The sequence below is a fragment of the Argiope bruennichi genome, chromosome 3 (genome assembly GCF_947563725.1).
Source record: "Argiope bruennichi chromosome 3, qqArgBrue1.1, whole genome shotgun sequence".
Lineage (NCBI taxonomy): Eukaryota > Metazoa > Arthropoda > Arachnida > Araneae > Araneidae > Argiope > Argiope bruennichi.
The window spans coordinates 36,208,715-36,452,507 of NC_079153.1; the positions used below are offsets into that span (position 1 = coordinate 36,208,715).

General features: G+C 28.9%; 1 protein-coding gene across 1 annotated transcript; it reads left to right on the forward strand.

The window, feature by feature from the left end:
- The first annotated feature begins 108,650 nt into the window (after positions 1-108,650).
- On the forward strand, positions 108,651-243,452 carry LOC129963804 (T-box transcription factor TBX20-like). Its single transcript, XM_056078371.1, has 7 exons — positions 108,651-109,797; positions 157,483-157,873; positions 209,589-209,862; positions 220,192-220,359; positions 228,948-229,024; positions 239,957-240,057; positions 240,876-243,452. Exons 1-7 carry the CDS (start codon positions 109,572-109,574, stop codon positions 241,379-241,381), a joined length of 1,743 nt encoding a protein of 580 aa, XP_055934346.1. The 5' UTR covers positions 108,651-109,571; the 3' UTR covers positions 241,382-243,452.
- Positions 243,453-243,793: the final 341 nt, after the last annotated feature.

Genomic DNA, 243,793 nt, shown 5'->3' on the forward strand with positions numbered 1-243,793 from the left:
TGGCTCACTGCACGTGGTTGTGAAAAAGACACGTTTGGAGTATAAAAATGGGGGGAAGACAGAAGGGGGAGAAAGGTAAAATTTTGGTGATTGTATTGATGGGAAAGTGATCCAAACGATGAAGTTTCGAATTTTGGCCCTAATGTCATCATTTACTGGATTTACCATCTTTCCATTTTAGATAGTGGATCAGCTGTTTGGGGGGGAGGGGGGGATCAGATACTGGGAGGAATAAAATTGATTTTAAAAAACTCCATGCGTTATCTCGAGTGACATTAGCTTTTTTTTTCTTCTTTCTAAATGACAGAAATGTAGTGAGGGATTCGAAAAGGGATAAATTGTTTTGAGTGTAAGTGTCATTTTACATTCTTTTTCAATTCCTTGTAAACAGGAAATTGATGTCCACCAATGATATAATGGGTGAAAGCATAGTATGACAGAGCAGAACAACAAAAACAAAGAAATGAAAGGATGAAAGTTTTGCAAAATGTTCTCTGGATGTGTTTATAAACAGCATTAAAAAACCAGTGGAAGTGATTCCCAAGAACCATTCTAGCTTTCTCTCTAATAAATGTACTTGGTGTTATTAAAAGCAAACCAGTGGCGAACAATAATTGTGAAAGGCCTATTAGCGTGCTATTTTGAAGATTAATCTCTGGAATACGGTTAATACACAAGCATCAGAAAGCCGAAATTCATTTGGATGTCTTATTTTGAAAGAATTCAATTGAATCCACAATATTATATGCGAAATTTCATTCACTTAATCGTTATATTTTTGGGCTATCTCGTTTACGTGCTTTTGAAAGTACAAACTGACAGATGATCAATCTTTTGACAGATATGGTACAAAATTTAATAAAACTGTTCATTTTAGATACTACTAAAATTGTCAACCTAACTTAATTTAGATAAGTTGTTACTTTTTGAAAATTCTCATTTATATGCATGCAAAAGAATGGACTTACAGATCGTCACCTCTTAAGGGCTTCAATTTTAATACGAATCTACGCTTTAGGTATTAAATTTGTATAACAAATTTCATCCGTTTCGTAGTTTTCGCGTCAACTTATACTTAGATATCCAGACAGATAAACTTTCTCTAAAGAGATATAGTTTCAAAATTTGATAGAAATTTACAAATTTGCCCAAAAGATTATATACCAAATTTCATCCGTCAAGCTGAAAGCGTTTTTGAATTATCATGTTCACAGACAGACATTATTGTAAAAATATATTTTCGGACTCATGGAGATTTGAAACGTGGGAATTCATCAAAATTTCGAGCTCGTATTTTTTTCGTGATTATAATATTTCTTCTCTGTATACAATCGTACATTAGAAAAGAATTAATAAACCGATACGCTTCTCAGTAACGAAATGCATTTGTGATCGAGCTAGTATGTCCAAATTTCTCAAATTTTGCCCAGAACGAAAACCAAATGTGGAACTTTACGAAATGAATTAGGTTTCAACATTATGTAAATAATTATGTAACTCACCATTTTTTCTAGACTTTTTTTTTAATCGAGCCTTTTTTCATTATAAATTTCCATAAAATGGATTATCACGTATTAAAGAAGTTTAATTCTGAAAATTATACATAAGAAGAAGTTCTGAAAATTATACATAAATTACATTTAACTTTTAAATTTATTCACTATACGAATACAAAGCTGTTAAATTTCAAATACATTTAAAAATGATAGGAAATTTTAAAAATAGATCATCATCAAAGGTAATTTGAAATTTTACTTTACTTTTTCACTCTCCTGATCTTTTAAATTTCAGCTTTTTGAAACATCTTCATCTTTCCATCTTATTTTGTTATTAGAAATAGTAATTACATTTTTTTTAAAATAATGATTCATATATTTTATTAGAAAATATTTCTGTAAGCTTCATTTAACATTTTTCAGTTAAAATCACAATTTCTTATTCCTAACATAGACGCCTTATACTGTTTTATCATTTCGGGGCAGATGCGTTTGTTCAAAGATAATAATATATAAAATTTTATTCAGATAGTTTTTATTAATAATTTCTAAAATTCAGTAGTCTCATATTTCTTGTATTTATTCATCACTGACAAATAAACTGTTTCCATCTTAACTGTTGCAATTAATATATAATATTTAATAAAAACAACTTTGTAATTTTCATAATATGAGAACTAATCTTTTTTCTACAATACTGCATATGAAATCCAATACTATTCTGATAAATGAAAATAAATATCATAGAATTATTTATTCCCAAAATACACACGAATAGATAATAAAATTTTAAAAAGAAGGAATTTATGAAAAATATTATTTTATTCATTAACTTTGAAAAAAATAGTACATAGTTTTAATAAGATAAATTACAGATAGTAAAAGACTATATAGTTATGTATGTAAAAGCGGGTAATATCTTAAACATTACATCTCATTGCATTTTTAATCCAAAGAATCAACTAAATGCCCTTTCTTCAAGCAAACAAAATAAAATATCAATAAAATAAATTAAGAAGCAATTACATTACAAATTTCATCACACGCTTATAAAATCGAGTTGATAATTATTTCACTTAGTCCACTTTCTAAAATGTGTTCATTTAATTTCTCCCCTTTATTATCGCTTGTTTGCGCAGTCGAAAACGTGCATCTATTGTGAGTCATTAATTAATTACTTGAAATTTTCTTCGTTTTAATCAGATACATGCAAAGGAGAAAACTTCCTCAATTAGTCAATTTAGAATCAGGATCCTTCCGCATCCTTTGCCAAATCCTCTTTCCACCACCACCCCCTCTCTTTCGAACATAATTCAAACATTTCTCCCAATATCAAAAGCAATAAAATCATAATGGGAAAACGTACCTCACCTTCCAAAAGTACGATACTAATAACAATTTCTCCTCCCCAATGTCCCACCACCCCTTTTCTTCTTTGGTCCTTTTTACCCATATCGGTCCAAAAGGAAGACTCTTTCTTCTTCAAGGAGCAATCAAACTTTTTTTTGTAGCCGAAGAGTAATTCTATAGAAGGGTCGTCCCTCAATTGAGGAGGAGGATCCTCAGGAATCTACTACCGACTGTCAGCCTCCCCCCCCCCCAGTCATCATCTCATCATGGTTTATTGAGAGATGGCAATACAGCGGGGACTTCCTAGTCTTGAGGATGGACTTGTGATCACGTTCCACTCAGTTGGGTGATTCTTACGTGTCGGTCTGAGCATTCTCTGAGCATTAATCACTGAATGAGAAAGAGAAAGAATACGATTGTGTTGGGGTCTTCCACCCCTCCCAGCGCCTTATTTCTTCTGTTTTTAGAGGAAAGCTATTCTCTGCGGAATAAGAAGAAGAAAAAAAATGTATATATAAAAAGAAAGAAAAGAAGAACACATAACTAATTTTATTTTGAGGTTGAAACTTTTAAGACTCCTTCCGGGACCAAAGTAAGCTGGAAAAAGAAAAATTTTTTTTAATGCTAACTTTTTTTCTTTCGGATATAAGGTTTTCTTTTTCCAATCTCTCTCTCTCTTTTCTGCTTTGGGGTTGGGAAGATACTAATGGAAAGCACCTGAATTGTTGGTGGCATAAGGTCAAGATATTATTTCTTTAAAAAGAGGGTATTTTCTTTTTTCTTTTTATGGCAAGTAACAGTGGAATGAGTTTTAACTACAGATACGGGATAATTTCAAAGTTGTGCATAATTATAGACAATAGATGTAAAGTATTTCAAAAGCAGTCAAACATAGGAAATATTAATATACTGATCTATGTCTCTTAAATGATGTAGGAAATTTAATTATTTTACAAAACATATTTCATAGTAAATATTGCTTAAATAAGGGCATTTATTTTCAAACTCTTAGTTTCACTCAGGATACCAGGTATAATATATCAATCACTTAGTATAATAATCATATATTATATTAAATGATAACGTATTTCATAATAAATATTGCCTAAATAATGATGTTTATTTCCAGTTTCTCAGTTTCAATACGGTTGGCAAGTATTTTGACACTTTGTATAAGATACCCTCCCCCAAAAAAAATATTATTTGAATTTCAGTAAGTTTATTAATTTTATAATTAATATAATAACTATACATTTTCCCCCAGAATATAAAAAATAATCAGATTTAATTAAGAACTCATTATAAATTCTGGGTGTTAAATACAGAATGTTTGCCCTTTGGCTGTCTCACCATTTTCAACGATATTTGTCTCTTATAGTATTTTTCCATTCAAGCTTTTAATAGCTTTATATCTTGGCGAGTTTGAAGTTTTTATTGCGCCATTTTTTTTTTTTTTTTTGTTATTTTGTCTCATTTAGCTATGCAACGATACGTGTTACCTTTTATTATCTAAAAATCAGATTTTCAGATTAAACAGAAAGAAAAAAAAAGGAGAAATGGAGAAAGAAAAAAAAAACACTTCGCCCAAAACCGATGATTCTGTTATCTACAAGAAGCATGAAAAAATCGGGGGAAAAAATCCATTATTTATTTTGTAAAATAAAAATAAAATTATAATAAGTTGTGCCAATTTAAGAATAAATTTTAAAAAGCGTTATAAATTTTTAAAATTAATTATTTAATTTAGAATCTAAACAATCAACAAAGCATCATTTCAACCGATCTCTTACAATAAATCTCTTAGCACGATGAAAGATTAAAATTACTGATGATGATGATGAAAACAATTTGTACAGCCCTATATAAAATTAATTTTAAATTTCTTTGAGTAACAAAAATAATAAATTTTCATTCAAGTAATCATTTTTAACGACAATGTTAACAGTCAGTGTTAAAAAGTCAATGTTAAAAAAATGTAAAGATACTTTATGTTATACAAATGTTTTCTGCTAATTTTATTTTCTTTAAAACTAGTTTCCTTGCACTGAGTTATTCTTGGATGCCTATTTTTAATTTTTTTTTTCTTTCAAATAAACCCTACTAAATCTGTTTAAAATGCAGTGGTCACTGACAGGCATGACCCATTGACAAACATACCCACCACACAATTGCTGCTCGTTTAATCCTCCGAGACGCCTGGCTTGACTTTTCAACCCCGAAGAAGTCAGTCGAATACATAACTGAGTTTCCAAACAACCTACCACTTTCCATTCAATTCGCATTTGTCACACGGTTGGAAGCTTGGCAATAGTTAACTGTGTGGGGTTCATATTCGCCTCGTAGGTACTCCTGGTGAAATCAATCGCGGATATATACTCTCATTGCTTCTTTTCATTCTTGACATGGCAGACGATATTTTTTTCAGGGGATGGCCGACGACAAAAGAGCCTTCAACTGTTTCCATTCTATGCAAGAGAGAAGAATTGGTATTTGGCGACAGAGGCTGGAAGTCAATGCACTGTCTTTGTTGAGATGTAGAATAGAAAGTCAAATTCGACGTGTTTTGACTTTAGTTTACGAAGTAATATGAAAAGGCGAGTAACAACAAAGGTGGAATTAAAGTGTAGTGGTAGGGATTTTTAACTGGAAAAGATAGTATTTTGATTTATGATATGCATAGCTATATAATGCCGCGCATAAAATATAGTAATGTATGTTGAAATTTTTTGGTCTGTAAATTAAATGTAGTTTATATTTTGAGATATTTTATTATTTTTTCTTTTAAAAAAAACGAATAGGGCCGAAAAATCTGTATATGTAAAGGCGAATGTTTTCTGCATGCATTTTACAGAAATTTAGTTTTTTATCTAATCTACAAGAAATTTAGCACACGTGATTTTCAAAAGAAGCGGAAGGTCACTATGAACTTTTTAATGTCGAAAACTTAATTGTAAATTAATAAAAATTCAGCAAGTTATTGATGTTTTTCAGCCATATATTGCAAAAATATAATCTGAAATAAATGATTTTTGCTCAAGTTTAAAATTCAATAAATGACATTTTTAATAATATTTTTCTGCAATATTTTCTATAATTATGATAATTTTTAAAAATTTAATTTGATTCCCAATATGCAACAGTATTTTTATTGTTATGAGCAAATTCAAGCAATTGTTGTTCAATCAAGCCATTCAATCGTGCACTTTTGTCAGGGTAAAAATTAAGACAGAACAAAAAGTCCTTTCTTTGGACATTTCCGCTTTTTCATTTGCAAGTGCAATGATTTGCTGCAAAAATTATTCTATTAAATTGAATTTAAATTGTGAAATTTCGGTCTTATTAAATAAAAAGGGAAATTTTAAATGAAGGGATTACATATTAATAGCTAGGAAAATAAATATTCCGGTGGAAAGCACTCTCGTCAAATGCAGTTAACATAAAATAAATGTTAGCTTTTCTAAAAGTTATTTTCCATCTATAGAGAGGGGGCATTAAAATTTTGGAACTGAAACTAATTTAAAAGACAGAAAAAAATCATTTAAATTTATAGAATAAACGTCACCTGATGAATTTTTCATGGTGGGAAGTTTTTATGTTTTTCGCAAATATGTAGTGATATACCATAATTTATACGATAATGTTTTTAATTGAATAAGAGCAAATATAATCAGAAATGGGAAAAGAAATTATGAATATTAGAAGTTTGATAAATTAATAGAAATATGCTTTTTTTAAAACCTTATAATATGTAAAAATAATCATAAGCCTTTAACTACAGTCTATATTTGTTTTCTGTACACACTGTAAAAACTAAACTTGTGACAGATTTTTATTTATTTATTAAAATTTTATGAAGAAAAAAATGGCGTTTTGTGAAGTTTCAAAATTTTCCAATTTGCCTATTGATTTTTTTGGGGGGGGGGCGTATTACAATAGAGTTTCAGTTTTTAAATAAATCATAGCCTTAAATAGATGAAAAATTCTTATGAGATAGTCAAAAAAGATTTAATAATAGCTGAAAATTAGAATATTCTATAAATTATATCATTAATTAGAGAACTTTATAAAATAAAAAAAAATGAGAAGAAAAATTACATTAAATATTTGCTGAACATTTCAAAGCGAATAAACGTGTCTGAAAAATCGATGTATCACAAAGGATTTATTTCTAGCTTTGATATAATTCTATTATTAAATTCAAGAAGATCCAGAATTTATTTAAATGTTTTTAATTGTAAATTAATCATGTCATTTCCTTTAAATTTGCGAGGATTGTGATGTGATCAACTAGACGTAACAAGTTTTATTCAGTTCAAATGTATAAAATATATTAGCATAGATCATTAATAAGGCATTCAAAACTTTTTATCTCGGAATAAGCGATGTGGTTCGCAGCCCATTATGAAAAAGTTCTGCTCACAGATTTGATCTGGATCAAACTACTTCACATTCTGATATTTCCATTACCAGCTTGTTCTCTTGTACTTATTACTTTTCAACAGTATTAAAAATTTGAGTAAGGGGTAACAATTCTCAAGTTCTGAAGAAGTGCACTGATGAATCACTAAAAATGTTCTAGAAAAATACTTGTAATCCGCTTGAATGATTGCAGAAATACAAAGTTACTCAGGATTATTTCAAAAAAAACAAATACCAAATAAGCAGGTTCTATTTCTAATCATTCATTAACAATAAAATAAGATTTGTAACTTTTTGAATGCAATTGTATATGTTATTGCAAAAAAATTGTGAAGAAAAAAATTTATGCTGCTTGGAAAATTTAATTTTTATCTAGTCAGTAGTTTATTAAATAAAAAAATTATTTTGATCAGGGCAACAACAAAAAAGTATAACGCACGAAAATTTAAATAAGATATTAATTTTAACAATCAATACAACATATAGTTCTTTAGAACTTCATCAGAAATTTTTAATACATTTTTTTGGCTTTATACAAATTTTCTTTTAATTCTGAAGACAATTATAGCAGGAAAGGTTTCGGAAAAATTCGTTCCGAAATGTTCCTGCATAGATAGAGTTGTGATACAGTTTCATACTTCATAGTTATTTGAAATACTGATGCAGACATTTTGTAGTTATTGACTTAAAAACTGAATACCAAATCTTCAATATACATGTTCTTTAATTTATCAAATAGTATATGTTAATGCGCTCTCTTTTAAAAGAACTTATCATCTACAGTCTAATGCGGAACCTAACTTGTATTATAAAGTTTAAAAACAAAACTTATATAGTAATAAAGCAAATAAAAAAAATATCTTCTTTAAATATATGTTTAATATATATGCGAATATTTACTTAAGCTGTAACCCTAGATTAATTCAAAATGTTAGCACATATAAACGCCTATTTTTTTATTATTACTCTGGTTATATATATATAAAAAAAGTGTTTAAATTTGAGTCACCATTGAATTAAGATAAAACACATCAAGAGTCTACTTCCTTGAATTTAAATTTACCTCCGTGTGTGAAACAAGCAATACGCCATACCTAAATGTCTTATCAAAATGTAGATGAGTATTAGATTTAAAAGATAATTAAAATAATTGAAGTTGACTTAATATAATTTCCTCAATGACGATACTTACCTGTTTGAGAACTGCAGTAATTGTCAAACATACAAGCTGATTTTCATCTGTTCTTATTTCAATATTTGCATGAAATTTGCTAAAACAAAACAAAAGAGACAGAATTTTTTTATTCATCGAAGTTAAGTGTTTTACAAGCAACATCAGCTTTTAAATAAACAACATAAATAATATCAATCATATGAGGATATTCGTTAAATCCTAAAATCAAATTCCTGTTCAAATTCTTTGTCGAATTTTTTCACTCTTAAAAATTGTTTATCGATTAGAGATTTTTTTTTCAAAAAAATCAGTTTTTATAGAATATTTATAAAAATCATTTAAAAGCAAATTGCAAATTATTAACAACATTTAATTTTGACAAAATTTAATGTTCTAAAAGCCATTATACAACTAAAAAGTTTTTTTTTTTTTTTTTTTTTTTTTTTTTTTTTTTTTTTTAATTTACGAACAAGTACACTAGGAAAAAAGATAAGAAAAGCTGCATCCAAAATACTGAAAAGTTTACAATTGTCGATTTAAGGATTTCAGTATCTGCCAAATCTGAAAATTTTGTATTTTAACTATTCTGTGTCTGTATCTGCATTCTGTATCTGTATCTGTGTCTGTATTCTGTGTATCTGTATCAGTATTTTAATTATTATTTTCATAAAATAAGAATAATTTAGTATTTAATTACATAGATTAAAACACCATTTTATATCTATGCACAGATAATTTTATATTTAACGAGTAGGCACATCGGATCTCATCTTTTTGAAACTTATTTGAATGACGAGGATGATAATGAACCAGCATTCGACTATACGACGATTCATACCACATTTAAGAGTGAAAGAATTCTTCATACATGATAGATTTCATATCCGCTATTTTCCCTTCCATCCTTTCCGAAGTTGTTCTTCAATGGAATTAAATCTCCAGCCTGAAAATGTCTAGTCTCAAGACTAAGACTGTGCCATGCCTTCACAACCCTAAAACAAAATAAAATAAAGCATCAGAAAAATCTAGTTATGCATGCATTTTTCTTCCAGTCTAAAAAAAAATTTATGGGAAACCAAAAATAATATTAATTTTCCAAAAATTTAAATAATTTTTTTTAATTCTAAACTGTCCAAGAGCTGTGCTTTTCATAGTTTGTCACATCTCTAGAGGTAGGTATATTTCGGCTCAACTTTTCCAGTTTATTCCATACAATTTTGAATTTCAATTAAATTAAGAAATTGTAGGCTTTCCCCCTATTCAATGACTTATGTTTGTCACTTCATGGCACTATATGATTCTTGAGAAATGAAGTGCCTAACACCTTTATCCAATTGTGGATCAATGAGTAATCTAAGATAATAATTTATTAATATAAGGTCATTGAAGACTCTTATTTTCTATTTAATGTCCTCTATCTCGTTCAAATTCTATTACAATATGGCTAGATTGACTCCCGCAAAAGTGAAGACAGAAAGTGGAAGCGCAAATATGACAAACAAAATGGAAAAAAAAAAAAGGAAGAAAGAAAGAAAGAAAAGAAAAAGAAAAATCCAGGGGAAAAAAAAAGAAAAAGAAAGAAAGACATTTGAAAGAGCTAGATTGGAATGATTTGTTATATAAATAGAATTCACGTATAACCACTTTATGGCTGATTGAAAATTATAACTAGAAAAAAAAAATCTTTTTCAAAAATATGTACATTTTATTATTATTTTTTTTCTTACTGTAGTGATACATTTCAATACATTCTTTTACTGCACAGTGTTTCCTTTAATAAGTTCATTAAAAGGTTATTTTTCCAGAAAATATTTTCAGAAAACTTATTAACAAAATCATAATATTGCTTTATTTTTACAGAAAAAAAAGCATGAAATTGATTTTTGGGGAGGAAAAATCATAGAGAGGGTTGACAAAATTAATAAAAATACAACATACAATTTGGGCTCAGTTTTTGCAATTCTTCAGTGTCACAGGATCACCTCGCTACGACTCTGACAACAAAATAATTTAATTTACAGGATTCAAGAATTTTCAACAACCGGGCAATCTCGCAATAAACAAATGAATGGATGGATTGATGGCGGTAAAAAAGATAATAATAAACAGTACTGTAAAGGATAATAAAATATAATAAATGCACTCAAGAGAATATAATGCTTGGCGAAATTTATCCGCCTGTCTCTTCTTTTTTTATGATCCCCCCCCCCCCCCAATCGATGACAAAAAAACCAGACCACTCACTCCTCAATCGAACCATGTCTGCTCTGGACCCAAACACCAAAAAGGTTACTTTTCCAACAATGCCACGATCAAAAATGATCCTTTCGATCTTTTGTGATCCTCCAGCAGAGTATTAAGCAAGAGCACCCCACGCAGAGACAGGCCATGGCGTCAAGGCAGCCAGCAGGGGGTGGAGATTGGGTTATGAAGACGAAGAACACACAGGACGACACTCTCCACTCCACATTTAAATTCCTTCTTGAAAAATTGTCAATCCATCATAGCCAATCGGTTGCGCATTATTAGCATTTTCCTGCTCCTGCCACTGAAGAACCGGTGAAGATTAGTTGCGCAGGGCGCACAATGGGTCGTGTGAGGTGGACATGTCTTAACATCTTTGGTGGAAATGGATTTCCGAAGACACTTTTTCCTAATAAGAAAACTGGTTACGTGAAGATCCAAAGAAAGAAGTTGTGACAGTGTCAAGTAATATTTCAGCGCTGATTTATTTGACCGATGCTTGAATACGTATCGAACCTGCAGACTGGATTGAACATTTCATTTTTCAATCTAAGCCTTTTGAATTTGGGTTGGTAATGAGCTAATATTTCATTATGGGAGATGGATGTGTTTTTTCATCCTAAGGGTAAGGCTGTCTTTGTAGTTTTGAATGAACAGGTCATAAGTAAAATGAAATATCAATGCTGCATTCCAAAACGATATGATGTCAATCAAGATTAACAACTAAACAAGAAAGCTTCTTAAAAACCAATTTTACTTTGATTAGATATTTGAATGAAATGCAATAATTACTAAGCAAAGAATCAGATATTTAAATATAGGATATGAAAAAATTTAAATGGACGTGGTGGTGCAACTTTATTACAATTCTTAGGAAGATTATAAATGTCAATATAACGTTTATAAAATGTAAGTTTTTACTTAATATGTAATGAACGAATAATATGTTTAGTTAATATTTAATGAATGAAAGTTTATTTAAATAGTCAATATAACTAAAAAATTATTAATAATATTTGGAATTTTTATATTTCGAAATTATGTCAGAAATCATATTTTAGGTTCTTTATATTTTGAAATTACATCAGATATAATATTTTTAATTCTAATTTTTAAATTTATATCAGAAATAATATTTGGAATTTTTATATTTAAAATTGTATTTTGAAATTATATCAGAAATAATATTTTGAAATTATATATTTTATAATTATATTTTGAAATTATATCAGAAATAATATTTTGAAATTATATATTTTATAATTATATTTTGAAATTATATATTTTATAATTATATTTTGAAATTATATCAGAAATATTTTGGAATTCTTATATTTTAAACTTATATTTTGAAATTATATCAGAAATAATATTTTGAATTCTTATATATTTGAAGATACTTAAAAACGCTTTTTCTTGAAATTAATATATTTAAATATATCTAAACAGATTTATTCATTATTCATTATGCAGATTAAAGTGCACACATTCTCTTTCCCAATTTTACAAAATAAAAAAAGAAAATATTTTTGTTTATAAATTACCTTGGAAAATATGCTTATTGCGTTTCAAATATTACAGAAATTTTCTTATAATGCATTCTTAAATTTGCAACATCTTATACCAACTTAAAATTGAATACTATTACTATCACGAAGTATAGTAATAAATTTAATAATCAATTATTATACTTTGTACTTAATGAAATTCTCTACCTTTTTATGCTGTTATGAATTCTATCACTAAACTTTATTTGGTACATAAATAAGAATAATTAATATATAAGAATATGTTAAGATGATTCATTGTTGTAACTATAACAAAATTCTCCAGGAAATTTTTAGAGATCCTTTTAGAGATCAGCTATCTTTTAAAACTGTTAATTTAAATTTTTGTTATCTTGAAAACATTACTAAAATAAGCATTATAAATTTTTTCTATAGAGATCATACTAAATACTGTTACTTTAAAGTAGATATTTTTAAAAATATCAGTTTTTACGATATTTTAAAATACAAACAAGAAATTCTGAAAAATCTAATAATTAAATACTGTTGAACAACAAGCCTAAAGAGCTCATGCTATTCGTAAAACTTCACAACGATGCACACATTAATCCATTTGTACTTAAACCTCTCTGAGGTTCATTAAACATCCATTGGCAGGAGAATTAAACACAGAAGGTATAATGAATTAAAGACAGTATACGTCAAACAAATTCGAGAGCACTGAACAATGAAAATCCACCATTCTAACACAGGACACCACTTGTATGGTAATTTCATGGTCAATTCTCCTGGCGACAGAAATAATGGCGACAAAAACCTGAGACAAAACGCTCCAGATTCCTTTCCAACTGAAAGCATCAATTGCTGCATCCGGCAAGTCCAATGTCAACAGTAATCACGGACGCTTTTCACTCCCCCTCCCCATTCTCCTATGAAAAGAGATGGCCAGTTCGACAGACCACCTAGCGATTATCGCCAAACCAGAGAGTATGAATGCACACACGCATTATACTCTATAGTTTACGGTTTTTCTTCACAGCCGGCTACGCAAGACATTCGTTCTGTGACGCTGAACAAGTTGGAAATATTTATGTAGCGAGCAGGCGTCAATGATTCGTAGAGCTGGGATTGTCAACACAGGACGTAGAGGACGTTAAACCGACTGCGGATCCATCTATCAAATCCACAGATTCTTGAATAGGCACGAGCTTGGCCCATGGACTTTAGTTTTGGATCCTGTTTCCGCTTATAAATATGAAGATGAGAAGTATGAACTGACAATCTCCAACCAATGGATTGAAGTCTTACATTTAGAATTAATCTCACATACTGTAATCATTAAAGGAAAGAAATTCCTTTATGTTTTCAAATTCATTAATAAAGTAAATTTGATAATTTTTTTTTGGGCTGAAATATAAGTTTAACTTCAGTTATATATAAATATATAAAATATCTGAAGAGAAATAAATAGGGAAGGAAAGAATTACAGTTGAAATAATAAAAAATAATCTGTTGTTAGAATTTTAGTAATTTGTATAAGAAACACAAAATATATCATATAAATCTTTTTATATAAAAATAACTCATCAGATATCAACCAGGACTAAACGCGAACAGTTTGTTAGAAATTTGTCATTATTTAGTCATGCTTAGATACCGCAAACTCAGTCAACCAAATTTAAAAAAGCGCAAACGTTAGCAAAATAACAATAATTATGTAATAAAATTGTCACAACCATAACTATAATTACAAATATAATTATATTTATTGATACAATAAATGTGCATAATTACTCATGATTTGAATTTATAACAGATTTATCTAAAAAACATAGAAGCAGTACAAAACATATTATATAAATAGAAACAAAAGGTCTAGGACATTTGGTTGAGAATGGCCTTCAATAAATTATTGTAAACGTAGATAACGCAACGTAATATTGCCATTTGTAATAATGACTATCATAATTAGTAAAAACAATAAATAAAGAAATTTCTCAAAAAACTTTCGTTTTTTACGGCTATTTAAATAATACGTGCAGTTACTTTCATTGCAATAATGAAACTAATGCAAAGGAAAGTGTTTTTCAGTATCTCCAATCCGAATTCTGTCAGTATGTATTTTTAAATTAATGTGTTTTCTTTTTCACGAGTGTTTAGGACAAAAAAAATTAATTAAAAAATTGAACTAGTAGCTCAGTAAAAGTGCGCCCAATTTTCTAGTGTTTAGATTCTTTAACAAATGGGAAATTATAAAGGGATGAAGCACATTATCGAAATCTCAATTTTCATTCACATGTAAGTTCAGACTTAATTATTCCAAGTAATTCATTTTCTAAACTTGTTTATACAATAAATATAACAATAAAATTTTGAAACAAATCTATTCATTAAACATTTCTGAAACAAATTAATTACATTCTTAATATTATGAAATTTCCGAATATACATAAAATTCAACAATGAATTTTATACATACGAATTTTTAGAAGTCTTTGAAAACTTTCTTTAAATGCAACTGGAATCGTGGACTTCTTTTCGTTCTGTCTACAAAACAGGAAATGTAACAAAGTATTTCTCTAAATATTTTTCATTCTGTTAGTAGAAAAGTCAGCAGCCATCTGACTCTCCGACCCGCCACGAAGGCACACGGATTTAAATCATAAAACTGAATGACCGGACCGCCGCAACAGCAACACTGGTGGGAACTGTGGTTGAGTCCTAAGAGCCATCACCGGCCATGGTACAACCCTCCCCGAAGAAAGTACGTCCCGTCATCGATGGGAGGAGTGAGATCCCCCACCTATTTGTGTTCCCTCCCGGGTGGCGAGATCCAACCATCATGCCGGAAGCATCTCATCCTCATTTCGAGGTGCCCCTACCGGGGTTTTTCGGTTAGTAGAAAAAGGCAAACACAAAAAATGATTTTCATGGAGATTTCATCGTGTGCTAATCAAAGCTAATTTTCGAAGAATTCAATTGATAATAATATCAATCATTCAATTGATGATATCAATGTCGAAACTAGGGGTGATGCCTCTCTCACTCAAACTTTCTTGCATACTCTTTTATAATTGAAAAGAATTTTGGATTTTGGGTAAAGCTATGAATACCTTGCATGACCTTGGTGAACGAAAATACAGATCTTTGTCAAGAATCTAGCATTTTTACGAACCTATCTCTAAAATATGTATATAAGATGTCTTTTTGCTAGTCGACTGACGATGTGTTTTTATTAATTTGTCAAGAAACTATAATTGTAGTAACAACATAATGAATGCCATTGACTTAAGTCACTGCGTTTATCATTCATTACATTCATAACATGCGAAACTCATAAACGACAGAAAAATTTAGTTCAAAATTTGATAAGTATCTACATATTAGACGCTCAACTGTGTGTCAAATTTATCGATCTAAGTCTTTGCGTTTTTCAATTATCAAGTTCACTTGTACACGATATATAAATAGATTTTCAGTGTCCAAAATATGATAGAAAGCTGCAAATTTGGTCGTAATTCTATATGTTATATTTCAGCAGCCTGGCCGAAAGCGTTTTTGAGTTACCATATTCCGATACAGAGTAACTGACCAATAAACAGGTGGATAGCTATTATTCCAAAAATGTGTTTTTCGAACTCAGATGTGTCAAAAACTTAGAGATCCGTCTCTTCAAATTTTTTGACAATTATAAAACTTCCTCTGTACAGAGGAAGTTTAAAATACGCATGCGTGGAAATAAGAAAAACGAATGATAAGTAGCATTCTTTTTAAATTTTCCAAAAAATTTTGGATGATATAGAAGTCTATGATTTCTAGGATGGTACACGAATGCAAATACCAGGAGGAACAAAGTGTCTTAAGCATTTGATGTCCTATTAAGAATTATAAGTGATTCTAAATGCTCATTTGGTAGAACAAACTAACAATGAGAATAGAATACAAAAGGTGAGACAACAAAATTTAATAAATTAGGGGAAAAAATGGTTACCTTTAAAATTCAACATCATGCTAAGCAGGCTTGCAATTAAAACTGATATGAAAAGTGATGGGCCATTTATTATAATGTTGGAAACCAAATAATGTTCTAAACAATCTTTCTTATAAAACGCTTTTAAGAGTATTGTTGAAAAGCCATGGCATAAGCTCATATAACCTGTTCAGAGGTATAGAGACTCATTTTAATTTAGACGGACCTCTTTAGATTTCTTCAGGGTCCCCTTCTTTTTCTCACTTGGTGGTACAAATTACAAAGGACATTTTTTTTATTTGAATATAAATAGAGAGGGCCGGCGAATTCTTTTCAGAGACTGCGTGACGCCACGCTTGTCGTTATGTTTCATAAAAAGCAGTCAAATGACTTAGATTTATGTTTCCGCAGAATTTGGCCTTTCTTCATATCCTTTCCATTTTTTTTCTTTTGCCTGACACTATCGCTTGTCAACCAACAAGTTTCCTTTCGATTACTCCCCCCCCCTCCCTTCCTTTTTTAGTTTCTATTTTTACCTCCCATTTCTGTACTACTCTGTATTCAGATTGTGTAATATTCTAAGAGAAAGCATTGCAGAGGTATTGTTATTGAGTGATTAATCTTGTTCGGATTAAATATTAAACAGTTATAAAATGAAATATCAATGCTATTAATATGAAAGAATATATATATATATATATATTGAATCAAAATCAAATGAATTATTATTTGGTTGTTTTAAAAATGTCCAATCGGTGTTTGTGCATTCTTTATTGACAAAAAGATTCTTTTCAGTCTTGAAGTCGAGTGTTAATAATAACAACAAAAAATCGTTTTATAGCAAAAATTCATACGTGCAACTGTGGCTTTCATTACCGAATAGAAAAGCATATACATTATTAATCCGTTTACGCATTGGGCATACTAGATTAATCCATCTTCACTTGTTGTTAGAGGTAACCAACCATCTCTATGTTCTCAATGTGATTACCAAATGTTTCTCCAACATGTTGTTAGAGGTAACCAACCATCTCTATGTTCTCAATGTGACTGCTAAATGTCTCTCCAACATGTTGTTAGAGGTAACGAACCATCTCTATGTTCTCAATGTGACTGCTAAATGTCTCTCCAACATGTTGTTAGAGGTAACCAACCATCTCTATGTTCTCAATGTGACTGCTAAATGTCTCTCCAACATGTTGTTAGAGGTAACTAACCATCTCTATGTTCTCAATGTGACTGCTAAATGTCTCTCCAACATGTTGTTAGAGGTAACCAACCATCTCTATGTTCTCAATTTGACTGCTAAATGTCTCTCCAACATGTTGTTAGAGGTAACCAACCATCTCTATGTTCTCAATGTGACTGCTAAATGTCTCTCCAACATGTTGTTAGAGGTAACCAACCATCTCTATGTTCTCAATGTGACTGCTAAATGTCTTTCCAACATGTTGTTAGAGGTAACCAACCATCTCTATGTTCTCAATGTAACTGACAATTGTCTCTCAAACATATACTGTCAGACTGCCTAGATTTCAAAGCTCAGCATTTGCAATTTTTTCAAAACGCGAATACTTCATTACTTTTTTACTTGGTAAGACACCACTTGCAAAAATTTTTGCATTTTTAAAGTCTATGAAATTTTATTTACTCATTTAATTTTTTTTGTACTCTTATACATTATCCGTTTTTCATTATTTTACATTGATATGAGTTTAATCTCATTTGGAGCAGCATAGTCAAAACCATGGCTCTTATGCCAGAAAAATTCAAACGAATCAAATCAAATCAACAAAAATTCGTATTCTTTTCACAATGGTACTAAATATCGAAATAATTCTTCTATTCAACATAGTACAAGAAAAACAAAGAAATCTTTAAATTTAAATCAGAGCTCAGTTCTATTAAGTGATATCAAATTGAATTCGAGGTATGCTTTTACAGTTATTTCGTATCAGAAATGATGATTTAACAGTTGTTTAGAATTTAAGTAACAATGAAAGTTTTATAAACTGTGTATCCTAAAACACTTGCAATATGTTTCCATGTACAGGATATACATACTATTAGACTTTGCACAAATATGTCTTCTTTAAATTAAATTATTTACTCTGCATTTATCTGTGTAATTAATTATTGATATATTTTCTTATTAAAAGGAACATATTATCCTTTGGTTTGTTAAAAAACTGGACAAAAATAATTAAATAAGGAAGTCAACCATCAACTGATGAAACGGATATAATGAAATACACAATCCCTCATTCCTTTCAATCAATTAATGCAAATCTCCACTCTCGAAGTCTGTTTTACTCTTAAGATGATCCAGAACGAATAAACAATCAGAATCGAAAGTCTGTTAATCTTCTGTTGGTCTTCCGTCTTGACAAATGGAATTCAAACGGAGAACGGTTTAATTGGCCGTGTCCCACAAATACAAAAAGATGGACAACCAACGCATCCGCTGTTAATGTCTAGTACAACATACAGCTTTTTTTTCCATGCTTGCATTTTCGCCCATGGTGTATAGACCCTTCAGTGAAATACTATGATAAACTGTGCCGTTTCCTTCTTAGGCGAAATGAATGTAAATAGAATCGCTTTCATAGTAAACAATTCTGGGGAGAAAATTGTTATTGTTAGAAAAACCACGGCATCACATGCGAATGTTGCGACAGATGTTTCTTGTATTTTAATTAACTCTTTATTGTTCGCGGCAAATCAAAAGAACTTGTTCAAATGGGATTTCCTTTGTATTATCGTCTGCAAATAGTGAGAGACATTTGAAACTGTTCCATGCTAATTACAAATGCATTGTTTGATATTTTGTTTTTTGGGACGACACGAAATTCGAACTTTATTATTCACTGTTTGGCAAAGAAATGGTAGTTTCTTCTCAGTTTTACATGTTTGTAGTTATATATTTGGAATAAAAACAGATGTAGTAATTTGTAGGAACAGTTTTACCATTAAGTTAATCTAGGCTTAACCAATAGTGAGAAACTTGTCCATCATTTGAACAATTCTTCATCGTCAGCAATTGTCCTTCGTTTATCGGACTGCCATTTCAGCCTACAGTCTGCCTTACCCCTTGGCTCATATAAATATCGATTTGTAGTATTTATTTAGCTTTAACTGTGTGTATAAATTGTTAAATATATAAATGAATTATGAATGTATAATGATGGATTCTATAAATTTTATATATAAATTTATTGAAAAATATTTTTTTTTCTTATAAGACAAATTAATATACCACTTTGTAAATTTAAAAAATAAATTCAAAAATGTTTTGCATCTGATTTTTGTGCAATTATTATAATTGGTAATATTTTTCACATGATGCTTTATGAGTGAGAATATTAAACGCATATAGATAAAGTTTTTCATAGATATTTCTTTACCGAGGAGCACCAGATATTCAGGTATCCGACCTTTCCTGAAAACTGAATTGATAAAACTCAGTAGAAAATGTGAAGTCGAAACAAATATTATGGATTTTATAATGCTTAAAGTAAAAAAATATTTCAAAAAACATCTTATTGTTACTATTTTAGAAATTGCAAGTAAATGTATTGATTAAATAATACGTAAATAATCTTTCAAATTACGATTAATTATTTTTCATTTTAGTGAAACTTTGCATTAAAAAATTTATGATACTTTTAAAATAAGTAGTTTAAGAAATTATATTAAAATAATAAACTGACTAATAGTAAAGAAAAAAATGTTGCGTTTTTTTATGCCGTTTATCAAAAGAATATAACAAAAAAAAACATGACATGATTTTTCTTAAAATAACAAAATTCAACTCGGTTTGAAACGCAATAGTAGTAATTTTTATTTTTAGTATAATAAGTATTTTCTTCAAAGCAGCAATGATTTCTTATTGCAGTAAAATTTAAAATGATATTATTTGAAAAAAAGTATAAATAACGAAACTATTTAAATGAACTATTAATTAAATTTTTATTATCTAGATACTATAAACGGTACTCAAAGGTAAATTTTCCATTAAGTTGCTTGAATGAAAATCCAAAATATATGAATATTCATTTAATTCTTTTTCTGAGTAACAAGAAAAGGTAACTTCGAACATATGTGTAACATATAAATTGGGGCAAGATTCAAAAATAAAGGCTTATTAAAAGCTTTATTCCGAAACAAAATATACACTTACAGATTAATAGACTTATAAAAAAATTTTGCTCTATATATTTTGCTAAAATGAAAAAAAAATCCATTTTTGGAAAATTAAACATTTAGTAGGGAGTGCTTGGTCTTCCTGAAATTCTGTCGCGTACTCTCTAATAATGAAATTATCACCCCCCCCCTCCGCATAAAAATGTGGATCTTGGGTAAAGCCCAAATGCGCTACATAACACTGAACCAATAATAGTTACTAAATATAGATTTTTGGTTTGAATTTATTGTACGAATACATACTTTGGACATCTTTACTTTTTTCAGGCTTACTGAAACCAAAATTTGAAGCGGAAATACAATTCTAATTACAAGATCGTATACCGAATTTAACATTGTGTTAATCAATTATACAGTTTACATGCGTTCGAAAGTATAGGCAGACAAATAGCCAATCCTTCTACAGATTTATTGTTCACAATTTCATAAGATTCTTAATTTAAGTGTTCAGCCTATGTACCAAATTTTATCTATCTAGCTCTTTACGCTTTGTAATTATCAAATACACTTGGATTTAGACAGACGACTTCAAAAGAATGGATTTCATTCAAAATTTGACAGAAATTTATAAATTTTATTCACAGTACACACACCAAATTTCATCCATTTAACTCAAAATGTTTTTCAATTATCATGTTCATTGACAAACATTATGTCAAAAACATGTTTTTACTTTCTTATACACGAAGTATAGTGAAAATATTGTAATCGACAAAAAATTCGAACTCCATATTTTGATGAATCTCTATCATTCAGACCCCCTGAAAAATACATTTTTGCATTATATCTGTTCATTTGTCTATCTGGAAATACGATAACTCAAAAACGCTTACAACTAGATGAATAAAATTTGGTATATGGACTTACGACCACATTTGCAGATTTTTTTCCCCCTTCAAATTTTGAGCGAAACCATTCTCATGAAAGCTGCCTGTCTGATTATACACTAACATGTGAACTCTATAACTCGAAAGGGCAAAGAATTAATAAGATGAACTTCAGTATACAGGTTTAGCAAATAAACTGAAGTTTCTTACCAAATTTTGAGCTAAATACTTCAAAGGGTGTATAGTTTACCAGTCTGTATTTCTTCATACTTGTAAACGCAATAACTCATAAACGGAATGGCTGAAATCAATGAAATGACTATGTTATTTTGTAACTTTCTCATGAAATTTTCTAATAAACACTAGATAATTTTTTTTTCTTTCGCTTGATAGTGAATTTATAACTTAATAGAAAAGTTGAATCTTCATTAAATCGCAGTTTACTATGATGGTTAAAGGAAAATTAAATTGTATGCACATTTGAGAATTTAATTAAGGGTTGTTTTTTTTTGAGTTTGCAAATACTTTTTATTTTATTTATTTATTTTTGTAAATAGCATTTAATCTCATTTTTTAGTTTGTCCGTTCTATTTTTTTTTTGCTTGGTTTTTTTTTATTTAATTGTTTTTTTTATTGGTTGACTGTTTTTTTGTCATGTGCATTTGTGTAATTTTGATTCTTTAGTGTTCTTGTTTCCAATACATTTCTATTAAATTTTGTAAAACAGAAGAACTGTCCAAACTCATGCACTCGATACTGATCAATCTTTCTTGAATTTTTATTTTACAAAATTAAATTTTGACACTGGCTGATGAAATCCAAAAAAAATCATTACCTTCAGGATTTATGATTTGTCTTTCATCTTCATATTCACGATATTGTTTAAACAACCTTAAGGTTATAATTGCAGGGGCATGTAATAGCGTTATGTTATGTTATCTTTGTGATTACAACTTTAGTTCCATGTCAGTTTTTAGTTTCATTCGGCCGACAAAAAGACTTTCAAAATACATATTCACACGACAGTTTCAGTGGAAATGCTAGATTCCAGTCAAATCTCTATATTTTGTTACTATCATCCGTTAATTCCATGCAATGCAGGCATTTCTCACCTTTCCCAAAATTCGTAATTGTATGCGAATGGATAGGTTTAGTTTAGTTTAGTTACATTAACGTCTCATTATGAAGCAACACTAGGGCTATTTTGGGACGGACCTCGTCATTTTGAACCGCGGTCAAATGACGAGGTCGACATCTGAGCTGGCACCCCCTCTCCACACCGCACCACACCAGCGGGAGGACGTTTGGTCTGACGGATTTAACGTGCAACAGATTCCCCCTTACACGACGGTTATTCGGTGGAATCGGGTCACGAACCTGAAACCCTACGGCTCACAAGCCGAGACCTTACCACCAGGCCACAGCGAAGGGATAGGAATAAGACCTTAATTGGAGAATATGCGCGAAAGTTTCGGGGAGACCAATACCATTGATTCGGACTCAAGAACGTCTGAAATATGGAGTTTGGTCAAAATTTCGGGTTCAAAATTTTTGACGATTGCTATACTTTCTCTGTACTACGTATACGATGAAATAAGAAACATGAATGGTTAATAGCATTCTTTTTTAAATTTTTCAAAGAATTTTGGAAGATATAGAAGTCTTCTATGACTTCTAAGATGGTGTACAGATGCAAATGCAAAAAGGAACAAAATGCCTTAAGCGTTTGATGACCTATTAAGTATTCTAACTGATTCTTAATACTCATTTGGATTCTAAATATTCATTTGGAGGATTATAATACTGTTTCTGTACTTCATGTGAGGGAAAATAAAAAGTGACATTTTTGAAGGGTAGAGTTAGAATATATTGTTAAAAAACTCAATAAAAATTTTAATAAATAAATAAATATAATAAATGCATGGTTTGCGACATGGCTGGACATTTGAAACTTATTACCGGTCTAAGGATTTCATCTTTAACATTTTTATTATCAGGGAAATTTGCATGAAATGTCCTAATATCCTTGAATGACACATAAAAGAAATTGTGTTTGGGGAAAACACTGAAACACCCAAACAAACAAGATATATAATTAATCACTGCGCACGCACAAGACGTGATGTCCAAGTGATACGCCTACGCTATTTAGTAAAAATGCTTAGATATATTCTAAAGAAAATTGCCTTAATAATAATAATGACTTCTAACCCTTTACCTACATTTCGTTTCTATAAACGATTAAAATGACCATCAGAAACAAAACAATATACGGAAAACAGGAAAATTAAAACTGAATTCAACGAAATGAAACTTTGCTTCTACGCAAACAAACACTTCTGATAATTATAATAAAAATACGTTTTATATCAGAAGGACGAAGACCCCATAGATAAAATATGCAACTTCCTCCTCCCTAAATGCAAATGGCACGATCCCAAGAATGAGGCAGATTTAATGATGGTAAAATATTTTATACATACAAACACATAATGGAGGCCAGAACTAGTATATTAACGGTGATGTCTTAAGTGTCCAGTGTTCCTGCTGTGGGAAAAAAGGCGTTCACTTGAATATCCAATGCTGTGGCGAACCGCTTGAGTTTTTTTTTTTTTTTTTTTGTACTTGAAGGAGTAGGATGTAAAAAAATGTTGCGAAATACGACAGAGAATAGATGCAAATTAAGACTTGCGTAACTAACTGCAGGCTAAATAAGTTGAAAGGCGTGTCGAAAATAATTCGTAAGATTGTAACTGAAAAAAAGAATAATGGTCGATAAGAAAAAAGTAGAGAATTATGTGTTAAAAATATCTGAAACGGTTCAAATCAGTAGTTTTTCCTCAATTTAATATCGCAGAAATAAGAACGGATTATTGAAATGACGAAACCAGGGGCCATGCCCATTTTACAGATCGGCTTATATTACTTTGCTTTTTATAACTTTTGAATTTTATCTACGCTTAATTGAAACTTAAAATAATAATAAAATACAACAATGCACTAAAATACTATTCATATAAATAATTTATTTTCTCCTGCATTTTAAAGGTAACATTTTATATTGCCCGCAAATTGCCTCATTTGTTATTTTAATAAGTTGGAAGATGTAGTTAAAAAGATAGAGCACTAAACTGAATTCAGTTTTCAATTGCTCGAAGAAAATTACGTTTTGCTCAGAGTCCTCTAATTGAAAACTTGATTTAATATGCCTGAATTGCTATCATTTTGATATTATGAAAGACCTTCAAATATTTTTATAAGCTTAAAGCAGACAAGAAAAAAATATTTGGTAATACATTAATAACAAAAATAAAAATAAAAAACATTAATGACAAAAATCATTTACTATTTTGATTCTATATTTTTTTCATACCACAAGTTGGAAGATGTAGTTAAAAACCTTGAGTACTAACTTGAATTCAGTTTTCATTTGCTCAAAGAAAATTACATTTTGCTCAGAGTCCTCGAATTTAGAATTTGATTTAACATTCCTGAATTGCTGTCGTTTTGTTATTATGGTAGACTTTCAAATGCTTTTAAAAAACAGCAAAAAAAAGTATTTGACAGTGCAAATTAAAGAAATTGAAAATACACTAATAAAAAAAATAAAAAAAAAACATTAATAACAAAAATCATTTGCTATTTTGATTCTATATTTTTTTCATACCACAAGTTGGAAGATGTAGTTAAAAACATTAAGTACTGACTTGAATTCAGTTTTCATTCGCTCAAAGAAAATTACATTGCTCAAAGTCCTCTAATTTAGAATTTGATTCAACCTTCCTGAATTGCTATTATGGTAGACTTTCAAATGCTTTTGATAAACAGCAAAAAAAAAAAAAAAAAGTATTTGATAGTGAAAATTAAAGGAATTGAAAATACAATAATAACAAAAATTAAAAGGATTAGAAAACAACATATTTGAAAGTTTTCATCATAATTTTTCTTCGCTATTACACATATCCTATCTATTTTTTTTATCAGTTATGCCAGGATTTAAATATGTCGTAAAGAGAATAATTTCTGCTGAATTTATGAGATTTTAAATCATCAATTATTCTTTTAAATATTACATTTAAATAACGACAGATTTTTTTATTATTATTATTTCTGGAAGAAACATGAACATTAAAAAGTATCCCTCGCCAGGCTTCCATCCTGGTAACGGCTCGTATCCTCGTATCTTATATCATGACTTCTTAAACAGGTGGGTGGGGTGGTGGGGGTATCAACTTCAATTCAAGTCACAAAAATTATGAGTATAGAAAATTATCATAGGACCTTCGTCTTTCCTAATCATCAAAAAGTTTATGTAAAAACATTATTATAACATAAAAAACTCTATTGAAATTTTCGAAATATTTATTGTAAATTCCGTTTATTTTTATTTTTATTTTATTTTATTTAGTAGTTGGAAGAATGAAGCATATATTTGATAGATCCAAGGGAAAACAGAATGCTTAGTCATTTCCAAATTCGATTTTGGCTTGTATTTTTATAACGTAAAATAAATTTTAATCTTTTATAAAAAATATATATAATAATCTTTTATATAAAATAATATTTTTTGTAAAATTATAAAATAAAATATTTCCCATCAAGCAAAGTTCGTGGATATACACTTGAAACATTCCGTGAATACATTATCTCGAATTTTCAATAAAAAGGTTTGCTATCGTTATGAATTATAATATTTTTCTCATTGCTCTAAGCTATATGTAATGTGATACGTGACTAAACTAAATAACTATTATATATAATTACTAAATAACTTAAATAAAGTAGTAAATTATTTAGTAAATTATAATATTACTCAATAACTAAAAGTTAATCAATTAAAATTTTTTATACTTAAAAATTGATTTAAAATTTCCAAATTAATTATTTTAATATTTAATTTTCTTATAATAATTGTTAATTAATACATTTTGATAAAAAAAAATGCGCTTTCTCCATAGTACGTTGGGGACAGTTGATATTTTCAGTCTTTATTTCCAATTTAGCAACTAAGAATCGATATTAAAATTTTTCTAATAAAAATGGGGACATGAGAATTTCAGCTCTTTAATATTGAAATAAAGATTTTTCTGCATTTAAATAATATAATTGAATAATATAAATAATATAAAAATATAATATCAATAAGAAAATATTTTTTATTAATCAGGGTTCGTGTTCACTTGAAACATTCCATGAACACGTTTTTCATTGTTTCGAATCTTTGAAAAAGATGTTTACTATCGTTATCAATTATAACATTTTTTCCTATTGTTCTATATTATATATAATGTGACAGGTGACAAATATTATATATTAACTGAAAGTTAGTCAAATAAATTTTATCTTAAAAATTGCCTTAAAATTTCCTAATTAATTATTTTAATTTTTAATTTCCTTTTAATAATTGCTGACTGATGCATTTTGCCATAAAAATACGCTTTATCTGTACTATGTCAGATACAGTTGATAGGTTCAGACTTCATTTCTAATTTAGAAACTTAGGATCAAAAAAAAAAAAAAAAAATCCAATAAAAATGAGTTTATGAAAATTTCGGCTCTTTAATATAGAAATAAGATTTTTTTTCTTTTTTTAAATAATATAATATAATGTCTTTTTTCTGTATTTAAATTACTTAGACAAATATGTTTCCGATGCTTGCCAATTATTATATTCGGACTATTGTTCTAAAGTTACTTATGATTCTACTCTTAACGCAATATCGTGACAAATATTACCTAATCACCAACAATAAACTGTGCCCACGTTAAAAAAAATAATCCATAAAAATAATAAATTCATTGTAATGCTTCTAACAGAATAATTCGATTCTAAAGCGATATCTGCCGTAGGGTATCTATTTCCTCGATATACAATACAGTTATAACAAACGTCTTTTTAAAAGAAACTTAATCAGACAGCTAAATTATAAGCTTCATCTATTTATGACCAACATTTGTTCAGCATTAGACGGCAGAAGAGGGGAGGGGGAGAAGAGAGAAAAAAAATCCCATATATTTTCCTTTTCGTTTTGCTTCCTCTTTTCTACGTGTTCTTCATTTCCTTTTGAATCAAGATTTCTGTGCAGTGCCCCTCCCTCCCAATTAAATGCGGACATCTGTTGGATTACAAACCGGTGTAATTGAAAAGTGAGCCCAGATCAGCTACTGCTTGTCTCCTTTCCCTTAAAACCTGTAATTTTCCTTTATTGATAGATTAATAGTTCGCAGTAGTATTTATATACTCGCTGCTGCTGCTGCGTAATGTTGCGCGCTCGAGATCTTTATTTGAAGAAGAGAGATTTCAGTGTTTGGTGCAGCGTCAACGGTTAACGAGATTCATTTTTACGACTTATCGGTTCGTTTCCCATTGGTTGCGAAAATTATAGTGATCAGTGTTGATCTTTTGGAGTGGGAGGATTTTGGTTATAAATATTGCGGTTTTTTGAAGAAACGTTTGACAACTTTTTATACGAAATTGATTTTAATCAGTTAGAGTTTTTAATATGCTTGTAAAGAAATTTGCATTAACCTACATGGATTGGCTTTTGAAACCAGCGATAATTCAAGTAAAATGTTAAAATAAAGAGTAAGTATAAGATGCATCTGTAATGCAAATGTTCAATTCGCATTAGAAACTTTTTAAAGTTTTTTTTTTTTTTCCTTGTAAGGAATTTTTATCAGAAAACTTGGAAATAAAAACTTTTCAACTCTTTTAGCGACCAAAATGGGCATTAACCAAGTTTTCTAAACTACTTTTTTTTACAAACTGTTCAAGAAACTGAAAGAAGGGAATCTGGATAATGAGCTAAAAGTAACCAATAATGTCTTAACATAATCATTTTTAGTAAGAAAGATCTCTTATATTAAAAATGAAATTCCAAATAAAGGATTATAGATCTAAACATGTTACCAGATTCATCCAATTTCAATTTAGGTTATGACAAAATTCGGAAAATCATCATTTATTTAGTGCATAAAAGCCGTTCTCATATGTCCATATTCATTTCTTAAAAAATACTGAAATTTTATGTACTAATTTCTATCTAAAAATAATAATTTGAATTCTGAAATCTGAAATCAGAGGAAAATAATATATCCCGCTCTTTCCTAGATATCATCTGGTTATGGAATTTCATGTATAGGACATATCAATGTACAAATTTATAACGATTTATTTTCTAAAATGGATATAAGAGATTCTAAAATGGATACAAGATTTATTCTGATCGGGAACTGATTAACCATTCCTGGATAAAAAGGAATACCTTTATAGGTACAGTTACTTTTTTTTCTAATTTAGAGTATAACAAACTTCTGAAATTCATCTTTTATTTAGTATACAAAAGTCATTCTGGTATATTCTCATTCCTTTCTTAAGAAATATTGAAATATCATGTAATATATTCTAATCTAAAAATAATAGCTTGAGCTCTGCAATCTTAAATAATTTGTTCCATGAGATCAAGGAAAAATAATATATCCCAATTTTTCCTAGATACGTAGTAACGGCAGAAAACTAGATGATACGTTTATGGCATTTCATACGTTTATACGTTTATGGCGTTTCATACTTTTATTGCATCTGGATATGGCATTTCATTTACAGGCAATGATATGTTCATGGCATTTCATACGTTTATGGCTTTTCATACTTTTATGGCATCTGGATATGACATTTCATTTACAGGCACTTAGTGCCTGTGAATGATAAATGCCTATCAACGCACAAAATTATAACAATTTATTTTCTGAAAAGTAAATTTATCATTATATTAGAATCAATAGAGCGGCAACATTTCGATTTCTGTTTATCCAATTGAATAGAGAATATTTCTTGCCAATTCATCTACCTGCATGAAAATTATCAAGATTCTTAAATGGATACAAGATTTATTCAGAATCTTTTAAATGGAACAGGATAACCATTTCTTGAATAAAAAAGAATATCTTTTTAAATACATTAAATATCCTATTTTTGAAAATATAATTCTTGTTTCCCCACAAACTGTTTTTTTTCCCTCGAGAAACGGCAAACATAGCGTTTTAACACAGAAATACAGTATTTTGTACTTTTCAGTACTAATACCCAAAATTTAACTCAAAAAAGTTTCAATATATTTTCTTTTGTGTTTATTATCTAGTTAAAGAATTTCATTGCAAAAGAATGGCCAATTTATCGCCTAATTTTTCTAGAAAATTGTAAAATTAAAATGTTTGGGAGAAAATCAGACGAAATCTTTCATACTTCTGCCTATATATAAGCGCTTAGAGAGATTCTGAGAAACCTATTCCTGATTAAAAATTCAACTAAACGGAAATAATTAGAAATTGGTTTTAGTTGGGATCTGTAAAATTGCATTGGTGAGACAGTAAAGATACTGTGCTTCTTGTTAGTTTTAGCTTCTTTATATGAAATATGAGAATATTTCCGACATGCAGTGAGGGTTCTTAGTTCTCAAAGGTTTTTAACTTCCATATATCGTTATTTATGGAAAGAGAAAAATAACGTAGTATATACAATTACTTACTAAGCCTAAAAATGCTATATAAATTTAAACAATAAACCAAAGTTAAAAAACAATATTCAAAAAGAAATAAAATTTCTGTTGTTTTAGTTTTGGTATAATAAATTGGAACAAAATAGTGCCAAAGGAGTAATGAAAAAAATGTTTTTCTATTATTTAAAAGCAATGTTAAAAAATGCAACAGTACAAAATACAAATTAAAATAGAATCGTAATTCCTGACTACTTTACAGAGCAAAATCTTAAAACGAATTAAAGTAGTCTTTTATATGAGATAAATTAAAATTTTGCTTATTAAAAATTATCTCATTTTTCTTCAGTATGTTATCCGTTTTAGAGAATAGCTTTCAAAATAAAACTGTTACAACTAACTTTCTCTGTTTTTAGTCATCTCCTATTTCTCATGCATTTTGCAAGTCTATTTATAATGCAAAATCAGCGATACCTTATCTGTTGCATTCTTAAATAATGCTTCAGATTTACAAAAGTTTTTTTTAGCTAGTTTTGATCTTTTTTTTTTTCATAATCTGATGTTAGCGATTGACACGAACAGCTTTAGTTCCAATTTTCGCAAAATATTCATCATGAACTGTAAATACTACATTTTCATCTAAAAAGTTGAATTTAATTCCTTTTGGTATTTAAAGAAAAAAGTATTTTAGCATCAGGTGAAAACTACAATAAAATGTATTTAATATTAGACGCAACAAATATACGTTTCACAGACACGTGTTCCAAAAATTTTATGAATATTAAAAAGGAAAAAAAAAAAAAAAAAAAAACTTGTTAGCTTTTTCCCAACGATATACTTTGCCACTGAATTGAATATTAGTTACTTTTTCTTCTCCCTAAAGACCTTTGACAGAGCAGTGATCATTAATAAACTTAGGTAGCTAAAAAGTGAGGGGGGGGGGGTCTTCCCTCGCCGCACCGATTCGTGCCGCCGTGGATCTCACGTCTTTCTCCCATAACTCAAAAAGCTCTCAGGAAGTCTATTGTATCGGGAAAATTAATAACAGAGAAAAATATGTGTGAGAAGGCAAAACACATGCTGTAATAAGATCCAGCAAAGAGAATTCTCCTCAAAGCAAATACGTGCCCTGCACTCGGAAAATAGGGGGACAGACCCACCCCCGAAACATCACACATGTCATGGACTGGACCTGGCAAAAAAAAAGTGAAGGATCCCCTCCAACAAAAAGTTGCCGCCTCAGGATTGCGTGTATTTTCATCACACCACAGAACATTGCAAAAACCCACAGAGAAAGCGACAAGCGTTAATTGGTAATCCGTGGACCAGATGTCTGGGTAATTCAGGAGGAGGCCACAGAAAATACAAACACTTTCCGTTTGAGGTGCTGTTTCCTGTTTTCGGAGTGCTCATCACGTCACTTCTAATTAAAAAAAGCACGGCAAAGAAGAAAGCAGCAAGAATTCGTGAAGATATTAATTCAGATTTCAGTTGTAAGCAATTGAATCACAGGAAATCTCAGATTCTTTAATGAAAATGATTCAGAAAATTGCACATCTTCATTTTCTGTCAGCTTGTTTTTTTTATATTCTGGAGAAAGATCATTTTCACAGTCATGTTATTTCATTAAATAAATATTTTTGTTTAAAATGTTATTTTTTTTTTACGGGAAAAATATTTATTGCAATTATTTTTTATTTTTATCACATTATTTTTCCTTAAAAATTCGAACTCGATTTTTATATTTCCTTAAAAATTCGAACTCGGGTTTTTATATTTTATTAAAAATTCGAATTCAGTGTTTATATTTGATTAAAAATTAAGAGCTTAGTTTTTATATTTCGTTAAAAATTCAAATTCAGTTTTTATATTTCATTAAAAATTCGAGCTCAGTTTTTATACTTTGTTAAAAATTCAAATTCAGTTTTTATATTTCCTTAAAAATTCGAACTCGGTTTTTATATTTCATTAAAAGTTCAAATTTAATTTTTGAAAACTAAAATACTAAATAAATAATAGTTTGATAAATAAATAAAATTGTGACAATAAAAATAATAAGTGCATTTATTTTCAATAAAATGCAACTAAATTTCTTCGTTCTGAAACGTTTTTGGAGTTAATGAATTCTACAAGTATCAATGCTTAATGTTACTTTTTACTTTTGCTTATTTCTTTATTGGCTTTATCAATAAAAAAATGAATAAAATTTTATAGATAAAAAATTATAAATGAAATGATTGATGTTAATACAAAAAAATTAAACACAGAATTTGTTTGCAATCCAGAGCTAAAATATTGTTGGTAAAAAACAAATATTATTAACAAAATTCAATAAGTTAAAATAGGCATCTGAGTAAATCCATACAACTATAATTTAAAATATGTCATCTATTACAATTTATATTATAACTTATGTTACTCAAATAAATTAAATATAGTGTTTAAAAAAATTAATTGTTTTTTTATGAGACTCCAAACACAGAATGAAGAACTCATGAATTTAAATAATTTTATACCTTAATAATTCATGATCTTTATTCTTTTATTTCTTAATCTTTAAACGATTATACATACATGTATATATTTAGAGAAATTTGAATATATATTTTTCTGTAAGAAAGACTGTTAACTCTCAGAGTAGAATCTTGTAAAATTGAAGAGACCGAAACTAGACATACATGTTTTTTAAATCGTCGGCATGGATCATTTACAGAATCGATGAAGCGCTAAAAAAATGCCGCTTTCTAAACAAAATTTTAAAACAATTTTTTGTGTGTGGGTTTGCTTTTTTTTCGTTTAAAATAAAACAGTTCATTTGATTTTGCAGGGAAATTTGTGTAATTTCAGTTTAATGATATTTCAGAACTCTCAAGTAATTACCAACAGCGGCAAGTGAAATACAAATATTAGCGGAAGCTATATAGATTACTTCGTCATCTTCAATCCAGAAGATAATCAGTTTATTCTAAACTATATTAAGTTTATAAATAATTATAAAACAATCATAATTTATAAAATGGAATGCTAAAATATCTTATGAGTGTATCTATAAGACAAAATGACTGAATTTTCGTTTGAAAGATTCTTATATGAAAAAGCTCAGAATTCTTGAAGAAAATAATTATGAGAAAGTAAATAATTTTTACATATTCTTCAGAGTAAATATTTTAATGAGCAATAAAAATTTGCAGGTAATTTATTTATATATTGAAATTAATTGAAAAACTGAACGTTGTTATACAATTCGTACCATTCTGCAGGAAATAAATAGTATGCAGCAATTTCGCTCGTGAAGGTGTCAATAGTGATAATTCCTATACCATTTGATCTAGTCCCAACATCGAAGGGGGGGGGGCACCTCAGATTTGAGTATGAGAAGCTTCTAACAAGAGTTAGTTCTCACCACCCTAGTGGTTACATGAATGAAGTGCGGCTGACTGCCCCTATGACTGAACGTGCTTCCCACAGAAAGGGTTGTACAGTGGTCGGTGATTGCCCTTAGGACTTATCAAATAGTATAGGAATGTTATAGGTTTTTGCCAATGCTGTCACGGTGGTCTAGTCTTTTATCGTATGCCCAGAACGGGTCGGCATAGTGAATGTACAATACCACTTGTTGTATATCTATCAAAATCCATGATATGAGCGGAATATGATATATTATGCTAATCAAGTGACATTGAAACACCCAGCAGTGGAATAGCAGCCAGGAAGGGAAGTGTAGATTTCCCATGCATCAATTTTAAGTGGCGCCGCAGGGGAGATATTAAAACATTTACGTCACGTTTTTAAGACAAATATCTTAGGAGAGAGAAAACACAAAGCATTGCCACATGCACCATAATAACTTTACTACATCATGACACGTAGAAAGGAAGCACTTGAGGCAGAAGTGTAATTTAGTTCATATATCCGGAAGTAGAGTTGTCTCCCTTGAAACCTTTCCAGGATCTCTGACACTTATTCCAGTTTCTATTTGAGGTAAGCCTATTGCAGAAAACTCGGCTGCAATTCGCAGTTTATTGTAACGACAAATATTTGTCTCCCATGTTTTGAATAATGCTTTTCATAAACACAACCAGAGTTTAAACCCATAATTTTCTTCCTTCAATTTATTCCCAAGCCTTAACCCATTAGGATACAAGGTGGTACTTTAATCGAGATAATTGGCAATCAAAAATAAGCGTAGTATATTTTCACTCTTTTTATTTTTTCATTCTATCATAATACATTTTTTGTCGACAAACAGAAACAATTAAAACAAGTATTCTGCAATAGCTTAAAATTAAACTGAAGATAAAGTTTTACAAGTTATTCGTCCAGTTTTTTCTATTAAGTTTTCAGGAATCCAGAAAAACGACTGATTATAAATGTTAATTTTTTATGATGTTGCGCACTTATTGAATATCATGCGGTGATGAAAATAGCATATCAGATGAAATTAAATGCGAAATTTAAAAGAAAGGAAAATAAGTGATAATCTTCTTTATCCTACAAAGGCATTTTTGCATAGCTGAATTTTGAGTAAACTGAAATCGATAGTTGGCATGCAGCATTATTTAAGATTGATAGATTCTATTTATATAATTTAGTAGTGATTTAAAAATTAAAAGCCTTGGCTAAATTAGATATGTTTATAAAAATTATCATCTATATATAAAAGAAGAAATAATGACACAAATAATAACGCAAATCCTGATGATGCCAGTATGAAAATAGCATTTATAAACCATAATGGCGGAAAATTTGAATTACTGTTCGTTTCAGAATCCCAAGACCAGACATTTTCGTGGATTGTATTTCACTAAAAGGTGTCAGGAAGAAAGATAAGCGGTTATCATTCCTTTTAACTCCGCGAATAAAATTATCTGATTTTACCCTTTTGCTAAATATAAACATTCTCTCCTTTCATCTTTAATCTCACCTCTTTATTTGAAAAAATAAACGCACCGTGACGCATGCGCAAAAACGAGGAGAGTTTTCAAATCAATGAATGAACAACACTACACATAGAGAGGAATCACTATTATTGATGTATCAAATGCTCTATGGTTGACACAATGGTGCACACCAAATTATCACAACTTTTCTAGGAGTTGCTGTAATAGCAAGATATAGATCGGATCGGCCTGGAACAGGAGAATCTTTCAGACATGATTCCAGCACTGATTCACCATATATCTGGTACTGGTATAGTTAAATCTTCCGTTCAGGATAAAGATATAGTGCAATTCTGAGCATAGAGCTTAAGTTTAGGAATAATTACAGATGTTTTTAGATTAATTAAGCAGAAATAGTCTACCCGAAACTCCGTCATACACTTTCCAGTAGAAGTCTAAATCCCCTTCCTCTGCATGGAATTATGGCTGGCTGGCTTGGGTAAAGTCGTGAATGCCTTATGTGGCATTGATGAACAATAATTACGAAATACAGATCTTTGGTATGAATCTAGCAGTTTTTACTGGATCTGTGGCATATTTTTACTGACCACATACTGAATTTCATTTATTGATGTCATTGTGTTTACGTGCATGTAATAGTCAGTAATAAATTAAAAGTCAACTCTCAGACAAATTTGATTTAAATTCTGATGTGAATCTACATTTTAGACGTTACACATGCGTCACTATATAACTTTTCGCTTTATAAAGTTATCAAGACTATATAAAGACACAATATAAAATTATCAAGTATACTTAGACATGAACATTCAGAAAGACTTTCTCTGAATGATTTTGTTTAAATTTGATAGAATCTATATTTATGATCATAAGTCCATATACCAAATTTTATCCATATAGCACAAAGTATTTTTGCATTATCGCGTTCACAGACAGACACAATGCAAAAAATGTATTTTTCGAACTCAAGGATGCGGAGATTCGCCAAAAACTTTATTTCATAATTTGAGCTTTTTGGTGATTGAAATATTAAAGACTGCAATTTTTTTTTCGAGATTTGACGATTGCAATAATTTTTCTATACTTCGTATAGGAAAAAATAAAAAGATAAAAGTTTTAAAAAGTTAGATTATCGTGGATTATTGGAAAAAAAAACTTTTCAAAAAACGAAAGTTTTTTTTTTTCCCTCCCTCAAAGAATTTGTGCAAGTGAATTAAGGCAAGGCCATTTTGCAAGCTAAGGCAAGGCTCATTAGCCAAGAAGACAGGTTAATAGGGGTACAGAAACGGTCATATCGAAATTGGATATAACTACTTTTTTTATATACTACTATATAATTATTTCCGAAATGGAAGTAAATGCGGTAGAAACTATGGAGATTATATTTTTTTTCTTTAAAAAATTTATAGATTAAATTGCTAATCAAAATTTAATAAGATACTGGGCATTTCAATGCCCTATGCCTATTTCGGGCGATTTTACTCTCAAAACGACTGACAAAAGTAAGTTAGACTGTTAGTATTTTTCCAAAGTTCTTTGTTAAGCGCTTTTCATTTTTAATTTGAACAGAATTTTGGTTTCAGAAAATAAATGGCATTACTTATATTTAAAACATAAACACATATTAAATTTGACTTTTTGGGTGGCATTGGTAAAGGTGATGGCAAGCAGTAAAATAAAAATAATATACGAAAGAAAATGTGTTATATGAATTCACCTTCAGCGTTAATGAAATTTTTTCGTGAATAACTGATAATCCGTTGATGATCTCGTTGACGGTTTTTAACATATTAGTAGCATTTGAGACTAGAAACTCATAAGAGAAAAAATTGATTGTAATTATTGAAATTCAAAAAGTAAATAAAGAATGCTGATATTTTGATTTCAATTGTTTTAACGTTTTTTTTTAAATTTCTGGTGTTGCTATATATATATATATATATATATAGCATATATATATAGCTTCTCGATATATATATATATATATCGAGAAGTAGTGAAAAAAATGAAAAGAAAATTGTTTTTTGTATTTTTGTATGCTTGTGTAAATAATAGATTTATCTTCTCCCAAAATTTGTATCATTTAAAAAGTTTGGAGTTTAGTTTAGTTATTTTAACGTCCCATTTTTTAAAGCAACACTGGCGCTATTTGGGGACGGACCTCGTAATTTTGAACCGCAGTCAGAGGACAAGGACGACACCTGAACTGACGTTTGATCCAGAAGCCTTTAACGTGCGCCAGACCCGCTTACAAGAATAGGGTCATGAACCTTAACCCACCGGTTTCGAAATCGAGACCTTACTAACAGGCTATCGGGGCCCTTTAAAAAGTTTGGAATCACTGACAATATTTTTTTCTGAATCAAAGATGGTGCAAAAATTATATATGTGCAGGAATATTTTCAGATTTTATAATGACAAATGATAAAAGTTAATTAATTTTTAGTTAATCAAAAATGTAATACATTTTTTTTAATAAAATCGCTCCTAGGTACACATTTCTCTTTCCAAAATATATAGGTACCAAATTTGGTAGATCTAAGCAACACGATGAGTACTTTAGAGCAGCATACATAGACACACAAACATTCATTATTAATAGAGATAGATATGACAATATTATACATAATTTCTATTGGTATTTGAATTTAGGTATAAACACTTAATTAAAATATTAAAAAGAAACAGCTTAAAATTTCATTTAAATATTACTTAAATTTTTTGACCTGATATGGCAGGTCATGAATGCACGATGGCAGGATATTACAACTGCAACATTTCAGAAAATAATAAAAGAATATTTAATATTCAGTTATTCAAAATAATTCATTTAATTTGTGTTCAACTGCAAGCAGAATTAATTCGATGATAAATAGACTGACACAAATCCATAATATCTCCCATCTTTATTTTTAAATAATTGTTTTCAGCCATTGACACATAAACTGGGCAATCTATTATGCCATGTCACAAACAACTTCTGGTAAATCCGCCAAATAAGACCTTTTTACAGAATCGCTTCCTTCACTTATTTATTTACTACAAATCTGCATAAACGCTCAGCTCCGCCTCTTTTACCATATTATGCATAACTAACTGAGATTACAACAAGATTAATGAAGATCCAGTTCCCTCAGGTAAATCCTTTGTCTGGCCAATCACAGACTCCCAGACTGCGACAAGCAGGGAATAATAAAACTTAATTTAATATAATACAGTCGGAACGCGGAATGATAGAATCAAAGTCGGTGGCTGTTTCTTGCACAGGGACAGATCCATTTATCGTCCGCCAATTCAATTATTATTTCAACTACACGATATTAATGATAGCAGAACTTCATCAATTCTCCCGCGGCCCGTGGAAAATAAAGCATGGCATGTTTCTTTTGTATTCAAAAAGCGCTTAAATAATGAGCATGTTTGGTTAGAGCTGAGGCAAAGATGAATTGGATTGACCTTTGATGTTGTGATCTTAATCGTGGAGGTATACCGACATCTTGTTGAGCTCTATCCTTTCTTTCATCCGTTTGTACTAGCTCCTGCAGAGACACTTGATTTGCTTTGCTTTTTTATTCAACAAAGACCACACAGGTTGTGACATCATTTTCATGAAATATTTGGAGAATTTTTCAATGATAGCTTTTGGAGAGCTGTGGCATTCCTCCAAAAGTAGATGTCCTTATCATGGCACGTTTTCTTCGATGATTAAATATGCTTGAAGAAAAATTTTGTATTTAATTTGAATTTTTATTAATGGTATTGGATTGGATTTGGAGAGCGGTGGCATTCCTCCAGAAGATGTCCTTATCATGGCATGTTTTCTTCGATTTCTAAATATGCTTGAAGAAAAATTTTGTATTTAATTTGAATTTTTATTAATGGTATTGGATTGGATTTGGAGAGCTGTGGCATTCGTCCAAAAGAAGATGTCCTTATCATGACATGTTTTCTTCCATTTCTAAATATGCTTGAAGAAAAATTTTGTATTTAATTTGAATTTTTATTAATGGAATTGGATTGGATTTGGAGAGCGGTGGCATTCCTCCAGAAGATGTCCTTATCATGGCATGTTTTCTTCGATTTCTAAATATGCTTGAAGAAAAATTTTGTATTTAATTTGAATTTTTATTAATGGTATTGGATTGGATTTGGAGAGCGGTGGCATTCCTCCAGAAGATGTCCTTATCATGGCATGTTTTCTTCGATTTCTAAATATGCTTGAAGAAAAATTTTGTATTTAATTTGAATTTTTATTAATGGTATTGGATTGGATTTGGAGAGCTGTGGCATTCGTCCAAAAGAAGATGTCCTTATCATGACATGTTTTCTTCCATTTCTAAATATGCTTGAAGAAAAATTTTGTATTTAATTTGAATTTTTATTAATGGAATTGGATTGGATTTGCTGTGGCATTCCTCCAAAAGAAGATGTCCTTATCAAGGCATGTTTTCTTCGATTTCTAAATATGCTTGAAGAATAGTTTTGTATTTAATTTGAATTTTTATTTATTGGCATTGGATGTAGTATACCAAACTTTAAAAAAAATAAACAAAAATAACTTAAAAGAGAAATAAGTTTATACAAAAAATAGAGAAAAGAAACTGTTATACAGAAAAATACTCTCCATTACAGCTTCAAGCATTAGACTACACATAGTTTTTTTCAATCTAAAAATAAGCTGCTGTTAATCTAATGCTACTAAGAATGAACGATTTTAAGCAATATAGAGCAATTTAAATAGGAATATTATTGAAAAATTCTGTTTTAATTTTCAGATAAACGTTCTGCTGTGATTAGTATATATATCAAGGTGCATTTAACAAGTTCTAAATTCTTTGTGAGATCATTTTTAAGACTTTCATTTATATATGAAAAAAGACGATTTTGATAATCTTTCTGTTTTTGTTTTATTTTTACTACAATTCATAATTAAATTTTCTAATCCCAATTGCAAAAATATTAACCGGGATTTATCTTGTATATTCTAGCAATGACTACAACTAATTTTGGAAGCTCTGGATTAAAATTTTCCAAACAGGTAAAATTTTGATTTTTTGACAAGCTTAACAAATAAGGAAGCATTAAATTTGAATTCTTTTAAACCTATTTCACATTCATAACGTAATGATGTTCAACAACAGTACAATGCCATAGATGTTCTTTTATGGTATATATTCCAGAACAGTAATGCATCATAATTCACAATATTAATCTGCAATGGTATAACGTTATGTGATACAGAGTTTTGGAATCGATTACTCCATTACAGTTTCAAGCATTAAACTGTTGTTTAATGTCATTATTACTCTTTTGTGCACAGGAAATGAATACTTTCAACATCCTATTACAATAGTTATTGATTCTGCATCACATTTGAACTAATAATCCTTCCCCCATGCGGAGATATCCTTTATTTTCAGTCTCAAACCATTAGGTCTTTAAACCATAACTTTTTTTTATTTATAATTTTTCTGTAGTTGGAAGCATTTGGATCTCTTCGTCTATCCTCTCCACATACTAAAAGATTTTTTGTGAAATAATTTAATCATAGAAATGACAAGTAACAATTAAGAATTGTACGAATTAATATATGTTATTCAAAACTCATTTCATTCACCATGTGTAACAACATGTGTACATTGTTACCCCATTTTGGTCATTCTGGTCAATAAGTTTTGTCCTGCAAATTTATTATTTTTATTGTCGAGTTTTAAAACTTTCAAAACCTTTTGAATTAATAGACCTATATGAATTTTTTAAAAATAAAGTATTGCTTTAGCCTTAAGCAAACACCAATCAAAATACAGTGGGGCTTTTTTGTTAATAATGTGTAAACTCCCTCCCCCCAAAAAATAAATTCTGTTTTTCAACTCTTCATTTTAAACAGATTTATGTATTTGATTTCCTTTCTACAAACTGTCTATTTGTGTAATAATTTTTTTATCTAAAAAAATTCGATGTAATTGAAAATTTTTGCTAGGCTATTTTTTCTCAAGGCTAATTGAGAAATAAGCATGTATTATTAACAGATTATTAAAGCATATCAAGTATTATCAGCAAATATAATAACCGAATTAAGTATTTGATCACCAACCAAAATACCTTATTCAAATAATGAGCTACAGTCCACAGATCTTCATTTGCAAGAGGATTGACCTGGAGCTGAAATGTATGTACAATTTGATGTAAACATACACAAATGATGTAGTTTAAAATTTTTGCTAATAGAGAAGTAAGAATGTATTATCAACAGACTATTAATAGAGCATATTAAGTATTATCAACAGATTGAATTTGATCATCAACTACAAATATTTTATTCAAATAATAAGCTACAGTTCGCAGATCTTCATTTGAAAAAGGAGTGACCTGCTTAAATGCAACCGCATTTTGATGTAAACATACACAAATGATGTAGTTTAAAACTTTTGTAGAAGATTAAAAGAGAAGTAAGCATGTATTATCAACAGTTATTAACAGAGCTGAATAATTATTATCAATAGATATACTAACAGAATAAAGTATTTGATTACCACACAAACTAATTTATTCAAATAATAAGCTACAGTCCACAGATCTTCATTTGCAAGAGGATTGACCTGGAGCTGAAATGTAAGTGCAATTTGATGTAAACAGTCACAAAGAAGATAAAGTATAGAATGCTCACAAACGTTTGAGTTACAAAAATTCCATTGCTTCACCATGTGTGTGTGTGTGTGTGTGTGTTTTTCTTTCAAAAAAAAAAAAGGACACCTACGGCCGAGATGATGAAGAGACCAACTATGAAGTGGGTGTGTCTTTTATGAGAAAATTGTTTTTTCCGCGCAGTTTTAACGATCAGTCGCTTAGAATTGAATTAAAGGGCGGCTTGCTCTGAAATAAGAGGGGTGTAAAGTTGTGGTAGCTATTTGAGAATAATGCCTCTAAGTACGGAAGAGCTCTCCACTCCACGCCCTGCGCGACAACTGTGGTGACCTTTGGGGGCGGCTGCGCTTTGAAGCGTTGCAAATGCGTTTGGAAGCGAAACTTTAATTTCCAATGAAGCAAAACGAAAATTTTTATTGTATTTTTTTGAATAACTTTTGTAAATATGGAATTCCGAGAAGTGCGTGTGAGGCATTTTTGTACTTTTTATTCTTTTTGTTTCTCGAGTGGTGGTATCTGTGTGAGGCAATCACAGAATTTTTTGATACTGATGCAAATCTGTATTTTTCACGAATTTTCCATGAATCTATTTTTAAAAAAAGTATAATAAAAGAATTTTAGAGAAATGTATTCTTTTCGTTTAATTATCACAAAATAACAACTGCGGTAAGTTCATAAAAGGGAGATATTAAATATGAAAATGATACATTGAAAAATCAATTTATATTTAGAAATACTTGTATTTTGAAATCCTGTTTTTCACATGCATCAACTAGCATTTTATTTTTTAAAAAACAACGACAAAAGATGAAAACTTTATGACTGATTATATTATTGATTATGATAGTTTATTTTACTTAAAATTTTATGATTGATGAAATATTCTCCACATTGCTTGAGATAATTTGTAATAAAAGATAATCTCTCTCACTCTCTCTGTTTGTGCATCTCTGCATTGAAGATCATGTAACCTATAGAGATCAAATTAGGCACGATTATATTTTGAAAGGTATAATCACTTCCGAGAAATTTCTACTTTTATTTAAGGTTGCACAAAATTTTGATGCTTTTCGGTAACAACTTTCGAAATTATTATCACATAAAATCATTGTGATTCTGCAATGAATTTTCAAAACAATATTTTTTTTCTTTAATACCGATCTCGATGGCATCAATTTTTTTATTTATTTTTAATAAAGCAGGGTTACTATAGTAAAATATAGAAAAATACGGGTATTTATCCCACTCGGACATAATAGTTCATTTTTCTTTTCAGTTCTTAAAATAGCCAGCCGTTCAATTAATAGAATCGTAAGATTTAGGTAATATTAATGTTCTATTTAGAAAAAAACAACAAAACTATTAAAGAGCACTTAATTTTCTACTTCGGTAAAATGCCTCGGACGTCATCTAGGTTGGAAGCTCCCCACCTATCTACCTTCGCACCATACTATTAAGAGGACATCTATCATACGATGTATTCTTATTGGTATGGTGCTACCTCCTATTAGAATGAATACCTCCCCCCCCATATGCGACGGATCTTTATTGTAATCGGGTTTGGACCTGCTACTTTGAAATATAGAAACACATTTCAGTAAACGGAACTTTAATAATAATCTTACAGTATGTTTAATATGTTTAGTTTTACACATAATATGCTGTTTTACATTTTTCTTATTTTAATGAAACGATAATAGTGTTTATTTGTTTTTTTTATTGCATAATTGAATCTTAAATATGATATAGAGCTATGAATTGAGGGGTGTCAAGACGAAATATGAAATTTAATTATTTAGTTACTATTATGCTCCTGAATGATCATATTTGCATATAATATTTGATTATCCAAATTGATAAAGAGTTTATCTTTTGATGGATTTAATCCACAGTAAAACTCAGCACTTAATTTTGATGTAAACTACACATGCTAAAATTCACCCGTCTATCTTGTTACGTGTTTCACTGATTACAATCATTTACGCACTAATAGACAGATCATAGATAGATAATAGATATATCATTGGATAGACAAATAGTAGGCAGATGTGGTCTAAATTTTATCCAACTCTATGATTATAATTCCAAATTGAATTATCAAGCACATTAAAATTTTTACCGTACGTGTCCTCAGACATTGAGAAGAAGAAATTTAACTCTTAATAATCTCTTTTTCATTATTTGTCCAATTGTGAAAATATATGAATATTCAGACAGCGTTTATTCCTAATCAGTCCGTTAATTTATAACTCTAAATTATGCAAGACAAACCTCTAAAACATTATTAACAAGGCTTCCATGAAAGCTCCATGAAAGCAAGCAAAAAAAGTCCATGAAAACATGTTTAATTTGCACAGACTAACAGTAAAAAATCAAGTTTAAAGTTCGCCTTTAAATTTTATAAGGACATTTTTTGTTCCTATATATAATATAGGAACGAAATATATTTTAATTGACCGAATATCCAAACACTTGATTCTCCAAATACAGTTTGATCCCAATTAATCTGGATATTTAGGATTTCTAATATATTTAACGTACTGTCTCATAAACTTAAGAAATATTTTTTTAATAGCCCACTCATCCAAATATTTGATTATCCAAACAGAGTCTGATCCCAATTAATCTGTATATTAAGGAATTCTAATAGACTATCTCATAAACCAAAGAAATATTTTTAACTGGTCATTTATCCAAATATTTTATTATCCAAATCGAGTCTGGCTCTAATTAATCCGAATATTAAGGAGTTCTAATGTATTTAACGTACTATCTCAAAAACAAGAAATATTTTTTTAATAGGCCACTTATCCAAATATTTGATTATCCAAATAGTCTGATCCCAATTAATCTGGATATTAAGGAATTCTAATATATTTAACGCATTATCTAATAAAATATGCAGAATTGGAAGCACTGTTTAAATAGAGATGCGAATATGAGACCTGTGGAATAAGTGTGTATGTGTGTTTTATTGAAACACAAAACTCATGAAAACATGTAGAATCCATACTGAATGGCAATAAAAGCGAGTTTAATGTTTGCCATAAACAGCGTCTTCCAGTCTTGCGATGGCGTATTCAATGATGACTATACCATCACTGTCCATTGATGCTAAATCGGTCCTATTTACTTTAATTCCGATCGAGATTAGCGTATCTGTGGTTAACTGTTTTTACGCAGGTCTATTTGCGTTGAGACGCCGTCTAGTGAGATATCGTCGGGCCCCGGCGCCTAGGCACTTTGGTGTTCCATTTAGGCCGCGATTCGCCGTTATCTTCTGTGATCCGAACACGGAATCACGCTTTGTCTCAGCAGACATCACTGCGAGACGGAGACGGCAGAATTACCTCGAGTTGTGTGGCAACAGTGGATAAACACAGCTGATGAAGTGCAGCTATCAGCACATTCAGGGTGTGTTGGTGGGAATGAGGATTGCGGTGCTGGAGAGTAAATAAATGCTATCAATCACCAGACGATTCAATATGTCATAACAATTTCATAATGTTCGCTGTCATGGATCGAAAAATAACTTTCAGGAATAACTTCAGGAAAGTCTTATTATCTTAGAAATTGATTAGTGTTGGTTAGTTGGCTGGTTTTTTATGGCTTATTGGCGCAAGAGATAGATTTGTCTAAGCTGCGCCAAACAAAATTAGATTAAGGTATCCAAATAATCTAAATTTTAACACAAAAAAAATAGCCCCGAATTTAGTTTATGATAATTATTTTATATAATAACTGTGTGATAAAAATTTTCTGATCTTCAGAAATGGAAAATATCATCTCCAAAAACGATGGATTTTTAAATAAAAAAAAAAAACAGTTCATAGTTAAAAAATGAATTTGCTATTCGTCAAACTGTATTTGCTAGAACTAAATAAATAATTCAAGAATAAGAATAAAAGTTGTAGCAAAGATTTTAAAAAAATTCCAAAAAACTTATCACTTTATACATAAAACCAGTTGGAATGGTCTCCCCAAAACTTTCCCACATACTCTCTCATAAAGATGTCATTCCTGAGAACGCCGTATATGGCACTGGCGTACAATAGTTACGAAATATTTTGAAGTGAGTATAGCATTTTTCCCGAATCTATCGTGTAATCCTTGGCGAGTTATTTGGCGATTAATCCTTAATACACGATTAATAGCATCCAAAAATCGAATATGTGTGTTAGGCACGTTTTTCTCAACCATTGAAACCAAAATTTGGCATAAAACTGACTTGTAGTCACAAAATCCCGTGCCAAATTTCATATATTTATGTCATTGCATTTTCGAGTTATCCCGTTTACATGCTTCTGAAAGTACAGACCGACAGGCAGACCTCGTTGGATTTGGCTCTTGATAAGCGTCTTCACTATAAGTGTTAAATCTGTGTACCGAATTTTGTTTATCCAGGTCTCTTCATTTTGTAATTATCGTGTTAACTTATAATCGAACAACTGGACAGACGAACTTCCTCTAATCGTTTGTTTTTTTTACTCAAAATTTGATAGAAATCTGCAAATTTGTTGTAAAGACCGTAGACTGAATTTCAACCGTCTAAATCAAAGCGTTTTGGAGTTATCTTCGTCACAGACAGACGGACATTTTCCAAAAAATGTGTTTTTGGAACTCAGAAAGCTCTAAAACACGGAAATACATCAAAATCTCGAGTTTATATTTTTTGACGAATTACTATACTTCTTCTATGCTACTTTTACTAGAAAGTAAATAAAGTTTCAGGTTATTAATTTTTTTCTTCATTTAATGTGCAAATCTGACACTGACAATGGCAGTTTAAAAAATTCTGTTACACAGTTCTACGAAACGGAAGAGTGAGAAATATGGAATTCTTTATGCGATTGCAAAGTTTAGAACTTGAATGTAGATATTGGAATTTCAGCTGTCAAATTTTCTTTAAAATACATCGAATAAAATGATTTATGAAAATGAATAAATTTGTGTTGTTGTTGTGACTTATATGGCGCTATTACAAGCCTGCTAACAGTTATCTGTCAACTATTTAAAACCGAGTGAGCGTCTCTTGTTTTTTCAGTAGCGCCAACTAGAGCTAAGAGTACGACTTAGCTACTTCATGTGTCACATTCGCTTGCACAACCCCTTTTTACAAAGGGGCACATTTACGCACCTCACAAATAGAATACAGAAGAAGAACAGCCTTGCCCGAACCGGAATTCGAACCCGGGACACCCAGATCTCAGGGAAGACGAGCTACCCCTATGCCAGGACGGCGGCATGAATAAATTTATTTTCGACAAATGATAATTTCAAAAATCCACTCTTTTATTTCTTCAAAAATATTCATTTTCTTTTTTTTCTTTCACGTTTGAAAATTCAGGCCACTTTAAAAAAATAATATTCAGATTCAACCTAGGCAGTAGAATTAGTTTATGGCTAGGCATTATTTCTGAAGTGAGTGCTCCTACATTCGTTTTCTCATATGCTTTTATAAAGCCCTTTTCCTATCACTATTTCCGCATTTAAAAAGTAGATTATTTATTTATTTTAATTTGCAAATGTTATGAGTTCTAACTAATATCTTTCCAAAAATAATTCAGTGACGTTTATCCATTGAAGAGAAATTCATGATTCAACCTAGACAAATGAATTAGTTTGGGGGCAATTATGCGTGTACTGAAGAGTGTACTTTTTCATTTACATTCGTGTATGTTATTATTAGCCACTGTCTCACAGATTTTAAAATTAGAATTAAAAAATATAGCACCTTTATTTTCATACTTAATTTTTTTTTTTAGTTTTTCAAATTGTTAGTATTATAAATAAAAAAATAAATGTTTATAATTAATTCTTTCGTAATAAGAGATGGTTTTTTTTTATACTTTCGGACCCTTTTTATTCTATAAAATATTCATCTATGCAGTGCATAATTTTTTCAAGCCTCAAAAATGTGTATGTAAATTAAAAAATAAATAAATAAAACCAATAAGCAAATTTTATGGTTTTTAATAATTGAAAAATATATACAAATGTTAGAGTTATTTATTATGAAAATGTAGTACAGTACGAGGTTTAAATTACAACGATTAATTTTGGAAAAATGCATTGCAGAAAAATTCTTTGTGGAGTACTTGCAGAAAATAGTCATATTTCATAATGTAAATTTTATAGTTGATACCCAGCTGTATAATTTTAGGTTCAGTTTTTATGTTAATAATACGAAACGTGATAAATTAAAGAAAATTTCTAAAACATGTTTATTAATTTTTCGACGGGATGCATCAACTGTACCTCCAATACAAGAAACCCGGCAGAGAAACGTTCGGCCAATTTTTCTAAAAATAACACATTTATAAAACTGTAATAAAATATAGTAGATTAGAATAAATGATAAATAAATTAATAAAATTTAGCGAATCAATATTAATTAACCAAAAATTTTAATAAACTTAAAAAAAATAAACTTAAGAAAAAAAAAATCAAAAAATTCGAATAAATGTTTCGAAGCATAATGCATGCTTTTGTTCTTCTTCTAAAACATTAAACAATGTTAAAATCTGCCAAAAAAAGTCACCTCCCCACTGTTTTCAAGAATTTAAAAATTTTATATGCTACCTATCATCTTATTCATCCCACATAAAACACTTTAAACAAAAACCTTCTAAAATGTTCTTAAAAGTTTAATGCTTTCTTCCTTCCCCAAATATCAGTGATGATGCATTATTGGGAAGTGAGGGGAGAGGGGGGGGGAGATTGATTCGAATTATCCAGACACTGAACTTCGAACCGCAATAATCCTGGGGACCATTATCTTCCGAATGTCCCGGCGCCAAGATACATCCGCCCTAATCTTTCACGCATTCCGTGTCGTGTTTGCTTGCTCAGACAACGTGGTGACGCCTGGAATTGTGCATTTCTTCACACCTCGCGGCCCCCCAAAGCGTCGCAAGACGTTAATGTCCAAAGTAGAGCATTAAGGATCCACTTAGCGATATCAAAAAGCCCATTTTCCAAATAACTAAAGTTTGGCAAAAACCACATACGCAATATAGACGAATATGGTTAATTCAGCATTTAAAAAATTATTTTTTTCGAAATTTTATTTATAAATTAATGTATAAATAATGAATAACATGACTGATATTTAATCTGAGCAATACCAAAATCTAATTCTAGATTGATCTTCACTCCATTTTTTATTCTGTACTTTCTCAAATGAAAATATTTTATAACGTATCAGGTATTGCCTCTTACATTACTCTCTTATAACGTATCAAATATTGTCCCTTATATTATCTATTATACCAATCTCTTATAACGTTTCAGATATTGTCTCTTATATTATTTCTTATGCCAATCTTTTATAATGCATCAGATATTGTCTCTTATACTATCTTTTATATTATTTCTTATGTCAGTCTTTTATAATGCATCAGATATTGTCTCTTATACTATCTCTTATATTATTTCTTATGTCAGTCTTTTATAATGCATCAGATATTGTCTCTTATACTATCTCTTATATTATGTCAGTCTTTTATAATGCATCAGATATTGTCTCTTATACTATCTCTTATATTATTTCTTATGTCAGTCTTTTATAATGCATCAGATATTGTCTCTTACACTATCTCTTATATTATTTCTTATGTCAGTCTTTTATAACGCATCAGATATTGTCTCTTATATTATCTCTTATATCAATCTCTTATAAGGTATCAGATATTGTCTCTTATATTACCTCTTATATCAGTCTGTTACAGCGTATCAGATATTGTCTCGTCTATGAATCGTATAGCTCTATAACGTATAACGTAGGCATGGTCAAAATGATCATTCTTATGTTTTAAGCTTCTAAGGGAACCATGAAGCTCCTATTTAGGAAACATTTATTGAATGAATAATTAACATATTTGCATTCTTTTTTATCATATTATTACGTTTCTTAAAATATTAATGGTCATCATGACTTTATTTCCGTAAGTATCTCTGATGATTATTTTAAACAGATAACTTCCAAAGTTCCCAAATCAAATATAAAATATTTAAAAAAAAAAAAAACATGGTTGCATATTTAAAACTGAAATGATATTGTTCAATTTTGAAGAATTCATTTAAAATACTTTTCGAAGAGTGTTATACTTTTTTAAAGAATGCTGATTTCTTCCCAGATATTGCCAAATAATTATTGGAAAGATTACAATTATGTCACATTATTCCGTTCTGTTTAATTTGTATTACATAATGGCCTCTGCCAACATAATAAACCAATGGATGGTAAAAGGAATTGTTAACAATCAATAAAGGAATTTCAAAAACTTCCCAGATAAAAAGTGCAAGCAGCTTGCCCGATGTGAATGATGGTAGAAGATTTGTTTTGCTTAATATAAGAATTGTACTCTCATAAATTTTTTGTAATTTTACCTTGATGGTATTTTGGGAGCTTTTCATTTGCCGGAAATAATTATCTTTGATTTGTTGCTTCTTCAAAATCTTCATGTATATGAACCGCAATACTTTTAGGACCCGAATTGAAGTTGCTCTATTCCAGCTGTGGATGATGAAAAAGCAAGCATCGGCTTTGTTGGCAGAAGTATTTAAAATATAATGTGGTAGCTCTTTAAAGTGAAGATACATTGGAAGTACTTTCAACAATCTTTCCATTCCGGTAGTACTGTCTAAAGTGATCACGAATCCTATAAAACCTGCAAGTGCAAAATCTCCACAATAATAGCAGGAGTTATTCATAGTTCTCAGAATTTAAACTACAATATAGCCTGATCCTCACCAGTAGAGATGCACATTTATTTGCAATTACCAACTCTGAATTAACGAGCCAAAGATCCGAGTCGAACATTTACTTTCCTCAATTCAGTCTTCCACGTTTAAACGGTTTTCTTAAATTGTTAAACACTTTCAATCTGAAGAATTATTTACAATTTAATTATATCAACTTGATCTAAAAGTCATTTGACTTCACTTAGCATAAATGTTAATTTGCTCCCTTTTGCTGTTACTCATTTAACATGCAAACATATACACTTTATATGTTTTTAGTTACGTGTGTTTTCCTCCTCTCTTTCGACCAATCAATAATTTCCATTTGAAGAGTTGCTTGGCGAAATCTGATAAATAGATGAATGCACCAACCTACCTGATCCACAAACAAAACGAACTTCTAGAGCTTGTTTTGACATTTAGCAATGAGGGCTTAGTATAGACAACGAAACTTTCCTCTTAAATGGATGACAATGAAGTTTCAACCCGCAAATTTAACTTAGTATCTTTGACCCCTTACAGTTGATTTATTCTATCAAACGCAACATTACCTTCTATTGCTATCATTTTGATTCATTTTTTTTAAAGCGATGGTGTGGATCTAACGCAAAAACCAATCAAGAATCACAAAGAGAAAGGGTCAAAGAACGTTCAATTAGAAACCTTGTTCTGCATTTTCATGTTAGATTTCTGAGGATGATTCTATCATTTGCTGAATTTATTCAAACATAAAACATTTTAAAACAATTATAATAGGCAGAGAGAGCTAGGTAGATGAAATTTGGTACACAAGATTTAAATACAGATATCAGTAAAATTTGAAATCAAATTTATCAAGTAGCTGACCGTCTGTCGCTCTGACGCATGTCAACGCGATAGCTCGAGAGCACAATGACTTAAACATATGAAATTTGATGTTTAATTTTGTGATTACAATTGCAATTATGCGACATATTTTAATTTCAATAGGTTTTAAAAGGTGCATTTAAAATATGTGTAGAAGGAAATATGGAAATAAATTCCTTAGACAATGACGTATGATTTAATCATCTTGAAAAAATTCAAACTAAAAATATCAAAATTCTCTCATTTCTATCTGTATTGCTTTGACGATAGAAAATGCATTTGTTTTAATGGGTTTCCTATAGAAATTTATTTTCTTAAAAATTTAAAATTAATTCTCTTAAATGGAATAAATTAATAAGTCTCTTAACCTTAATTCACAACAAAATATAAACAATTTGTTAAAAAAAAACCTTTAATATTTAATGTTAATTTAAATATGACACTAAAACCATTAACCTCTTTTATGTTTTTAGTTCATAACTATCCATTATAGGTGCCTACTCAATAAGGAATGTACATTACCATTGTTCTCCATTATTGCAAAATGGATTTGGGAATTATCTGAAATATTTTGAGTAGCAATGCAGGTTGTTTTTGTTTTTTTTGGTAAAAATTATTGTTTTATTCTTTCAATAACTTACATTTAGTGGACATTCAACATCAATATTATGCTCAGAATTTTCATTTGAGAAGAGTATTCAAATTAAAAGAGTATTGCATGCGAACTCGAAATAGATATTTCCGTTCATCAATCTACAAGTCGGTTCCTTCAAAGCTAATTAGTTCGTCTCATTTACATGAAATCGGAGTTTTTTAAAGTCTGTTTTTGAACAACAGTAATTCACTCCCCCCCCTCGTGAGATTATATTGTATATTTTACATTATTATTATTGTATTATTTCTCATTATATTTAACTTATGTGACTTCTTAATGAAAGTTGTTAATTGCGATGCGGGTTTTCTTTGTGATCCGAAGTTCCTAATGCCTGGTTTAAAAGATACCGTATAATTTACTTTATACAACCGGGAGCTTCTGTTAAACATTTGTGAAGGCAAAAGCGATATGATGAAAAAACAACTGTATTAATTATTTAATTTAATCCGGAGCTTCTGTTAAGCATTTACAAGAATCAAAAGCAATATGGCGAAAAAAACAATCCTCTATTCTTGTTCTATACTTTATATAAATATTTAATTTACTTTTATTATTATTTACTTGATATAATCTGGAGCTTCTGTTAAGCATTTACGGAAATCAACAGCGATATGATGAAAACATAATCGTATTATTTACTTTATGTAATCCGGAGCTTCTGTTAAGCATTTACGGAAGGCAAAACTGATACGGTGAAAAAACATATTATTTACTTTATATAATCCGGTGCTTCTGCTTAGAATTTATAATAATAAAAGGCAATATGGTGAAAAAAAATCATTTATTCTTGTTATTTACTTTATATAATTATTTAGTTTACTTTTATTATTATTTACTTGATATAATCCGGAGTTTCTGTTAAGCATTTACGAAAGTCAAAAGCGATATGGTGAAGAAACAACTGTATTATTTACTTTATGTAATCCGGAGCTTCTGTTAAGCATTTACAAAAATCAAAAGCAATATGGTGAAAAAAACAATCATTTCTTCTTGTTATATACTTTATACAATTATTTAGTTTACTTTTATTATTATTTACTTGATATAATCCGGAGCTTCAGTTAAGCATTTACGAAAGTCAAAAGCGATATGGTGAAGAAAACAGCTGTATTATTTACTTCGTGTAATCCGGAGCTTCTGTTAAGCATTTACAAAAATCAAAAGTAATATGGTGAAAAAAAAATCATCTATTCCTGTTCTATACTTTATATAATTATTTAATTTACTTTTATTATTATTCACTTGATATAATCCGGAGCTTCTGTTAAGCATTTACGGAAGTCAACAGCGATATGGTTGAAAAACGAACGAAGACAAACTGACAGCGGTTCTTATTTCATTTTATTTAATTTCGATGTAATTGAAATATTATAAAATGAATCAGTCATGCTATGTCCCCGGGCGATAGAATGTTTAGAATTAATGGTTGAGCTTTAGAAATGATCTATTCATAATAATGTAACGACTTTACAGATCTATGGTATCCGATGCAAGTTATCATCTTTTTATTTCATGCCACACCTTAATATAGCAATTCAATCAATTTGCTTTTGGTCAAGATGCTTCCAACAATAATTTTTGAGCTTGATAAATATTTCTCGATAAAACCTCTATAAAAAGCTTGTACAAGCCGAACAATTGTATTGATTTTTTTTTCTTTATTTAGGAATTTTAACAAAAAAATAAATTGAAAAGAAATGATAATTTCATATAAAAAGAAAATTAAGAAAAAATTAGCTATTGTAAGTTAAAATAAAATATAAAAAATGTTATAAACGAATAAAATGCAAAATGCACGACAGACAGTAAAATGCTCACGAAGGAAATTGGGAGAAAAGGAAGCCTTAAAAGACATTATGGAGTAATAAAAATGTTATGGTTAATGTGGTCTTTATATCCTTAAAAATAGTTTGACGATGGGAAAAAACATATACGAAAAAATTGTTTTCCCAATTACGCAATGAAATATGTTAAATATAAATTTTTGTCGGATAATAATATATTTGTTCCAGTTTAATAATCCAGAAATTTAACCATTGGAAAAATATACTATAATCATAATATGCAGTATTATAAGATATTATTCAGTTCATGTTTCTAATTTTAATTAATAGAAAAATCAAAACGACTAACATAAAAATAATTTGAAGTGCATGATACAAGCTTTTGTAATATAACTACTGAACGTCATCCACAAGCTAATATCAAAAATTAGTTTTTCATTTGCTCTATTCGATAACACTGCCGATTTACATATTCTAAGTTACAGTAATCAAATTTTATTTTGTCTTGTAAGAACAGTATTTTGTTGGTTAATTCTTCGGAATAGGTTGAGAAATGGTTGGTAGTTAAATTGTTGAATAATTTACGAAATAACGATTTTTTTTTTATGCAAAGATTATTGAGATGGAACTTACTAACATCTTATTCTACAACCGAAATCTCTAAACTTGAATATATCCTCAAAGGTGAAAGTGAAAATGGGCAATCCAGGTTTTTAAAAAATGCACTGAAAAAGCTGCCTTTATTTATTTATTTTTTAAATTCTTCATATCAAGTCTATAAAATTCATGAAAGTGTAACCTTCTATTTTTATTATCGTTTCCTAACCTTTTAAAAAGAGAAAATTTATTTCCTACAAATCTTATGTTCTCAAACTTTAAATTGATTACAATTTTACATAAACCTAAGACATTTATTAAATATCTTAGGTTTCAGATTTGTAAAGGTGAGATATTGTAATTTATTTTTAGTTCACTTTCTGATGCCCTAGAGTTACGAACTTTGACATTTGACACTATTTTACTGTCCTAAGAATTTAATTATTAATTAATCTATTCGATATTCGTTCTATACAGTAAAAACATTTCGTAATTTAAAAAGATATTTCAAATTTTCTTAATATTTGCAGTAAAAAATTATAAATTAAATTTCAAAAAGTATGAAAAATTAGAGTAAAAAGAAACTTTTTTTTATTATGTGTCTTATGTTTCAGGTGTGTAAAGGTAAAATATTGTAATTTATTTTTGGCTCACTTTCTGATATGCCAGATCTACGAAATTTGAAATCGGGCATTATTTAATTTTCTAAGAATTTTATTATGAATTAATCTATTAATTTATTTCGATATTGATTCTGTATAGTAAAAGCATTTGGTAATTTTAAAATTTTATTTCAATTATTATTTATTTATTAATATTTACAACAAAAAATTATAAATTAATTCTTAAAAAGTGTTAAAAATTAGAAAAAAAATACTTTTAAAGGAAATACGAACTTGTATTCCGAAACAATATAAGATTTTAAACTTAAAATTAGCTGTTTTAATTTTAAAAATGTGTTCATAATTAAAGCAGCATTAACGTACACGCAAAATATGTATAAATAATAAAATTATTGAAATTAAAGAAAAATTGAATGGAAGCAAAATTATCATTAAGGAAAAATAATCTTCTTTCCTAGATTTCTTAAAATGTCATTTAAGACAGACGTGATAAGAGTTTTGAAAAATTCATTTGCATTAACAGCAAAAAATGACTGGAGTTCAGGGAAAAACTTTAGTATCTTGGTTGAACTTTATGTAGTCATCTTAATTATAAAATTTTTATACTTAAATAATCTCTGGGCAATTAGCCTGCTCTAAATAAATTTGTGTAAAATGAGTGCACATTTTAGAAATCTAAAATTTTTGAATTTGAAAAAGTTTAAAAGAAAACCGAGAATCATTAAACCACAATAAATCATTTTTAATATTTCGTCTCCTTTGATAAAATAGCACCCATTCTTCAGAAAAAAAAAAAAAGGGTGGTATTATATAATGCTTCCTCTTGCAGGATTTAAGGGTTTAGCCTTTTAATACTACTTTTACTCTTAACTAAAAACTGGCTTTTGTTATTATTTTGTCATAAGGTCAAAATCTTACCTATAACTAACTATCCAACTTTGTAAATAATGATATAAAATATAAACTTTTAAGAAATTGAAATATTTGATTTATTATAATTAAATTCTGAGTCATTTAAAATATTATAAAACTTTGATTAATCAAGAAATTAGGCCGAATGACAACGAATGATAATCTTGAAAATGACATAAGCAAAAGAATTTTAGAATAATTTCTATTTATATTATAGGGCCTACATATATGATTATTACTTAATAAACAATGAATTTTTGTAATTAAAAATTTGTTTTACTTTCTTATATAAAATCTTTAATCCTTTTTATTTTTATTTATTGATTGATTTGGTCCGAAAACACCTCCCTTTTTTTTATTTGGTGCTAAAGTTTTTCAAAAACATTTTGTCAACAAAAAACTATCAACCAACCATAAAACTAATAATCTATGAATGATTGAATATTTTGTGAATTCGAGTGTTTAAATTAACATTTCAATAGTTTTCTGCAAATATTAAAGAAATTAAACAATAAAAAATTCCATTCTGAGCTGATTTTTTTTTAAATTATTATTTTTAGTCTCACATTTCACATAACTTAATAAAAGTTTCTAGGTTTACGTTTGTTCCTCTATAAATTGAGATTATCAAAAAAATTATTAGCATCAATCTTAATAATAGTAAAAAAAAAAAATCGCATATCGTTTTTTAACTTTATAAATGACCCCCTGAACCCGGAGTGAGCGAAACATTAATTTTATTTTAGGAAAATGGGAAGGGCAGTCAAATAGATTCTCTTAATTTTACTTCTAATCTTGTAGAGACATGATGCTTTTTATGAGGTCTCTCTTATCTCTGCTCCTTTTTATCCATTGTCTGAGGGGTTGCCATGGAAACCTTCGGGAATGGAAGATCCGTGAATAGAATTCCTTGAGAAGCTTTCTGGCATTGTTACTTTCGATGGAAATTTTTTTTAAAAAAATTCCCAAAAAAATAATCATTATTGATTGCTTTTCTGGCATCTAAGAATTCGAAATTTAAAGGTTATTTTTAAAAAAATGTAATAATAATTTATTTTTGTGGGAAATTTTCTGTATTAATTATTAAAAGATAAATCTTTTCGAATGAAATAGCGAAATTTAAATTATGTATATGATGGGAATCGTTACAACGTTAGCACTTATTTTGAATTAATTTTTAGAAAACCCAGAGATGGTATGAATTGCCATATCTACCAATAAATAAAAGAGCCTGTGTCTATGAGGAGTCAAAAATGTCTATAAGTGGTGACATTCTACAGGACAAACCGTTTCAGCAAAGGCTATGTATTTGGTACTGTTGCACCTTGAAATATGAACTTTCGAGCAATTTTTTTTAAATTTAAAATGAGAATTTTTAATTAATTAAAAATTAAAGAACATCTTGATTTTTCTCCGACGTGACACCATAAAATATTATTCTACAAAAGTATAAATCTTCAGAAGTATAATTTTTTTTTTCTGAATTTGGACAATTTCAAAACAAAAAGTAATTGCCTAACTTTTAACAATAGATTTCATCATTGCAATCAAATTCAAACACTTTTTATTATTTTATCAAATAATTAACAGCATAATTTACTTCCATTACTGAAAATAAAAGATAAAAGTTTCCATATTATTTTTTGACATTGCAGTTTATATGCGAATTACAAGTATATTACCTCAAAAGATATTACCCAGACGCCAAAGTTTCTAACAAAAACAAAGTTTCAGGTAACAATAAACACAACGAGTGTAAGATAATTTAAATAAGAAGTTTCAGTACTTGTCACAATTTCATGCTTAAAACGACTGACGGATTCGTGAAAATCAGCTTTTTCATAATAGTTTAAAATGAAATTAAACATAACCAATATTCCTAGCGAACCAACTGGTCGACAAACACGGCCAGTGTGACATAAGTTTTATGAAATAAATCCATAATTGATTAACATACTTGTACTACAGTTTACACAACTCTGTCTTTATTTGAATTTCCTTTTATAACACTCATCTCAACGAAAAAAGCTCAAAGATGTCACTGAAATTGTTTTATATCTGTTTAGTTGATTCTGATTATGAGTAATGGTAGCGTTTTATCATAAGATGAAATTATTTCAAAGTTGTTGTCATTTATTTTGGTTCCAAACTAATATTATAAAAAGTAAATTAAATGTAGCAATGAAAATCAATTTTACGAATTTCATTAATTTAATTTGTATCCTTTGAGTCTTATTTTAACCTAAGTTCTGAAAATTATCTCTATTAATAATAAAGATGAATACCTATGTGTGTGTTGACGTTCAGCAAGCAAAACCCTTTGACTTATAGCCATAAAATTTGTCAAAGTTTTTCGGTAACTGCTATATCTCAGAAGTTAGGGGCTGAAAAGTGATTTTCACTGTTAATTTTGACTGTTTCTAACTTCAACAATTTCTTTTGCCAGATAGTAACCTAGATGTAAAGGAATCTACCTTTGCCTTCCAGCTTGCCGAGAGGAACCTTTTTTATCTACCAGACGACAAATTATTCATTCAAAACCTAACCACATGACTCCCGGACGAAGAAAAATCTCAAGTAATCGATCTCAGTAAGAAAGAAAAGTTTGCCACACAGCATTCCAGCCGGGAATAGATTCAGTCGAATAATTATTGAAGGACGAATAACTCTCATCCCCTTTATCATAGTCTTCCCAGTGTTATCCACAGCAGCAGGCGCCACAGGTAATGTGTCCAAATGGAATCCGGATGTCACAAGATGACTGGCTCTTGCTTAATGGCATTGTTAAATTTAGAATACCTTCCCGTAGCTGATAAATGAGAATGCGGGAATTGTTTTTCAGCCACTTTGCTGCGATGTGATTTTGCTTATTTTGCTTGCATTTGACTGCGATTTTTCAATGTATTTGTTAAAAGAAAAAGAAAAAAAAGTAAGAGGAAAATTTAGAGAATGAATGTTAAGTATGGTATTTTAAAATGAGTAATACAATTTTTTTTGTCTTATGTTTTCGAGAACAGATATGTTTATTTACTAATGATTCCGGTTTGTATACAGAATATAAATATATCGATAGATCATGTCAACGAAAATGCCATTTAATAAATGAGGAACAATTCTTTAAAAATCAATCTTGGAGTTAATTTGAATATTTTTCCATGATTAAGAACTCAGACGTTAAAACTGTTTAAACTAAAGCTCGAAAAAGAAGGAAATTAATTTCCTTAACTTATTTTTAAAGAATGTATTACTAAAAAATTATATTATCAATGTTCGTCACGAAGGTTTTTTTTTTTTTTTTAGTTTAGTTTAGTTTAGTTTTAACTGAATAAATCTAATAAGAAAATTTCCTATAAACTTATTTATTTACATTTCTCACAAAATTTGAAAAAACTTTCAAACAATGCTGAATAAAGCTTATAAGTGTTTTATATAATCAAAATAAATGGCATATCGTTTTTGATGAAATCTAGAGAATTGATCGGAAATCAATTTTATTTACAAAATCATTGGTCATAATTTCCATTTTCATTAAAAAAATACCTAAAAAATGCTTAGAAACATAGTTAATAGAGTTTTCACATTTTTATATTTTATACTGTTTCTTTGACTTTTATAATAAAAATTTCGAAAATTTTTCATGCATAACTTTTATTAATTTTTCTAGGTTTTAACATATTTTTCAAAAATTTCTACATCGTATAAAGGAATAAAATCGTATCCTTAAAAAAAATAGAAATGTATAAAGGAATAAAATCGTATCATTAAAAAAAAATAGAAATATCAGAATTTTTATTCTGTTTTGTAATAATCATCCTGAGAACTTTTACTAATTTTTCATATCTAGATTTTTATTTATTGAAAAAAAAATGGTATCATCTGCACAAATTCATAGATATGGAAAAAATATGATTAGAATTGCTTTTACTTTTTCCTATTCTAAATGTATAAAGATAAAATACTGTAACCGTCATAAAATCTGACTTCAAGATTTTAATAAATCTTGAAATCGAAATAAACCCTTGAATCCGAAAAATTATTTTTGGAATTTGGTTTTTCTGCTCGTGGATAGAATAATTAAAAAATGTAATCATCCAGAAAATAAATTTGGTATGCAGTCTTTACAATAAAACTATAAATCTGCAAACAATTTTGACGAAATCAGTAAATAAAAAGTGAATTTTTTTCCCATTCATTTGTATATGAACACTCTAAATTAAATATACGGCCAGCTGATAAATGAAATCTATTTACCTAAATGATCGGTAACGAATTTGACTCAAAATCCATAGAAGTGTTAATTGTCTATCGATTTGATTATTTGTTCATATAATTAGAAAACACAACAAGTTAAATGAGTGAATTTTAATTAGTTATAAAGATACCAAATTGCAGATCAGTGTCTAATTTTGAGCCAAATTTGTAAACTATTTGGATTTCTCCCCTCCCCCCGTCTTGTATTTGTGAATTAAAAAATTCAAAAACTCAATAAATTAAATAAAAATAATTTGTCATGCAGTCCTGACATCAAAACTGTATATCTTTAACAAATTTTGGATTCAATCTTCCTATAGTATGAGATGCTTTTAAATACTTACTCAGTTGTAATGATGATACAGCATGAAGATATGATGCTGTAAACAAAATACTTTATGCTGTGTAAGCATACATACTTATCCCTTTGTACAATGATGATATCGTACGAAGATATGATGTTATAAATTAAATACTTCATGCAGTATAAGCATACGAGAAAGCGGTATTTACTTTATTGTACAATGATGATAAGGTACGAAGATACGATGCTGTAAACAAAATACTCCATATTGTGTAAGTATACGAGAAAGCAGTACTTAATTGTAGAATGATGATACGATGCTATAAACAAAATACTCCATGCTGCGTAAGCATATGAGAAAGCGATATTTACTCAGTCGTAAAATGAAAATACAGTACGAAGATACGATGCTATAAACAAAGCACTCCATACTCTGTAAGCATGCGAGAAAATAGTACTTACTCAATTATGCAATGATGATACTATGTGAAGATACGATGCTATAAACAAAATATTCCATGCTGTGAAAGCATACGAGAAAACGGTACTTACTCAATTGTACAATGATGATACGGTATGAAGATACGATGCTGTTTACAAAATTCTCCATGCTGTGTAAGCGTACGAGACAGTTGTATTTACTCAATTGTAGAATGAAGATACGATGCTATAAACAAAGTACTCCATGCTGTGTAAGCATACGAGAAAACAATACTTACTCAATTATGCAATGATGATACGGTACGAAGATACGATGCTGTAAACAAAATATTCCATACTATGTAAGTAAACGAAAAAACGGTACTTAATTGTAGAATGGCGAAACGGTGCGAAGATGCATGCTGTAAACAAAATAATCCATGTTTTCTTTCTAAGCATGTGAGAAAGCGGAAGGACGAATAATCCATCTAGTTTTTATTCAGGATCAAAGTGTTTAATTTTAAAATCGCTAATTATTAATTTTGATTAAACTTCAAAAATTAACTTGCAAATTTTCATTTTGCCGTAAAACATTCTTTATAGGGATGATTCGGGCGATTTCGGGTGGTCAGATGCATATCATTTAACGAAAGAAAAGCTGTTTCATTGTTCATTTGGGTGAAACACTTTAAAAAATTTTGTTCATCATTTCTATTAATTTCTAATTTCTGTAGTATATTTCTGTCGAAGTCGAATTCCTTAATAAAGCTCTCATACTTTGGGATATTTTTCTTTTTCCTCTATGCCTTGTTCTGTGCCTATCCATTTATCTTGCATTAAAGTGCATTGCTTCCCCTTAGTCGGATCAGTTTCAAGTGTGCGCTCGTTAAAGTTCTAAAACGCAGGTGTCCTGTGGTTTTTATGGCCATTCACCGACCAAGTAGCACCTCCAGAAGCGCAGAGCTTCCCAGTTTAATTGAAAGGTTTTTGATGGGGCACATCCTAGATGGCAATTATAGATCGCTTTGTAGGCCTTTATGGGACCACTGCTAACAGAAACCTCGTATAAAAATATTTAGTAACGTTTTTTTATAGTTAGAAAACTTATCATGGTTTTTTTCTCAGTATTCTTTTAACTTCAGCAGTCAAATTCTGCATGAATGATAATTAGAGTGTGCGTTTATATGACGTTAAAGCATTACTGAGAATTTATTACATAGCAAATTTTCTCTAATTTAGAACATTATTTAATAAGGATGTACTTAAACAAAAGTTTTTAAGGTATGGTAGAGGTCTAAATTGATTATTTTGATCCTGCCCTTAAGTGAAATCGTATAAGAGAATTGTAAAGTGACGCAATTCTCTTATACGGCAAAACACGTGACTGCACATGCACAAAATCAGCCAACAAGAATTTTAAAAACCATATTAGTTTAAAACACTTTATTAAAATGCTCCAAATAAATGGAATTCTTTTACTTTCTTTTATTTATTATTACTTTATTCAGCTTCCATTAGTAAAATAAATAAAATAATAAATTCAGTTTCTCCTTTTTATCATAATATTATTCACTTTTTTAATTAAAATAAATAAATATAATTATTTATATTTACTCCTTTCCTGTAATCAGTCACTTCTTATTTTCACGTGTATGTAGTGTAGAGAAAATATAGTAATCGTCAAAAAATTCGAACTCGAGATTTTGACGAATCTCCACGTTTTAGACCTTCCTGAGTTCGTAAAACACATTTTTGAAAGAAAAAAAAATGTCCGTCTGTCTGTCTGTGACAAAGATAATTCAAAACCGTTTTGATCTAGACGGATGAAATTCGGTAAACAGTCTTTATAGCTAACCTGTAGATTTCTAATAAATTTTGAGAAAAACCCTGTCTGTTCGAATATAATTTAACACGACAACTACAAAATGAAGAGAGTTAGATAGATAAAATTCGATACACAGAATTAACATCTACGTCTAGACACCTTTCAAATTTTGAGTCAAATTCAATAAGGAATTGATCATCTGTCAGTTTGTACTTCCAGAAACATGTAAACGTGCGTAATGGTCTCAATGACTTAACTCAAAGACGCAATGACTCATAGTCTATGTAATTTCTGTAGGCGTTTCAAGGACACCCGTTTTTCCTACTTTTTACTCTTTCTCCTTCTCCGTTGCCATGGTTTGGACAAAGCTTGTTTTTTTCTTTCCACGCCAGTACGTTTCGAGAATACCTTGCCTTCGGAATACCTTAACAGCTGTGTAAAAAAAAAAGAGTGACTCAGCGTTGAGAGGCATACAACCAGTGACGAGGTAGAAAATGTGACCTTGAACTGCCTACAGAAAATGCACGGACTATAAATGTGTCAAATTTGGTATAGAATTTTGTGACTACAACTGTAGTTCTGTGTCAAATTTTTGTTCCAATCACTTGGGAAAAACGCATGTAAAAAGAAATGCCATTTTCGGATACTATTAATCACATGTCTGGAATTAATTTCCAAATAACTCGTCAAGGACGGCATGAATAGATTCAGACAAAATACTAAATTCACGCCAGTGATTAATATTTTGTAACTACTGTACACCAATGCCATGCAAAGCGCTCATTGGTGTAACACCTTTATTAAAGAGTATATGAGAAAGATTTGAGGAGACCACTTATATTGAGCTTGTAGATTTCTAACCTTATAAATATTAACCCTTTGCGCTCAGAAGGATAATTCGGTGCATAATTATTCGCTTAAAAAATGGACCTGTTTATTACACCAAGAAATAAATACATGCAACTGTTTTAAGTTGGGTTTCCCTGAAAAAGGAATCTACATCTTTTTAACATTATTAAAATTATATAAAAAAAAGGTCAAAATGATGCACTATCTTGCATGGTGACTCAAAGAAAACATTCGCGTGCAAAGAGTTAATAAGAATGACCTGTTTTTGTTCATGGTTATCAATATTTAAATGTAAGTATATGCAAGTAATTAGAGTTAAAAGAAACGAAAATCTATAATTAGCTAAACCCAAGATCAGTTAATATTTTATGTTTTGGGAAAATCAAAGATATGCCACTAGATGTAAAAGGAAACAACAAGACAACAAAAGCGATTTGCATTTAATGAAAAATAGGTCAACAACTTAGATAAAACAATTTCAATCTACTCGAACAAATCGAAAACATCTAAAACTATTCTAAAAGTGGAAAAATCCCTCTTTTTACAAAAACTCTAGAACTATCATTACCGTTTTACAACGCAGAGAATGTTCGTCACATCACCGGAGCCGAAATCCAACATAAAAAACAATTATGTAATAAATATTTTACGACAAAACATCAGGTAGCAAAATTATTGTCTGAGCAGTGAGATAACGCTCGCTATCAGAAGAAGAAAAAACAGTTGAAAACAACTAGGTTGGAAATCGTACTTGGCGATATAAACGAGTCTTCAACCTTAAACTTGAAAAGCATGGAACCAAAACGCTTTTTCATTCAATGCCGTAATAAACTGAAGTGTTTCCATTGTTTCTCGTGTCGCATGAGCATTTCGCGGTCGCAAATGAGCCTCAGAGCTCGAAACTTATAACCACAAATCAGCTCCCAAACAATTCTTTAGGTCTTATTATATATTTTTTTCCTGATTTCTTGGGCTAATTCTTCGTTGTTTGTTGTCGAATCCTTCGATGATGGTGACCTGCTTCTAGAATTGTCTTGCAATGGATTCAGGCAACTTTGCCGGATATAAGAAATAGGGTTTTTTCCTTCTAAATAATTTGGTTAAATTTGGTTGTGTAGTTTTGTAAGTAAAAAGTTTTGTGGAAAGATTCATGCACAAAAAATGCCAGTGAAATTTATGTTGTCTGGTTGTGTGATTTGTCCTCGATTCTTTTTTGAGTCTATTAAATCGAGTAGCAATACTTCAAACCTTGAATTTCATATTTCTGGTTATAATAATTAATAAAAATTATGAATCATGTGCAAACTCTTTCATATTAGCTGACTGAGCATTCATTCTTTTTTCATCCACTCTATATATACAATTATAATTTGGGTACCAGTACCGGAAGATGGCCCTAATGGCATCGAATCCTCAAATAGACAAAATAGGCAATTGTCTAAAGACCCTGAACCATCAAGCTTTTATTGCTGTATTTTGAAATAGGCAATTAAAAGTTATTCAATTTTTGTGCTTTTATTCAATTATAAGGGCCATGTAATCAAACTTATTCAATTTCATTTTAATTAATTTAGATCTATTCTAATAGAATTTAGATAATTTAGAACTATTATAATATTAATTTAAATATTAAGAGTTATTCTAATTATTTATTTCATTATTTGAAAATTTTATGTTTTATGCTATTTAAATAATTCTAATTAAAATGTAATTATAATTTTAAGGTATCTTTGATACTGTTATTTAATACTATTTCGACTGCGTTTAGTGAAAAAATTTGTGGTTTTTTTTATTATTTGTTTAAAATTATTTTAAATTTCTGCTGTGTATCGCTTTTATCGTGAGTTACTGAAACCATCTTTTTTGCAAGTGATTTGCGATTGTGAATTTCGATATTTCAGATTAGCAAAATTTGTTAAAACTACTTATATAAAGATTAAATTAAAATCTATAAAAAAAAATATTTCGACTTGAAAAATTGGAAGCAAAAAGGAGCTTCGAGATTTGCTTTATCCTAGATCCCTGAGAAACTTAATCCGACTGAATATATTATCAAAGAATGGGACATTTTGTAATCGGAAATGACGGCAGAACCCATATAATTGTTCGTTTTACTAAAGCCAATTATAACTGAAAAATTTTCATATCGTTACAAATTCAATGCTTTGCAATAATTAATATTTAATTATTCAAATATTAGCAAATTTTATAAAAATATTTCCAAAATATAATGCGAAATCCGATACAAATTTACTGTCTCGATTTTCTACCCTTTTGAATTATATTAATAAATAGTAGGAGGGATTTACACGGATTCAGGTCACGAGGCATCCGATTTCATAACTCACTAATTATTCATACAAATGTTTAATTATACTTTGTTTCACGCCTTTATTCCAGTTAGATGCACTATGTACTCAAAAATTAAACTGGCACCAGCTATTTGCCGTATATAACATAAAATAATGCATCTAATAAATTGACTTAATTAGTTGAAAGCTGAGAAAAAAAGAGGTAAAATTAGATTTTCAGTTATATTTATGCTATATGATTTTGAATTGTTTTTGAGTTTTTTTTTTACTTGAATTTTTACCTGCAGCATATAGTTACAGGTTCTGCCGATACTCAGTTTTTACAATACATTAATTAATTTAATTCTCGTAATATGATGGTGTTTATAATATAATGGTAATATATATGGTAATATATAATGGTAATATAATGGCATGGGAAATTCCTAAATTCCCGGCCACAGTATTATCATCATGAATTATCAAATTTATAGAAAGATGTTATCATTTATACATATTAATAATATTATCATTATCATTGTAATTGATACTTGTAAACTTATATGCAAATATTGATACATATAATTAATTAAACAAAACATGATCAATAGAATCTAATTTTATTTCTATCTGATTATTTTACTGAAAATAAGCTATTAAATCGATTTATGAAGAACATCTTTAGGATATAAATATTGAAAGAGGAAATGATTAACGAACATCGATTTGTATGTTAATTAGACATGATTATCCGAATAAAACCATTTTACGAATCTCGAGTTCGTTGTAATAAATTAAAACTAAGTGGGTAATTAACAGTGAAGAATTGAGCCATCTGCAATCAGATGCATAAAAAATAACTTATAATGAAATAATTAACTTTGGAAAAACCCACCATTAAAAATTTGTTTTCTTTCTTTATTCAGAAAATTGTTGTAGCTTAAAGATACAGTTGTAGATAGCTCTCTCTTTTGTAACCAATTATCAAAAAGTAAGATATTAAATTAATCTGTAAATATTAGGGTGTCCCAAAAGTTTCTTTCTCATCGTGCTATGAATGGCATGATCTGGCTCTGCTTGTGCAAACATGCAGGCTTATCTATTAGCCGTCTATGTCATCGGTTTCACTAGTACCACAGCTCTTTTGCAATACATTTCATTTGTGCCACAGTCTCTCTTAAGACTTTCATCCACAGCGTTAAATATGGGTAGCGAAAGACGACATTTAAGGCATATTTTCTATGAGAACCTTCCTCAAGGGGAAACGATAAATTCTACAAAATACTGTCACAACTGGATCAATTGAAAGCTGCCTTAGAAAAAAAAACCGGTTAGAATTAATGAACCGACGAGGCGTTGTTTTTCATCATGACAACGCGAGACTACATATTGCATTAGTCGTAAAAGAAAAGCTCTTACAGTTTGATCGGGATGTTTTACCGTATCCTGCGCACTCTCCAGATCTCGCTCCATGTGATTATTACTTCTTTCTGTCCTTAAAAATTTCGCTTCTCTATAAGAGCTTTAATCCATCAGCGAAATAAAAGAGTAGAACGAGGATTATTTCTTGTCAACAATTTTGGAAAGAAGGCATAATGAGGCTTCCTGAGAGATGGAAGAAGGTAATAGAGCAAAAGGGTTCTTATAAAACAAAATAAATAATATCTTAAACAGTAAATATTGTGTATTCATTTCATATTAGAAATAGGAAAGAGACTTATGGGACACTCTAATAAATCAACTTTTAATGGAAACTATTTTCCCTCATATATTCGAAACATGCTAGTTGATAAAATTGATTGCTTCAAATAATTTTCTTAGCGTCATGTTTTAAATTCTGAAATTATAAATCTAAACTCCCACTGAATAGATAATCGCAAGTGATTCTTTACAGACAATTTTCTTACACTTTAAAGGGAAAAAAAAAATAATAAAAAACAGAAAAACAGTACATCAATCCCATTTTGAAATTTCTTTTATTATACTCACTCAAGTATTAAGTGATAAAACTCAAGAATACAGTTAGTTCCGTTTGGCTTCTAAAAATATACCCCAAAAGGTAGAAAATAAAAATCCTCAAATAAAGAAAAAATCTACAACCAATGTCTCTGCAGGCCGTAAAAATAACGGAACAAAACGCAGTCTTAATAGCATTCGTAGTAACGCAGTAAAAGGAGAACAATTCTTTTGTTCTAGACGCAGACCACTGCAGTTTAGAATTTAGAACATTGGAAAAACCTCCCTTCTTAACCCTTCGACAACATTACATCAAAAATGGTACAAGTCCGTTTCCGGTTTTCTAAATCGACCAAATTTTTAGAGAATAATTTTTGCCATAAAAGAAGATAATTAGAGGAAATCCCCAATTCAGTAAGATGAACACTTTTTAGATAGATTATTTTGCATTAAATTATGAGATGTAGTAATTATGAGATGTAAATTATGAGATAAATATTCAGACTTTTCTATGTAACAGTGAAGCTTAATGCTGCTTATATATGTACCGTTAATTAATGTTAGAATTATTCTGTAATTTATTTGTCCGTATTTCAAATTAATGCGATTATTTAAAATTAAATAAAAATATTATGTCATTGATTTTTGAATTTAAGATTTCATATGAAATTAAATAAAAATTTGATTAATTTTATAATTGAAGCTATTAGTATTTATTATTAATTAGCTATAAAATTCTTATAATTTTATGATTAATTAATTCGGAAAATATAAAAAATTAATTTAATATTAAATTTTAATTAATTAAATAATTAAAAATTAATTCCGAAAATGACATTTTTATTCTATATGAATAATTAAAAAATTATTCTTATAAAATAAATTTAATTTTAAACATTCAAACTATTTAAATTAATAATTAATTAAACAGTATGATTAAAATGTACCTTATTTTCAGCGCACAACGCGACAATGCAACCACCTCTAATTCTAGTCGATGGAAAAATGACAAAGATTACATGGAAGCAAATGCAGAAATCACTCAGCTCCCTCAACAAGGAGTTCCAAACATAAACATCTTATGCGGAAGTTTAAATTCCGTGAGTTTACATTACTTCTTGGTTCATCAATAGTTCAAGTATCAGAATGTACAAACTAACCTTCCTTTCATTGATTGGAAATTCTATTATCAAACCACGGAAATTCTCAAAAAGATGTCACAAAGTGGATTATTATCGGTATTCGAAAAACATATACGAATTTCCGAAAGTTAATTTTCACTTCAGAGTTATGAACATTTCCCAATTTTCAAAAGCTCTTAAAAAGTTGTTCCGTTAATAATGAAAGAAAAACAAGAATTATGGCATATAAAATGGTAATTCAAAATATCAAATAAATCTATGTAATTACAAACTTCTTCATTACTGTTCCTGTAAGATAAATATAGGAGTATAATTTCATCAAGTAATTAATATTCATTTTTATTTCTTTTCTAGTTTTTGTGAAAGGCAACTTATTAAAATAAATAAATTCGAGTTAAATGAGAACAAAAGCATTCAAGCGTGCTATTTCAAATTTAAGTATTCTATAATGAATTAAAATCAATATTGACCGCAAAGTCAAAAGGCCATTTTTCCTTACAAAAAATTTTTCTCTTTAAATCAATTTTAGTATTATTTCATTACCTTTATCAAACAAATCATCAGTTATACACCAGTTCTGTATGTTTTAGTTTTAAAAAAGGAATTCTATTTTAAACGACAATTTTTGTTTGCAAAAATTTTACAATTGTAATATAGCCAAAGACGCATAATCATCAAACTCCAAAATAAAATCATCACTCAAAGACTAAATAAAGCTAATACAAATCTAAGTAAAGTAACTTTTGAAACTACAGTGATTAAGTAAGCCATTAAAAGGTTATCGCCAATAAAATAAAATTTCATCCTGATACGCTGAAATAATAATTATTGTAATTGAATTTTCTTGTTAGACACTAAAGGGTGTAATAAAATGTTTAAGGCTGGTAATATCTGCCGCGGTTAAAACACTTTCCGAACCATCCAACTTGTATCAGTTATCAAATAGATGTCTAGCTTTCTTCCATAGTCCTTCAACGTTATTTATATTGCCGAGTAACCACTTCTCAACCCCCCTCCCCAAGATAAATCACAGAGACTCTTGAATAAGGGAATTTTTCATTTCAATCATTATTTTGATAAAGATCAGACATTATTTGCCACTGTATTATATAAAAAGAATTAAATGTTTGTAAAAATATGCGTCATTTCCAAAGCTAAATAAAAACTGCCAAGACTGTGATTTTTTTAATATATCAAGTTTTGAATATATCTGTTGCATTTATTAACTAACTAACTTGCATTTATTCTTCCTTGCTTTGAAAAATGTTAATAAAGTTTACATTTTTTTTTATACTGTAAGTGTAAGTGTAAATTATAAATCAATCAGAAATAATAATAATGATGTATGTTTGTGTGTGTTGGTTCTCTGCCAACAGACAGTTTGACCAACAATACCATATTTAGTACACACACACGCATATTTTATATATATATATATACCTTGCAAGAAGGAAATGTGTAACTCGGAATGATTTTTTAAATTTTTTTAATTAGAATTTTAATTAATTACAAATAAATGAATAAAATAATAATAAGAATAATAATTAATTAAAAAATAAATGAATTAAAATAAAGAATTTTGCTTTTTTCTGAAGTTAAACTATATAAAATAAATTTTGACTTTTCCAAAATTTCAAAAATTGCCTTTTTAATGATATCAATTTAATAGCCATGCACAATTTTCCTAAATTCTGACAATTTTTAAAAACATATTCTTTTTTTTTGACTAATTTTATATAATAGATCATATTGTTGCCAAGAAATTTAGATTATTATTCATTCAATATTTAATAGCATGATTTTCTTCCACTGAGAAAGAAGGATTCTTTTTAATGTCTGTGTAATTTACAAGACGAATAAAAAAAAAGTCAAATACAATATTGCGAAAGTTAGAAGATACATTATCTGGACAATTACGTTTTTCATAATGTTATAGGGTCTTCGAACTGGATTCTGTTAAAAGCTGGTCTTTGTTTCGTACAAAATATGTCTTTGACAATTAAAATAACACGGCTTTAACGTCTGATATTTCGAAGTAAACATAGACAAAAGTTATAAAAACTAAAAGCAGTCTAGACGATTTAATTGAAATTAAATATAACCAATATCCCAGGTGAACCAACTGGTTACCAAAACCGACTAGTGAGAAATATAAGAATAATCAATCGTTGCAGGTCATTGTTCAAGCAAATTTCAGATAGTGTAGATGATTATATGCATTTAGTTGAATATATTTTATTAGCAATTACTCTGAATTGCTTCTAGAATATATATATATTTCAATAACATAGCAAATTGTATTTATTGCATTTTCAAAGATATCATGCTATTCTCAAAAACTTAAATTTGTTGAACGTTAATATGTTTTCATCGAATTTTCATTGTACAGTTCTGATACATTTTATAAATCTCAGACCGGTTTTTTTCCCTTTACTATCAAGAGATGTAAGATAAACTGATTTATTAGATCAGGATTTTCTAGGCTATTGTCATGCGACTAAATAAGGAAGAAAAATGTGGCGATCATGAGAACTCTGACAAATTTTTTCTCTCTCTTAAAATTTCCCCAATCTTTGAAAGCAAAAAAGGTTAGTGAAGTTGAACTAAACTTTTCAAATAGAAACTTATTTCGACTTTAAAAATTCCAGTAAAAAAATTGACAAATAACTATTCTTATTCAATTTCTTTTCTACTACCATTGATTTTTATTTATTTCTAAATTTTGAGATTACGACAATTTTAAATTTTAGAAAAGAGGTCGCTAGGGGGGAAAAGTTTAAATCCTGTAAATATTAATATCCTATACCTTTAAATTACTGGAATTTTGAAGAGAACAGAAATGGATAGATTCGAAATCTGACCAGAAGACGAACAAAATAACATCCAGAATCCATATTGATATGATATAGGAATACGTGAAGATCCACACATCATATCAATATAAGGATAGATTATCTTCTACAACATCCTCATAAGTAGCATATTTTCACTGGGATAAATCTCTTGTGATTATCGAAACCCCAAAACTAATTTTTACCATCACTCCACCCCCTCCCCCCGATAAGATTTTTAAAAAAGTATCGTGATATATCCCTTTTCTTACGAGTAGTACAATAAAAATAGATTTTTTTTCTTCTTAATAGCATGGAGTGTCATAGATCTTAATTTATCAAGAAAGGATTTCTTGATCAAATTTGGTGCAGATGCTGTATCAGAAACTTTTCTTGAGTGTATAAGCTGGTACAGGTTCTGTAAGTAAATCGTGAGTAACTAGTGTTCGCCGATTTACTTCTTTCCTTTTGATTTCAATAGATGGTGTACTAGCATGCAATTTTTCTTGGGAGTGTCGGTTATGTTATATGAGTAATTCTTCAAGAACTCCTGATCTACTTTTTTTTGTTGTTATCAGTTTCTTATATACTAAATATACAGAGAGAAAGTACAGCAATCATCAAAAAACGTGACCTTGAAATTTTGGCGAATCATCACATTTTAGATCTCCCTGAGTTCAAAAAAAAAAAAAAAAAAAAAAAATGCCTGCGAACACGATATTTCGAAAATTCTTAATTGTAAATGGACGAAATTTGTCTATTTTATTCAGAGAAATTCGAATATTCCAATCAAATTTTGCATGAAATTCGTTAGTAGGAAGTTTGTCTGTCTGATTGTCCTAATTCAAATGAAGACTATTAGCTACGAAACTTAAAGAGTTGAATAGATAAAATTTGGTATACAGATTTAACATCTAAAGAATATACCTTAATCAAATTTTGAACCAAATTTGTCAAAGGATTGATCATCTATTTGTCTGTATTTTTTCATGCAAGCAAGCGCAATAACTTAAAAATCAACAATGCAAAGAAATGAAATTTAAAACGTGAACTTTTTGCTAAAATTTTAATTATGTTTCAATCGGTGGGGTAGAGTGTGCAGAATGCATGCTCATTTTTCTCTATACTCTGAAGAAGCACAAACGCTCACGTGCGAGGTTTCTATGTTCCACGATTTTTAGCTTGGAAGAGAAGTGATAACACCCTTATTATCACTATCAGTTTGCGAGAAAGTTTCGGCTTTACCAATAGTACACATGCTGTAACAGCAATTTTTTTTCCGATGCATAACGTAAATGTATTAATTGGCGCACAGCTTTAGCATTTGAAGAATAGACCTTTATCAAATTTTGAACCAAATTTATCAAAGGATTCGCCATCTGTTCCAGTGCATTTCTCAAAATCCAATGATATAAATAAATGAAATTTAGCACCTGAACATTTTAATCAAATTGTAATTCTGTTTCAAATTTTGGTTTCCCTCTTTGGGAAATAGCGTCCGAAGTGCATGCTTATTCTTCTCTATACTATGAAGAAGCATAAAACGTTCACGTGCGATATTTTTATATTCCACGATTATTCGGTTGGAGACGGAGTAATAACACCCTTTATTAAACTGGTTGCAAGAAAGTTTCGGTTTTACAAATGATATAGATGCTGAAACAGCAAATTTTTATTCCAGTGTGATACGTAAAAGTATTAAATATATTGGATGTTGAGTATCTGAGTATTCCCAGCTTAATACGTAAAAACATTAAATGTATTCGATGCTGAGTGTCTGAGTATTCTCAGCGTAATATGTAAAAACATTAAATGTATTCGATGCTGAGTGTCTGAGTATTCTCAGAGTAATACGTGAAAGTATTAAATGCATTCGATGCTGAGTGTCTGAGTACTTCCAGTGTAATACGTAAAAGTATTAAATGTATTCGATGCTGAGTACCTGAGTATTCCCAGCGTAATACTTAAAAGTATTAAATGCATTCGATGCTGAGTTCCTGAATATTCCCAGCGTAATACGTAAAAGTATTAAATGTATTCGATGCTGAGTATCTGACTGTTCTCAGCGTAATATGTAAAAACATTAAATGTATTCGATGCTGAGTATCTGAGTATTCTCAGCGTAATATGTAAAAACATTAAATGTATTCGATGCTGAGTATCTGAGTATTCCCAGCTTAATACGTAAAAGTATTAAATGCATTCGATGCTGAGTTCCTGAATATTCCCAGCGTAATACGTAAAAGTATTAAATGTATTCGATGCTGAGTATCTGACTGTTCTCAGCGTAATATGTAAAAACATTAAATGTATTCGATGCTGAGTATCTGAGTATTCTCAGCGTAATATGTAAAAACATTAAATGTATTCGATGCTGAGTATCTGAGTATTCCCAGCTTAATACGTAAAAGTATTAAATGTATTCGATGCTGAGTATCTGAATATTCTCAGCTTAATACGTAAAAGTATTAAATGTATTCGATGCTGAGTATCTGTGGATGCGAAGTTCCTCACGATGGCAAATCGAAAGATCATTGCTCCTTCCCTCGCCTTTCCACTTCCTATTCACAAATAGTCATCAGCTTTTCTTGTCTTGTTGACCCGCAACACACGCGTGCGTGTCAACATTTTCGCCATGATTTGCGAGAATTTTTCCTGTTTTATTTTCGACGGAATTGCTTGTATTGGATAATGCGAAAACTTCGCGACATGCGAGACCGTTCAGTAAATTTCTCCATTGTTCTGGCACGGCCCGGGGAAGCATTTGTCTCACACTCTTGAAGCGTGAAAACAAATGGAAATTCGTGTGAGATCCTATTCGTTGTGTTCTTTTTCCATTAAAGAGACAACAAAACAGTCGAACCAATTATCACGTTTGCGAACAACGCATTTGTATCCGGTATGTCAGGAAAAAATGCCGATGGAGTGAGAACTGTGCTGTCCAATGCGGTTATTTATGGAGTCAGCTTTGTTTGATGACAAATACGTTTGTAAAAAGAGCATTGCCTCCAATAAAGCTGGTGCCGGTAAAGTCATCTTCCCATGAAAAATCGTAAAATTATACAGAGAGCAGGTTTCCACATTTGCGTAATTGGAAAATTGCAATAAAAGAATGTCTTTAAGGTTAAAAATTTAATTTAGATTATTTTTACATATTATAATTTGATACTGCAATTGTTTTAATTAGAAATATCAAATTTTTGTAAATATATATATTTGGAGGAATATTTTCTATAGAATATAAGTAATATTTTCATGCGCCTATTTTTTCTATTTCAGACTTGAATAAAAACAAATGTAAGGGTTTTTTTTATTTTTAAAAATTGTTTACTTACAAGTACAGTGGCATATTTAGGGAGATAAATCTTTATTGGCACATGCAATTTTTTTAAATGGATACATTTTAGGTAGATTCCTGTAGGAAGACCTGTCATGGTTCTCATGACAGGACTTCAAAAGTGTGTGTGTGTGTGTGTGTGTGTGTGTGTGTGTGTGTGTGACACTTTGCCCATGTTATCTTGTTAACAGGATAGCTAGAGTAATTTAGTTTGTATTTTAACGTACACCATTTGTACCGTTGCACCGTTTTTGCCGTAACGTACAACGTTTGTATTTTAACGTAAACGTGCTATCTAGCTCAAAGGGAGCGAAAATTGTGGGGATTGAAAATTTCATTTCACTAAAACATTCTTAATATTGAAGACAGAAAAATAAATACAATCAGCCAAATTAGCACCTCATTAAGACGAGCAATTTTTATATTTAAAGCTTTTCGATAACTGCAATATCTTAGAAGTTAGTGGCTGAAAAGTGATTTTCAAGCCCTAATTTTGACTGTCTCTAACATCAACAATTTATGTTGCCGGATAGTAATTTAGATGTAAAGGATCCTACCTTTGCCTTCCAGTGTGCCGAGGAGAATTTTTCATAATTATGATCCAACTCCAGTGTGCAAAGATTAAAATGCATATAAAAGGCGGCGTGCAAGTTATTAAATTTAGTATTTTAAAACACATATTTTTAATCAACATGCTAGACAATGTACTGACCGATTTTTTTTAATGTAATTTTATTTTTGTTTAAAAATTCAGCAAGTTTTGTTTAAAAATTCAAAAAATATGAATAAATCAATCGATAATCAAAACATATAATCTTATTTTATTACGATATCTTGAACTTAAGTTTTTACGTGTTATTCATTTTTTTTTACTAAAAAATTTAATTTTAAAAAAAAGGGAACTGAGGTAATTAAAAACTGGTACATTAAACTTTCGCCTTCCGACGTCTTGATATGATTTTAAATGGTAATTATTTTATTTTTCTTTAAATCAATTCAATACAATTGAAAAATAATGTTATACAACATTTTGAGCTCACGTGTCTTGTCTCGTAAATGTTCTGTGTCAAACTGATATGTGACGTGTTATGTCGCGTGGATGTTTGATTCCGTTGTACCAATGACAGAATGGTAATAGAACAACAAAACTGTAATAATTTTGGCTATTGTTTTTAAAATCTGATTTTTAGTTGCCTGTAACATTTGATTACTTAACAAAACAAAGAACTCGAAAATCAAGGAAAATAAAATGGTAAAAGAAAAAGAGGCAATGAGTAAGAATTATCTGGAATAGAGCTGCAAAGGGAACAATACAGACAAGCATAAAAAGTCGCTTAATACTCGTGGCAAATTTAACTGCAAACCTACAACTAAAATTACATTACTGAATTAAAAGTAGAGCTCTTTACTCTGAAAATTATCGTTGAAATTTCTGGAGTTTAATGCACTTCAACATTATCGCTTGATCAACTATTTTTTCTTCATTAATATTTTTGATTTAATATCGCTTTCATGCATTTTCTTTTCTTTTTTTCTTTTGAAACAAATCATTTATTGAATATTTATATCAAATTTGAAATAAAGAAAAATCATTAATTCTCTAAAAACTATTTCAGATGGAATTTATTATATGGAAAAATATAATTTCTATATTAGAATAAACAAAATATTTAATAAATTCCTGAAGAAAATGACGAGATATTTCAATTGAAATTAAATCTTCGAGAATTTGAAATTAAATCTTTCAATTTATCAACCAACATAAAATAATGCATTTTTAGAATCTTCCAATCCAGCGCTCACGCGCATGTGATAAATGAAAAAATTAATTCGGGTTGAAACTTAATTATTAAATAGTTTTTCACTGTGATTCAAATAATATCATTTAATTTATTTAAAAAGTCTAATAAAAACATGTGGAATTTCATTCTGTTTTGGTCAGTTAAACAATAAAATTGGTGGTCTCTTTTTATTGTAAATGAAAGAGAACTTAAACTATAAATATATTCTTAAATGAATTCATGTTGTTTTTTACACCTCAAATCTGATTTGTGTAGACACAGATACAAAAATATTTAAATAAAACTATTATTTGCTTGTCTTTAATTTTTGAGACAACTATATTTAAAATTTTCAATATTGGTTGTATAAATTTTTATTGTTTTTTTAAACAAGCAAACATTAAGCTATTTTGCATTTACATATATTTTACTAGTATAATGTTTCTATCTTTCTTATTCGTAAATGGGCTTCTGAATATAAGAGTCCCTTGCTGCAGTTATTTTGAAAATGACAGAAACTTATTTCTCTTCCTTCAAACTGTCAAGTCTCTCAACATTTTATAATTTTTTTTTTCGATTTTAAGGAAATTAAAAGAAATAACAAATGAAAGTCCTTTCTTCAAACAAATAAATATTTTTGCATACATTTATTCCGAAATTTTATATCATGGAAATGCCTTGCCTGTGAAAATAGTTACTCTAGCGGAAAATTATAATATTGATATTTGAATTAAGCAAATGAAAAGCTATGCATTATAGGAATTTTCAAAGATGCTTTTAATGCTGATTGTGGAAAATAATTAATGTAAAACTCATTTTTCTTAATTAAAAGATCAAATTTGAAAGGACTTCTGTACTAAATATCTTTTTCTCATACTTTTCTTTGTAAAAGACATACTGAGCACAATAATAAAAGATGATGCATTAAGTGACAATATGAAACGAAAGTTAAAGCACTACCTATTTTTACTTTTTGACATATCTATATCTATCGCAATGTTGGATTTTTTCATAGAATGCCGTCGCTCACAAGTAGAAACGCTGTAACTTGACCCGCTTTAGATCATAGTCAGAGAAAAGCTTCTGACCGCCAAGGAACCATTTCACAGGTCCAAATTAATGAAAAACCGAGGGTTCCAAATAAAAGATGTATTATGAGTGCTCTAAGTCTTTCCAACCGTATCTTTGCAGTTTTGCACGAACGGGGGAAAACTGTGCATTCGATTTTTCTTAAAGATGTATCTAATGAAGAGATATATAACATATGTTAAATTTCAACTCAGTTGATGATTTTTGGCGATATAAGGGTTGGTGTATTTATATGTAAACAATAATACTAATTTATGGCCTACAATAAATAATCTTTTACATGTTCTTTAGATGTTATCTTTTCATATGAAGAAAATATTTTGCAGACATTATTATAGACTCTTTTAATTATTTTTTTTATAAAATGAAGTCATAAAAAGTTTTCTCAATATACATCAATTTTTAAAAATCTTTTTTATAAAAATTATGCATTTTTGCTTACAAAATTCCATTATAGTAATATAATTTTTATTTTACTTGCAACAATAAATTGTATTCGATGCTTTAAGACTTTTCAGTTAAAATACTACATTATTTATAAAATTAAATTATAAATGGGTCAAAAAATATTTCTGAATAAAAAGTACGAACAAAAGGATATAAAATTAATCACTATGACTTAACATTATGATTTTTGCCTTCTTCAGGAATTTGTAAATTTATTCAACATCATTAGTCTTTATGTCACATTACTTCAACACTAAAAAAAATCATTCATTAGTTGTTGACTGAATTTTTTATCAGTTCTTTAAAAAAGTTATATTCTTTCAAGCTATGAAATGGCGTGTACTTTGATGCAATGGTATGCAAATTTAACCGCATGTGTAATGAAGATGAATGTGTGCACGTCAGTGTGCGCTGACACACTTCTAAACCATCCGTTCGCTTAAGAGCACCAAAAAATTATTTTTCTAAACAAAAGGCAAAGCTGAAAGATATAGAAATAACCATTACACCCTAACACTACTAGGATGTCTGCGTTCTTTCCAAATGGACAAATTTATTCAGGATAATTAGTCATTATGTCACTTCATAACTAATAGAGTCATTCATTTTTTTGTCAGGCTTTAAAGAAGTTATATTCTTTTAATCAGTGAAATGGCATGTACTCTGATTTACATAGTTATATTACGTAGATTTTATCGATGTAATAAATGGATGTGAGTGTGTGTCAATGTGTGTCGGTGCACTTCAAAACAAACCATTAGTTTTAGACCTGCTAAATTTTGCGAAAACATACTTTGCAAGATGAAAATGTACACTTCAAAGCAATTTTTTAAAACTTTTAATTACAATTTGAAATAATTAAACATTAAGCAATATTTCGTAAGCAATATTTACTAAGCAATTTGAAATAATTGAACATTAAGCAATGTTTACAATTATTTACTAAGCAGTTTGAAATAATTGAACATTAAGCAATATTTACAATTATTTACTAAGCAATTTGAAATAATTGAACATTAAGCAATGTTTACAATTATTTACTAAGCAATTTGAAATAATTGAACATTAAGCAATGTTTACAATTATTTACTAAGCAATTTGAAATAATTGAACATTAAGTAATGTTTACAATTATTTACTAAGCAATTTGAAATAATTGAACATTAAGCAATGTTTACAATTATTTACTAAGCAATTTGAAATAATTGAACATTAAGCAATGTTTACAATTATTTACTAAGCAATTTGAAATAATTGAACATTAAGCAATGTTTACAATTATTTACTAAGCAATTTGAAATAATTGAACATTAAGCAATATTTTGTCGCTTTTCCGTGATTATTCTTGAAAATATTGTTACACAAAACTAATTTTTACGACGTTTTAAAGTTATTTTTTAACTATACGAATTTAATCATCGTGCAAAACTTGCATGTGTTTGCAACAATAAATTTCAAGTTTTAAAACTGAAATTCAAGCTGTTTTCATCTTTATGATCAAATATAACACTATTTTAAATTCAAAGGAATTGAAAATAGTGATCACCTAAAATGTATGTACGGATCGAATAAATATTACAGGAAGAATAAGTAGCAACATCAACAAAAACTGCGTCCACAAAGAAAAGTAATTACACAACATAAAGGCCCTATGCAGAGCCAAGCAATAAATTTGATGAGAGCTCGTAGAAAATATGAAAAAATCAATCTAAATATGATGAAAAATAATCAGTGGAAAAATTGATAACCTTTTCTAACAACCAAAACAATTTAAAATTACACTATCCTTCTCTAAGAAGCCCATCATATAGCACTGAAAGCCCAAGTAATGAACATTCTATCCTTCCAACCTCGTTTCGAAGCATTTAATCCAATTGATGTTATTAATAAAAAAAATGGCTCTATTTTAAATTTATTATTTTATATCGTATATATAATAGCTGGAAATTTTTTTTAATATTTCATTTTTTCATAATGAGAAAATTTCATTCAGTTTTTAGATTTACGAATCATTAGGAGTATCCAATTAAACTAATCCTTTTTAAAATTCTGCAAGAATCCATCCAAGATAACACTGAGTAAGAGAATGAAAAGTAATCGAGTCATTACTTGATTTCCAATTAAGAGGTAACATAATAAAAGTAAACTTATTAATGGTCTTTTTATACAATGACAGATCATTGCACCATGTAAAAGACCAATTGCAAAGTGCTTTAGGTAATAAAACATACTTTAGCCAAGATAGCTGCAGATAAATCTAGTGTTTTGAAAATATTATGCAAAAGGTAATATATGCCTTTTGACTGCTTTTAGTTTTGCTTTAGGAAGATTTGAATATGAGACATCAATATGAGAATGAATATGAGAACCTTTATGAGAAATGAATATTTGAATATACCTTTAACAATAGAAACGCTGCACTTGGAACAAATATTGTTATTCTTTCGGAACTGTAATCGAGAATACAACTAACATTCCAAGAATAATTTTTGAAGCTATTGGCAGGGTGTTGTGTTTAATGTATTACTTTAATTAATCTTAAAGAAGTACTATGACTTATAATTTGTCATCTTTTATAGATATGTGAGTTTTATTTTTTATGTTTTAATTACTTAAGATATTATAATGTCTTCGATCTTGCAATGAATTTAAAAAGGGGAATTCTTCTAGAAATAATACAGTTAGATAGAAATACATGGTAGACTATTAAATGTAAATTTTAATATACACGTAGTTAAGGAATACTTGAATAAAAACAGTACTAAGAAAATAAATTTTAAAAAACCCTTTGTCATGATGGAATATAATATTCTTTCATATGGAATCTCCGTCTTAAATAAAAAAGACTTTTTCCATGATTTAATATAATATTTCTTAATATGGAATCTCCAGTATAAATTTTAAAAAAGGCATCTCTGCCATGATGGGGCATAATATTCCTTAATATGGAATCTCAGCGTAAATATTTTTTTATAAAAAAAGCACCTCTGCCATGAGGGAACATAATATTCCTTAATATGAAACCCCAACGTAAATTTAAAAAAAAAGTCCTATGCCATGATGGAACATAATATTCCCTAACATAGAGTCTCCAGTGTAAATAAAAAAAAAATTTAAAAACATCTCTGCCATGATGGAGCATAATATTCCGCAATATGGAATCTCCAGCATAATCATGTTCCAAGTATTCAATGTAAATTTTTTCCAATGTACAGTTTCTCTGTAATCTAGTAACGGTCCCCACGGTCTAAGAGCTTCCTTGTGGTCTTCCAGGTAACATTCCATCAATGTTGCCGTTTGAGGACATAAATTTTTCGGTTGGGAGCTGATCATTTCCATATAAACATTCTTCAAAGATCCCATACTTGACACTAACAGTCGTCACTTGAGCACTTCCTGGTTGGCAAATTCCTTCCTACCTCAAGTCACCTTTTACTCGGAATAGAATTTGATCAGCTATGACAGCTTTTGATGGGCATGTTAGTGACAGATTGCTCGGTGCATCGAACCTGGAGTCGTAAAACGACCGAGTTTACTCCGAGATTTGTTTGACATTTTTCTTGCTGTAGTCCTTTTCTCTTGTTTCTTTAAACTGCTTTTGGTCTTCTTACATTAGCTGCTACGCTATTCCAGTCACAAACAATAGTTTTCGTCTCTAGCATGACAATGGTCTTTTTTTCCCTACAGAATGAAGCCCTGTTGTCGAAGTTGGCTTGCAGGAGGCTTGATTTGTTTTAAATAAAGTTATCGATGCAATTGACAGTTGTATATGTTAATTAGAATCGTTTAATAACAACGAAAGGATTAATTTATCCTTATTTTTACTATCCATTAATTGTTATTTCTTCGAATATGATGCATACAAAGAAAAAATATTGTAATCGTCAAAACATTTGAACTGGGTGGACTTTCTTAAGTACAATAAGAGCAATTTTTAAAAACTAATGTTAATCAATTAACAACGAATTTACACTTATAAAAAATTGTATATGAATTTTATGCCACATTTGTAGATTTCTTTCAACTTTTGGACGAAATCTATTAATAGTAAGTCTAGTTATCTGGTAAGACCACGATCTAAAAAACGTAAAATAGCTAATTGTAAAAAATTTAGCGAATACATTTAACATCTAAAGCGTAGATCATTATCAAATTTCGTAATAAATCCGTTGAAGGATAGATCATCTGTCGGTCTGAACTTTCACATGTTTATAAACGCAATTACTCAAAAACTCAATGACTTAATTTAATGAAATTTAACAAAAATAACTGTATTTTTATATTGGGACAAAACAGATATATTTTTAAGAGGAAGAAATAGAAATGGACGTTTTCTAATTTTGAAATTATTAGGAGTTAAAATCTTTTCAATAGATTTTTAAGTTATAATTAAATGACTAACTTCTAGTAGTATACTCTTCACCTTTCAGTGATACATGCATTTCATTCGAGACCTTAAAAATTAATGAATTCTAAAAAAAAATAGATGACTATATGTAATATAATAAGTGTTGCGAGTGAAGAAATGGATACATGCAATGAACATTCATCCACTTCTTCGTAAATAAGTAACTGAAAAATTTCAAAAGTCCAAGCGCGAGAATCTCTGCATCACTTTCTTATCTAGTTGATTACAAATAGAGCATTGTACTTACCAAATGTACCATTTCTCTAGAGCTTATTTTCACCATTTCGTAAATGATTTGGCCTCGGTTTCCAACTCATAATTGACTTCTCTGTTATTTTGCTAAAGAAAGAGCTTCGTCCATGGCATCACTATGTCCCCACGCCTTAATGAGGAAATAAAATTAAGTGTGAAACAACTCAAATTTATAGAAACAGTACAAGACTATGTGTATATTTATAAATATTACTTATATAATTTAAGTATTATTTAAATTAAGAATAAATAATTAATTATTCTTGAAATGGTAAATGTTTTTCCTCTACATGCGTGGAGAAGTTTGATTTATGAGTAATACATATTTATCCTCTAAAGTCTCTAACAGTATAGATAGATGCCCTAACAATACAATAATCCGTAGAGAAGTTTGATTTATGAATAACACCGGGTACCTCGAAAGCTGTAAACGGGATAACTATTGTTACAAACTTGGTGCTTAAGTATATTAAATTGACCATGCACTGCACAGTGAAATAGGTTATAGCGTAATATGGTAGCTAACCACGCTGTTAACTTTCCTTTCTCGAAAACGGTATACAAGATACAAGAGAAGAGACATTACAAAATTATAAAACGAAAACTCACCTTGAGCATAATACCGCTAGGAAAGAACTGTGTAAAACTTGCAATTGCGCACAGTCGTACCCTGAGCAATTAATTGCACACATCGGAAATGGGTCGCTATTTCCGAAACACTTACACCATAAAAAGATTAGAAATAAAACAGAACATTTAGTATCAGCAGGAATCAGCCTATTTTTAGTGATTGAAATGATCATCGTCACTTGCAGTACACATCCGAATTTTTTTTCTCCGATATTTTTCGCAAAAGATGATCCCGAATTACTACACCACAAGTTTGGAAAATCACCATTAAACAAATTTGCATTTCACACATTTTGTTCCTAGCTTTATTGCATTCAAGGTCTCTTTTTGTGCTAAATGAAAGACGCTCTACAATTTTGTCATTGACTTTTTACTCGTATGCTCTACGTTTTTGAAATACTAATGTTAACTCCCTTGTTTGCCGTCAGGTAGCACTGTAATGGATTTTACCATATAGGACATTGCAACTCATACCTTTATTAAACTCAGTCACCAAAATTGTGACAGAAGTTGTTTATCACCGTTCTGATGTTGATGTGGGGTTGAAGGACACTAGCGGATACCTTGTATATTGTGTTTATTAAAACCACAATGCGAAACACTTTTAATATTCAAAAGTTCTTACGTTTTTAGAATTAAAACTTCGAAAACTGTACAGAAATAAATACGCAAATTTATTTCGGACAGCGCTAATACTTATTTTTATAAAAATGAAATGAAAAATGAATGAGTAGTTCCATTATAGTGAATATTTCGCTCCAATAAGAAGATAGATAATCTGATCTTGTTCTTGTGTCCTTGAGAAGTGTCACGATTTAAAAAACTATTAAAAAAACCTACTAATATCATATCAGATGATTAGTAGACTAACAAACGCCCCAATTTCGCGGAGGTCTATTTAAAATATGTCAGTTTAATACAAAAATTTTGTTTATTCCATAAAATATTACAGAATTAGAAATTGTTGTACAGTCAGCTCCTTCGTTGAAATTATTTGTTGAATTAACTAAATATCTTATGCTGAACTTTTTATTAATAATTTCCACAGCAACGCAATTTTAAGCAAGTAATTGTGACAGCTATTAAAACCACATTATTTTAATAGATTTACACCATTTCCGTTTATTGTGTATGGAGAGCATAACATCGGAGTAATGCAGTACTATTAAAAACACAAGCATACATTTGAAATATAACTATCATAGTTCTATCAAAAACATAAATATCCGATTTCATTATCTTTTTATTTTTAGGGTATCGTAACTTCAGTTTCTAATTTTTCATAAAATTCAGACTGATATTAATTGATACTTCTTCCTTAACTTTAAATAATGGATAAAAAATTCGCATGATTAAATAAATGTTTAATGAAACAACGAAAACATTTTGAATTTTATTGTAACAATGACATCTACCGCTAAAATTTGTGCAGCAAAACATTTTTTTAAAAAAAATTGCCAAAATTCAGGAAACATTTATACAGAAATAAAACTGTTATTAATTTTTTTCCAATTTGATAACTGTGTAAAAGTTATTTTTGAGCAATATTTTTTGCATACAGATCTTAATTAAATAATTTTCGGAAATTATTGCGAAAATATTCTAAGATGTCACTTAGTTTTTAATTAATTAGAATTTCAAAAGAATACACTAAAATGTCACTTAGTTTTTAATTAATTAGAATTTCAAAAGAAATTGCTCCGAATTGTACATTTCCTCCTTCCAAATTATATCTGCGCCAAATTTTTAGCTTTAAGACAAGCAGTCTGTCATATTAAGAGCCAACACACACACCTATTTTCTTTTATTATTAGAAAATATATGCAAAATTGTACTATTTACTATAAACATAACAAAATGAATGTCTGTTATTTATATCGCTGCTAGGTCATTGACATCGGCATGCAATGACTTATTTTTAAATTAATGTATTTCAATCATCCTCTAGACAAGGCCGCAGTTTTTAAGAAACCTGATTTATGAAGAGACACAAATGCATTGATAAACTTCGCTGCTATTCAAAAATTTTGCTTCTTCCATACACAGGCAAAAATGTCTTTTTTTGCATACAGATCTTAAATTAAATAATGATCAAAAATGTGCAGAACTAAAAAAAGTTTTTTACTTGTTAGAATGATGTTCCGTTTTGAAAATATAAGCCATGGCTATTTGGTAATGAACCTCATAATTTGGACCATGATCATATAATCGAAATATTATCTAAAGCGGTATCTCACACTTATCTTATTCCTTTCATGATAAATATATCGATAAGTATGTTGTCTCATAGGAAGCAATACCAGCTATTTCAATTTCCCAATTTTTACTAAAGCAAGAGAAAAAAATTCCTCTTGGCAAGCTGGTAGTCAAAGGCAGATTCCTTTACATCTATGGTACTATCTGACAACATAAACTAATAATGTTAGAAACAGTCAAAATTAGGGTGCGAAAATTACTTTTCAGCCACTAACTTCTAAGATATTGCAGCTATCGAAAAACTTTAAATGCAAAAGTTGTTAATCTTAACGAGGCTCTAATTTGGCTGATTGGATTTACTTTTCTTCAATATTAAGAAAGTTATAGCGAAATGAATTATTCAACCTGTCACCATTTCCATCCTCTTTGAGCTAGTTGGGGCATTTACAAACTCGTCCGAGATTTTAACATTTCTAACAACTTAATCCAATCCAGTTAAAATCCAAACAAAATTACTCTAGTTATCATGTTCACAAAATAACATGAGAAAAGCATTATACACGAATATATATATATATATATATATATATATATATATATATATATATATATATATATATATATATATATATATATATATATATATATATATATATATATATATATATATAGCATAATTTTTTAAGTAGAGTCGTGGCCGAAAACAGAGAAGAAAATTTTGAATTTTTAACTTCGTTTTATTTATTCCTGGAGACATGATTTATGTACAAGCAGAAGCGACGAGCACATCAACACAGAACGACACAAGAAAGAAAATGAGAAAAAGCTAATGAAGGATTTATCCCTGTGGTTATATGCTGTGAGATTTTGATAGGAATTTTTCTTTACACATGTCGATTTGGGTAAGGGAATTATAGGTATCTTTTAAAAGAATGTCTTAGCTCAACAATTTTTTAGCCCTTCACTCTGAGTGTGGGAACTTGTCGATGTCAGTAATTTTACCGAGCTTTCGTTGCATTGATGAAATAAAAACGGTGGAATTGGATCAGGAAATAAGAGAACATTTTAAAATGAAGTTAATAGGGGCTAAATTAAGCTGAAAAATTAGGAAAATAATTAAGTTTAAATTAGATTTTATATATATATATATATATATATATATATATATATATATATATATATATATATATAATATAAACTTTCATATGAAGGGTGCTTTGGGTTTCTAGGGACCATGATCGGTTCAGAACTGGAAACTTTTTTCTCGAAATCTTGTTATGAGAACCATTGCAACAGGTAGTGTTCCTATAGGAATCCATCTAAAATGTATCCATTTAATAAATAATAAACAACGATTATTTTAGATTTTCCTCCCCCCCCCCTTTGTATAAAAATGAAACAACATTTTTTAACCAGATGCGAAGAAAATCATAAATATTAGTTATAACAGTAAAAAAAAAAAGTAAAAACAGATTTTTCCCCCCTTGTAAAACTTGGAAAATTAAAATATAGGATGTAGCTTTCTAAACGATTATATTCCAAACAGAAATCTGTCCTTCCATGTAGTTTTTAGAAGCATCAGGAAAGGAAAAGAAATTATAGGTTCTCCAGCTCCAGACTCTCATTTTAAATGTTCTTACTAATAATCTGTATTACCATGCCACATTGGAACAAAGTACATTCATGTCCATAAATTAAGGATAATTCAGAGTCACGCGGAAATTGAACTCTAAAATACATATATCACCCGCAAAATGACTACACATATCTTCAAAGATCATATGCAAATAGCAGGAAGTCATCAGATGACACCGATAATACGTCACAATGACGACAGTGTAAGAGAGTGATGTATAAGGAATACAGGCAAAGAAGTAAAGTTGTTCGCAAGCGCTTTGTAAGCTTTTCAGCACAATAATCGCATAGTTATGACACAAAGGACGCATTTGGATGATTTTTTATGTGGTAGAATTATGGGCCTTCTGGCATGTGGACGTACCCAGCTGTAAGTATCCGAGGAACTTGGAATCTCCCAGAGTGTCATCTCCAGGCTTTGGCAACGATTCCAAGATGATGGTAATGTGAGTAGACGTTACAGCACAGGTTACCCCCGAGTTACAACGCCGAATGAGGACCAGTATTTGGCAGTTACTGCTAAAAAAAAAACAGACGGAACACAGCCTCAGACCTGTCTCGTCAACTCTCTGCAGCCACTGGTACAGCAGTTTCACGGCAGACCGTGTACAGACGCTTATGGCAGATTGGTCTATATGCTCAAAGGCTTGTCAGATAAATTCCACTTACTGCAAGTCACTGTCGCCTGCGGTTAGCCTGGGGTAGAGAGCATGCCTTGTGGACACTGCAACAGTAGGCATGTGTGATGTCTTCCAACGAGTCCAAGTTTAGCTTGCAGTCCGATTCTCGCCGGACTTTCATATGGAGAGCGCCAGGTACCCATAATCCGTTTGGGGGGGACCCAGGTACCGTTTGGGGGGGACTTATTCTAGGTTTTAGAACTGACCTGCATTATCAAATTGGAACCATGACAGGCCAAATTGATCGGGATGTCATTCTGGAGCAACATGCACGTTTGTTTCGGGGCGCCATGGGAATTCGTGTTTATGGATGACAACGCCAATCCTCACCATGCAAATATCGTAAACAAATGCCATCGATCGGAGAATATCATCTGTCTGGACTGGCCAGCATTCTCACCGGACTTGAATCCAGTAGAGCATGTATGGGACATGCTTAACCGACGAATTGCAGTCCGTCAACCACTTCATACATGTCTACCGGAACTTCGGAGAGCATTGCTTGATGAGTGGTGTAATATTCCCCAAGATCAGATCGATAATTTGATACTCAGCATGCCTAGGCGCTGTACGGGCTGTATTGCATCGTCTGGGAGGCATATTGTGTATTAACCATCATACTAACCATGTAATATTGGTTTTTGTAAATAGTTTTTTTTTTTTGTTTTTTGTTTTCTTTTTGGAATTTGCTCCAGGGAGCAAAACATCGCAATTTTTATTAATGATATCAAACATATAGCATCTTTTTTGCTATTTACCTTTTGTTTACTAAATAGGCTTTACAAATAAGTCACATTTGTTTTGCTTCTGACTCTTTCTTTTCCTGAACTTGCATTATCCATAATTTATGGACATGAGTGTAGCTTGCCAAAGAAATCAAATTTGACTCGCAAAAGATCATATTCATAGCTTGAATGCATTATTCTGCAACTATAGACAGAATCATTGTGAAAATAATCTAAGTAAGGTGCCCTTATAAGAAGAGTCCCCAAACCATCGGAAAGTGCACAGAAAGAGTCCTCAATTACCTCCCGACACCCATACAAAATTCACGGAACGATTACAGATTAAATTGTCTTTTCCAATAAAATGCTCCGAGGGAGGTACCCGATCAAAATATAATCATCCGGCGGGAGGAATTACTCATGCAGGGTGATTTATGGCATTTGCCATAAATCTCAACGCAACTCGCGAACTCAGCAGAGAACGTTCTTCAGGAAAACTCAACCGTATTATGAGTTCACTCCGAGAGGTCGTAGGACTTCCGATAAACCAGAATGAAGAGGATTTTTTTAAATACAAAAACATTCTTCACGAAGCTTACCGATGTTACAAGAAATCAGTTAGAATTACAAGAGTTCTTGTTAAATGATGATATTTAAAAGCTTTCTTATTGAAATGAAAACCTTTTTAATAGAAAATATCTAACATCTCTGGAATGAAGTCTTAAAATTTTTTAAAGGAATGCTTTAAAAGTGTCTATAGGTACTTGTTCATAAATATTATCTGTTTTATTCATTGTACCTTTGTGGACTGTATATATTGAATGAAATCGTTTGATAGAATGCTAAATTTTGTAATTTATTGTTAAATACGTTCCTGATTGGAGACATCCGACCAGAATGAATGAGTGCATTTAATAATTCTGCCAAACATTCTTCAAGGAGCTTACCGATGTTAGGAGAAATCAGTTAGGATTACGAGATTCATGTTAAATGGTAATATTTAAAACCATTCTTATTGGCATAAAAACCTTTTTAATAAAAAATATCTAGCATCTTTAGAATAACATCCTAAAATTTTTTTTAACGAATGCGTTGAAAATGTCTGTAGATACTTAATTATAAGTATTACCTGTTTGGTTCATTTTACCTTAATGGACTTTATACATTAATTGAAATCGGACGATAGGATGCTAAATTTTACAAAGACGTTCCTGATGGAGATATCAGACCAACAAGAGTGGGTGACTGTAATAATACTGCCAGATCAAAACTTTATGCAAAAACACCGCCAAATGGGATTGGAATTACAAGAAGATACAAGTAGTTGTAAAACAGGCGCCAACACCATGCTTATATACCACCCATGGCATTGTTTATGGACATTTTATTCAATAAAACTTAATTACCATCCAAACATCTGCGATTTTTCTCTTTCTTTTTAATTTCAAGAATTATCTGATAAAGCAAGCAGCTTTATTTTCCTGTCTGTTCACTAAAAAGATATTATATTTTACTTAAATGACGAGCAAAAACATATTTTCCCCACGTATTACTTACATGCATTGAATTTATAATTTGAATGTAGATATTTTTTTTAAATTTAGATGCACATTTATGTAGATCCAGATTTTTCATGTGCATATAAGTAACTAAAGTAAGTAACTAACATATAAGTAACTAAAGTGCATATAAGTAACCTAATTTATTTCAATCAATTGCCAAAAACTACATTTTTATAAGCTTCTACCAAAATATAATTTATTTAATTGTTGAATATTAATTACTTGAAAAAATTAGATAATTGCAAAATTGGCTACATAGACAACATAGACTTCCTTTTTATTACATAATTATCTGTTCATCTTATTTATTTCCTCATCCATATAACAGATCCATTACGAATTTTAATGGCACACGATAAAATTTTGCTAAATTCAAACTCACCGAAGTATGTTTTTACCAAGAACGAGTTATGTTAATGTTAAATAATTATGATATCAACAAAAAACCGCTTTAATGCCTCAATAACTTCCTTATTTGGGTTTTCACGTCTTTTTTGACAGTGCATGATTTTTTTTTATGATATCCGGGAAAATAAATTATGTTTACTGTCATCAAGAAATTTATGAAGTTATCAAATCAACCTCCTTGTATAGCTTGTAACAAACTTCGTACTAACTTATTTTTCCTGAATCACGACAAGTTTTTTAACTTAGAATTAGAGTCTAGACAATGTCAAAACAAACCACTTTATTGTTGTTTCGATTTGCAGTTAAGATTTAAGGCACTTAAGAATTTCGAAACGCTATAAGAAATTCATTGAAGCTATAAAGACTTTTTTTTTTTTTAATTCATCAATGACTGGTTGATATGATTGTTTTTCTTATAGTCTAGAAGCTACCTTCTGATTGGTTGGAAATAAATGTTATAAAAAGCTTTACTGTCTTGCAATGGATTTGATAATTCAGACCTTTGTTGGTCTGTCTTCTCAGATCATATTGATCGTTTATTTACAGTAAAAAAAGTTTGGTTTAATACTATCTGTGTGATTGACCTTGAAATTATACAAAGCGATTAAACACTCTCACATTAGTGCCGACAGAGTTGGTAGGCATTTTCGTCAAATAACTTTGGGCTGCGGTTGTCTGGTCATAAGACCAAGGTTTCGAGGCCAGAAGGTTTCAGGTTCAAAATCCGATTCGACCTCCCATCGGTACAATGAGGAAGCTTTGAAAGAAGGAAGCTCCTCATCCAACAGCGGATAAACTCTAAGAGTCCCATCCAAAAAGCGTTCTTGTGTAGTTTTGCTTTAAAAACGGATGTTGATATATCTAAACTTTTTAATTGACTTTTCTAAATACTTTGTATGTATTTAATAGAAAAGTTTGAGTTGATTTTGGAGTAAAATTACATTAAAAATAAACATTATAAATAGAAAAAAAATTGTGAAGCTAAGTGACTTATAAAAAAATCTCTAAAGTAGCTTTGGGGGGGGGGGTATAAAAAGTAACTAAAAGGGTACCTTGACGGGTTTTCCCACCAATAACGTATAGATAAAAAGGGCCCCGAGGAAATGCATCCCACTAATATGTTTTAGATATCCCTTTAAGAAACATATAAAACCCATTTTTTTACCCCAATAGAAGAAGGAATGAAATGAAAGTAATATCATTCCCCCCCCCGGAATTATTTGCCCTTACTATATCAATAATGACGGCTCGGAGCAAAAAAATCATACTATGTTCACGGCGCCACTTACCCTCGCTACGCAACTGTTCCTGACGGTTTGAATGTATGAGTGGGTGAAGTGTAGATAGTGGTTTGAAACTTCCCCAATTAAATTGTCAAACAAAATGTGCTTTTCAGAGAAGCAGATGGTAATGGCTCTTCGTATATTTAATTTTTCGAATATTCAGATATATTTTTAAAGTTTTTTTTTTTTTTTTTTTACATAAGTATTGTCAGTATAGAAACCAGTTGCTTTTTAATTCTTCTCTGAAAATAAATCCTTTACAATAAACACTTTTTTTTTTTTTTTTGTAACGGGAAATAGATTTGCCTTTATGATCTTATGAACTCAGGCATTTGATAAATAACAATTTTATTTCAATTACGTCACTATATAAACAATAATGATGAAATATATTCATATCAAAATTAGCCACACCTTGTCTAAGTATCCAGAGTTTAACTGAATGCCGCCTCACAAAAGTAGTAGTCAAAATACTGATGTTTGGCTCCTATTGATTTATCATAGATCAAAGTAAAGCTCAAAGTAAAGTAATGTTCACAGGTATTCGAGAGGCGCACTATTCAACTTTCAGATGATCGTCAAAATTTCCATTTATTTAATTTTATTAAAAGAAGTAAATCGAAATTTACAATCGATATTATTAATAATATCAATTGTACAAGTTTGCTTTCGTCATTTATTTCAAATTTGAAGCTTTATTCTTAAAAAGTGATTGTATATTTGGTTCAAAGTATTGTCTGCCATTAGTACTTTGCCATACTGTACTAATGTAGTACTGTATCATTAGTTCTACATTAGTACTGCCATTAGTACTGTCTGCCATGCTACTGCTTTTCCCACTTTTTTTAGTAGTTATCGGATACCATTTCGAAAAAACGATGCGTCTTTTGAATTGACTCTCGAATCGATCCATTTTTGGATTTCATAAAAGCGGAAATACTGATTAGCCAGTGTACTATCGATCAAATGACAGTCAGAAGGAGCAACGTCTGGAGAATACGGCGGATGTGCTAAGAACTTCCATTTCAGCATTTCGAAGTATGTCTCGATCGATCTTTAAACATGTGACCGAGCATTTAAGGATATCATTGTCGTGTCTCCATTGACACTGTAGCCATTTTCACTGCTATGCTCAGTTCAAATGCATCAATTGCTTTCGATACTGACCTTCTGAGAAGGCTTCATTTTTTTTTTTTTCATTCTTCATTTCATTTTTCAATAATTCATAATATATCACACTCAGTTATTCCACTAAATGCAGAGTATAACATTGGCATCGTGAACATTCAGTCTGCAAGATAGAATCCCCTCTCGACATGTTCTTTCACCCAGAGCTGGCTCACCGTAAGAAAACATGAAGCGCCCTATCCACAATAAAATTCAAATGCAAGCAGAAAATTTAAACTTCTATCAAATGACATGAATTTGGCACGAAAACTGATGTCTTCAATCAAGAATAAATTTATGGTTCAAAACTCAAATTCATCAATGTGGTATTTTCAATATACTGACAAATGTCTGAACTTATTGCGTGACATTTCTTTATCTGAGTATTAAAACCAGCACTCAACGCTGCTGGCATCTATCAAAAAGCATCACCTGTATGTGATTTAACCTGTTTTACACATAGTATGTGATTATACTTTTTAAACATGATAAAAAAACAATAAAAATATTAATGAAATACCATTTTAAATTTCAAATGCAATTACTTTAAGGTTAAAGAGTTAGATGCATATCTTTATCACAACTTCCCAGATCAACAACCCTGAACCTTTTTTTTAAGCGCAGCCTTTTAGGTAAGCTGATCATGATCAAAGCCATTTAACATATTTTTCTAATCAGGTAATTTGGCCTGTTCAAAGAGCAGCTATTTATCCGGTTAATCGAACAGGTTATTTCGGATGCTTATCATGCAGCTAAATTACGATTTGAATTCCAAGCGATGAAAATTTGCATTGCTAATTTTGAGAATTCAATCGGGATTCAGATATCTGATCGTATTTCTGAAGAATGAAGTTATTGAATCTTTTTTCGCTATTGATTTTAGATTGTTGCCAACAGATGACACGCAGACATAACCAAATAGTCAAAATGCCTACAAGGAAGATGCCCGATAATTGATATTTTAGCCCAAATGTACATTTTGGAATAGTTAAATTAAATTTGTAATTAATTATTGCATATTACTGAATAATAGTTTTAATCTTATAATTATAAAAAAATCATATGTAATGCATTCTTTGTAGACAACTATAGCTAAAACGATATTCTAAATGTTCGTTATAATCGATCTATGATGGAATATTCTCGTATTTCTTTGCAATGGGTTGTTACAAATATGAGTTTAAATGTATACAAAATGTGAAAATGATTTTTTAAATATAAAATATACCCTTCCACCCCCCATTTTATTTCAATCATTATTCCCCATTTTATTCATCAGTTACTCCGATTTATTCCAATTATGATATGGTTTTATACCAAAGAATTAAACTATTTTCCAGTAATATTTAATTCCTACTTTAATTAATATTTAATAAATCTAAATAGAGCGTTCCAATTTAGATAGTGATTTGACGGGACCAAGCAATTAGAGGATTCAATGATGAAATAAATTCTCCCATTTTCTCATCTCTATCTCTCCCCCCCCCCTTTTTTTTTTTTTTTTTGCAAAACTTGGGCTTTGAAAATATGAAATTCGGTAAAATCAAAATAATGCATTTTGAAGAATTATTATTAGTTCATACGAGACTTTGCCAAAATATATTTTTAAAAAGTTTAAAGGAAATTTTTTTCTGATATTGCAGATGATAACATTTTAGATTTGATTCTTTTGTCTTTATAGCATTTTTTAAAATTAAGAATGATAATATGCATACTAGAAAAAAATACTGTTGTAATGCTTGTATGTATAAACATAGTAACTGAAACAATGAAAGAAATTTTCGTAAAATATAAAAGTACTTTGAATAATTTATCAAAAATAGACAAAAAAATTTGAACGGAAATAAAATTAATGTTTGTTTTAACTAATGTTATTCGAGAGATGTAAAAATTATTTCGTGCAATAATATATTCTGAAGTTATTGAAGAAAAATGTTGAAATTTCGATTCATTAAATGCTTCACGTTTATATGGATTAAATTTTATTATCAGTTTTCCACTTCCTTAAACACTAGAACTCTGGAATGTTGTTCAGTTATTAATTAATTTCTATCTACAATAGAATATCATTAATTTGAGAGCTCTTAATTATCACTTAACCAATTAATTTAACTGAAAATTCTAAATAGCGTCACCTGAGTGAAAATTAACTTTCGAAATATCAGTTTTCAAATTTTATATTACTTTAATCATAAAATATGAAATGTATTAGAAATTAATTGATAGGAGATTATTAAAAAAGTCAATAAACACTATTCATTACTGCGATAAAAAGTAAAAAAAAAATTAACACAAAATCAAACAAAATTTAATAGGTATTGAAACACAATGTAATAATAAAAAAGCTACTTTTAGATATCTATTAAAGATTAAAATTTATTATAAATCGGATTAAAATTTCATGATTTAAAACAGTATTTCTACTAATCTTATGCTTTTATGGCTCTGTTTTAAAATATTCTTAATTTAAAAATTAATGTAACAAATTAAGAACATTATTATATAAATGATAAGGATTTAAAAAGTTATTCTTAGTTAGAATATTTGCCATTCTTATAAAATATTAAAAATATTCTTATAGATTATGACCGTATTATAATATTAGAAACCTATAATATAATGCGTAGGTAATTTCTTCAAGGTGAAATTCTATATGGCCATTCAAAATTTAAATAATCATCTAAATAGCCTAGCTGTTTGCTCCCGCCGTGAGTTTCAGAGTAATTACATTAATAATTAGATGTTTCACAATTTTTTTAAGCCACGATTACTAAATAAATAAAATATAATTATAAAGAAAATATAAATATAAAAAGAATTTAAAAGATTTTTATAATCATATTAAAAAGAAAAAAGTTTTTAATCAAAAATCCGGAGGTTAAAACAAAAATTGTAAAAGCGTAAGGGGCAGAAAATTTCAGATGATGGATATAAAACTACAATTAATATAATAAGGAGCAATACATTTCTTACATTACGAAAAAAATATTATAAATATGATTACATTTCAATATACATAATAAAAACGGACAGTTTTTTTTTTTGTTTTTTTTTTTGTCTGCGTCACACGCATTTACAATTTTTATTTTGATATCCAGATTTTTTGATTTAAAAAATATTTTACTTTTTTTAATATGCTGATAAAAAAGTTTTTACTTACTAATAACTTACTAAAACTTACTAATAAATTATTTTAGCTTACGTATTTATGCAGGTTTGCTTGTTTAAGAGGCTGCTTCAATACAAAATCTGATTCCATAAAAATTTATCTTGTGTATAAACTTTCTGCGCAAGGAAAATGAAATACTTCTCTCAGGAGTGCTTTGGCGGCTCGGAGGTGGAGATACCGAGCAAGACGCTGTCCTCGCCATCTGATCGTGATTCAAAATTATAATATCTTTTCCAAAATGGCCAGCGAAATGTCAAATGGCATGGTAATTAAACTAAAAACATATATATTTATATAATTAATTTTTATGGTGCAATAATTTTTTTCTAAGCTCTCCAAAGAAATTTATTTAAAAAAGCCGAGTTTAAATTAGTTAAAATTATAATCTAAAATGTGTCAAAGATTAATTTTTGTAGTACTGAATTTTAATACTGCTTAGTTTACAATTCATACTGAACTGACCAGACAGATAGACTTGGCTTTCTAGATGAAGGTAGTTACAATTTATAGAGATGATTTGAAAGCATGCAAAATATATTTATCTAAGTTTCATGATTTAGTCTTTATTATTTCACAAAATAGATGTAGTAAAAGTTGGCGCGTTTTTTTCTTTTTCAGAAAAATAATTTTGTGCAAGGTATTAATTCATATGTATAAAATTAGCAAATATAACGCTGAGTCTTCAAAAAAAAAAAAAAAAAGAGAGAGCATTAAGAGTGATTTAATATTGTTATTATAAATATTTTCTGTGTCATAAAGAAAGTCAAATATTTAATACGATTTAATATTTACTGATGTAGTCTTCATATGACTCATATGAACAACTTCTGATAAACTCTAAATAAATCCATTAAAATGTACTGTATGAGGTTTTCATAAATTCTTCAGCTACCAAAACAATTGCGCAAGTCCAAAATCCCATTCCCTCTCGGGTAGACAAAAGACACATTTTGAAAAGCACTACCTGATAAAAAAACAGGTAGCCACTCTCGAAAATCGAGTAATGCTGTTACTTGTTTAATCTCCGTATTTTTATCTCTCTTTCTCCGAATATCGGACCCAATATGTGCCAAGAACAAGACAGCAGGCGACTTGTCTGTGTGACCCCTCTTGGACCACCTGCGAAAAGTTCACAAGTCGCCAAAAGTTCATTCACATCGCCATCACAATCGCAGGAAAAAAATACCATGCCAAAGATACTCATCCACCTTGCCAAAAGTGGACTTTATTATAATGAAGAACCAAACAAAAGCCCACCTATTCATCTGATTAATGCTTATGCCGTCCGGCCCTATTTTCGAGCTTCCCATATCAAGTTCTGCAGTACTTTGTTTTTGTTTTGTTTCTTTCACTTTTTTTTTTTAATACTATCCTCAGTCAAGTGGTACGGCTACTTTCGGCTTCACGGCGGTCGTCATAATGTAGCCAATTGGAGGGCGAAATTACCGGGAAATCGCTCCGCCTCTTTCGACGTTCCACAAGGCGTCACGTGAAAGACGTTAGCGAATCGTCTGTTGTAATTCTGTGACAGGAATTAAGCTCGCGCGACAATATTGTGGGTTTTGTCAAGTTTAGTTAATGAGTTAAGGTGCTGAAGTGATCGGCAATTCCAATCTTCAAAAATTGAAAGTAGAGAAAAATTAAGAAAAAGTTAATTTCGGTAACAACTGTTAGTGTAACATTACAGTTAGTTTTGTTTTATACTGTCATAAAACAGTAAAAAACAAAAAAATATTTGAAAATATTTAATGATTCAACTTGGAAGTAATTCGCAATGTGAGTTTTTAATTATTATTGTTATCCATAATTTCCTCTTAAAATATGACGGTTGAATTGTGATAATTATATAAATTATATGATATTTAAATTTTAAAATTATCGTTTAAAGTAAATTTTAGAAAAAAAAATTCTTTTTTCATTTAAATTGACAAAATTCCGAATCAAGCATTCTGTGGAATTAGAAATTTGAATTTTAGATGAATTAAATGAATTATTGTATGTAAAATTTTTATAAGGCTAAAAATTATTTGTATGAGAGATTTCAAATGACTTATTTAAAAAAGAATGTGAAAATATTTTAAAACTGTGTTTACACTGTGTTCTTTTACACTATAAGGAATAAGTATTTTCATAAAACTATTTTCATGCTTAAAATATTTAAAGAAATCGAAAATAAAGACTCATAAAAAAAATTACTTAAAAATATTTGTTTATAATTTTATATAATTCAGTTTATCTTTCTACATTTTATTACAATTTGTGACAAAATTAATTACCGAGCTTTGTTAAAAATTCAACGAACTTTCCGGATATGTAGTAATTTTTTGATGAAATTAAATAATTCTTATTGTAGAAAAGAGAGAGTAACTTCTAAAAAAATTGAAATAGTATATTAAATAACATTTAAAAGGAAAATTTCATATGATTAAGTTTAAAAAACACCGTGTTTAATTTTTACATTAAATTATTAGAGATTAATTTGTCAGTTTTATTTAGATAGTCTGCGAAAATGAAATTAAGTTAATGTATGTAGAACACCTTATCCATCGTAAAAGATGATTTAATTAGAAAATCAAACCATTTATTCTCTTTCAACAATTTGCAGGCCAATGTTTTAAATAGGGCGAGTGATTTCAGTGTTCATAATTTTGCTCACACATCAGCTCAAATTGCTAATGAAGTGACATTGCAGTATAATGAAAAGTTTGAACTCAGTAATTAAAAAGATTTCTTCAATGCCTTACCATTTCTCATAATCTTTATAAAAATCTTTCAACAAATTAATATATTTTAACTCCTATACTAGAATGCTTTTTTTTTTCTGTGCAATTTAATACATATAAAAAAAACTTATTTTTGCTTCTATAAAGCAATGGTTACTATAAACTGAGTAAATTTAAATTTTTAATACAGTAAGCACACATAATAATACATATAGATCAGATATTACTCTTTTTCTAATCTCTACTCTCTCTATTATAGGATAAATTTTCCTGATCTTAACAGTAAATACAACTGATCAGATCAATCTTTTTATAACTGCAACTTTCTCTAGCAAAGGAGAATTTTTTCTGATTTTAACTGTGAATATAATTGATCAAATATTAAACTTTTTTATAATCGCTATTCTCTTTACTAAAGGAGAAATTTTTCTGATCTCAGTAGTAAGTACAATTGATCAGATATTAAACTTTTTCTTATTGCTATTCTTGCTCTACTAAAGGAAAATTTTTCCTAATTTTAACTGTAAATACAATTGCTTAGATATTAAACATTTTCCGATTGCCGTTCTTTCTGCTAAAGGTGAAATTTTCCTGATCTCAGTAGTAAATACAATTGATCTATATCAAAACATTTTCTAATTGCTATTCTCTCTAATAAAGGAGAAATTTTCCTGATCTCAATAGTGTAAATACAATTGATCTATATCAAAACATTTTCTAATCGCTATTCTCTCTAATAAAGGAGAAATTTTCCTGATCTCAATAGTGTAAATACAATTGATCTATATCAAAACATTTTCTAATCGCTATTCTCTCTAATAAAGGAGAAATTTTCCTGATCTCAATAGTGTAAATACAATTTATCTATATCAAAACTTTTTCTAATCGCTATTCTCTCTAACAAAGGAGAAATTTTCCTGATCTCAATAGTGTAAATACAATTGATCAGATATTATTCGTTAAATAGGGTTGTCATCCTAGCATAAAATTCTGTTTCTAAAGAGAAAACATGCACATGCCTTTTAAGGATGGAAGGTGACTTTTCTGTTCTACAAACAAAACTATCTCGAAAAACTTTTTTGATAAAAAAAATGTGGTCTTTTCTTAAAAAATAATAATATGCATAGAAAATGTGATTCTGCTTTACCTGAACTAGAACAATAACCATAATGTGGTATATCAACTTTCTCAGCATTTTGATCTCCCCCGCATCCGAGAGAAACTAGCACTGAAAGCTACTTTACAGATCACTACGTTATTACCTACGCAATAATGTTTTGAATGAAAACGAATATTTTTAATTTTTCATTCTCACGGCTTTCAGATTATTAGATTTCAACATAATACACCTGTATCAAGGGTGGAGATTTTTTTGTTGTTTTTTTTTTTTTGTTTATTCATACTGCTTTTAAATTTCAGTCAACACAATCATAAAAATACAAAAATGAAAGAAGATTCCAAGTTCTGAAAACTTTTCTCTCTTCTCCCCTAGATGCATTTATTGTAGCATGATTTAAGGGCATACAAAAAAAGTTTAAAATTTTGGAAAGCATTTCGTAATATCTTGATTATTTATAAATTAATCAACAAAAAGCTAAGAGAATATTTAAGTTAATCTTTCATTAAAAGAGTTTTTATGAATTCCTATGAAAAATACATTGGGAAATTTTTGATGTTGAATTAATAAATTAACAAGAGCAATAGTTTCGATAAAACACATGATATAATATCAAAAAACAACAATATATTGCTAACATATACAATAAAATTGTTGTTGTTTTTTCACTGTTGTAATAAGTACTATATACACTGTCTCGCTTGAATCTATGAATATTTAATGAAATATTATTTTTTTTCTTTTAAATTTTTAAAGAAAAATGTACATAATTACATTTCGTGCTGAATTAATTACATAATTACATTTTGGGAAGCGAAAATTTGCTTTTAATTGCATTACATCAATTTTTCAAATGAAATTTTTCAGTCAAACAATTTATTGCATATATCAAGAACTTAGAGTATTACTGAGATTAAAATCTAAAATTTGCAGCAGAAATGATGAGAATGTTTAGATTTTATTATAAAATACAATAACAGAAAGCTAAGTGCACAAACATATCGCATAATTTCATATACAAGAATTTAGTGCATATTTATGATTTTCATCAAATTAAGGATAGTAAATAAGTAAGGAGGAAATAAAAACAATTTTAAAAGTTAGATTCGATCTATCGCCAAATATTTGTATTTTATCTCATTCTTCCGCTCTCTTTCTTTTTTATTTATTTTAAAGATTTTCAGCTTTTGTATTTGTAAAAAAATTCGCAGATTTCACTAAATGGATTCTTTCTGGACTTTCAATGTTATGGTTGATTAATTGTGGAGAGTTACAGGTTGATATCAAAATATTTATGCAGCAAAAAATTTTCTTAAATACTTTAAAGCTATAAACGCTTCTATAATATTACCTATTCATATTATTTTATTACATTTTAAAAGTAGTAGGTTCTCATATCAAGAGTTATTTTCCATTTGATGTACTTGTAAGTACATTAAAATGTATCAATTTACAAAATCTGCAATAAAGATGAACTTAGATTAGGAATGTACATGGACATTGTTCATGTATACAATAAATAGAAAAGGCTTAAAGCTAATAAAACAGCATGATTTTATGTCTTTCATTTGATGTTTAAAAATATTTTTCTGGGGGGATTCAGGAAGATCAAAACCATGCATAAGAGATTTAACTGGTACTAAACACGATCTGAGTTCCAGCTTGGTCTAGTTGCAAATGGAAAAAAAAAAAGACATAAACAAGACAGGTAAACTGACAAATTATAAATACAGAAATTAACTATTTATTAACTCATTACAAAATGTGTCTAGACAAATTTGCTTCTTTGTTAACAATATCTCAGATATGCGTGTCTTAGATTAACTAATGAAAATTGTAGTAGAAAATCTCATGCAAATTAACAAAGAGCTTAAGAAATAATAATAATAGCCACTTACACTTTAGGAATGGGAATGTGGCGTGGCGTGGCGTATTAGTAATAGTGCACTTCAGATATAAATATTTAGTAGTATCAAAACTTTTGTTTCTTTACAATGGAATCTTCTCTATTCATAAATTCACGGAAACTCAAATTAAAACTAATCATTAAAGACGAACTGTATCACTAACTGAAAAAAAAAATCAATAGCAACTAAAAAATCAAAATAATTCTGAAAGAAAATAGTTGAAATAATCTTCAGTGAATCAGTATAAATATAAAATTATAAGAACTGAATACCTCAGCACATTGGCCTTTGCTACAATCCAGAATAAAAAAAGATAAATAGAGGGAAGTTCATTATCCCATGACTAATTTTTATTCACATTTTTATTCGTGCTTAAGTTTATTCATATACCCATGGATCAATCAATATAAAAAAAAAACTGCATGAATTGCTTGACGTCTATACAGAAATTGGAATTGCACATCTGCTACTGACGCAGAATTATATATATTTATATACATATACTTCAACTCTCTCAAGCGTTACAGATTTTTCTGGGCAACTCTAATATAAATAATTGTGTGAATTTCCACGAATTTACAGTAAGAAGTAGGAGGTCTCCCTACCATATAAAAATTGTTCAAAAACCTTTTCATATTGTTTGTGTCCATTCTTTTTTAATAACATGCGGTTTACTTGTTATCCACTTTCAGGGATAATTCGAAGTTAATTGCCTTGTAACAAAATAAAATAACAGTAACTCTTCGGGTTGTAACATAAAATAGACAATAGCATTTCTAATAAATCAAAAAGGAAATTATGAATTACTTTCCATTTTTTCGATTGTTACTCGAGCATCTTCGATTTCAAGATTTGATAAGTAAACCGATTGTCTGTAACTGAGTTACTGTGTAGTTCATTGGATTTCAATTGCAGGAATTTTTTTTCTAGGACTTTATTTAAGGCGTTCAACTTACTCGAGTGAAAACAAGTGTCATTGAATTCATCTCATTACTTTTTTTTTTTTCAATTATCTTTAAATCTACGATACATTCTAAAATGGATTTCATATTCTCAAGGATGCTTATTCATAATAGAGTTTTATGACTACTTAAACCGCAACTTTTCTTCATTATTAAATTTGTCATGGTTGGCTGGTTCGAGGGTTTTATGTCGCTAGAGCCATATTTGACTGCACTGCGCCACTTAATGTGTTTGTTTGCTTTTTTCATGTTCTTCATATAAATTTCAAATAAAAAAAAAAGAATTTTAAAGTCAATACAATAACCTTTCATTGCAGTTAAAAACCAACGAACTGAAATTGAAGTGAACTCATGTTTAGCAGCTAAGGGATTAGTTAACGTAGGTAAAAAATGTAGTCTACCAAGTATTTTATCAATCAAATTAGAATTGCATAAAATAATTGGCGAAAAAAAATTTCTTGGTTATCATCGATGATAAAAATGAGTCTTGTATTTACTTTATTTAAAATTACTTCTGCAAAAAAAACTATTTTGTTAATTTTTGTAATAAAACATTCATATGTTTCAAAATATAAAGAAATGTTTAAACGTTGTAAATGTACAAAACAAGAGAATATTGAGTGCACTAAGGTTAATGTTGCCCACACATGGTAAGAAAGAGTGGTATACAGTATTACTGCACTGAACATTGTTTTTTTTTATAGTTGTAAATCTAAAATATAAACAAATTTAGTTTTCGCTCTTTTGTTAATTGATCATTTGAAATAATTCCTTAAATCTTTATCTAAATGAATTGACTTCTATCTAATCAATAATCTAATAACTGAAAAAAAATCACTTCCAAAAATTATGTTTTATATATATATATATATATAAATTATCTGTAATCCAACTTTTTTTTTTTTTTTGAAAAGTCATAAAGGCTGATGCAGGTTATACTTAACACAGTTATGCACAAAAATGTGTTTTAAGATTGTCAAAATTTTTCTTTAGTTTAAGTTCAATCTGAAATATTTTCAATTTTACTGTGCAACTATAATTTAACCTAAAATATAAAATGGCAAACTTTTCTTCAATTTTATAATAATTCCCTCAGTTTTTGATCAATAAAAAATATTATGAAAAATATAATTAGTTTTTAAACCCAAGAGATTTTTTTTTAATTGTTTTTAGCCTTAAGAAAATATATCTTTCTTATATTTGAAGAAAAAATAAAATATAATATTATAGAAATTATTATATTATAGAAATAGCTGAAATAAAATATAATATTATATATCTACACCTCATGGGAGCTAGAAACTAACTGTCTAATCTCGAAAATCCGATAACGGCGCAAAAGGGATCCCGTTTTCTTTTAAAACGTTTATGTGAAATAAACTTTAAAGGAGATATTAGTTTTGCATCAATATTCATTCTCAAGATTATTGTAAAAGAAGACGTTAAATAAAAATTCGCTTTTAGATTAATAATAATCAAAACCAGGTTAAATCGTCTGAATTTGAAATTCATGAACTCCTAAGTTAGAACCTCATTTTTTCAATTCGTATTAAATGAATTACAGTAGACTCCCGATTATCCGCAGGCGGGTTATCCGCGCCTGCCGCACTTTTTTTTTTTTTTTTTTATTCTAAGCATAGAGAAAATGCTTCCAAAGCAAGAAGCAAACACAAATGATTGATTTCTTCAAAAAGGTATCGTTTTACAGCTATGCTTTTGTAATTACATAATACATTACAGTATTAAAACAGTACATATGTATTAATTTTTCTGTGTATCCTTGACGCCTCTCGAAAGTACAAAGCACTTTTCTGTTTTCATTAACAAAATGCATTTTAGGTTAGTTTTGAGTGATATACTAAAATATTAAGTGTTAGTTAAACATTTCCTACTGTTTATCTTACGTTTTGTTGTACATAAAACGATTTTTCAAAGTTGGAATGACTGTTTTTTCTTTTGCTATGCCCGTTTTTAGCTTTTTTCGGATTATCCACGATTTTTGTTATCCGCGGCGGCCACTCCACTCAATTCCGCGGATAATCGGGAGTGTACTGTAGTTCATTTTAATATTACCTAATCCCCCCTCAAAAAGGAATAACTTTCTATTTCAAATATAGATTTAATATTTAAATTATATATTCAACCTAATTTTAAATACTGGATGTAAAATTTTTTTAATGATTCTTGAAAGACATATATGACAACTTATATGTAAATGGAAGAGAAGAATTTATTTAATCGGAAGTATCATAGTTAATAGAAAGAGAGAAAAGTGCAGTCAATTACAGTCATTTATATTAAATTATCTTTAATTCAGATTTTATTTCAACTGATACTACTCAATTTTGAGTGGTACAGATTGAATAAACAGTCAGTAGATATATTGAAAACAAATTGTACCACTTTTTAAGTTGGAAACGATGTTATTATCCACATATTTATTTTTTCAAAAAATCTATAACATTTATACTTAATTTCCATTTATTCATATTTTCAGCATCTGAAAAAAAATCAATCAAAATAGAATTGCCTTTATATATATATTAGTGAATTGCGGTGAACTCATTTATTTCAAATTTATTCATTGAAATTTTACCAGTATTATTAAACGAGCATTTTTATTAATTTTATCTTTTTTTTTTAGAATTAGCAAAGAATTGATTATGAAATTAAAATTTAAAATGCGCGTAAAAATAGGCATTGCATAATGATTTTGTCTGTAAATTTAATGAACTGTTTAAAATGAAAAAAATAAAAGATGAAAAAATAGTTCATTACTGAGTTTTGAAAAATGAAACATATTGAACAGAAATGGGATTTTTTCCCCAAAATCAATAAATTTAAAATTCAAAAAAAAAAAAAATCCCGCCGGAAAAAAAAAGAAATAAAATTATTGTAAAGATTTATAAATTTATTTCAAAGAATAGTCAGAAAAATATTAATGGAATTACTGGTTAATATCGCTAGGTTACGTTTACGGTCTTTTGTCCTACAGCTTTTGAAATTTCGGTTTTTCAGAAAAAAATATTATTCCTTACAAATTAAGATTATCTTGTATAACATTTTCTAATGAATAGGTAATAAAGTAAAATATATCAGATTTTGATTAAATATATCCCTTTAGTTTTGACTTAAATTGGGTTTAACAAAAATTTATTTTCAATGAATATTTGACCATCCAAAAAAAAAAAAAAAAGGGTAATAGACACGAAATAATAAAAAAAATATTGGATATATGTTTAAAACAAAAGTGAAAAAGCGAATAAAACAATATTTCAACATTTAAAAACTTTTTATCATTCATTACAAAATTAATTTTTTATATTTAAATGTAACTTAAAAATACACTTCTACACTAATATAATAAAAATTTGTAAAATTTCATTCGGAAAGCGCATTTATACTGTTATAAGTAGTTTTTATTTCTCTTTAAATATGTATCATAACAATTATTTAATATAATATAAATTACTGAAAGAAATAATGTAAATTGTTTTTATTTTGTGTTATTATAACATTCTAAGAAATTATAAATACGCGTTTCATTTTTTTTTTAAAGGAGTCATTTGTAGGTATGATAGGCTAAAACTCTCTTTATGTACACACAAATCTTAAAAAGAAGTTTTTATACCATCTAAATCCTATTATATAATTTAATTGAAAAATGTATCGTTTTCACGTTTTTCTTCTTTTGAGAAAAAGTTATGTTTATTTCTATTTTGACATATAAAAGAATCCATTTTTCCCCTTTGTTTTATACAGAGTTTCAAATTCCAATTAATGAAAGGCAATAACTTGCTAATAAATTTAAACTGTCAAATTGTATTAATGTATGAATAAATTGTATGAATAGTAATTCATACTTAAGAGTTAACCTCTCGATTTTGTTGATAAGTAAAAGGACAAAAAGAGAGAGAGAGAGAGAGAGAGAGACTGCATTAGAATCCTGTATTTTGTATAATGAATATATCATATATACTATTAGGCAATTAATGCTTATCTTGATCTATTTGGAGATGTCTAGAATGACCAATCTTAACCCTCTGACTGTGTAATTTTTAAACATTACTATTTAAATGCAATGCTTGCAAATAAGTTCAAATATTTTTCAAAGAAAGTGAACTGATACTATATGTTACATGATAAGAATATGATATGATAAAAATCTATAATCATAAAAATAAACACTCTAAATTGCGAAAAAAGCGGGGTACGACAGAAAATGGACTGATTGCCAACCCCCGGTAATCGTGGGATACGCAGCTAGAGGGTTAAAGGTGCTTAGGACATAAAACGATACTATTTGGGGTAAAAATTTTAAAAAGAATCCGAAATAACTTAGTTTGATTGTTAAAAAGGTTAATCAAAATAAATTAAATCTCAGCAATCTCTTAAATATTACCATCTGAACAATGAATAATAATAATAAGAAGAAAAAAAGATACAATTTTATGCAATTCATTATAAAAGATATATTTTATAAAATTCATGACGCTATAACACTATTTTTGTACTATATTTTTGCTACCATTAAACGTACAGTTCGCTCGCTATGTTAGAAAAAACATCATTCAGTCTTTTTTATATCTTAAATCTTTTTCCTGCTACAAGCGTTTACTGATGCTTCAAATGTTATTCGAATTACTCGCAAGTCATCCGTAACGAAGTTTTGTTTGATTTGTTTCGGCGATGTAATCGAATTTCCTTTTTTTAAAATATATCCTTTAAAATGAATGTTCTTTGTTGATTGAATCTCAATAATAATAATCCTGTGCAATCATTAAACATTTTTCTTTACTGGAAATAATGCACATCATTCATCATTATTCACATTAATCTAACTTATGCATCATTAATGCAACTAAATTCAATATAATTTTCAGTCTAGTTGTTTGATTCATCATTTAAATTTGCATGGAAATAAAGCAAGCGGCGATAATTTGTAAAAGAATTAAAATCTCAATGTTAAAGGAAATAAAATTCATTGATGATTTACTTTGGTAAAATTTTAACTTACATCATGAATGCATTCTTTCTTTAGTATTATTATTTTTAAATAAATTTATTTGATATTAAAACTGAAATTCTAGCTAAAGCAATTTCAATGATCCGACATTCTCTTGAACTGACAAAGTTCTCTGAAATTTTAATGTTCCGATTTAAAAATTCTATCACAGAATTAAAATAATAAATTAAAGTGTAACAAATTTAGCACTGTGAACAATAAAAAACAATTAAAAATTTTAAATCACAAAAAAATATTAAATAGTAGAGATCTTTTGTTCTTTCCGCTGTAGAATAATGAATAAAAATTTTCAAATGAATTCAAAAATCGTTTAGAAACTTTGAAAAGTTTTGAAATAACGATATCCCAGACTTTCAATAAGATTTTAAAACATTTAGATACTATTTCAGAGAAATTTTTTTTTAATATGTTTAGTTTTAAAAAAGCAACTGAACTTTGTTTTAAATTTAGGCCCACATCTTTCACATGAAATTTTAAACTCACAATAACAAACCCCAGAAAGTCAACTAATGAAAAACTATTGCTTCCCACAATACTGTCTCAGGAAAACTCGCAAAATCAGAACGAGCTTAAGTCATCTGATGCGAATTCGAAAGACCGTCGCCCCCCCCCATCCCTTCTCCAACGTGAGATGATGAAGGAGAAAGGAGGGGAAAAAAGTCGCCTGCTTCCCATCCGGTGTCGTTTGGTGTAGGGGGCGCCACCAACCGAGCCTCCGTCACCTCACCTCTCAGTCGCGCTAAAATCTCGCCTTCTACTACCAAGCCACCCGCGACACACACGCACACATCCCCCCCCCACTTTCCATTCTTTTATTTCTTTTCCGTAGTTTCCCCCCCCTGCCCCCCTCTTCCTTGCATTGCGGCCGCTGTGATTGGAAGAAGTGCTAGAGAGAAGGCCTAGCCTTAAACCCCCGTTCCGGTGTCGTCGCAAACGATATTTCGGTTTGTTTACTTTTTATGTGCTCCGTTTCGAGGTGGGCAGGTTCGGTTTGTGTTGACTGGGTGTGACTAACTCGAAGGTGGCGCTATGTGCATGTGACTAAATGCCCGACCCCCCAACGGACTGGTTAAGTGAGTGAGTAACAAGTTGAGTTGAAGAGAGAACGCTCTTCTTCACTCCTGCATCAGGGAGTTCGTCTTTTTAAAATGCTCATTATCGTCTGCTGGAAAGGTTCTTATTGTTTTTGATTCTTCTCGTTTGCCGCCGGAGCTGTGAAACCAAAAAGTGTTTTCGCATGTTATTTGTTATCGCTTGGCAATATTATTCTTCGTCTTAAATGTAAAAAGACGTTTATGTTGAACTGATTATTCGATTTCTATATTTATCAACAATGTCTGCTAAAGTGATAATTATCATCCAAAAATGAACACTGAATCAGGTTCTTAAAAATCGAACAGTCGATGAACATTAATTCTTTTTAAAATTTCTAAGCCATCTACAGAAAAAAAAAAAAAAATCAAAAGATTCATCATCAATTTTTTTTTAACCTAATGCAAGTGTTATTTTAGCTGATACTAGCAATTTTGAATTTCATAATAGCATTAAATCGCCCACACTCCCCGAAACTATTCAATTCACAAATAAACTCCACACTTCTAAGAAAATTTAAAAACTCTGAAATAAAGATCAATAAAAAGAACTAAAAAAAATTGCAAGTCAAAGTTCTTGAACTCATTCAGTGTCAACATAAAAGAACTTCACCAAGAACCATTTATGCTTATCGACGTTAAATCGTGTGACATTCCCGGCGGATGGTACGGTTCCGTACCGCGTCGCAGCTAAGCCTAACGAGGCAGGGTCTATGGTCGTCCCGGCACGAGTTCACCATTCAATGGATGCCGCCGCGGGGCCGAGGTCCAGCGGCTTCCAGTATCTCCAGCGACGTTCCTTTCCCATGGCCATGTCGAGCAGGGCCAAAGACTTTTCGATTGACGCACTCATGTCAACATCGGTCACAGAAGAAAGTTCCGAAGAATCCGAACGGGACACACCTTTGGGACGCGACACTCTTTCAATTTCGCCTCTCGGTAAGTGAAACTCAGCTCTATAAATCACTCATTTGTCAACATTCCTCTAAGATAATTGTAAACCTCGTTTGTTTATTTTGAAACTTCTTCATTTGTTTTGTAACTTCAAACATGAAGTTTGCAAGCATGATTCGTAAATCTAAGGATTAAAATTTTCTATTAGGTATAATTGTAAACCTCGTTTGTTTATTTTGAAACTTCTTCATTTGTTTTGTAACTTCAAACATGAAGTTTGCAAGCATGATTCGTAAATCTAATGAATAGAATTTTCTATTAGGTATAATTGTAAACCTCGTTTGTTTATTTTGAAACTTCTTCATTTGTTTTGTAACTTCAAACATGAAGTTTGCTAGCATGATTCGTAAATCTACGGATTAAAATTTTCTATTAGGTATAATTGCTTGTAGTTTTTTTTTTTTTTTTTTTTGTAATGAATAGTAAGTTATTATGTTATTGTAAAAAAAAAAGACATACATTATTTTTATTCAATTATTTCCTTTTTAGTCCATGCGAAAATTTTATTCATTTTCGCTTTAACTTTCCAATACAGGTTATTTTGATTAACATCTTCTTTAATCTTCATTTGTTTAGAATTTCAAAAATGCCCTTTTCAATCAAGATCGATAAATCTAAATAAGATAAGATCGATAATAAATAATTTATTAATTATTTATGTACAGAAAAAATTAAAATTTTAAATATATGTAAATTTTTTTCTTTGAATACAACACAAAAATTGTGCTGAAGCGTCGATTTCAATATGTTTTATTTATATTTCTCTTGTCTTCATTTCTTATATAAGGTTGTCACAAAGTCTGTCTCTGATACAAAACAAAAACAAAAAATTTAAGAAATTAATTATAATTTGCCATATAGTTGTTTCGATATATTATAAAGACATTTATAAGGTTTTTAATAAAACTATTTACATCAATGAACTTCAATGCGAACGACTTAGTAGCTCGAAGAATTTCAAGGCTGTATTCCGATTCCCGCCATATATTGTCCAACATTCCGGATGCCACAGCAGACATAGCATCTGTGAATCTAGCTTTGAGTATATCAATAACTTCAACTGGCGTTGTAAATCACTTTATTTTTTATGTATCTCCAAAATGGACATTGAGCAGTAATGGCCGTTTTGAATTCATGGAATCAAAGTATACATTTTTCTTCGCTGGCGCTAAAATAAATTTCCATGGCCTTGGGAAATTTATTTTAAAAACAATCGAATTTAAAAATCCTTATTTCTGCTTTAGGGGTTCTTACTATCTGTTGAACTAAAACAAATTTAAGAGCATAATTATTCCATAGTAAAAATTTTCTATTGTTATATTTAATGGACTTTTTGTAATTATTTTTTGGCAATCGGGGAACAACGTTATGACAACCCTGAATAATATTTTACTAACTTTGGTTAGCTCAAAATTCTTGCTTGAAATCAAGAAAACGCAAAATTCAAATTTTGCATTTCATTCTTTTTATTTTCAAATTTAAATTGAGTTTTTGAAAAATTCAAGACCATAAGAAATATCTCTCTGCATACGAAATAAGTAAAAGAACTGTTAATTTTTTATAGAATAGCTTTCTTATCTTGATTTAGAAAAACATTTGGATTAACCTCCAAGTATTAATCTTTAATAATATCGTTGACTGTTATTCATCTTCTCGGATATGCCTTTATTGAATCATTATTGCTTGACATTTTAAATCAAATTATGAAAATACTAAAGAAAATATGAAAAGTTTTGCTGATAACTTTTTTCCACTAAGTACTCAAATAATCATTGTTACAAAAATGTTTGAGAGCATAATATTGAGAATGAAGGTCTTGCTAAAAACTGAATAAAATATTCACTGAGCTGGTATAAATAAATTTATTTTGAAAAAAAGAAAATATACTATAATTTTACTTTCCATTTCTTTTTCTCTATCCTGATTATCATTCAAAATTAGTTTGCCTATTTATTTACTATTTTTATTTCCTAAAACTCTCATGTAAAGTTTAAATTCATGTACATAGAGATATATTTCAAAATACATATTATAATTTAGTTTGTTGAGCCACAACACACGTTTCACATCTATAAACCTGTTCTTACATTATATCAAAATTAACCGATAGATTTCACTTCAGTTCTATAGGAAATATTTTTCATCCCAAATTTGTTAACTTCTTCAGTTATTTCCTTTAACTACCATTTTTCTCATTTCACCTTCAAACTGATTTACAATATTTGCATTAATTCATCTTTTTAAAAGCCTTTATCGTTTATGTGATTTTCTTGTCTTATTTCTTTGAAGAATCGAAATGTCAAACATCTGTGAGTGATGAAAAAAATGCGATTTCTTAAATTATTTTATTAACTTAGTAGCTTTCTTTATTTTTAACATTATAATAAATTGTTCATAACATGTTGATAGACTTTAATGCAAAATTACTTATGTTCTTGCATTAGAAGATTTCATTTTTCGGGTGGTCCCTTTAAATACAGGAAATATTTTACTGATGTGACATTCATTTTTTTGTCATGTCTGTTTAGAATTAATCTTAACATCTTCTTCCCTTTTTTTTAAGTCTGCAATTTCATGAACATGATTATAAGCATGCTATTGCCATGGTTTGTATTAGCAAGAGTCGTTTGTATATATTCATTATAATTAATGGCATAAATTAGAATGCTAATATTTTCATATTTTAAAAAGTGCCTTTAACTAATATTTGATATCTTTTTGCCTGTGATTTTGTGCAAAAGGATTTTATTTCTTTTTATGTGATATTAACTATCAAAACTGGATTAAAATTATAATTAATTTAGTGCTAGGCAAGATGTTTTTGTAATGTACCAGTAATACTTGTTAAAAACTAATATTTCAAAATAACGTGATTATATAACCTTGCCAAAATAGAAATAGATAAAAATCCTGAAAGAAAAGTTACAAAAAATATCCAAGTTCAAAAATGCTTCGAAACGAAATGATGAATTTTAAAAAGATGCAAATTAAGAATATGAGGCGAAACAAGGGCCAACAGAATATGTTTGGATAATCACAGCATATTTATATGTAAGGGACGTAAAAAATAATTATTCTACTCGTTCAGAAGAATTAAGAAGTTTTTTTTTAACTGCTTAAACAAGAAATAATATTTTAAAAATGTTTAAAAAAACAAAAACAAAAAAAACCCCCAATGTTATATGAATATGGTAAAGAAAAAAAAAATGAAAGTTTTCTAGGACATTTATTTTAATCAAATAAAAAAAATCTTTACATTTAAATTTCGTCATTTTGTTAAATGATTTTATGGGTCAAAAGTGGACTATGTAAAATAATTTTAAATGGTGAAGTAAGTTTCTTTTTTAAGTTAAGGGAGGAGATTACATAATTCAGATGTGTCGCTTTAAAAAAGATTGCAGCAAGATTATATAAATTGCTATTAAACATCCAAGCAAAAATAATATCTTCTAAAATACAAAATTTGATTATATTTTTTAAAAATATTATTGAAGATTGCCTTAAATTATTTTAAATAACTTTATTATTTAATTGTACTGTTGATCGTTAAATTTGGATAATTTTGCATCACAGCACCACATGTTTTAAAAATAGCAACCTCTTTTCGATTGAAAAATAAAATCTATCCCTCTTTTTCCGTCTCACTTTGTATATTTTTAATGCTGATAATAAGTGAAGTGTTAATAAAGCAACTTCAGAACGGATAATTAATAACGGAGTTTTGATTAGATGAATATGCTCTAAATGAGATTATTTTTTAAGTGGATATTGCTTGTTAGTTTTAAAGAATATTCTTCAGAAAAGTTTTAAAAGCTTTCACCAAATCCAAATTAATTTTGGCTGCTCAATGCCAATGTCATACTTGATAATATATAAAACCTTGAAATGAATTATTGCTTATGAGAAGCAATGATAACGTTATGAGTGCTTTTTTTTTATTTTGAATTTTTTTCTATGTAAATTAAATCCGACGTACGAAATTGGCAAATAATCTCTCATTCACTTTGTAACAAAAAATAGTTGTTAAGGTTCGAGCAAAAAAAGCTTTCATTACGGAAGTAAATATGAAAAAAAAAAATTTGAAGGAAAGAAAAGTTTGTTTTTAATTAATTTTAAATTTATTAATAACTACTTTTGTAATTATTATATATTTTATATTACTATGTAAAATTTTATGAATGTGAAATTAAAAAAAACAAATTACTATTTTCAAAACGAAATATTAAAAGAAAATCCCCCCATTCATTTATAATTTAACTGCTTTTTTAAACAAAAGGATTAAAAAATGACCTAGTATATAGTTTATAAATCTAATTAATAATTTTCATAGCATATTGCACTTTTTTAATATTAACTTTTGTCTGATTAGTTTGAATATGTATAGTATTAAGTAATATAAAGCAATATAATATAAAGTTTTCAACCTATAACATTTTCAATAATTAAGAAATTCGGCTATAACAATTAATTAATAATTATGAATCACTTTGTTATATCTCATGTGTTTTCTTAACAGTGAGAATATGTTGCTAAAATGTAGCTAAAAATTGAATAAAAGTATGAAATTTACATCTTCTGTTATTACTAATGCAAAGGAAATAAAATAAAAAATTATTTCCTTTAATTTGCTTGGTTAACTCATCAATTCCTGTCTTTTTTCAATTTTCATTCTCTTTTATGTAACGCTCTTAAAAAGAATAATAAAATCGCTTTTTAAATTTTAAATATAATACAGGTTAAGATGTAGTAACCCAATTTAACAAGTATCACACTACATTCACTATTATCTTTATTCGTTGAATTGCATATCTAACAAAAGTCGAATTTAAACGCTTTTATCTATTAAGAAAATAGATAAAAGACAATTTTCACAAAAACAAAATTCAGAACTAAATTTAACTCTTCTCTTCTATTCAACGCATTGCACGTATCATTTGTTAATCTTAAACAAATGTTTAACTGAATATGCAAATGACACGTATCATTACACACATAGTGAAATCTTTACACAAGAACGAAAAGTGGAATGAGTAAGTCAGAAAAGAAATAAAAACAGCATAAAACATCTTATTGTTCTATTCAACAACATAAAAAAAAAACTGAAATAAATGGCTTTCATTCTTAAAATGAGAATATAAAGCAGAAAATAAAAACAATAAAAGGCAAATTTGGAAGAATAAATTGAAGAATGTTTCCAATGTCGCTTCATTTAAATAATATGCTTAAAATTAACTATCTAATCTATAATGGTACTTCTGAGTATGTACTAGCACTGCGTAAGAGGGATATACATGAATTTAGAGCTTCAACAAGAGCGCTTATGTAATAGGAGTTATAAAGTGTTAAATGAGTACATACGATTTCTGGGAACACATCGGACAAACAATCACTTAAGCAATTACTATAACAGTTGATTTGTAAGGATAAATTTTATGTGCAATTTATATCCGTTGTGCAAAACAGCAAACATTCTTGAATAAAAGATTCACGATGAGTGGTTTATTTCGTTATCTGAGCATTGTCGAGCATATCAGTAAAACGTCGGAGTGCAATATATCGCTTATTTTATCTTATTGCATTCAACATATTCTTTAAATACGAATAAATTTAATAGCATTCATAAGAAAATTAAAATGAGCCATTTAGGAAATGTTTGTAGCTTTTGTTTTTACATGCTTGTAATTTCTAACTTTCTTTGTTTCATATGTCCATTTACATAAATGTTGCAGAGAAATATAAAGGAAGTTCGTAGTTAAAAAAAATGTTACATTTCAAAGTCAGTCGTAGTTAAAATTTGTATAAAAAATTTAGAAAAAAAAATTTTTTTTTGAAAAGATTAATTAAGAGAAAGATTAAAGATTATTAAAATATCAAATTATTATTATGATAGATGCTAAGGCTCCCGCAATTCTAAATTAAAACATTTAATTTCTACGGCAAAAACAATAACACGAAATAACAATTTTAAAAATAAATCTGTTTAAGAAAATTATTCACATTTAAAATACTTTTAAAAAAGATAATTTTCAAATTTTTATATTTTTCGTACCTGCATGCAATTAGGAAATCATCTATAATTATGAAATTCTTAATACATAGTTTTAAAAAGTACAGATTAAACAATGATATAATATTTTTAAAAATTTCACCTTTACAATTAACAAATAAAGATAAAAAAGGAATTGAAAAATTAAGAAAATTAAATAAATTCTAAAATAATGGAGATAACAACTTAAAAACGCTGCAACTAATAGCACTGCTTTCAATAAAAGCAAACATTTCCCCCTTCTGAATTTTTAATTTAAAATGCTTGAATGGATGTAATTTAAAACATAAATAATTTTCACCAGGTAATTATCGCACATGTTAAAATAAAATTGCAGGCTACCTATTGCTTATCGAAACATAAAATATATGATTTGAAATCGTAGGCTAGCAAATGCCGTTATTAGAAAAATTTTAAACGGCAATGTTCAAAAAGAGATCTGTTAGAAGCCCTGGTAAAAAATTTTGTCTTTTAAAATTATACTTTTAATTTTTTAAGGCAAGGTTTTTATTTTTTTTAAAAAACTATAATTTAAAAGAAATATTTTAAATTAATATAATGCTTTACCATGAGAATTCTTAAACATAATTTAAGAATCAGAGATTAATCATATAGTTTCTTACCCTTAAGTCTTTAGAACTTATTTAAAATTGTTTAACAATGGATATTATTACATTTGTATAAAAAAATAGAAAATTTATGAAATGAAAGTTTCTATTTTTTAAACTAATTTTAACTAATATTGAGGTTTTAATTTTAAACTAATATATCTGAATATCTTAAAGATGATTTTTTTCATTTGGAAGGGAAGGGGACATAAAGCGGAGATTCATCATCTGTTTCAAAATACTAAAGTCTTCCGAACTTGTTTAAAATTGTTTAACAATGGATATTATTACAATTGTTCGAAAAATAGAAAAATTGTGAAATAGAGGCTTCTATTTTTTAAAAAAAAGATAAATTAATTTTTAAACTAGTGTATTTAAATATCCTAAAGGGGGATTTTTTTGTCCTTTTTTTTGGGGGGGGGACATAAACCGGGGAATATAATACTTTCGGTTTCCAGAACCACTTTCCATTCGAAGCCTTTTATTAAGCCACCTTGCGAACTCAAAGGTACCTAATTAAAAACGATAAAGCAACAGAGAGCTCTCTTTTCTTGGAAATCTAATATAACGTATATTTAACTTATTCCTTTAATTCCGAGGGGGAATCTTTTCTTTCATTTCCTCCCATTCTATTAATTTTAAGAGCTATTTTGGCAACAGTCCCCGGTTTTTTACGACTGGAGGGGTGAACAAGGGAAGGGTGCACGTTCCCCCCCCCACCTCTAAAAAGAAAATAAAAATGGAAGGAAAGAAAGAGAAGAAGGAAAAGGTATTACGTGAATTTACTAATGCTCTTTGAGAATCAAATCATGTGTTTCATTTGTAAGAAAGATTACATTAATAAAAATTTGATTTAATGTTCTTTAGATGAAGAAGGCTCAATCGTGATAAATAAATTGATTCTATCATTTTGTTTAGAACAAAGTTTGTTATCTTTATGTATATATATATATATATGCGATCCTTTCTATCCAAAAAGGGATTTCAATACTTAATTTTTGTACAAAAATTCTCTTTTCTAATTTTAATACTCGAGATATGATGAGAGAAAGTAAAAAGGTCGAAAATGATCAAATAAATGAATCGAAAAGTATTTTGAAAAAGTTAAATTGGTTTTCTTCCATAACTACTATTTAAATACTTTGATTTCTGAAAGATATTTGTATATAAAATTTTTGATACTGTATATTAAGTTTGGTTGTAAAAGTATGTTAATTTCACGTCTCAGTTTCGTCAACGTAATTTTTATTAAAATATTTTAAATCATTTTTTTTTTCAATTATCCTCGTTTCTCATACCGAAAATCTTATATACATATTTACAGCATAAAATTTATTTTGCGTTAATTAGAATTAGCACCATCTAGTTTGTAATGCCTTGTTTTTGTCACCCACTAAAGAATTTACAAACATTACATTTCCCTACTTTCTTTTTACAAACATAAATGAATTTATTATAACATTGCTTAATATTATTGGAAGATGTAAATCGTTAGTTAACGGAGAATTTTTGAATAAAAAGGCGAGACCTGATTTCAGTTTTTTTCACTTAGATTAGATCCTTTTCAAACTATAAAAATCCTATGAGTGTGAGCTCAGATAAGAGTTATTAACAATTAACTTTAGTTTCGCAAAAGATGAACTACTTGATACTAAAAAGCATTTTCTTAATTCTTATTAAAATTTTGAGAGATGAAATCAAACGATAAAGTGTCCTAATTAAGTATTAGCAAGCACTTTCATCTTAAAAAAATCGCTTCACTAAATCTCAAATTTTATTTTGATTTTTTTTTTTTTTTTTTGCATGCATATTGCTTTGACCTCTTCTTTTCCACCTTTCCCCTCTTCATGAAATACGATTTAAGGAATACAAAAACTATGATTAACAGTTTTTAAATCGATTATTTAATATGAAAATCACATTAATCTAAATTTTTAATAAATGCAATTAAATTTTTAAATATTCCAATTAACTGTTATGAAAGTGTATTTTCCCTCTATACACTATCAAAAAGGTACATAATTTTATTAAGAATTCTCAATACTGAGATCAGTTCAACAGTCTCTCCCCTCTTCCCCTTTTAAATATGTTTTACCAACTCGTAATTTGTTGTTAATACTTTCTAATCTATTGTTTTATTATCGTCTCAGATATTTTTGCTATTCTCAGAATTAAATGCAGGTTCTTAAGTAAGCATAAAATCATTAGAAAAAAGTTGTAACATCCAAAAATTTCACAAAAAATTAAATAAATAATTTAAGCAAGTACATATTTTAAGGCTCATAAAATTTCAAATTACTTTACTTTATTAGAAACAAAATATCATGTTTTTTACATCATCTCTTTAGCAGGTCAATCGGCAAATGTCAGACCCTTAACTTTATTTTTCATAGAATATTCTGAAAGCACATATATTGACTACAACATCCTTTAAAACGGGAAAAATTTTCCTATGTCCTCTGTTTATATTCATTTTCGTATTTAAATAATGAATAAATTTGTAAATACAATACTTTAGTAAAGGATATTTCTGATGATTTCACTTAATTATTGCTTATAGAGTGAACTCGTCATAATGATCTTCGAATTCTTCTACAAAACTGATTTTTTTTTATTTTAAAAAAGGAAAGCCATGATGTATGATTTTAAAGATAGAAAACAAGCATTTTATATTTAAAAGGGAAAAAAATTATGGGTGAAATTTCAATTTTTTAAAACAAAATCTGCAGTCTCACGCTTTTTACTCAAAACATTTATCATATCCAAAAAGAAAAAAATAATGTAAGAATTAATAATAAGTGAAGTATTTTTAATTCATAGATTCCTTACTTTCATTCAAACTCATTTGCATTTAGCTCTATTTCAATCATTATGATAATTTTAAATATAAATGAGATGAAAACGAAAGTTATTAAAAACGAAAAAAGTTCTTAGCAATCTTTCCAGAAATTAATAATTAATTAGTAATATATCTCACGGCAAACATAAGTTTTTCATTGGATTTGGAAAGATGACTTATATTGTTCTAAATATATTTATTTATTTTTCGAAATTTGCTAAGTAATCATTTTAATTTTTATTACATTTAAAACTCAGATCTGGGGATTTTTAAAATAAAAGCATTTGGCTTTTATAAAACAATAAAAATTTCTCACGTGCTGAAAAATATCTTTTTCGTCCTCCGCCCCCTCCCTTTGCATCAAGATTACATCGTTTTTTTATTTTATCATGACCGTGTTTTGAAGAAAAAAAAAAGTTACATGAACGTTATTTTTTAAAGAAAAGAATTTTAAAGAAATTAGAGAAAAGAAACTAAATATAGTAAGCATTATATAAAAGTTTCGCCCATGCTACATGACTCCGATTTTCTTCGATTTCGTTTTCTTCCACTTTAAGTCGCAGTTACCGCATTTTCCATGCTTTTTTTTCATGCACCTTGATTTTGAGTATTATCATCTAAGCGTTTAATGAAACAGCTTTTATTTTCAGGATCGTTCTAGCTTTTAGAAAACCACAGTAAGCATTATTTACTGTGGTTTCAGCATTATTTTACATAACAAGCATTAGCAGCATATAATATAATGAAGTATTATAACAGTTTCAAGCATTATTTTACACAAATTTTAGAATGCAATAAAGCGTTTTAAAAATGAACTAAAATAGGAAAAAAGTCTTTCATCTAGGGTTTTCTTTTCCCTCCGTTTCATATATTGGTAATTTTATATTGCTTTTCTACATAACTTTAGAAATCAGAATATGCATTTTAAACTATTAAGCATTGAGGAATAGTATTATAATATAAAGTGGCGGCACGTTTATAAGTAATTACTTTAAAGTAATGATGCACTATTCTTTTGACGTAATTGACGGTTTTAACAAATTTTAGTTTTTTTTTTTGTTTGTTTGTTTTCTTTATTTTAATATTGCAGACATTTACTTCTTCTTGTAACATTCGCGATAATATAATAGTACTAACCCTCCATTTAAATTATTTAAATTTCTCAGAAATTTAATTCTCATGTGTAGTTTTCACACGAGAATTAAAACCGTGTATTCCTCGTATCATATAAAGAGTTATGTATAGGTTTAAACAAGAATATTCTGTAAAGAATTTAAATTTGATGCTCTATTAAAAAGACGAAATAATGTATCCAAAAAGATTTTTCTAAAGTTTCTAGTCACAGAAAATTTATCCGTAAGTTTCAACCAAAGAACTTTGTCATACTTAAAAACTTTCTCATATTTACAAGCTTCATTTTAATATTTTCATTCATGATTAAAAATATATTTACAGACATTTTTCTTAAATATCTGTAGTATTGAATATTTGAATGTCTATAGTCTTGAAAATAGATAGAAAGTAAATTTTAAATAAACCGATTATTATATTAATATCATTTTAAAGTAATTAATTAGGAAAGATATTCATCGAAGATCTATTATTTTAGAATAGAAACAAATTTAAATATATTCTTAAAATCTAAGCAGAACATTTTTATTGATTTCAAAGAAAATTACCGCTTACAAAATTCTCCATCATCTTAAATAAATACAAGTGATTTTTATTTTATAAAGATTTATTTTTATTAAAGTAATATCACTCTTTTAAATTTTTTTTCTTTGCATTTATAGCAAACTAAAGTGAAAATATGAATAAGTGAATATATATATATATATATATATATATATATATATATATATATATATATATATATATATATATATATATATATATATATATATATATATATATAAATTTTAAATACATATTTTAAAATAAGTATTAAAAATTCAACAAACCAACAATTAGTTATAATCTGATTCTTTTACTGCGAAGTTTTCCAAAAGTTTCTGAAATAGTTTAGTCTTTTACATAAACACTTAAATGTATTTCAAACTAATTGCTCCTCAGTTTAATTGTAATCTTATTATTTAAATGTGATGATGGAATTCTTGCTGACCTCTGACAGAGAACAACTACTACAAACTTATTTTTCAAATAGCATAATTTTGTATTATTTTTAAGACATCTTTAAGGCATATAAAGTATTTAATTTTTCGTCACTTAAGTATTTGATTACATTTTTATTCTCTAAATTTTTGAATATGAATCTATTAAATATTTGATACATTTTATAAATATATATTTTGTAAAGACATACTTTCAATGAATGGTGTTAATTTAAGCTCGTATGATATAAATCGAATGGGCCGGGGTTTTTTCGAATTCTTTACTTGTTTAAGGAAAGAAAAAAAGAAGGGAAGTCACAATATATAGTACAGCATTCAGAGAGATTTCATATAACTACACCGTCGTGTTAATTGACTAAATGCATTTTAACAGGAATACTTATTTACTTATTTATAATACATTTTTCTAAGTAAATGGCAACGAAGAATCTTATTCGAAGAAGTAATCATCGTAATCTTCATCGTAAGCGATTCTTCTCCACCCTTTTCCAAAAATTTTTGCAATAGGATGGAAAGGGAGGAACAGAAATTTAAAAGAAATAATTTTAGAAAATTTTAAACTAAACAGTTTTAAGAAAGACAGAATTGAATCAGATTTCACAATTAATTTCATTAGCAAAACAATTACAACCTCCCTTTCAAAAGAACAATAAAATTAAAAGGAAACACGACCTTTCATGGTGTGGTAATATATAATGCTGACTTTCATGTAATAGACAGAAAATTGATAGGAATAATTTTGGGAAACTTTAAACTAAATATTTCCCTTTAAAAGAGAAAATATTGAAAAGAAATTTCTATTTAATTTTATTAAAGTTACAATTTTATCCTCTTTTTCGAAAGAATCACAAAATTAAAAGGAAGAATATTCTTATTTCATCACTGCTGAAATCCAAATATAAAACAAACGGGAATAAAATTGATGAAAATTGTTTTAAATAAGCCCTAAAATGAAATGCATCTTAAATTTGTCCGTTAAAATTTGAAATAAAGAAAAATTCACTTAATTCTCTAATTATAAACTAATAATTCACTAATTATAAACGTGACAATGAAGAACTTGTTCTGGCATTAGAAACGCCGAGAAGTATCCATTGTGTCTATATTCGTCGAGTTCCTTCGCACGGAGCGATATTAGGACAAAAGCTACGAAGATATGGTTTGACAGAATATTGAATCATTATCCGATCAATTATTATAAATAAAAAATTTCTGAAAAAAAGATTGGGAAAAAATATCCTGAATTACTTACTATTGTTAAGCTGATTAGAGATTCGGGATTTTTTTTATGCAAGAATGTGCGATGATATCTTTCCTAAATGCATTTCTTTTTTTAAAGTTTTAATGCCATTTAGCTTGCTAATGAAGGAGACATTTCTATATCTTAATGTTACTTGTTATGGTTTCATCGTAACAAAATTACGCGAAATTATTGACTGGAACGGCAAGAATTACTTATCGCACGCTATATTTTTTTAGGTTAGGTGACTGGCCTTGCTTACTTTTTCTTGTAAGCATTTTTTTTTTTAATCGATCACATACTGTCAGAGAGAAATTATCCTTGACATTGTAACTAATTTAAAATAATTTGTTTTTCTGAACATGCAAGTTGTAAATGAGTAAATTAAAATAATAATCAAAATCATTGAAATATGAATCCAAACTGCTTAAAACAATCATAATAATTTTAAATTTTTAAAAAAATCATCTCTTGGGCTGAAACGCAGATTACTTTTTATAGATACATATTATTAAAATAATTAAATATAATTAAATTTTTTACTTTTTAAACCAAAGCTTTGAAAAACTAATTTACTTAATACTAATATCTAGCAGGGAGGTCAATACAACGCTTTTGCCCAAGTTCACCATGATTAATATACATGATGTTGAATATAAATTAATTATATTGAAAAAGCTAAATGTTATCACTTTAATACATTTTAGCAAAAGAAGAGGAAACTTGCTAAGAACCAGTTTTTCTAAATTAACTTATTTAAATTAATAGCATTTTTCGTTCCTTGTCTTAATTCCACAATGTTAATTTTTAAATAGTATAATTTTGTGTTATTTTTAAGACTTATTTTTAAGGCATATAAAGTATTTCCTTTTTCCGTCACTTAAGTATTTGATTACATTTTCTATTCTCTTTTTTAGTATTTTTAATCAATTTCACTTAATAAATAACACTTAACGACGTATCATTTACTAAAAATTATTTATTATTCCGAATATGAGATAAATGTGATTTTTTAAATTTTAGTAATATTTATTGCTTTCAATTCATTGATTATTGATATCTTTTTTTAAGAAGACATTCAATTTCTTATTAAGGTTTCTTTAATAAAAAAACTAATTATTTTATATTGAAATAGACGTATGAAGAATAAGAGGAAATGAAAATAGTTTTATTCAGTATGTATCTTGCGATTAATTCTGTCCAATAGTATTTCTGAATAAGACATCTGCATTTTTGAAATGTTTGGTCGTATGAATGAATGTTAGAACAAAACAACGATTTCTATGTCCAAAAGTTACCAAAATTTTATCATGGTACTTTTTTTTAAAAGATTTCCGAAAGGATTCAATTGGATGAATGTCTCCTATTCCTGTTTTCTTTCCTTTCCTTTAATTTTCTTGAATGATAATCTTTCAGCAAAAAAGACATGAATGTATTAAAAAAATCATTAATATTTTGGACAGCTAAACAGAAGTGATGGTATACTTTGATCCATTCTAGTTAAATTTCTATAACTAGTAAGGTGATATGACATTTATTCATGTTATATATATCCGTAGTTCCTTTCTTAAAATCGGTGAAATATGAGTAAATAAGCAATAAATCATGAAATATTTATATATTCCAGTTTTTTCTGTATTAAAACGATTTAATCATTTTGCAATATGCTGACAATTTTAGTTCAAATTGATAGAATAACACTTAATAATAATACGAAATTCCATTAATTTTAAAGCATCGAATCATGATTTTTCATGTCTGAAAAAAATTCTTAACTGAAAGTTATCTTTTGAAAAAATATGCTTTCAAAGATATTGAATTTAATAGGTAAATTTTTCCCGATTCTTTCGATTCAAATTTAAACGTCTTAGTATCCAGATTTCGAAATAATACCCAAGCAGTATGCCAAATCTAATTAAAGCAGATTGATTATACTACTTTAAAAGAATTTTTATGCTCAGTTTTTCCAAAAAGTATAGGGCTTTCCACTTAAATATAAAATTTATGTGGTTCCTTAAAATTTTACACCCCGTAAAATTTTTCTTTGGATTTAAGTGGATTCTTTTCGTAACTTTTAATTGGTACAAACACACTACTGGAAGCCCTGTTAGCAATAAGTAAATATGTTACGTATATTTCAAGAAATAAACTGAGCAAATATAAAGAATCAAATTCAAATCCAGAATTTTCTTTCCGGTTCGTCTTATATGAAATTAACATAGCAAACAGGAGTAGCAGTCAAAACCTCTTTTTCAATATGTATTCCTATAAAAAAATATTATTTTTAAAAAATGGAATATGGCATCAGATCATGAAAAATTCATTCCTTCAATTACAACGGCTTATTTAGAATTACAGCTCTTAACTTCATTTAATGAAAATAAAAACTTCCATGGCTTGTTGGTCGATTCTTCGATGGGCTCTTTTCCAATATTGGAAGAAAAGGTCATGGACCCGCGGCAGCACATTGCACGCTATTTCTGAAAACTGTCGTTGAAACGACCAACTCATCAAGTCGTTAACGCCGTCAACCATAGGTAGCGACATCCTAGGAAACAAATAAAAACAAACAACGATGACACAGAACAAAAAGGCCCAAGATCCTTTCTCCGATTTTGTATTGGATGCATTTGCGACTTCTTTTTCCCAGAAAATCGATAATTTCTCCCAGAGAGAATTGGCAAGATTTTTAGTCCACAGGGGGAGGGGGGGATGATGGTACGAATCGGGTTTTATTGTAAAGTTTTTGAGTTCCGCTTCTAGAGTTGTTGGCCATAAAATCAGTTCAGGTAGGGACTTCGGAATGGAAAAGGGTAATAGAGAGAAAGAGAAAAGAAATTTTTATATCTGCATCGTCTTGAATGACTCGGGATAGCTCAATAGGAAAAAGCTAAGACGCGAAAATAAATTCTTTGTGTTGTAATAGTCATACAAAAAAATATATATATTATGGGCAATACCCTTTAATTTGTTATTAGTCAATAACAGAAAAAACATTGCATTACATGTAATTCAACTTATATAATTATTGTTAATCTTCATTTCATAAATTTAATTTTGATAACACTTTTTCAGAAAAATTTCATCAAAAAACGTATAAACATAGAGAAAAATGGACTGTCTGAATATTTTATCATATTTTTTATGGCATAGTAAAATATTATCTAACGATAAAATGACATATTATTGTAATTTAATTTTTTTTCTAAATTAGCTAAACTCATAAATGAAATTTTTGTATGCATCCTTAGCTAGTTCTGAAAAATTTTGGCTTAAATTATTTTCCAAATAATAAATTGAAAATAATAACTGAACATCTTTAATGATATTTAAATTCTCTAATAATTAATAAAGCATATATACTAATATTCTGTAATATTAATGACTTGTACTCCATTTGTATAAATATCTAGTCATAGTAGATTATGATAGAAATCATCTAATATTAGGTAACTAGATTATCTCAAGTTATTTCTACTCAATTATTATATTTTATAAGAAATATTTTAAATGGAGAATGTGAAAGTAATTAATAATTATTTTATCCAAATTCTAATGAGGATGAAAAAAAAAATATTTTAACTTTTTTTCTATGGAATTTTTTAAAAATTTACATTAAGAATTTCATCTGATATAATTTTTTCCTCTAACTACTAATGTTAAAAGCAATAAATTAATTGTAAAATATGTTTGAATCAGGGAAAAAAATAACATATAAAATCATTAATTTAAAAATGCTCTAAATGCGAAATAAAACGATTACAATTCAGTACAGATTTATTTCCATTAAATTGTATATTCATTGCAAAATATTTTTCACATATGTATAAATGTATTATTGAAAATTATTTATAATTTTGCAAATAATCTCAACCTAAAGAGAACCATCTAAGTATTCTTTGATTCTTTTTCAAAATATTAAAAAAAAAAAAAAAATGTTATTTCAGTATTCTCTTCTCTCACATGAATAATATTTTACAGGAAGCTGTAACGATAAAATATTAGAATTACTGATTAATAGAGAACGGAAGAGCATTGAGTTTGAGATCCATTTAAAGATTATTAATTGCCAACTCGTTAAATAAAAATTTAATAAATGATAGAAAATTTTTTTAAAAACTAATTAGTATACTATGCTGAAAACAGTTATTATTTCTTGACACGCAAGTAAACATCCGTTCAAATTCAAATTAATTTTCAATAATTGCACATGTGAGGAAAACATCAGTGACGATAGGAGACCCGCTTTCATTTCTGAGAAATAGAAATAAATACGTGGAAATAATTCCTAGCTTTGGCACCTTCGAAACTAGATAACTCTATAATTATGAATAAAAATTATTTATATCTATGAAATGTCTGAATCTATGAAACGCTGTTGCAGTAATTTTAAAATTTTTAAATGGCTTTTAAGTTTATCCTATTTCAGTCGCCTATTAAGAATTACTTTTAGCTAAATTTAAAATTGAAATTGTTTATTTAAAAATAATTTCCAGTTAATTAAAAATTAATATTAAGATCTGATAGTGGAATGATTTACATTTCTAGTTCTTAACTAAAAACATTATCAGAATGTTAAAATATTCAATCAGTTAGTTCCGATTAATTAATATAAACGATTCAAGAATTTTAAAAAATGTATTCATTTTTTTAAATACTTAGTGGCATCTCTAACTATAAAGCTGTCGTTTCATTTAATTTTGCTTTGTCTTCTTATAAACGGAACTGATGCGTTGTGTTTGTTATGCGCTTTTTATTATTTGATGAAAAAAAGCATCCGTTGGATTTTAAATCAATTTCCGATCAACGAACTAAAAAAAGTCTTGTGATCGTGGCTTCGCTTTCATTTCAGAAAGAAAAAGTTGCAATAGCGTTTTGTAAATAAACTGTTAAATAAAATAATATGATTTTATAAATCCTTAAAATCATCTACATTCTAATTTTTATTGAAAGAGTAAATTTTATGAAAATAATAATTATCATCTCAAAGAAGTACAGTGGAATGAATCAAAATAGTGACTTTCTTAATATAATTTATTTTTCAAGAGGCACATTCTTCTATAGCTATACATCATAATCACTCAAATTAAAGCTCCAAGAACATGCATGACTACATATTGACTTCTAAAGTTGATGAAAAAGTGGCACTTATCATGTCTTATTGATTAATAAACAAAAATAATTCAGGAAAACGTATTGATTTGATTCATTTTATTGAAATTTAACTAATGGGCCTATTTCATGATCATTTCAAATCTATCTTTGCTGATTATTAATTAAACGCTTAACTGTTTTGCCCGAGTGCCATACGTGCATCGATTTATCGAATTTTGATAGTTGTAAGCAAGAAAACTATTATAATTCAATATTAAAATTACTTCGAATACATAAATAAGTCAAGTATTCAATGGATTTTCATTTGAATCAAAATAAGAAAATATTTCAGAAGGTGTCATCTTATTTGATAGTAAAGAAAATAAAACAGTTGAGGGGTTAATATTTCTATGCTGTGTGCGTGTGTGTGTTTGCTTGTAAGGCCGTTTTAATACTTACATGTGCTCACAAAAAAGTTCATGGGATAGGATTCTGTTGGGAAAAATTTAACAAGCATATCTTAGAAAAGTAGATCTTAAGATTTCAGATTTATTTCAATTATAATTATTAAATGTGTCAAAAATTGCTTAAAATTGAATTGTTGAAATGGAAATAAAGATATATTTTGTTGTTAAAACAATAAAACATTTTCATATACATAGGTGCATTAATAAGCTCATTCCCATAAATAACATAGGGAACATTCGTCCACTAATTATTGCAGTCCCTAAAATATATTAGTAGAGGAATGTGATTGAAGTTGATTTGCAAAGTTTCATTAATATCAAATGCTTAAAACCACAGAATTTATTCTTAACTTAAAAATAATGCTTAATAACACGATATGTATGACCAATTTTGAAATATTTTCTGCATTAATGATGCGACTGAAGTTGATTTGCAAAATTTAATCGATCGAAAACGTTTAAAGACTTGGAATATATTCTTAACTTAAAAAGAATGCTTGATTATGTTATATGAACGACAAATTTAAAAAAAACATCTTATTGCATTGATGAGCATAATTTATCATCCTGAAGTATCAAAAATCCAAACAAACGATGATGACCATTAATCAACCTCTAATATGTCCAATACTCCACTATCCGAGCTCTGTTTATTCCCTCCATTATTCTGAAATAGTTTCTTCAAACAAAAGTCCAATCAATCGATGCATGCATCGATTCTGAATCGTTTAGCGCGGCCAAGTTCAACAACCACGAATCAAATCATAAAAAGAAAGCAGCGAAATCAAGCACGGCAGACGAAATATGTCTTTCTTTTCTCCCCTTCCTTCCACCTATTTCTCGACTTCACCGACGGCTTTGTTTCCGCCCTCGAACGGGAAGAGAATCTCCTGAGGACCCTGCAGAATCGAATAAGTCGAAGCGGAAAATGGCGTAATTTATGGGGCTATAAAGTAACTGCTGGTACTGATTGGGGAGGTTCGAGTCCCAACGTGATGGTGATGTTCCTCTTTGCACTTGAACTCTGCTGACTTCTTGTTTAAGAAATGAAGACACGCACACACACAGCAAGGAAATAACTTAAATGAACATTTCCCAAACTGTCATAATAATCAGAATTGAGTTGTACGATCTTATTGTCCGTATTTTTTTTATATGTGTACGCATGTATTCAGATGATGTTTAAAGTCGCCATATTGGTGTTCGTGATATTTCTCTCTATAGTGTCACGTAAGGTGCAGAAAAACCTGGTGGAAAATTATGTATAATAATTTTATCATCTGAAGTATCATGCATGTTGGGACTCTTTATTGTTAATGCAGTGATCTCGGATTTTTTAATAGAGATTATTTTCATACATTGCTGGTGTTAGTATTTTATGGCTGGGAAATACCAGTTTGAATCTCATCGACAAGACAGTACGAAAGCTCAGGTAAGCTTTCGTAAGTTTTTAGATATCGGTCTCCTGAGATCTGTCATGAGTTAATGCAAAATTGGATTCTTATGAATTTATGGAAACGTTATATAGAATATAACGTAATATGAAATGCATTTTTTTAAAATTTCAATTTATTTGAAAGGATTTAAAGAATAATTAAAATAATATGTATTTTATCTTAATTTTAACATTAGCAATTTTGATGGCTGAGTTTGAATTTTATAACATTAAAAAAGCAACTGAAGTGAGCATTACTCTTATAAAGATTTTTTTCAAACCAAACTAAATCAAAAGTTAAAAGCGTCGTAAAATTGTTAATTAAATATTGATATAATTAAAAATTGAAATTGATATAATTAAAAAGATAATTTTTGGGAGTTTAAAGATAATGCAAAAACGTTTTGGGAAAATTAATAGTTTTGGAAGTCGCTCTATTTCGAGTAGGTAGGTCAAAGCGAGTATCACTGTTTTCACTCTTAATTATTAAACTAACCAATTAAAATTTATTTCTTAATTTCTTTTACATCTTCTACTGAATGGTTTGACACGGCGAGAAGCATTTATAATGCAATAATTTTATTTAATTAGCGAATTGCTGAATTAAGTGCAGCTGTAAAAACGCTGAATAAAGCAGTTTGCTGAAACCTTCGTACATCGATAGGTTTACATTTCATTGCTGACAGTCCATTATAAGTGTTCCATTATAAGAGTGATTTCTATGCCACGTTTTATAGATAAACAGGAAATTGTATGAAAAAATTATTCCATAATATATATATATATATATTAAATAAAATGTAAATTGTTATATAAATTTACATAAAATCATTTTTATTATCGTCATTCGAATACACTTTTCTTTACAGTAGAATGCGTAATATGTGAGAGAATAGAACGAATTATCTGAAAAAGAAATTCTTCGTTCGCGGTACCGCTGAACAACGTAATACATGTCTTACAATGAACTTAATGAAATTCATTTCAAAAATTGTAACAAAAAATTAGGAATTATAATTATTTAAAGATTAATTCTATTCAAAATTAAGAATTATAATTATTTAAAAATTCAATTACTTTCAAAATTATCAATTAACATTTCAATAAGGTAGTATTAGAATCAGGATTATTTAAATGAGAGATGTGATGCATCAATATGTTTTCCAGTATTATCACCTAAACTGTCTTTAATACCACAAAAGTTAGCTATTTTCTTGTTTGTTAATGCGTAGCATCCCTATTTGTCAACCAGTATTTGATTTATTTTCTTTTAAGTGGGTATAATCAGCAAACCAAAAACACTATAACAGAAATCAGAAGCTCCCGAAAACAATTTATCAATGAAATGCTTTCTCTTCTTTATACAGTGTTCAGTACATCATATAAAATGGAAAAGAGGAATAAGATTTTATATGTCTGCCATCTTAAGAGCCGTTATGACATTTAACGAGTTTACGGTTTTAAAATCACCTACCAAACAGACGAATCAAAATTTGATCGCCAAATCTGCACTGAATGAACTCTCTAAGTATTCTGTTTTCGAAAAGCTCCAAAAACAGATCGTAAACACAATTCATGTCATAAAAGTGTTTGATTTGGCGATATGGAATTGTAGTAATAGTCGTATTGTAAAAGCACTGCCCATATAGTTTCAACGAAAACTTTAAATCAAGCTTGAGGTGAAAAAAAAAGCAATTTCGGCAGTAATACTGTTTACCTTTCCTGACTAAATCGAGAACTTTCATTACCTGAAATCAGTCCCAATGCAGTAGCAAATCGTCATCTCTTGCTCGCTCGCAAACAATGAGTCACTGCAGCTGCGAACATTACCAAGTAAATTAAATCAGCCCCCCTATGTCAAGACGCGAAAATAAATCTGCCGATTTATCTGAAAAGTGCGTTCCGAGTGTCGTAAAATGCAACCTATGAAGCGTCTGTTCAAATAATCGATCGTCTTGAGGGTGACATGTAAGTGCATTTGCTGAGAAATCACTTTTTGCAGCGTTCCATTTATTTACAGCTGTTTACTTCTATAATGAATCGGCGTTACCGAGAAGACATGAAATAAAGTCGTTAGGCGACCGCGTCCGCCGAATCAACTCGAAAAATGCTATCATCTGTAATGATCCAACGAAACCTACAGACATAATTAGTTCCATAATAAGTCAACAGTCGATGTTAAAAATTTTTTTTTTATTCCATTAATAATAATAAAATAAGAAATTTAATTCTTTTATTATAAGTGAGAAGACGTGTAAATTGCATTTCAATTTACCTAGTTAGCTGCTCCGACCTCTTCGAAAAGTGCGCAGAATATGTGTAATATGAAATTATGTTGTAATAAAATGACTTTTATTTTTTTTTATTTCAATAATCACATTTATTTATTTATTTAAACTAAAATGCATTTTTTGCATATGAACGAAAAGAAACATAAAAAATTAATTTATTGTTTTAATCTGCTGTCAGAGAATGGTATTGTGCAAAGCCTGGTGCAACGCTTAATAATCTTTTATTTGTTCCTTTGATTTCGACTTGACTTCAAAATATTTTAAACATCTTGAAATTTACGAATATAATTTACGAATATGTTTGAGTTTTTACTAAAATAGTTATTCAAATTACAAATTGTCATTACTTATTACTCCTGACGAATAAATTCATCATAACGTAAAATGTTGTACTTTTTCCACGACGAGTGTACTCGTCAAAAGCAATTAACTGGTTAATGAATATATTGAAATTGGTAAATTCCGAAGATGAAATAGAAACAATCCAAATCTCGAAACTTATGGAATTATGAGTGATAAAATTCAAATTTTTAACACTTATTTGCAAAGGGAAAAATTGCTAGTCTATGCACTGATTGTCATCAAAATAATTTTATAACTGATTGCATTTTGAAAGAAACGTATATTCCGACTACACAGTCACTTATCGAGGTGAGAAATGTTTTTGTGGCATTATAGCAAAAATACAAATAAATGAAGTTTTAAAAAATATTCGCAGCTTAATTGTAAATACCAGTTATCCTTTATATTAAGTTATCTTATTCTTCTCAGACCCGAGACCTCCTAATCAGACTGAAATATAATTTTTAGGGCAATCCGTTCTGAATGCATTAAAATCTATTAGAAAACTGTTGAAAAATAATTTTATTTTTTAAAAGTTTATGTATCTTATAGGAGATATATAAACCTACATAACACATTAAATGGCAAATCAACTTTTTTTTTATCTACTTGATGTTATTTTAAAATTTAGCTTTTACTTTTTGAGGCACAGAACATAAAACTATAGAATCTTAGGTGGAAATTGATCAAATTAAATCAAATACACAATAAGGAAATGAAAATGACATATTAATTTTTGGTACATTAGCAGTTAGGGGAATGACTTCATATAACGCTACTATGGCAAATCTTAGCAATATACACGGCTGAGAAAAAATAAAAGGCCAGGCAAATGAGACACAGTGGTTTCAAAGGGTTTAATTTCTCACAAAAGATAGAACATGATAAGAGTGATTAAAAAATAAATAAATAAAAATCAAGTGAATCATCATCAACACTTTTCTACATATAAATAAATACCTGGAGCAATTTTAAAGCAAAATAGATTTGAAAAAGGTGTCTAGAGTGAAATCGTTATGCAATCATAAATCATTTACAAAAAAATAAGTAAAAAACAATTTTTTAAATCATATTTATGATGAATATTAAACAGAAAACCTTAAAACTTTCCATTTACCCATAATTTTTATAAAAATAGCAAAAAATTCTGTACAATAATTTATAGTATCTTCAGATGTTCCTTATTTTTCAATTTAAAGTTAAAAGATTTTTATATCTTATACTTTTTTAAAACTGTAATTTTAGACATCAGTCTGCCAGGCTTTTAAATGCATCAAACTATTACAACTCTAAAATTTTAACGGTCTTCTTAACGGTCTATGTTTAAAGAATATTATAAGGCTCTAAGCTTTTTATGAACTTCACATAGCCAAAAGATGAATTGCAATATTTAAAGCATGATATTAAATTATAAATTTTTTTACTGTCGTAGTTTATTGTTTTTTGAAGATTTTGAGTTTTTTTTATTTTTTTATTGAAGCGAAGCGTCTGTTAACTTAATGTCTAAACTATGTTAATCTAAAATAACAATCGCATTTTTCTTTTTTATAATAATGCTTTCACGGAATTTTTGCGGAATTTAAACGTAGCCACCTCATCAACTTAAAACCGAGATCTTTTTATTAGGTTGATCTCATTTGAGCTTTATCTATTGACGAGTTTTGAATAACTGTCCTATTTTTAATTCGATAAATTCACAAACACATTTTTCTATTGATATAGTCAACTCTGTTATCTAAATTCTCGGAACAAAAAGTAGATTTAGAATCATTTCCTTTCTTCACTCTCGTTTTTCGTTTTCCATTCTGTTTATATAAATAAATTTTTCAGTTCAGTATTTGAACTAGTATGAGAAAAATGAATTTTTAAAGTAAACGTCTATTTTTTAAGTTTCCAATTTTAGCCCTCAATATCGCTTTACTATTTTATCTTATAGTAGGCATTTCCTTTCTGTTCGTGTAGTATTAAAATTTGGATATTCACATAAAACACATTGAGTTATAAAAGAATTTTGTAGCAAGAAAATAATTTTATTGATGATTATAAACCTGACAGTTATCTTACAATAAAATACATAACCCCAGCTTGCGACCTCATCAATTTGAGTAAAAATTATCTTAAAAAAGGGCTACTATTTGCGATTTTAAATAAAGCTAAGTAATAGAACTTAAAGTAAGGGAAATTTTGGCAGTTGTTACTTATGTCAAACTCCTCAGTTCAGCTTAGCAATTACATATAATTAGGAAACGCGTCGTGATTCGGAACATGACATAAAGAGCTATCCAATAACTATGTGATTCTAAACTATTTTACCATTTACTATTATTTCATTTACTTCTTTTGTTTCCTCGGACATGTAAATTTAGGTCGCAAAAATATTTTCCAGTCAAAATTAAGATCTCAAAATCAGTTTTTGACATTGATGGCATGACTAGCGGTAAACATTTAAGATGGCTTGTTTTAAAGTTTGTTATCAATGCGATGACTGGAAAAGAATTAATTGGAAAATAAATTAGTTGCGAAAATAATAAAGCTCTTAAAGGTAAAATAAGTATTGTGGTTTTCTTTAACAGAAATAACAAACGTTAAAAAAATGCTGAATAACGTTCTTATTCAAACTCTATTGTCTTCTTATGGCACACACTTTCGCGTATCGTTTCCCTTTCAGACATTTATCACTTAATATTCCAGTGAAGGGGTAGATTGTAAAAAATCCCTACCCATCCATCACTTCTTATTAAGCCACCACACATTTTCTAACTGAATCATGCCACTGATACAATCACCACCTGCAGTCCCCTAATCAAAATTGGACTGATAAGCATTTCAGCACTGATGGAGCAATCCACTGTAAATAAAGGGTTGGCTCACAACGTTTCAGGCAGATTGTAACAAATGGATAATTACTTCTTGTATCAACTTTCTAGTTGTCAGAAATCTCTGATATCGTTTTTTATTGCTTCCGATTGGCCAGGATGATTGCGCCGTTGGACAGCTAGGAGCGACTAGAAAAGGTGGATGCGTCAGGATCCATCACGATATAAGAGATATAGCTTGTTGTGAGAGGCGAAATGTACCCCACGCACAATTCGTCATGCTGCTACTTATGATTTGACACCCTACCTCGGGCCTCTCCCTCAAAATCAGGGTTCGATTCCAAATCAAACGAATGTCTCTCGGTTCATGTTATCATCCTGTAAAGTTTCGAGTGCAGAAAAAAAATATGGGGGGGGGGAGAGATTAATGAGAAGGCTCATATATTTTTTTAAATTTTAATTTGTTTTTTGTATATTACATTAGTCGTCTTTAGTGAACAGTGCGCTCGTAGGGAATATTTGTTATGTGTAATTTAAAATAAATATCTTATGAGTAATTTGATATTCATTATTCATTCAACAAAGTAATTTTAATCTTCAAATTGTGGGTGATATTAAAGTCATGCTATTTTAAAAGCCTTACACTTATTCTGTATAGTTGTGTGCATAAACCTACCAATTTAATCGAGTACCATAACATCAGAGTGCCCTTAAAATTTAAGTATTTGTCTTATCTATTTCAAATAGCAAGTTATCTTTTGCGATAATGTAATTTCACTTTTTTTTTCCCATGGAAATTGGCAGATAATAATTCACTTACCTTTCTACAATGGAAGAAAATTGGATGATTAAATATTTGATGAAGCAATCAAAACTGTTTAAATAATGAAATCTATTATTTAAAATTATGCAAAAAATATTTAAACATTGCATAAAATTCTGAAAAAATTATCATATCAACAAAATTAATATTATTAAAATAATAATAATAATATATAATTCTGAAAACCGTACAGTCTGTCCGATAGAACGCCAACATACACATACATTCTTCTAGATTATTAAAATAAATAGAGATAGGTAAAAACAGCTTTAAAACAAAACTATTTATATGCTACGGTGTAATAGTATAATGTCATTGAACACGATAATACTAAGATGACAATACATTAACCTGCAATACGCAGCAAGAAAAATACTAATTTTCAAGCAATAGAAATCGCGAGCTCTGCAATTGAAGAATTGAATTGTCGCTTACAATATACATCGAATTGCGTTAATTAATAAGAATAAAAGCAAATCAGATAACATGAAGTTGTAGCAGTAAGATAATAATATAAGACAAATGTTATTGAAAACCAGAAAAAAAAAAAAAAAGGTCCATCTAATTTTGAATATGAATTTAAAAATGTGATGCTTGTGAATTTAAAAGTAAGTTATTTATTTGAACAAAATTCATTTTAAAATAGCAGAAATTATTTTCTATATTAAATTATACGTTAAAATTGAAAATTATTTAATTCTGTGGAACTCTTGCACTGATATTAAGGTATGTAATGCATTTTCTCTCTACTTTCTATTTTCTACAAGTTTGAATTCTCACTAAGAAAATACTTAATCTAAATAAAAAGTGTTCCTTCTAATTCCAAAAATTGTATTTATTTCGTTCAACAATAATTAATTTTATATTTGACCATTCATTTCTAGTGTGAGCCTTCATGGCCTTCGGAGTTGATAAACACGTTTTAGAAGTCCATTTCGTTTGTTCGTAATTTTGCTTAGCTCTTTTTTTTTTTTTTTCTTTCTTTTTTTTTAATAGTTGCTTCTATTTTCCAATCGTAGTTTTGCTCATTAATATATATTTATGAGAAACAAAACTTCTTTTAGGAAAATAATTTTTATACTTTTTACACTTTTACAATTTTTTAAAAAAAAATATTTTTATTCTATTTTTTCAAACATGCAAAAAACGAAGGGAATTTTATGAAATTTTACTCAGATACAAAATTTTATTTTCTACAGTTTTTGAACGAAGAAAAGATATTCATCTTTGACTTAAAAACTGGTTGATGTAGCTACTTATTTGGTTTGAAATAATGCAATATTTTTCAACATAAACGAAGAATATTCTGCATATTACATTATCTTATTTTTAATTAATTCAATTAACACTTCAAGAATTGAAAAAAAATGAGCAAAATTTCTTATATAAAAATAAAAAAGAAAATTCGCTTGGTGAATAAAAAATTTTTGTAGGAAACATTAAGCAAATATATACCGTATTATTCATTTCAAACGACTTTAAGAAAGAAGTTTGCATTTTTATTAAAAAATTATTTTCTATATTTTTCTCTGCTGAAAGCTTTTTAGGTACAGATGTACGGATGAATGTTTTGAAAAATTCTTTCAAACAGTTATATTTTTGAATTTTTGCATGAAAAAGGGAAATTTTAATTTCATCGGAAAAACATCTATGAAATTAAAATGTTCTTGTCAAATGTCAAAACTTTTTTTTAAATTGAAAATATAGGCGCTTTTTTTTTTTTTTTTTTTGCTTAAAATAACTATAAAGCAAAAACCTTCTAGTTTAGAGGTCTATTAAATTATTTACACAACATTTTTCAGATAGCTTAAGAAATGCATTATATAGTTCCTGAACTAAAAAAATAAGTCCACTCTTTGAATGTTGGGACTCGATTGAAAAGTAACATGAAACTGTCTACATTTTTCGCATTTTGAAAGATTAAAACAAATATAGAATATTTCAAAATAAAAAGATTACCACGAAATATAGAATTCAGGAACTGTAGAACATATTAAAAATTTTTTACATTAAATTTGAACAAAAAATCTGCAATAGATTTTAATTTATGAGGTTTTTATAAAACCTCATAAATTAAATGAGGTTATGAGATTAATTAAATGAGGTTATGAGGTTTTTATAAAACTCTACCAAAGATTAGAATTTGAGAAAATTGCAATTAATGATGAAAAATAGTATTAAAACGTATTTTTCAAAGATTTTAGGAACTGTTCAAACATTAAGAATATCAAATATAAAATTTTTCATAATTTCACAAAAAATCGACTTTCCAACGTAGTCACCTACCTTAAAATTTGATCAAAGATTGTGTTTTCTTCAATAGTAATAAATATACAAAATTTAGTAAACTATATGCATACTGGAAAACCAAGTGCGTCTTCGAAAAGACTTTTTGAGGACATTTATATCTTATTAATCTAATAAAATATAAAAGGAATAAATAATCTTAATAAATCTTCAAATAAATTAAATCTCTAAATTTTGCGCAAGTTAGGTGAAATTCCATAAAAATTAATTGGAATCATATGCGAAATAAACGTTGCATACATATAATTCAAAATCGTCTGAATACCAAACTTATGAAAAATATTTTAGATTCTTCTTCCGCCTTTTTTTTTTTTTTAGAAAAAAAAAAGCAGAATTATTTGCCATTTAACAAAAGAATGATTAACATACTGACTGACGTTTCGATTCAAGGCGCCTCCTTGTCAGAAGCTTCAGAGAATTCTGTCAAAGATGATAAATATTATTTATTAATTTGACGCCAATTGAAGATCGTGTAACGATAACGTAAAAGTGGATTGAAATTGAATAACTTCCGAATTCTAGGAAGTCCTCGGCGGAAAAATAATCTTCATTTTCGATAATGATGAAAACATTCCCTTTAAGTTTGTAAACATTATCTAAATGATGATATAGCATTTAAACAGATATTTAAATCAGAATTTTATTAAAAAAACTTTTATTAAATTATAATATTTATAATTTAATTATCATTATTTTGAAAATCAAACTAAGCCAGAATAATTATTTTTATTAAATGCTTGAATTAATTAAATTAAAATCTTAAAAAGAAGGTTAAAATAATTATCAAACCTTTATTATGAAAAATCTTTATAAATATTTCCAACGCAATAAATTACCATTTCGAAATCAAACTTAAAATTTTTTTTAACTCATTTTTTTTTTAGCACGATACTATTTTTTTTATTTCAGCACAATAAAAAAATAAAAATAAAACCATAACAAAATACCCTACTTTCAAAAAATTTTTAAAGCTAAAACCTAAAAAGCTGAAGTATATCTTTAATGAAAATCTTATAAAAAGAAAATGGAAAAAAAAAAAAAAAGATTCAAATTTGATTAAAAAGGATTTCACGCAGAATAATCCTTCATTAGTTGAAATCTTTGAAAAGAATAAAGGCAAGTTAAAACTAATTTATAAAAGAAAATAAAAAGAGAAACCACGAGTTTAAGTTATAAATTATTTATATTTCCTCTTCCAAATTCTATCAGTTTATAAAATAATACATGGTTAAAAAACATTTTTTTTAATCCCGAGACAATATTGACGTCTTTATTTTAGATAGGAACAACGGATTATTTAACAAATTTTTATGATTCTTTATTTATACATAAAAAACTATACTAACATTAGAATGTAGCATTATCCATTTCTTTAATTTAACTTTTCTGCAAGTACTTTTTATTTTTATTTTGGAGCATTAAAAACTTTTAACTCCTTTTTGAGCAGTAACGGCTGTTTATATTAACTCTCGACCATTGACATCCTTTAAATACCATGAGAGTTTTCTTTTTTAACTGTCATAATGACCGATATTCCGGTCAAATGTTTAAATATCACTTATAAAGTATTAAAACATTTTTTTTTACTTTTTAATGACATATTTGAATTAAATAGCAAATTAAATCAGGACTGAAGACATTCTATTCTAGTGGTTAAAATTATAGAAGTTCTTAAAACAAAAAACAGTTGTGTTAGTGTCAGAAGTTGAAACGGACAACTTTTTTACATGTTCATATCGTTTTTAAAGATTTCAAATATTAATAAAAACGAAACTACAGCATAGCCCTTTGAAATATACATATATTCATTTCATCTGATGAAATCTCTTCCGTTTATCTCAAAACGTTATGGAATTTATATAATACATTTATCGATGTGAAAAAAATTATATATGATTAAATATATCTTGCATCTAATTTACAATTTAATTATTATTTCGATATGTTAGGCTTAGGGTTTAATTATTTTTCACTTTAAAAAGTAACGCATTCGTATTTAAAAGAATCAATATTTATTTCCAAAATCAGCTGCGTAATTTACTTTTTTCTTAGAAAAAATTTAAAATATATTTAACGTTTGTTTTTTTTTGTTTGTTTGTTTGTGTGTTTTTTTAAATTTCACGGATATTTTGATTTATAAAACTCCGTTTATGTTTCCATTTAGATAAAATGACCCAAAGAAAAGCATTTGTATTTTACACTCACAAAATGTTGGGGGGACAAAAAGCTGATTAAAAAGTTCCATCACATGACTTGTAAGTAAAATGGATTCAATTTCTGAGTTTTTGAAACTTTGTTTCTTCTTTCTCGTTTACGTAGTATAGGGAAAGTATAGGAATCATCAGAAAGATCAAACTTGAAATTTTAACGAATTGCCATATTTTAAATCTCCCTTCGTTCGAAAAACACATTTTTGGAAAATGTCTGTCTGTCTATGACAAACCTAACTCAAAAATTCTTTGACTAGACTCCTTGTAATTTGGCTTACGATCTTTATACCAAATTTACAGACTTCTGTCAAATTTTGAATAAAATCTGTTCAAAGGAAATCGTCTGCCCAGCTGTTCGAATATAAGTTAATATAGTAACTACAAAAGAGAGCTAGATGCATAGGTTGCATAGATTCGATGCATAGTTTTGGCATCTATAGAGTAGTCACTTATCAAATTTTTAACCAAAAAAATCCGAAAAGGGGTTGACCGTCTGTCAGTCTATACTTTCAGAAACATGTAAACGAGATAATTTAAAAATAAAATGACTTAAATATATCAAATTTGGAATATGTTGTTGTGATTACAAGAGCAGTTTTATGTAAAATCTTTGTTTTTATCAGTTATCTAAAGAACAAATTCAATTTTTATGTACTATTAACGGCATGTCAAGGATTTATCGCTATAATATTCGCCAAGATTGATATTATAGATTTAGTAAAAATGTTATTTCACGCCAAAAGTTTATTATGCGAGAAAGATTTTGGGAGACCAATCTCGCTGGTTGAATTTATCAAAAATGTTATTATGGTATCAACATTTTCATTTAAAAGGAGATTTTAAAATGACTGGAATTTTAAAATTATTGTGATTATTGGAGATAACCTATAGGTTAAAAAAGTTTATCTTACTTCATGGCATGCTATAAGATTTTTTTTCATCCACCTACATTCTTCTCTGTCTCCCCCCCCCCAATTTAAAATAGCGTCGACAGAATAAGATACTGGTTCCTCAAAATAAAATCTCATTCGATAACATAAAATTACAATTATGTTTGTAGTTTACCTAACACTTAATAGCAGCTATTTGGCGAAGTTTTTTTTTCTTACGCCAAATCCTTCGGCATACCTCTGCTCAACCATATTTATCGTCATCTGTAAAAAAGACGAAATGAAATTGCACGATCAAATCCTCCCCTCCCGCAACCAGCACACGCGCCCCAATTGCCAGATCCGCAGGTGGTTAGCCAGAGATGCTGCTTTTGTGTGGTCAGTGCAGAGGTGACACAACAATAACAATAAATTAGATTGGCAACGAGAGACGCCCCCCTGAGACGAAGGGGCTGTCAAAGTGCAGCCCCACCACAGTCGCTCTTTCTCTCACTTTGATAGACAAGTTGCTCCTTAACAAGTACACGTCCATCCAGACTCTTTGTGGCTGGTATTAGAAGGCTCGACTTATAATGCTATTTTACAACTGGCATTACGCCTTGCTTGTCAAAAGCATAGTAGCGGAAATAAATGCCGAGAATTTTGTCAGATCTTTCTGTGAATTGCTTTTTATTAACTTCTTAAACATGTCTCGGTGGGTTGTGTCTTTCTTTGGCGAGGTGTTTTGAGAGCAGATGTCATTCAGATACAGTTAAGGAACGCCAACAGTGTGATGAGAATTTGCGGTTTGGCACCGAACAAAAATAAAATCTCTTCGAAGTGTATGTCTATATTTGACGCACGCCAATTTTACACACAGCTTGATAAGTTAGATAGTAAAAAAATGAATGAAAATAATCTTATATTTGTAACAATATCTTTGAAATTTCGTATAACAATGTTTCAATAGTTATTTGGTACATTTTGAAAAAAACCTTGAAAAAGTTTTTAAATTAATAGTATATTCTTGAATGTTTTATTTATGTCATTCGAATGTATATTTTGCTCTTTCCACTATTTTTTTGCATTGATTTTGAAATTAAATTGTTTTTTTTTTTACATTTTTTATTTATATTTCTGTCTGCATATATATATATATATATATATATATATATATATGGATTTCGCTCTTGTTTCACTACTGTAAAATTATAGATTTTTCTATTTTTAAATATCATTTATACTATTAATTTTAACTAATAATATTTTAAACATTATTACTAGAAATATTATACCAAAGTTTTTAACTATCTGTTTCTAATAAGATCGATTCATGAGACTACTTAACCATAAATACAGATGAAAAAACCACTGATTTCTAAGTGGATATTTTATTACACTATATGCTGATGCCTCCTTATTTTCTCCTGCTCAATGTTGAGTGGATTTGAAAATTTACCTTTTCAGTGGAGTTTAATGTATATTGTGCATCCTGTAAATTGATATTAGTATATTTCAAGAAGTATATTTTTATATTTAAAAAAAAAATGGTACATTTCAAAATTGAAATGCGTGAATTCTAACATGTTGCAGTTTTGGTTTGTTTCAAAGAAGAGCAGAAAAGTAGAAAAGGTTTCTACTGAAAATCTGTTCAAATGCAACGCCTGGTGATACCCCTACACATAAAATGCCTCTAAATAATCATAGAAGGGATAAAATGCCTCTTACTTCGTATATTTGTATCAACAAACAGTTAATAAGGAATAAGCACGTTTTTCACATTTGGCACAATGCTGTAAAAAAAATTGAACGCGCATTTAGAACTCTAATAAGTAAATGCCACCTATCTCGATTTTCCAACTTTTACAATAGAAAAAAAAAATCTGAATTTCAACTATTTATAAACTAATAACTAATATGACAGATTTTTTTTTCTTCACATCTGGCATGAACATTAAATACTGCTTCTGTTTAGATTAAGGGAAGGGGGGACCCATAGGGATAATTTTTTTTTTCTTTTTTGGAAAACTGACATAAATAGCGTGATTTGTTAAGCAATGATATGTACATATCGTAATTTCAGTATGTAAATTAACCGAATATTTCGACTGTATAATATACTTGAATAATAATCTATATAGTGGATATTACATTACTCAAATATGCATTGAAAAGAAAACCAATTTATTTAAATTCAGAAACATGATCTTATAAAAACATCGATCAGAGCATATGCAATCATTGGTAATTTTATGGATATGCATCTAACGAGATCAATTATTTACAGAAACTCAAAATTTATAATATGCAACAGAAAGAGACTTAGAAATTCTCAAAATATTTTAATAAACTTTTATCAGTATTATTGCAGATTCAATGAAAGAACAGTTTCATTTCACTTTGTATTTAGTTATAAGTAAATTATACGCAGGACTCAGCATGTAATTAAATAATTTCTGATAATCAAACTATAACTTAGTCGAGAATATATATATATAACAAAACGCAGTGAACAATTGTTGATATTTTAAGCACCCTTAGCGTTCTTTTATTAAGTAACATTATAAAAAAACTTCATAAATAAGGCACACATCCAATTAGAATGTCAAATAAATCCATACGCCAAGAGGTAACTATGTTTTTAAAATAAAATAAAGGCTATTTAAAAATTATTTTTAAAAAAACCCACAACGAAAGTCATGAATATAAATATCATATACTCATGAATATGTAATGAGTATATGAAATTAGATCTTGGAATAATTCAAAACTGTGTTTATCTTAATTTCAACAGCCTCCCTTATACCTTTCTAGGGAATATGCTTCCCATCAAATTCATCAATCTTTGTCTGAAGTTATGAAGCTTGGCATAAGTTCTGACAGATTTTCCAATAAGATATAAACTTAGATGCTTCATTTTTTTTATCTCACATAAAATGGTTTGTCTTGATTTGTTACTTAATTATTAATTAATTACTCAAACCAAATCTACCTAATATACAAAATGAATCACATTTCATATGACATTCTCAATCCTAAAAAAAAAAAAATTTATATATCATGACTAGAAAAAAAATGGTCTTTCAAAGGGTTAAATAAGAGCATCAAAAATACGATGACTACATAACCCCATTTCATTTTGCAACACAAAATAAAATCTCATTCGAACCAAATCTCAATATACTAACCCATTAAATCTATTTTAAAAAGATAAAAATAAAACCCAGTTCGCGTGTTGCACGATTTGAAGCACTTCGATTCCAGCACCATTTTCACTTTGCAGTCATTAAAGTTAATGAAAACCTATACTCGATGGAAAGATAAAATGACTATTATCAATTACCTTATTCACAATCTGATTTAAATAGATTTTGAACCCCCACTTCCGAGAATCGGACTGATTCTGCAAACGATTGCAGAGGAGTCTGAAGTTCATCTCGAGCATCAATAGAAGCGTGCCGAGTAATTATGAAAGAACCATTTTGTCTCGGAATTAATATCTGTTGTTTTTAATAACATATTTCCATGTCTCCGGCCTGACGTCGATTGTTATCTGCAGATCGATACCCAGCCGAATCATGAGAATATATAATTGACGCCAGAGAAGTCAACGAAATATTTATCCGTTTTTTACAACATTGTTGAAAGCATGAGGCCTTGAAATGTATCCGATATCAATAGGGTTTTTAAAAAAGAGTGTTTTATAATAAACGTGATTGATTTATTATAAAACACACTCCCCTCCCTTCTTTTCGGCCGATGAAAGGGTTAAAAAGAAAACAAGCCTTTGTTAAATCAGGACTTTCTAAATTCTGCCACTGCCTCCTCCATTTTTTTGCTGAAAAATTTTCCACGATCCCAAAGTATATATTAACATTCGATAATAAATTCGATTCGATTCGAATGAAGTATTAATTATTGATAAATGAGATCCTTTAATCTAAAGCAGGTGTCTGCCAAATTTTAATTAGAAGCATTCATTTAATAAAGATTTTGATAAATTTTAATAAAATGATTTAATTACAGAGTTCCGATTTTTCATGCTTATTTTTGGATTAGGAATGAAGCTGAAGTTCGTATTATTAAAGTTTTTCAAATCTAAAAATTGTAGACTCTATCCATAGATTAAAAAACATTTTTGAAAAACTTTGCTGACAGATATTTTATATGATATATATTTATATAATTTTTTTAAGATGATGAGATATGAATGAAGGGATATGGGAATTATTTGCTGTTTCTTACTTATAAGAAGAGAAAAAACAGTTGTTGAAGTGTCTTATACAATTGCAACTTTTTTTTTTTACTTATTTGCGCAAACTCTGGTTAAAAGAAAGTTTATTTGAGAAAATTAGCAGGAATTATTGGTTATAATATCTTCTCCCATTCGCTTAAAAGCATTATCAAGAATATTAAATATGAGCTTGTTACTACCATGACTCCTTACAATAAAAAAGTTCTCTGGTTCAATCCCCAAATATTTAAATTCGTATTTGATTAAGAAATAAATTTAGAAAAATAATGACTTCGACAATTTAACGTGCCATAAATATGAATTCATGTAATAAAGATTTAAAGTGTTATCATTAAGTTGTTTAAGTGTAAAACATCTGTCGAACATTTAAAGTCGAGTGTTTTAAGTGTAACACATTTTCATTGTTAATGTTATTGAAATTTTAAAAAGAAAACCCTACATGACATTTTTTTTAAACTGAATTATTATATACGGAACATTCAAATAAATTTCTGCTTTATAATTTTTTTAAGAACATAAAATTATGCATACTAAAAGTATTTTGTTTAATAACGATTTTAGTACATAAATTGCTATACCTAATCCGCGTCAAATATTAATACTTTTATTTGTATTATTTCCTGCCTTTTTTTTTTTTTTTTTGTCTCAGTCATTTAAACTCTCTTTTTTTGTGATTTATCATGATATGGCTAGTTTTAAAAGTGTATTATGTTTACTTCACCAATTTTTTTTTACGAATATTTTAATTAAAAATCTCTTTTGGAAACAAAACCAAATAAAAAATAACATGAAAAGATTTCGATAAAATCATTTTAAACAAAACATTTTTGTTTTAGGTAAATATTAGGAAATTTATTAACTATTGCATATCATTTCAATCTCTTTTGCTCAATTTCTCTGTGGTTATCTTTTTTATATAATTCTTTAATACTTCTAGGAATAGGATCTGGATTAATTTTTATTAAACAAACATTGTTTTTTCCGATATAACTCCACAAAAATTACCACTTCATCAGAAAATTAACACAGATATTAGCTAAACACACAAGAAAGAAAACTTACTTGTAAAATATGCAATCATTTTTCTTTGTCCTCGGTTATTTCGAGTAAAGTACAATTTTCTGATATTGTGCCTAAAGGGAGGGAAAAAAAAATGAAAACGAGCAAAATAATCTAATTGTTTGTCAGAAATGCAAAACAGGTTCTTAATGCATCTGAAGTCTTAATTGTTCTTGATATCAAAGTGAAGCCGCCATAATAAGAAATTACCAATGACGAGTTTAACCTCTCTTCTTTTCCTTTTTTTTTTTTTTTTTTCTTTTTGCAAAAACAAGTGAAATTGTGTGACATATTTTGAACACAGCCATTACACATAGTCAAGCCTGATAATTACAACAGTACTCAGAACTTATTCGCTTCTTTTCCAGAATTTTTTTTCTTTTTCTTTTTTTGTATAAAGCATATGCTCCTCGCTATTGAGTTTTTTGTTTTTTTTCGGTCGGCTGTAGAAGAGAATAAGTAATGGTAATCAACTCCCCAAACAGGGCCATCTCAAGAACAATGACTTAAATTAATACAAAAAAGAATTTGCCGCAAAGCTTTCAAGCATAATTTATGTTGTCTGCGCGGCGAGCTCTAATTGATGGGAAAATTGTATAAAATTTCAACGATTAAGATTAATTATGGAAACGTGCCAATGGTCGCGGTTCCAACTTCGACGACGTTCCACGCAGATTCCGATTTTGGTAGTTATCGCTCTTTTTGGCCAAATTTCCGTTGTTGCTCGTAGCGCCGTTATTCCACATAATTTATTTAAGTTTTTCACTAATTCTTTTAAGAAATGAAACTAAGACTTAATGAGACTTAAGAAGAAAGAATTGTGACTTAAAAAGCAGAGTTTGTTTGTAATTTTAATGTTATAAATTAATATACCAATAATTACTGAGAAAAAAAAACTTATATATCTATTCTTATTATAACTGATTCTAAGTAATCTAACTGGTTTTTGAAATTTTATAAAAAATATTATTTTTTCCATTTGAATATAGCAAATATTGATTTTAGTAAGTACTTAATTAAGTTAGTACTCTCGCCTTCAGAACAGAGACTTAAGCAGACTCTCGCTTCCAAGATATATATGTAAAAAGAGCATATACACCATATTTTCTGATCTGAATAAATTTGATACTGAAATTAATCTTTCTCTAGGTCAAAATGACCTATTGTAATAAATAAAAGTGTTTTTATTAGAATAAATTTAAGAAAAGGTAAAGAAGAAGAACGAATATTTTTATACGGTCAATCTAGAATTTTAAATATTTTTTTTTTTTTTTTTTGTATTTCTATTATTTCTTATTATTGTATGCTTATCATTTGAGTATGTAATTGTTCTTTAAAAAAAATGGAAAAGACTAATCACAAAAAAAATAGACAAAATGTACCTACAGAATAGGATTTTAATCACAAACAGAATAAAGGCTTTTGTAAAAAAGAGATTATTATCGTCCTATTTATTATTTATTGCTGATTTTTGCTAATCAGTTTGGTCTGGTCAGTCATTTTGGTGATTTATGTCTTCGAATTTTGATCTATTGATCTTTAAATCTACTGAATTTAAATTTCATGAATTATCTCTCTTTTTTTATTATTAATATTTTGCTCAGTAAACAGTAATTGTTTATACACACACACATATATATATATATATATATAGTTAGAGACAGAATGATATTTCGAATATAAATCATTTTTGCATAATGATTGTTGAGGCATCACTTTATAATATCCTCAAAATGAATAGATGCGAAACAATTTTGGAAGAATTTGGAAGGAAGAAAAAAGAAGTATCCTTTTTTTTTTTTTTTTTTTTTTTTTTTTTTTTCAGGAGGTATCAATTTAGGTATTATGAAAAAAATTGAATAATGACGAATGTAATGATAATAAGAAGAAAGAGATAAAACTCAATATTTGCTTTACAACAGCCAGTGTTAACATATCCGAAATGTCACAAATGCATTCTTAAATTTAAAAGTAATAAATAATATTATAGATATAAAAAAATCAAATAATTTTAACAAAATTAAAGTAATTGGGACAGTAAACAAATCAAATAAAAATAAAGTTATTTTTTTCATGTATTAAGTCCGAATTAAAATAATTTTAAATGGTTTCTTCTGTGAGATGATATCTACATGCATTTTTCTGGGTGCATTAATTAAACCTGGGTGATTTACAAACAAATTCCCATCTTTTAATACTAATCTTGTATATGGTTATGTTCTTCAAAATAAAATATAGATATAAATTCTTTGACTTTCATTCAAATTATTTAATATTATGTGTTAAATTAATAAGCAATAAATAAATTTTTGTTCTTAATTCTAAAAGGCATAAATACAATTCAAAATTTAAAAAAAAATACAGAGTATACATATTTAATGTACAGCAGTGTATTTTCGGGGGGGAAAATTAGTCTTTTACAAAATTTGGCACATACTGGCGATACCACAGTAATAAAACAGATTTTAATTTACAGCAACCCTAGACATTTAATGAATGGCGGGCAACGGATAAAAAATTGGAACTGAATTTAACGATTCAAAATTTATCGTGCAAAATGTTTACGCTTCCGCAGCTTTTCCTTTATGAATACAAATGAACTTTCTTTGTCTGCAAGATACTCGAAAACGCATCTTAAATGAAATGAAAGCCTTTATCTTTTACTCCAAAGTAATTCCAATTTGGCAAGAAAAGAAAATTGATTGCCACCGCGGCGATAAAAATGTTTGCCAAAATTATATTTTTCAAAAAGGGGGGAGTGTTCCGTTTGTTTAATATTAAGTAATTTTTCAAAACAATTATCGATAAATTTATCTCCGTTTTTCTTTTTCTCTTTTAACTCTCATCGTAGCGAAGCAGATGATAATTTCTCATAGCGAATTTCGGAGCGGGAAGTTATAGCATTACTGGAATAGGAAATTTTTTGATGCGCCTCATTTAGAAGTTTTCTTAAATTTTTGGCATTGATAAGCTTTCAGAATTAGTGGAGGTGGAAAAAAAAATTCTGAATCATGCTATATAGGTGTTTATACTGGTTTTTGTTTTTCTAATCATTTCTTGAAAAATATGGCAGACTTGAGGTAGCCTTTTCGTACTTTTAATTGAATTTTCTTCACGCTTCTTGGCAAAATAATTCTTTATTGGAGAAAAATCGCCCTACTAATCTTTATCAACATCATATCCTTTATATCAATCAATCTGCTTTTTGTTGTTTCTTCTGATTTTGCTTATTTTCTTTAAATTTTCTCTATTCTTTCTCTTGCCCCTTCATTATTTTTCTGTTATATTCTTTTGTCAGCTATATGAGCCGCATTAGAAATGTTGACTTCAACAAAAACTTGTTTCTCTTTTCTTGTAAAATAAGAAACCATCTGATCTCTGATTGATATGTTATGAGAAAAAAATTAATTAATTAACATATCAAGTGTGTTCATCCACCTTGTTTTCTCATGGCTTGATTACATTAGTCGTTGCATTCTGTGCATAACGCATCGTTTTATTTACTGAAAAAAAATGTATCACTTATGGGGAAAAAAATTATGTCGTTAGAAGACATTCAATAATTTGAATTATGTCCCAGCACTTGTTTAACCTCTTCGCATACAATGACGCGCATCGAATTACTGAAATTTTAGTTTTAAATCTGCAATTAAGCGACAGAATTAAACAGTGAAAAAAGAAAAAAATCCCTTAAAAACGCTTCAGTATCTCAAATGTTACTTATTTTTATAAGAATCAAAATAACAATAAATGTCTAAAATAGGATGTGTCATCTAATTAGAAAATTAAATAAATTCGCATGTCAAGGGGTTAAAGTACTAATTTGTTCTAAACTAAAAAAGTCTAATATTTATTCTTTCTTAGGCGCATGAGAATCTTTAAAATAACACACATTAATCATACCTTTGAAATATTGCGGTTCTGGTTACGTAAAAGAAAAGCACTGCAGCGAAATTGTGTTCAAAACTAATTTCGAAAAATTTATTAAATTTTACAAATAAACAAGTTGCAGGGAAATAATATTGCTAACATTGGAAAGTTTTTAAAAAAAATATTCTAAAGTGATTTAAAAATAGTTTTTGGGCTATAATATACTTTGAAATTATTGAAGAAAGATATTAACATTTTAATTAATTTGAAATTAATTAAAAATTTAATTTAAATTCCGATAAATTTTAAAAATTTAACTAAGAGTTTGGTTGATTTTAATTTAGTAAAAATCATTTAAGATTTGAATTAATTTTAAATTACATATAAATCTAATAAAATTCAAATCTATAACTATAGGATCGTGTTTTTCGAAAAATACGGATTAGAATTGTATAAACGACCATTAAAGCTTATCCTTTCCTTTTCCTTTGTCTTAACCTAGATCTCTTCATTATTTTCAATGCTACTTGAAAAAAGAAGAAAGAACTGCAGCGATTTTACAATGTAATATTTGATAAAGGTTTTCAGATTTTTATACTTTATAATTGTTTCAACTGTATCAGTCTTCAATAATTTGTTTTAAACAATACAGTTATTAGTGGCTTTTTTAAAACAGGTATATAACATTTGTTCTGTTATATAACTTCCTGATATTAAACTTTGCATGTCATGTTGTCGCTTATATCGTTTAAAAAAAAATTAACAAGGTTGAAGAAATGCTCATTCGCATTAACAAAGAAAAAAAAAGTCACGTGAGATCATCAGTTTAAATCTGAAGGGCATTCCCTGATTTCTTATTGTATTTATTATTACTTACTTAATAACCTTTTCTGTCTGTCTTTATATAAGCTAATAGGGCTTAAAAGTAAATAAATATGTTTTATTTCTCGCAGAAAAAATGAATATGGAATTCTAAAAAATGCAGTTAATCGACTTTAATAATTAATTTATGTAACTGATTCTAATCACTTAAGTTTGAAACTATAACTTAAAAGCAAAAAAGGGGATGGGGTACATACATTGAAGTAAACACATGTCTCTTCTTTAAATACGTGTGTTTACGCGTTCGTTTTTGACGTATTGTCATTAAAATGATAAAATAAAATATAATTGTCTACATTAATGGACTGATATGTCTTGGAAACTATAAATTTCGTGGGCATAAAAACTACGGAAACTGAGTTCTTCGCTTTTATATAAATTTTTTTTGCTTTTCTCTGTAATTTTATTTTTTAAGAAGGGAATGAGTACGTAAAAAGTAATATCAAATTCGATTTATATGGGATCTTTTTTTATTGAACCCTCATTCAATAATTGAGATTATATTGATTTTCGAAATGTGGCTCTAATGGTTCTAATGGCTAAATGGCTTTTTTGTTTTAACATGAAAATTCCATCAAAAGTCTTTTTATGATTTATTTTTTTTATTAGAAAAACAGACTAGACTATAAAGGCTTATTGAACAACAAATCACTAGTAAATTTATCTTTAGATTCTTTTTTTTTTCAAAGAAAAATTGTTATTTATAGAAATCTAACCTTTCTATAGTATATATATTGTCGAAGTTCGTTATTTTAACTTTATAAAAAAAAAAATAAAAAAAAACACTCCTCGATATTTCTACTATTTATCTGCCACTGGTTCTCATTTAGCATTGAAATTTTGACAGAAATATGAACGAGTACAAGAATTTGTAGATATTCCATTCTGATCAATGGAACAGAGAAGGAAAAAAAGAAATATTTTCCGAAAATGATTAAGGGACTTGCGGACATTTGTACCTTCAAAAAGTTGATTTTTCACTTTTAGTGTAATAAAATAGGGGATATTTCACTAATTACAGAAATGTATAATTTGTTAAGGCTTGAAAAGTTGAAAGTTTATAAATTATCCTTTAGCAAGGAATTTAACAGGAGCTCCTATGATAAAAAAAAATATTTTAAAAAGTAGATTTTTCTACTTTTTTTCTTGAAACATGTTTTCTTCAAATTTTGGTTCGCACAGAACGAATTCTATTCATTACAATTGTATGAAAATTTGTACAAAAATATTTACAAACATTTTGCATCTATTAAATATATTTTTATTTTCTCAGCGCAATAATATTAATTTTTAGCGGCTTTTTAATCATGTAAAATATTATATATTTTTGGGGTTTTCAAATTACACAACATTTATTATTTTTTTTATTATTATTTACATATTTAATTGGGAATAAATTCAATACAATTATTAAACCCATGCTCTTATATTATTCTAATTTTTGAATGGTTTTAAGCAGAATTAATTTTTCTGTACGAACCGATTTGTACTTACGAAATTGAAAATTGTCGCATCACAACGCATATTCGATTTGGCGTTAAAAAACAAATGCTTTAAGAAACACATATTTTTCTACTGTTTTATAATTAAAATAAATCATCTGTTCTATATGTCCTAAATTTTCAATTCAGATATTAAATTTTACTTGCAAAAAAATTCCCCTTTATTTGCAACTGAAAGCTCGGTAATTTTCACCGTCGAGAACAGTTAATGTCTGTCTGATATTAGTAATGAAAGTAAAACAGAAGCGTTTCAATTTTAAAGTATGAACGTCCTAAATTACTGAGTTTGGATACTCATATTACTAATTGGATGGAAAAAATGAATTAGGATATTAAAAAACAACTCTACCTTTTTTAAAATAGTTTGAAAAAATTTATATAATGCTATGTTTATACTATTACAGGAATAGATTATGAATTATTTCATTGAAAATAATGATCGCATCAGAAACTTTTTCACACAATCATTTGTAACCCATTTATCTCCACCTCGCATTCTAGAATTATTTCTGCTTCTAAACGTTAAATTCAAAGACTACTCTCATTTTTCGACTTCCCGATCACAATTTGTGGACTTCCCAACAGACCGAGAAGAATTTCACCTGGTGGCAAGTGATCAATACCGACCACAGAATTGATCATGTCTTTGCTAGGAACGCAAGCTGCATTTGCATGATAAATTCGAGCGGACATCTGGGAACTCGTCCCATGGAGCGCTGCGTGAGGCGACCATTTGCATCTAAACACTGAAGTTCGATTATATTAGGATATGAAGAGCGTTTATGCTGGGGATTTATGGAGCTGTAACGTATTCGGAGCATGCGTCCGGCAGGGGGAACTGGAATTTCAAGTTTGTTGGGAAGAGACGAGCGCCGATAGACGAAGTGTTAAAAACTTCTTATAGAGTACGATTTCTTTTCCATGTTTTCTCAAATTAGACGCAATAACCGCATCGGAGAAACTTGATATTGATCTACGAGTCACGGAGGTGAGCTATAATGTATGCGAGGATAAGACATTGAGTAATTAGTTTAATGAAGGCAGAATAGGTTATTTTTCTCCCCCGGATTAAAAGATTTTTAAATTTAAAAAGAATGTTTTCAAAATATTAACGATATTTTTTTTCTTTTTTTTTTTGCAGACGATTTTTTAAATTCTTGTTTCCTCTTTATTTATACGGAATTCCACAATCGTTTGGTCCTTTTTACTAATTTTTTTTTTTGCAGGTTAAAGATTTGAAATATTATAGAGATATATTTTTTCGATAAGAATAATATATATTTTAATATTTTTCACATCTCAATTATAAGTTAATTCATTAATTTATTTATTTAAGTTTTGATCACACATGAGTGGCATTAATACGAATGAATTTGAGTTGATAGTGAATTTGAGAGGAGAAATTTTCATGATTCCATGATATTTATAATTATAAATTATAACTTAAAATTAACAAAAGCATTTTACTCTCTAGCAAACTAATAAAATTTGTTTTTGAAACCTTGACTCTTTTTCTTACATTTAATTATTGACACCTTCATTAATTTGTGAAGGAATCTCTTTGAATTTTAAATAAAGTTGACTATATTTAACCCTTCAGCTACTTATCATGCGATTTCCGCGGGTTGGCAATCAGTCTATTTTTTATTGCATCTCGTGTTTTTCGCAGTTTGGAGTGTTTATATTTACGATTGCAGATTTGTATTCTATCATATTATTATCGTGTAACGTATACTATCAGTTCACTTTGTTTGAAAAATATTTGAACTTATTTTGCAAACATCGCATTGAATAGTAATTTTAAAAAATTGTGAAATCAGAGGGTTAAATAAGGTTTTTCTCACACCTGAGAGACTCTAAATCACCTGTTAATTTTAATTTTAACAATTAAAATATAGTGTTAGGCATACCATTAGATCTCATCCTGATTGCGATGTTGAAATCATATTTTATTGCTGTAAAAAGAAATGCTACGAAACATAATATCATTGTGAAAAAGAAAAATAACAGGCCATACATGTAAAACTTTTTCTTCTTTCAAAATAACATATTTCGTTCTTGTACTTCATCAGAAACGACCTTGAATAGTAATATTTGAAATAAACGTCTATTCGAAAATAAAATGACATTTTCCCATTCCATTCTTAGTATCCGTTTATTTTTATTTTTGATGATTCTACAACTTAAAATATTTTTAAAAAACGACTATTGGATTAATCAACAAATCGCAGTTTCAATTCACAAGATATGTATCAAAACTTAACGTTGCACTAATAAAAGACAATGCTTTTTCTTTTCAATATTTTTTTAATTGCTCAAATGCAACATTTTAATAATTTTTTTAAAACATTTTATAGAACAAAGAAGTTAATAAAGTAATATTATGACATAAAGAAGGAAAAAAAAAAAAACTTTTACAAAACATCTGCCTATTTGAGAAAAAATAATATTTTTTTATTATTCAGTTATTAAACATTTATTCAGATTATACTATATTTCATGTTTTCAACATCCACAATCATTATTTTCATAATTTTGTGGGAAAAAAATTATCTTTTGTGTGGGCTCTTTTTTTTTCTCTTTTATTTTGCCTGAGATAAATAAATAATTTAAAAATGGTGATTACAATGAAGATTCAATTTTCACCATGTATATTAATTACTTTTCATTTATATTAATTACTTTACATTTATATTAATTACTTTAAAAGATTTATTAAAACATCCTAAACTTTCGTAAAGGAAAATCCACTGTTAATTACATAACGTCTATAATATATACTCGAAAAGCAATGAGATTCAGTGAGTCTTTAAAATTAGCTTAACATCTGCCACGTGTTTTGCATATTTTGATAAACCTGCGCAGTTATATGAAATATTACTTATTTTGAATATTATTGAGTCCTTTAGAATTCAAATTGCGAATAATTTTCGCCGTTAGTTGTATTCAATATTTAGAACCTAGTTGATGAACTTCAATCTCCTCGTCTGTATTTTTGAAAATAGCATAATTAACATCAAAATGTGATCTTTGTGGCACAAATGCATAAGAGTATGGTTCTTTGAATTTATAAATACAATTAAGTCATTAATAGATATTATACAAGAAATACGAGGATTTTATAAACATCTTAAATATTGCACATCATTTGAGTTCAATGGATAAGACATCATATTCCCAAAATAGAAGATACCATCTTATTTGCTAGTATACTTTATTAGGAAGGTACTGCAAATACATTGATGAAAAGTAACCGAATAAATAAGTTAGTTCTAGCTTCTCCGGATGAGATAGTAATGTCATGGGAGATTGAGTTTCCAACACTCCGATGTCGGTACATACTTCATCCGACAGAAGTTGGACCGAGGCACCTGATGTCTCTTAGGATTCCATACCAATTCCCGTATTGGTGTCGTGATGGTTGTTAACGGGATGAGGATTGTTGTAGTGTTATTATTAACACGAAAAACAAAACAGTAATGGATAACATTTCATATTAGCATTTGTAGAACACAGTGCGAATTTTAATTAACTTGCACTGAATTGAAATAATTTTTTAATTCATTGTGGACTACAAGCTATTTTTATTTAGAAATATTTAAAAGATATCAAATGTATAATATTTTCAAAATGAAAGTTTTCCAAAGAAACACTGTACCATAACTTAGTCAAAAAAGCTATACAATAACTTAGTCTTAGTTTCCATAAACTCGTGCATGTGTTATGATTTTTAACTTGAAAATGTATGAGTTATGACACATTTGATGTGTTATGATTAAAATCATAACACATTTTGATGTCATCAAGGTCTTCCGGTTTTTATGGTTAACCTAATCTTTCGAATGATCCCAAAGATAATAATATATAGATTGATATCAAATTAAAGTGACCTATGCATTCCACCAAGATAATGATATATAATGGCCTACATTTCTAAATGGCTTATATTGGCTTGTAAAAGCCGAAGACCATTTCCATAAAAATAGTGCTTCCTTTTCCTTGATAAATTTTTATTAATTATTACCAATTTTTATTAATAAAAATACGATTTTTTCGGGTGAATACGATGATTTTGGTGACACTTTTTTTAAAAAAGGAATGTTGAATAATTTTCTTTCTTGCTCTATTTCACTGCACATATTCATAGCAACATTTAATGAAGACCTGAGAAGTTTAAAAAAAAATTCAGTTAATTAAAACTCTCCCTGTATGTGTAACTGAATTTAACTGCAGAATAAATTTTATCGTTTTTTTTTTAATCCCTCTTTCAGGTCCTTACGACTCTTCTTTTTGTCATGTAATTTTCTATTCCATATTGCTTTTTTTTTTTTTGAGCAAATATTAAATCTTGCCGTATATTTTAGAATAACGGTATAGGAATTTTATTACTGTTAAAAAACCTCAAAAAACTGTGCTCCTCCCCCCCCCTCCCTTCTTTTTTTTCTTCTTAGATTTTAAAAACAGGTTTCTTATTTTTAATCTAAAACACTCAACAAGTTGAGAATTCTTGATATTACGTAGAATTTTACTTCTATTTTAATATTATTATTATTATAAAATCTTTCTTTTCCATTCTATTACAGCCAAAATGGTGGAGCGGACTTCTCAGAGCCCCCTGAGTCCCGTTTCTCTCTTGTCCCCAGCAGGTCAAAGATGTGCAACATCCCCCGAACTCACCCCCTCAGACACGGACACCGGACCGCTGGTGGACGACGACATCGACAAGCAATCGACGAAGATATCCGAGGACAATTTCGACCTGTCCAGCAAGGACAGCGCAGACAGCTTGGACCAGGTGAAGCCGGCGAAATCCAAGTCCGATAAAAAGAAAGAGAAAATTGATAAAGCGACGCCCATCGTGGGCAAGTGCAACTGCGAAGAGCTGAAAGCTGTCGAAGCCCACCTGGAAACAAAGGACCTTTGGGAGAAATTTCACGGTTTGGGCACCGAAATGATTATTACCAAGAGCGGAAGGTAAGTCGAAATTACCGCAACATACTGACTTGATTGACAAATGAGCAGCGATTGTTTTTATATCTTGTTTATCTCAAATTCACGCAGACTGTTGTATAATTCGATACTGCTACCCTATTTGAATCGAATGCTGCGACGGACGATAATTTCAATATCTCGCATAGATAGTGTTATCCTCAATTTACTTCCTGTGTGCGTAGAGGAGTATCATTATCAGGTCTTTACCGCCCAGTTGTTATGGTAGATAAAATGAGGAGGTGTCGCATCTTCAAGCTTTGTTACACATGGATTTTCATCAGTTTCAGTAATCAATCTTAACTGAGGAAAAATCTGGGCATTGTTTATTTCGAAATATTTGAGATTATTATCTGGTATATTGTATTCTTCACCTGCAGCATTAAATTCAAAGAAATTCATAGTGGGATGAAGTATCCCACGTAGAAATTTTTAATAAGAATTATATTTAGTTTACAGATAGCCATATCGAAAGTTTTAGTAATTTCAACAATAAATGCATATTTATACGTACTATAATCAAAAAGTTCTAATTCGATAATTATATAACAAATTAGATACAATTAACGAAAAACAAGTACCCTGAATTCGTATTTTCTCCGACGAAATGATACAATAGCTTAAATTCAGTTGGAAAATACACTCGCATTCATTTTCTATAATTTCTTCAAACTGTTTTTCAAACTGAAACAATTGCATGAAAATACAGTAACTTTTAATATTAATACACAAAAAAAATTATTTCATTTTATCATATTTCCTTTATTGATTATTTCTGTATTTCATTCTCATTAATATAAATAAGAATCATTGTGGCTATGTATGCACTGTTCGCTTTCACTATCTCGTGATTGCCTCTTTCCGACGTTTCTACCTCGCTAGGGGGTGAGACGCAGAAGAAGTAGCGTATTTTCGGAATTCTACACCTTTTTTTGGTCTTAATTTTTGCTCAATTAGATACTTTTACATTCAATTTTTTTTCCACGTATATGTGAGTGTTGTATCGTTTTTGACCATACTATTTTATTTTAACTCAAACTTTCTTATTGATTGCTTACATGGCATTCAAGTTGGAGAAAAAAAATAAAAAGTGGCAGGAAGAACATTTTACAAAAAATTGAATTACGCATGGGAAAAAAAAGTGTTTTATAAAAAAATTATTATTATTTCGTAAAAAAGGGAATTAGCGAATTTTAAGAACACAAATTTTCCATTTATTCATCATAATTTAATGTGTAGGGCCCCTTACAGTAAATGAAAATTGCTCGGAAGTATTTTATTGTGAATTACAGTACACTTTTCAACAAATGACGAGTTATCCGCTACTTTTATATCTCCTAAGTTCGCAAATAATCCGAGTTTACCTTATTATTAAATATACAAATATAATCCTTCCATCCCCCCTCTCACCCCATTATAAGTAAATAAAAGCACCCTAACGTATGTGCAAAAGAGCTGAGATTTTTCGAATCTCAGAATGAACAATATAATCTTCTAAACGACTGAAGCGAATTCAACCAACTTTAAAATAAAACCTATTATACAAAGCATGAAAAAGAGTACTGCCAACATTCAAAGTGCAAAAATTGTTTAAATATTCAATTAATTATAAACTGAAAATCAGTTTCCTTCTTTACACTTAGAGATACCATTACAAGTTTCTCTTTTATTTTAATGCATCTTTTGATTATACTTTTATTGATTTCAAAGTAGTGATTCTATTATGCTTAAGCCTAAGTCAATGGCTGAAATGAAGACAACCGTTCTAATATTTCACCATTTGTGAACAAGATTTGCAATTCTAATACAGCAACATTATTAATTTACGGAGAAATTGAGCTATAAGCCGCTTTTAAAAATGATCTAATTCATTTGAAATTCAAATTTGAATTAAAAACCGCTTCAAATGATATAAGAATTTTATTTATACAAAAGTAGTTTTTGCGTTAAAAATATAATATATGAAAGGATTTTAATTCCGAGAAACGTCTTACATATAAAAACAAGATTCATTTAAAAAGAAAGATTTCTTCCGAAATCCAGCTGGAATGGTCACCCCAAAACTTTCTCGTATATTCCCTAATAAAGGTGTTTTCCCAGAAAACGCCATGTATGGCAATGTCTTACAATAATACTAACTTTTGACGTGAATTTAGCATTTTTAATGAGTCTGTCGAGTGATCCTTGGCGAGTTAATTGGCGATTAATCCTTCGCATACCGTTAATAGTATTCGGAAATCGAATCTGAACTTAGAGACACATTCTTCTCAACCAATTGAAGCAAATATTTGATACAAAACTGGACTTGAAGTCACAAAATCCCATATCAAATTTGATATATTTAAGTCACTGAGTTTTTGAATTATCGCGTTTACATGTTTTTGAAAGAACAGACCGAGAAAAAAACGCTTCATTGGATTTGACTTAAAATTTGACAGATGTCTTCATTGTAAATGTTGAATCTGTGTACCGAATGTGATAGAAATCTACAAATTTGTTGTGAAGACCGTATACCAAATTTCAACCGTATAGCTCAAAACATTTTTCAGTTATCTTTGTCAGAGACAGACAAACGAACATTTTCCAACAATTTATTTTTTGAATTCGGATGGTCGAAAACCTAGAGATTCGCCAAAGTCTCGACTTCGAATTTTTTGACGATTACTATACTTCCCTTATACTGTGTATACAAAAAAATAAAAACGCTAAATCACTATAGAAATTATTTCTAATTAAGTATTTAAGAAATGCTTCTTAACAAAACTAAAGCTCTTGAATATTATGGCTCACACTGAGTTGATATTTTGCTATAGTCTTTGGAATAATGAATTATTATAACTATGAATACCGAATTAATTTCTAGAATATGTCACATCCCAACAACATCATCGATAACAATAAGGTCTTTCAGCATCTATTTTCTTATGGAACGAAAGGTCAATGTCTGTCAGAAATCATGTGCCTTTTCCAGCCCTGTACCCTCCTCCAAAGGGCGGTAAGATCGATTGTGTTTGAGGGAGAGAAAATACCTTTTTCGGTGGTATGATTGGTAGCACGCACCATCTACACGATTTGTCTGGACCGCCCATCACATAGGCACTTAATAGTAATAACTATTATTACTACTATTCACCCCCCCCATCAGTCAATTTTTTGGGAAGTTATTATATAGTTATCCTGGACTGTTTTTCAAACCAAATAATCCAACAGCTGGGAAACCGCAGAGGAATGGTGTCAGGTACTGTTTCTTTTAGAGGCTGTCTGACATCGTTTCGCTGCTATTCTAAGAATAAAAAAAGAATTATAACAGTATAAAGTCATAAATACAGTAATTGACAGCTTACTTAAGTGTCATATCAAGCTATAAAAACGATTCAGTTCGAATAATATATTTGATTTAACAAACTATAAAATAGCATATTATCAGTTGGAAGACAGACGTTATAAGTAATAAATTTCAGTTTTTCGAAAACTAATTCAAGTTTCGCGTTATATGTGTCAAATAAAGAAGGTTATAGAACTTATTTGCACTATTTAACGATTACGAACAATACATAAATTCGATTCGTTTCTACAAATATTGTAGCAGGAAAAGCAGGATAATGTAACTTTGACATACTTGAGATATTTTTAAGTAAATTAATCACAAATATTTTCTAAAACTATGAATTACCAAAAAAAAAAAAAAGCCATATTTTTCATGTCGTTAACATTTTCTTTCATTTAGATATAGTATTTTAGTTACTAAGGTGTGTGATATTCGAATGTAAATCTTTGGAAATAGATATTAGATTATGATACATAAGTGAAAAATGTAAAATTGGTAGGATAACTGGAGAAAACATCTTTTATATAAATTGATCCTAATGATAAAATAATACAAATATATGAAGGATAATCATAAAGACTTTTTTCCTTATTTTTAAGCAAAAATGATTAACAAAGTTACTTAGAAGTACTGGGAATCTTGAAATGGATTTTTTTTTAATGCTACCAGACCATCAAAAAAATATTATTTTTAATAAAAATTTGGCAATTAAAACAAATGTCATAAAAGCGTAAAACATAGATAGAAAAACTTTAAGGAAATTCAACTCGTAATCGCCTTCATAATGTATTTTAATTTTAATATGATAAATATTTGGAAACTTGTTGCTTCTTTTGAAGTTTCTTATTGCTTTTAAAACTCTATTTTTTTTCTACGTATCACACTTATACAATTTAATGCTTTGATCTCTCTCTATATATTTTTATAAAACAATTTTTTTTCAAAGCTACAGACAAAAGTGTGTTTTTTGAAGCTTTTATATTTCTTATTTACTAATTGTTAATCTTTATTTTTTATGGTGTTCATTCAGACTTAAAGACTGAAGTAAAATACCTAAATCTTAGTCGGGAGTCGATCCTCGTACATAAGCCATTATACCAATTCAATAATCTTTCTGAACAAGAATAAAATTTCATTGTGTGAGAAATTATCTCCTTCTAATATTCTAGCTTTTAAGGAATAAATATTTGAATTCGTGCATAATCCTTGTAGAATCCTTAATATTTCTATCAGACTTAAAGATTTCTTCTATTAAAATATTAAATATTCTAATTCGCGAAAGTAATCTTTCTATTCTAAATACACTAATTCGCATCTTCTCATAATATTTTTAAATTCTTACTGTAAAAAGTATGAATATCAAAAGAAAACTATAGAATCCTAAGATTCTACATAAATAGATATATTCTAGGTCAATTGAAATTTTCGTTCCATTCATTATATGTATGTTTTTAAGTAACGTTTGACATTTCTTTCTCGTGTTTTCTGTCTTAATTTTTTTTTTTTTTTTTAAATATTTCTGAGTTTTCGAATAAAATATTTTTATTTTCTTTTTATGACAGCAATATTGAAAGTGTGTTGGAAACTTTACTTTTATATATATATATTTTTATTATAATGAGATTTTCTTTATTAATATGTAATTGATGATTTTAAATCGTCTGAAATCCAAAAATTTCTATTTCTCAAATTCAATTCTAGATGGCACCACCTTTGTGAAATCAAATTTTAATTGAATTATTATATAATTTATAATTAAGAGTACTAAAATAGTTTAAATATTCTATTGTCATCGAGATCTATTAACTGTAGAAAATTTCAAAACTCTAGTATGCGTGGAAGTAAGTATAAAATCAATTATAAAATATCAAACATACAAATATGGAATATGTGAAATCAAATAAAGGAACTTAATTAGCAGTAGAGATATTGTGTGTGATATAGTAATAAAGAATCATCGATACTAAAATTTATATGAAAAATCGGGAATCCTTATATAGTCCTGATTTTTTTTTTATCCTGATTGTTTTAATGTTTGTGAACCTTTCGAGAAAACATATTTCTGGAATTCTATATAAAATACAATATCACATGAAAAAATTATATATTTCAAGCTAGCAATCTAGTGAAAGATATTCTTCCCATAAACAATTTTTGTCATAGACAATAAGTAGCAGAAAATTCCCAAGGAGCGTTCAAAATTCATGAGCACATACTTCTCATCCTTCCAATTCCGAAAACTATTGTTTGCTGACGAAACGATGATGGCAATCCGGTGAGTCATTGTGAAAATTTCTTAGAATGTTGTAGCAACATTTCTTAAAGAAAAAGCGAAAATTAGATAATTAGACGGTTTTCGGAAAGAAAAATTGACCAAATTGTCACATAAAAAAAGTGAATGCTCTGCTAAAATTACTGTATGGAACATATAAAGAATATGTATATAAATTACATTCTGCCACGTGCCACGGCAAATACTATATTCATTTAAATACAACGCAAAATTCCAACACTTAAGAAAAAAAAAAACTATCCGCTTGAAATACAGCGTGTTTTTGAGTAATTCTATTCTGTTGGGGAAGCCACCAATGATCGTTTCTTCAAAGGTCTGAAAGAGAAAGAATCACTAGAGAAAAGGATATGTCCCTATTTTTCCTATATCGCTAAATATATGAAAATGGGGACATTTAAGTTGACAGCCGGCTCGTGGCAAGCGAATAACTTAAAGTTAAATTAACTTTTCATACTGTTTTTTACGGGCGTTTTCTTCCATTTTGTCAAAGGGAAGGGTCTCTCTTTTCTTTGTTGTTTTCCAACCTGCTTCGGATTTTCTTTTTCTTCCCACTTTTTTTTGTGGATGAGCAAAACAAAGTTGTTCCGCATATCGTTTACGATAGAACAATGGTGTTATTTTGTGAGTCATATATTATAAAAGGCTTGAACAAAAAGAGCTCTTTTTTAAGCCATTTTTCATAACTCCACATAATAGGACGTTGAACGACTTAAGTGAACTGAGAGTCCAAAATGGATCATAAAATGCTGCTAACAGAAGCCGAGGAACATTTGAAGTGTAGAAATATCTCAGAAACTGGCGAAACAATGAGAACGTTAAACTTTGAAATAACGAGCTCGGTTTTATACTTATCAGTTAAAGGAAGTGCCAGAGTCGTTAACTTGATCGTAATTCGTCGTCTCTGTTTAAATATGGCACTTCTGGAATGGTTACTGATTACTTTAGTAAATCATTTTTCTGTATAGGTGCAGCTTTACGTTCATTTAAAGTTTCAATCGAACATTTCACAATCTACTCGTTTGAAGTAATATATAAATATATTATATTTTTAAATATATAATGAATGCATAAAGTAAGCATAATGAAATCCCACACATAAACAAAAACATATTAAATGGCTATTAAATTGGAATAAATATTTACATATTATTTTGATGTACGTTCCACTGTAATCAAAATATAATGATTCGTATAAAACTATACATGGTGAATTTATTTGTCTGCAAAAATGACCTGCACATTTTTTTTTTTTTTTTTTGTAAAAGTTGAAATTTTTATTTTTAGAAATATTAAGACATTAAGTATACTTTTTAAGATGACCTTCATTTTCTTTTATTTTTAGAGAATTTCTATGCGGTAAAAATCATATATTTATTATAATACAGAATTTTATAAAGACATAGAAAATTTTTAAGCATCAAAAAAGAAATTCCTACAATTTATTTCTTGTATAAAAACATATTAAATAGTCTTCATTATTTTTACTTCTTTTTTTTTCTTACATTGGTTTTAACTATTGGATGGTGATGGACAATTTTGTTTGCAGATTAAATATTTCTAAACTTTATTCATAAATCAGGAACATATAATCTATTTCTATATTAGTAAGCAGTTCTATAATTCTGTTAGAAAACAAACAGACAGTTTGCGAATCAATGAAATTCTTAAGTCCCACAACTTTATGGGGCCTTGAACTTTCGACAATTTTTTTTTCGATATTATAAAAGTTATTTAATTGTGTGCTTTCAATTAATTACAAAGGCCGTGCCATTAAACATATTCAAATTAAACTCAAGTATTGCTTAACTTAAATTGGAAGCACTAAGCCTAAATTAATTTTCCTTTGCATGTTTTATATTAAATCATTTTATAATTTTAAAGGAATATAAAGTTTATATTTTTAAAAAAATGTTCTATTCTATTATTAAAATATCTTGTATTAAGTTTTATCAATGTTTATTTTTGCTATTTTATTCAAAATTATTATTAAATCTAATTTTTTTCATCTTTTTATATGCCAAATCAACTCCTGAAACCAACCTTTTAGTAAGTCATTCGCAATTACGCCTTCTGCTATTTTATTTTAGCAAAATTGCTTAAAACTACGCATATAAAGAAAGGATTAAAACTGAGAAAAAATATTTAGCTTTGAAAATTTGGAAAAAAGGAGCTCCGTGGATCTGTAATCTTAAGGGAACCTAGAAGGCTTAATCCTGTCTTCAATATCTGTAAGGCGTAAGGTTTACCTGGACTAAACCCCTCAAAACCTCTAGTATTTTTCGATATTTGGAAAATTGAATGAAATGTGCTAATAAATTCAGTAGTGAATAAATTTAGAAAATCATCTTCATAAACACCAGTAACAATTTACTTTGCAAATTCTTCCTTTTCAAATTAATATAACAAAGCATAAATTTATTTTGGATTCGACTTTTAATAATTTTTTTAATAATTCAATAATGGATTATAATTATTTAATTTTCATTAAATTAATGGCACAATTTGATAATTTAGATTATCGCATTTGTATGGATTTTATTCAAGAAAATATATTAAAACACTTCATTAAAGTATTCTTTGGAAAGAGGACTTTCTATAACTACTGTGCGCGCTTGCGTGTATGCAAATCAAATTCGTCATAGTCATTCTTTGCAATCAAATCAAAATCAGTAATGCAATTTTTGTGAGCTATCCATTTCTCTTACTGCAGAAAATTTGAATTCACAGCATCATCCACTCCACTAATGACAAATGCTTATCGTCACTCCCAAACAATAAAGATCCCCCTAAATTTCAATTTCTAAAACTGACGATTTAAATCAACTCATCTGTGGCTGCTCTCCAATTCCGCTGTCGACATTAGTCATCCCAAACCACACAGCTCTGCCAACTATTTGCATACACAGAGATGCAGCATCGCTTCAACCAGCCGCATCATTTACATAGTAACTGATATGCGTTTCGCGAGGGCCACTTAATGATGACAGGTGGATAGTCGGCATCTGAAGCTGATCACATATTTGCCCTGGGCCCATCAGAGTCACTATGTGTTTGACTAATTGTCTGTTCATTGTTACATCTGTGCCTTGCCATTGATGAGAACGGCAGGAGCAAATGTTCACGATTCGGCGTTTCTATTTGCATTCATCAGCTGCCTGTGAAATCAAGATACATTTGCAGAGTCTATTTCGGTATTCGATTACCTTAGGAAGTTGGAGGACTCACGATACACAAACACATGGTGGGAAATTTCACAACTTGATAAACTCGGATAGATAAGATATGGTACTGCGCTTTAGAATGTATTGAATATCCATCGTTTTATTAACTTTGGAGCTCAGTGCTTCTAAGATTTGAGCGTAGTTTAATTCTGTGACAACAAAGACTTTAATATCTGTTGATTTCGAGAAAATAAGGAGCAAAAGTATTAAATAAAAATCATCATGATATGTAAATCTTTCATTCATTAAAAATAACGAAGCAATTTTATGGATTTGAAATCCATGAATTTATTTTGTTTTCCATTGTTTTTATTTTATTTTAATAGTTTACATTAGGTAAATCATTCGATAAATGACAAAAATTTATTTCTATTGAAAAAGAAGGCGCAGAGGATTTAAAAATCATAACTAAGTACAAATTATTAAGTATAAAAGTTTATAATTCTAAATATCATCAAATTTGTTAAATCAGAAACTAGATTTTGAAATGATTAGTTTTATTGAGTTTTATTTTATTAAAGAATAAAATTTTTATTCTGTTAAAATTTCGCAGCAAGGTTTTTGAGAAGAAAAATAGGATATGAGTTAAGAAGAAAAATGAAATTTTTTAAAACATTTCCCCCTGTTATATTTTATCTTGAAATAGCAATGGAAAATTATTTACTAAAAAAATCATATAATTTCCATTACTTATGGGTAACCCTCCTATCCAAAATATTTTGTGCCGATTTATGGTTACAACAATCAAGGGTTGCAAAAAAAAGGAAAAGAATACCTTCCATGTAAAATAGATTTCAGAGAAACTTTCTTTCTCTGTCTTAAGAATCTTAGCAGAAAAGTATTGTATTCCGAAATAGCCTCTAAAATATCTTCCAACAACTGATTAACGTGACAAATTTTCGAAGATCGAATTAAATAAAGGTATTAGAGGTTTTTTTCACAATCAGAACAGGAATTAATCCTCTTATTTGAGAGTCTCATTTGCACCGCTGGAGGACGTGCTCTTTTCTGTCAAGTCCCTGTTATCACCTCACATTTCTCGATAGGTAAGAAAGCCATAACATCAAACAGGTCTTAATGGTTTTGTGTCAAATTTAGTATCGGCTCTTCCCAAACACTTTCACTCACCTTACAGCTGAGACGACACGTGATTTCAGATATAAACCTTCTTTTTTTCTTTTCTTTAATTTTGGACATGCCACTATATTTACATGAGATAAAACACGTGAGTTAAGAGGTAATGAGCTCTGTTTTTCTTTTAAATCCACATAAATTAAGGCTTATCGAATGTATACAACCTCTTGGGACCAAGGGAAAAAGAGCAGGATACTTCAGGTTTTTTTTAACTGGATTTTTATTTTAAACAAAAAGTTTAAATGCTCCTATTATTGAACAATTTTATCAATTATTTATTTACTTAATTATTTTTTTTAATATTTTACAGGTTTTTTAAATAAATGTTTAGGCCCAAAAAATAGAATAATTTTTTGATTGGAAAATTTATTAAACAATGTAAAATCAAACTTATTTTTCAAAAATCTATAGCAATGTAACTTTTTGTGATAATAAATATACAAAATATGATGGCATGTTACAACAATTCAATGCTACAATGTACGGGGTATTGCTACTATTTAATAGTCATATATTAAAAGACCTGATTGAGCCGGAATTTCAAAGCTAAACTTCATATAAACCAGAAAATGTCATTCCTAATCAACACTCGGAATTTATATCTTGTCTCCAACTTGAGGTTTCGTACTCCAATGTTTTTTTTTTTTATTAGGATGTAAATATATCTAGGAAAACTAATTAAAATTTACCAGGTGCTTGATTTACAAAATTTCTAAGAGAAAAATGAAACGAGTTTTGATTGTAGTATTTTCTAATATCCCTTTTCGGAATTCTAATATTTCATCTATGAATTGGTCATCCGACTTAAACTAAACAATTAAAATTTCCCAGTAGAAGCTCATTCCTAAATCTAAGTAATGTTATGATTCGAGTACACTATGTAATATGGCGTTCAGTTTAAATTCGTTTTTGGATCACCTTGTTGCAAAAAAATATTTCATGCAATCTAATAGACATATTAAGCTCAATTATTGCCTTTTGTATACAATTCTACGTTGATGAATGTATTATCACCAAGCAGAATTATCAACGTCTCTTAGATTCATCTGTATTCAATTCTTTAATAGAGATAGTTCCAAGGTCATCGAAATAAATGTGTCCTTCAGAAATCTGTTACAATCTGCTAATATAAAATCCTATCATCGTTTTCTTAATCGAAAAAAACTGTACGAAGGACGATGTTCATGCATTTGTTTTAACAATTGCTAAGATAAAATTCGAACATGTTGATTTTAAAGTAGAAGGCCAATGGTTCAGCTATTAGGTTTTCATTAAAATTGAATCTATTTATATATTTCAGGAGCAACTGAATCAATTAATATAATTTAGAAATAATATAAAAGTTTTCAAATAAAAAAAAACAAATTTAAGCTTCAGATTTTTTAAAAAATCAAAAATTTAAAAAATTTAATAGTCCTTATAATGAAATAAAAAAAACTTAATTATACTTATATTTTTAAAAAACTTATTATGAAAAGAATACAAAAATATTAAAACTAAAAAAAATTAGATGAATATCTTATCAGATAATTCACGATAAGATATTTAAATCAAAAATGCACAGTAATCTATTAATACAATTTAATGGTTGGTTTATATTTGTTTAGTTTATTTACGCTAACATAGTAAAAATAAAATAACTGCAACAATATTCGAAATCATGTATTTGATTCTCGATTATTTACAAAAGGGGGGGGGGATCTGAGAAAACGACAAAGAAACAAAGAAAAAAAATCTTCAATTTCTGAGGATTAAGAAAGCCATGACATAAGATAATCATTAATTGTCTTACATAGTATATAAATCAAGTTTGCAGAAGGCAAGCACCTTTCTTTACGTATGACATTACACGTGAATTCTGATTTTATTATGTGAATAGCCTCATAATCATTAAAAGAAAATTTAACATCTCTTCATTTCATATTTCTGACAATGCTAGAGGCATAATGCTACAACATAATATTCTTCCCTTTGATATTACCTAAGACTTAAAACTACCACGACATTAAACAACTTTTAAGTAGTCCTGAAATCGGTTATTTGCAAACACTTTCACCTTTCTTACCATGTAATGCTGCACGTGAATTCTGCTAAACTATTATATATTTTCACATCTCGCGAATTTTTTATTAAGGGAAAAAACTTCGATTGATATAAGTGCCATTATAAAAAAACGACTTTGAGTAGCTCTGATCAGATATTTGCAAACACTTTCTTTCCATCTCCATGCGATGCAACACGTGAATTCGTTACCCTATATGCTATATTTCTTCTGATATCTGTCGATATATTTTAGGAGGTGAAACTGTCATTATGTCAAACAGGCTTTAAATCGGTTATTTGCAAACACTTTCACTTGTTGCCATGTGAGGCGACACGTGAATATAGTTATTATATAACTGACATTTAAGCTTTTACTTTCTTAATTTAATGCATATGTATTTGCTATGCATGCGATAAACACGTGAGTTCTAAGCCAATAAACCCAAAATTATACTTAAATAAAATAACCCATATCGGAAGTTCGTGGATTTATGTGCGCCTAGTTTGGAGATATAAAAAAAAAGGGGGCTGTATTCGTTTTTAAGTTAATATCTGAGAAACTTCCTCCTTTTTTTTTGTCACGGACACTTCTAATTAAAAATAAAAGAAAGAAAGAAAACTAGATGAAAATCCAAGTTCTGCCTGCCATTAAAACGACACGAATATATATGTTAACCCATCGACCGAAATCTTAAAACTTGATCACCTTGACTCTATGTGGATTCTTTGGAGAAAAAAATAAAAGAAGGCGTATTTTAAAAGCATCGCGTCACCTTTGAGAGATCTTTTTGCAACATTTTAACTCCTCCCATTCAGTGTATTCTCCTTAACTCCTTTTTTAACCATTTCTAAGCCATTGCTCCTTTTTTTCCACATTGATTTATTTTTGGAAAGAGAGGGAAAGAGTTAAAGGAATACTACTGATAAGCGGAGCTTCAGAAGTCGCGTGTTAAAATAAAATAATTGTCTCGAACCATGACATGCTGATACATCTACATCGAAATAAAAAGGAATTGGGTGAACGTGTTTTTAATGGATTTTTTTTTCATCTTTCGGAAAATTATTAAAATGATACTTGAATAAAATAAAAGTTTTTTTTGCCATGTTTTGTATATTATGTATAAAAATTCTTCATATAAACATTGAGTTTTATTCATTTTGTGATTGATAGATAGAGAGTCATCTGACCCATGACGAAGAAGCCAGTATTGTGTGAAATATTTAATCAAAATTATGTCATAGTAACTATTTATATTGCAGATGATGGTAAAATGGTAACAAAAAAAAGGAAAAGCAATGTTTTAATTGACACCAAATTAACAGTAGATGAATTTATTGGTTCTAATTTTAGACACTTGACTTCTGGCAACACGAATGAGTAACTTTCCGGTTTGTTTACCTTTTTCGAGTCACGGAAACTTTCCTTCTCTCTGCTAGCAATCGTCTGAATAGTAAAGCAATATACGTGATAATTCTGCATTGTATTTTTAAATAGTAATGGGCCATCCAGGGATATCAGGTAAATAAAGAGAGTAAAAACTGAGCGAGAAACTGACAATTTGAAAAGAAAAGCTGATCGTGAATCTGCTAAGCTGCTGCAAAATCTGAAAAATTGATGCGGTATTTAGAAAATGGAGATATAAGCTAAAAAAAACCTTCAAGCAAAGGAAAATTCGCCAATGGAGTTTATAACTGGAACTGACGAACATCAACATCATATACAGTGTCGGAGAACATCGGCATTGGCGAGTGAAAGCGAGTAAGGTATATATATATATATATATATATATATATATATATATATATATATATATATATGATGCTTGTATATGTATATTTATATAAAAGTAAAAAATCTAACGATCGTTATGAAAAAAATTCTCAACATATGAAATCTTATAAAGATCAAATATTAGAATTAAAAAAAATAATAATCTTTAAAAAAAACTCTTATATTTAATTAACTCTTTCTAGGGAAGTGGGAAGTATGCTTCCCACCAGATTTATCAATCTTTGTAAGAAATTATGTAGTTTGGCCTAAGTTCTGACACATTTTTTTAGTAAGAAACTTAGATATTTTAGTTCTTTATCTCACACTAAATGATGTGTCTAGATTTGTTACTTAATTATTAATTAACCAAATGAATTAATGAATCAAATTAAATTTATCTAATAAGCTAAATAAATCCCTTTTCTTATTCTAATTTCAAGCCTAAAAATATTTTAACATAATATGACTAGAAAAAAATGGCCCTTTAATGGGTTAAGTAATATATAATTTAAAGTAAAACTTCTTTTTAGTATAAACGTGCCGTTATGATTTTTTGGACTTGAATGGACTTAAGCGTTTTGTTTATCTAGCTTAATTAAAGACACTAACGAAATTTCTCATGAGTGCATACATTTTATAAGTACTTACATTCGTTTACTGTTATTTTCTCTGAGCGATTAACCACTACATCATATTATCATTACTCAAGTTATATTATTTTTCAGATATTATTTTGTTTCGTGAGAATTTTCTACGTTGTTGGATTAGAATAAGGCTTCTTGGTCTTTGGATCCTGGTCATATTCGAGATCATTATCGCTTATGAAATTTTTGAGTCCTGAAAACGTTCGTAAAGCATGTCTTCGACAAATACATTAATTCCACGCATTATATGATTAATACCAATTTGATACCTTGCACATCAAATATTTTACATTGAGAAATATTTTATATAATATATATATATATATATTCTGTTAGCACTTCATTCAGATATTTTATTTCCCTTCATAAATGTATATTTGAAGTCAGCGAATAACTTACAATCAAATATAAGATAAAGAAAATGAATCACGCTCAACAAGAGAAGGAAAGTAGATGAAATTTATTCATCCTTCATTTAATATTCATTGCATACAGTATTAAATGAATTCACATATTCATATAATAGTAATTCTGCTTAAGAATTTTGCTTATATATGAGTTATATGATATTCTTCTAGTCAATCCTTAAAAATAGCGCAAAAAATTGTAATAATATCACTTTCATTAAATGAAGTCCATCTGCATTCGCAGTTTAGTATTTTCCTAATTTTGTTCAGTTGAGTAATATTAGAACCAATGGCCCGATAGAAAGCAGGATCTTGTGTAAGACACCCATTTCCTATTGAAGCCCGCCATATATATATAAAACAGACACATTTAAATCCGTCCGGATTGATTGTCCTTTATAGGGATCAAGGGCGCAACAACTTTTTTTTTTTTTTTAAATTACAGCTAATCGCCCTATTACCACAGAATTAAACCATATAAGCAGGCCTGAAAAGCGTAACGACTGGATGCCAAGGAAGAATATAGATACCTTTGGCGTCATTCTTAGGGGGTGATATGTAGACAACACATTGCTGCGTAAAAAACATTTTTTAAAGAGAAATATCATGAGGTGGTAAAAAAAAAAAAAAAAAAAAAAATCATGTCTTGAGCTCCATTTACCATCGCTACGCCACTTAAAGAGACATGGCGTTTAGTTCTTATAATGAATGCGGCTCGAAATTTAAGGGATACCCCCTGCCAACCCAAGTATAGGCCAAAACGGAACTCCTATAAAACTACAATAAAATTGAGTTATATTAATTTTCTTGTAAAAACACTTAAAGGGCATTTGTTATCTCATTCAATGCGCTCAAAACTTTGTAATTACCTCAAAGTTACATGGCGCAAGATCATCGTCACTGTCTAATCTCATCTCCAACTCATCAGGAGAAGAAAAAGGGGTGGAAAGTTATTGGCATCTCTCGGAACACCCTTACATAACTGCTAAAGAATTCGAAGTGTGGACGCAGCAGAACAAGCAATGAAAACCACAGAAGTTGGAAAGAACATGTACCTTAAGCCGATTTTCTTCCAATTGTAGTGCTACTCTCTGTGCAAGGTGTTGAGTGAATCAGGCTCTATCAGAGAGTTCGGTCGTATCTCTTGTCCAGAGAGACTCGGAGACTACTAATCAGTTTCCCTAATGTACCTCACCAATTACCAAGTGGCCCAGTCTCACCTTTATCATTTGGCAAAAATAAAAATGGGCTGGAACGTGTTGGTTGGGAGTCTTGATGGCGGAGTTAATGAAGTTGTTTTTTCATTCCCTTCTCTTTTTTTTTTTCTTTCCAAAGACGGCAATGTATTTTTAAGATACGGGCAAGCACATTCAGTTCATCATGTTTTGGTTAGCTAGATGAGAGGAAAATATTTAATTTGAGAAACGATAGGTTTACTATATAGAAGGCGGGAAAATAGCAAATCCGACAACCATGCATAAAAGCAATGAAAATTTCGATTATTTTTTTAGGATATGTCTAGTGGTCGATTTTAATTTGGTTCTGTGGCTGTGATCTTTTTAAATGATACGTAGTTTTACAGAAAACTGAGCTGTCAGAAAATAGCGATTACTGGAATCCTATATAAAATTTTCTACTATGAAAATTGCAGAATATTGCAATATTCATTAAAAATCACTGAGGATAAAAATAATTTGGAATAAATATTTAAAAATATTAAATTGTATATATATAGATATACATATTATTTCTAATTAATTTTATGTTCTAAAAGTAATTCCTAATCTCTTGTACTCTGGCTTCACCGTAGCTTTAATTTTTGAGATGCAAGGGCTATTATTTCACCACCGAACCAAAATGCTGTGTTGAAATATTCATTCCTTAAACTATAAAAGCAAAATTACCCCCCCCCCCCACTCCTCCTGCTTTCTGTTTTTTCATTCGGTTCTCTGCACTATATCCGTCACGGCTTTAACAAAGAAATTTTGACAAAATATTAATTTTTTTTAATTATAGAGAATAAAAATCGTAAAGACTTCTACGCTTATTTCTTTAAAGAGTGATGTATAAAGCTGTTTTACCAATTTAAATTCGTTTTATAATTTTATGACAAGAGTCGGGAGAGTGTAAATTTTAGTGCTATCTTATCACAAAAATTATTAAATCTGTTAAATATTAAATTATATTAATATAAAACTTATATTAAAAAAAATTCATAATTTACCGAAGCATTTTCTCATATACAAATGTAGCAGGCTTTATTGTAAAGAGGTTTTGGAAAGATAATGATTATTTAAAAGGTCGAAATATCTAATTATTTACAACAATTTATTGAATTTCCAAATAACCTTATTATTATTTTTATATTCAAAGAATTACGTGTTACATTTTATTTTTATGCCATCATAACTGGATCTAATTACAGCAACGACATAATCCAAGCTATGAAAGATCTAAAATCATCAAAGAAAAATTTCACTGGATAGCAAACCTAACAACCTAATTACAAGAACTTTTTAAACACGAAAATTTATCCAACCACAAGATGAAAAAAAAAAAAGATTGCGCCCCGTTATTATCCAACGTTAATCCTCCTCTGGGACGACCACTTTAAGACTTGTTTCCACCAAGAAATACAAGAAACTATTTCCCAAACCCACAATTACCATCCTAAAAGCGTATACCGCTTAACAACTGCGGTTATACAATATTATGACGGCCGGATCTATGAAGAAACTGCTTCTCTCAACTACCAGCTGTGTGGACAAAGGACTTGGCTCTAATGTCCTCATAAAAGTCTACTAATATCGAATAAAGTTCCACGGCCAGCTGACAAAACCGAACATTCTACACGTGTATAACACGCCGTTAAAGGCATTCACGATCCTGCTCAGGTAATTACGGCCTCTTTTAATGCGGTACCTTCGACTCTTTTGCAGGGCATAACAAGCCCTCTGCGCCATGAAAAAGCCTCCTAATGTTATGTCTTCGAACCTTCGTGTTAACCTCAGAAGCTCGTATTTTAACCGTTCACAGGACGCTGTCCTTTTTTCTCAGAACGTTATTTTCTAACATAGCTTCTTTTCGGTTTAATTGACAGTTATCCATGAAAATGAGTGCAATTTCTAGAGAAAAAATTGATTTAATTAGAATCGGTAAGATTGTTTAATGATTGCAAATGAGAATTCTTTGTTCTTCAAGGTTTTTTTTTTTTTTTTTTTTTTTTTTTCAAAAAGTTTTGAAAGCAAACAGTATATGCATTACTTAAGAGTTGTATTATTTAAGCGTTGAGAATATTAAAATTTTATCAAGACGAATCCTTATTAAATGTGAATTCAAACATGCTAATCATTGTGTAGGCTTTCTCTAATATATATGCATATTTGGCGTGGAGTTGTCATTTCCATTTTCAGCTAACACGTAAAATATCTGTATTTATTTTTAAATTCATTTCTCGTTTATCACTTTATGGATCGTCACATGAAAATGAAATAATCATTTATTATTCCATATCTTAGGTTCGATTAGTTTTCTATTTCGAGGCTAGCCTATTAACTTTCTAATTTTGATTTCAAGGAGTTATTAAAATACCCTTTCAAAATCTGCTTGCTATTTTAACTTTCTTACATACAAAGTAAACAAGGAGAAAGTGGCATAATCTGCAAAATATTTAAAATCGAGATTTTGAGAAATATTTATGTTTCAAACCTACTTCAATCCAAAAAACATATTTTTGGAAAAATGTCTTTCTGTCTGTGAGCAGGATAATTAAAAAACTGCTTTGAGATTGACGGATGATATTTGGTACATACTTTCTATTCTACATTTGTAACTTCGGCCCGTCAAATTTTGAACGAAATCCATTCTGAGAAAATCTACTTTTCTGGCTATCCAAATAAAAGTTAACTCGATAACTACAAAACAAGAGAGCTAAAATGATAAAAATTGGCAAACAGATTGACACATTATAATATACAGATAAGTATCAAACTTGGAGCCACATTCATCAAAGGTCTGACAATCTATCAGTCTGCACTTTCACAAGCATGTAAATGTGATAATTAAAAAAATGCAACGATTTCAATAAATGAAATTTGGCATGCGATTTTGAGACTACAATTGTAGTTTTGAATCTAATTTTGGTTTTAACAGGATGGAAAAAAGCATCAAAAATGAATATTCATTTTTCTGATACTTGTGTATTAATCGCATCCTTGCTATTAATCATCAAAGAACACAATCTAACAGGCTCCTTCGCAATTATTGTTCTATAAAAGGAAGCGGTAAATAACATACATTTATAAGAGAGTATGAGACATTCGAAAAGACCACTTCACTGGTTTTTCTATTAAAAAAAAATCAGACAAAAATTAACGATAAGATCCTAATAAAAAAAAATCAGATAGATCCTAATGAAAAAATCACGTATCGAAAATTTTCATCCGAAGCAAAACAGAATATTTCATTTCGAATCATAAGATTTTAATGCTTGTTTTTATTGTGGGATTTGCTTATTTAATTTCTATTTAGCCATCTTTTATCTGACGTATTGTAACTTACCAGAAATTTATTCATCATGTTTATTTCTTCTCGTTCTGACAAAAACGACTTAAAAGTAATAAACAAATTTATTACATTCCGTTTCGCTCTGAAATATAATTTTAGCAAATTTCTAAAAGGAAATATTAATATTTCTAACAATGCGCTGATTGATAACATATAAGTGTGATGATGTAAGATATGATAGCTGAACAGAAGAATTTAACAAGATTTCATGGATGAGGGATTTTATAATTTTTACGAATATTAAATTTTCGGTTTATTTACGTAATATACTAATAGATCGTATGTAAAGATAGATAAAAAAATAGATGAAAAAAATACTTAGATAAAGGGAGTATTACAGCATTCTATGGCCTTAATGTATTCCCAGAAAATACCTCAACTGTAATTAGATCAAGAAATTAATTTCAACTTTATTAGGAATTGTATATTTGTTCATGAATATAAAATATATAAAGCTTGATGGGAGGACTTTTAATTATTGAAACAAAATCGCAGAACAAGGCTTAATTTGTTGAAGATCCCTCCTCCCAGATGGATCCCCGTATTTATGACCAAGGCGTGTCTTCACGAAAAGTAAGAAATGCTCACTACTGCAAGGCTATAATCTGTTAATTGCGATAATTACTCAGCACGTTTGCTCTTAGTTCGTCCTTGGTTAAGCACACTGGTATAGTTGCTCTTAAAATCAAGTCACATGCGCTGAAAATGCAGTTTTAACAGCTTTGTAAAGTAGTTCAGGTCGAAAAAGAACAAAATCGCATGCCTTCCTGCTTTAAAAAGAGATTCTATTCAGTCTTTTACCCGATAATTATTTCTGTTTAAAACTCTAATGAGATGCTTCATAACTGAAGGCAAGACATGACAGTTATTAATCAAAATTATTATTATTCTTTTCCTTTTCTAGGAATCTTAAGTGATATTTAGGTGGAAAAATATTTCTCGAGTTATTTTAGAGTTCTTATATAATTGTTTTACATTTTTTGATAATTATCATGCCGTTTTTATAGCAAAATTGATATGTCATTGAAGTACTATTTTACAGTTACTTGCATTTATTAAAAAACTACAGCTATATAGATAGGATATGAATTAAAACGGAAATAAAGCAGCATTCTTTTTCAATCTAAAAAAAAAAATAAATTTATAAAAATTGTAGAATTTTTCTTTTTTTTTTTATTAATAAAAAGAATGTGATGAAAAGTATACTTTTAGTCTAAAGATAGAAAGAACAATTAGTAAATCGGAAAAACGACGCATAAAAAAAAGCCAAAATATTGGCGAAAAGTATCTATCTTTGTCAAATAATTTTCAGATGACATTTATGGTTTCCAAAGCTTGAAAGGAAAGGCGTTAAAATATAATTTTCTCTTCTCTTATAAACTCAGAGACATTCGGTTTGATTTGATAATAAGGAGCATTAAATACCAGAGCTGTATTTCTCAATATATCGAAAAGTGTACTTACTTTAAATAAAAAGTAAAATTTAAAAAAATATTAAAATGTATTGCTTTTAAATCTTTTCTTGGCAGACGGTGGCGCACTTATAGGTAAAAACAGTGTATCAAAAAGTTAGCTTTTCATGATGGGTCGTATATTTGTTCACCAAATTAATTTGTCATTGATCGCTTGTTATAAGGACAATGTGCTTTTTATTTCGTTCAGATATCTAAGAGTTCTCAAGTTCCGGTTCTGCAGTTCATGGACAGCAGAAATCCGCATACGTATTCAGGAATCCAGACAGCTGGCCCTGGTTTTTACTAAAATAATCGCAAATAAGCCACTTGACGCCACCATCGAGACACTGTGTCCTCTTTGAATTGGTCAGTTAACGGGCCAAAAATGAAACACGCGCATAAACACGGTCGAAATTCAAGTGAAATTCTACGAATCCACTATCGACCGTCAACACGGTGATAAATAAGGGGAAACAATGACGGGGCTTGTCCTGCAGCTTTCCTCCAACTTCGAACAACTGTGAGTGAAGAGAAGTGTTGAAGCTGCAAACAGACAACCCCAATTATGGAATCGCTCTTGACATGGAATATGAAGTACATTAAAGTGAAGTTTACAGCTAATCACTCAGTGGCAAATAAACATATAGTTTCTCTTCTTTCTCTTTTATTTTCTTACTACTTTTATATCACCTTTAGTGTCTCCCCCCCCTCCTCCCCAAACACTTAATGTAGATAAAGCTATCAGTCAACACACTTCGATGCAGATCAATTATGCACTTTTATCGCTTCCATCCGTGTTGGAAATTGACTTAACGCGATAGTCCAATTTGTACACAGAGTCTCCCTGAGATAAGGTGATTTGTTTGTGTCGCAGAGCGGCTTTAAAGCTCGGTTGACAACTACCTTTGCCACTAATATGGTCCAATTGCCTTTTTAATCATCAGAACAATTGTCTCATTTTTTTTTCTATTTCGTTTTTATATCCAAAATTATCATGTACACATTTTTTTTTTACAAATTTCGTTCAGTTCTTCTTGCGAATATAAGAATTTTTTTAAAAAAACTTATTATTATTATTGCAATAAGCTACATTTTTTTAAAAAAAATGATTCTTATAAAAAATGATTCAAATAAATGTTGTTCTTATGTATCTTTCATGAAACAATTAAAAATTTATTTGACATCTTTTGGACATCCCTCCCCACCCCCAAAAAGAATAGAAAGAAAAGCGCATGGTTTTATGAAAATCAAATGGAATGCAATACTCTCTGCTCTCAAGTTCCGACAACGATGTGCAGGCATTAGAGGTTGGATTTTTAGAGGTTTAAAAGGATGGACAATAAAGGATTAGAGGAGTTTGACAAGTTCATTTAATATTTACTCCAAATTACATCAGTACGCTTTTCAATAAAATAATCTTCTGTTACTTCATTTTTTATAAAAATTACTTTTTTTCCTCTTTTCCAAAAAAATTTGTAAGATATCATGGACGCCAAACATTTTTGCCGTACTATTTCTTTAGTCAGCTATTGATTTGACATATATATGTGTTATATTTGAACCCCGACATCTGGAAAATGTCGACATTCTCGAATGTCACCATTCATGCACTCGCCATTCCTGTGAATGTCAACATTCACCAGATGAGAGTATCGACACTTACCAGAGAATGTTGGCATTCTATTATTTCGGTCTTTCACCGTAACATATGCATTTCATTATTTTTAAACTTAATAATTGATTTTTGCAATGGACCCGGTTCAGAGATTTTAACTAGAAATTTTGTTTTGATTATACAAAATGGTTTGTAAATGTTTCTTCTCTGACTTTACATTATTATTCCTCAAAAGGATTAATTCCATTATGAATGATTTGATGAAGCGTACTTGATAATATTCAATGTTTTTTTTTAAATATTTCTTTATGATACTTCTAATATCAAGACAGTGAAGTAAAAGGCTCTTTGAATTTTGATGCCTATTTTTATAGAAATGCTTTCTGAAATGTTAAAGAATGCATTAAATTTTACAACTTCTAAATATTAATAATTCATGTTAATAATAATTAACTAATATAGCATGTAATCATAATTAACTAATATACAAGCCGATTTAATCCAAGAATTTTAAAATGATTGTATTTTTAAAACTTGTGAATGTTATGGTATAAAGAGCATTTTCTTAAGATTTAATCTTTTTTCTAGCAACAATATTTATTTATCAGTAAAATCAATTTTTCCTGAAAATGAATCGAAATCTTTGAGCCATTACTTATAATTAACAGACCGAAAAAATGCTGTTAATCGCTTTCACAAAATATCTACTCGAAGAAAATTATCTAATGAAAAATCATGGCTTTTCAGCATTCCACTCACTGAATCACCATATTTCCACACATCATTATTCATTTCAGAATTCAACGCATTGTCATACTGCAAACGACGCCGTCACACGCCGTTTTACATAGAATAAACGGGTCATCGCACTTAAGTCTTCAAAAATGTTTGCTTGAATTCATCACGGATTCTTCTCTTCTTGCGTCAGAGTTTCTGTCATCAAAGATCAATCAATCAAATCTACCAACAATACTAATAGAGCTGGCAGAGCTACCTTGTCATCATCGCCAAGATCGCCGTAACTGGAGAACGCTTTATTATCAATCGCAGCTAAAGTCCTCCCCTATATTTAAATTGTTCCAGAGGTTGACTTGAAAACAATCGCCGAAGCACATCACATCGTCGATTCTGCATTTAAAGCGTGTAAAACATAAAACAGCGGCGAAGTTAAAACTAAAGGGAATCGTTACTTCGTTTAGTTATCTGTCATTAAACTAGAAGCCGCTCATAAATTTATGAATAACTAGTGATAATCTCTGAAACTCAGGAATTCTACAAATTTCTTTGATTTAGTATAGATAATAATACTTTTGAAAGACACTGGCTGAAACGCTTATCAAGCCAACGCCAATGTTATTTTCGACAAAATATAAAAGAATGACTTTTATTGAAAACTTTCATTTGCAAAACAAAGCTAGAGATTTTCCTCTGATAAAGATACGATCATTTCTGGACTTCTTATTGTAAAACGATAGAATGAAATAGAGGAGACAATCTAGCACAACTGCAAACACGACGATACATAGCAGCGTATTAGAAATTTTAAAATGCAGAAAACAAAAATATGTATTTTATGTTTTGGGCTATTTATACAGAACATGAATTTCCTGTATCACTCATATCAAATATAAATCTTGGATTACAAGACATTTATTGACTTTTCTCTATTGTAGACGTTTCATTTTGTCACCAAAAAATTGTCATAAGCAATAAAAGTAAACAAGAAGGACTATGTGAATTAACATAAGATTTCTTGTAAGCGGCACTAATGCTCTATATCATAATCAACGTTGATCAAAGAATCTAAAGTTCATTTAAGTTGATCAAAGAATATAAATTCAATTGAACCTCTCAATTTTAAATTAGTAATCTGAATACGCTATGACTGAGTGTAAAATTTTGTGAACTTTTTTAATTAGGGGAAGCCATTCAGGATATCTTATAAAAAAATAATAATCGACTTTTTAACGATATATTTATTTTAAAGAAAGATTAAACCTTCTGTATAAAACAAAAGGCAAACTAAATGATCACTTGATATTTTAAATGACAAAAGTTGCAAATCAAGCATAAAAGAACAAAAAGCTATGGTTTAATAAATGTAATCGAAATGTAATTGGCAGCATCTTATCGGATTCAAAATGCAAGAACAAAACCAATTTAGGCCTTCAATACTTTGATTTTGATTGAAGAAAACAACGAAATGGAATGACTCTGTGATTGATAATGTTTTATAATTTTCCTTTAAGTTTAAAGTTATGACGTCCTATGTCTGTTTTGAGTAATTTTACTGAGTAATTTAGATAACTTTATTCCCCTCTTTTTATATTACTTCTTTTTATATACTTTTATGTTACTTTTTATATATCTTCTTAAGTTATACTTTTTTTTTTAATTATCTATATCTATTTTGCCGTTTTTCGTGTTTTATGCTGTCAAAATGATTAAATTAATCAAGATAAAACTTTTTTTTGTTGAATCACAGTGCGTAGCAATTTGTTCTTAATATGATGGAATCATTCTAATTTAAAAAATAAATGTTCGTCAGCAAAATAAATAAATAAATGAAAAACAAAAATAAGGAACAGGAAGAACAACAATTTTAACAGTAAGCTGAACAATCAATTTCAACGAGATCATTAAAAAGTATTCAAAATTGCTTATCATTGAAAATTATGTACATATTTGCCAAAATTTAAATTTCCAATGTTTTGTCACGATACAATTTGTGAAAGTAATACATATACAAATCTCTAATTACATCAAGTTTATTAACTTTTCACATTTAGCTTAAGAACAAAAATGGCAGGCATTTATACTTTAATTACAATTTAAATGAAATTGACAGAAATTATTATATTATCAAATTCTAAAAGTTTCCTGCCATATGAAATTTCTTTTAAAGTTATAATCTTAGTTGAGAACAGGTACTTTTTTTTTTTTTTGCTCTACTTTCAATGAAGATATAAAAATATTGTAACTAAATAATCTAGTTTCATAATTTTTATTGAAACTTTATCATTTCTAACTGCAAACTACTAAAAAACCCAAACGTTTTATTTTTATTATCGTGGCATTATAGGTATAAATAATGTATGCAGTTTAAAGAAAGAAAAAAGTTACTAAAAATTATTGTTCGCATATATTAAAACTGATATTTTCCTGCATACCAAAAGAAGAAACAAAAACCTATAAAAATTAAGAAATAAATAAAATTATAATGAATAATTAGCACAGCAAGTACAAATTAAAAACATTTTTGATTAATACTTTGCTATTCTAAAATAGACCAGAAATGAAGCATTTCTTTGTTATGCTTAATCTTAAGACTTATACTAAGTCTTATAGTTTGAAAAGTAATTTAAACTAATTATTTCACCAAAATTCAAAATATTTTGAACAATAGTAGTTTTTTCCTATTTTTAAAAAATATTATTTAAATTTCATATTTTTGGAAATAATATCATATGTATAACGATGGTCGCTATAAAATTCATCGTAGATAATTCACTAATAAAAATTTAAACATGATTTTTCGGCATCCAGAGAGTTTTGTCGTTAGAAAATTACACAAAAGTTGTTTGATCGTGCTTTTTCGAAGAAAATAATGGAAGTTTTGTTAAAAATCTAGCGAAGAAGGAAGCGAATTGAATATTACGCGATTGACAGCCGAGAACTTCTCTGAAATTCCTAGCGCCATCTATCGGATTCTTGGTGTTTTATTCAAACATTCTTAATTTTGTTTCTATCAAGTTTTTCTAAAAATTGTTTCTAATTTTATCTAATTTAACATAAATGATTGTTAATTTTATTTATTCTTGAACATTTGCTTCGTTATCAAAATATATTGTAAAATGTGCAGACTTTGAAAAAATTTAGATAGAAATTTCAGTTAATTTGATTAAAATTGAACAGTTATTGTATTATGTATAACATTTCGGATTTCGTTTCAAATTTGCAGATGATATTTATTTGAAGTCATTTCTATATTGTTAGTTTTCTTCTATAGTCATTTGCAATATTTTATCAATTGTTTACTATTCATTTCTTTTTCTCGCCTTACTTAGTGAAAAGAATGAAACGAAATAAGTAATCAAGTCTTCAATTATTTCGAATCTATTTACAAAATCTGTGAGAAACCGAGCATACTTCTACTTTAATTTGTTTTTAATATGGATTAAAAATACATTTCCACATATTTAAATAATGTATTGTTAGCGCGCAGAACATGGCGAGCGATGCAAATCAAAGTCCTATACATAACTATTTATAAGGAAATACTTTCTTCTTGCACAAAATTTGTATCCCTTTACAGTAAAAATAATTTTCATTCAGTATAGATTCTATGTCGAAAATATTTTCCTTGATTAAATATAACAATTCTTTTTTAAAACACAGCATTATGACTAAAATACTTTTTTTTTTAATTTTCAAGTATTCTTACACATGAAATCTTTGTGAAGGGATTTTTCTCTATTCACACCAAAAAAAAAAAAAATTAAAAGCGTAACCAAAAAAAAAAAAAAAAAAAAAAAGTAAGACTCGCTGCTTCCAGCATTTTATTATTTGGAATCCAAATGATCTCATATGAAATTTTAATACCTCCGTTCCGAAAGAATTTTAGAAATAAAAGTAAATCAAATTAAAATATATTCTACTTTGCTTATACACATCTATTTAATTTTAAAAGTGACTTTTCATTTTTGTATTAACAGATTCTATATGTTTTCTTTCTTAAACTTTTTTTTCCGTATTTTTACATGTTCCTATTTTTTTTTATTTCCTACCTCTTACGGAATGTATCAAATTGACTAAGCCTCCTGCTTTAAGAAATATTTAGGGTTAATTTCGATTCTCACCTTTGTCCATACGATTAAAAGCTTGTTTTACTTATATTTTTAAAGAAAGATAGATAGAAAAAAGGAAAGAAACGATCGTATTCGGTGTTACGTCACAATCCCAACGCAAGTTAAGGTCATCAAACAGTGGCCGGTGGAATATTGTGTGGCATCGATGAAAAGTTCCCTTCTACTCCTTTCAGTCGTCGACAGGCTCATCTTTTGTCGCCACTTGTTGCGTATTTTTCTCGCCATCCACTTATCGATAAGGTGCGATTGAAACTACTTATCCGGGAAGAGAGCGGCGCCCGTCAGAACGGCCAGCAGCCGCGATACAGACCAGCGTCACAAGTCTGGCAGAGGAGATATCGAGCCTTTTCCGATTAGGCACGATTCTTGCCTATCTCTAGCTTTGAAAATAATGCTGAGAATGGAAAACAACCGTGCAGAATTGTTTGTACATAACTATTATTATAAGAAGAAGAAAAAAAAAAAACCAAACGATATAGGATAGTTCGTGGCATAAATGTAAATCAAACATATACTAGAACTAAATAAATAATTTCAATTAATGACCCCATGTTCAGCTGATTGATACCATCCTCCATCATTATAATAAATACTTAATTTTTTTTCTGACCAAAATCAAAACTTTTGCAACAATATAAGAGCACTTTAAATATCAAATAGATCATTGTTAAAATGTTCCTTCCTATAATGCATGTTCCTTCCAGTATATAAATATCTAGACTGCATTCCTTCATTATTGGTTGAATTGTGACATTAGATGTAAATGAGTTTCAGATTTTTGACTCTTTTACTTTTTGAAATACGAAGTATACAAAGAGAAAGTATTGTACTTATTAAAAGACTCTAAATCAATGTTTTATCGAATCTCCAAGATTTAAATCTCTCTATGTTCCGAAAATACGTTTGTGGAAATTATGCTTGTCTGTCTTTGAACATAAAACTCAAAAATTATGTAAGCTCTATAGATGAAATTTGGTATATGAACTTGACACCAAATTTGTAGATTTCTGTCGAATTTTGATTAAAATACATTCAGAGGAAATCCGCCTGAGTACAAGTGAACACAAAAGACTACAAAGTGTAAAAAGCCAGATTAATGAAATTATACACACAGCTTTAGCAGCTAAAAATATAAATATGTATCAAATTTTGAACTTAATCTTACAAGAAGTTGACCGTCTGTCCATCTGTATTTTTGCATGTATGTAAATGCCATAATTCTAAACTTAAAAACTTTGGTAGATGAAATTTTGTTCACAGTTGCAGTGTCTAAATCTTATCAAATTTTAAACCAAATCTGTCAAATATTTGACTGATTTCGCGTGCGTATAAACATGATATATCTTAAAAACGCAGTGATTTAATTAAATGAAACTTTTTATGTTGTCTTTTGATTACAATTACAGTTTTTGAAATTTTGATTTCAATCGAGCGAAAAAAGACGACCAAAATACAAATTTAGATTTTTGGGACTTGGGTATTAACCGCACGCCAGCGATTAATCGCCAAAAATATTTCACTGATAAACTTTTTCATAACTTTTGTTCGCCAATGACATGCAGTTGATGCACGAAGTAACGGTTGCATTTACAAGGAATATACAACTGTTGTGAGAACCGAAATCTGAAAATAAGCATATGAGCAATTGTAGTTTTCTTAGCTTTGCTAAGGTCCACAATTTTATTCGGGAAAACGAAGATATATAAGAAAGTTCACAATACCTTATAAGAAAGTTCACAAGGAAATTTCGAAGAAAATACTCTCGGTTCGTTTGTAACAATTTTCATCTATAGTTATGAGTCCATGGTACCTTGTGTTTTTATTCATATAGTTTTCTTCATCAATTCAGAAAGTAAAACAGACAGCATCACCAATATGGTAAGCATGTTCTTCAAGGATGGATACTATATCAATAGAAATAGCTAGATTCTTTAAAATTAAAATTAATTTTAATTCCTTTTTCACGTTTCGACGAATATAATGAAATGCAATCCGTCTGTAGCAACAATGCTCAATACGAAGCATATCTAGATTAAATTTCATAGCTAACACTTCCTCATAATTTGTAAAAGTATCTTGAGAATAACGGCTCTATAAAACATAATCAAAAGAATCCTACCTCTGTGAGGTATATTGGTTAGTTATTTAACGGACTTCTACTGGGGCAATCGTCATATTTGGATTTATTACAGCAATCTTCGTTGGTATCAGTAAAAAATATTTTTTTTATATTAATTGCAGCTTAATCATTTCAACTTTAATTTAACGTTGAAATTTTACGGGAGCCGACAGAAAATTAGAGAAGTTCATAGCACATTATGACTTAAGGCCTTTATAATAGTATGAGTAAATTACATGACTATCAAAATTTGAAGCTTAAAAATATTTTGATGAAGAAGCTATTAAAAGGCAAGTTACGTAAAATATATAATTGAAAATTTTAACGAGCATTAAGGTTGGCGAACCGGCTGGTCGACAAACGCGGCTAGTATGAAATGTAATTAATCTTAACAGGAAAATTACATCTGCACTAAAGTTTGGCAATTAAAATTATTTTCCTTTTTATGATCTTTAGTTTATTTACATTTAATGAGAAATCATAATAAGGAATCTAATGAATTACATTGAATTCTAAATATGATCAAATATAGTTAAAATATCTTATTTATTAAAGGCTATAAATTCACAAGGATATGATCTTCCAATGAAACCATTTAAATAATTGACTACACCAAAATAATTTTATTTAGATTATGTAAAAAGCAAATGATTTTGCCGTATATGTATATGAAAAAATAATTTGAAAATAAAGTATGCATAGCTAACTCTTGTTAACTTTATTCTGATAGTTTAATTAAAATGAATCAGAATCGTATTTCAAATACGATCCTAGATCATCTACTGAATTGTATTGATGCATTCTAAAAAGTAAATTTTTTCTTACAGAAAAACACTGAAAATATCAGTTTTTTTAACTTCTGACGAACCACAATCATCCATTGCCAATTAGTTCTCCTTGAAAGCATTACTACTAAAATCGCATCTCCCTCCCCCCCCATCCCTTTTTTCCCCTGTCCCCTGAAAGACAACACTAAACCCCCTTCGCCGACTTTTCCGAGGGATAAAAAATAAGTGCTTTGGGTTGGAAATGAGCCGGAGGGAAACCGCTTTCGTTAAGTGGCAAAAACATCAGTTTTCCCTTTCTGTTAAATTAAGCAGAGTACATTACAATCAGTGGCCACGCAAATAGACGTATTTCTGACCCCTCTCCCACTGGGGGAGCGGGGGAGAAGATTTTATTTTTCCCACACCGAATCGAATAGTGATAAGAGAGAATTCGGGGTCAGATAAAAGGGGGAAAAACAGCAATTTTGCTTTAGAAAATCTGTGACTTCCAAACATTATTATCATAGATTTGGCAACTTCCTTTCGTTGTTGTTTAAAAAGGGTATTTTTCGTAAATTTATTTATCCTTTTCCTTTGAGCTGACATTTGTAAAGTAAGGAGTGAGATAAACTATTTCATTCAGATTCCGTCACCCTTTTTCTGTTTACTTTCATAGGGATTTTACCTAAACGATTATTTTTTCCTTTGATGTTTTCTTTCTTGTTATGTGTAGAAAATCTTTTGTAACTACTCCTATGAATGTTCTTTTAACAATTTTTCCTCAAAAATCATTCATATATTTTGTTCAAATAGATTAAAGAAAGAAATACTGAATTTTTAATGGAGAATAAAATTAGAGGTCAAAATTCAGCTACTTTATTGAATTATTTGTAAATTTCACATACATAAAATTCAACTTCTTTATTGGATTATTTATAAATTTGATAAAAGTTTTCTGATTAATTTTATCTTCTGACTTTTTTTTCTTTCATTTCTTTCGGAATTAAACAATATGTCAATCATCCGAATTATTTTAATATTTGAACGATCGCATTATACATTTCTTAAAATTGTATTGGTTATTTTTTGTTTCCTGACAGGCGCTTTAAAAATTTGTTAAAATTTTAAAATTCTCTCATCTTAACTGTATTGATTGAACTTAGGAAAAATTGATTACCAATCTATCATTTACATTTTCATTCTTCTCTTTTTTTTTAATGCTAAAAACTATTTTAACCTAATGAAAGAAAAAAAATAAATTTTTTGACAAAATTTTTTTTAAAAAAAGAAAGAGATGAGTAAAATTGAAAACCATCTAGGATTTCCCTACTTGTGAAAAAATTAAGATCACCTTAATAGGAGGCAATCGGACAGTAAAAAACCAAGCAACCAAATCATATATTTTGATTTACAAATGCTTTCGAAATTCATCCCAAAAATAAAAAAATAAAAAGCAATAGATTCAAACATTTAGTTTGAGGCATCATGTAACAATGGTATAGATTTGATTCATCTCTCCAAGTTACTTTAAAATCGTTCTCTATATTCTAATAACAATAGCATAACTAAGAATAAACTTAAAGTCACCACAACCTGAATAAATATTAATCCATTAACTCAAAAAACGAAAATATACATCAAAATATTCTTAAATGTGTTAAAATTATTTTTAAAAAATTGTATGGAAACAAAACCGATATTTCTGAAAGGCCATTTTTTTTTAAACTTTAAAGTAGTGTTAAAGTTGTTTTTGTAAAATAATATATTCCGAAATTATTAAGTTACCCTTTAAAATTCCGGTTGATTTTAAATGAAAGTATGGTAAACATTTTGAAAAGTATAATTTTCAAAGAATATACTAAGTGATAATTAGTATTCAATTAATTACCATGTGCCAAATTTAGTAGTTCTAAATTCCAGTGATCAGCCAACGACAGAGAACTCGATGCCATGTCATGGCAATATCTGATTTTTGTATCATGCATTCGCATATCACATCGTGCAATATACTGATAGCATCCAGCTTATAAATACTATCATATTAAACCAGCTGGAGTGAATTCCTTGAAATGTTCTCACATATTTTCCAACTAATGTCTTATCTCCATTTACCCACATTAAACTGTGGGCCTTAGATAAGGCCGCGAATGCCTTGAATGGTACAATGCAATATAGATCTTTTTTATTGAATCCATCTTGCAAATATGTATTTTGAACGCTTTTTTGCCGACAGAATGAAATCAAGATTTGATACTGAATTATAGTTATAGTCGAATGACAAAAAACATAATTTCAAAGATTTAAGTCATTCTATTTATGAGTTATTGCGTTTACATGCATGTGAAAGTGCAGACAGATAGATGGTCAAACCTGACAAGTTTTGTTCAAAATTTTCGAAGAATCTATATTATAGATTCTAAACTTGTGTACCAAATTTTATTTACCTACCTTTTGGCCCTTCGAAGTTATCGAGTTCATTTATAATCGAATAATCATTCTCTGAATAGATTTCGTTCAATCTTAGACAGAAATCTACAAATTTGGTCATGAGTCCATATGTCAAATTTCATCCATTCTAGCTTCAATACGTTTTTGAGCTATCATGTTCAAAGATAGATAGACAGATATAATGTTCATATCTGTCTAACGAATTCAGGGAGATCTGAAACGTAAAGATTCGTCAAAATCTTGAATGCGAATTTAATCGAACATTCATTCTCTGTATGGATTTCGTTCAAAATTTGACAGAAATCTTCAAATTTTGTCTTGAATCCATATGCCGAATTTGATCCCTTTAATTTCAAAGCATTTTTTGATCTATCAGGTTCACAGACAAACAGACACGCACAATGACAAAAATATGTTTTTCGAATTCATAGAAAGTGCTGAAGTTCAAAAAACATTCATAGTGCTGAAACTTAAAAGTTCATCAAATTCTCGATTGCATATTATTGACGATTATTATACTTCCTCTATGCTTTGTATACGAGAAATTAAATAAATAAACAGAAGAACAGCACTTAATTAGGATTAACTAAATTTATTTGTCTCCCTGAGATTTTTTTTAATTGATTATCAATTTTAGAACTTAACGAAGAGCAGCAAATTATATGGTTACGAAAATGAGTAAAAATTTTTAAGTTAAATCAGTCAATAAACATCTTGGAGCTAACTTGAGTTTCAGTGTCAAGAATCACTCCAGGCACATTTTTCCCAGAACGACAAAAACATAAAAACCGATGAGCAAAATCCATATTAATGATCAGAAAGAGTAGCTGCTTCTCTGGAAATAAAAGAACCCGCACCGACTGTCCCACCGGGGAATTCCCCTCTCACTTCCGAAGCACTTTCGTCGATGATCTGTCTAATAAAGTAACAATGCACACCATTATCCTGCACCCTGCTTCCCAGCCAGAACCTTCAATACGCCATGATAAGTGACTGTTTAATTTCATTTTCTGCTCCTGCAGGGGGGTGAGGTTTGTTCCTTGTTGTGTCTAATCTGATCGGCCGATGCTTTTTGACAGTATGGTATCGGCTTAAATCGTTTGGGGACCTGCAGGGCCCGTCACTTCGAGGTGTTCCGTGGGGACTTCACGCCATCCCTTCTCCTTTTTGAGACTTGCGAAAAGCGCGTGTCAACGCCGGTAATGGTTTGCGGCCGGATAATTCAGTTAAATGCATCTGGTGACAAAATGTTAAGCAAGGGAAAGGCTTGTTTTATCGGAGGGGGAGGGGGCATCCGGGGATGTTTTACAGCCAATTATCGGAAGTGCTGTTGCTGTTACTGTTGAAGTGTTTGACGAATTGAAGTTCGATCTTTCAATATTTAATGCGACTAATCTATATTTTTGTGTTTGTGTTAGTGTTATTAGAATGGGTAACAAGAATTTTAGATACTTGATTTTATAGCATCGCTAAAGCTGTTAAATTTTTCGCTTTGCAGTAGATACCCATCCACCCACCCTAAATCCAGAGAAAAGATTTCAAGATTTTACTTTAAAGCAAAAGTTTTATAGTGGCGTGTATGCATAAAAATTCCTCAAAATTATTTGAGCTCCTCTCCAAATAAAAAAGAAATCGTGTGAACAGAAAAAAAAAAAAAAAAAAGAATCTACTTAATGCATGTGGAAATTTCATATCTGGCAATGCTTAAAAGAAGTGTCTTAAAAAGATATAGAAGAAATAAAAATGGATAATTAATGTCAAGAATGGTAGAGAAATAACCGAAAATAAAACAAAGGTTAATTACATGTTGCCTTTTATAGTTTTTAAATAATTAAAAAAACATAATATAAAAGACACGCTTATAGTTCAGCTAGAGCAAGAGTTTGCATCTAGTTGGCAAAGGCAAACTCTTTTACCAACAAAAAAGTTTATAATTCTGACAAAAGTATTGTTCCACACACAAAAAAAAAAGTAGAGAAATAACACTAAATGTTGGTAATGAATTAATAAGAAAAAACTTCAAACAGCAGAGAATGATGTTTAACAATATATTTATATACAAAAAAAAAAAAAAAAAAAAAAAGACTCGTTTAAACAATTCACTAACTGAATTTAAGAAATTTTAAGATGAACAAAGAAAACGTTTCGACTACATTATTTTGTAATTCTTCTGCATTTTAACACAAAAGAAACTCCTTTCATGCAAATTAGTAAAAACAAACGGAAGGCAGTGTCTAGGCAGTGAGAAACTCATTTAATTATTTTATTCCAGTAAAAAAATGTTTTTGTACAACAAATTAACTGCACTGCGATAAAAATAAGAATCTTCTAAAGCAATGCTAAAATACAAATGGGAAAAGAAATAAAAAAAATCTTTATAATGGACACTTTTGCAACAACAGTAATGCAAATAGTTAAAAAATATAAAGAAAGCAAAGCCCCAAAAAACAAACAGATTGACCATATTCCATTTAAAAAGTGCAAGCAGGTCTGCAGTCCCGCGTTAATCTAGGCGTAAACCACTCTTAACCCCATTAAACAAACAAATAACAACATTTATTTCAACTCCAAGTTCCTTAACAGCGAATGAAAAAAAACGGAAAAGAAACAGCAAAACAGGAAACAAATTGTTTCGCGAGCTTTACGTTTCAACACAGAAGTTTCTATTTTCATTTATACTTCTAATAAGCTCTCAACCGAATTGAAATGAATAAAAAGAGAAAACACATTTGAATACTAATTAAACAGCGTGAAAAAAGGCTCATCCAATTACAAAAATTTAACTGGCGTGCTCTTTCTTAATAGCGCAAAAACGGGTGAGGGAAAAAATTAAGAAACGCAAGTAAACATCTCTTCTCTTTGCATTAACGGTTTCTCCCCCCTCTTCTTGATGGAGTTGAGTTGAGGAGTATTGAGTGAACTTGTGAGTCTTTCAGAAATTAGATAATGTTCCCCTGACGTGCGGAGATGTAACGCAATATCACATTCTTCATTGTGGGAAGTTTTCGTGACTGTGTATTGCACACGCGTTCTCATCTTAAAAAGCAAAGAGTATCTGAGGGATAGAGAAGAAAAAAAGAAGGACGAGAACCTGAAAAAATAGTAGAGAAAGACTAGCGCCCTCTTACTTTCGAGGGAGTGATTAATTTTCGGTATATTTCCCATTGCGTGAGGTCGGAAAGGAACGGAGAAATCTCCAAAAGCAATGCTGGATTTTCGTATTTTACGTTCCAAGCAAAAGTGAAGTAGTTTTAAGAGGTTTGTGTGGAGTGAATTCAGTTCCACATATTTTATTTCATGGCTAGAATAAAAATTTCGATTCTTTAAAACATGTTTCGATCTCCTAGCATTATTACGAGTCGTAATATCTAAAAGTACGTCTAATGAGCAGAATTGCATCTAACGATAATTATATCTAGAAATAATTAGAATTATAAGCATACTATAAAAGAGAAACTGTCTTCCATACTTCATAACAGATATTTGTTGGGAAACTAAAAGCAAATCGTTTACTGAATTTTTGAAATTATTTTAATACTAACCAGCATTTATGTTCATGATTAATCATGAACATTTAAGTTACAGGTAAAAAATACAACTTTCACATTGCATTCTTGAGTTGCTTTTCTCACAGAAAGCACAATGTGCTGTTCAATGTTACACAATATTGTACGATAATGTATAGTATTATACAATATTGTACGATATTGTATAGTATTATCGTACAATACTATATACAATATTGTACAATACTATACGATATTATACAATACTATGCAATATTGTACAATACTATACGATATTATACAATACTATGCAATACTGTACGATATAATACAATATTTTAATGGTATTGTACAATATTAGACGATATTGCAAATCACGTAGATATCTTTTGATATTTTATATTTTTGGGTTATTAGGCCAATTAAAAATATTTTCAGGATTTTAATAGCATAAATTATTTACGCTCACATACTGAACACCGGGAAAAAAAAGTAAATAAAAATAATAATATTGATAAACTTTTAAAAAATGCGACTTATTTGAAAAAAAAAAAATGGGGGGATGTATTTTTCTCTAATTTTATCAAAAAAAAAAAAAAAATGTTTTCTATATACGTAAGTTTAAGCAATTATTTCATCCAAAGATTTCACCAAACTCACTTCAGATCTTGATAAAGGGAATAAAAAATACTACACGAATATATTTTAAAAGTATATAAAGTCTGAAAGCGATCGAATCTTTTCTTGATACTTCACGAAAGATTGAGCAAAGAAATGCATGCAGTAAATTGATTATATTCAACCAGGCCACTTTTATTGATGAAAAGCACCTTTGTAGATAAAAATAGAAAATGCTACAGAAGTAAACCATTTGTGAGGTATGATCCAAAGGGGAAGAATCAATTGATGCATGCACCGCAGTAACTGTCCGGTCATCGGTCAGCTTGGCTCTCATTACCTGGACTGGCACGAAGGGGCAGGGGGGGGGAGGATGGATAAAAAGGAAAGGCTCATCGAAGCAGCCGTCTTATTTACTGAAAGGTAAGTTGTTTCTTTCAATGGGGGAATTTTTTCCCCGAAACAGTCGCTGAAGTGAGCTCCGGATGAGATTGGACGCGAACACTCCTGGTAATCCTATTAGCCGTCTCGTTCACTTAACACTGGACCAAACATTTGTTCGCTTACTTCGACGGACACGCCGAGCAAATTACTTGAGCAAGGGATCTTCTCCACATTTATCCGAACTTTAGGGCAAAATAAGACTGAATTCTTCTGCCACAAAAATAATAACTTCATCTACTAACTGTCGTTGTTACCTTAAATGATAAAGAGTTAATATTAATGGATAAAAAAGAAATTCTAAGCTTGACATCTAATATAAAGCATATCCTACGGTTAACTTATGGGGTTTTTTTCTTCTAATATCTAAGACACAACTTTTATTTTTAATTAATTGTTTTCTCCTTTTAATGTTCTGTATCTTTTCTGCAAATGTATTCTGATGTCTCAACTAATTAGTATCTATGCATAGATATGTAGATTTACTATTTTTAACATGGAATATTATTTTCGTAATTAAGGAATGTATCTTATTATTTATGTATTTTACAATTTTTCACTTTAGCTCTTATGCTTCCTTTTCTGCTATTTCGTGTCTCTACTCCAGCTGCGTAAAACGAAACTCATTACCCTACACACAGGAAACTGCGAATATATATATATATATATATATATATATATATATATATATATATATATATATGTAATATTATTTGTTGTGAAGCATGATGCAGTTTGAAGACAATGAAGATACTTTTAATTTAGTGACGTCGTTTTATTTCATTTTGACGAAGCAAGCATATGTACAAGCGACGAGCACACAGAACGACACAGAAAGGAATGAGGGAAGAGCTCTCGGACATTTTATCCCTGGTCTTATATAACCTATGATTTTGATAGGGAAAACATTTCTTCACAGTGCTAATGTATTATGAGATTTCGATAGGGATTTTCATTACAGGCGCCGAGAAGGTAGGGGAAACAAAGGGAGATTTTAAAAAAGAATTTGCTTGATCAGCGGTATGTTATCTCTTCACGCGTAGTGTGGGAAAGTTAGATTTTAGCTGATTCAACAATTTAACAAAGCTTCTCTTGAATTAATTAAGTAGAGACAGTGGAATTGGATCACGAAATAAGAGAATATTTTAGAATGAAGTTACTATGGGCTAAATTAAGATGAAGTTATTATGAAAATTAATTAAATTGAAATTAGAGTTAAAATATCATTACATATATATATATATATATATATATATATATATATATATATATATATATATATATATATATATATATATATATATATATATATATATATATAAGCATTATTTTATGTTAAGCAGAATGCAGGTTCGAAGACAGTGATGACGACTTTTTTGCATTTTAAAATTCTTTTTAATCCATCAAGAAAGCATAATTATTCACAAGCAAAGACGCGGACATTGCGCGTCTGCCACAGCGCGGCACAAAAAGCAGAAATGGAGAAGAGCGAAATAAATTATCCCTCGTCTTATATAACCTGAGATTTTGATAGGGAAAATATTTCTTAATAGTGCTAATACATTAATAAGATTCTGATGGGGATTTCTGACACACGTCAATCACAAGTAAGGGAAACACAGGGATCTTTTAAAAAGAATGTGTTTACTGAACATTTATCTACTACTTCAAGCGGACCGTGAGAATGTGTCGGCGTTTAGCCGATTCAGCAATTTTATAAAGCTTCTCTTGAATTAATTAAGTATAAGAAGTGGAATTGGACCAAGAAATAAGAGAATGAACTTATTATGAGCTAAATTAAGATAAAATCTTGGAAATTAATTAAATTAAAATTAAAGTTTAAAATATCATTACATATATATATATATATATATATATATATATATATATATATACATATATATATATATATATATATATATATATATATATATATACATACTTTTTTTTCATTACAATTCTGTCTAAAATGTAACAAATATTAGTAAAGAGTAAATGTAATAAAATTACTGAGATCTTCAATATATAATATTATATTATTATTATTTCTTTAATATATTATTAAAATAGAATTCGTATTTTTTTATAATGTCAACTCATATAATCAATATTTGATTTCACTAATTTATAAAACGTATTCTTTCATTTACAAGAAAAATACGAATTATGTTTTATGAAATATTAAATAGAATTAATATCATTAAATACAGAAAAAATTTATTGGTCTGCGTTTTAGTATAAGAAATCTTAGCAGGATAGATTTTGAAGTGTGAAAAAAATAAAAATTAACAAACAAATGAATTTTTTTCCTTAAAGCTCTGAAATATATCAGCTTATAATGCGCGGCAATTTCTAAGAAATTTCATCATCAAACTAAAAAAAAAGTGCCCCTCCCTTATGTTTCGGAACCTAAGGCACTAATATGTCCACCAGTGATTTTTAATTATTTTTCAGTGATCAAGTTTCGAGGGGAAAAAACAACCCAAGTTACTCTAAAAAATGCTTAATACAGGGAAAAAAATCTAGGCGGGATATGAACCTTATTTATATGCTAATAGAGAAAGAGCTACTAGATTTTAACAAAAACTTTGTAATAGAGTCTATCTTTCAAGAGCTCCGCGCGTCCATACCACCCACCACGAATCTCTCCGTGGAGGTTTATTAGTTGATTTCAGCTCTATTTTCTTTCAGGGTGTTGGCATCTAAAAGCTGTAAATTGAACACTTTTGACATTAGCAACGGCCGTCTGGGTTGGCACGATGAAGTGTAAACCAAAATGCGTGTCAAATGGGGATGAAATTGAAAGTCATTATTTGCTCGGTTGATTAGTTTTATCATTTTTTCCATCATAAGATAGCGTATTACTGCTAGTTTAAAATATTTCGACGTTTTTAACTTGTTTTTATAGCTGCGGAAAATTTGAAAAATTAAAATTGGTCGCCGTCTTTTTCAATTATTTCTTTTGAATGAATATGCTGAAGTAAAGTTTATTTTGATTTATATATAAAAATAACTTTGGGCGGCGGTCCAAGAGGTCAATTTTGAGAAAGGATGATATAGAAGCATGCAATTATGCTGCATACAAACACATTTGTATAAAAATGTAGCTAGATTTATATCATCTACTAGTTGGGATATTACGTTTAATTTAAAATGGGTAGTGATCTTCAATATAAATTGATTTTGCCTATGCAAATAAATATTTTCGACTGATATTAATTAATGTTCTTTGATACTTACAATCTATCCTATGTTATCTTTTTGAGTGGCAATCGTCCATTGGCGTCTCTTCCTCCTTAATTTTAATTCATTATATCGACAACTTTGGAATCTATTTAGCAAAATTTATTGTTGCTGAAATTAGCAGCTGCTAAGACCTCTAAATTTTAAGCTTTTCTTAAGTTTTATAGCTTAGTTTATATACATAAAATGCTAACGCACTTGGCATAGAAATCACAATTAATTTTTATTGCCGAATAGTAACTGTCAAATATAAACAAACCCTCATACAAATTTCAAACTGCTTCATTGAATGTTTTTACAGTTGCTCTGAATGGAGCGCTTCGTTTATATAAATAATGTTATTATAATGAATTAAAAATGTTCTGGGGAGTGTTCACCGTGTTACCAAAAATTCTTTTCAGTTAGAAGGAAGAAATAAAAGAAAACAATAAATAGACTTCAAATAGAAAGTTTTATTGAGCGCAAAAATAAGTTAAAAATAGGCTTATACCGATTAATTATATCGCCTAATGGGTAAGGGTTATGACTTGCCAACAGAAATCGGTGTTCATAATTATAATTGCATGATCTGCTTTATAGATCTATCAAAATATTGCACATTTTTCAATTATCAAATTTTTCTCTTTCAGAAAATGCCGAATTTACCGAACTTGTCAATATTCTTGTTTTATCTTAACTCAAAATCATTCTAGTAGCTTCTTAGAAAAAGAATAGCTTACTAATACATTTAGAACAGAATTTTATATGGGAAGTATCACAAGATCATAAAGTTAAAGCCAAAACTGAATCATCGTTCAAAATAGAAAAGACTTTCCTTTAGCGGACAGTTTGCGGAAAAACGAAATACAAAAATAGAAAATAGAAAAAAAAGATAAAAAAAAATTATAAATTCTTTGCAATCTACACCTGGTAAAGAGTAAAATAAGTGTTTTCATACACGCTTTCAAAGCAGCATAGGTTTCAAAACAACTTTATAGTTTCACAAACAAGGTAATAAATAATTCTTTCGAAAGTATTTCCAAAGGACGCCCTCTGGTTTTATATATTTGGAAAAGAAAGTGAAAAAATTTTCAATATCACAAATTGTTAAAGAAATAAAATTGTTTATCTTGTTAGTAATATTTTTATTATAATGAAAGGAAAATACTTACCGATGTATAAATTCTGTAGTAAAATGAACATGAAAATATAACTATAGACTTTCTTGTTTGAGGTTATATATTCGATAAGATTATTTTAATACACAATCAGACATTTATAAATAATTGTTATTCGCATAAATTTCTGTAACATTTTTTTCTCTGTAAAGATAAAATAATTTGTTTGAGTCTGTATGTTACAAAAAAAAAAAAAAAAAAACGTTTGTTTACTTATCGTGTGATTTTTTCAATTTATAATTTAAAACGGTCGTGTAAATGGCTAGTGATTAATATAATTTTGAATACTTAAAATAATTAATAATAGTTAAAGTTTATTCCAATAAATTAATTCTCATTATCAAAATTATACAAATCAATTAGCTCAAATTAATGTATACTTAAATTTATATGTGCTTAATCCTTTACTTTAACCTCCCGGTAGGAACAGCGTTCTTATTTTTTAATATAAATTTAGATCGAAGGAATAACAATGTTATAAAATTTAATTTTCCTCTAAAATTTTCATAATTTCTTAGAGCTTTTTTGACTGATGATGATATTAGAAAAAAAAATCTAATTTTCAGTTTTGTTAAATTTTTTATTGCTAAAGAGAAATTAAACATTTCGTGCCATTAAATAAGTTGCGGGAGTGGACGGTTTCAAAGTTTTTGTTTTATTTTTTTAAAAAGAGTTTTGTAAAACCCTGCTAACTGTATAATATATACGTAAAGAATTTCTTTTATATTTTATTCAATAATAATATTTTGCACGTCATCCATTAACTAAAGATTTTTTAAATAAATTTTATGACTGTAATCGACTTTCATTTATTACAAATAAAATTACATTTGAAATGTAAGCGCATTAGACTCTGATACATGAATTATTTTTTTTCTCTCATTTCACATTTGTATCAAATAGAAATAAATATGAGCAACGTTGAAAGGTATGCTTTTTTTTTTTTTTTTGGTTCCATTTTGAAGTTCTGTTTCCTTGTCATTTTGTCCCATATTTAATCATAGAAAATCCTTTTGTAAATCTGTGATGCCGCTTAAGAAAAAGCAAAAATCATGGTACTCTAAAACCATTTGGTTTTTGTTACATATCTTGGGGAACAAATTATAAAAGTGATGTTTTAGTCTTGTTTATTCGATAAGCCTCAAATTTTTGTGCATTGTTATTCAAAATGAATTAACTTGTTAAATTAAAAAATGATTGAAAATATAAAATACACTTTTACGTTTTAAAACAATATTTAAATTTAATATTTTTTATTAAGTATTTTATTGTAAAATATGAATTATTGTGTAATATTTATCATATTTTGAAATATATTGAAAAAAAGAAATCCCATTTAACATTATGAATTTATAATATCAATTGCCTTTGATTCATCAATCATTTGAGCAAAAGTATAGAATATCATAAGCAATCGAGCCGTTTTAAACTAAAGAATTTGTATATGCATTCGAAACTGGATACTGCTATTTCAAAAAATTATTCTTATGTATATTAAAACACGAAGACAACCCTTTCAGGAAAAATTATTTCACATATTATAGATAACAGCAATTAGCATTTATAATTTTACTATGCTATACTTAGTTTTGGAACAGCGAGCAGTGGCCGAATACTTTTTTGACGGAGTGCGCCTATCTTTTAACCGACTCTGCACTGAGGACGAGCGAAACCAGAATGCACCAGCCACTGCAATACGAAATAAATAGCATCCACCTCTTCGATGGCAAAAATCGTAATCTGTCTTCCGTTCTTGCTCTTCTTTTTCATCATCATGCTTCCGAGTCTCGCTTCTCTTTGGAGAAAAGTAAGTAAGAAGCTTCAGAGGAGAATGAGTGGTGAGAAGATAGATAACTTTTGGCTAATATCCCGAGTGATTAGCGCGTTCGGTATTGACAAGAGGTGGGATAAGGCTAAGTGCATTAGCTCGGCTCCCGCGGACGAAGAGGGGGTCAATCTATTCCGTTTACGTGAGGTAAAAAGAGCAACCGAGAGAAGTTGTTTGTGGTTTTAATCTTGCTCCCGAGACAGTAGTGGGATGCCTTGTTTCCGAAATGGGATGTTATTTCCCCCTTTTTGCTGTATAAAGGAGAAGGCAGCAAATAAGAGAGGAAAACTGCAACTTTTCTCTTTGTACTAAGAATACAGGAAACAAAGCCTGGGTTGGATCTCGGTACATGTATCCAATGTCTGGACTCAGCATCTTCTTTCTTTTCAATAAAGTTTGAGGTAAAGCTGCATTTTTGAAATCTTAATAGGTATTTGTTAATGTATGTGTTAAATTATTTTATATCGGCTTAAATGACATCTGTTTTTAATGTCATTTAATGTAATTTCTGTCATTATAAAGCCGCATTCTATGATGATAGAAATGAAAGCAACAAGATTAGATGAATCGAATAATCAATTTATTTATTTATTTTTGCGAAAAAAATATATTTTCTCTCTTTTCTATGATGATCATATATCAATAAACAGTTAGTGAAAAATTAGCTGCTGAATTATGATTATTTAGTTTTGAGTTTAAAATTTAAAATAGTGGTCTCGCTCGAAGTTAGTTAATGGGTATTTAATGAGAAGTTTTAAAAAAATCTCATTTAGAAGTTAGAAATTGTATTTGAAATTGTCTTGTGTCCTTGTCTCCATGTTTTAATTTTTTTTTAAAAAATAATAACGTTCTCTTAAAATGTCACTTTTTTCAATCACAATCGAGAGAGCGTTTTATTTGAAATGGCATTCCTGAATATTTATTTGAAATTTTCCAATTTTGTTTCTTACGCAATGCAACATTTATTTCTAAAGCACCATTATAGCGTAGTGACAACTGATTCCAAAACTGATCCCATTTTCAAAGAAACTTTTTGCATAACTTTGATCATAAGTCGATACAGTTAATTCCAGAGCAGTTTTATATCAAACAGACTATGTCTTTGTGCTTAGTAGGGATATTACAAACTACTATCAAATAGGGCAAAAGATCTACATGCGATTCATGAATATTTAGTTAAAACAATCTGAATGCTCTTCTTAATTTATTTTGCCTACTTTCACAGTATCACTTGTTTCAGATTTAACTTGGTCTTCTGTTAAATAGAACTGATCCATTTTAGGGAACAGATTGTAAGAATTTTCAATAACTAATCGTTTTCTATACTGACTTAGTCCAGAATTTTATATATATTTATAATTTTGATGTTATGACAACACACCAAATTTAATTTGTCCCTTTCATTCCATTTTTGAACAATGCCTATCTCATCTATCCGTGTTCTATATTTGTGGATAGATAAGATAGGTATCTCGTCAAAATTTTGACTTTTTTTTCTTACATATCTAAAACTTTTATACTAATGACAAGTATCCAATCTTATGTTTCTTAATTGAGTTGTCATATTCACACACATACACATACATGCACGTAATCCCCGATAACTTGTTCTTTAAACTCAAGCTGATATAAAATAGATTCGTCAAAATGTTGTAAGCGGAATTTTTGTGATTACAAAGCTTGGATTTTTCAGATCGGGAGGTTTAAGATAATTGCCAATTAAAAACAAAGTGGTTTTGGGATCATTAATAATTTGAGAATTAGATTGCTCATATCACTAATAAAGTATTATTGCACTAATACTCAACAACTGGTATATTAATTTTAAATTAATATTATCTTTTTTTTCTCAATATCAATTGTTTGTTGCAATGAATTTGACATCTTTTAGACACGCATGTTTTCTGAATTCCGTGTTGAAAGGAACTTCTATCCGACACACAAAATTATCTACTATCAAGCAAAACAGCTGCAAATCTCCTCATAAACGTGAAAAATTATACTTTTATCAAAATAATACTAAGATGGTCATTTAATTTGTCAATTATTATTAACATCGACAACTTTTTTCTTCTTTTTTTTAAATAATTGAAAATCTGAAACACTTATTTTATATTCAAAGAATGGCCTGAATGAAAATATATTATGAATTGTCCACATTTGTTATAAATATGCAAATAAAAATTTTACATTAAGTTGTAATTCTGCCTATGATGACATTAAAGAAATAATACTAGTGGCAAAAACAAATAACCTTATGAATAAGTTCAAGTAAACAAAGAAATATCTTTTTTTTATAATTCCATATTATAAACAGAAAGGTTTGAGCTTGTTTTGTGAAGGAATTTCACAGATTATAAAGTCTTATTTCCTTAAAAGTTTTTTAAACTATTAAGAATAATCAATGGATGTTTCGGGAAATTTCTACACATTACGATTAAGACAAATACAAAAGACACTCAACTCATGACTTGCTTGCTTTTTACACCTAGATATGTTGTTTTTGCAACTGTTTTATCGCCACATACATACTTCCTCTTCAAACTATGAAAACATTTCCTTGATTCAAACTGAACAAGGAGTTCTAATTAATCAAAACACAGCGAAAGTAACACACAAAAATCAAAAAGTTACTAAAAACAGCTCGAAATAAAATCCTCTTTGAATGATGAGTAATTCAATTCCCCCATTTCTTCGCCTCCGGGACTTTTCTAAATCAATTATAATTTTATTAGAGACTATGTTATTCTTTATAAGATAATAAATGACATGTTCATGATTAATAGAAACAAAGTCAGTACATTTTGTGATCTGAATTTTTATCAAACTTTATCTAAAGTTTGTTAAAATAATAACACGAATAAATTACGCAGAAGTTATAAAAGCAATAAGAAGGATTTGTTATAGAGATATAAAGTAGAATTAAGGATAACAAATGAACATTTATTGGTTTTACGTATCAAAATTAAATTATGAAGAATAAAAGGAAAAAAATAGTAAAGATTTTTTTTTTTTTTTTTTAGATTACACGAAATTCTTCAAATCCATTGTGATTTTATTGACATTAAAATCTGACACTTTGTCGAATGTCGAACATGTTTTCAATGAAATTAAAATTGAGTATTACTTTGAAACCAACATTTGAGATCTACATGAAATAAATCATTTTTTTTTTAAATCATGGATATATCAACAGATTTTTTTTAAACTCAGTTTATAATGTACTTTATTCAGATACCTTGAGAGACATAAATATATAAGATTTTCATTTTTTTATCAAATAATTTTAATTTTTAAATTAAATTTAGCAAGCTAAAATGAAGTGTTATTAAATTTTTTTAATGTATAATTATTTTATGAAAGTATTTTATTTCTAGAAAGGCAGTTTCTTATGAACAGTATAGTCTTTATATATAGAACTTGAAGGTTCTTGAGAAAAAGTTCAATTCCGCTTAATAGATCTTCGAGAAATATAAATGCAAAATGCAAATGTTTCAACACTTTCAGTCGATATTACATTTTCCTGATTCCATTTCGCTTTTTGAATTGACTGAATTATCCAGAACTGGCTGGGAAATTGGAAATGATCAGAATAATTGCAGGATAGTGGTTTTATTTTTAATAAGAGGCCCAATCCGTAATGCATTGTCTTTTATTATTTTTACCTATAATAATTCTTCGTCGTCAGTATTGAAAAATTTTAAGGCTTAAAATCATTTTCGAACCTTTTCTAGATTTACTAATATTTTCAAAAACGAAGTACAATTTAAAAAAAATTGCTTATACTGTACCTGTCGAAATTTCATTTTTTTTTTTTTTTTTTTTTTTTTTTTTTTTTTTTTTTTTTTAGCTGAACTCCTTTTCATGCTTAAAAAATTTTATTTAAAGACCATGGTCAACAACAAATTGAAAGCTGAACTATTTTAAACTAAAAATTCAGCTAGGAGAAGAGGGATTCGTACGAGTAAAGTTAATTCACCGACAAATGTTTAATCCTTTAGGTAAAGGACATATCTTCCACGAATTTCTATCGCATTATGAATTGGGGAAACAATTATTTTACTTATTTAAATTCTTATATGACTGCAATAAGCACTTATAATTTTAAAAGAAAGTTATTAAGAAAGTTATTTTAAAAGAAAGCTATTTACATTCTTGAAAAATGTTTCTATTGACATTCTTGAAATGATCGATATATAAAGATTTTCGATGTATGGAAGCTCCTGATGTAAGTATCCAACTTACAACAACTTAATTCATTAACATTATAATTAACTTAATTCAACTTAACAACTTAATTAACTTAATTCAACTTAACAACTTAATTAACTTAATTCAACATTAAAATTCTTAAATAACTGCACAGGAAAAAATTTTTTAAAGAAAATGAAATGCATAATTAAATGTTTTTGCTAATACTATGCCACAAAATTGAAAATAATAAATCAGAATGTGGATATAGAAAAATATGTAAGAAATAATGAACTTCGCTGTTTAATAAGTTACACAAGAGATAATTTCTGTAGAAAAAAATGATATTTTCGATCAAATTCAATGAGGCGTAGTTTTAATACGTCCCCTCTCCCAGAAAGGTGGTTTTCCGGGAGCGTTCGCTTCGTAATAAATTTTGAATCGACCGTAGATGGAAAAACTTGAATTCGTGTCAACGTTAGCAACTCGCTAGAAATTTTGTGCTCGAGAGAGAAATTGTCTATCTTTTCGATTTCATTTCCGAAACAGGGAGAAATAACAGCGTGTTACTTTTTCTTCTCCTGCAGCTGCCTGCTTTCCAATTTTCTTCACAAGCTATAGCCATAAGTTGCGAGAAGATTTCAAATCAAATATTGACTCAGCTGTTTGCGAACATGATGGAAAGTCTACAAACTGAATGTACTATGTATATTTGAAGAAAAAAATATATATAGCAATCATTTTTTTTCCTCCAAAAAGTGTTCGAAATTGTAAGAACAGTAGAGTATGCGTTATTTCTTCTGGTTATAAATGATTGCTATTGAAAATGGATTTCCTGTTTAAGATTAAGAATGGCTGTCCGTCCTTGTGAATTATCTTCAAGAATGATTAAGTGTTATTCTAGAAGTTGTAATAAAATACCATTGATTTCTTTTTGTAAGAATTTAAAAATATTGATAAAAAAGTCTTAATTTCAACAAAAAATTTGTTAAACTGATGTATTTAATTTTTAATTCCTTTTATGGCAGGAAACCTCATTTTACGTATTAATATGATTTGACCATCGAACCGAGTCTATTTTGAAATCGATCTGAACATTCTACGGTTCACCTATCTGCTTTATACCTATTCGATCCCCTTTGAAATTATTTTATCCAAAATTTATTAAATATTAATAAGAAATATTGTGAGTTCTGAACTCTATTGTACAAACATCTTTTTATAAGGGAAAAAGTTATGTCAGGTTATACTAGTACAAACTGAAATTATGCTTAACAGGAGGAAGTTACTGATATTTTTTTTAATACAAACCGAACGTTGCCATCGTAAAAGAGAAATTACTCTTTTTAGTCTGTTTAAACTGTTTGCCTATGTTGTATTTAAAACATGAATGAAAGCTTCATAATGTATAAATAAAATTAAAATGAAGTATATTCGTTTAGAGAATTTTCAAAATAATCAGATCTTTTGGTGAGAAAGATCATGCATTATTTTACTAAAACCAATAGGAACACTAATTTAGAATAAAGTCTCTAGGCCAGATTCCTCATTCCTTTCATGTTTATTCTAATTTAAATTTCAGAAGAAAAAAAAAGAGAATAAGCTTAAAATTTATTTCTAATTTGAAGAATTTTATTTCTTTTTTAAGAAGTAATTGGCACTTTTAATACAATGTATTTTCCTTTTAAAAATTTTGGACTCAGAAAATATTACTTTATAAATTAGTTTCATAAATATTGCCTTAATTTTCTGGTTTGCAATTGCTAACTAATTTATCTTATTCTCACTGGAAAAATGCCACTGTCAAGAAAAGAAACAAAAAAATTTTCGTCACTTATCATTTCTGAGCCATTTGAATGAAGTTTCCTGGCATACAAGGGAAAAATCGCTTTTTAGTTCACGCTCAAAATGAATAATAAATTAATTTCCTTTCTCTTCTTTCGACATCTGTCCAGAACTCACTTTCATGATCCTCCTTGTTTAATTTGCCAATTAATCATGATCTCTCTCAGCTGGCCAGCTATGAAACTGTCATTTTAACACTTACTGCTCTCTGTATCGCACATCGGAATCAGCAGTGGTTTTAGTCTTGAGTGGCAACCAGAAGAAGGTGTGATCACGCCACTTGCAGGGCATTCGATCTAACCAACCAGCTTGTAGTTAGAATCGCGGGACATGTATGAACCCTAAAAGAATCTTCGCGTGCTGCACGCATGGCTATTGTTAAGGAGAAAACTCTTGAAAACACACACAGGAGCTAACTGGAGATCCTGAAGAATTCGGTGAGGTCGACTTTCTTGCGTGACTTACTTGGGAGGAAACGTACACCTTTTGTCTTCCCATGTTAAGAAAGTATGGATGCCAAGTCTTCCCTCTTCCAGCTTTATGTCGTTAGCATAAACCTATGCTAATTGTATTCAGATGTATGAATTATAATAATAAGATTTCCCCGCATAAATAACTCGATGGGTTAATCGATACATCTTCCACCCTCAAAAACAGAAGACAAGAATAGAAGGCATATAAGAATAGAAGGCAATTAAGATATTATATGCTAGAGGCGAAAAATATACACAAGAAAAACAATTTTTAAATAAAACAACTTCTCAAACAAAGGTAGAAATTTTTTAAGAAGGAACCAAAATGGAGTTCAAAATCTTCACAGATTTCACATTTAAGCTTGGAAAATTATGTTTTGGTAGTATCTCTTGCCCTTTAACTGAAATTTATATTTAAGTTTTATCAGTGGGTACTGATAAAACTTGATTGTAAGAAATTCTTCAAAATTAAGTAGATAGATATTTACACAGTGATGGCCTATTAATTCATTAAATCCAATCCGACGCTAAAATAATTCCAGTTTTCACGAATATGATTTTTTTTAAGAAAATGTTCTCTTAAAATAGTTTTAAAATTAGTCTAATGACGAAATCTTCAGAAAAAGAATCTATCAAAGAAAAACTATATGTCTTCCGAAAAATCTGAGTTATTAATTACTTTCTCGTATACATAGTGTAAACAAAGTATAATAATCGTTAAAAAAAATGAAATCGAGACTTTGAAAAATCTGCATGTTTTAGTACTTCCTGAGTTCGAAAATTACATTTTTGGAAAATTTTCGTCTGTCTGTCTGTGATAAATGCTTTGAGCTAGACGGTGAAATTTGGTATACGATCATCACCCCGAATTTGTAGATTTATATTAAATTTTGAATAAAATGTGTTCAGAGGACGTTCGTCTGTTGGGCTATTCCGGTATAAGTTAACTTGATAGCTACAAAGCGTAGGAAACTAGACAGATAAGATTCGGCACACAAATTAACATCTATCGTGTAGAGACCTGTCAAATTTTGAGCCAAATATAGTTACGAATTGATTGTCTGTCGATCTGTACTTTCAGAAACATGTAAACGCGATAATTCAAAAACGCCACGACTTAAATTTATCAAATTTAATGTGAGATTTTGTGACTACAAGAGAAATATTTAAACAAATTTTTGTTTCAATCGATTGGGAAACACGCGTCTAAAATACAGATTCAATTTACAGATAATATTAACCAAATGCAAGGCTTTAATTGCCAAATAACCCATCAAGGATGACATAATAGATAAGGAAAAATTCTAAATTCAAGCCAAAGGTTAATATTTCATAATTATTGCATGCCAATTCCAGTCAAGGCGCTCTCTGGTATACAGCTTTATTAAAGAACATACGAGAAGGTTTGGCGAAGACCACTCCCGCTGGTTATTTTTTTTATATATAATTCTTTATCTTGAAAAAACAATCTGCTTCTAGCACTGAAACTTATCCAAACAAGATGAAAGAAGTGGAAACGGTTATACTACTAAACTTTTAAAAATAGTAAGATTGTTGTCGCAGTTCTGGACTTAATTAACAATAGCGATTACAAACGCAAAAGCCTATGGCAAATTATTTATATTTTCTCAATTATTTATCTGAAAATATCTCTTTAATGTGCCTATATATACAATATCAGATATCTAAATTAATTTTCATATGGATTCTTTCTTTGCAGGCGTATGTTTCCGACGGTCAGAGCGTCCTTTTCCGGAGCAGACCCCCATGCCAAATACGCAGTTCTAATGGACATTGTTCCAGTAGATAACAAGCGATATCGATATGCCTACCATCGATCATCATGGTTGGTGGCTGGGAAAGCGGACCCTCCGTCACCCTCTAGATTGTACATGCATCCGGACTCTCCGTTCACCGGTGACCAACTCAAAAAACAGGTGGTGTCTTTCGAAAAAGTGAAGCTCACGAACAACGAAATGGACAAGCAGGGGCATGTAAGTGTCTGCATTTTAATTTTTGAAAACGAATAAAAAAAAAAGAACATTGATACTTTCTTGGATATTAATATTTTAATTTACGCTTTTGTTTCGTAACACATATACATTTTTATGACTTACATACACTTTTTCTAAAATATATATGAAATTCATGTCAAATGTATTTGTCTTAATAAAATGAGACTAAAAAGAATACATTACATATTAATAATATAGTTAATAATCTGAGCGAACATACTGGTCGCTATAGGCGATTAGTGCTTTAAAATAAAATTAGGATAAATGCATGGCGATACATTTGGTTTACATGAAAATTGATGCGATCAATATTAAAGAAAAATGAACGACAAGTTTAATTTTAAAGAATCATTTAGAATTCATCACTATGGAGATAACACAGAATTGAATTGCATTATGGAGACTGAATGCAGAAAGCACGTATTGTTGAAATGTTGTTATGCTTGTAAAAGCATGAGAAATTATAATTTGCGAAGTGTATGCAGTATTTTGAAATAATAGTAGTCATTTGGCACCAGTTTGATATCGTGACAATGGAAAATTCGACAATTCGATTCACTAAACGAAGTAGTAGAAACATTTCTTTCCTTTTCAGAGAACATTTATTTGCGATAAAAGATTTTTCGTGTCTCTCAAAACTGCCGATTGGTCAAACAAACAACAAATTACTTTCAATGGAGGGGAGTTAACATTGCAATCCAATCCAATCATCGTCATTCGAAAGTTTGCGCGTTCTTTCTCAACCCGTGTCAACAAAGAACACCGCAAAATTGACTATTATTTTCAGGGTTGCCATATAACAGCCAATAATATCTAAGCTGTTAAACTGACTTGAGCCAGCAAAGGAATATTACAATCACGCTTTGAAATCAAGAAAAGCATAAAATGATATCTTTATAAGCTTGAAACTAGCAAAATATTTTCAATACAATCAGCTCATAGAACACTTCCAATAGGACAAACCGATTTCTTTAAATATTACTTGAAGTTCAGTATAAGGCAACGTGAAGCTAGACATTAAATGAGATGTCTAGTTTCCATTTCTAATTTAATAGTGTCATTATGTGAATTTCCATCAAAACAAAAATGAAAAAGAAAGACTACGGTAGTCTCGTGGTAAGGTTCTATTTTTAAACCGTAGGGCTCTCCAGATTCAGGAAATTTAATTCAACTGAAGGACCTCTGTGTAAACGAGCCTGATGCAGCTTAAAATCGTTAGAATAAAACGTCCTTGGGCTAGAATGGCTCAGAAATTTGGAGTCAGGGTGCAAGCTCAGGTGTCGTTCACCTCATCCGATCACAGTTTAAAATGATAAGGTCCTTCCAAAAATAACCTTATTTCAAAATCGGCTGTAAATGTAACTTAAAGATGTGAACAAGAAAGCTATAATCAAACAATTCTTTTCTAACAATAATTTATAGAAATATGCGTTATATAAAAAAAAATACTTTTTTAAAATCTAATTTAGAGATGAAATAGCAAAAGCTTTGGAATTATAAATAAGTTAATTTCAGAAAATTTTAGTTATGCAAACATTAAAAGAGTAATAATTATGCTAATATTATCTTTCATCCTGTAATTATTTCAAAAGTGAAATTAATATTTAAAAATAATTGACTAGTTATAAACTTTTATACTAGACGATTCACATTTTGCTAAAATTTAATCATTAAAAATTGTACATTTCTTGAACTTTTGATATTTAACTTTCTTTCGAAGTTTTAAAGTTCTTAATGACAGTCTTTCAGTCAAAAACAATCATCAAAATGTTTAATTTTTTTTTCTCCAAATTTCCTGCTATATAAGATAATGTTTTATTTGAAACATCGGCATTATTCTACGAATATAACTAAAATGCCAGCTTTTAAGCTTTCTTTTCAGCAAATTTTCAATGCAGAAATCAATAAGTTTTTCACAGTCTATGATGATACATTTGTAATATAACCATCTTTACATTTTTTTAAAGAAGGGGATATTGTATAATAAACTACTAATTGCATTTTGTTTTCAAATGGTCTACAACAATTGTGAGTAGCACATATATCCCATACTCTCTTTAGAGTATTAAAAAGAATTCCGTATGTTTCATACAGTTTTTTAATTTTTGTGGATATTTGTAAAATGGCAAATACCCAAAAAATATGCAGCAAACTCTGAAAATATGCGTTTATTTTTTTTTTTTTTTTACGATTATGTATTATTTCTAATATGCATTTTGATTAAGTTCTTTTAATAGATGTATTGTTATATTTGGTTATTTAAAACAAATTCCATTTAAAAGAAAGTCCTTATTTGATATACTTTATAATATTATTTGCGTAATTTCACCTTTTAGCACACGGTTTCCTTTTCATTGATTATAATAAAGTCTGATGTAATTTTTATGAATGTGAAATATAAATAATACTTCAAATTAAAAAAAAATTAACCTTGTAATATTTAACTTTTTTTTTTTTGTGCCACAGTTTAGAATTATGAGGTAAGCTTCAAAATAGTTCTCATATTGGTTCAGATTGGAATTAATATGAATAAATTAAACGATGTAACATTTGGAGAACTTTGCTTGAGGAAGCAAGATATAATCCCTAATTTATATTCAAAACTTGGATAAAGTTATAGAGAGGAATTTAGTTTCCAGATAAACTACCTTGAACTGAAGTGATATGTTTCGGAAAGTCGTTCGGCAGACCTTTGTATCGTCTTTTTGTCCTCATAAAATAACTTTTTTGCCAATTTTTTTTAAAGCGCAAATATGTTACTACAATAAAAGATGAAAAAGGTTACTTATTTTTAATTGGATTACATACTTAATCCAGCTGTTATCCACTTTTTAAAACAATGCAACCGCTAGACGCCAATAGCAGTCATACGGCGCCAAAACTATTGCTTGACTGTCCAAGCAAAACGAGTTATAATCTGCAATACAAAGCGTAATTGGCCACGAAAAAGATAAATTATTGACCAATAAGGACATCATTGGGCTCGGAGACATCTTATTGGTCACGTGACAACGTCAATACCCGAGGCTTGCCGTGACACTTGTATTTAGATTATTCCTTCCTGTTTTTGCATGTGTGTCATTAATGCTGTTGCTACTCCTTTGCTTTTTTGTTGCGATTGGGTCACATAAACAAGCGCCATAAAGCAGATCCTGCTTTTAATACAATTAAATTAAATAAAAAAAAACGCCCGTTCACTTGTGGTACACTTAAAACGGATATAAATATTTCAATGGGAAATATCCATTTCATTATTTCCGCATTGGAGAACCAATTTGGCGATTGGTAAGGCAATTGAACTGCTAATAGTGCCATACAAACACATATGTTGAAAATGATTTACATATAATAGAACTGCATTCTGCTTTTACGAAGATGAAACGTTTGGCAATTAATACACGTAAAAGCAAAACGTTGAGCAATTGATGCTTAAAAATTATTAAGTCAAACCTGTTTTGCCATCAACAAAACTCTGCGGTGCACATGGAATCAATATTTCCATGGCAAAGAATTTTTTTCTCTATAATTTGCTTATTAATATACAGTTCATTTAAATACATATCTCCCGGGTATCATAGTTTTTAAGTGACAAAATGATTATTACAATTATAGGCGATGTAGCAATGCAATGTTTTTCGAAAGACACGGTTTTAATTACATTCACCGGATGTGGCCGGTCATTAAATTATTTGAATTGTCGATGATTCATGCAATAAGCTTGCATGAGAAAATTATGCTTTTTAAGAATTCAATTTCGAAAGATACTTACTTCATCTGAAAGGACGTTTTAACACCTACCCCTAAATGTACTATTATTGCATAGGGCAAATGAACGTCCCTAAAAAATAAAAGTAAATCGTAAATCTGAGTACTAGGCTTTTTTTAAGAGCTCTTGACTACAGCGTCCTATTCAAATAATAATCTGAAGTTATTTTTAAATAGAAATTTCGCATCTGTAAAGCACGTATGTGAAATACTACTTAAGATTTCATCTGTCGAATACAGAATGAAATAATTAATTCGTCAGCGATCTGCTAAAAATGCCAACTATTAACTATTCCGTGAATTTGATTTTGTATAATTTAAACTCTGAAAGTCTACTGTTTATAAATCACTTTTACTGGTAGCAAGAAGAGGACATAAAACTGTGATTTGCTTTAGAATTGGGTTATGTGCCACAGAACACATGATAACTTATTTGGTATACGTTATTAAACAGAAAAGAAAATAAAAGATGGCAGAAACATTCTAACACCCTAGTTAAAAAGTGATGCATACATTTAAACATTTTAAAAAAATTAAATAAAAATCCTCAGTTTATCTTTCTAAATAAGCATTTTTATAATTATTATACTTTGGTTTTTCATATTTTACTTCTAAACAAACATATAGTATTTTACTTAATTTGATTATTACTAAATTGTTTGAGTTAGTATATTGCACAAAATTTGTGGCATTCAACTTCCTAAATGTATTTATTTAAATAGTTAATCCATTCACCCAAATGCCTCTAGAACATTAGAGATATATTCTTAAACAAATTAGTTTGTTTGATAATTGCCAGATTAACGCGTTTCATTTCGAAGATATCGATAACTATTTTGGAAATTTCGAATCTAATAATTTGGCCATCTAATTGGGCCATTCTCTTGTGACGTCAGTAACAGCTGAAACTTCTACATCTCACAGTTGATGGCAATGAAGAATTGCACTATTTGAAATAATACGGAAGAAATCTTTGTATTTTGTTGGCTTGAGTGAAACTGAACTAAAAATAATCAAGGCTAACAACCTGTGAACTCGTTTATCTCTCTATATAAATCCGTTTTAGGAGGGGATTTCAAAGGATTGGTAAAAACCCATGTGAATAAATTAGCTACTTTTGTTGAATTTCTTTAAAAAAAATAACACAACAGACAAAGAAGGGAAATTCATATCTTATTTTAAAAATTTTTTTTTCACCTACTTAATTGTTTCGTTTAAATAAAAAAAAAAACTAATTCTTTCTTTATTTTATTTGCTCCTTTTGTTCAAATAGCTCTCTTAATTTATTGTTCATAATTAAGGCTGAGAGGATAATTTTCATAAAAGTTATTTTGTTTTTAAAACATATACAATGGCCTTTTCCTTGAATTAGAAGAAGCGAATAGCATTCGTCTTTTTAGAATTTTAGAAATGAAATTTTGAATGTCATTTAGAAATGAAAAAAAAAAAAAATGTATCGTTGAAACATTTTTTTAAAAAAATTATGTTTGTTTGAAAATTTATTAATTAGCTAATCGCCATAATTTTTATTCTATATAATATATGAACTTTTGTGAGATTTTTAAAGAAATTCATTTTAAATCAATAAATACAATCAATACGTAAAAATTTGAAACCATATATTTAAAGTTATCCAAATATCAAAATACTCGATTCAAAATGGCACTTTCGATAAGCAAGCAAAGCTTAATTTGTTCATTTTGATTTGTAAAATAATTTTTAAAAATAAGAAATGGATGAAAGAAAAGAGCAGGAAGAAGATGAGATGGAAAATTTATAAGTAATTCAACTCATTCTAATCGCGTTCTTAGACTCTAGTACTACTTTCCATCACGCCGTATCCATTGTTCATTTCTTTACAAGCTCGCTTTCAACAGACCGAAGAGCCGACCGTAAAAAATGAACTACCAGTTCGCCAGATAAATCCATTATTAAATTTCAACGCACACGATCAAATTTTATCTTTATTACTATCCCATTTTGAAAGACACATCCTGGATAAACTCACCGCGACTCCATTAGTTTGCGTACGAACGTTTTGAGAATATTTTTACATGAAACAACTCCAGTCAAACAAAGACCTCGAATAACGAACGAAGTAATAGAATAAAGAGAAAAAAAAAACCCAGTTCCTATTTTGGAAGTCTATTAAGATAATGGTGGGACAAAGGAAATCCAGCATGGGAATGAACAAAACAAAGAGCCGAGTTTTATCAAGTGTCCAGCTATGCACACAAAATGTCCTCACTTGCAAGAGAACAACCTGCAAAACAAAGTGCGAGACGTCAAACTGCGTTATCACAGATGATGACAGCTGGATCTAAATCAGACACGCGAGGTGGTTCGGCGCTGCGGGAAAAGAAGAAACCCTTCCGCCGAATCATAGTAATCAACCGATTCTTTTATATAAGGCAGCAACCGTCATCTACCGATGGTTCGGGAGAGATACCATACACAAGAGATGTCTCTCTAATTGGCTGTGACATCTGTCTGCGAAAGAATGGAATCGCATCGGAGGAAAGACACAGTGTCAAACTCGACCTCGACAGAGAACTGTTCTTTGAACCGGCGATATTCTTTGTAATAATATACGGACTATCCATCATCATTTGTTAGACCCTGTCTATCCTCAGGCCTACGATTGTTTTGTTATAGTTATATTGGATTTTGTATAATTATGTAATTAAGGGTACTTGTTAGAGGGATATATGGGTAATAGTATTTCAGCCCTCTTATCACGCTTGCTTTTGATTATAATTAGAAATTCAAATCTACTGCACATTTTATGATAGTATCTTGTCCTAAATGATGCACACTGTTAGTATCTAGTTAATTTATTCTTCACTATACTCGCATTCCACATAATTGTTTATAAATAATTTACTAAGTTATTAGGAGAGTTCTTAGATAATTAAAGATTTAGAGTTAGATTCTTAGATAATTAAAATTTAATAACCAGCATGACTAATTTGCTTTCAGTGCCTTAGTTTTGTGGTAAAGCAATGTGATAAAAAAAAGAGAAAATATTCTAATTATGAACTAAACAATGAATTATAATCATTTCAAAATATTATGCGGCCAATTACGATGTAGTTCCTTTTAAAAGAATTAAGTCCTCAAATTTTTGTTTTTAAAGCGCATAAGTATGTATAATAATCCCATTAAAATTTTTATTGTAAAGAGAAGCTTTTTAAAAAATTATAGCTAATCCATATATTCTTTAATGATTTTTGAAAACACAATATAAAACCAGAAAACCGAATTCATCAACAACATTCAAATTGGTAAATAAGTTTTTAAATTCATAGGAATATTAATGCCACTGCATAATTTTATCCGAATTATCTCCTCCCAGCCTATGCATCCAAAAAATTTGAATGGGCGTTGAAGAGATGGTACAGAGGTGAGAACAAAGTTGAATCCTAATGACCATAACTGGCTACAATACTATCCGTCTCGTAGTAGTTGTGGATGTGCAGGTAACTCAACACCACAACTTAATATATCTACAAGGGAAGGGAGAACCAACCACCATACCATAAATCTGAATTGTCTACTGTGGAATATATTCCTATTGAATGTATAAAACATGAAAGTGTTATTTAAAAATAGTTTAATAACTGTAATACTGATCACTAATTATTACTAATATAAATAGTTATGACTTTAAAACAGAAAATTTATTCAAGAAAAAATTTATAGCACCTGAAATAATATGTTTATATTATCAACTACGATTCAAAAGAAACTGTAATTTTATTTAATTATTGGCAATAAAAGGACATTTTTACTTGACTGAACCATCCAGTGAAGATTTAGGACTCCTAAAAAACAGTGATTTGAGACCAATGTTAATCATAATTTTAATGTCTTTAGATCTCTTCGCTAAAACCGGCTCAGCTACAAATACTTCATTCGTATGCTTCGTTTGAAGAAAAACATAAGAAAGAAGTTTTGATTCAGAAAAATTATTACATTTATCCTCTATAAATTACTTCCCTTCTTAACACTCGTATTCGGATTCTACTCGTCTGTCAACGGTTACAAATTCGATAAAAGAAAACTACAATATAGCGGCTTAGAACAAAGGAACACCCAAACGATTAAAACTAAAAGAGCTCTATGTTTACGAGGCCATATTCTTGAAAAATTGGAAATAACTTTCCCTACATCAAAGTTCATAGACACTTAAGATATTCCTTTTTCCTCGCAATGTTATAGTTCTTTTTTAAACTATAAAAGGATATATTCTTTAAAAAAACTTTAAATTATTTGCTTGCGAACAGAAAGCGGGGGAAAAAAACCTCGACATATCCTGTTGTGGTCACGTAGTCGCCTGAGGGGCCGAGAATGGAGCATATGCTAGGACTTGCGTTAATCGTAAATTGAGACTCAAAAGAACAAAAGGCAGTGGATTTATTTATTTTTACTGTTCTGATGAAGATAGTTGGGCTTACAATGTCCCCATAACAGATGTTTTTCCCACCATTGCCATGAGTCATCTGTAATAGGTGCTTTTGAAGTTTTCCTTTATTTAGTTATATGTCTGGATAATATATGAATTTAATTCATCGCCAAAACAGGTAGTTCGCGAATTAGCGGTTTCTGAAGAGGGTCACGGAAGCTTCCGACTTCTCAGAAATCGTGAATTATAAGAGGCGGCATTGTTATTGCGCCATCTGTTCATAAAAACAATAGTTTTTAATCAGTTATTAGATTTAGGAAAAAACGAAGAAGAGAAATGATGAGAAAGCTTTTCAATGGTCATTTCTTTCTTTATTATTATTATTATTTCATATGTCTTGTTTAAAGTCGCAAGATAGTAAAATGTTTTATCAACAAACAGATATGGGTTGTTTTTTTTTAAACGAGTACTCGATAAGCTTTGTTAAAATAACAAAGGAAACATTTTACATCTGTTTCAGGCTCATTAAGAGGAATTCATGTAAACTTTTTAAACTCTAATTCCTTTGAATATATTTCGCTCATAAATACAACTGTTAATATTGTTTTTTAATGGTATGAGTTCAGGCGTATTTAAGAAACGTTACTTTGTTCACATTTGCTTAATTTAATCAATTTAAGTAGAAGGGAAAACGTTGTCAAATCAAAAAATAAACCTTTAAAGTAAATTATGTATACGCGTATGCACATATTATATATTTTATATATATTATATATATAATTTTTCTTTTTTATGTTTTGCATTTCTATGGGGGTTTTTTTCCGTGGGCTTATAGAAATTATAGCTTAAATAGATATCAAATCATCAGACAAAAAAATGTATATAATAAAAACTCCTGACAATTTCTTTGGAGAGAAAAAAATATTCTGCAAACTTATTTTCAAAACAAGTATTTTGTTTAAAATAAAATAATAATAATAATAATAAAATTCGGGAAATAAGAAAACGATATAGTAACAAATGATGTTTCGAAAAAAAATTGGATTTAAAACAATTATTCAATAAATTTTGTTGAAACCTTTTTTTTTCAACATTAAAAATGTTTAAGATCTGAAAGAGGAAAATATTAGTAGTTTTCAGGATTCTACAATTATTCCTTCACTAGTTTACTTGATTACTGAACCGCAGTTTAAAAGAAACCTGAAGCAATACAAACACGTATCATTATTGCTAAGTTAAGCCACCCCTTAAATCTTTTCAAACAAATGATAGATTTGTTTTTATAATCAAGTAATTAAGATTTTTTAGCCTAATTTAAATTATTACGAGCTGTTTTATCTGGTGATCAAACGAATTTTTAAAAGACTGACATTATTATATATATACTTAATATGTATACTTTAAACAAAAAATAGAAAATAAACAAAATCATCTGAAAGTGCATTCGCTTATGCATAACTACTCACTTGATGTACTGACATTATCTTATGTAAATAAAACTGCATGCAGATATATATGATCCTAATAAAAGAAAAATTCAAAATAAACTAATGTAAACATCTGGACATACGATACCGAATTAATACGACGATTAAGTTAAGACAGTTTTTTCGCAAAATTATTGTTTTTATTCACATGATAGTAGAAAAGAAAAATTTAAGTGTACTTCAGGTTAAGAGTTACCTTGATTTTAACATGGAATAGGAATATTATCCAAATGAGCTTTTCTAAATTTATCTGAGATTGTGTATATTATATATATATATTTCCTTTTAATACAATTTTTTGAAGTTATATGATTTTGTAAGCAAATATATTTTGGTTACTCCAAATAATGATGAAATCTTCCTTATGATAAGTGATACTAAAATGTAATCCGAAAATAAAAACTGATGCAACATATAAACAATTGATGCAAAAATTCTAATGCAACATATAAACTCTTATTAAAAAAACTTCTAAACTTCAACTTAATAAAACATATTTTGGAATTGCTGAAATTGGATTAATAGAATGTCTTTTATTGGGAAAAGAGTATTGAAAAAATTTTAATTTTTGTCCAATTATATTAATATTTTTGAAAACAGTGGATATAAGTGAAACACATACAATAATTCCCTTTTTTGTTCTCATTGCAGATCGTTTTGAATTCTATGCACAAATATCAACCTAGAATTCATTTGGTTAAGCTCAAGCCTAACACTCAGGGAGTACCGACAATCACCAACATCGAAACAGAACAATTTCGCACTTACGTTTTTCCAGAAACGGTTTTCACTGCTGTCACAGCTTATCAAAACCAACTGGTAAGTAAATATTGTGCAATCATTTTGAGTCCCATAAATTTTTTTTCACTTGCAACCAACGACATATTCATTCTGCAAAAGACACAGTTTCGAGAAAATGCAGTTAAATGCCATGTGTCCATTTATTTAGCTGTTACCTTCCTGCGCAGTTGTAGAAGATACATATCCAAGTCTTAAAAAGATGTCTGCTCTATTTAATTGTGGAAAATAAAAGTTACAGAAGCATTCTTAAAAATTCAAGCACTTCATCTTTGAGTATCTTTTAAATGTTTAAACGATGAATTAAAAAGCAGCCTTATATAGAGATTTTTTTTTTTTTTGTAGTTTTGATTCTATCTTAATTTATGATAGAAATCTGCAACTTAAGTTATCCGATTCATATAGATATTTTTTTTATATATCAACAACATACACTTTATTCCGAACATTAATGCTCTAAAAATCCAATTTAATCTCAATTATAATTTAAAATCATTCTGTAAGGCGATAAAATAATTTGAGGCGCTTTCGGTTTTCAGAATCCATCTATCAATTTTAACTATCTGATCAAAGGAATCTGAAATTATTATAAACAGAAAATAAATACAAATAATGTGTTTAATTATTAATGTTTAATTATGTGAAGAATGTATTCTCCACTTTGAAAATTTCTTGTAAACTTCAATTAATGCTTCTTAACAATCTTTAAGTACTGATTTTACACTTTCCACAGAGGTTTAAAATGAATACTTTAAGGTACTAATATTCTTTATTCCTTGTAATGATATTCTACTGTATATCATAGTGCTCTACTGTGTATCATAGTGCTATGACGATTATACAATAATATCGTTTCAAAATTTTCCCAGTAGTATAATAAAATCAAAATTATTATATTTATGTTTAAATTAGACTTAAATGAAACACTTATTTAAGTTGTCTAAAATCTATGCAGCTAAATAAATAATCGTATTTGAAGAAAACAGATAAAAATTGCAACGTTTAATTCAGGCAATATATCAAATTCTATCAAAAAATTTTTACTATCAAAATTGTCTCTTGCATTAAGCTACTTTATGTCTAGCGTTATTGTGATCATCCAGTAATATCTCTGAAAATATCTCTAAATGTAGTAGTAGACACAAAAATGACCCCATTTCTCTTTAGATTAACTGTAAATAGGAGGCTCTTTATATAGGAAACTAACATATAATATCAGAAACACAATACAAATTATTACTAAGCCGTATAAGAATAATCTGAATGTGTTTTTATTTACACTTTTTAAAAGTATATCTTGAATATATAAAATATTTTCGAATTAAAATACACAATGGTCTCGATTAATTTGGAGACGCTTAATTTAAATCTATATTAAAACATAATTGTTATTAGCATTCCGATTTTTTTTTTTATTAGAAACGCACGTTAGAAAGGTAGAATAAACATAAATTGGAAATATATAGAAATAATAAACATTTTCATTTCATAAGCATTATTATTTCTGGAATTAAAATAATATATATATATATATCTCTCTAAGAAATAAGTGTTAGCAGATTCGAAAATTTTCTTATTCTATCAACAACACTGTTTCATTTCATATACTTCCGTTTCTCTGATTAGAAGACAGATTGTAAATAGTGAATTTTTAGCACCCGATAAGTTGCTCAGTTTCCAGTCAAATTATTCGACAACGACCTTTGAGCTCCCCGGGAGCATGTTGACAAGCCCAAGACAATAAACAGTTCAAGTCTACTCTCTTCAGCGTCAAGAACAGTGATTGTTTGACACCAATCAGCGCCCGTGTTGACACTGTGTCACTCCGCGTTGGTGCCAACTGATATGACAAGATGACGTTCATGTCAACAAAGTTTTCTCACCCGTCGATGCTCAAAGCAGCTAAACGACCGCGAAATGCAAGTGTCGAATAGAAGTCATTTTTGTCATTTGGGAATTGACGGGAAAATGTTCCAGATAAAAATTTAAAAATATTTCTTATTGTTTTTTCAAGTGCTGCATAAATAATGAATCAAAGATTGAATGTCATCTAGTTTTCACATACAATGTGTTTAAGATGTATTTAGAGATATGTATCAGCAAGTTTTCCCATGGAAACATATCAGAAAAGCCAATGCATGTTTTTTAATGAATAAATATTTCCATATAATTACGCATTATATATTTAGCTCTAAAATATAAAAAAAATAATAAAATTATAATGACAAATTATATCTATTTTTCATGATGATTCTTAAGTGTTAGTAATATACAAAATATTTGATAATTAAAAGTTTCTAAATTCTGATTAGCCCTTTACATAGCAGATAGGAAACGTTTCAACGAAAATATAATTCCAACGAATCTAAAAATATTTCTAGTAGACAAGCTGAAAACAGAAATTAAATTAAATTTGAATGTCTTTTATTCTAATTCCTCCTAAAGATACATGATTATTACTAATTATTTACATATTCAAAGTGGTATATCGAAAGATATTTATCTTAGTTACAGATTGTTTAACCCTCTGATTGCGTAATTTCTTAAAATTACTATTTAGATGCGATGTTTGTAAATAAATTCAAATATTTTTCAAACAAAATGAACTGATATTATATGTTATCTGATAATAATACGATATAATAAAAATCCATAATCCTAAAAATAAACACACTAAATTGCGAAAAACGCTGGATCCATAGAAAATGGACTGATTGCCAACCCGCGGAAATCGTGGGATAAGCAGCTGGAGGTTGCAAAAAAATTGAAAGCAATAAAATTAGATTCTGCTTTTGACACTTTAACGAATATTTGTCATAATGTAGTCAAAATGCAACTGAATTAATAAACTTGTATGAATGAATTTCAAAAAATTAACGTTGAATTTTTTAAACAAACCTAAATACTCCTATAAAAACTTATTTTTCATTGAAATAAGTTTTTTCTCCTCGACAGAAATTCTTTCTGCTACTTAGCGTACATATCACCTATCTAATTTTTCATTTAATTTAACCAAAAAATAGTAATAACTTTTTTACCGTCTAAAACTTCGATTTAATGAATTGTTTGATATTTAAAAAATACATAAAGATGCTGTTTTTATGCAAATTTTTTATAGAGTTAGATATTTACTAAATGTAGTTGCAATGAACGAATGGTAATGCAAAATATAGACATTCTTACCATATTTCATTAACCTGTTAACTGGATATGACGAAATATTATAGAGCTAAACGAATTGAAAAAGTTAATTACTCGGTTAAACAGATTTTCAAAAACAGTGCCAAGCTCTTATGATATTGAAAAACTAAAACTCAAAATAATCTGAATTCCTCTTTGAACAAACACGAAATCTAGATGTATATCCGTTTATAAAGTCATCTTTAATAACAATCAAACTTAAAAATAATTATATCATATCTGTACTTCTATTAAATGCAATGCTGTTAAAAGCATAGAAATCAATTACTATCACAAGAATAGAAACCGGATCCTCAATTAAGGACCTTCACCTCTTTCCTGACGTGGTTTTCAGTCACCGATATTAAGCCTTCTCGGTCTCAATAAAGGCAATTAGTCAAATTTTTTCTTCTTTAACTTTAAAGGAAATGCGCGGCCATTTCATTATGACTCAACGCATCCTGGTTTATCTACTGTTCCTGACACATCCCTTGAAATACGATGTTTGTTTTCCATTTCTTCTTCTTTTTCTCCACCCCACCCCCTCTCCTCATCTTCATCTCAAGGTATACCGATGACAGTCCGAAAGACAGATCGTAACAATAACGAAGTTAGTCAGCCGTTTAGTAGTCCCTTATCTGGGACCTTTATTTGTTTATTTCTACCATCTTTCCATCCCGTGACGGCTAAATTAGAACTCAAGTCCACACTCTGGTCAGAGAACAAAGGAGGGCCCCCAGGTTTGAACGCGTTCAAGCAGGACGCTCTTCCTGACATTGATGAGTAGATAATAATCGGATTTTAGAGGAATTATTATTATTTCTTCTATGTTGGAACTGCCTTTAGGTTCTCGTGCTCCGGCATGGGAGATTTCATTTCAGTGGATCTGTCGGATTTTTTTTAATGCCATCTTTCAAATTTCCTTTCTTCAAATTAACAATGTTGTCAAAGTGCGTAATAAAATCTATTGAGGGCCTTATTTGTAAAGAATATCAATTACATGTGGGTAACGGGATATATAAAGTCCTTAATATGGCAGTAATTAGGTGTTATTGTTTTCTGTTAATGAGATTCACGGTTGATTGGTTTTCTCCGATTCCCGGAAATTGTGAGGCTTGTCTGCTGTCTTTGGCATTGTCTGATATCAGAATTTATTGAGTTTTAAATATGTTTTATTCATATCTCTAATATATCTCCTCTACGTCAATATTTTAATTAATCTTTTGTAATTAAATAGAAAACTACTGGGTCATATTTATAGCAACTGGCTTATTGTGGAGGAATTAATGATGTTATTTATTAATATTTTTTTTTTAATTTTATATATATATATTTACAAAAAGGCAATTCGCCCATATTTAGCCGTTTTAACGTTTGATTTATTTCATAACCAAGAAAATTACAAATTATTTATTATCAACTTCACTAAAAAGTTACAGGAATCGAAAAGAAAACGGTGCTAATTTAATCTTAGGACTTCACGCATAGGTGCTGAATATTTTACTTCCTATTGTACATATGTTTGTTAAGATTGCTTAAAATGAATTCCCACTGCAAAACAACACAAGGACCAATAAGTTTCATTTTGTTCAATTCCTTGAATAATTATTATTCACAAAGCAATTTTATTTAAAGGAAAAGGGATTCTGTAATATAAGATGTCACTTCTACATTTCAGAAGTTTTTTTTATAGAAAATCACTTCTTAGATTTATTTTATTATTTTACAGATGTTTTTTATATCCTCCAGAATTGGAAATACAAATAATATAACTTTATTCTTAGTAACAACAATATAATAGGAAAATAATATAACTTCCTTTCTTATTTTTTACTTCATTACTTTTATTTCCGTCTAACATAAATAAACCAAAAGTATGCGCGAGTCAACATCACAAAAAGGAAATACCATACCAAAATTAAGCTATTTTTGTTAGGACAGCGTTTAATGTTTATTAACTTTCTTTAATGAAAATTTTAATGAGAAAATGTATATTGGAGCGTATTTTCTATCTATGGATTTTTACTTTAAAAAATGTTCTTTTAGCATTATTAAAAAAAAAATACAATAAATATTACAAAAATAGGATGTGGGAAAATGCATTATTTGAAAAACATTTTATCAGATAATTTTAGAATATCAAATATTTGTTTTTGTTATTTGTGATACAATTGCTACTTAAGAAGTATTTAGATTTAAAAAAAATACAACTAAATTTTTTTTAAAAAGTTTTTTTTAATTCTAAAAAGAAGCATTAAAAATTTTTACAACACTACAATTAATTAGAAGCGAATCAAAACTTTTGTTTTCTTTCTTTGAAAATTTGTAAAGATATATTTCGAGTTCTACTTTCAATTTGAGTATGACTATAAACTTAAGTAGATATTTTTGTTGAATGTTCTAGCGAATTTTCAGAAATTTAAAGTCAATTTTATATTATTAATATTGCTTGAGTTTAACTCCTTTGTTTCTCAGAAATTATTATTTTCTTCGAAAAATCAGAGATCTGTTAAAGTGAGAGTTGTACATGAAACCGTTAGAGATATATTCACGTAATGTTTTATCTTTACAACAAAAAATAAATTAATATTATGGTTACAATAAAGCTAAAAATAAGTCAAGCGAATTCGATAAGCTTCCATACACATTATGAATATCTTCAGAGGCAACTTTTGAGAGAGATAAAGCACAGTTAAATTTAAAAAGTGTTATCTCAGTTTTCAAACCGTATGAATACGAAAAATGAAAATAGTCAGAATTTTATGCACGTATTTTGATACCATGCTTAATATTCTTTGCACACACAGGCATATTTCTGATATGAAAGATATCTTTTACCACTAATAATGTATTTAGCATTATCCGCATTAATCTATAAGGAATGTTGCTGAGATTTTTTTTTATTGTTCTATTTTCATACTTTGTATTAATTACAAAAAATGTCTTTTTCAAGGACCATGCACAATACATAACTGCAAAATTTACAGAAAAATATTTAAAACTTTTTTATTGAATAAAGTATATCATTTTTGATTAAAAAATATATACTGTAAATTGAATTTCAGATAAACCTAAGCTATAATTAAAAATAATTTTATCATATTACACTTTCTAATGTATGTATCATACAAAACTTAATTTATTTAAGACTAATAAATGTTAAATGAGTATATGGTGGTACTTTTAAATGAACTGGTATGGATTACTCGATATTGTTAAGTTTTTATATGCAGGAAACCGATATTAAACTATAATATCGATATGCCATTTGACATACTGTAATCAAATGCCTACTTGGGAATGTCATTCGTCTGCTGACCCTTACTTCAAAATATAATTTATCTTGAAATTTCAACCCCCATGTAATGCATGTATATCTTGAAATTTATGTTTTAATCTAGCAAATTATTTTTTAATCTCGCATAAATGAAGTGCTTATCTGGATTTTAATCGAAGAATATGCTTCATCTGTTGTATATATTTTTTAAATCCTTTTTTACATTTCAATACATAAAAGAGTGAAGTCCGTAAATAATTTAATGATCCCCACGAAAGTCTACAGTCTGATTCAAACAAACACTCTTCAATCATAATAATCCGAGAGGATGAGAGCAGTAGTTCTGTAGTAATTCATCATGACAAGTGATTTCTTGCATGCACATGCGACTAATGCGACGGGAAAAATAGGGAAGCTGTATTAATAAGACTTCTTATCGATATCTGCATTCAAAGACCTCTCGAAAAGAGAGAAAGACGAGTTGAAATCGTGATGTCAGTAGACTGTTTCCTTTTCAAACCGAATGTCAAGAACGAAATGTGACAGCGGGCATTTGATACTCCGCTATTGTTACCATTGTTATTCGTCACCATGCCGGAATGGTGTTTGTGTTTTTCAAATCGTAATCTGTAATCGTGATCGTGATGAGTTCAGTTGTGAGAATTCGGCAGTGGAAAAGTAATAGTAGAGAGTCTGAGGGTTCGATGAAATGTTGACGAAGAGTGTTGAATTAATTTTCAATTTTACTTCTCTCTAAAGGATCTCTTATTCTGTGAGATCTATAATGGTTTATTTCAGATTCCTATTGACACTAAATTAGATATTTAATAATTACAATTATAATTTTATACAAAAATTAATTCCGCAATGCAATTTTGCTATTCTTTGAATCCACCTTAACTTTAATTAGCTCATTCTGAACCTCATTAAGTCTATCTAAAGCGCGTGAATTTATGGTAAAAACGAAATATAATGTGCATTGCTTCTCTGCTGATCCAAAAAAAAAGACAACTTCATAATGGAAATGAAAAAAATTGGAAAATTTGGAATGAATTAAATCTGAACTCGGTAGTAATTTTTAAAAAGTGGTTTGAGTTTCTAAAGTTTCTAGAAGAATGCTAAAAACAATTCATATTTTTAAACGATTGGATTATTCTAAACACATATAAAAAGATTTAATATTATAGAGTTAAAAAATGAAAGCAAATATCAATATTAATTAATGATTTTCATTTAGCATTATTGGACCTCTATTATATTGTTTACCATCCTAAAATAAGTGCTTTGAGCAAAATTGAGTGTTGAACCGTTAAAAAGTGATGTTTCCTAAAAACTGAATTTTCCTTTTCATATTATTATAAATTATATTTCTTGTTTCATGGGGTTTGTATTGCTTATTAATAGTATTTTATATTTGCATTTGTATTGATTTCCACATGCTTTGCGACACGGGATTTTGTTATTTATATAATTACACAATGTAAGCACAATATACGATAAAGTATGATTTATAAAGCCTTTAAAATTCATGCCATTTAATTTCATTTTATAATAATAACACTTTTACAAAAAGTGTTACCTTTTAAAATCCCTGAAGACTTACATAAATAATTTTGAACGCTGTTATTAATTTTGAAGGGCCAAAAGCTATTATCACGAAAAAAAAATAATAATAGAGATATAGAAAAAAAATAGAGTATTTTATTAATTGGAATATTTTTAATGTAAATATATAGGGAATATTAAAAATTATATTACCGCGTACAAATAATAGTACATTTTACAAATAATAAGTAAAATCGCAAGTTTAAAACCTTAATGGAAAAAAAGTGTTTTTTGTTATAATTGTGTTTTATTTTATTTTTTAATAGAATTACCATCAGTTTTTTAATACTTGAACTACTTATAATTTTGTATTTTCTAATATACTTATAATATACTTATTATAAGTATATTATTAAATTATAATATACTTATAATTTTGTATTTTCTAATTCTTTTATTTTAGTTCTTTAAATTTTGTAATTCTCGATAATTTATTCATAAATAAATTTATCAACCATTATCTTCGAATTTTTACAATATTTAAAAAAAACTTATCAAGCTCATTAAATAGGATGATTAGTAATAACTTTTTCTTTTGTGTTAACAGATTACAAAACTGAAAATTGATAGTAATCCTTTCGCCAAAGGTTTTCGAGATTCTTCAAGACTCACAGACTTAGAAAGGTAAGACTGTGTTCCTATTCTTGTTATGTGCTTTCAAATAATACTTTCAGGGTCACTGTTTTGTGAAGTTACTTAAAAGAAATTTCAATTCTTATAGACAACCAGAGTTTACCTTAATATTAGCTTGTAGAATCAATTCAAGGAAAGTAAATGCACAACTTATTTAATACTGGCCTGCACGTTGTTTAACGGAATCAGTGGATTCCAAAACAAATTTGGCAACGTATCAGGGCATGTATTATACGTTTTGACTCAAATACTGATTTATCAACTTAACTCGATGAAAAATGTTCTATCTTTTGGCCATTTACCCCCCCCCCCCAAACACACACTTCAGTAAAAAAAATCTAGTCTTTAAAACGTTGTTAAACATCCTTTAATAAGGATTTTATAAGAAGTTTTTATACATATGATCATTCAATAGAATTCTCATTTCTAGTAGCCTGTTTTTATAATTATAAACTGAGCATCTAATTCTTAGATCAATTTATAACGATTTTTTAATATGCATGCCATACCTGCAATAGATATTCGAGTATAATATTCGAATATCGAGTAATATATAGATATTCGATTTATTTTATACTCAATTAATGAGTATAAAATAACAGTTTAAAGCTTTTACTTTCCATTTGTGCATAAACTTTATTTTTATAAGAACCTTATGAATTCAAATGTAAAGCTATGAACTTTGGTTTTTTTGGATTTTTATTTATTTATTTATATTTTTTATGAATTGTTTCATTGAATTATTTGTTATTAATAATGTAATCAGCTTGAACTGAAATTCATACTTGTAAAATACATATATGATTCTGTAAGGAAGTAATTATTTACATGCGGTGCTAAAATCCTACATAAAGACAAAAATTTATTTCTTCCAATAAATTTGGTTATTCTTACAATAATAAAATGAGCTTTACATAATATTAAAATACTAGTAAAAAATAGTGAACATAATTATATATCGCTTTGAAATAAATCGCAACGACTGTTCATTGACTTTACAAACATTTGAAGCCCATTTCCTAATTATTTGTATACGAGCATTATAATTTTCGATTCGAAAATTGAAAGATTGTATTTCAGAAGAGTTTTAAAAAGTAAGTGAATTTTTAATATAGCACAATGAGAAACTTAAAAGTTGCCTTATCACGTTGCATTAACAGTAATTGTTACTGTAGGTATGCATAAAAATATAATTCGCAATTTTATATATCTACAGTCACGCTATTGAACTGATTATAGCCTCCCATAGATTCGAAGAGGCCTATAATTCGGACATCAACCAAGCTACTTAATTAGGAGAGAGAACGCATAAATTTTCCTTTCCTCTAAAATAGAAAAAAAAAAAACTCTTTCGCTGCATTTTTATCTCATGATTGCTCAACCGAAACTGACGGCTAATTTTATTTCATAGCTGCTTGAGTTTAGACATGTTTTGATAGATTTCTATGAAACCGTAGATGGAAACTCTGCTCTTCACTTTCGATCATTCCAACATGGTGATACTGTCGCCATCTATTAACCAAAGTTTGAACTAAATTACTAGCATTAGTAGAGAGTAATAAATTACTCAAATACATCTTCTAATACGTAGATTACGGATTTTCGAACAGAGTTATAATAAAATGCAAAATGTAGTTGAGGGAAAGAAATTGCTGAAGCAGAAAATTCTCGATCAGATTTCTATCAGAGTACGGTGAAGTGACATTATTCAAGATGATTAGACACTCTACGGTTTATGGTATTCATCCTCAAGAAATGTAACAATTAATATCCAATTAAAATATACATCGTGACACATCTCAATAGAACAAATTGTTATGTGAAAAATTAATAAATATTTTTTAAATGTATATGTTTTCTTTATTACAGTATACAAGTGATCAATATTACTATCTGGTGAATAAATTAAAACAACGACAATTAATCTTGATATACGTAAAATCTAAAGTTCTTTAAACTGGATCTATGTCACGAACAATTTTTAATATAGGATATTATACTTAAAATTGTACTATGTAAATGAATATATAACATGGAACATGCATACCATATTATTAACGAAAAATGCTCTTAAAGCTCTTTATTAGTAGGATCAATTCTTTTTGTTCCTCTAAATAAGTGAACAATCATTAACTAATGTTTGATTTTTTTTTATTTCATCATAACCAGCTGCAAAATTAAATATGTAGACTTGAGGTTATATGCCATAAACCGTAGAATGTCTAATCATCTTGAATAATGTCACTATGCCGTACTTTGATAGAAATCTGCTTGAGAATTTTCTGTTTCAGCAATATCTTTCCCTCAACTACATTTTCACTTTAATATATCTAACTCTGTTCGCAAATCCGTAATCTACGTATTAGAAGATATATTTGAGTAATTTATTACTCTCGACTACATTTGACATATTATTCAAATTTTGTCAACTAAATCTGTAGCCGGTGTATTCGACAATTTATCGCACCATTCTTTTTTTTTTTTTTTTTTTTTTTTCTAATTTTAGTTGTTTGTATCTAAGACAATCTGCTAAAGAATTCAAAGAAAACTTTTCTATTTAATTTGTTCATGCCTTAGGAACTTTTAAACTTCATGGCTCCTCTGAAAACGCCATGAGATTTCGTATTAAAATTATAATCGTTGGGAAATAAGGAAGGGGGGGGGAGGATGGGAATGGTGTCACAATATTTTGGCCAAATATTTGCAAGTATTTCATGTATTTCTATTATTATTCATATATTTCGATTATTAAAAATAGTTCATGTATTTTATTCAGGCCAATTTTTACAACGGAATAGGGAAACTTAAAATTTTCACCATGTATCAAATATTCAACATTTTTATCATTCTTCAATTCGCATTATAATACAACTGCTTATCCCACGATTTCAGGAGTTGACAATCAGTCCACTTTCTATTGCATCCTCGTTTTACGCAATTCAGAGTGTTTTTTTTTAAGATTACAGATTTTTATTATATCATATTATCATTATGTAACATATAGTATCAGTTCACTTTGTTTGAAAAATATTTGGACTTATTTGCAAACATCGCATCTAAATAGTGACTTTTAAAAATTATGCAGTCAAAGGGTTAATTCTATTATCCTGCAAATAAATGAGTGTTAACTAAATTTGTATGCATATAAAGCATTTTATTTATTTACTCAAACAAAACTTGCAAGGAGATTCAATATACCGTCCATCATTATTAATTTATTTAACTTTGACTTTAAAAAATTAAAACTATAAATTCCCGAAAAATAAATTTAAAGGGAACAGTGACCACGTATTATTTTAAAAACATTTGAAATATCTTCATTTGATATATCTATTTAAACGCTCAGGCCAAATTTCCGATAATTGTAAAAAAAAAATTCAAAAATATGATTATGTTTCTGCGATTTTTTTTTTGTTGGTTCTTTTTATATCTTTCAAAAACATGTTTTATGCTTTCCACTTTTATACTTTCTACAGCTTCTTTCGTTTTATCTTTTTTTTTTTCAAAGCTTTTTAAAGAAGTAGTTTGCGTCTCTTCATTACGAAACTAACACTTCTGTTAATTGAATGCTCTTTGACCTTAGCGTGAGATCTATAGCTCTGAAGGGATTGTATGCTTATTAAATATTGTGAAAATTTCGATCTATACAGAAAAAGCTCTGAAAACTCTTACTTGAATTCTTAGCTAAATAACATAGAACATTGTTGATTTTTTAAATTAACAAATAAACTTTTTTCAGAGTAAATTAAAATAGTAAGTAATAAAAACAATAATGGATTAAATAAATAAAACTGAGAAATAAAAATAATAATAGATTAAAGGAATAAAAAATTATTAATAATGCTTAGACAGTCTGATGGAAATGGATTTAATAACATTCGTTGTGTTTTCTGCGAAAGTTACGGACTTCAACTTAAATTTCGTTATCGTTTTCTTTAAAACTGATAAAATATATAATTTATGAAATATATTTCTGGTTACTCTAAATGAATACCAAATTCTAGCATTGTTTAAAGAATTAAAGTCATTTTGTTTTCAAAAACTTCTATCATTTAATTATATAAAAAAGTCGTGAAAAAATAAAAATAAAAAAAATTCCGAAAAATAATTTTATTTTCATATTTAGCCTTACTAGAAATTAATAATTCAAATGTTTATCTTACAATTTTTACCAATATTCAACAGAAAGTCGATACTTGACATAATTTAGGAGAAAGATTAATACAGAATGAAGCACATATTAAAGCATATCGAAAAATCTTACCTCAAAATTTAAACTTGAAGTTTCAGTTTTAAATAATCCGATATTCTTGTTTTCTAAGTAATAATCTTTTATGGTTAAAAAGAGCAATCATTTTCATTTTCCAGAAACAAATGGATGTAACTTTTTAATCATTCGAATTCCACAATTCATTAACAACATTTGATTTGGAATACTAATAATCGTTTGCTATTATGTAAGAAGAATTGTATTGCCATCTGAAGAAAGCGTAACCTGTACAAACATATTCTCTAATCACGGCCGTCTAGATTATTTTCACAGACTGCAGTATCAGATTTTAAAGTTGTTTTTAATCGTTCGTGAAATTACAATCTTTTATTTCAGAGCAAAGTGAAGCTGTGTTAATTTTTATCATGTCGTTTTAATAGATGTAAATTATAAGCTTTTGTTAAAATGCACGATTAATGCAAATGTAATCTAGAAAAATTTATTGATTTTATAGTGATTAATGTCTTTTAGTCTTCTACACAGGATTCTATTTTTTTTAAAATCAAATTGATCATAATATGAAATTTTTTTATTTTAATTCCCCTCAGAATTGAAAAGATTAATATTTTGTGCTTCATTTTTTAAATATTTTACTTCAACTTTTTTTATTTATATTGAATAAAATGAGATTGATTAAATGATTTATTGAATAAAATGAAAAATCTGCTATGCATCTAATAGTGAAATAAAGGAAACTAAATTGTAAAATGTTCGATGGCGTAATCAATGATTATGAGCAAATAATTGTTATTCATCTGATTAATCGATTAAAATTGACTCGACTTGATAGTAACATAGATTAAAGACATCTTTCAATACTCGCTGAAGCTAAATTTTTCCAAACGAAAATTTAAAAAAAAAATTCTTTTAGCATTAATTTACTGTTGTCATAATATAATAAATAATAACTGTACAATAAATGAAATGCAGTTTGACCATATTGTCTTCAACTTTGGCAACTAATCGTACAAATGTCAGTTTCGGATAATATCTTTTAATCTTGAATAAATTTCCGAAAAGATCTTAAAAATCTTCATCAGAATTTACATTCGTATATGAATTCATTTTTGAAAAAAAAGATTTTAATAAAGTCATTATAAATCAACATTGAAAAAAAAAGAATATTGTTCTATTTGAAGATATTTCAATATAAAAAAAATATTTTTGACCGACTTTTAACACAACTTATTTAGATGATTTTATTCAATACAAATATTATAAATATTTTAATTTAAATATACTCGTAACTTCTGCATTATTTATTAATTTTTATTCTAATTTTGCATTTCTGTTTTCAATAGTTTTTGTCTGAAAAATCTGCAAAGTGAAGATATTTCAATGAAAAAATTTTATTCGATAATTTACTAAATTTCTTCAAAAAAAAAAAAAATAGACAAATTCGCAATAGTAATTATGAAAGTTATTTGCAACATAGCATCAAAAAATAATGACAACTAGTGAGGTCTGCAACTTTGTTGGCTTTTCAAGATTTGAACCTTTCAACTTTTCTTTCTTTCTTTAGCAACTCCTTCCCCCTTCTTTTTCATTTCAATTTAGCATACAGACTGGACGAAAGGCATTTCGAACACACATGGTTCACGCTACTTCACAGTGATTTATATCGCCTCTAATTATTTCTTTTGTAGTTGCCGCTATTTCCTCGCATGACCCTTCCATCCCCTCAGTCTCTCACCTTACCGCAGACGATATTTTCATTCTTAGTTCATTACGTTAAGAGTTATTTAGAATTAGAAGAAAGGAGATAGATTGTAAATTACTACAGATTTGCGTTTGAAGACATTTTATGCATTTTTATTCAAATGGAGAATGTTTATTGAGAGTTGCTGTTTTTTTAAAAAATAATTTATCATTAATAAAACAGATAAATGAAAAAAATGATTGAAGCTTATTAATAATAAGAGCCTTAAATAGGAGAATCAAACTGAAACACCTAGATGAAAAATTTAAATAATGTAGGAGAAACATGCAAAGAAAAATAAATCTGACATGAGATTTAATTTGTTTTATAAAATTCATTACGAAATATTTTAACTAAATAATTTTGATAAAATTGACTTCAAAATATTAAGAATTTTAAAAAGATAAAATATTTCTGGTTTTCTTTTCTACACTATCTGTCATTTATTTTAAAACATTCTAAAGCGAGGCACAGGTTTCGCAACGTCTCTCGAATTAAACAGTTCGCACTTTATATTTAAAACAAACTGCCTTTGGCGATAAGCTGCTTTACAGGGATTAATGATTGCCAAGAATTTCAATTAAATATTTTTTTTATTATTTCGTCTTAATGATTTCCTCAGCAAGAAAGGTATTTTTAAAATTCTAATTTTGCTAGACTTATAATTCAAACTATTTAATAAGCTTCACACCATTCTGTTCATTGTGCTTTTTATTTCCTTATTATTCTGTCTATATCTTTATACATTCAATTATATTGCAGGAAAGAGAAGCAGTGTTTATAAACAGAGGTAGCTTTTACAAATTTCACCACCACTTAGTTCTGAAGCTAATTTTATTGCGCTTAATCGTAAATGCAGTAAAATTTCAAAAAAATTATTGAAAGCCTGCCTAAAACCTACTCAACGTGGATAAAGATGTCGAAATTTCATATCTCCATCACAACAATGAAAGAAAAAAAACCCAGGATGAAATAATAGTAGTAACAATGTTAATGACTTTAATTCGACCACAACAATTAAATGTATTGTTTATTATTACAATATTTTATAAAAATTAACTAAAAATGGGGGAAAAATCTATTCGGCGGAAAAAAATTGGTATCGTTGAATAATATAATATTTTTATAATATATAATTTTAATAATATTTTCATAATATTAATAATATATAATTTTTTTAAACATTAATTAATGAAAAAATCAATTTTATAATATAATATTTACCAAAGTAGTCCCGGAAAAATGTTTCTTAATTTTTTATTAATAAAATTTCGCTTACTTTCTTATTAATTAAAATGTTAAAAACTCAAACCAAGATGAGTTTCTTTCTTATTTCCAAAGTATATGTGTTCGAGTTTTGTGGCTCTAGATCAAACATTCCAGCTTATAGAGTGACAACATACATGCGCTTACACACATTCATCTGTATTATAAGTAGAGATAGGAGGGGGATGATGAGTGTAGAAAAACTCACATTTTAATGATAAAACTCGATCAAAATGTATATTTCTGTAAATCTATAGTCTTTTAAGCTTCGAAATTGAATTTAATTCATTAGTTTGTCTTCCTTTGAATATTTTAATTTTTTGCTTTTGCCTTCGTATAAAGAACGTTCTTTTGTGACATATGACGGTTTTTGCAGATATTCTTTACGTCACTACGAAATAACAGCCACAGAATTGAAATAATTTTTAAGGTTCAAGCGTTAACGAGATTTGCTCCGTGCTGAGCCCAAGTTTTTGTTGTAATTTTGAAATCAATGAAGATTTTATTAAAAAAAAAACTTTCAATATAATTGACTACTTCGTACGTAAAATGTGATGGAGCTATAGCAATTGCTGAATGTAATCTGGCAACATGTAATTCAATGCATTGTAATGAAGTATTATTCTGGACTGTGTCATTCCCTAATTAGAGATGCGGTTTCCAATCAGATATATTTCTATGGAATAGACTAAGTGATAAAAAGGATTTTTATTAAAAAAATTGAAAATTTCAGTTTCCGAAAATAAAAATATAAATAAAATAAGATTAATAAAATAAAATAGAAAGAATAATTGAAATTTTTAAAGAAAATTCGAACAATTCTATCATTATTCGATTCCATGCAGTTCAATATGTAGACAGATGAAAGAAACTTCCAGATTCTATTATTATATCATCATATTTTAATCAAAGCTATATAAATCTATTGGAAATTCCGTTGTAATATCTTCATTATTGTTAGAGTTATTAACGGAACCTATACTGAGCTTCTATAGCATACTCCATGTTGTTGGAATCATATAGGATGAGTTTAACACTAACAAATTTTCTGGTTCGTCGTCATTTCCAAACTATATTATGCAATGAGCTCACTGCTTTATCGGAGCTATCATTCCCAAACCAAGAAATAAAGAACTTCCACCGTTACCAAAGAGAAACTGCTAATTGATTCCAACATTCTACGAGTGCTTCCATATTTCACGAGCCAGGTCAATCCTTAATATCTGTAGTGAATCGAGAGAGCCAACGGAGCGCTTAAATTCCACTTTAAATCTATCCTGGCCATTACTATAAAGCGGGCCAGTTAATCTGTCGGACCTCTTGCCGGTGCGAGGTCTTTAAGCGAATGACCATTATGCATATTGAGCTTACTGGAATGGGAAAGGCTTTACATGAATGGTAATGAGACGAACAGCCAGGGCCTAGCTTCGACGGTCGAATAAATTAGGGTTAACGGTAGGCGGGCACGTCAGGGGCTTACAGTCCATTCTCTCATAATGGACGAGTCGGACCGAAATCCGACTAGAATTGCGGTCGCCACATTATCCTTCGGGCATGCCTTCCTTAAGACTGATTTTATCTTAACGCGGAGGCAGTGTAAATGCTATTAACTGTTTTCGATACATCTTTTCTGGCAAAGATAAGATGTTAATTGGCGTCATTATTGTGGAAATGAACAGTATTTAAATGTGAAATAGATCCACCATTTTGATATGAATTGCTTCAAATGATTAAAAATCTTACAAGTTTTAAATTTAAGCGTTACATGTGGGATGGCATTTTAAAATATATGGTATTTTGATAATGAAATTATATAAGAAACTGATCTAGCATTCTAAACTTTGATATGAATTGCTCTGAATTGATTCAAAGTCTCACACATTTCAAATTCAAAACGTTACATGCAGAACGGTATTTTAAAATATATGGTATTTGATAATGGGGATCAGATAAGAGCCAAATTAGCTTTTCTAAAAATAGCATTATACGCTCCCTAATATTGTAAATAACTACATTATGCAATTATATATGTAGGAAGTTAAACGTGAATGTTTCCTATGATTATGCATCTTATTGGGACTTCATAGGCATAACTGAAGCCCAATGATTTAAAACTGCAATTTGATATTAGTTTCTAGCAATTAATCGCAAGGTTGTGTGATTTTTTGAAATCTGGGATGATCAACATCTATAATATAAATCAATAAACATTACTATTAAACAAACAAAGTTTCATTTGATTCACTTTGTTGGAAAAGTATTTAGAACATATTTTAGAAGCATTTTTTCTAACAACTTTTATAGTTGTTACGTATATAGTTAAAGGCATTATTACAAGCATTAACGTATAATATACATTTAATCAAAATATATTTTTAACTTTACGTAGATATTCAAATTTAGCTGTCATGTATGTATAAAATGCATTATTCTTGTATGAATATTTATTATAAAGGCAGAAATGCTGAAGGACTTTTAACATTCTGTTAGTCGCTCCTTATTTCACAGATTTTTTACGATTATTTTTTCAGTAATTAGATGATATCTGAGAGTAAATTCTTTTTTGTTATCTTAATAGTTTCATTTGGAAAAAAATTTGTGTTTTTGTTCGTGTTTACTTTTAATTGTGTTTTTATATCTATATTATTCTATTGCTAAGCTATATTATATACTAATGTTAAGAAGATATACTGGTTTACTTGATGGATACAATGTGACCACATTTGCTTGAAAAAAAAATACGGGACTAACTGAGTGTTAAAATACTACAAATACTTTAAAATATAATAATAGCTTCTATAAGAAAGTCATGTAATGATGCTAAATGTTATTCCCTTAGGGATATTCCTTTATAGCATTTATTTTTATTCTACTCAGCTATTTACTTTTATAGAAATTATTAGCGATTCAAGAGAGATATAAAATTTATCTTCTTTTACTTATGAATAACATATTTCACATATTGCTCTTTACTCAAGCATATAACAAACGCGTATTAGTCGTATTTAATAATATACAAACCTTTTTATATACGGTAAGTTTATAATCATTTTGATACTAGTAACAGAATTACGTAAATATTTACGTATGCATTACGTAAATATTTTGCAGTTTCATAGAAATAGTAAGAGGAAAACCTATTATAAACTCAGTTTAACTTACCCTGGCTTACTTTTCTCATCTACAAGTTATCTCTCAGATAAAAGTAAGATACATCAAAGAGCGATGCGAAGATAATTGTGGACATACATCAAAACACCGCTTATAAGAAACTTCTCAGAAGTTAAGCCGTTTCAAAGAAGATTCGCAGAGAAAATTACGCGATGCATCACTACTCTCAATTAAATAATTATGAATTATGAATCAGAAATAAGAGATAATGGACAGTTTGAGAAATATGATTTTACATATACATCAATTTGTTGCAATATTCAGCACTGTTTATGTAACAAAGGACGCGTAGATGCACAACATCGATGATGCGTTTACTCATAACTTTGTACATTGAGTACATTGTAACTAGAATAATCTTTACCTAGAGAATTCTACGAGCTTATTTCTGAAATAAATAAATTAATATTTTATGTTTCAGAAGGTTTGTTTTTCATTGTTAAACAAGTATCTATTGTTTCTAAGATTCTTCACGTTGTAACTGTAATATAATTCTTATTTCCTTCTTCTTTTATAGGGAGTCTATGGAAACCCTATTACGTGAACATGCCTTTCGATATTCACCTTTTCGAACATTGATGACTGGCGAATTACCGCCAGACCAATATGCGCTCTCAGGTAAGAATAGTTGGAATGTATTTTAGTGTACCCCCCGAGTTTGTCGCCAATATGGCAACCCAACGAAACGATCTTCTAGTAACCCTAATGCTGTTTTTTTTCAATGGGCTGGAATGAATGGATGAAGTTAGGAAAAGATGCTTGTTTGAAATTGCGCTGGTCTGAAAAACTTCTTTATTTCAAAATTGTTAAGATGAACAGCGATAGTGATCCCAAAGGTTAAAAAAATAAATAAATAAAAATCTCAAATAAAACAATACTTATCAGCAAATATCATAATTTTAATGCAGAAAGTGGTAACCGTAACTGTTTTGCAGAAGTGTTTGTTTATTTTGTCCGCCACCTTTATTGGTGCAAGCAAGGGGCACACTAAACTACCCTTTTATTGTAAGAATGTTTTTGTCCAGATCAATATATATATATATATATATATATATATATATATATATATATATATATATATATATATTTGTTCAATTGTAATATAGTGACAGTTTTAGGCAGTACAAATATATGTACATAATTTATAACAAAGACTGCTATTTGCAATGAAAGATAGATGACTTTAAGGTTATCTAATCGTAAAAAAGAAGACATTTATTTTTAAAAAAATGTCAAAACTGTCTTCAATTTCACTTATCTATGTACAGAAATCAAAGTTTTCAATGGCAGCGTGTTTTTTACCAAGAAAATAATTTGTTTCTATTATTATTCAGTACTTACCATACGTAATATAATAAAGAATATCTTTCACTCTTTTGCACTTTGTGAAATATTTATGGCGATCATACTTAATATTATCTCTCTTCTGCCTGTAGCTGGACTTGGAGGCATGCCATCCAGTGCCGATCTCTTATTCATGGCCAGCCAGACAGGATCACCATGGAAATTTCCATCTGCTCCTCTAAGCATGGCCGAACTCAGCACACTAATGGCAGCCCAGCATCATTCACAACAGAACCAAGCCAGTTTACAGAGTCTTTATTTTGGACTGCAGCGTTCCGCGTTCCCGCCATTTTCTTTGCTTGGCGCTGGAAATCCAGCCTTCATGCCAGGTTCTTCACCTCACCTACAGTCGCCAGCCTCGACTTCAGCAAGAACAACCATTAGTGGTTCCAGTTTATCGCCACTAAATTCATCGCCAACGATGACATCTGCGCCAACCAACAGCCATACAGGAATGTATTCCTCAGTACCGATGACAGCAACTAGGTTACCTGCAATATATCCAGGAATGAAGTTCCATCCTTACTTTCATCCGAGACTTGTGCAATCATCACCGAGTAAAGATTCGGACTGCGATGGCTTGGCGCCACAGGTGTAGCGTTCGCAGAGTGAGCCAGTTCCTTAAAAAATGCTCAAAAACTCGCACCAGAAGTGTTTAAAACTGCCAAATTTGAGATCGTAAAGCTTGCTCGTTTCCTTATTTCGCTTGGAGATGAAGCATTTTGTTCCTGTAGAGCAGGCATCATACAGGAATGGACAAAAGAAAACATGCTTATCATGCATTTCAAAAGTTTTTGCTGGAACTGTTATTACCACAGAATCTCAAAAACTGTTCAATTGTCGTTTGTTTCTTTATGGTGTTGTGTTTTTAGATCCAACTTAAAAACTGCTTATGAATTGCAGCACAAAGATAGCCAATGATGTTTAAATAATACAAACTTTATTAATAGGACAGATAATTCCTCAGATGCTTATGGAATTTCGAATAGTCAAAGTAATCACTCTCATGAATGTTTAGCAAATTCCAGTATGTAATATCGCGGTTTTCAACAAATCTTATGTTATGTTTTGTAAACTCACATTTTACTAACAAAATTCTTCAACAAATTCTCACCTTGTTACATGTAGGAATTCTCAATTCTTACAAACTAAGAAGTGAATGAAATTCCGATTAGCATAAAAAAAGGTAATTTTGACTAGCATTTTAAAGATATTATTATTATGATAGAAAATAATGTTTCTAAGAAATGCCTTAGATTAATACATGCATTAAATCAATGAATAAAAATTTGTATTCGCAGGTGTAATTATTAAAAATCTTATTTTTTAAAAAATGATATTTGCTATGGACATTCTAAGTGTTTTCTAGTGCACTTTTATAAATGAAAAGACATATTGAAAATTTAATATAAAGAAATAGAAAAAAAAGACACGAATGTTTATTTGCAAATTAGCAAAATACTATTTATATTGAGTTCCTATATTTTCATGCGTTATTTTTATTATATTATCTTTCTAATAAGAAACCCTCTTTCTGCTACAGAATACATGAAGAATAACAATTTAATTTAATATTAATATTTAATTCAAGAAATTCATTGTAAATTAAAACAGTCTTTATTATTTCTGTTGTAAATTAACTCGGGGTATGGATTTCTTTCTCTGTTTACCTGTAGATGCTTTTATATAAAAAAAATTTGTATCGGAAGCAACAAGCTTCTATAAAACTATTAATCCGTTTCAGTTTTGACGATATTGGTAATTTTTAATTTTGAGTATCATAATATAAAAGCCTGGATTTAATTAAAACATTTCTAAAGGTTAAAAAAATCATTATGAATTAATATAATAACATTTAATAGTAATTTCCTTAAAAAAAATACAAAATTTCTTTAAAAAATACAAAATAAGTTAGCTCATATTATAAAATTTGTAATTGGATTTTAAAAGATGAAAATAATTTAAATTTATTTCATCGGGCTTTATTTCAGATAAAAATATGCATTTCTATATTTCTAATATCAAAACATTTTTAACAGAATCAAAGGAAGATATTTTGAGATCAATGTTCATGAAAAATATTAAAAACGTCGATTTGAAATCTGACTGAACTCACTTTAAACACAAGTTTCATTATTATTAACATATTTGCATATTAGGATTTTTAAAATGTTACTGTTTATCAGATTAGAGAAAGAATAATCTATTTTATCCAATCCCTTTCATTCATTGGTTGTTCTCTTCTGTAATATATTTCAAAATTCAAAAATTAACAATGATATTTATTCCATGCATGAGCAAAATCTACAATCAGAGAAATGAAAATATTAACATTATTATATTAGCTTACAACAAATTTCTTGTTCCGAAAAAGTGTATATCTTTATGAAAACCTTGTAGATATTGTTTATACATGTTCGAATTTCGTTATTTAAAAAAAATAAATGATCTTTCCTACTTCTGAATAATGATATTTGTTAATTTATTTAATACTTGTATATGATTTCCTATCCATTATAAAGGGTTTAATGATTGGATGTAAAGATTGTAAATTAAGTAGATAAATAAATATTCTAAAAATATGTTTGGTGAAAATATGCTGTTATTCTGGACGTAAGGGTGTGATTTTAAACGTGCCAGCAATATTTTATGTTATGACTTATAATAATAAAAATGTTTTTGGAAAAAATCTTATCATCATTTGCGTTCAATTACTTTATTTTTAGAAATTCATTTTAACACTTTTATGAACTGAATCTATATTTTATTTTTACCCTTAAAAAAGCCATTTTTGTCTAGTTAGGGAATATTAAAATATTTTTAGGAGGAAAATTGGTTAGAGAAAAGAGATTCGTTTAGCTTATTAGATAAATTTAATCTGACTAATTTATTAATTTGGTTAATTGATAACTAATTAAGAAATCAAGATACATCATTTGTGTGTGTGTGAGAGATAAGGAAGTGAAGCATCTTATTTTCTCTCTTATAGGAAATTCTGTCAAAACTTATG

Coding starts and splice junctions, on each gene's coding strand:
- LOC129963804 (XM_056078371.1), top strand. CDS start 109,572: ATGGTCGTCCCGGCACGAGTTCACCATTCAATGGATGCCGCCGCGGGG. Junction 109,798..157,482: donor TCTTTCAATTTCGCCTCTCG/GTAAGTGAAACT, acceptor ATTCTATTACAG/CCAAAATGGTGGAGCGGACT. Junction 220,360..228,947: donor CAGCTTATCAAAACCAACTG/GTAAGTAAATAT, acceptor TTGTGTTAACAG/ATTACAAAACTGAAAATTGA.